The 244,350-nt window shown below is 37.2% G+C and overlaps 6 protein-coding genes across 19 annotated transcripts; 5 read left to right on the plus strand and 1 right to left on the minus strand.

Moving 5' to 3' along the window:
* Window positions 1-41,056: 41,056 nt before the first annotated feature.
* Window positions 41,057-92,377, minus strand: myom2b (myomesin 2b). The gene is made up of 36 exons (XM_058795823.1): window positions 92,239-92,377; window positions 91,126-91,243; window positions 89,830-89,887; window positions 89,448-89,602; window positions 89,176-89,262; window positions 87,863-87,951; window positions 87,678-87,728; window positions 87,425-87,589; window positions 85,343-85,504; window positions 85,028-85,169; window positions 82,571-82,770; window positions 82,428-82,481; window positions 81,175-81,302; window positions 79,735-79,918; window positions 79,301-79,475; window positions 77,863-77,984; window positions 75,785-75,972; window positions 75,550-75,676; window positions 73,210-73,388; window positions 72,967-73,081; window positions 63,427-63,589; window positions 63,150-63,256; window positions 62,798-62,842; window positions 61,817-61,953; window positions 56,633-56,777; window positions 56,455-56,517; window positions 55,859-55,926; window positions 55,645-55,758; window positions 54,687-54,774; window positions 54,544-54,582; window positions 52,606-52,711; window positions 51,710-51,870; window positions 47,500-47,536; window positions 47,327-47,349; window positions 47,176-47,231; window positions 41,057-42,890 (listed from the first exon to the last, which is right to left on the minus strand). The coding sequence occupies exons 2-36, from the start codon at window positions 91,209-91,211 to the stop codon at window positions 42,459-42,461; spliced, it is 4,251 nt and encodes a 1,416-aa protein (XP_058651806.1). The 5' UTR covers window positions 91,212-91,243; window positions 92,239-92,377; the 3' UTR covers window positions 41,057-42,458.
* A 1,023-nt stretch (window positions 92,378-93,400) lies between these two features.
* On the plus strand, window positions 93,401-99,414 carry rnaset2 (ribonuclease T2). 3 transcript variants are annotated; one of them, XM_058795825.1, is made up of 10 exons: window positions 93,401-93,643; window positions 93,850-93,947; window positions 94,812-94,866; window positions 94,980-95,029; window positions 95,510-95,567; window positions 95,660-95,724; window positions 95,803-95,916; window positions 96,681-96,726; window positions 97,226-97,300; window positions 97,947-99,414. In XM_058795825.1, exons 2-10 carry the CDS (start codon window positions 93,850-93,852, stop codon window positions 98,220-98,222), a joined length of 837 nt encoding a protein of 278 aa, XP_058651808.1. In that variant the 5' UTR covers window positions 93,401-93,643; the 3' UTR covers window positions 98,223-99,414. The 3 variants fall into 3 exon arrangements, with proteins under 3 accessions (XP_058651808.1, XP_058651809.1, XP_058651807.1); XM_058795826.1 differs by lacking the exon at window positions 94,812-94,866; XM_058795824.1 differs by lacking the exon at window positions 93,401-93,643 and having other exon boundaries at window positions 93,833-93,947.
* A 21,036-nt stretch (window positions 99,415-120,450) lies between these two features.
* On the plus strand, window positions 120,451-173,533 carry rps6ka2 (ribosomal protein S6 kinase, polypeptide 2). 3 transcript variants are annotated; one of them, XM_058796637.1, is made up of 21 exons: window positions 120,451-120,810; window positions 133,574-133,690; window positions 135,044-135,125; window positions 137,978-138,058; window positions 138,474-138,553; window positions 149,211-149,317; window positions 152,124-152,161; window positions 152,274-152,416; window positions 155,081-155,151; window positions 155,355-155,443; window positions 158,815-158,879; window positions 159,887-159,989; window positions 160,350-160,480; window positions 164,650-164,775; window positions 164,977-165,066; window positions 166,375-166,533; window positions 167,211-167,372; window positions 167,744-167,820; window positions 169,367-169,484; window positions 170,540-170,677; window positions 171,664-173,533. In XM_058796637.1, the coding sequence occupies exons 1-21, from the start codon at window positions 120,712-120,714 to the stop codon at window positions 171,787-171,789; spliced, it is 2,202 nt and encodes a 733-aa protein (XP_058652620.1). In that variant the 5' UTR covers window positions 120,451-120,711; the 3' UTR covers window positions 171,790-173,533. The 3 variants fall into 3 exon arrangements, with proteins under 3 accessions (XP_058652620.1, XP_058652622.1, XP_058652623.1); XM_058796639.1 differs by lacking the exons at window positions 120,451-120,810; window positions 133,574-133,690; window positions 135,044-135,125 and adding an exon at window positions 136,976-136,997; XM_058796640.1 differs by lacking the exons at window positions 120,451-120,810; window positions 133,574-133,690; window positions 135,044-135,125 and adding an exon at window positions 137,722-137,755.
* A 962-nt stretch (window positions 173,534-174,495) lies between these two features.
* On the plus strand, window positions 174,496-199,150 carry sft2d1 (SFT2 domain containing 1). The gene is made up of 8 exons (XM_058795687.1): window positions 174,496-174,660; window positions 175,646-175,732; window positions 179,111-179,196; window positions 185,319-185,400; window positions 186,371-186,406; window positions 186,508-186,566; window positions 190,406-190,435; window positions 198,384-199,150. Exons 1-8 carry the CDS (start codon window positions 174,595-174,597, stop codon window positions 198,421-198,423), a joined length of 486 nt encoding a protein of 161 aa, XP_058651670.1. The 5' UTR covers window positions 174,496-174,594; the 3' UTR covers window positions 198,424-199,150.
* Window positions 199,151-200,819: 1,669 nt separating this feature from the next.
* On the plus strand, window positions 200,820-228,791 carry LOC131552130 (uncharacterized). Of its 9 annotated transcripts, none has more exons than XM_058795679.1 (13): window positions 200,823-201,935; window positions 207,685-207,818; window positions 210,376-210,522; window positions 213,628-213,714; window positions 213,835-213,964; window positions 214,849-214,976; window positions 218,070-218,171; window positions 227,137-227,223; window positions 227,427-227,527; window positions 227,614-227,674; window positions 228,166-228,308; window positions 228,395-228,512; window positions 228,656-228,791. In XM_058795679.1, the coding sequence occupies exons 1-13, from the start codon at window positions 201,257-201,259 to the stop codon at window positions 228,695-228,697; spliced, it is 1,959 nt and encodes a 652-aa protein (XP_058651662.1). In that variant the 5' UTR covers window positions 200,823-201,256; the 3' UTR covers window positions 228,698-228,791. The 9 variants fall into 9 exon arrangements, 8 of the variants coding, with proteins under 8 accessions (XP_058651661.1, XP_058651660.1, XP_058651662.1 ...); XM_058795680.1 differs by having other exon boundaries at window positions 200,825-201,935; window positions 228,166-228,250; XM_058795678.1 differs by having other exon boundaries at window positions 200,820-201,935; window positions 228,166-228,512.
* Window positions 228,792-229,799: 1,008 nt separating this feature from the next.
* tbxtb (T-box transcription factor Tb) lies at window positions 229,800-234,469 on the plus strand. Of its 2 annotated transcripts, none has more exons than XM_058795685.1 (8): window positions 229,800-230,009; window positions 230,465-230,729; window positions 230,899-231,033; window positions 231,137-231,198; window positions 231,562-231,620; window positions 231,872-232,048; window positions 232,587-232,716; window positions 233,840-234,469. In XM_058795685.1, the coding sequence occupies exons 1-8, from the start codon at window positions 229,804-229,806 to the stop codon at window positions 234,105-234,107; spliced, it is 1,302 nt and encodes a 433-aa protein (XP_058651668.1). In that variant the 5' UTR covers window positions 229,800-229,803; the 3' UTR covers window positions 234,108-234,469. The 2 variants fall into 2 exon arrangements, with proteins under 2 accessions (XP_058651668.1, XP_058651669.1); XM_058795686.1 differs by having other exon boundaries at window positions 229,867-230,005.
* The last annotated feature ends 9,881 nt before the right edge of the window (window positions 234,470-244,350 follow it).

The following is a 244,350-nucleotide window of genomic DNA, read 5'->3' on the forward strand; positions in this document are numbered from 1 at the left end:
CACCTCAATAGCAGCAATAGTGTTTTGCAATACAGTATGAACACAATAAGTACATTGTACTTATTTTTTAATGTAAGTACATAGTAATTAAGGCCACCTATTATAAAGTGTGACCCCTTTTTTAGCGCAAATTATTGTTTGCGCTGGTGCAAGCTGTTAGTAAATCTGGCTTTAAGTCTTATTTGTATCGCACTTGAGGTTGTTTGTTGTCTTGCTCATATCTGGAGACCCTAATCATGCTGATCACAGCTACGTGCTGTTTAAAGTGTGTTGGATGAGTATTAGGATATTATTATATATGGCCAAGAGAGTAATATTCTACTCTATAGGCTCACTAAACATTCACTGGACGATTGTTGGCGGGATGTCTCAGACTGATTCTGTCAGGAATCCCCCAAACCAGTTACTTGATCCAAATTATTTTATTGATCATAATTAATTAATACATATTTCATGGCTTACTGGCCATAAATGCAAATGAGCTGCTGCTCCCCTCCACCATTCCAATGCCTTTACAGCCTGTACCTCAGTTACTACGGCAACAACAACCAAAAGATCCATTTGTTTTTGATTATCATCTCTATCGTGCTCAAGCTCACATGACATTGGAGTTCTTCATCATCATGAAAAGTTCTTTCATCTCACACAAATGTACATATATTCAGGTGAAGTGACAACAGGGTTACTGCTAACTAGTGAAAGCACTGAATTAACAAGACAAACTGAACCCCAACATGTTTTAGACAAACACTGTGTATTGTAAACAATGTTTACCATGCTCCTTTTCCATGTAGATTGTAGTGTAGAGCTAGCTTTAGCTTTAGCTTAGTTTAGCTATTGTTTGTAGTAGTTTGTAGCTTAGCTCGCTACATTTCATTTGCTTGTCCAACACATGCATAATGTTCTAGTTTGCAACTGTGTTCAGTTTCTATTGGTTGGCCAGGAATGAAGAATATGATTTGATATGAAATGGGTTATGAGAAATGAGTCCATCCACTGTAAAGTTATTTGTCGTCAGGCTTTTTAAGGTCAATAAAGCAGGTGGTTCAAATAAAAATGCCCCTCAGGGGCCCGAAGCTTGTTTCAATATTCTGTCTTATATGCAGGCCTGAAGGACAGATTCTTGGAAAGCCAATGCACTGTCCAAAGAACTGAACATTGTCTTCGATTTAAAAACAGAGCGTTCAAGCGTGAAACAGGGGGTAATGAGTGTGCCGAGTGTATCAGTGAAGGGGCCTGTGTGCTGTAAAAGTGGCTGATGCAGTTATTAACCTGCCGACATGGGCAAATATTAACATCACTTAAGCCGGAAATTAGAAATACATTTCCATAACTTCAGCTTGCGGTGAACATTGAAAAAGAGTGACACTAAAATGTGTTTCTCCCAGAGGCGAAATAACAAAGTACACGCTACCCATCTGAGAGAAGGTGTACCGTGCATCACAGCTCAACCTCACCGCGGGGCTCAGTGTCAAAACCATCTTTAGGTGTCTTCCGTTCCAAAGCCCAGCGTTTCTGAGGTTAATGCGTTTTCTAAACCTATGTTATTTTTGTTTTCACCCTCTCGTCACAATGCATGAGGGGTTATATAAAATGATGGGCCAAATAATGGTGTCTAACCAAAATAAGACAGCAAATAAACAAGTACATATTCAGTTCACAGGGTGTTAACTCGCATAGATGAACCATAAATTGTGTGGTTGCAACTCAATATTTAAAGCCGCCAGAAGTGTACAAGAAGGGCTCACCGTTGTTCAACCAGACATAATGGAGGATGAGTGGTCTGAGCAACTTGTTATGATTGTTGGTGCAGCATACAGATAATTTTCATGCGCCAAAGTCACAGAGAGTGATGTGATTAAATTAAAAGATGGTAGTTGAGTGGATCTAGTGACATGCTGATCTCCGTTTCGAGGTTTCAAGCTTCTATTCTTTGAATGTTATATGTTTGAATGATGCAGGTAATATTATCATGATAATTATTCAAAACATGGAAATAGCCTGTGGGTTGTGTTATTAGTCAAATAGTATTAAGACATCTATAATTTCCAAAATTGAAACATTTTTTGGTCACAGTTTATATTAGGTGGCCTTAATTACTATGTACTTACATTAAAAAATAAGTACAATGTACTTATTGTGTTCATACTGTATTGCAAAACACTATTGCTGCTATTGAGGTGGGATACGGGTAAGGTTAGGGACAGATTTGGTGGTATGGGTAGGTTTAAGGGTGGGTTTAGGTGTAAGGGATGGGTCAACAGCGTAATTATGAATGTAATTACAGAAATTAATTACAGATGTAATTACATATAGGTATTTTTACAGATATAAGTACAATGTAAAAACATGTATGTACACAATAAAATAAATTTCTTTTTTTTTTTTTTTTTTTTTTTTTACAATGCATATTGATGTAAATAATTAAAGAATAGTGCTTTAGAAACCCCCCAGTGACATGAATAAAATTATGCTCGCCATAACTTTACTTCTAATGGCACAAACAACAGGGGCGTTTGGTGACATAATGTAATGTGAGTCTGTCACATTCTGTCTATGTTTACTTCAATTTTCATGGACTTTTACTTTGTTTCCTGTTCCTATGTTCCCATTTGTCATTAGTTGCCATGATTATTCATTAGTTCACACCTGTTCGCCTTCTAGTTTATTAACTTTGTGTATTTAAGTTCTTCTTGGGTTTCAGTTCTTTGTTGGGTATTATTTGAGTTTATCGCTTGTGTTTCACTGTTCTTTGTGATTTGTCTGAAAATATGGTGGGATATAATAAAATGATGCATGGAAAAGTCAAGTCACCTTTATTTACATAGCGCTTTTAACAATACAGATTGTGTCAAAGCACTTAACAGTATCAAATTGGAGAATAGAGTGTCAGTAATGTATAATGATAAGATTAAACACTCAATTTTCAGTTAAAGGCATTTCTTTATTGAATTCAGAGATGTCATTATCTAGCTCAGTTTAGTTTAAATAGTATCTGTGCAATCAAATCGGCGATAATCGCTAGAAATTAAGTGTCCCCAACTGAGCAAGCCAGAGCAGACAGCGGCAAGGAACCAAAACTCCCTCTGTGACAGAATGGAGAAAAAAAAACCTTGGGAGAAACCAGGCTTAGTCGGGGGGCCAGTTCTCCTCTGACCAGACGAAACCCGCAGTTCAAAAGTTTATATTTCTATTTTAATTTTGTTGCAATTTCTAACAATAATAGTACTATGTAGTTAGGTATTTTATTATATGAAAAAAGAAAAGAAACTCATGAATGATTCATATGTTGATATTCTTGTTGATTATTTACATCTATGCATTTGGTGGGTGCTTTTATCACTTCTGACTTACATTCAAACATTTTACATTATCAGTTTTTTTTTTTTATTATTATATATCAAAACAATTCCCTTTGCCGGCAAAAACCTTGTGGGAGAAACCAAGTCAGACTATGGACTTGTATCATCCATCCAGTTCCTTCTGCTTGAAGATTGAATACATCACATGGTGAATGAACTGAAGCTGGCCACAGGGTCTGTGCAGAAGACTCCTCTGGTTCTCGTGGACTTTGCTGAAGATTTGTGTCGATGGCCAACAAGGTCTTTGAATGGGATCTGTCTCTGGGGCTCATCTAATTGTTGTGGTCTCTGTTGACTCTGTCCTAACCATATCCCTTAACCCACTATACAATTAAACGTGTCCCTAACCTCGACCCTATTCCATCTCAATAACAGTAAAAGTGTTTTACAATACAGTAAGAACACAATGAGGTCATTATATCAAACTAGTAGTAGTAGTAGTACACTGTAAAAAAATTAAACATAAAAAAACAGTGAAATGCTTGGCAGCACAGGGTGCCAAATGTTTACCGTTAGTGGAAATAATGGTTAAAGAATGTTTAAAAAAAAAAAAACGGACAATGACTGGCAGAAGCAGCTGCCAATCAAAAACTGTAAAATTAAGGTACAACAAGGTACAACTATTTTGATGGTCCCTTTAACACATTCTATTGACAATAAGTAATGTTGCACCTACATTTCTACTAACTCTCATTAGAGTGTTAGTAGTGTATTAGTTGACTGGTAGGGTTAGGGTTAGATTAAGTTGACACGTTCTTGCAAAATTACTTATAGTCAGTAGAATATCTGTTGGGAGACACAATAAGGATTTAGTAGATATGAAGCAGACCGTCTACTAATACTCTTATGAGAATTTGTTGACATGTAGTTGCAACATTACTTAGTGTCAACAGAATGTTCAAAAGGGACCATCAAAAAAAAGTGTTACCCTATTTTTTTTTTAAATGTTTTTTTTTTTGTAAACTGATAATTTACAGGTATTGTCTGGATTATCATTGTGGAACATTCTCTGTGAAACTTAACCATCAGCTAACAACACTACACATGCAAAAATTAATAACTATCACTGCATCAGCAACTGCCTTTAAATAAAGCGACATGCAGCATAACGCCAATGTTTCTTGGTCTTCTCCTGGGGCCTCATTTATAAAATGTTGCACAGAAACCGTCCTAAATTTGATCTTACGATCATTTCTCAGAACGTCCGAACAGAAAACGAGCGTACGCGCCTATTTCAGATGTGAAATCTATGAATTGCAAATTATCTTGAACTTGCGCGCAATTGAATGGTTTCAGCTCTCTGCCTTGTAAATGACTCCTAATTAATATCATTAACATATAAAACATCACCAATCATCATAATTTAGAACAGCGACCTGCAAGAACAGCTTACATTTGAAAAATTCTGCATTACTCCGACAATAAAAAGTGCGTACGTCTGCTCGGACCCTGACGTCACGCTAAGCACTTTTCCACGTCAATGACCGTTTTTATAAATATGAGCGTTGGCGTGGATTTAAGCGTACGCACACTCTAAGATCAAATCTGTGCGTACGCACGCTTTATAATGAGGCCCCAGGTCCCATGGCAACCCATCAGATAACACTAATTTTATTGCTCAAAGGAATGCAAACGGTCGAGCAACACTCACTTCATATCCCCTTTATGAAAAAGACATTATGCCATAAAATGGATTCTTCTCTAATTAATTCATAGAAAAACCTTTCTTTGAATGAGCACACACATCATTAGGTCATTGTGTATATTATTACTGTTCTTGTATATGTTTTGTGTATTGTATACTGTTTGATGCATGCTTATGATAGATCACTAGTTAATATCACTCTGACTGTAACATGTTTGGTCTCTATCAATTCGTCTTCGGATGATCTAATTGAGAGTGAATATTAAATGTTGATACCTATGCAACATATTAATGTCCTAAGAATCTTTAATAGTTTGTATAACAACTTCCAATCCAACCCCTTTGCAAATTACCATGCTCTCAGACAAAGGGTCATAATTGCTTCATTCATCCACTTTAGCTCCCCTTTTGTATATACGCGTGAGTGTATGTATGTTTGTTTGTTTGTTTATATTAGTTATGTGTTAGCGTTTAGTTAATAAAAGTTGTGTGCACAAATTACATGAGTTTCTGGTTCTGCCTTGCAAATTAATGTTCCTTTACGATTTTGACCCTCGCTACATGCTCTAATGCATTAATACTTAAGAAAGTATTTTCTGTGGCCACAAAAATATCCTTTCTTAGAGTTGATATGAACTTACACTGAATGGTCGCTGGACGAACAGATCAGTTGATAGCAATTTAATTCTAAAAACAGTTATTACTGTCAGCCGATATAAATAATTGTAATTAATTATAATTAACTGTAATTATTTATAAACAATTCCCTTTTAAGCTAATTTGCTACAGTTACTTTACTTATTACTTTCTGGCAACAGTAATTAGTTACACTACTAGTTACATTACTTTTTCTTCACGCCCCACAGAAGTTGTAACTTCCACATAAAATTCTTCTAGAATGTTACTAACAACATATTTCTGCCTCATCATTTGACCAAAATCCACATTGGATCTCAGTCAGAAGTTATTACAAACACTCAATAGTGACTGATAGTGACATTCAAGAAGAAGTGTGGTATTAATCTCATTAATTGTAGCTAAAATTGGAATTTCTCCGTTACCCATATATGATTATATTTAATTATGTATTTTATCAAATCACATAAGTTTGTAAGAAACTGTTTAATTTTCCCAAAAGATTTTTAATTATAGTAGTATAATGTGCCACATGCAGATCAAAGGGATGTAATGCCAGAGTAAAGTAAAGTCGCAACTTACACATCAGTGTTCAGATCATTTTTTTCCCTGACAAAATCAATATAATGCAATATTTCTATCTGCTGAATGTAAGCTTTTCCATATTCCAAGCTTGCCTGCTGCACTGGGGACATCACATGCATGTGCGAGTCATAAAAATTATGAAAATAAATCTAGGAATTACTTGATTGTTGGATTTTAAATCAGCGGGGTTGAGGCATCAAAAGTAACTAAGTAACTAAGCTGTTTTATGGATGGTAACTGTAATATTATTACTGAAATCTTATTAGTAATTAGTTACACTACTAGTTACTGCAAAAGGTAATAATATTACAGCAACTAAGTTACTAGTAACTAGTTACTGCCCAACACTGCAAACTAGTCTGACTTTATTCCTTTCATACAAAACTTCTTATTGAGAATTAAGAGGTTTATATGTTGATGTTATATTGAAAATAATCAAGTTTGAAGTCACCGTTGTGGAAATAAGCGTTTGCTTTAGTTGGGTTTAGTTTAGTTAATAATTTTTCTCCTGCTTCTTTAACTGTGCGTTTCTAAAGCACATTTGTTATAACAAAACCTGCGATCTTGCCATAGTATAGCGGCCTGATTCACTAACCTCATTAGAAATGTCTAACGTCCAAACATGTTCAATTTATTTATTTCATTTTGTTGTAGTCTTAGAATTTTACTGCTTGAAATGTATCCCTGCTTTGATGTTTTGAAGGTTTGTAAGTCATTTTGAAAAAAATTATTTAGATAAGAGCTTGTCTCTACAGACATCAAGAATCTGCATATGAACCTCAACAATGGTGACAATTGACAACATATTCAGATCAGCTCTGATCGTCACAAACCAAGCTTTTTGTTGATTATCACCATTGTTGAGATACATGTGCTGATTCTTGATGTTTGTGTGAGTCAAAAAGCCTCCATTCAAGACACTTTCTGTTTAATGAGTTAAAAAAAAGTGAACCCCTGACTGCTGTAAAAAAACAAAAGCAAAGTTAAAAGCTAACTCATGGTGTGATCAGGCTACTATATGATGAACTCATCATCAATAAGTAACCAGGTTTATCTGATTTTTTTTTGCTAGCAAGTTTTGCTTTAACAAATGTGCCTTAGAAACACACATTTATAACAGCCAGAGAAAAGCTGATATTATAAAGTGAAGGGTCAGAAGCCCAACTAAAGCAAACACTTATCTCCACAATGGTGACTTCAAACTTTATTATTTTCAATAAAACATTAACATCTAAACCTCTGTTAATACTTGTCACGAATCTGGTCTGCACTTCCGTTCATTCACCACTAGAGGTCACCCGCTCACCACATGGATTTTCACACCCCACATCACATGGACTTCATTTCCCATCATCCAACACTGATCACAGCTGTCACCAATCACACGCACACCTGATCCCACGCACACACTGATCACACTCCCTACTTAAGCCATGGACTTTCTCTCCCTCGTTGCCGAGTATTGTTTGTGGTTACCCCTTGTTAATGTCTTAGTCTTGCCTGTTCTCCCGTGTTTGTTGCTAGCCTGTGTTCCCTGGATTAACCCTTGCCTTGCAGATTGGATATTGTTTGCACCCCTACTGGACTCTCGCCCGTTTGACCTGGATTATCTCTCTGCCTAGCCCCTCTGGATACTGTTTGCCGATCGTCGACCTTCGCTTGTCTTAGGATTGCTCTTTGTCTTGTCCCTGCCATACCTGTTTGCCATTGTTTGACCCTGCCTGTACGACCACGTCTCTGCCTAATAAAAAGCTTGCAGATGGATCCGCACGTCTCATGTCTCGTCAGCTCCGTTACAATACTCAATAGGAATTTTTGTAGGAAAGAAATAAAGTCAGACTGGTTTGTAATAAGTGAAGATGCTGAGAACTAGAGAGATCTGTTAGTGTTTCATGTTCTGTTACTGCCTGTCATGTGATGTTTAATTAATGAATTAGTTAATTTTACAGTGAAGGTGTTTGATTGTGATAATTTAGGAAATGCCTGTAAATTAACAGTGTTGTCAGCTTGTTTAAATACGGAGATTTTACTTTAATTTTAAGGTTTTTGTTTGGCACCATGTGCTGCCAGTCATTTGACCGCTTTTTTGTCTTTAGTTTCTTTAGTGAAGGTGTTTGATCATAAAAATTCAGGAAATATATGTAAAATAACAGTGTTTGTCAGCTTATTTAAATAAAGAGATTTTACTTTAATTTTATGGTTTTTGTTAGGTCATTTGACCATTTTATCATCTAACAGTTTTGTTATTGTATTAATTACAGATTATTTTTGTAATGTTACATACATTTGTTTGTAATTTAAGAAGACAGAAAACATACTGTATAAAATACAGTAGTTTTTTTCTGTATAAAAAATGTGAATTACTGTAATTTGTCATAATACTTAAAATAACAGCCAAGTAGTTAATTCAGAGATAATTCTACAGAGTTTTGACTGCAATTCCAAATAAAAGAATCACAGTTATGTTCCGTAAAGTTACAATTATTATTATTATTTTTTTTTACAGTGTAGTATTTCACTTTATTTTATATCCTCCATTATCGCATTTTGTCCAGATGTGCAGTCTAACAGTAATATTATAGCAACAGCACTAGGAGCGCCCACAAGCGACTTCACAGTACAGGAACTAACGGCACACAACGACAAATTCGCTGGTGGTGTGAATGCAGCTTTAGGCTATAATTGTCCACCTTGACACCACTGAAAATATAATGTATTAAACCTTGAAGTGTATTGACTGTAGCTTTGGAAATAGCCTTATACTGATGTCACAAGGTCAGGATCTTGAGGAAATTGTGGGTGCATGATAACAAAACCCAGACAACCTTCATTTCTGCTGTGAAATGCAAATGCTATGGTCAGAATTTAGTGTAAACCGCTTGATCCATCCATCCATGCTGCCTAATATGTGAAATGGCATGGTAAATGTTTTATTGACAGAATACTGACCATAAAATAAATTGAATGTTGCATGTCCCTAAATGCACATTCCTGCATATGCCAGTTTCAAGGTTCACTTCTCACTATTATCCAGCATGTACTGTATATTACTAGCATACTGGCTATTTATTAATACTTATAAAATACATATTAATGCCTTATCCTGCATTTTAGATCATGCCCTATACCCAAACTTGACAATTACCAACTACTAAATTTAGAGTTTAGGTCCCACTTTATATTAAGTGGCCCTAATACCTGTGTACTTACATAGTAAATAAATGTGTACATAGTATGTAACCAAAGTATAAGTACACATTGGTACATAGTATCTACAGCTATAACGTTTGTGTAACTACAAATATGTAACATTTACATTTACATTTATGCATTTAGCAGACGCTTTTATCCAAAGCGACTTACATTGCATTCAAGTTACAGTTTTTACATTTTATCAGCTCTTGCTTTCCCTGGGAATCGAACCCATGATCTTGGCGTTGCTAGCGCCATGCTCTACTATTTGAGCTACAGGAAAGACCTGTAACAACCCACTGAATGGTATGTGTAAGTACAAATGTGTAACAGGACATTGGTAACAACACTTTCTGGTAATGAAAGTACAAATGTGTAACAGGACTATCAGCACTTTTTGGTAAAGAAGGTGTTATATTTTATATTAAGTAAACTATGGATTTACCATGTAATTACTCTGATGTTACACAGCAGCGGCCAGTAAGTTAGGCTTTACGTATAAATTGTGGTTGGTGTCCAGGATATTACACTTTATATTAAGTGGACAGTTCCTGAGGAGTTACCATGTAAGTACACTGGTATTACAGTGGTGCACCAACTCCAACTCGAGATCCAACTCCTCCCACTTTACATATCCCTAAACCTATCCGTTTCCACCCCCTGGATCCCATTTCCACCCTTAAATCTACCCATCTCCACCCCCTGGATCAAATTGTTCCAATTACTCTTATACATATTGTTGTTACAAAATGTTGTTATATAATTCCTGTTACACAAGTACTTAGTGAAGTGAAAAAAAAGAGTTGTTACCAATGTCCTGTTACACATTTGTACTTACACATACCATTCTGAGGGTTGTTACATGTGTGTAGTTATAATAGAATATATATATAAATATTACAGCTGTAGACACTATGTACCAATGTGTACTTACACTGTGGTTACATACTATGTACACATCTAGTTACTATGGAAGTACAGACAAAAGTCATAGTTAATAGTTAATCAATAGTGAGAATTGGATTTTAATATCAAGTGTGACAAAAAAGAATACTACGTCAACACAAATAATAAAATGCAAATAAACATATAATTGTAGCCACAGTAGCAAAATCAACTAGGGATGTGCGCTCCGACTAATTTGACTGTCATTTAAATGGAAGTTTTGTGTCCGACTAGTCGACTAGTCTAAAAGCTAGAAACCCCCAAAAAATGGCAAAAGAAAAAATAAACTGTGCATGTATAACAGCCTACACTTGAAATACGTAATCTTTGCATACTGTCAAATCCCTCAATGAAATCTGCTAAAAATAGGTCACGATTATGCCATATGCTTGCCTCACATTATCATCATTTACTTTTAGGCGGTGGTTAAACAGAAAATAAGGAAGAGCATACACTCAACATAAACCAGTGCATAGCTTATTTATTCAGATCAGCTGGAGCAATGCAGAAATGGAAAACAGACTGACTGAATTCTTCATTTTCATATAACGTTAGCCAACATATTAAAACACAAGTCAAAAACAATAGGAAAGTTTATCAAGGAATAGCATTAAAACGGCTTTTAAAAATGTACTTCATGTTGGCTATATTGTCTAAAAACAAAACAATGCTCGTTTTACTTACTCAATGCGCATTTTGTTAAGTGAATTAACATATTAACGTGGTCTGGCGAAAGACGGGACTAGAGGCGATTCTGCTCTTGAAAAAAAAAACAGGAACTGGCAGGAACTGAAGTTACAGGCACACAGAGAGATAACTACAAGCAAGCAGGCAGTTTCAAAAAGAGCCTGGAAATCCCTCACCACCACCGAAGTGGGTCTCTAAAGGAATAGACGGCGCGGATGGGATCGCGGACCGCTGCGGCGGGTTGTAGTGTATGACATGATTGACATTTGCTGGCTTTGGCTAGCCTCCAAGCTAACGCATATGTGCCTGTATTGAATATGATTACGCATCGCTCCAGTAGAGTTATTGTAAGCCAATTTGACATTACGCAGTTTACACAAAACTTTTCAGTTTCCTTCTAATTCAAAATAATCCCACACCTTGCTGGTTCTTCGCTGGTCATTTCGAGCTCGCCGCAACCGACATGAAGAAAAGGCATGAGAGGTCTGAGGTAAAAGTGTAGTTTCCGCCCGTTAGTTTTACTCTTCTTACATTAGGCTAACAATTTTGCCTCTTGTCTATCCTGTGCAGTTTATGTTAATATTAACACTTTTAATTGTCTGAACTTAAGCATATCTTTGTTTATTTTTGTACAATAAACAGTTGTGGCACTGTGTAGGGTTGCCACTTAATGTCAGATGTAAAATCTCGATCCTGAAGCGAAACCATTTGCTCTAAAGCTCATTCCACGAACATGACAGTTTACCCCAGCGGCCTATGCATAAGTTTCAAACCAAGACAGCACCTCACAGCACAAACATGCCAAAATAGCTGCAACTACGGCACATGGAGCAAGCGAACAAATCAGCATGGACCAAAATCTCAAAGGAAGGTTTCCAGCATCATACTGAACCCATTATAGTTTCAGTTCTGTGACAGCTATGTGTTTTCCAAAATTAAATATGGTCCACTTACTCTACATAGAAAATAGCATCAGCATGCTGAGAGTGTCAGCATGTATTACAGATGTCACACTGAAAAGAAAGTAGTTCCACTGAAAGCGGTAAAAAAGCCTACTGTCGACAGTCGCTTTTTACTTCAGCACAAATGTTGTCAGATTATTGACAGCAGACATATCGTGTCCTCAGTGCTACAGATTTCTGAAGCTCTGAGAGGAAGTGAAGTTTGCATTGATTAGAAGTGACAGTAAAGCCACCTCAGGCTAGGCCACCAGAGACTGCTTGACCTGGAAACAGAACACAGCTGAGTTCTCTGTGAATCTGTGACTGTCCTTGCTTTCGCATCTTGATAATGGACTGCAATGATATGAAGACCTTTAGAGGAAAAGAGAAAGATAGAAAACATGTTTCAACAGGAGAAATAAACAGTCATTCTGATATGTGCCTCAGGGAGATCTTCAAACCATTTAAAAATGCTTCTCTTAATCTCTTTGTAGTGATCTTCAATAAATAATTAAACGGATAACTCCAACAGAGCACAACAGTAGGGTTCCGGAGGTAAAAATCACATTCATTTTCTCCATAGATAAATTTCTTTTTGGCGATAACCTCTAAAGACGGTGCTTTGAGAGTAAATTTGGATATACACTTCAGTAGAGGACAAATCAGTGTGATGACTTAACTTCATTTTAACAGCCAAATCCCCAGTAAGCAAATACACTAATCCTATTAGAGAGTCGCCAATCAAAGAAGTTGTTCTTACCATGGAAACGGCAAATTAATTTGAGCAAAACTCCCTAGTCCCTACACTCTCAAACAACTTACATATTTGAATATATGAAAATATTTTGTAATAAACATGTTTTTGTTATACTGTAAAAGAGTACACCGTCTTGCACAACTGTCATTTATATATATATATATATATATATATATATATATATATATATATAGTGCCTTGCAAAAGTATTCATACACATTTTTATGTTTCTGCCTTATGTTAAACTGCTTTAAATTACTTTTTTTTCTACATCAATCTACACTCCATACACCACAATAGTAAAGCAAAAAACAGGTTTTTAACATCTTTGCAAATTTAGTAACAGTAAAAATGTAAATGATTCCATTGCATAAGTATTCATACCCTTATCTGGGACAGTTGAAATTTAGCTCAGGAGCATTCATATTACTTGTAGATGTTACTACACTTCAAGTGAAGTTAACCTGTAGCAAATTCAATTTGGAACGGCACACGTCTTAATAAAAGATCTAACAGCTGAAAATGCATATTAGAGCAAAGACCAAACCCTGAGGTAAAAAAATAAATAAATAAATACCTGCCTGTAGAGCTCAGAAACAGGTTTGCGTCAAGCCACACATCTGGGGAAGAGTTCAGAAAAAAATTATGCTTCATTGAAGAGTCACAGAAGCATGTAGTCTCTGTTACCCTTAATGGAAGAAGTTTGAAACAACCAAGACTCTTCCTAGAGCTGGCCTCCTGGCAAAACTGAGCAATTGATGGAGAAGGGCTTTGGTTAGAGTGATGACCAAGAAGCTGATGGTCACTCTAGTTGAGCTCCATGATCATATGTGGAGATAGCAGAAACCTACAGAAGGACAAACATCACTGCAACACTCCACCGATCTGGGCTTTATGGTGTGGCCAAACTCAATCCTCTCCTCAGTGAAGACACATAAAAACACACTTGAAATTTGCAAAAAAGCACCTAAAGGACCCTCAGACTGTGAGAAACAAGATTCTCCGGTCTGATGAACCTTAAGCATCATGCATCATGTCTGAAGGAAACCAGGCACTGTTCATCAGCTGCAAAGTACCATCCCAAAAGTAAAGTGTGCTGGTAGTAGCCTCATGCTGTGGGGCTGTTCTTCAGAGCCAGGAACTGAGGGACTCGTCAGAGTAGAAGAAAAGCTCAATGCACCAAAATATAGAGATAGCCTTAATGAAAACCCAGTCCAGAGCATTCAGAACCTCAGACTGGACAGAAGGTTTATCTTCCAACAGGACAATGACCCTAAGCACACAGCAAAAGTGGTTTATAGACAACTCTGTGAATGTCCTTGAGTGGCCCAGCCACAGCCTGGGCTTGAACCCAATCAGATATTTCTGGAGAAACCTGAAAATGTGTGCCTGCCCCCATCCAACCTGACAGAGCTTGAGAGGTGAAGAGGTGAGGTGAAGAATAGCAGATAATTGTCACATCAAACAAAAAAGACTTGAGGCTGTAAAGGTGCTTCAGCTACATTTGTAGTTAATGGTGTGAATACTTCTGCAATGTTCTTATTTCAGTTTTTTATTTTTTATAAATTTACAAAGTTGGGACAATTCTGTTTTTGCTTTGTCAATATGGTGTATGGAGTGTAGATTGATGTTGGAAAAAAAGTCATTTAAAGCAGTTTAACATAAGGCAGCAACATAACAAAACGTGAAAAAAAAAGAATACTTTTGCATGGCACTGTATATATATATATAATATATATATATATATATATATATATATATATATATATTAGGGTGCATCAAATTTGAATGGGAAATTTAAATTTCAAAATATCAATTTGGCTGGCATTGCATTTTGTTCCAATTAACATAAAAATTACTTTTGTAAAGTTTTGAGGAATTCCACTGAGATTTAGGGGTGCCACCTAACACATGAACTTTGGCGAAATTTCGAAAAAATTTGAATTTTTTTTGTATAATTGCCAAAAGGTTGACCTGGAAATGTTGAGTACAGTGAACTTTTATACAGTAACATGTTCTATAGGGTTATCAAAGTAAAAGTTGTTTGTTTGCCCTTTGTGCAACTTGGGCATTTCTCAGAATTCAACTTTCAAGATTCTCCATTCATTTGTCCTATAGACAAAATGAATGGAGGTCAATGGGACATGTTCACGTGGTCTTATCCTGAATTTTGTGCAGCAGTGATGGATGTCGGACACACATATAAAGTTTAATTGACTATATTGTTAAACACAAGGGGCGATACTGACACACTTAAAAGAACAAACCCTCTCTAGTGGCTAACTTACTGGCAACTAACAGGGCCTAATGGTAAAAGCTGACACTAACTAAACTTAAAACTTAATTGCTCAGTCTGTGCCAGAGTCTGCTCCAATGAGCAACATCATGTTAATTTACTGTAACAACTACAATGCTACTCTCAATAAACATGAGACATCTACAGTGGATACGGAAAGTATTCAGACCCTCTTAAATTTTTCACTCTTTGTTATATTGCAGCCATTTGCTAAAATCATTTCAGTTCATTTTTTCCCTCAATGTACACACAGCACCCCATATTGACAGAAAAACACAGAACTGTTGACATTTTTGCAGATTTATTAAAAAAGAAAAACTGTAATATCACATGGTCCTAAGTATTCAGACCCTTTGCTCAGTATTTAGTAGAAGCACCCTTTTGATCTAATACAGCCATGAGTCTTTTTGGGAAAGATGCAACTAGTTTTTCACACCTGGATTTGGGGATCGTCTTCCATTCCTCCTTGCAGATCCTCTCCAGTTCTGTCAGGTTGGATGGTAAACGTTGGTGGACAGCCATTTTTAGGTCTCTCCAGAGATGCTCAATTGGGTTTAAGTCAGGGCTCTGGCTGGGCCATTCAAGAACAGTCACGGAGTTGTTGTGAAGCCACCCCTTCGTTATTTTAGCTGTGTGCTTAGGGTCATTGTCTTGTTGGAAGGTAAACCTTCGGCCCAGTCTGAGGTCCTGAGCACTCTGGAGAAGGCTTTCGTCCAGGATATCCCTGTACTTGGCCGCATTCATCTTTCCCTCGATTGCAACCAGTCGTCCTGTCCCTGCAGCTGAAAACACCCCACAGCATGATGCTGCCACCACCATGCTTCACTGTTAGGACTGTATTGGACAGGTGATGAGCAGTGCCTGGTTTTCTCCACACATACCGCTTAGAATTAAGGCCAAAAAGTTCTATCTTGGTCTCATCAGACCAGAGAATCTTATTCAGGTGTTTTTTAGCAAACTCCATGCGGGCTTTCATGTGTCTTGCACTGAGGAGAGGCTTCCGTCGGGCCACTCTGTCATAAAGCCCCGACTGGTGGAGGGCTGCAGTGATGGTTGACTTTCTACAACTTTCTCCCATCTCCCGACTGCATCTCTGGAGCTCAGCCACAATGATCTTTGGGTTCTTCTTTACCTCTCTCACCAAGGCTCTTCTCCCCCGATAGCTCAGTTTGGCCGGACGGCCAGCTCTAGGAAGGGTTCTGGTCGTCCCAAACGTCTTCCATTTAAGGATTATGGAGGCCACTGTGCTCTTAGGAACCTTAAGTGCAGCAGAATTTTTTTTGTAACCTCGGCCAGATCTGTGCCTTGCCACAATTCTGTCTCTGAGCTCTTCAGGCAGTTCCTTTGACCTCATGATTCTCATTTGCTCTGACATGCACTGTGAGCTGTAAGGTCTTATATAGACAGGTTTGTGGCTTTCCTAATCAAGTCCAATCAGTATAATCAAACACAGCTGGACTCAAATGAAGGTGTAGAACCATCTCAAGGATGATCAGAAGAAATGGACAGCACCTGAGTTAAATATATGAGTGTCACAGCAAAGGGTCTGAATACTTAGGACCATGTGATATTTCAGTTTTTCTTTTTAATAAATCTGCAAAATGTCAACAATTCTGTGTTTTTCTGTCAATATGGGGTGATGTGTGTACATTAATGAGGAAAAAAAATGAACTTAAATGATTTTAGCAAATGGCTGCAATATAACAAAGAGTGAAAAATTTAAGGGGGTCTGAATACTTTCCGTATCCACTGTATACACTGAATATGACATTGTCCACTCTAGAATACTGTTGATGTTAAGCTATTAAGCTTAGCTAACATAGATAGCTAACTGTGGTTGGCAAACTAACGTTAGCTAGATGTAATGAGCACCAAATACCTATGACTTAAATGACTTATGATAAATAAGTATACAAAGACACAACTACAGATATGATAGTAATATGTAATAATACATACCCAATACAGAAAGATCACCTCAAACAGAAAGATCACCTCAGTTTTCTTGAGATGTAGTATTGTTTACCTCAGATCTCCATGGCGACCATTGAGCACTGTTAACCACTTTATCCAACAAAAATAGATGTGCGGTGGCACCCCTAAATCATCATGTACTGGAAAAATATTTTGCATGTGTTGTTTCTACATATATTCGAACACTTTTAGCACCCAGCCATATCAAAATTCAAGAATTGTGTTTTTGATGCACCCTAATATATATATACTGTTTATATGTCACGAATCCTGTCCATGCACTTCCGTTCATTCACCACCAGAGGTCACTCACTCACCACATTGACTCTCACACCATACATCACACTGGACTGCAATTCCCATCACCCATTGCACTGACAACACACACAGCTGATTGCACTAATCACACGCACACCTGATCCTAAGCAAACACTGATTACACGCATGGACTTTCTCTCCCTCACTGCTGAGTATTGTATGCACTTATCCCTCTCTTAGCGTTAGCCACTCTACGGAGCCCACTTAGTTGTATTAGTCTTGCCTGTTTTCCCGTGTTTGTTTCTAGCCCGTGTTCCCTGGATTAACCCTTGCCTTGCCGTTTGGACACTGTTTGCACCTCTCTTGGATTCTCTCTCTGCCTTGCCCCATTGGATACTGTTCGCCGATCGTCGACCCACGCTTATCCTAGGATTTGTCTTGTCCCTGCCATACCTGTTTGCCATTGTTTCGACCCTGCCTGTATTCATGACCATGCCTTTAAATAAAAGCTTGCACATGGATCCGCATGTCTCACGTCTCGTCAGCCCCGTTACAGAATATGTGTGTGCAGTGGCGCCTGCAGGTGTACGGCTGTACGCACTGTGCATACCATGAGCGCTCAGACTGTCCTGAGATTTGCCCCGCAAACATTTTAGCAGTAAATTATACGCCCTTTTGTCCCGTATTTCTGTCAACTGAACCAGCCATGCCATTAATAATGAATGTATCAGTCTTTTGCATGCCAAAGTCAATTTCTGCTTATAAACATTGCATCAAATAGAAAGAGAAAATCGTGCTACACGCACTTTCATGAGATCGGGTTAGTCTACAACAATTAATTTTAAGCCTATTTTACAAATGGGAATACAACGAATTCATGACGATGTTTTACATTCAAGCTACCCGTAAAATTTATAGTGAAAAGTTCTTTAAAATCATCTGGAATGCAATAAAGTAATTTTTAAAGCAGTTTTGCTGCATGGATTAAAAATAGGCTATAGCAAAAATTACGGCATATTTTAAGTTGTTTCTACTATCAAGAAAAAAATTCAAGTGACCTGGTGCCTCCATGTCCTGCAAAGTGCGCTTCAGCTTCCACTCTTCACACAAACAATTAGATATCATGCACCTAGCGCACATTTATATAGTTTAAACATTTAAACTAACACTGTGATATGCTTGAACTGTTTATATCTATAGATTGTATTTTAAGCAAGTCGTGATGATTTGAGAAGGCTAAATTGATGGCTGCTGGCCACTTGGTCGTTACTTAAAACAAACAAACAAACAAACCCTTACATTTAACGAACAAAAAACATATTTCCAACTTTCCAATATCAAAATAGGAAAATAGTGTGTCAATAATGTAAAATGACAAGATTAAACACTCAATTTTCAGTTAAAGGCATTTCATTATTGAATTCAATGATGTCATCGTCCAGCTCAGTTCAGTTTAAATAGTATCTGTGCAATCAAGTCAACGATATCGCTGGAAATTAAGTGTCCCCAACTAAGCAAGCGACAGTGGCAAGTAACCAAAACTCCTTAGAAAAAAAACCTTAGTCGGGGGGCCAGTTATCCTCTGACCAGACAAACCAGCAGTTCAATTCCAACTGCAGCAAAGTCAGATTGTGTAAAGGACTCATCTGGTTCCCGAGGTCTTGTCCCAATGGCCGTCTAGGTGACGAGGTCTTCACTGGGGATCAGTCTCTGGAGCTCATCTAGTTGTCCTGATCTCCGCTGACGTTCAGGGCTGTAGAGGTCATCTCTAGGTGCTGATCCACCATTTGATCTGGATACGGAATGGATCGGATGGCTATGGTGATCTCGGAATAAGAAAGAAACAGACCAATATTAGTGTAGATGCCATTCATCTTACGATCTAACAAGTACATTGGGTGTTATGGGAAGTGTTCCCGGTTCTGGTTGACCTAATTAATTCAGCCTAACAATCCTTTAAAGGATTTGAATGTTAGAAGCGTATTAGTGTGTTATGTGTACGCCAGGTTAAAGAGATGGGTGTTTAATCTAGATTTAAACTGACAGAGTGTGTCTGCCTCCCGAACAGTGTTAGGTAGATTGTTCCAGAGTTTGGGCACTAAATGGGAAAAGGATCTGCCACCTGCTGCTGATTTTGATATTCTAGGTATTATCAAATGGCCAGAGTTTTGTGAACGCAGTAGACGTGGAGGACTATTAGATTAGATTAGATTAGATTAGATTCAACTTTATTGTCATTACACAAGTACAGGTACAGGGCAACGAAATGCAGTTTAGGTCTAACCAGAAGTGCAATAGTAGCAAGTGCAGTATATACAATGGTTGAATAAGTGCAGGACAAGGATATGTACTGAGTATATGTATAAATATATATAGAAAGATGGTTATTAATATAAACAGAATTTACAGGTGAATATGTGTAGTGAATAAATATACAGAAATTACAGGTGAATATGTATAGTGAATAAATATACAGAATTTACAGGTGAATATGTATAGTGAATAAATATACAGAATTTACAGGTGAATATGTATAGTGAATAAATATACAGAATTTACAGGTGAATATGTATAGTGAATAAATATACAGAATTTACAGGTGAATATGTATAGTGAATAAATATACAGATGGCTATTACTATAAGCAGAATTTACAGGTGATATGTACTATCAATATAATATATATACAGATGACTATTACTATAAACAAGGTGTAAAAGTGCAGTGGAAGTGATTGCGTATTACAATTAGACATACGGTGCAAAATGTTAATGTAAGCATTGATAATGTAACAACAGTCGGCAGTGCAAATGAGCATAATCCAATTTAGGTATGGTAGTGCAAGATACAAAAGTAAACAGTTGTTACTGTAATAAAAATTTACATTCAGTAGTGCAAATAAGGCAGATGTGAGGTAGGAGAGAAGAGTTAATAATATATGGGGTAGAGTTCAGTAAAGAGACAGCTCTGGGGAAGAAACTGTTCTTTAGTCTGCTGGTCCTGGTCCGGAGGCACCTGAAACGCCTACCGGTGGGCAGGAGAGAAAACAGTCTGTGGGCTGGGTGAGAGGAGTCCTTAAGGATGCTGCGAGCTCGATGCAGACAGCGTTTCCTCTGGATGTGTTCGATGGCAGGTAGTGGAGTCCCTGTGATGCGCTGGGCAGTTTTCACCACCCGCTGCAGTGCCTTGCGCTCCGCAACAGAGCAGCTCCCATACCATACTGTGACACAGTTGGTCAGGATGTTTTCTATTGCGCAGCGATAGAAGTTCACCAGGATAGCAGAGGAGAGCTGATTCTTCCTCAGTGTCCTCAGAAAGAAGAGGCGCTGGTGAGCCTTCTTGACCAGGCTGGAGGTGTTGGTTTTCCACAACATGTCCGCCGAGATGTGGATCCCCAGGAACTTGAAACTGGAGACACGCTCAACAGCCATTCCATTGATGTGGATGGTGTCGTGTGTGCCTCTTGACTCCTTCCTGAAGTCCACGATGAGCTCCTTCGTTTTGGTGGTGTTGAGGAGCAGGTTATTTTCAGTGCACCATGTGGCCAGGTGCTGGATCTCCTCCCTATAGGCAGTCTCATCGTTGTTACTGATGAGGCCAATCACCGTGGTGTCGTCTGCAAACTTGACGATGGAATTAGATCCATACACAGGCTTGCAGTCGGAGGTGAAGAGGGAGTAGAGAAACGGGCTTAGCACACAGCCCTGTGGTACACCAGTGTTAAGTGTGATGGATGTGGAGCAGGTGAATCCTGATCGAACATTCTGGGGTCTGTTGGTCAGGAAGTCCAAAATCCAGTTACACATTGAGGTATTGATGCCCAGGTCTCCAAGTTTGGCTATTAACTTGGTTGGGATGACAGTGTTGAATGCTGAGCTGAAGTCAACAAACAGCATACGTGCATAAGTGTTCTTATTGTCCAGGTGAGTGAGCACAGAGTGCAGTGCCATGGAAACTGCGTCCTCTGTGCTCCTATTGCTACGGTAGGCAAACTGGTGTGAGTCCAATGTGGATGGTAGAGAGTCTTTTAGGTGTTCCAGGACCAGCCGCTCAAAGCACTTCATGACGATGGGTGTGAGTGCTACAGGGCGGTAGTCATTAGGGCACCTCGGACTAGAGTGTTTTGGCACTGGCACAATGGAAGTGCATTTAAAGCATGTTGGTACGGCTGCTTGGGCAAGAGACAGGTTGAAAATGTCTGTAAAAACCCCAGCGAGCTGCTCCGCACATGCCCTGAGAACACGACCAGGGATGTTGTCTGGTCCAGCAGCCTTGTGCGCGCTGATCCGGCTCAGTTCCTTGCAGACATCTGTGGAGGAGAGTATGATTGGTGGGTGGTCATCTGAGGGATTGAGCTTGGTGGCAGTTTCTCTGTTGTCTCTTTCAAAGCGAGCATAAAAGTAATTTAGCTCGTTCACTATAATGCGATAAGAGCTTGCTCAAGTACTGAGGAGCTAAACCATTCAGGGCTTTATAAGTAATTAACAAGATTTTAAAATCTATACAATGTTTAATAGGGAGCCAGCGCAGTGTTGACAGAACCGGGCTAATGTGGTCATATTTCCTAGTTCTAGTAAGAACTCTAGCTGCTGCATTTTGGACCATCTGTAGTTTGTTTATTAAGTGTGCAGAACAACCACCCAATAAAGCATTACAATAATCTAACCTTGAGGTCATAAATGCATGAATTAACATTTCTGCATTTGACTTTGAGAACATAGATCTCAATTTAGATATATTTTTAAGTTGAAAAAATGCAATTTTACAAATGCTAGAAACGTGGCAGTCAAAGGAAAGATTGCACACCTAGGTTCCTAACTGATGACTGGTAACACGTAAAGCGTGAACCATAATGGCCCTAGTGCTGAGGCTTGAGGTACTCCGTACTGCACTTGTAATTGATATGATACCTCTTCATTCACTGCTACAAATTGATAGCGGTCAGATAAGTACGATTTGAACCATGCTAATGCACTTCCACTAATGCCAACAAAGTTTTCTAGTCTATTCAAAAGAATGTTGTGGTCGATAGTGTCAAACACAGCGCTAAGATCCAGTAGCACTAATAGAGAGATACAACCGCGATCAGATGATAAGAGCAGGTCATTTGTAACTCTAATGAGAGCAGTCTCAGTACTACGAAACGGTCTAAATCCTGACTGGATTTCTCTAGGAAGGAAAATAATTGTGAGGATACTACCTTTTCTAGTATCTTTGACAGAAAAGGGAGATTCAAGATCGGTCTGTAATTAACTAGATATTTGGGGTCAAGTTGTGTTTTTTTAATGAGATTAATGGCTTAATAACAGCCAATTTGAAGGTTTTGGGGACATGTCCTAATGACAATGACAAATTAATAATAACCAAAAGAGGATCTATGACTTCTGGAAGCACCTCTTTTAGTAGTTTAGATGGAATAGGGTCTAACATACATGTTGTTGGTTTAGATGATTTAACAAGTTTATACAATTCTTCATCTCCTATAGTAGAGAATGAGTGGAATTGTTCTTCAGGGAATCTATAGTGCACTATCTGATGCGATACTGTAGCTGACGGCTGCATGATTACAATTTTATCTCTAATAGTATCGATCTTGGAAGTAAAACAGTTCATAAAGTCATTACTGCTTTGCTGTTGGGAAATGTCAACACCTGCTGATGCTTTATTTTTTGTTAATTTAGCCACTGTAAATACATACCTGGGGTTATGTTTGTTTTCTTTTAAAAGAGATAAAAATTAATCAGATCTAGCAGTTTTTAATGCTGTTATGTAGGATAGGGTACTTTCCCGCCAAGCAATATGAAATACCTCTAGTTTTATTTTCCTCCAGCTGCGCTCCATTTTCCGGGCTGTTCTCTTTAGGGCGCGAGTGTGCTCATTATACTACGGTGTTGGACTCTTTTCCGTAATCTTCCTTAAGCGTAAAGGAGCAACCATATCTAAAGTGCTAGAAAAGAGAAAGTCCATAGTTTCTGTTACATCATCAAGTATTTCTGCATTGTTGGATATGCTGAGGAATTTAGATAAATCAGGAAGATTATTTACAAAGCAGTCGTTTGTGGTAGAAGTGATGGTTCTACCATACTTGTAACAAGGAGTAGAATTTACAGTTTTAGCTTTATGGAGTTTACACAAGACTAGATAATGATCTGAGACATCATCACTTTACTGCAGAATTTCAATACCATTAACATCAATTCCATGTGACAGTATTAAATCTAGAGTATGATTTCGACAATGTCTACGAATGCTGATATATAATGCATCTTTTTCATTATCAGCGTGGATATTAAAATCACCAACGATTAAGACTTTATCTGCAGCCAGCACTAACTCTGATAGAAAAATCAGCAAATTCCTAAATAAAGTCTGTATGGTGCCCTGGTGGCCTGTATACAGTAGCCAGTACAAACATCACAGGAGATTGATCATTAACACTTGTTTCTCTAGATAATGTTATATGAAGCACCATTACTTCAAAGGAGTTATACTTAAAGCCTGCCCTCTGAGAAATACTGAGAATATTGCTATAAATTGTAGCAACACCTCCCCCTTTGCCTTTTGGACGTGGTTCATTTTTATAACAGTAATCTAGACTCGTTTAAAATCATGTATTCATCTGGTTTTAGCCAGATTTCTGTCAAACAGATCACATCAGTGATCATATCATTTATAAAAAGTGCTTTCGTAGAAAGGGACTTGATATTCAGTAAGCCAAGCTGTATTATTTGTTTCTCTGTATTATATAATTTTTTTATTTGTTGAACGTCAATTAAATTGTTACTCTTAAATTGTTACTCTTAAATTGGTTTGGACGTTTTTTTGTATTTTCTAGTTTGGGGAACAGACAGTCTCTTTATCTAGGTGAAAGAGTCCCTATGTGCTGAAAATTAACTGACTTCTGTGATGTGAGGCGGCTGTCTGCTTCCTGACCTGGGCCCCAAGTACAAACTCTAAGATTATGTGCCATATTTCTAGAGAGAAGAGCAGCACCACTCCAGGAGGGATGAAGACCATCTCTTTTCAACAGGTCAAGTCTGCCCCAAAAACTCATCCAATTGTCTATAAAACCTATGTTATTCTGCGGGCACCACTTAGGCCCTGTTAACACTAGTGCGTTTTCATTTTAAAACGATCGGAATGAAAAAAAATGAAAACGATCAGTGTTTCCGCTGCGTTTCAGAAACGATCTCCGTCTAAACTACACAACCGAAAACACATGTCACGTGACCATTCATGCAGGTACAACCATAGATATGTATAGGTAGATCCCTATTATTTAGATCGCGGATGCGTCTGCGTGCTTGGAGCAGTCGAATGGGGGATCTACCCATTTATATCTATGGGTACAATACAGAGCGTTCTGTTATTGTTTACACGGTCGTCAAGGATACGCAGAGAGAATGTGGGCAGCCACGCCATCGTTTTCAAAAGTCTCCATTTTGGTCTGTTTACACTGAAACGCTACCCCGGAGTTTTTAAACTAAAACGGGGTCTGCAGATTTTTCAAAAGTCTCCGTTGTTAGAAAAAAAACAGGGATACTGCTTACATTTTATATGCTGTCTGCATGTATGTCCATATTGTACTGACTGAAAAGACAATGGTGTTTGGTCTTGCCAGGCCTTAAATATACTTAGTCGAGTTTTATTTAGCCATGTTTCCTGTTTCATCACTGCAGAATAATTTGCAAATGGTCAGCTTCTGCTCTGGAATCTGTGCTGGGAGTTGGGAACATGTGGCACACTAGAACTCACAGAAGGTCTGTCTGCTCTCTGATAAAGCCATTGTCTGTTTATCTTTTGGAATTTGTTCCAATACAGCCCTGGCTGAGGTGACCAGCACATATTCACAACACAAACTTCACAGTGAGTCTGCAAACTTTCAGTCAGAAATCCTACAGCTACTGCAACTGCTTCAACACACATGTACCCAGCATAACATGAATCGTGATGCTGCCTCTGCTTAAAGCCAATGGACAGAAGAGCTAAAAAAGTGAAAGGGTGAGAGAAAAGCCTCTCAGATGAAAATTGAAGTACCGAGAGAGTAGACCTGTGTCATGCATCAAGGTGCTTCAAAATTTTTCTGGAGAAAATCTAAAGATTGTATAATTATACATGTTCAGGACATATAGGCTTTATGCTGGTGTTATAGAATAAATCAGACAGTAAGACAAACAGACTACATTATAGTTTAAATGTATTTTAAATGCTGTCGTTAATTAGTTGAGTGCTTTTTGACACACTTAAGTAGTAGCCTACTTCAGTGTATCATTATATTTAATATTAATTGCTTCTATTGTCTTTGAATGGTTAATGCGTCCTGTTGAATGTACTGACAAACATTTATGCTAAACTAAAATATACTTTAATGTAATTTTATTGAAACAAAACTTGTATTTAATTGTATTTTATAAACTTGTATTTTAATTACACATTTGTAACAATACAATTGCAATTAGGTACATATAAAAATATTAACTTTAAATGTAAGATCAGATAATGCTAAAGTGAAATTTATTAACAAGTATGTGCTTATGTGACAGGTATGGAAATTATTGTACATGTTTCATATGTAGAATTACATTTAATATAATTAATGTAATTGTAAATGTAATTGTATTACGTATGTAATACAATTACATTTGCAATTACATTTCATATGTAGAATTACACACAATAAATGTTAATGTATAGGTTTCTATTTAGCTCTGGTTAATCTAATTTTATTGTTGCTCTAAAACTCATTTTTATACTTAGATATAAAAGAATTAGATTTCAGCAATTAGGTTATGATTAGCTTTCTGTGTCATCCTTGAACTTGAAGCAAATGCTAATTGCATTTCATATAACGTTTACTTTACAGAAATGTAAAAGGGCAAAATTGTCAGGTATGTTTTTTTTTTTGGTTTGTTTTTGTAATTTGTGTTATCAATCTTTAATTGCATTGCTCAAATATGCTCTCTTTCCCCTTTCTGCATTGTGTCTGCATGGAAGAGGAATGTAAAAGGGCAAAATAAGACATTGTAATAGACTATTTTAATCTGGTCAGATTAAATGAAGAGCCAGTTGATGTCTGTCTATTTCAGTGATGGGCAAGATTTTAGCAGAGTTTAGCTCCAGCCCATACTAGAAGGCTATGGGCAGGTGAGTTTATCAGGGTTGAAGCTAAACTTTGCAAGACAGTGGCCTGGAAGGGCTGAATGCAGTTCTTTAAATAATGACTAAATATGAAAACATAATGATTTGAAATGTATTTAGAAAACATTTAACTTGACATTACTGGAACGTGCACATAAAATGTATTAAGCAATAGTCATGGAAGTGTAGGCTACTCTAAGTGTACACTAAGTGAACTCTTAAATGTGCTTTTTTTATTATTAGTATTATATTATCTGTAAATACAGTTGTTTTATATACTTTTGATAAAAGTGCACATTCAACATATTCAGCACAATTCCTTTTTACAGGAGTGAAGATAGATAGATTTTACAATTCTTCCTATGTTACAAAACTCTATGGTCTCTCCTACATGTATGTTCTGTGTATAACATGTATTATAAATAAGAATGAACTAATTTAATATTCCGTGTTCCTGTTCTCTTATTTTCCCGTTTCAAAGGAACAAGATAAGGTTACCTTAATGAGATTTCACTATTATAGCTGTCTTTTAGTATTTTTTGTTTTCATCAGAAATACACGGAAGGCCTGCATATCGAAATACTGCTGACTTCGAACCCAGAATTCTTCTTTAGCATCTGAAAACAATGGCTAGTCGGTGACTGAATTTCCACAGTGAACCTGAACAACCTGAACTGGTTCACAGCCGAGTTATTCCTGAACAATTCTGTCTGCATCTTCCCAAAACGCATAATGCGTGTGTGATGTATTTTTATGGCAGCCCACTCCCTGAGCTCAGAAACAATGTGCACACTGATCGGTGTTATATAACGCAACCTTTGTATCCTGTTTTAGTGGGGGCTTTGTTTTGGATATCTAACTGCAGATTTCACTGTCTATACCGCTTTCCTCCACTTTCTGTGTCTCTGGAGCTGTCTCTCTCTCTCTCTCACTCTCGGAGGGCTCCGCAGTGCTGCCTAACTGATGGAGACGACCCACATTCCCTAATCCTCTGTATTGTTCCACTGTGCTGCGGAATTATGGCAGGCACCGGGCTAAAACAATGGAGAACCAAATGTCTCATATCCACGGGCCCAAACAACTCTGCATTTTATCTCCATGCTGACGGAAAACCTGCCCCAGATGACGTGACATAGCTCACAGGAGAACTCATTATGCATTGCTCTTCAACTCCGTATAGCTCAAACATTCCCTGTCAAGACTGTGACTCGCAGTAGCGTGAACATAACCCCGTGTTTCAATTTCAATTCGATTGAATTGTTTAAACTGTCTGGTATTCATTTATTATTTGTTCTTTTACCTTTCTGGGCTGCTGATCTGAACATTTTATCTGATAAGTGTATGAAATGCACTAATGAACAGCAGATACATTCACAATACTTTCTTTAAACATCACGAGGGAAATGAGCTTAATGAAAGTAATAAAGCGCTCAGAGTAATAATGCAATTATTGTCTCGGGGAGGAAAATCTGTGTATGTTGTTGCTGGCATATAAAGTTGATGTCCATTTTTCAGGCCATGCACATGCTAACATCTCTTCTCCATATTGATTTTTGGGTCACACTTTATATTAGGTGGCCTTAACTACTATGTACTTACATCACAAAATAAGTACAATGTACTTATTGTGTTCATATTGTATTGCCAAACATATCTGCTGCTACTCAGGTGGGATACGCTTAAGGTTAGGGACAGGTTTGGTGGTATGGGTAGGTTTAAGGGTGGGTTAAGGTGTGAGGGATGGGTCAACAGTGAAATTATAAATGTAATTACAGAAATTAATTACAGATGTAATTACATATAGGTATTTTTTTAAATATAAAAAAATGTAAAGTGGGGTCAGAAGGTGAAGGGAATAATAAACATCGTCTTCAGTAATAAAGATAATGGAGAATTAATTGGATATCACATTGAAATAATGGCATTTCTTCTCTGCCATTATTGTTAGACCCATTTTTTTTTCATTTTTTTTTTTTATGTTTCCCTCCACTTGATTCAGTTCTTTTTGTAATTAGTTATTCATTGACTTAATAACTAATTGGGGTTAGATATGCATAATATCCTTAAGTTACTATTACAAGCCCAAGGACTAACAGTTAATTGTTGAGGACACTTAAGCTGCACATGAAATGCATGAATGTGTTCAAATATGTTGCTTTGCATTGCATGCAAGTTACCAAGTCACAATCATTATTGACAAATCTGCCCCCCATACTATCATCATAATTAGAAGCCTAAGAGCAATGCACAGTTTGAGAAATTCCATTTCAAAACAAGACCTTTAACATATTGTCATAAATAACACTAGTGGGGGCAGAACTAATCTACAATGTAGCACATTTCCCAGGAACTCCATTTATCACTGACAAAATAAGAGCTTTAATGTTAGGCTGGTGATGCAATATTACTACGAATTACATTAAAAAGTAACCAGATTCAATATGAGCAACATTAAACAAGACGATTCATGCTAATGGCATAAATGTCATGTAATCTATCCAAAATAGACACATATGCTAATAGAACAATCTGCTGTTTAAAAAGTTTTCAAAGTTGTCTTACAGACAGTAGTGTCGTTAGCATATGTTATAAAGTTAATGAAAAGCTGAAAACAGGAACCCCTAATGCATCTTAAATGCATCCAAACACAACCCAAGGTCTCAAATAGACAGATGGAGAGAGAAATTGAGAGTTTGAGAGATAGAGATACCTTATTCCATAGCAGCAGGGTACAAACATTATGTTTAGATCAAACTGGGGGAATGTAACTTCTTTTTATGCTGTGATTTCAAGAAAAATATATTGGAAAAGTGTCTGACACTCAGTTGTACCCTTGGGTGACCAAAGGCAATTATAGAAGATGATATATATAGCCTGAACTTCTTTGTAGCTTTAGAAATAATGTTTAAAACATCTATCTAGACATCTGCACTTCAGTAACCACTTATGACCACATAGTGCCTTAGAGATAGCATAGCAGTCACTCAAAACATAGAAGCATTATAGAAACTGCATAGCAAGTGCCTAGCAACCACTTAAAACACCTTAGCCATAAATGCTTGGCATTGCTTGATAGAAACCACCTTTACCAACCACCCACCAAAAGAGTGTGAACATGTGAAACACAATAGCAAGTAGCTATGTAGCAAACATCTGTCTAGCAACCGCTTACAACAAATTACACTGCAAAAAAATTTTTTTCTTACTAAGATTTTTTGCCTTGTTTCCAGCCAAAATATCTAAAAATTCTTAAATCAAGAAGGATTTTCTAGACAAGTAAAAATTATTGTCTTGTTTTCAGCAAAAACAAGTGAAAATTAAGTGAGATTTAGCTAGAAAAAAAGCAAAATAATCTGCCAATGGGGTAAGCAAAATAATCTTGTTTTCTGTTTGAAATAAAATTATTTTGCTTACCCCATTGGCAGATTATTTTGCTTGTTTCGAACAAAAACTCACTTAATTTTCACCTTTTGTTTTTGCTGAAAACAAGACATTAATTTTTACTTGTCTAGAAAATCCTTCTTGATTTAAAATTTTTTAGATATTTTGGCTGGAAACAAGACAAAAAATCTAGCATTGTTTTGCAGTGTAGCAACCACATAGCAAACAATGCAGCTGCTTTAAAACTTCACAAAGGCTTATAACATTCAAACTTCAAATCGCTCTTCAAACTGCACTAGTATTCAAACAACAAAGGAGCTAACTTCAAAAATATCCACAATTTGTCTTAAACTTTTTCTAGTTTTACTACACTTGCATTTCAGCTGAGCTACTGACTATTAGTATTGTGCTCAACAAACCAAATATCCAGAATCAAATAGCTTACTTTATGTTGCAGGGATCATGTAAATTCTTGACAAAGTACTAGCTAGGTTTGCAAACAACTTTATCTGAAGTTGGCAAGCTAGCATGTTTTAAGCTGTCTGCTTAATACTGTAGATGCGGCTGTTTCATTGCAAAGTAAAAGGCAACTCATAAAGGAAAAATTGTGTCAGTAAGTCATCTGAGCCTTGTCTGACAGACAAAAATCAATGATCAATTTCAGACAAGCACTACATGCGCTAGTGCAGTCCAACTAAATTGTCACATTCACATGAAGTGCAAAAATGCTTTGCTAGCTGATCGAAGCCTGTCTAACATAACAGACTGACTGACACCATCAGCCAAACCTATTGAGAATCACTGAGAAGGACTTTTTTGATTTGCTCAACTTTTATACATTGACAAGCATAAAATTTGCTGTTGCAATTCATCATCTAAAATAAATAAATAAATAAAAATTAAAAAGGCAGCACTTGTCAGGAATAATCGATTTCTCAAAAACCCATAGTTTAATCTATTTACTGTCTCTGCTAGTACTGCTAGGTTATGGTTTTTGTGTAATTGTGAATGAAGTATGAAACATATTCCTTAAAGGCGATTTGTATTTATTTATTTGTTTGTTTGTTTGTTAAAATGGGCTATCCTAGATTATATGTCAACTATAATGCTGGATATACACTACACAATTCTAGGCCTGATTTTCACATTTTCTGGAGATTGTGGACAGAAGCCCAAAATCTGAGTTGCATTTAATTGGTCCAACATGTCAATTTCTGCCAACTTCAACTTCAAATGATGTGTGGGTTAGGGGCAGAAAAACCTCTTTGTTCAACCAACATGGGAGGATAATTTGGGGAAACCTATTCATGATCAGTGTTCATGTGATTCTCTTTTGTATTTCAGAAATAACACGCAACAAATGTATTATGTTATAAGGCATTTGATTATTTCTATAATGTATCTTGAAGGTTCCCAAAAGAAGTAACCACAAATTTTCTTATAGACGCAATTCATAACCTCTTATGAACCGAAAATGTTATACTTAAAGTCCTGAATTCAATGTATATGAAAACGAGGCTGTGAGGGATATATTTACACTCTTTACTGTAGCTTCCACTGTATAAAGGTCCTTGAATATATGTCATTTTAACAACTCGTATCTTTTTTGCTGTTTGATGAAGCTTTGGTCTACTGAACGTCTTTTCGAAAGATTTTGTCAGCTGAACAATTGGCATGTTATTACAAAACAGTACAATCCACTGATCACACTGTACTTCTATCCCTCGCGGCCTCATTTTCATCCCTGTCGGAAATTAAATATGGCGCTACCCTGACTAATGCCTACAAAACCATGAACATGTTGTAAGAAAGTAAATAGGGTGAGTGTTGATTTCTTGTTGACTGCACTTTAAACCACAAAAGATTTTCTGTCACCTTTAATTGATGTTTGATGTTTCATGCACAGACCAAACACCAAATGATCAACTAAAGGCGGTCATTAGGTGTAGCTCTGCAGATGGTGAGCTCAGAGCACCTGGTGTGGAGGCCCTTTGTTTCCTGGAGCAGGAGTGCTGTCAGATTGGAGGGGCCGTAACCATAGGAGATTGGTCGTAATGGGCGCCTAGCCAGGCCAGACATGAGGACAGCTTTTCCACTGGCAGGTGCTGTTAGAGCTCACTCAAGGTGGCCTCTCTGAGCATGGCAGGGCTGATTGGCACACCCCGGAAGGCACTGCTGTTATCTCGCTCCACTGGGTGTGGTGGGCTCATGAAGCCGAGTGCTTTCTCCGGCAATAAGACCCCCTATGACCAGAAACAGCCTAAATATGGTTTGTGTCAGGCTACATTATGATTCCATGTCAGTACAACAGACTTCTTCATACCTCACATCAGCTTTGTCAAATCTATCTATCTATCTATCTATCTATCTATCTATCTATCTATCTATTTATCACTCAGCAATGTCAAGCATCCACTAAGAACAACTTTATGTAGTAACTGATTAGCAATTCAAAGCATCTATTTTTAGACCAATTCTCACTATTAACTATTGGCTGTTTGTTAGTACTTATAAAGAATATTAATGCCTTATTCTGCATGACCATATTTTAGGTCCCTTAATTCTACCCCATACTTAAACTTAACAACTACCCTTACTACATATTAATAAGCAGCAAATTAGGAGTTTATTGAGGGAAAAGTCATAGTTAGTTAATAGTGAGAACTGGGCCCCAAACTAAACTGTGATCAATATAGATAATATTTCTTGCCATGATTGTATAAAATAATACAATATTTAGTCACATGCTGCTATTCATCTTTGTTCTTTATTAGTTATGTACTGTAAATAATGGTCTTTTTTAGTCTTATCTGTGGCATTTACGTAAGAATTTACATAAGACCCAAGTGTATATAAATAAAGATGTAGAATGGCAGAACAACATAAAGGAGTTTTCATACCAGGGGAAATTATACCTGTATTATATTTGGCAACCATATGGCCAATCAATTAGGAAATGCAAATTATCTTTACAAGATGCAACATGAACATTTCCTTGGACTCTTACACACCAAGTACAACATCTAAACACGGCATGGCTTATTAAAAACCTCTTGTTTGATAAGCTTTTAAATAAACTCACCTGGAAACAATGGAAAACATGTTTGCATATGATTAAATGCTTATGTAGCTTATTTTGATTGTTCACCTTTAAATGGTTTTCATCTGATGAATTCCCTTTTCCTGCAGTAATAAGATTACTCATGGGAATTTTTTTCAATTTATATTTCAGATACAATTACTGAGTTGCTAGATTGTTTTTCCTCTTTTTTCTCCAGTGTACCTCATTCCATAGAGGAACCTAAATATGTTAACGTCATGTTATGTTACTGTCTCATGGGTGACTCTCCATAAGCCTGTCAAGAAAATGTCTCGGTCATATTTCAAAAAATTATATATTTTGCATAATGCAAATTAGTTCTATTTTTGGACCATTAGGTTTTTTTTTTTTTTTTTCCTCCTCCTCCCAGTATGCTTATTTTCATGACAATTAAGTATACATATATTGTAGTACAGTTATTTTAAATTTTATTTTAAAATGTTTTATTTCAAGTTTACTTAAAACACTTACAATTATGCAATTCTATACTATTATACAAGTCTATGATTTTATGCAAGTAAATGTAAATGTATGGGAGGGAGGGGGAATGGGAAAAAATCTTAATGGTTCTAAAAGTAGGCTTCATTTATATATAATTTTGTCGTCTTCATTTGTTTTTGTTTTTTTGATGTTCAAGTCACTGAGGCATTTCTTGACAGCTTTCACCCTAACACAGTTTTTTTGCGGTAATAATGAATTCATTATTTTATATACCCTGACATTAATTGAGCATTTGAATTGTCTGAGCAGTGCTGCTGATGTAATGGCTTTCCTGTCTCAAATAACATTCATATACATGCAGCCAAAATGCTAATTGGGGTCCTTCTAAAAACCTGTTTAATTGACTGAGGTGCTGGTCTACTTGTCTGTTTATTTGTTCACTTATCAATCTGCCATTTATTGGCACAGAAAGCTTTTCTTTCTCTGTCCTGAGTGGATGTTTTATTTTTCAAGAGTAAATTGTGATGTGGAATTGCTTCTAGGTAAAAAAAAAAAAAAAGAATAAATAACTGATAAGCAAAATGCATTCGTGGTGTAGACTTCTGTGTTACAAATGGAAAGGTTCGCTGAACCTGAAACTGTAATTTGCATATTACCATGGGTCCAAATGGAAATAATTATTTTAAATACTAAATGCCTATTCACAGCTCAGCTTCCCTCCTGGTTATTCTAATCAATGCTTCACAGACATGAACACATCCCCCCCCCCCCCCTTTTTTTTTTCTTGCAGAATAAATGATGAATGTTATGAGTATACTGTTTCTGTGCATAGCCACTGTACAGAGCTCAACATGTGTATAAATATATTTACTCTGATAAAAAGACCAAACACAGTTCTCAAGCTTGTGAAATTCAGCATAAATAAATAATATTCCTTCCAAGACTTTTACTTTTAGTTATTCTAAAATAAGGGGACAGAAGGAGAGGAATCTTTACTCTTGTATGTTGTTTTAGTATCATTAGTATTAACGCTGAAAGCATTCTCTGAAGCGCTGAGCAGGGGTTTCGCTTTGGGGGAACCAGAAACCAGAGGCGTGTAAGTGGAGCTCAGTTTCTGGCATATTTCCAATAGAATTCTGGGATCAAATCCTCTGGATGGCATGAGTGGTGTGCACCATTGAACTACTGTTGATTCATTTCAATTGGTTTGAAATGCAGTTTGAAAGCTACTTGTGCTGCTCTCAAAATACATTTGTGGCTGGCCCAAAACTGTGCAAAGAAAGATATTGATAGTATATGAATTTAAGATGCTTGGCCTGGTCAACATTAGCATATGTGCATATGAAGGACTGGGGTTGTCATCACATCATTCTCATACAGTCTTTCCTCAATGAAAAAAATAATAAAAAATCAGAAGTGCTGATTTATGTTGCCAAAACACCATGAAAGTAACATAAAAGTATTCCATAAAAGCATGCACAATAGCCTTCTGAAATCATCTATGAAAAACAAAACTGTTAAACCATTCTGCCAAAGATCTTTTATGTTTCACAAAAGAAAGAAAACAATGGCAATGGAAAATTGAGTGTTTAAACCTAGATTGAAAATTTGTTTGCAGTTCTTCTTGAAGGATAGAAACACATTTTACCTTTAAGAATTTATAACATGCCATAATAGTTTTGCATATCATTTTGTTAATAAACGTATTTCAAAGCTATATTCCTTTCATTATTCGTTCATAATTCTCATCATTATCTTCTCATTTTCTAAGTTTGCTTGATGGCAAGCATTGCTTGGGGCAAGAGTGGACCTTTTGAAATCAGTTCTCTTTATGTAGTTAAGAAGGAAAAGTCTATCATTTGGGGATTTGACATGATTCATAAAAGTTTAATGGTGTGTCGTGATAGTAGCTGAGATGCAGAGACAGTTGATTGTCATACACACCTGGAGTCTCGGAAAGGTCTGGGTGATTAATGAGCAGTTTTGTGAAAATAAATAAATAAAACAAAAAATACCAGTAAGTAGTAGCCATTCTCAATTGGGAATCTAACGCATTTTATGAATTTGTTCAAGGACAACGAGTTACAAATAAGAAAATGTCATTATATTTCAAATGTGCTGGGAAGCGGAAAACCTCAATGCTGCATAACTCTGTGAAGTCAGTCATTTGTCATGCTATGCGGTTGTTATGTGTCATTCTCTTTCACGGTGGGTGAATCTCATCCTAATTTCCTTATTCCTTTAACTCAGTTTTGAAAACCACTCAACATAGACGACACATTTTACATTTTACATATTCTTAGTGCAGAAAGGCAAATAATCACTACAGTGAGGCGATCTATTCCTTTCAAACACATATGCGCACATAGACACCTTAGAAGACATGCTTGCAGTGTTTCTTTTATATTTTTAAGTGAGCAGCTCTTAAACCATCAGGTTTGTATTTGCTAAATGAAGACAATGATTGGATGTTAGTATTTTTGTGGTTTCTGAATAAAATGAATTTGAATTCCATGTTGATCAAGTGATTTGAGTCATCAGGTTCTTCAGAAAGTGACACTAAAGCTTGAGTTTTTGTACAAATCATGGATTTTTTGTCATTAATGTACTTTAAAAAGCAACAATTATGATGTTCTCTCTGTCTAAAATGATCAGCTCAAGTCATGTTAAAAGTACATGCTGAAGTCAGAGTCACATGCCACACATTCCAACATTTGCTCTAAAGATCCTATGAAACCAAAACTGTTGAAAAGTTGGTGTTTTTAGTCCATGCTGGCTAGCTTTGAGGCTAACATTGATATATTCTTAAATGCTGCCAATATGAATTTTTACACTTATTTATTGACCAAAAACCAATTTTGTCCAAGAAAATACTGTCTAGATTGAGAAGGTCTCTCCCTTTAATTCCACCTGCCACCAACTAGCAAGTTTGTCAGTTTGTCTTCAGTTGTGCTCATAGTTTTCTTTTTCAATCAATAGTGAAAGAACTGGGTCAAAAAGGGACAACAAAGTGTTGTTTTGCCCAGCTGGGTTGGGTTGAATGGTTGATATAATATGCTGACCTTTTACCTAACCTAAAATTTTAAAAAGGGTAATTAAAGTTGCTAAATTACAAAGTTGCTTTTTAAAATCTTCCCTGAATCAAATGACCAGCTATTTCATTTATTTTTTTCTTCCACCAACAGTATAGTCCCAAAAATTTCAGCCTTGAGTGCAGCTGAGAATCACACAGACTGAAAGCCTGTTATAAACATTAGCTATGTTTCCATCACCCTCTTTTTATGCACATTTTAGTATCGCATCAGAAACGAGTGGAAACACCAAATTTCGAAAAGAATTTGCAAGAAAGTTTTTACGCTCGTTTGAGGTGGTTTTTGACTTGTGCGAAAAAGGTTTAATGCGAATAATGGGGGATGGAAGCGCATTTAGCGAATAAATCCCTCATGATCGTTCAAAAACGTCATGTGACTTTGCGCTATGGGATGGCATAACCTGACTAACCAGCGGACTGATTTTGTTGCACAGCATTTGAAATGTTGTTATGGTCATTCTGAAGTGCCCGAGCAAAGTCTGTCGTCAAAGTATTTCTGTATAACGGCCTCCCAGAACGGTCTGCCACGACTGTGTTCCCATACAGCTGACATTCACCTCCGAAAGCAAGACCGCATTTATTGTGTTTCATCCGCATCTGACAGTCAGAAATAAAGTGTGTATTATACAGAATCGACAGGATTAAAGCATTTTAATCACTCTTCTCAAACACTATTTTGGCTTTCTCGTTTCCTGCTCAACAGTCACTGGTCACTGCTTGAGTGATTTTGGTGTGAGGGAAAACACTCCGACAAAGCCCTCAAGTTTTAAAAGAACACAGTCTTCACTGCAGGCAGTTTCAAAGTTCTCTCTTTTCTCAGTTTCGATTAGTTTTCTTCTACTTTTCACACATGTTGCTGTCACGAACATGGATAGACAAAGTGGTATTGGCACTCAGAGAATGGTTAGATCTTGCTTAACTTGTTCTTTCATATCCACATTCCCAACTCCCAACACTGTTCGGTTACTGATTATGAAAAATAATCAACCAAATTGGGTCAAATCAACCCATCTTCTTTACCCATCGCTCTCAACTCAGCATTCGGGTTGGAGAAATAACCCAGTGTTTTTTTAGCGTGCAGTGAAGAGTATAGGACTATGTGTATTAATGTTGCCATCAACCAATCAGAGCTGTCATAATATTAGTCATATGGCATTCATGGTTCAGGTGATTAGTTAATCTAACTGAATTGCCATGAGGAAAGATAAAACAATTTGAGATGAATGAGAGTGCTAAATAATAGCTTTTTCTGTATGATCAACAAAGAAGAAGTAGTAAAAAATCAATTAATGGAGTCTTTTCAGTTCACGGTCTTCTGCGTTAAGTTCTCTTAAAACAAGACAAAAAAGAAATAAGAAAAAATGGAAAATGTCTTTGTCTTCATCTCCTGGTTATAGCAAATAAAACATGTTTTTATACTGTATCTTAGGTCTTTAACATATTGAAACATGCACGCTCCTTCATGTTAGTGATGATGAAAGCCACGACTGCAACAGCACGTCAAATTCACCAATAAAGACGTCTGGACAACAGACAAGATGAAGGCTGGTTGTAAAACAGAAAGATTCAATGCATTTTGTTCCCTCAGATGTCCATGCTAAATGCACATAAACAAGACCCTTCCATTTGATAGTATAAATGGTACGTACAGTAGGAACGACAGGTGAGTGAATTTAGGCCATAAAAGATAAGAGAGGAAGTTTGAGAGGAACTTTTAATTTTTGTTAATGAAACGTGGTGTAGTGTGAACGGCTGACAAGCCTCACAGCGCTACCACTCTCATTTTAGGCAGCCGTTCATGTTTATAAGAATCTAGACATTTTCTGTTGGCATGGCTTTCTTTTTTACTCAGTGCAGTGGAAGCTAGCACATCTTCAAAGCACGCTCACCCACACTCAGATTATCTGCCAGTGAAAATGCTGTGTGCACTCGGCAGTGATAACAATAGCAAACTTTCTTTACTTCAAAGTAGTCTCAGATTCTATTATGTATTATGTATATTTTTGTTGTGGGATTCCCAAGGGGCTCTTCAATGAAACACTAGAGTTATAACTTTTTCCATTTACGTGCCAGTTATTCAGAATGCATTTAGCAGGAAGTAGAATCGTTTTTAAACATGCTCTTAGATGACTAAATATTAAGAGTGACCAACCAATAATATTAAAATAAATAAATACATTAAAATAAAATAAAACCACAATATGACATTTACTCAGGGCTATTTTTATTATTATTATTATTATTATTAGAGACAAAATGAGATTTTTATTATATCATTATAGATACATTAAAAAGATGTTTTAGTAGCTTTGATTCAGAGCACTTACACACTAAAGAAAAGAAAATATCAATTTGAAATAAAGCGGAAATAAAATAAATTGAATTTCTGAAAGTACAACTGAACCGCTCAACTGCTCAGTTTCTCAACTTATTGGTAAATAACATGTGACGTATCCTCCCCATTGCAGTCAATGGATTTGCAAGCATTTGCTTAGGCTTCTCGGTGTAAACTCTAGACTCCCTTAAGACCAGAAGCAAATATTGTGTTAAAAAATATTGGTAAATTTAATTTACTGCCATGAATCAGTTCAAACCAGTGCAATCATTCTTTTCAATTTTCTTTTTTCAGTTATTTGTTTGCATCCTCACACAACATTCACAGAAGTTTTAGTGTGTTATTTTACATGCATACAATGTTGAAAAGAAATGTAGTAATATTGTGCTTTCTTTATTGCCATATAGGTAGGTGCATATACATTTTTTAATTACTAATGAATAAAATAAGTAATTAATTTAGCAGGGTTTTAGTTTAAATTTACATGAATAGCAGTTTGATTGAAATTATAGGTCTTTTGATTTAAAATAAAATACTGCATTTTTTTATTTATTTATTATTATTATTTTTTTTCAGATATTGTCTAGTCCTATCACGTAATGCTTTGTGTTCGATCATGTTCCCCGTACTGATTCATCAAACCCACTGAATTTAGGTGTTGGAGGGACCTTATTTTGTCCACATTACATACTTTTGAGGTTTGCTTTCTCACTGGAAATCAAAGTGTAAAACCGAGCCCAGTAATCTGGTATTGTGTCTTTTTTCTTCCATTGGGTGACAGCAAGTTGCAGAGATTTCCTAATGGGACACCAGTGCCACCATGTGGTGTTCAGTCTCACAGATCCGTGTTTGGTGGTCAGTCTGCCGTGCAAGCACTGGTCAGCAACAGAACTACAACAATGATTCCATTAGAATTCACTGCGGATCGTCTATCATGCAGCAATGGCATTTCCAGGCTGCATGTGATATTGTCAATGCTTTCTGTTGCATAAAATTATGAACTGATGTGCCTCATGTCTTGGAAGGGATTTGTTGAGATCGTGTGTTGCCATAGAAATCTGTGAGTTCAAAGCAAATAATTCCACTGATTAAATTTTCATATTTTAATTAAAGTCACGTTCAAAATCAAAACAAGTTCAATTTCCTACTTTTTAATTATTCCAATCAAATTCCTATTGAAGTGAACTGATTACTAAAGTTATTTAATCAGAAAAAAATTGAAACACTGCCACTGCTTGTTAGTATTAAAAAAATATGACCTCATTATTTAAATATTATAGGAGGAGCCAAATTATGAAAAGCAACATGGGGAACATAGATACAGCGGCCCCAATAAGAGTTTGCATAGCACACTTTAAAAAATGTATCAGGATTTTAACATACAGAACATCTAACAGATTCACATTTTTTATTTTATATATATATAATCAAGAAAAGGGTTTCCTAGAGAAACTATCCTAAATAGCAGTATTAGTTGGAGTACTTCAAAACTGTTAATTGCTGTTTCTTTGTAATTATTTGTGAAAGCAGTTACTGATTGAAAACAGTTATTTCTACACAGAAATGTTTTCACTGTATAACATAATTTCAAAAGAAGTGGCATTTATTTGACCGAAAGATACCACAAGCATGCTTTTCATTCAAACACTTGACAAAAAAAGAGGTTTGTTGGGTTTCAGATATTAAAACAATAGATGCACTGTTCAAAATGAAGACAAAAAGTACCACTTTGTAGTTGCGAAACATTGATGGATCATGTTCTTATTTACTGTGATGAATTATAGTACACCTGTGTGAACTTGAGGAGAACTGACTTCATACATCCACTAAAAATCACTGGCAAGTCAGTTAATTAAAAGTCAATGAACAAAACTGATGAAGAAATGTGAAGAGAAAAGATATAGCAGCATTTTTTGTCCACTTGGTTTAACAGTGTGTTATCTAGCACATCAAAGAATGGTTTTTAGAGTTTCGTTTTGGGGCCACTGTAAGCCAATGCATTTATTTCAAAAGAGGTAAAAATGATTCTGATTGGAGATTTGCCAGGCACCCCAAATTGCCAAGTCATGCTTTGTGAATTAGAGGATAGTGGTGCATTCTTGGCAGCAAAGCACCTCAAGCTAGGTGTTCCATATACATGAAATGATTTGTGAAGTACAACTGGCCCAACTGCCGAAGAAAAGTGCTGATGCGTTTCAGATTGGCCGGTAGCTTCTGTAATCACATTCATATTTTACTATCAGCGTCTGTGTGTGTTTGTGTACAATGTAAAGGCAGGGACGACACGGGTAGTGATTTCCAACACTTTTATTAACACAAAACCAAGAGAAAAAGGCGAGGACGTGAGACAAGGTTGAGATGAGCACTGATGGTCTCGTGGCTGCCGCTGGGGGCTAAGTGGAGGTCCTGCACTCCCAGGTCATCCATCCACCGGAGAAAGCAAGAAAGCAAAAAAAAAAAAAAAGCCTCTGGATTCCAGTGGCTAACTGAAAGAGCAGCTTTTAAACAGAGATTTAATAAACTAACATCAAAGCTTTTCCCCCAAGCACCTCAGGGGAGAGGGAGCCAAATTCATTAGAGGCCCACTCAGCTTAGGCAACCCAGATGACAAACTGTTTCACACATTTTCTCGTGGCACTAAATATAACTTGCCCCACCCTCCCTCACATATACTTCCTACTCTCTTTCTTTTCATATTAGATGCTTGCTCATTTTATGATATGATGATGCATTTGGGGTGAAAAATATTACCTACTTTTCAATTCTACTTTCTTTATTCACTTTTTTGTGATTTATGTACTATAGTTCAATTACAGTGTTTGCAAGGCAGCATTATATTGATATTCCTCAAATATTCTGGTTTGGGTTTGAGTGATGCACAGTATGTCTGTTCATTTTACAGATTTCTATGTTTTTTGGTCTTGATTAATATTGGGCATTATTTGTGCATGTTTTCTTCAGACTAATTTTTATGTTTAGAATAACTTTGCCATCTTCTAATGCTCACTTAATTAACTAATTGCACACTAATAATTTAGTCTTTATTTTCATTTATAATATGATGATGCATAAATTCATTTGTTAAACTGTTGATTTTATTTCAGTGTTTATTTATTTATTGCACAACATGTAATTTTATTATCAATGATTTATTGGTTATTAGCTGTAACATCAAAATAATTTTCAGCTTATTGGTATCAGGCAGAAATGTAATATTGGCGAATCCCTAAGGCTTTGCTCTCAAACCTAAAGATTTCTGTGATTTGTTCAGCACAAACCGCTGAATTTCATTCATGCTACTCATGTATTGAACGTACTTTTTTTAATGGGCGTGAAGTAAGTTTCAATTTAAATGTAGTACCTAGTTTTACACTTTTTAGGGGAATCAACCTACAAATGATTTATATTGCTTGTGCATATCACGATTCAAAATATTTTTAAAATCAGAAAAAAAACAAAAAAACAGCATTACTCCTTTATAGCCATATAATAAACTATGTTGATTATGTTGATAGACTGTCTACAACTGGAAGAAAACAAGACTTGCCTAGTGTCATGATGGCGGCAAAACGGCATTATCTTGACATCAAAACCTAAACCCAAACTTCCTTGCAAACACTGATATTTCCTACCGAAAATGTAAATCTAGTTGTTTTTGTGCTGTTGGGGTGAACGAGAGGCAAAGGCTATGCTGTTACTTCTTCCTGGTGGGAGTGGGGGACTTCATGCCACGGGGGGGAGCAGAGGATTTGGCATTTTGGGGAGGAGCCGGAGACTTGGCCGCAGCAGGGGCAGGAGTGGCAGACTTGGCAGTGGGAATTACGATGGGAACCGTGGGAGGCATGATCCTCTTGGGTGAGGGTGTTGGTTTGATGTCTGGAACCCTGTCGCCGTGTTTGTACACACTGACGACGATGTCCACCGACTCGCCGCCGTACTTGTTTTGGACCGTCATGGTGTATTTGCCAGAGTCCTCCAGGGACACGCCTTTGATAGTGAGGCTGGCGAACTTGCCCGAGTCCATGGCAATGACGTACTGATCGCTGGGTTCTACTTCTTGATTGTTCTTAGACCAGCTGACCAGAGGTTTGGGGTCACCGCAGACTGTGCAGGTCAGACTCAGAGTCTGAAGAAAACAAAAAATCAAATGCATAATGCATATTTAATCTAAATGCATTCTCAGAGAAAGTAGGTTGTCATTATCATGCTAAAGGCATAAATATGAGAAACAGCATGACTACGTTAAGCAGATGCACATTATTCTGAATGGTAATATGATATTTTGATGGTGCAATGGCAACTAAAAATCCTATTTATCTTTCTTTAACAATTATTGTTAGAATAAATTCATAAAATATATTTGTATTTACACATACCTGATATTTTACATATATTCAATATATATATATATTTTTTTTTTTACGTGTACATATATGTGACCATGGACCACAAAACCAGTCATAAGGATCAATTTTTATACATATGAAAGCTGAATAAATAGGCTTCCCGTTTATGTATGGTTTGTTATGATAGGACAATATTTAGCCGAGATACAACTAATAGCTTAATCTGAAATCTGAGGGTGTAAAAAAATCAAAAGATTGAGAAAATAGCTTTTAAAGTTGTACAAATGAAATTCTTAGCAATGCATATTACTAATCAAAAATTGAGTTTTAATATATTTACGATAGGAAATTTACCATACATCTTCATGGAACAAATATACTCGTGTGACTAGTTATACCACATATAGAAGTGCATAGGACCACCCAGGGCCATTTCCTTAAATTACCACATTAATAAAGGAATTTGAAATGTACTGCAGAACAGGAATGACCCTTTTAAATCATTTGTACATCTACAACTTTTTGCTGCATTTCTTTACTTTAAGAATTTTACAGTGAGAAAGATTTCTGAAGAATGTTTTCTAGCCTCTACATGACAACATAAATATAATGCTGTCTTTAGATTTATGTTGCTTCTATTCTAACACAGTTGTATTTTTTCTAATTTACATTACATATTTCACAGTAATGAATTTCAACAAAGTGACTCGTGTGGGCTTTTTAGGGAGAAGAGCAGCTCAATGAAAACTCAGATATACAGTACGAAGCCCTGCGGCGGGGAGCTCTCAATGGAAACCCACTGTGTACGTGACCTCTGCAGGTCATCTTGTGAAAGGTCTCCTCTCCCACATGAGTTCACCTCATGTTTGCTTTAATGGATCCGAGAGCCACTGACCTGCTATGTTTATTTGATCTGAAAGAGAAAAGGATGCTGGGCGTTTCCAGCATCAACTATTCAGGCGAATCCTAATCCTACCAATATCCTTTCACTGGCAGAATACACCATATTCCCCAAGCTGGCTTCATGCTGCTTGCAAGCAATGGATTATGAGGCTGAAGACAATGTACATGGATCTCAGGGAGCGGAGGAGTATGACGCCCTCCAGCGCACACTCCCAGGGCTGAAGTGAAGAGCCGCAGAACGGCACTCACCGGCATGACTGCCTGCGGCAATACAGATCACTAATGCATTGGCTACAGCTCTCCATGGGCGACTGAAAGGAATGCTCTGGGTGCAATACAAGTTTAGGTCCATTGACAATGTTTAAGGCATAATGTTGATTACCACAGAAAAATAATGTTGTCTCATTGCTCAGTTTCTAATAGCAAACAAAAGCCATGGGAACAGTAAACTACTTTCAGTAGATGTCTATGGGGGCCGATGTTCTGGGGGTTTCTAAGCGGAAACGTGAAGTGTATAATTTGGTCAAACTTTAGTTTGGGGAACAATTTTAACTATTATCTAACTATTAACTATGACTTTTTGCCTCAATAAACTCCTAATTTGCTGCTTATTAATAGTTAGTAAGGTAGTTGTTAAGTTTAGGCAGGGGTGCCCAATCCTGCTCCTGGTGATCGACTGTCCTGCAAAGTTCAGCTCCAACTCTAATCAAAGCAACTAATTAAGGTCTTCAGGATCCCTTGAAAATTAAAGGCAGGTGTGTTTGAGTAGAGTTGGAGCTGAACTTTGAAGGACAGTCGATCGCCAGGAGCAGGATTGGGCACCCTGGATTAAGGGATCTAAAATATGGTCATGCAGAATAAGGCAATAAAATGTGCTTATCAATACTAATAAACAGTCAATATGATGAGCAATAGGCATGCTAATAAGTAACTAGTTAATAGTGAGAATTGGTCCCTAAACTAAAGAGTCACCCATAATTTTAAGGCAGTGGCTATTTGCACTAACTGTAAATAGCGATACAGGCTATTTACACTAAGAGCAAATATACATTTACATTTAGTCATTTTGCAGATGCTTTAATCCAAAGCAACTTACAATTGGGGAATACATAAAGTGAGGCAAACAGATAGAGGAAGTGCTCATAATACCAAGTCTCAGGCATTGTTCAAATAACTACAAGCTAGAAAGGGCAGGAATAAATAAAGAGAAAGACAAAGGTTTTTTTTTTTTTTTTAAATTTAGGATGAAGTCAAGCAGCGTCGAAAGAGATGGGTTTTCAGCTGTCGCTTGAAAATTGTCAGGGATTTAGCATTCCGGATAGGGATGGGAAGATCATTCCACCAGCCAGGAACGGTGAACGAGAATGTTCTGGAGAGTAATTTTGAGCCTCTCTGTGATGGTACTACGAGGCGTTGCTCACTAGCGGATCTCAGCCTTCTGGAGGGGATGTAGAAATAGCTATAGATTCTATACACTATGTTAAAATAGCAGGATTTTCTGCTATTTATACTACTTGTTGCAAATAGTGGCAAATATCTGCACTTCAGTATTGTATTACATTATAAAACAGAATTAAATTTATAATTTACACTCAATACGTTATTATTGCATACTAATTATTAAATGGATGCCACAATAATAAACACAATAAAGCCCTCTCTACACCTACCCTAACCCTACCCGATACTTTATTTTCAAGTTTTTGGTTATTTCCTTAACTTTTATTGAAAATAAATGCCGTCATGGTGTGATATGAGATTTGAAAAGGGAGAAAAAAAAGTTTGGCAAAAGGCGGGTTCGAACCCGGGTCGATTGGGTCAAAAAGACCACTGCACGTGCTTTAATTTAAAGGACACTTAATTTCTAGCGATTATCGCCGATTTGATTGCACAGATACTATTTAAACTAAACTGAGCTAGACAATGACATCTCTGAATTCAATAACGAATTGCCTTCAACTGAAAATTTAGTGTTTAATCTTATCATTATACATTACTGACACTCTATCCTCCAATTTGATACTGTTAAGTGCTTTGACACAATCTGTATTGTTAAAAGCGCTATATAAATAAAGGTGACTTTACTTGACTTGACTTTACCATCTGAGCTGATCATTCAGAGCTGATGATTTTCCTTTGTTTGTTTTTGGATGAGCAAGGAGAATTTTTCTTGAAACCCTCTCAAACAACATGTTGTGATGTAGGTGCTGTTTGACAATTTTTTTTTTTTTTTAAGGTTTTCTGACCCCGAGACTAGACTATTTTCTGCAATACTCCAGTTGTGGTCCTTGGAGAGTCTTTAGCCACTCAAACACTCCTTCTCACCGTGCATTAGGACGATATAGACACACGTCCTCTTCCAGGCAGTTTCGTAACATTGGAAATTCTTAATTATTGCCCTGATGGTGGAAATGGGAATTTTCACTGCTCAAGCTCTTTTCTTAAAGCCACTTAACAAATTTTTGAAGCTGAATTATCATTTGCTGCACATCAGAAATATATTCTTTGGTTTTTCTCATTGTGATGGATGATTAAGGGAATGTGGGCTTTGTTTTCCCTCCTATTTATATTTATGTGAAACAAGAAGCCATGGCTGGATAATTTCATGCTCATAATCACCCTGGAGTGCTCAAAATTGTTAATATGAATGGGAATATACTTCAGAGATATTTTACTCATAAGAATTTCTAGGGATGCCAATAATTGTGTCCAACATGTATTTGAGAAAAACATTTATTTCATAATTTTTTTTCTCCCCATTTTAAATTCTTATTATCCAATGAAAGGTTAGATTTTTGTGAATTTTTTAAATAAAAGATCAAAAGGATTAACAATGCAGATTAATTTTCACAGCCTTCTTTGATCATATTTACCAAGGGTGCCGATATTTTTGGCCATGACTGTATATAGAATAATTTATATTCTCTACTCTTTCTATTATTTGCATTGCACTGTAGTTTAGTTTTTGTAATTACTTACAAACACGCACACACACACACACACACACATACATATATATATATATATATATACACTGTATATATAGTGGTCTTTTCGACATGATTTTCTTCAAAGGGAAGTCAGATCAGAATTCAGTTTCTTTATGCATTGTGATCTATTCTTCACTATGTTGTGGCTCGCACATAACAAGCTTAAACAAACCTTCTTTTCCATGATAGTCACAACATCAGGAAGACCACCAACCACTTTGCCACGATCTGACAACGAAAACATCACAAAGTTAATTTTAGGAATATAATTACATATCAAAGCAGGACCCCCGAGAGTGTTGGGAGTGATTGAGTATACTCACTCTTTTCAGCATATGCTTCCGCTCTGAAGGGCAAAAGAAGAATAGCAATGTTGAGTTCATTAGCAGACCTTAATATTTTACCCAAACACTGATGTACAGCTCACATGCTTTGCATCTCTAAACATTTAGGACTTGGAAAGTCATGTGGTGGTCTGATGCACTGGTTATCTTACTTGAGTCTCTGGAATTCTGCGTAGGCGTTGTCGTAGACTACAGGGGGGAAAAGAGAGAGAGAAAAAAAAAAAGTTAAGAGCATATAAAACATGAATAAAATTTTTTAAAAAAGGAAAACAGCACTGTCTCTCTATTCGCCGCGTCTTGTCCCGGAGGCATGGCATAAAAAGAAAATCAGCTCTCATTATTTTAATAGCATTGTTTTCCTGCTTCGCTGGAAATAGCTCTTCTTCCCCTACTCATTACTGTCACCATTCGGCAAATCGCATGACCTGTCAGATACCAGCCCTTGATTATGTTTGTCATCAAACAGTCTGTTGACTAACTGAAACCGCTGCCAGTATCTGCACCTTTGATACCATGACAGCATCTTTTTCATCCCTGGATTTCCCTAAATACATTTCCTGTGTGTGCAGCTGCAACACTGGCCTTTACTTCCAATTATAAACACATCTACACAGGATCAACGCCAGAACACGAGTTTGAGTTGACCATCTTTGTTATAACTCTTGTGGTGTAGTGTTTTGGAGAGGAAAAAAGCCTTTAAAAATAGACAAAAACACTTCACATGACAGTCTTGCCATCACCTCCAGCATTGATGTGTTTTTCTCATTAATGCCGATTCTGGTAGTGAGGTTAAAACTATTTGAGCTGTTGTTGAAGTATTTCACTTGATCCTCAATTAAGTTCAGATGTAATTGGGTTATTTTTCACAATGCTCCCCTTTAAAGGCATCATACATTTTGCATATATTTCCCCCCCTGAGGTCCAATTATAATGTTTAGTCAAGGTTGTGTTATGCCAAAACACTTAGTTCCCCTTAAGGAACTCGAGCTGTGTCAAAACGCCTTCAGCGTGATCGCGCTCTGAACCACGTGTGTAATCTGTCCAATGGATGGGCGAGACATCACGGGCGGGTGACGTAATCGACCAGGGAGCTTAAAAGCACGTGCGGTGGTGGGAGCCTTATGCGAGGGAGTCTTCGCCAGCATTCCCCAAGGCGGAGCAGCGGCTGCATTCGTGGGGTTCGCAGGTGGATCTGGTGGAGGGAATGGAGAAGGGCGAGTCCCTATCTTCTTCCTCACCCACCAGATCCAGCGGCCGCTCTCTGGGATCGGAAGCCTGCTCTGCGGTTTCTTCCCCTCTGGGACGCGGCTCGACGCTTCGCCTGTCTTCTTGCCTCTTCATCCCTACCTTTGACTACTACGCTAATGTGGTGGGGTTGAATGAGCGCGGATACAGAGCGATGCCCCGGGTGGAACAGATGCTCGCGAGCTATCACAGGAAGTTCCTGAGGTTTGCTTTTGGAGGCAAAGCATACCAATACCGGGTTCTTCCCTTCAGCCTTGCACTCTCACCCGCACTTTCATGAAGTGTGTGGATGCTGCTATGGCTCCTCTGTGACTCCAGGGCATCCGTATACTGAACTATATTGATGATTGATTGATTCTAGCTCAATCGGAGCAGTTGGCTCCAGCAGTTTGATGGAGCTTGAGCAGTTCTCGCCCACATGAAAGAACTGGGGTTCAGACTAAACGCCAAGAAAAGTGTGCTTTCTCCAGTACAGAGAACCACTTATCTGGGCGTGGTGTGGGATTAGACCACGATGCAGGCACATATGTCCCCTGTTCGGATCGAGTCGATCCTCACGTCAGTCAAGAGAGTGAGAGAAGCAGGAAGACACTCACTGTCAAGCAGTTTCAGAGACTGCTGGGTCTGATGGCAGCTGCGCCCAACGTAATACCTCTTGGCCTGCGGTACATGAGACCGCTACAGTGGTGGCTAAAGACCAAGGGGTTCTCTCCGAGGGGAAACCCGCTTCGCATGATCAAGGTCACGTGCCTTAGACATGTGGCGACAACCTTGGTTCTTGTCTCAGGGCCCAGTGCTGGGAGCTCCTTGTAGCCGCATAGCGCTAGCTACCTTGTACAAGCTGGTGCACCAGATCCTTGTGTGGTCCCAGGACAAATTCCTCTCGATGAGAGCCGTCTACATTCCTGGGTATCTCAATGTGGGAGCAGACATCCTGTCGAGGCAGGGGCTGAGGCCCGGGGAATGGAAGCAGATATGGAGAGTGTTTGGCCAGGCTCAAGTGAACCTCTTTGCAACTCAGAAGATATCGCAATGTCCCCTCTGGTTCTCTCTGACTCATCCAGCTTCACTGGGGCTGGATGCTATGGTACACACTTGGCCGAGGCTTCGTCTGTACGCCTTTCCCCCGATCGCTCTGCTCCTGCTTCTGCTTCAGGCCTTCTGTCCTCCTCCTTTCAGGGAGCCCGACCAGCAGAAGCTTAATTGTATGTGTCCGGTGTGAGCATTGGACACATACGTCCACAGAGCTGCCCTGTGGAGAAGGGCGGACCAACTGCTGGTATGCTATGGTCGCCCTAAGAGGGGTCTGCCTGCTTCTAAGCAGACCCTCAGTCAGTTGATTGTGGATTCCATTAGCATTGCCTATGAGTCCTCTGATCTCCCCTCGCCTCTGGGGGTCAAGGCTCACTTGACCCGAAGTGTGGCAGCCTCCAAGGTCTTTTTGGCAGGTGTCTCTATGCAGGACATCTGCAACGCTGCGGGATGGTCCACGGCCCTAACATTCATCAGGTTCTATGGCCTAGATATGCGAGCCACCCCTGGCTCTTATTTTCTCTCGCCCTAGCTGTGCTCCATCCAGACTAGGCAGGGATTTGAAAGTCTGGCAGCGTGGGCACCTCGTTCCCATAGCGTTTTCGATGCAGCTCGAGTTCCTGAAGGGGAACGTCTCAGGTTACGCATGTAACCATGGTTCCCCGAAGGGAACGAGATGCTGCGTCTCGAAGCCATACTTCCGGCATTTCTGCGAGCATTTGCTTCATTCCTGGAAGCTGACACCGGTTCCACCGCACGTGCTTTAAAGCTTCCTGGTCGATTATGTCACCCGCCTGTGATGTCTCGCCCATCCATTGGACAGATTACACACGTGGTTCAGAACGCGGTCACGCTGAAGACGTTCCCACAGTGTTTTCGACGTAGCGTCACGTTCCCTTCAGGGGAACCATGGTTACATTCGTAACCGGAGACATTTCCTGTGACTATTTACAACCCTCTCTGTGACCATTAAAATTAAACGAGGAGGAATTTTTTTTTGTCTAGAAGGTTACAGCATGACCTATTTAAGGTCAACTCTTGATACCTTTGGAAATTGTCAGAAAGCAGTAATTGCATTTTTTATTTTCTGATTTGTTAAAATTAGGTAAATGAAGTGGCATAATTGCTGAACATGTTTTTTCTTTTTAATTGAATTGTGTCCAGTCTACTTAAATATGTACAAATGAAGTTTGCTTAATTTGGTTGGTACTACCAAAATCATTTTTGTATCATTAACAGATTTTTAGTTTTTAGAATGCTTTGCATAGTGCTGGATCAGACGTGTGTTATTTTATGTGTTTTGACTAAAGGAAAAGACCTGATTAATGTTCAGTTAAGTTTTTGTGGTTACCATTGTGCTAAAGAGCTTGTAGTTGAATGAATTAAGTTTGTAGTGTATGTTGCTCCATTCAATGAGCAATAATTACATTAACATTAATGCAGTGACAAGTAACTTCCTACTTGTTCACTGCAAACATTTGCCATGTGACCCTGCAAACATTGTGACCCTGGAGCACAAAACCAGTAGCACGGGTATATTTGCAGCAATAGCTAAAAATACATTGCATGGTTCAAAATGATCAATTTTCCTTTTATGCCAAAAATCATTAGGATAATAAGAAAAGATGACGATATTTTGAAAATTTCCTACCGTAAATATATCATATATATATATATATATCATAAGTAATATGCATTGCTAAGAACTTAATTTTGACAACTTTAAAGGTGATTTTCTCAATATTTAGATTTTTTGCACCCTCAGATTCCAGATTTTCAAATAGTTGTATCTCGGCCAAATATTGCCCTATCCTAACGAACCATACATCAATGAAAAGCTTATTTATCCAGATTTCATGTGATGTATAAAGCTCAATTTCCAAAAATTTACCTTTTGACTGTTTTTTTGTATACAATAAAAAGTGTTCGTATTAGTCACTTTTTAGAAATAATTAGTTGTATAATGTATTGATAAATGTTAATTAGACTTTGCCTTATTTAGTTTAGTGTGTCATAGCTGGTAAATTTAGGTGATCTTTAGTCAACACACGGGATGAATTGTATAGGTTTGTTTTTATAACTCACGTTGTCCGGAGAGGTCCAGGGTACGAGAATGCGTCTTCTCGGGATCCACAATCTCAATAGTGTACATTCCTTTATCCTTATCAGCCGGTTCGACTATCTCCAAAGTTGCCATTGCTGGGTTGCCACCAATTCTCATCCTTTCTGATGCAATTTTAGAATCCCTTGAAGAGTAAGTGAATGCAAAGAAACCCATTATTATCTGTTCATCACTGAGAGAATGACAAAACCAATATGATCACATGCATGCTTTTAACATGTTAAAACGAAGGCATGTTTAATCCCAACCCGTTTAAACTCAATTGTTTGCTCATTTTCCATAGAGTAAATGGTCTCAAAATGTTAGACGTGCCTTTTTTTTTTTAAGTGGGCATCAAATTAGCATGTCCCTAGTGTAAAATTAGACACGGTGGGTGTTTTTTTGTGTCGCGACTGAATGTGAAATTTCCCCTGCATTAATACCTGCTCTGCGTGTGATTCAAAACGTGCAACAGGGGGAGGAAAGACCCAGAATAGCCACTTCAAAATGCTAATACAGGGATTTGAGAAGCCATGCGAGCAGGAAGAGGCTTTTCTCACTACGTTAGAATTTCACATGCTACTGAATCACCTCCAGGGCAGAGCATTAGGCAACTGCAATCAGAATGATTTGTTTTGTGTCGACAACAGAGTGAGGAACAAAACAGACTCTTTATTCTTGTAATTTCCTGTAGTTCAATAATCATTTATTTTGTACACCTCACACTGAACCAACACAAAACTATAGACCAAAATCTGAACATCATGTTTACATGTCACTGGGGACATGAAGAGGCATGTGCATTTCATTTTCAAGGGTATTTGTGTATCTTTTTTTATTCTAGGAAATCGTTTCAAGTGAGAGTGGAAAATGTGCATACTTTTGTTTCCAATGGATCTTCATCTCCTCGGTGTGATATTTCATATGGCACTGAAGCATAATGCCCTCCGCAGTGCACTGAATCGACAACTCAGAGGCGCTGGATCCTGTCCAGGTCCAAAAAAGAAGGAAAGAGACCTTAAAATTCACCAACACAGGCTGTTTGGACAGAAATCTGCATTGCTGTGATTCACCATGTGTTAAAGCAGAGATTCTTTTGCTATTTATGCAAAGATTTTCAAGTAGGCACCCAGCTACAGTGAACAAGTATTTTCTCTTCAAGATGATCTTTTTACTGTTTTCATTTTATTGTTTTTTTGTTTGTTTGTTTTTTTGGATGAAAGATTAAGAATTGTTTTAGTACAATTGAAACTGAAGTGGGTAGAAGTGCAGTGAATTAGTCAACCACTGTAGTTCACATTAATTGTGTATAAACAAATTTGTGAATCTGATGAAACATACTTTACCTCAAAATCATATTTTATCATGTGTGACCCTAGATCACAAAACCAGTCTTAAGTAGCACGGCTATGTTTGTAGAAATAGCCAAAAATACATTGTTCATCTTTTATGCAAAATATCATTAGGATATTAAGTAAAGATCATGTTCCATGAAGATATTGTTGGTTAGTAATATGCATTGCTAAGGACTTCATTTGAACAACATTAAAGGTGATTTTCTCAAAATATAAATTTTTTGCATCCTTGTATTACAGATATTCAAATAGTTCTATCTCGGCCAAATATTGTTCTATCCTAAAAAACCATACATCTGTCAGTCCTTTGTCGTGTGTGTCATGTGTTTCCGCCTCTTGTTTCCTTATTTGGTTTGCTTCCTGTCCTTGTTTAGTGTGATTGTCTGTTATTCTGTTCAGGTGTGTGTAATTATCTTGTGTATATAAGTTCCTGCCTGTTCATTTAGTGTTTGGCTGGTCAACTTGTTACTGTCTGCCTTGCCTTGTCTTGCCCTGATGTCATCATTAAAGACTATTATTTTGAGTTATATCCTCGTTTGTATGTTCCTCGTTCCTCCCTGCTGTGTGCACCGTGACAACATCAATGGAAAGCTTTTTTTATTGATGTATAAATTGACCCTTGTGACTGGTTTTGTGGTCCAGGGTCACATTTTTAAGTCATATTTTACTTCAAAATGAGGAAGAAATCAATTATATTTTGCTTAAAGAAAATAATAACAAGTAACTTATTTTACAGTTATTTTTGCAATGTGACAAAAAATACCAATCACGCAGAGTTTCCTTACAAATTCCCATTACTGTATTTCACTGTCTGTGTAGAATCACAGGGATTCTATAGCCTATTCAAGCATCTCAGGGCGAAAACAGGGAAACAGCCCGAATGGATGCCAGTCCATCACAGGGCTCAAAAATGAATTATTATTTAAATTATTGTTATGTATTTTACCAAAGTTTGGACACACTTGATTGAACTCATGTTTCTAACAATCTTTGTGAATTAACAGCTTATGCTTAAAAGCATGAAATTAGTTTTATTAAATTGCAATATCTTTATCTACCTTGTATATGAATTTTAATCAGATGGCTTCATTGTTGTGCTTATATATGCTCTTTTTTTTAAAATCTGGATATGTTTTCAGAAGAATCACTTAAACACCAAATCAACATGGCATGCTTTTTAGCATAAGAGTATCAGAGTCACCCTTGGGTTACAGTCGTACAATTCATCACTAAGACCCTGACAGCTCCAGCACAGCACTAAAAATGAACTATGGGAAACCATAAAAAGTTCATAATTGAAGTTCTGGTCCATTTTAAGTTAGATGACCAGATTTAGACTCCATGGATAGAGAAGATGAGAGAAGGGTGTGAGACGGTTTAAAATCAGTTGATGTTAACACGAGTAAAGACATGCTGGCTTTGGAAAGCCAAATGACAAGCATGATGATACATGTCATACACACCAGCGATGCGACTGAGCTCGTTAATGATGTCATCAAAAGCTGTGGGCGAGAAAAAGACATCTTTAATACACGTTTTATGGAACATTTTTCAGCACACATTTACATTTTTCTATATTTGATAAGACAATCCTGAGAGATGGTACCTTTGCCAGAAACATCAATCTGTGACACATCTTGGCCTCTGTCATCAGTGATGGTTGCTTTATATAGTCCCACATCCCTCTTGGAGAACTAGAATATCAAGATAAAAAAAAATGAAGAAAAAAAAAATACAGCATCTCACAAAAACAGGCCACCTGAGTAATGCTTTTTTTAGAGCATTACTGGCAGAATAGTTTTTATGCTACATTGTCTTGAGAGTAAATTATAGCTTTTTCATATAGTTAAAAAAAAAATTGTTTTGACAAAAAATGTCAAAGAATAACCAGCATTACAAAAAATTACTACGGCACTCAATTGATTGAGGCCTCTGGTTTCAATCCTCAGAGAGTCAGAAGCTCTTAAGGTTATTTCTCATGTGAAATGTTCTTATGGTAGTTCTCATAAGATGTCAGGAGCGATTATAACAAATGCGTCAAGCTTCTTTGTATTTATGGAAGTTGCACAAGCTGTTTTACTTTGTAACTGGGAAGAATATCGACTGAAAAAACAGAGCAATTACCCATAACAGTCCAGCAGGGATTATTTGTCTTTTTACTGAAATAACCTTAGCTATGGCACTTAGCATTGAGCATGCTTCAGTACACTTGTGATACATTTTAAACTTTGATTATGGAAAGCACAAACACAAATGTCTGTTACTGGCTACACTAGTGGTCACGAACCCATAAATGGGTCACAGATCTGTTCTGCTCTCTGGACATGATGAAAAAAACAATTGTAAATGCTCCTAATAAATTGCAATTAGCCATACAAACGTGTATTGAATCACAATATCAGGATACCACGTATTAAATAACCTGGAATATAATATTTAGGTGAACTGCTATTTTAATACATTTCAATGTGTGATTTTAAGGCTTTTTGGTAACCTTTGACAGATTAGAGTGATATTTGACTAAAAGATTTTTAGCTTCAGTATTTATGAAATGAAGTGCTCACATTAATTAGGGGGAACTTGCAGACTCCTGAGTTCAAGTCGGCAGGCACCTCAGAAATCACCTCTACATCGTTCTTATACCATTGGAACACAGAGTCCTTCTTCAAATTAGCCACCTGAAGGGGGTCAGACATGCAAGAAAACACCATATATCATCAGTCAGTCTTTAATTTGATATATAATTTGCTTTGGCTAAATCATTCCCATTCAACTTGCCTTGCAAACAAGAGTGACAGAGGCATTATCACCAACTTGAACGGAGAGGAACTCCATAAAGTGAGGGCCTGGAAAAATAAAAATGGAAAATTAACATTCTGAAATCATGGGAAACACAAAGAATCAGTGAACAACTATACTGAAAAACATCAACCTAAACCAGCCTTAGTGGTTTGCTAGTTTTAGTTGGTCTCAACCTGGCCAAGATGGTTGTTATCTGGTTTAACTGGGAGGTCAAAATTTGGGATTCAAAATCTACTAGTCTGAGAGGAATCTACTAAATAATACAGTATAAAAACTCATATTTTTTACTCAAATCTCTTCTTGCATGTTCTATGGAAGCAAGTCATACAGGTTTGGAAAAACCATGAGGGAAATGAAAGGAATTTTTAATTTTAGGATGAACTATTCATGCAAGCAATTTTTTTTTTTTTTTTTTTTTTAAATCAGGGAACCAATAAGAGATTTTTGTATATGCAAAGCTTATTTGTAAACCTCAAAAAGTAATACCAAGAATGGATTACAAAACCGCAGGTTGTAATTCACTCTATTTGAAGTTTATTTCAACAGCTACATCAACAGGATGAGTGCAGTACCCTCTTTCACACGAATGTACTCCCTCCTTTGGTATTCCGCCTCAGCCAGTGCTGCCTTGAAGGCTGGAAAAGGAAAATAAAGCAGGAACTATAAGAGGTCAGTGAGTAGAGTTCAACAGAGGAGCACAATATCTCAAGATGAGAGCTGCAGAAGCCCTCGAGCAATGCTGGCTCTCACCGTCTCCGATCAGCACCAGAGAGGACTGGGCCTTGGCTCTGCCATCTTGGATCTGCACGGTGAAAGTGCCCTCGCTGTCGTCAGTGAAATGATCCATCACCATCTCAATAATGCCCGTAGCTGCGTCGTGACTCATTTTAGTTTGCTGTGAAAAAGCCAGAGAGGTAAACATTTCTCTCCTGGGCTTTTCTTAGGAGGCTCACGCAAATGGAACAGAAAAACATAACAGATGGTAGTATTGCAATAGAGCTGAATCTATTTATTTGGATTGGTTATGTTTTCCTGCACAGCAAAGGTTGGAGCTAAGCTTAAAGGGATAGTTCAATGAGAATGACAATTCAGTAATCAAATACAAAACCCGTATTGCTTTCTTTCCACCACAGAACACAAAAGGCATTACTTATAGCAGAAAGTCCATGCTGGCCTTTTCAGTTCAGTGAAAGGGATTCAACAATACTATTTTGTAAAAAAACAAAACAAAACAATAAAAAATATATATATATATATATATATATATATATAGTGAGGAAAATAAGTATTTGAACACCCTGCTATTTTGCAAGTTCTCCCACTTAGAAATCATGGAGGGGTCTGACCCTAGGTGCATGTCCACTGTGAGAGACATAATCTAAAAAAAATCCAGAAATCACAATGTATGATTTTTAACTATTTATTTGTATGATACAGCTGCAAATAAGTATTTGAACACCTGAGAAAATCAATGTTAATATTTGGTACAGTAGCCTTTGTTTGCAATTACAGAGGTCAAACGTTTCCTGTAGTTTTCACCAGGTTTGCACACACTGCAGGAGGGATTTTGGCCCACCTCCACACAGATCTTCTCTAGATCAGTCAGGTTTCTGGCCTGTCGCTGAGAAACACGGAGTTTGAGCTCCCGCCAAAGATTCTCTATTGGGTTTAGGTCTGGAGACTGGCTAGGCCACGCCAGAACCTTGATATGCTTCTTACAGAGCCACTCCTTGGTTATCCTGGCTGTGTGCTTGGTCATTGTCATGTTGGAAGACCCAGCCTCGACCCATCTTCAATGCTCTAACTGAGGGAAGGAGGTTGTTCCCCAAAATCTCGCAATACATGGCCCCGGTCATCCTCTCCTTAATACAGTGCAGTCGCCCTGTCCCATGTGCAGAAAAACACCCCAAAGCATGATGCTACCACCCCATGCTTCACAGTAGGGATGGTGTTCTTGGGATGGTACTCATCATTCTTCTTCCTCCAAACACGTTTAGTGGAATTATGACCAAAAGTTCTATTTTGGTCTCATCTGACCACATGACTTTCTCCCATGACTCCTCTGGATCATCCAAATGGTCATTGCAAACTTAAGTCGGGCCTGGACATGTGCTGGTTTAAGCAGGGGAACCTTCCGTGCCATGCATGATTTCAAACCATGACGTCTTAGTGTATTACCAACAGTAACCTTGGAAGCGGTGGTCCCAGCTCTTTTCAGGTCATTGACCAGCTCCTCCCGTGTAGTTCTGGGCTGATTTCTCACCTTTCTTAGGATCATTGAGACCCCACGAGGTGAGATCTTGCATGGAGCCCCAGTCCGAGGAGATTGACAGTCATGTTTAGCTTCTTCCATTTTCTAATGATTGCTCCAACAGTGGACCTTTTTCACCAAGCTGCTTGGCAATTTCCCGTAGCCCTTTCCAGCCTTGTGGAGGTGTACAATTTTGTCTCTAGTGTCTTTGGACAGCTCTTTGGTCTTGGCCATGTTAGTAGTTGGATTCTTACTGATTGTATGGGGTGGCAGGTGTCTTTATGCAGCTAACGATCTCAAACAGGTGCATCTAATTTAGGATAATAAATGGAGTGGAGGTGGACATTTTAAAGGCAGACTAACAGGTCTTTGAGGGTCAGAATTCTAGCTGATAGACAGGTGTTCAAATACTTATTTGCAGCTGTATCATACAAATAAATTGTTAAAAAATCATACATTGTGATTTCTGGATTTTTTTTTTAGATTATGTCTCTCACAGTGGACATGCACCTACGATGACAATTTCAGACCCCTCCATGATTTCTAAGTGGGAGAACTTGCAAAATAGCAGGGTGTTCAAATACTTATTTTCCTCACTGTATATATTAGGGGTGACCCCGAATAGTCGAAAATCCGATGCTTCGATAGGAGAAGCCTGATTCGACTCCCAGTCTCACAGTCGAATATTCGCAGGGTGTTATGATCATGCCATTTTGGCTATATGGGGGTGCTCAAATGTCTGATTTCACATAGAACTATCGGTTTTCTCCCAATAAGTTAATATACAGCCTATTAAGATATTGCTGTAAATAAGAATCTAAAAAGAAGTAAACTTTAAATAAATATTTTAATGTGCGTGAATAAATCCAACCACCCCTGGCGAAAGGGATTTAAATCTTTAACAAGACTCAAATCCAAGACTTGATTTTTTTCGATCAGGTAGGGTACAAGTGATTTCAGACACATCAGAAACATTTCAGCTGGTTATCGTGTATATATTATTTATCTCGTATAAGATGCATTTGGTTGAGTTGCACTGCAGGAAGCGCTTCATTGTAGCCTTGATTATGATTGTGATTATCTCTTCAATGCGCAGCGCGAGCACTACAAACAACAATGCATAATATTAATAACTATGACTGGGACTGGGACTCTCATATACAGGTGCTGGTCATATAATTAGAATATCATCAAAAAGTTGATTTATTTCACTAATTCCATTCAAAAAGTGAAACTTGTATATTATATTCATTCATTACACACAGACTGATATACTGTATTTCAAATGTTTATTTCTGTTAATTTTGATGATTAGAGCTTACAGCTCATGAAAGTCAAAAATCAGTATCTCAAAATATTAAAATATTTACATTTGAGTTTGAATAAATGACCATCCCTACAGTATAAATTCTGGGTATCTCTTGTTCTTTGAAACCACAATAATGGGGAAGACTGCTGACTTGGCAATGATCCAGAAGACGAACATTGACACCCTCCACAAAGAGGGTAAGTCACAGAAGGTCATTACTGAAAGGTGTGGCTGTTTACAGAGTGCTGTATCAAAGCATATTAAATGCAAAGTTGACTGGAAGGAAGAATTTGGGTAGGAAAAGGTGCACAAGCAACAGGGATGACTGCAAGCTTGAGAATACAGTCAAGCAAAGCCGATTCAAACACTTGGGAGAGCTTCACAAGGAGAGAACTGAAGCTGGAGTCAGTGCATCAAGAGTCACCACGCTCAGACGTCTTCAGGAAAAGGGCTACCAAGCCACTTCTGAACCAGAGACAACGTCAGAAGCATCTTACCTGGGCTGTGGAGAAAAAGAACTGGACTGTTGCTCAGTGGTCCAAAGTCCTCTTTTCAGATGAAAGTAAATTTTACATTTAATTTGGAAATCAAGGTCCCAGAGTCTGAAGGAAGAGTGGAGGCACAGAATCCATGTTGCTTGAAGTCCAGTGTGAAGTTTCCACAGTCAGTGATGATTTGGGCTGCCATGTCATCTGCTGGTGTTGGTCCACTGTGTTTTCTGATGTCCACAGTCAACGCAGCCATCTACCAGGAAATTTTAGAGCACTTCATGCTTCCTTCTGTTGACAAGCTTTATGGAGATGCTGATTTCATTTTCCAGCAGGACTTGGCACCTGCACACACTGCCAAAGGTACCAAAAGCTGGTTCAATGACCATAGTGTTACTGTGCTTGATTGGCCAGCAAACTCGCCTAACCTGAACCCTATAGAGAATCTATGGGGTATTGTCAAGAGGAAGATGAGAGACACCAGACCCAACAATGCAGATGAGCTGAAGGCCACTATCAGAGCAACCTGGGCTCTCATAACACCTGAGCAGTGCCACAGACTGATCGACTCCATGCCACGCCGCATTGCTGCAGTAATTCAGGCAAAAGGAGCCCCAACTAAGTATTGAGTGCTGTACATGCTCATACTTTTCAGTTGGCCAAGATTTCTAAAAATCCTCTCTTTGTATTGGTCTTAAGTAATATTCTAATATTTTGAGATACTGATTTTTGACTTTCATGAGCTGTAAGCTCTAATCATCAAAAGAAATAAACATTTGAAATATATCAGTCTGTGTGTAATGAATGAATATAATGTACAAGTTTCACTTTTTGAATGGAATTAGTGAAATAAATCAACTTTTTGATGATATTCTAATTATATGACCAGCACCTGTACATAACATTATAATGAGAACACTATTATAATAAAACGCTGCAAATTTTTAGAGTTTAGTTGCCTGTTTCTGCACGTTGTTGTGAGCAGAACGCGTCCTGAGTTAATTCAGAGCCAAACAGACACGTTCACTTATGCATTCGGGGGATTTTGTGCAGATAGCCTATAAGTCGTAATATTAACGTTATGTTGTATAAATAACGAAGCGTATTCTATATGAGATAAATGATAAGTTAAATACCATTGATTATAAACCTGCTATCAAATGCTTCATTCTACTGGTCATCTTCAGCGCGCGCGGCTCAAAACTGCACTACTGTAAAACATGTTGTGAATTCTTAGGGTTTCGCTTATGTTTACTGTTAACTATCTTTTAATCAAAATATAAAATATTATCTGCGAGGCGTCCGTTACACCTCCCTGTGTGTTAACTTCAGTATTTATGACTGTGGAATGTAATGTATTCTGACCCCGCCCCCAAACATATGATTCGACTATCAGTCGACTATCGGCAAGATTCGAAAATTCCAAAAATCCTTAGTCGGGGACACCCCTAATATATATATATATATAAACACACACATGTTGGATGACAAAGGATATTAGAATATAATAATATATAATCTACACACTAGAAATATACTAGAATATTACGTATACTATATCAGCCAATATATATCCAAAATAATCTGATAACTAATATGATACTGCTATTTTGTGTATTCCTAAAGTTACATATTTTCAGTACATAATGACTTAGAAATACGGACCCTGTTTATGATGCTTTTACTCTGCTGTTAAACAACTTATTGTATGTTTCATATAAGAAAGAAAGTCATATGGGGTTTGGAGGATCCTAAGCATGAGTAAATAATGACAGAATCTTCATTTTTGGGTAAACTATCTCTTTTAATATAAAACTCCCTGCTTTCTGTTTATGAAATAATGAAGATATGTGGTTGCATGTACCACTTTATCTGCAGTTGTTTACCTCACAGTTGACAAGCTCCTTGTTATTGGCAAAGAATTTGTAGGTCACAGCAGAGGAGATGCCCTCAGCTTGCAGCCAAAAGCGCATACGGCCTCTCTCTAGAATCTTATAGGCCAGTTCAGTCTTCAGAGGAATAACTGCGACACAAGAGAGGTGATGTGTGACAATCTGACATGTTGTCTTGTGTGTTGTCACTGTTCATACACATGACTTTAGACTTGAAATAACACATGCCGATCCTATATACAAATATCAGAGTTTATTTTAAGCAATAAGCTATGTCCCTTGTTACAGTGAATTTACAATGCTTAAATGCTATTGTCAGGCACAGCATGAAGTTAAACCCATTTAACTTTGGTAAAATCACTGTAATAGCCTCAAGTGTTTTATAAAACAGTGGTACTAGTAATTTTTAAAAAAAGATAATAGATGTTCAATAGATAGTCACATTATAATTAATAATATGTCATGTCATGCAGTTTATTATTGCAGGGTCATTTATGGTTGCCAAGCAATGTAGCAACCAGGCAGATTAAAATTCAGGGTTCCCATACTTGAATATTGCCATCTATCTAGATAAAATAATAGATTAATGATAAATTTCCACACTCAGAGAGTGTCATTTTTAGCCAATTAATTTTAAAAATGTATACACACTATGGAAATTTTGCAAACACTTACAATATGATTCTATACATTAACATTAGGTAATTATGCAATAGATAATACTTACATTTTTTGACATTCGAAATAGTATAACAATAACTATGAATTAACGTGCCACACATAATTTTAACAAACGACTTGTGAAATGTTACAATCATTTCCATGACCTTTTATGATTTTCTGGAATTCAATCATTTTAGAAGCTTGGAATATTTCCAAGACTGTGGCAACCCTGAATACACTATTCAATAAATGTGTCAAGTACACATGTTGAACATGGTTTGTGTTCAATCTCTACTCTCCAGGGTCACTCACTTGGGTTGCGTATGTCATAGCTGAGGGCCAACATCTTCTCCAGCTCTAAAATGGAGGACAGAGGCAACTATCATCATTATCAACAACACTTCCAAGGACATAACACAAATCTTTATTAGCATTATTAATTTTATTACTAAGGATCTTTGTACAATATGTAATATTACAGCAACCGCTTCACTGCAGAAGGAAGTAGCATCCATAATACAGATCTGACAAGTATCCGACAGCCAAATCAAATAAGATTCCAATCTGTCAGTGGAATGTTTTGATAGTGTCTGGTTCTCTATATAATTTTGAGGAAGGGCATTAATAATGAAGGTGATAGTCATAATATATTAACAGGCCTCACCTTCTGCTGAGATCTTGTAGCTGGCAGAGACACCATCAGTTTGTGTAACAGACACAGAGTATGTGCCCAAATCCTCTTTGTCTGGGTTCTTAAAAAGCAAAGTTGAGCTAAAGAAACAAATGAGCAAACATTAGTGTCTGTTCAGTGGGACAACAAAAGGAAAACAAACGGAATTAAATATGCACAGACTGTGGCATTGCCCTAAATATGCTTTGAGCTAATATGTATCTAGTCCAGATCTACTTAGGAGGACACATCGTACGTGTGTTTTTCTTACTGGCTGCCTGATGTCTTCACAATGATTCCCTTAGAGAAGTCAGTAATTTCTTGGTAGGACTTCTTCCACGCAAACTTTGATTTCTCCGCCATTTGGCAGCTCTCAAAAGAGAGATAAATGTCACCTGATTCCTCATCGACGCCACATTTGATTTCCTGGGTGCCTTCAAAATAACAGAAGCAGAGAAAAATTTGCACAAAAGTAAACAAGATGTGCAGACTACAAAACAGGTACTGTAGGATATACCGCATTTACAGTTGGGAGAGAGTGGGATTATTAAAAAATACTGTTCCCTATGATTAAAAAAGGTTGGAGGACACAATATTAAATTGATCAGATTTAAATAATGAATATTATCTCCATATACTAATTCATCATTACTAATATGGATAAACATATGATCTTAATATTAATTAGATGATATTTTGCTCCTCTGAAGATCTAAAATGGACTACAAATGTCACATATAAAAACGTCCCGTTGATGACATTTAACACCACTGACGTCAAATGTCATTGGTTCCAATGTGTCTTGTAACCAAATGTCATTGAAATCAAACCTGATGGAGCACCCTATTTCATTTTCAGTAAAAATCAGCTTACATTTCTGTCTGTTTGTCACACAAAGCTGTAGAATTGCTTCAGAAGAAAATAAAGAGCAAATAAAGTTATACTATGCCAGAATAATAGCAGTATTTTCATTTTAGGTGAGTTATTGCTGTAAACTGTAAAAAGTGGTGACTTACAGTTGTGACCTTAAAAGAGATATTTCTACGTGATTTAATGCATAAAGATTACTTTCATTAATTAGTTGGTATAAATCAATGTATATAGGTGGATAATAGGTTTGATTTGAATAAAAACAGTTAATTTAGATTCTACCATTTTCCGTGTAATGGTGCATGATGCATAATAAAATTTGTTAAAAAATAAAAGTAAATGAAAAAAAAAAACAATTTTGTGTGAAGAAGTTTGTGAATGATTGCTGCAGACATCTGTGGATTTCTGCAGGCACAGATTCAATGTAGCCCTGATTATGACCAATCAGCCTACACAGGGCTTCCCTTCTTAGTCGTGCTATAAGGAGAACATCTCATACAACATCACACACATACTTTATATAGAGAGATGAATCCACAGTGCACTCTACTGGCTGACAGCATTTTATCAGCCCCAAAACCTTTCAGGCTGCTCGGAATGAATCATCTTGGATCATCCCGTTTTCCTTATCTGCGAATGTGCAGGCAGCTGCTCCCCAAGACACTTCAGAACGCCTCCCATGGTGCCATCCACACTGCCCCGCACGGCTCTGAACTCCGCTCATTTCATCCAAAATACAGATCCCTTCTTTCAAATCCACTGATATTCAGCTATTCTGGATTCTGGGTGGTTTTGTAAGTGCTTAAAGACTATATGAATTTACAACTGACGAAACTGAATGCAACTTCTGGTTTTACTGTGCACAGTTCCAAAAAGCCAATCTTCATACTCTAGTAATAACCAATCTCTGAAAAGCAACTACCCAACTGATATTCCCATAGAGGATAACATCATGTCTAGCCAAAGGCAGGGAAACATCCCTGGATGGATGACCAATGTCACCAAAGCCAATGAGGTCTATACTGAAGAAAGCCATCCGTTCATCCCTCGGAAGTATGTGAACTGAAATCAGCCATTTTTGCTCATAGGCACTCAGTTCTGGGCACAGACATTTTGAGCCAATCTGGAGCCATACCATGTCATGTGACTAATTCCTAAGCACCCTGGTGCTGCAACAAAAAGCTGATTGGCTGACTAGTCACTATGCTGAGATGTGACATCAAAGACAGCAGACATTTTCCATTTCCAGCCCATTTCATGCTTTTAACGGCCTTCAAGAAAAAAGGGCAGTAGAAAAACATCTTTACACAAAAAATAAATAAATAAATAAATAAACATTTTGTCAGAATATACAGTAATTTTACGAAAGCAGTCAATTCAGAAAAACTGGATTTACTGCATCTACCATGAAAGGCTAGTTGGTCCATGCTAATCAGTTAAAATCGTCACCCCTTTCCAAAAACCTAGCTCTTTTCTGTTATGTAATGATTTCCCCAATATTTTTCTTGTTAAAAAATCCTGTTTCATGTGTAAATGAATTACATTATGGAAGTAAAAAGGGGGCTGCAAAAAGCATTTCATATTGACTTGGAACAAAATTCCCCTTGAGGCAGTGGTTCTCCACAACTTTAACAGCTAAAATATCATCATCATTAGTTTCCCAGGGATGTGAATAGAAATTACTTTTCTGAGGGTTAAACAAATGCAAAGCAATTTAACATTCAAACTTTAATTAGATTATCATCACAAAAAGCAGCCAATCAGTAAACAAGAAGCATTCTTCTTCTTCTTCTTATTATTATTATATTATATTATATTATATATGTTATGGCGTGTTTCTGGATGCTAGACACTAAGTTGCTCTCACAAGTCCGACAGCTGCGCTACACAAAGCTGACAGAAAAACTGAAGTAAAGAGTAGTTGCTATGGAAACAATACTTCTTCTCGTCTAGTCGCATTGGTATAAACTGGCATGTGTTAGAATGATGCAGACCACATTCTTTTGCAAGTACTTGCAAGTTTCATCTTGTCTCGGTGTGAATATTTTACTGTAAACAAATCCCTTTTCAAAAATATATCTTCCACCACTCCCAATATACTCTCATTGAGAATCACTGCCTTAAAGGGAGGGTTCACCCAAAAATGAAATATGAATATAAAAATAATACAAATTAATTAGGAATCTAGCAGCTTAATCTAAGTCTTGTGAAGAGATTAGGTTGCTTTATTTGATGAGAAAATATAATTTAGTCTTTTATTCACATATAAACACAAACATAAACATAGCTCATCACACATTGTAAACATGTAAGCTTGTGCATGTGTTGCTAGAACAAACCTCATTGGTTCTCACGCACCACATGCGCACATTTGATCTTTCGCTTTTACCATATGTGATGTGCTCTATGTATGTGTCAGTCACTGTTTAGATGTAAATAAAAGCCTAAATTAAATCTGTTCATCGTGATCATATCTCTTCACGAGACTTGGATAAAATCACTTCATTCATATGGATTTGTTTAACAATGCATTTATGACTTCCAATGGAGGGACAGAAACCTTTCAGTTTTATTAAAAATATCTTAATTTGTGTTTTGAAGATGAACCAATGTCTTGGAAGATGAACCAATGAGGGAGAGAAATTGCTAACAGACTTTTCTTTAAAAGTACTTCCTATCAACTATGTCGACAAACAATCTATGTAAAATCAGCAAAAAATCCAACACTAATTGTCTCATAAATTGTGATTCCTAAAGTCAAATTGCACAAAAATGCTTTTCATGCAAGTTAATTCAATGTGCATACATGCTCTAGAATAAACAGATGAAAGTGATTGTCTTTTTAATTGTAAGGTTGGTAACACTTTAGTATAGGGATCAATTCTCACTATTAAAGGCATAGTTCACCCAAAAATGAAAATTCTGTCATTAATTACTCACCCTGATGTCGTTCCAAACCTGTAAGACCTCCGTTCATCTTCAGAACACAAATTAAGATATTTTTGATGATATCAGAGAGCTTATCTGACCCTCAGCAAGGGTCCTTACACAATCAAGGTTCAGAAAAGTACCAAGATGATAGTCCAAGAAGTAGTCCATGTGACATCAGTCTGTCAACTGTAATTTTACGAAGCCATGAGAATACTTTTTTTTTCGACTACTTTGTCGATCATCTTGGTACTTTTCTGCACCTTGATCGTGTAAGGACCCTTGATGTCTATGGGAGGGTCAGAGAGCTCTTGGATTCCATCAAAAATATCTTAATTTGTGTTCCGAAGATGAATGGAGGTCTTTCGGGTTTGGAACGACATCAGGGTGAGTAATTAATTACATAATTTTCATTTTTGGGTGAACTAACCCTTTAACTAGTTGCTTATTAGCATGCCTATTATTAACATATAGGCTGTTTATTAGCACTTATAAAACACATATTCTGCATGACCATAATCTACATTTAGTACGAAAATTTAACAGCTACCTTACTAACTATTAATAAGCAGCAAATTAGGCGTAAAATTGAGGCAAAAGTCCTAGTTAATAACCATGTTAATGTTAGTGTGACAGTAAGGTTTTTCCCATTCATATATTTACAAGCAGGGCCGTGCCCTCATCGGCTGAGGTGCCCCTCTCACTAACCCATCCCCCCATCAACCCAGCTCAAAGCGTTCTGTCACCACTCCGCTAAAGATCCACTGATTCCGCTAATCCGGAATATCTGTGTGCCTGCTGTCTGGAGGAGACGGTAGTTCCCAAATGTCGTTCATTAACAGGTAGATAGCCTACATTACAATCCACATTACAGTCTGTGGATGATACGCTGAATTAGTAATTTAGTAGTTTGTTTTTCTATTTCTGTCAGTAATGATTTGCTCTCAGTCTTCTAAAAGTGCTAAAAACAAAATATCCACGTTCTTAGAATTAGAATGTCTAATCAAATTATTCTATTATATAAATTACACAAAATTTGCTGTTGTTGGCACACTTTGTAGACAAAAAAAAAAAAAAATGCCTTCACAAAAAAGAAGACAGAGAGAAAGAGTGAAGGGAAGGCTGCCAAAGGCAGTTCAACATTGCAAACATGAATTCAAAGATCCAGCAAGCCAGCAGGTAAATCATAGAATATTTAGCAGTTATTCACATTTTAATTCTTGTAATTAAGTGTTTCCCCTTCAGGAACTCGAGCTGCGTCGGAGAATGCTATGGGAACGCCTCCAGCATGACCGCGCTCTGAACCACATGTGTAATCTGTCCACTGGATGGGAGAGACATCACGGGCGGGTGACGTCAGAGACCAGGAAGCTTAAAAGCACGTGCAGTGGAACCGGCGTCAGCTTTTTGTCATTCAGCAACCGCTACTCTGTGTTTGTGTCTGTCACTATTTGTCATGAGTCTTATTTAGTGTTGCCTGTCCACATCACAATAAGCTCCATTATGTCTAAAGTGCATCTAAAACTAGCACTTTAAGGGCGAGAGCAGATCACACTACAGACTGTGTGTTCCTAAAAAAAAAAAAAAGCACAGTCTGTGTGTGGTCTGCTAGGGAGCGAGTCACTGAGGACTCTCTTTCGCGAGGGTGCCTTCACCAGTGTTCCCCGCGGTGCTGGTCCTGCTGCCGCTAAGGCGGAGCAGCGGCTGCACTCGTGGGGTTCGCAGATGGATCTGCCGGAGGGAATGGAGACGGGCTAGTCCCTATCTTCTTCCTCACCCACCAGATCCAGCAGCCGCTCTCTGGGATCGGAAGCAATCCGGCCACTCTCTACGGTTTCTTCCCCCCGGGAGGCGGCTCGACGCTTCGCCTGTCTTCCTCCGAGGAGGTGGACATGGAGGATGTCGATGAGCTTTCGTAAAGCATTGTTTGCACAAGCTATTAAGAATGAGCATATCATTATGAGCAGCGGAGCGGAGCTCGCGCTGACAGCTCTAGAAAAAAGGTGGCTGATTGCGCATTTCCCCGCTGCAAATGTTCCGCTCCTGCCGGGTGCGCTCTGAGGAGTGCGTCCATGCCTGTGATCTTGTGGTTCCGGCACCGCTGTTGCTGAGGTACGGTGGCGACTGAGATCGCGGGGATCGCACATGGATCTGGCGGACGGGTTGGAGAAGGGCTCGCCTTTTCTTCACCTGCATTCCCCAGATCTAGCGCTCTCACTCGGGGCTAGAAGCCCGCACTGCGCTTCTTCCCCCTTTGAGTGAGAGCTCGCTGCTGCAGCGCGCGTTGCCGATTCATTATATATTCATTATATGATTTTTTTCACATCAGACCCTGAATACTTGTCTGGTGGTTTGGCTGCATTTAATTCTGGTGAATTAAATGATGTATTTCATCTTACTGTGAGAAGTTAGATATATATGGTGTACAGGAGCCTCTTGGGATAAATTTCTTGAGTGAGAGCATGATGTTTTACCTCTCTTCCTCCGAGGAGGTTGAGGCGGTCAGCGGGGCTGCTGGGCAGGAGCAGCCCCCACCGTGTTCCAGCTCTTCATTAGGGAGCGTCACCTCTTGTACTCCCCAGAATTTTGGAGTCAGATTGGCGCTCCCAGGCCGAAGGATCTGCTGACCATCTTTCTCGCTGGATAATCTTCGGCTTGAACGTCCTGCTGCCTATGGCCCAGGACTTCTGAGGTCCGGCCCCTCTGGGGAAGAGTGGTGAACACCGCATTACACAGTGCCGTCTCACCTCAGTGCCCTCAGGAGAGTAGTAGGTCTGCCAACCCTGCCAGTGTTCCAGGGCACAGCGATCTCCAGCGAGTGCTTCTCTCAGTCTCTTCCACCCGGAAACGTAGCGGAGCTGAGAGGCTGAGAGCAGCTGTGTGAATAGTAGGTGAGCCTCCTCACAGGATGCCCAGTGTACGGAGCGTAGTAGACCTCCTCTCGTTCTAGAGAGTTGTCATGCTGAGGCCTCCGCTCTAAGAGCTCTGCTGTCTTGGCGAGTGTCGTCAGGCCTCCTCTCGCTACAGAGAGTTAGAGGCATCTGCTCGCCGGAGTACAAGGAAACTGTACGCCCTGAAGTGGAAGTGTCACTTCATGGTGCGGAGGTCGCTAGCTCGACCCAGCCAGCTGCCCGATTGGTACAGTTCTGGAGTTCGTGCAGGCCTGTTCCTCCGCAGGGTTAACCCACTCCACCCTGAAGGTCAACATGGCGGCTTTATCAGCCTACCGCACCCCTCTCGGTGGCCAGTCAGTGGGTAGACACCCCCTAGTTGCACGTTTCCTTCATAGCACGAGGAAATTGTACTCCCTGAATTGAAAGTGTCACTTCATGGTGCAGAGGTCGCCAGCTCGACCCAGCCAACTGCCCGATTGGTATAGTTCTGGAGTTCATCAGGATGCTATTCCATCAGGATGCTATTCCATCAGGATGCTATTCCATAGGTCAGGATGCTATTCCATAGCCTTGAGTCCTCTGCTCTCCCCTCTTCTCGGGGTTCAAGACTCACTTCTCAGAAGCTGGCCTCGTGACGCAGGCCCCACCCACTTTAGCCACTCGTGGCCCTTTTTCTCTCGCCCTAGCTATACTCCTTCCACACTAGGCAGGGATTTGTAAGTCTGGCGGCATCGGCATCTCGTTCCCATAGCATTTTCCGACGCAGCTCGAGTTCCTGAAGGGGAACGTCCCAGGTTACGTATGTAACCATGGCTCCCCGAAGGGAACGAGACGCTGCGTCTCGAGGCCATACTTCCGGCATCCCTGCGAGTGCTTGCTTCAATCCTAGAAGCTGACGCCGGTTTCACCGCACGTGCTTTTAAGCTTCCTGGTCTCTGACGTCACGCTCATCCAGTGGACAGATTACACATGTGGTTCAGAGCGCGGTCACGCTGGAGGTATTCCATAGCGTTCTCCGACGCAGCGCCTCATTCCCTTCGGGGGGAACCATGGTTACAATAGGCCCTTTCGCACCGCAGGAACCTTTTCATAGTACCCGAACTAATTGTGGAACTACCCACTTTTTGGCGTGTTCGCACCACGGGAACTAGGAACTGTTTTAGTTCCCGGAACTCCGTTTGGAGGAACTAATTAGCTCCTACTTCAGAGTAGGGTCTAAAACAGTTCCATAGTAAGTGTATGCTGATTGGGTAAACGCGTACGAAAACGCCCTCACCCGCCATGATTTAAAATGCCGTGTAAACACATACTGTGTAAACATCGCATCAACTTATATTTTGCAAGAATGGAGAACAGCGATAGATGGACGGACGCTGAAGTGCAGGCACTTTTGAACATTTTGAACTCCTTTCCGATCTTTCAATCGCTTGACGTATAAGTTACGTCGACATTCCATGTCCATTATTGTGAACCCCGCAGGACACAACAAAAACACAGCTCCGATCACAGCGTCCTCCATCCTCCTGTTAACGTTGTTCTTCTTTGTTTTCGTTGTTGAACGCCGCGCACAAATGACGTCGCTGTCGACCGGCTTACGTCACTTCTTAGTACCCACTGTCGGTGCGAATGCAACCCTTTAAATGGTACTGGGAAATAGTTTGCGCAAGTACTTTAGTACTGTACTTTTAGTTCTGGAACTAAAGCGGTGCGAAAGGGGCTATACATAACCTGGGACGATTTCCCATTATAATTACTTGTCTTGGTACTAGTAATCTATAACACATCATATTTACAATATTTTATTAAAACCATATTAATAGTAGGCCTAAATATTTTAAAAAACAATATAAATGTTCTAAATAACTTGTTTAATAGTATATAATATAGATTTATGCTGTAAAATATTAAATTAAATGTCTAATACTTATAGGGGAGAGTGGGTTAAGATTAGTCATTTTTTACTTTATGTGGTCCTTTATGTGGGTTAGGGGTAAGTCGAGTCAGTGGGTAAAATGCACCATCTGGGTGTAAAATCTGACCAAATCTGATTCAAACCCATGTGAAATAAATAATAATTTAAAAACTAATTTAATAATTTCCTTTCACAAACAGTCATATTTATTTTCATAAAGTTAACTTTAACAACATAAAACCAACCAAAATAAGTTTAAATTTCAATATTTAATTGTTTGCATTTCTGAAACAATATGTTGAACACCAAAGTTGTAACCTTCCTAAAACAGACTAAATAGAGAGTTTGTTGGCCATTAGCGACTACAGGTGGAAAGATATATCTGATTATAATGTGATGAAAACCATTTTGGTTCTTATCAGAGAAGGATTTGGTGCACTTGTACACTCTCCCTATCAAATAAACTATAAATAATATGTATAGGCTATATGATAAACTAAACCAGTAATATCACTTTAAAATACCTATTTAACTTAACTACAGTGCCTTATGGTTTGGTAAGTTAAAATCCTGACTCAATTTACCACACAGCATTTGGCTCACTTTGCCCCATAGCTGCCATTTTGAAAAAAAAAAAAAACTAGCTAGCTTACCTAGCTTCAGGCTAATATTTAGCTAAATGATTTGCATGGTTTTATATGTTGCTTAATCACCTATATGCATCATAAATATTTTTAGACCTGGGTAAATTTGTTTTGATGTAACAACCATTACATCTGTTATGCTAAAATTTTACTTTGACAAGCCCAAAACAGTTTTTCACATGACCGTAAAAGTGTCCAGTTGCCAAGATACAGGGGATGGGTCAACTTACCCCACTCTTCCCTACTTCCATTGAAGATAAGGCATAAGCAGGGTCAGAGTGAGGGAGAGCCCACTCTTATCAAAACATCTACAATAGAGTCTGAAATTATTACAGAGTGTGCTGTCTTCTCTTTTAATTGTATATTTGTAACAACTGGATAATTTGTATTAACAAGCACCCAGCCCCTTAGTGCCCCTTTTTTGGTTTGGGCCACTGCCCCTCAAAATGTTTGTGCACGGCCCTCTGTACAAGTATTCATATTCATATATTCCCATTCAAATATGTGCGCGTATTCATTCACAAGTATTTCCTTAAACTGTCCGCTCTACAGTACTGGTTTACCTGGCAGTGCCTTGATGCACACAGGGTCAGAGGGGGTTGAAGCCACACCAATGCTATTGGCGTTCTCTGCCCGCACGCGGAACACATAAGACTCGCCTGTTTCTAGACCCTTGACCTGCAAACATTCAAACAATACATTTGATAAAGCCATAGAGAAATACACTGGTATTCATACTCCCATGTCCAGCTGAAGTAATAGTACAAAATATCTGAGAATGTGAGTTTGACAGCACAAATCGATACCTTAAGATAGCAGTGGTTGACTGAACTTTCGTTGACTTTACTCCAGTTATCCGAGCCTTTCTTGGATTTCTCAACAAAGTATCCAGTGATGGCACTGGCGCCGTTGTAGACAGGAGCCTTCCACTCCACCACCACCGAATCATCCCTTACTTCAGTGAAGGTCACGTCATAGGCTGGACCTACCAAAGCCAAACACAAAGAAGTTTCTTGCTTTCAATCATGTTTTATATCAATTTTGGTGAATCTCATGAAATTATGTGTAGATGACATTTCAACCTAAAACGAAACAAAGAAAACGTGACTTTCATGTAATTTCATGTAAATCACCCTTATTCTCATCACTGTAATTAATCTGGATTATTAAATTCTGATTTTCAGCTGCAATGTGAAATATAATTTATTTGATTTTAGGGTAAAACATAACTGGACCACATTCTTCACAGCTTCCATGAGAATCACATTGTTCTGTATTTTTTCTGGTCTTGACTTTTCAATGCACGAATGTTTAGAGGCAGAGAGAGGAATATAATCAGGACATAATGCAGGCCAGATCCGAACAATGGCTTTTTGTGTGAAAACAGTTACTGATCAACTTACTCGGTTCACCTGAAACAAAGTGACAAGCTGACATGTTTTAAAACATGTACTACTAATGTTATTAATTCTTCAGTTTTAATGATGGTGATAAAGCGGAGTGGTGGCTGGCAGCACGGTGGTGGTGGCAGGTTTATTCCCTGCAAGATCAATATATAACCAATCCACTTTTGTAGCCTTTAAAATGGTTTTTAACCATGCAAACAAGACATCTTGCCACAGAGGATCTGTGCCTTTAATAAGAACACTGTAAATCTGCTAAACAACAAGTACCCATGTAATGTCTGCCAAGAGTTGTGGGTTGGAAGTCTCATGCATGAGTGTGTTTTGCACACATACAACTTTTACTTCCTCTAAATTGTTCTTAGGGCAGCACATAAAAACACCAAAATTCACCATATTCATATCGTGCCAAACATATATGTCTTTATTCTGTGGAAATAAAGAGATAGAGTTCATAGAGTTCTTTTCCACCAACATCAGTTCATTGAGATAAACTCCAAATAGAGCAATGCAATGCAATGCAATGCAATAAAATAAAAGTCTTCGACTACCACATAAAAGAGAAACATGCCAAATAATTGTCTATTTGCATTCAGCTTCTATATGCTGCAACTGGGGTATATTTGTAGCAATAACCAAAAATACACTGTATGGGTCAAAATTATAGATTTTTCTTTTATGCCAAAAATCATTAGTATATTAAGTAAAGATCATATTCCATTAAGATATTTTGTAAATTTACTACTGTAAATATATCAAAACGTCGTTTTTGATTAGTATTATGCATTGCTAAGAATTCATTTGGACAATTTTTAAGGCGATTTTCTCAATATTTAGATTTTTTTGCACCCTCAAATTCCAGATTTTAAAATAGTTGCATCTCGGCCAAATGTTGTCCTATCCTAACAATTTATTCAGCTTCCAGGTGATGTATAAATCTCAATTTCGAAAAATTGACACTTAAGACTGGTTTTGTGGTCCAGGGTCACATATGAGGAATGGAGAATAAGATTCCAGAGCTGCAGAGGAGGGACGATTTTCAGTGACATGGCTCAAGAATAAGGATGGCCTGTTGGCTCGGGACCAATGTGAGAAAGTTTTGTGCCAGTTTGCAGAACTGTCAATTGCCCTTTCAGGCAAGTGCTGCATTGCCAATGAAAATCTTACATGTATTGATCTTGTACATCCTTTGTTATGCCTTGGAAACTAAAACATTTGGCTTTCTGTGATCTAATCTACATTGCTGATTCAAAATGAAGTGAAGTGGTAACACTTTACAATATGGTTCCATAGTTCACATTAATTAACGCATCAACAAATAATAACTAGCAATGAGCAATACATTTGTTGCAGTATGTTTTTTTCATTATTCAGTTGTTAGTTTATGTTAGTTCAAGTCCATTAATTTATTGTTAACAAATGGAACCTTATTGTAAAGTGTTACCAATTCTGCTCACCAGGATAATAGCTCGTTAACACTGATGAGGTTTTGTCAAAAAAGCAAAAATGCCTTTGTTTTATTTATAGATTTACATTATAGTGGGGTAATTTCCAGCTTATTTTACTTTTTTTTTTTCCTAAGGAAAATAAATATACATCTAGAAAACAGCTAATTGAAGATTCTTTAAAATGTCTTCTTTTGTGTTACACAGAACAAACAGCAGCATACAGGTGTTCAACAACATGACATTTAGTAAATAGTGATAGAATTTTAGAAGTAAAACTATGTGCACGTCGCTTTACCTGGCTCAGGCATGGTCCAAGCCTCGCATTTGAAGGGAGTGCTAGAGGTCGAGGCATCACCCAGTCCAATCAAATTAGCTCCGTAGATCCTAAACTGATACACTGACCCAGCTGTCAGACCTCCAACCTTCAGAAGGAAAAGTTCATTTTAGTAATTATGTTATGCATATTATAACACTCAATCAATATAAGCTGATAACAATAACATGCACATGATGCTGCAATACATGCCCACCTTGTGCAGTCTTTCCTTAATGGGTGGGATGTTGACCTCCTTCCATGTCTTCTTAGCAACATTGCGTTTGTCAATGTAATAATCAGTGACATCTGCTCCTCCAGAATGGAGGGGCTGCTTCCAGTTGAGCACCATGGATTCCCCATCACAGTAGAGAAGAGAGACGTCATACGGGGAAGAGGGCAGCTCTGTGGAGAAGACAGATTGCTTTAGCTGGTCCTCCCCATTACTCAATGTCTTGGACCGAGAGGAACATGCGCTGGCGTGCAAGCCTCATCTCTGGCTTATAATATGCACATTTCTGAGAGAAGCGTTGCATCTGGAGGTGTAATATAGGAGGGTGGAATGCATTGGTGTAAGCCTCAAAATATAGCAGTGTTTTTTTAACAAGAGAATTTAGGGCTTTATTCTGAAACAGCTGCTTGGCTATCTACTGCCTACATAAACAACTGCCTTGTAAAGCAGCATCACAAGCTAAAATAGAGTTATTGTATGGAACTAATACTTTTATCCAGCAAAGATGCCTTAAACTGATCAAAGGTGATATTTGTATTTCAAATAAATGCTGTTCTTTTGAACTAAGAAATATTTTTAAGCACCAAATCAACATTTTAAAGACAGTAAAGACAAGAGTAATGGCTGCTTAAAATCCAGCTTTGCCATCACAGGAATAAATAATATTTTAAAATATGTGAAAAACAGCTATTTTAAATTGTAAAAGAGAATTATTTTGAAACAGATCCCAAAAATGTTGAATAGTAGTGTAAATAGAGAACACTACTTTTCATACAAAACTTGCTATCAAAATGCTAGAGTGTTATGAGAGGATTTTAGTGCAGTTGCTAGGGTGTTCGGAGTTGTTGCTAGGTGCCTACTGGTGCAGGTCAAAAGAGCCCACCTTCAGGTTCCTATGATATTTTGGCCTCTGATATGGCTTGGGTCAATGTAAGGCTACTTTTTTTTTTTTTGCATTTTTGACTGGCAAATTCAGTTAATGAAACAAAAAATGGTATGAGATTAGTTATACTACATCAGAGCAGCTGCTTGATTAAAACATCTAATTCTATCTAATAAATTAATCGAAAGAAATCATCTAATTTCCTAACCACTGTTTTGCCTGGCTCCGTACTACAGACAGGCCTGCACTCTTAGGACAAAAAGTTTCATCTTTTGAAGTCTCCGAGTATGGAATTTTCCCCCAGAGTCCAAACAGAGGATTGCTGTTAGCTAAAGCTAAAGACCTACAAAGCAAACAGCTCTACAAATCATCCAGATCTGTAAAAATTTAATGGTCTGCTGGCTGAAATCATTTCTACTTGTTGACTAAGTGTCCCACAGAGATACGGAAAGAAAAAAACATTCTGACTCATTTGGTATAAATTATTAAACCAATTTAGCAAATGGTATGAGGTTTGAGGGAAATATCAGAAAAACCTCTTCCATGTAACTACTATGGGTGGGTGGTATGATTTCACGGTAACTGCACAGATCACACAATTTATATATATATATATATATATATATATATATATATATAGTAATGTAAACAATTTTCATTCAAATGGAATCTTATCAATTCTTTTTTGTTTTTAGCAAACTTTACAAAGGAAAGCTTTTCATTACATTTTGTTTTTATTTGGAAGGTTGTATTTGTTTACACCTGACTTATCCATGGTAAAATCACACATTCTCTGATGACCTTTAATAAACACCATAACAGAATCTCTACTGGCTGACACATTTCACCGCTCTGCTCTACTGTATACTAAAGAAACCTTTGACGTCTTGAAATCATCTTTTCTGTTGTTATTGTGTCGCAACTTTCCCGAGCACTTCCTATGAATAAAGATAAATAAAGACCTTTTCCAGCCTGTTGTAAAGTCATTAAAAAGAAGTCTGGTGGGCCATCTCTGGTGGGTGCTTTTCTTTTTGTCATTTGTACACCATGGGTTTATCAATAACAAACACCTCCTGCTGAAAAACAGCTTTTGAATATGTTTGGCAAGAGGAAAAGGATCAAAATAAATGGTTTCTTGATGGAATATCAAAGGAGACTGGATTGTGAAAGGCAGACTTACTAAGAGCGGCTCTCACAGAAAGAGGGGCTGATTCCTGGGATTCATCGCTGAGACCCAGCTCATTGATGGCTTGAACACGGAAGACATACGTCTCAGCGGTGGTCAGTCCATGCACAACAAACCTGTGAGAACCCAGTAATGAGGCAGTGAAAGAGGAAGTTTCCATTTCATTATTTAGGGAATAGCATCCTCAGAAAAAACATGTCAGCAACACAATCTCCTGATGCAAGCTTTCAGGTTTTCCAGTGGCATTTAATATTGTAATGTGATCACATTTTGTTTTTATTTTTGTCAATTACCACATTCGCAATCATGCACTTTATGGAACTTTCTGCAAATCGGATTTACTTTGGTGTCCCATGACATTTTCCCAAGCATAAGAGATACAAATGTAAAGTAAAATGTCAAATATTAAGTTATTGCAAAATGAAGTAAAATTGTGATTAAAATGTATAGCATTTTGTGCTAATTCCTAAACTTTTGGAGCTTTTTATTTTTTTTTAGTTTAGGCTTTATTAGATTTATTAATTTTGGCTAAATCTGCTATTTTAGTAAACACACCTACTTCTAACACAAAAATATAAAAATATTGAAAGATCTGCTGCTGGGGACAGCCATCGGCTGTTGTATTTGAATAACTAATTTAATAAGGTTTGGGCACTGTTTTGGTGATGTTATTAATTGTCATTTGTAAATATAATTATGTTTCAAGTTCGGCTTTGTGTAACACGTGTTAAATACGAATCTGGTTGAAGGATAATGTTTTATTTAAAGTTACCATCATATAGAGATTAGTGTTCCTGTGATTTAAATGCTGCTGAATAGCAAATTATTTCATTTTAAAATACCTGAATGGCTAAATCCACACAAATAATGTACTTTGTTCTTAATAATTTACTGAATGTCCATTCAAAAGATGAATGAGGCAAACTATTGTAAGCAACGTAACTCCTAGTTCATCAATACAGTAACACCAAGGGGTACCTATAGCATTTTTATTTCAACACACAAGGTGTTTGACCAGCTTCAGTTTTTGATGCCTGGGAATGAGAACAGCTTGCTCACACAGAGTGAGCCCATACCTGGGCTGTGTTTCCCAAAGCCATTGGCACCAATAGCCTCTACGATCTATATAGGCTTACAATGCCTTTGAGAAATACAGCGCTGGTCTGCTTGTGGGGCTTGTGTTTGGCTTAGGTCCGGTTCTCAGATCTTTCACACAAGAATCAATATAATATTGAATAAGGTTAATGAGTTCCTTTGGAGGATGAGAACAGGTTAAATCAGCAACCCCTTTTTAATTTAATTTAATTTAATTTTTAAAGTTCATTAAATTTTACACATCTTTTCAAGAGATTCTCAGACCTGAGTTCCAGATGCTTTTGTACCTTATTCATGGGAAGTGTCTCGAATCATTTCACCTAGACTAAGCACATACCTAGTCTGCTTATGGGGTTTGTGATTGGCAGAGGTCCAGTCCTTAGATCCTTTCACACAAGAATCAATGTAATATCCAATCAGGTTATTGGGATCCTTTGGAGGCGCCCACTGGATTAGAACAGAAGTGTCTGTCTCTCTGGTTGCAACGACTTGTCCAGGAGCTGAGGGCACACCTGAATGAACACAGAACTTCATTTCAGGGGTGATTTCACAAACCAGTCCAATCAATCCCTTGACGACCTATCATGCATGAATTAGTTCCACTACAGAAAGGCAGATAAAAAATCATTACTGCCTTAATGACAACATCAAAGTCAGAGCAAACTTCAAAGATCTATATGCCATTTCATATGCATTTCAACATGTCAATATCTTAAGTGAATACATCAGAGGCACTGTGCCCTCTGTGACATGCTTTTTTAGGGCATTTACCCTTCAGCTGCAGGGTTGTTACAGTGTTGGTGGGCTCAGAAGGCTCGCTGACGCCGTACATATTAGCGGACACCACACGGAACTGATAGTCCTTTCCCTCTAGCAGGTCGAAGACAGCATAGCGAGGAGATCTGATGGGTACTTTAGTGTTCACTCTCTGCCAGGATCCAGCTCCGACTTGAAGCTATTAAAGTCCAGAATTAATAAAAACACACTATTACACAAATATGCGACCCTGGACCACAAAACCAGTCATAAGGGTCAATTTAAGCTTTCCATTGATGTATGGTTTGTTAGGATCGGACTATATTTGGCCGAGATACAACTATTTGAAAATCTGAGGGTGCAAAAAAATCTAAATATTGAGAAAATCACCTTTAAAGTTGTCCAAATGAAGATCTTAGCAATGCATATTACTAATCCAAAATTAAGTTTTTATATATTTCCAGTAGGAAATTTACAAAATATCTTCATGGAATATGACCTTTACTTAATATCCTAATGATTTTTGGCATAAAAGAAAAATGGATCATTCTGACCCATACAATGTATTGTTGGCTATTGCTACAGATATACCCGTGCTACTTATGACTGCTTTTGTGCTCCTGGGACACATATATATTGTGTGAGAAGTGATAATGACTGCTTTAACCTCTCACAAGAAACAACAACAGTTGTCTCTTCTAGACAGTAATTAAATTAATTAAATAAAGATTAAATAGAGCCAAAGATTGACAATGGATTTGTCACATTGCCAAAGTCTGCAATCACAACACATTTATTTTTGTTTGTATTTTTAGAAGAGACAACCGAGAACTGAAATAAATGAGAACTCTGTTAATTTAATATCAGGACAACAGATTAAATACAATTACAGAAAATTAACTTTGTTTGCATATTTACACAGCTATTCATACTCAAGTCAAAAAAACATGTAGCATGTAGCATTTGAGACAATTAGACAGCCCAAAACAAAAACAAAATTACATTTGCAACCCTTCGGTGCAGCACACAACTTGCCTGACTATTATTATTGCATTAATAATACTGTAATTTTTAGTTATTGTCAAAAAGCAGGAATAATAAAAAAACTAAAAATGAGTCTTAGATATCAGTTATTGGAAAACTCCAAAAAATGGACATTGTTAAAAAAAATAATAATAATAGTTTTAAAATTATACAATTAAAACAACAATATCAGTCAAATATCTATCTCTGAGCTACGAAAGATTAACTTCTGAGAAATAAATTGTTCCTGTGGGCTGTGCTGCATCGTTTAATGCAAAACAAAAACTAATTTAAAAATATTCTTATTAAATATTCTTACACCGTAGGTGTTTCTTAATGGATTAAAGGTGACAAAAGAAGAAAAGTAAACTGCTGAAATAAAGTTTGTGACCATTCGGCTGGGTTAACGTCTGGCAGTGAGCTGAAACTAACCTTCTCAATGTAATACCACATGGGGGCTTTGCTATGGTAGACTGGAGGGACCCAACTGAGCACAACATATGTTCGGTCCGTCTCTGAAGCACAGACTTTAGAGGGAGGTCCCGGAGCTTTTCCCTCGGCTGCAGGCAAAGCACATCAAACAGAATTACTGTTTCTACCCTGAACACATAGACACACACCAATACACACACACTTACACACACACTAGGAACTATCCTAGCAATTTCACTAGCTTTAAAAGCAACTTTAATATTATGGACTGATATGCGAATATCATCTTTGCCGCCGTCGCCACTTTATATATATACACACATACACATATGCATGCACATGGGTGACACTGGTTGATGTGTTCATTTCAACTTGAAAAAGAACCACAGATGTTTGTACGTTCCCTTCCTGATGGAATTCTCATCAAAAACTAATCAGTACCTCTCAGAAGAGAACCAATTATGGGCTAGATAATTATTGCTAATTTTGAAAGCAAAAAGCATGAAAGAATAGGGGGGAAAAGCACTAAGTGACAGCTGCTGTCATCTAATACATAATACAAATTCAAAGACACACAATGTTGACTGTGTGACAAAATTAAGAATATTTTAAGGCAGCTCCATACCACAATATGTAAGGATGCAGTTAAAGAGGTTTACAGATGTCATTTTTGAGCTCTTGAAGGTCACTGAAGGACAGGAAAATCTCCGTTGGCCCGATCGTCCAACGATAGAGAGCAACTGGGCCGAAGCCATATACATGCAATTGTCACTATAATGCAGTAGCCATTAATAATCATGTGATCGTGCATTGACTGTCAAAAAATGAAGGCATTTTGAATGTATAAATAATAAATGAGTTCTGATTGTGATTCTGATTACATTGACAGTCCTGCTCAAAGTATTATTCTTTTTATGCAAACAACATTATTTTACTTAGTGCATGTTTAATATCAGAACTAAATGTAAACCTCACATTTGTTTAGACTGAAGAATTTCCATGCTTATTCAGTTTGTGATTACTGGATACGGCTAAAATATCATTTTTAATATATAATTAAATAATATATTTAAAAGACATATGCTATAAAATAAAATTTTAAAGAGACTGCATCAACAAAAAGTGATTTATACTTTATGAAATATTTTAGAACTTGCCATAACATACTTTTCCATTACTTTTTAAAGATTTCCATGGTTTTGACATGCATTGAAATGAAAATTCACCATTTTTCAGTAAATAAATCTAACTACCTTCAAGGTCATCATAGTAAGTCACAACATCAAGTCTTCCACCGAGTTTAGTGGCTGTTGAAACAAACAGCAGTACACAAAAGGCGTTAATAACACATACAGAGTTGATCACTAAATGTAACTCCATGAGGAGTTTTGCTCACCACGAAGTCTCTCAAACTCTGTAGGGTCCAGAGCGGCAATGGGCTCAGACATTCTGGAGGGTCTGCCAATGCCACGAGAGTTGACGGCACGCACGCGAAAGTAATAAGAGTGTCCTTCAAACAGGCCCTGCACAGGATACTTGCAGATCTTTACAGGGGAGTCATTACACTGCACCCAGTTCTCTGTTCCAACTTCGCATCTGCCCAATAAGAGTGAAAGAATAAACATGAACAACAATGAATATGGACAGTAATCAAGACTATCCTATCATTACTTCCACGCTGCAGTGAAAGAGTGAAAATTACAGCCCACTTTTACGTTCCGAGGAGATGATATGAGCTAAAGGAGCATTCATATGTAATTGCAGATCCATGCATCACTTAACAGTCTGATTACCGTCCGACGAGAGTAAATTTCAGCTCGATACTAATGCAGCTCAAAGTTACAGGGAACAAAATAATCACTGCATCTATTAGCATATGCAAAGCATGTTTCTGGCAAAAATATGTGTTGGTAAGCAATTTTCTAAGTAGCCTATATTGGAAAGGAAAACAAACTGTCTTTTGTATTACAGAGAACCTACAATTAAGCGACTTAAATATAACACTTAAAGCACAGTTAAAACTGTAGACATTGTGCACATGTTTTCTTTTAAAGCTGAATTTATTTTAAAGGAACATAGCACAAGCACACTTCTCAAACAAAACATTCCATAAGAGGAAGTTTAAATTTTAAACAACAAAACACAGAACACAGGGGGAAAGCAAATGAGAAGTGACACTATACTTTTTGGGCCCACAAACAGCAATTTGCAGGGCGCTATGATTTGCGCAATGTGGAATCCAGTCATAAAAACGGAATTTACTGAATAACGCAGAAAGTCACGGACATTGACAAGTTTTGGATGTATACATCAAAAGTAGGTCAGTACACCTAAATCAAAACACGATATGGACTAGTGTCTGTGAATTTTAAGCTGCAAAAATACCATTTAAATATGAATCCTGCATGTTCTGCGTGTCTCTGTGAATGAATTGCACAAACGCGCGGTTTCGTTTACTACTGAAGTGTGTGTGACGCTCACAGTGTTTTCAGCCTCTGCAGCCTCAATTTATGAGTACATGAACACATAAACAATCTTTAGAACTGCTGAGAGTCACTTTATGAGCATTTTACCGTTTTTAAGTAAAACTATCGTCATATCATATACAAACAGAAACCTAAAGGTAAAACAACCCATCAAAATAAAAGTTTGGTTTAACTTGAAGAAACGGTGACAGAAATATCACTTAATGTAATGATAGTACTACTACTAATAAAATTATTATTAAAACATTATTTTTAAATCAATATTTACCAGAAAAAAATATTTACCAGAATATATTTAGCAGAAAAATGTAAATACACATTATTTCTGGGAAGAAAATAAATAAATAAAATAAAAAAACTATATATTTTTTTTTTTTTTTTTTTTTTTTAAATATAAAATCAATTAATTAGAGACGCTTTTGATTATTACATTTAATAAAACCATTAAAATGGAATTGAGAAAATGAATGGAAAACAGAATTTGGTAAAAATAAAACTGAATTTGAGAAAAAAAAAATAAGGCCTTAAATATTTTATTTTTGTTAAACTTTTAATAAATTGCTGTTTATTATTGTAAGTTTCATCATTTCAATTAATTAGACATGCTTTCACAAAAGTGGAAAGTGGAAAAAATTAAAATGGAAAAACCGGAATTTGGAAAAAAATTTAACAGATTTCATAGGGCCTTAAATTTGCGACAAGGCAAATATAGGTGGGGCCGATCAAACATATGTTCTGTATCAACCGGCCCTTACTATAAACAGCAATTTCAAAACAGTAATTTACTGGTGATGTTACAACAACTCATCCTGGGAAAAATAGAGCCCAATATTTCAACATCCAACATCCCTTTGAATTTACCGACTAGTTTCTATAGGTGGCTAGTTAATTGCGTTGGGCACATTATGATAACATTTGTCAGTCAGGTAGATTCTATAATAATCCTCATTTGCATAGAAAGAAGGCCTATTTGCAATGAAAAGACTGACAGTGACTTTATTTAAATACTCTCAGTAGGTTGTTCTAGCGCATTTAGCACCTGATTAACATGGATTGCAGGTGGTATGTGGATAAGATGAACGGTTCTGCAATGAAACACTGCACGCTAAGCTAGTGCAAGTGTTATTCACATAGTGAATTCATGTTGTGCAGTTCAAAAAAACTATTGTGACAAACCAGTTCATGAAAAGCTACTGAAAAACTGGCTCAGAAAAGTGAAGTCCAGCAAACAGTCCAGCAGATATTTGACATTTTCTTATCTAATGCAATGACATTTTAAAGTGTCCAAATACTGTATCAAACAACTTGCATAAATGTATTCCATAAAATAACTCCCACTGGGAAGACACCTTAGTCAGCGCAGTCACCTGTCAACAAAGTATCCAATGATAGGGCCTTCAGTGGTGGTGTTAGGAGGTTTCCAGGACACAATCACATAATCTCTATTTGCATCATGGATCTTAAGGTCCATTGGGGCTCCGGGAGCTTGAGGAACTGGAGGTGGACCATCTGCCAAGACAAAACATGATGACTCCTACACACCACTGATTCACTGAGGGAATCACTCTGAAACAGATGTATGCACTATATAAAATGAATTATGCTAATCCAGACCTTTAAAGGCCAGCAAAAGATTCACATAAGATTTTCAACAAGCTTTGAAGAAGTTCACAACTCTTTACCATCAACGAAGACGTAAGCCCTGTGGACCGCATCGCCTCCCTTGGTGACCATGCGGAGGGTGTAAAGACCCTCATCATCCTTAGCGAGTTGAGTAAGCGTGAGCTTGGCAACACCTCCACCAGACTCCATTTTCACCCACCTCGTCTCTTTCAGGAGGTGCTCTGAAGGGCCCAAAAAACAACGTGGGGTATGAGAGGAGAGAAAATGACACTATTTCTTTTGCAGAATAGACTGCAGATCTGGAAAGTGTAATCTGATGATTCAGGAAATGAGATTGGAGGGAAATGAGTCATAAACTACAAATGGACATGAAAAGCCATTTTGTTCTGTACACGACTCGACTGCAAAACAAACACCCACAGAACAACCGGAAAATTAATATATGACCAGGGGTGAATGCCACATAAATAAATGCAGCTGTCGTTGAGACAGTTAACTGTATATAGCTATATGAAATAGAGTATTTAGATCAAAATATATTAATAATTTAATGGAAAAATTATTATTTATGCATTTGTAGAAGTAAAATACACTATAAATGTAGATCAAATATTAATATGTTACCCTGGACCACAAAACCAGTCTTAAGTCGCTGGGGTATATTTGTAGCAATAGCCAAAAATACATTGTATGGGTCAAAATTATAATTTTTTCTTTTATGCCAAAAATCATTAGGATATTAAGTAAAGATCATGTTCCATGAAGATATTTTGTAAATTTCTTACCGTAAATGTATAAAAACCATACATCAATGGAAAGCTTATTTACAGATGTATACATCTCGAAAAATTGACACTTAAGACTGTTTTTGTGGTCCAGGGTCACATATAACAATAAATAGCAATAATTTCCATTAACACTTTACTTGAAGGGGTGTGCATAAGACTGACATGACACCTTCATAATCATGACATGACACATGTCATGAATATGAAGGAGGTTTTATGCATGTTTATGACAACTGTCATTAAGTGTCATTCGCTCAGTTATGTCATTTTTAATGCAAAGATGACATTATTTGACCTAACCCTAGCCCATAACAGACATCTCAAACAATGTCATCTTTGCATTAACTGAGCGAATGACAGTTAATGACAGTTGTCATAAACATGCATAAAAACCCTTCATATTCATGACATGTCATGTCATGATTATGAAGGCGTCATGTCAGTCTTATGCACACCCCTTCAAGTAAAGTGTAACCTAATTTCCTAAATATATTTTGTTAAAATTAGTGCTGGGCAACGATTAATCGCGATTAATCACATCCAAAATAAAAGTTTTTGTGTACATAATATATGTGTGTGTGTACTGTGTATATCTATTATGTATATATAAACACACACACATGCATGTATATATTTAAGAAAAATATATTGTATATTTATATATTAAATACATTTATATGCAATATAAATTATATGAATATAAATATATACATGCACTGTAAATACATGTAAATATTTCATAATGTATACTGTATGTGTGTGTTTTTATTTATACATAATAAATACATGTATACAGTACACATATATATTATATAAGCAAAAACCTTTATTTTAGATGTGATCAATCGCAATTATTTGTTGCCCAGCACTAATTCAAATATTTTAATACATGAAAAGTGACTGATACAAATCATTAAATAAAAGTAATGATTCTTAACACTGTCATACACACGTCCCAAGACAATGAAGGATTGTGAAACTACTCTAATGGCTAAATGAAAAGCATTTTAAATTAATCTTAGGGGCTGGTCACACTACACTTTTCATCCCATTGACATCAAAAAATTCGACCGGTCACCTGTAAATTCGTGTGACCAATAGAAGATCGATATGTCACAGCATAACCTCGAAGCTGAATTAAAAGAACATACATTTAAAACTGCAGGAAAGTGGGGTAGATTGTATGTTTTTACATCTTGTTTTTATTATTGTTGGTTATTTGTTGAATTTAGTCATATCACAAGCTTTGCAGCATCACATGCTCAAAGTTTAGTGTGACCACAGCTTTATTAACAATAACCGCACATGCATACAAAAACGTATTTGTGTTAGCCTTTGTTGGACACTTCCTACCATCTCTGTACCACATCGCCTCAGGCTGCAGGTTAGCCAGGTTGGGGTTAATGGTCATCTTGCAGGTCAAAGTGGCCTTATCGCATTCTTTTCCAAAGGTCACGTCAAACGTCTCAGTGAAGGTGATGTTAATCTTCGTATACTTGATCTCAGGTAAAATGGGATCTGATAAACATCAAAACAGTTCCAGTCGTTCATGACTTGTTTTTAAATCATACCAGATATTCTAATGAATAGAGGCCTTCACACTTACACTGGTAAGGCATCCAGGAATAAGGAGTGGACGTTTCTTCCTCTTTGCACCCTATGAAGTCGACACAAAAATAAAGTATGCAGTGACTTTGTAAAGAAAGGATTCATAGTATAAATTTGGTTCTCCAGCAAATGCATCTCGCTTAGCTATGCTTAGATTCCAGAAAACAGGAGAAAAAGTCTTACTCTTCACAATGATGGAGGCCTGGGAGGAGGCCTGTCCATGCGTGTTTGAGGCTACTGCCGTGTACATTGCAGTGTCATCAGTTGCACACCTACGAAAGCACGCATAACTCATTCACAGGTGTCTACAACTTCAATCAATACACGGCTGGATCGCAACACCGCTTCACCCACTCCACTAATTAATCAGTCAATAAATAATCAGCATGATTGCTATTTGATTGGATATATGCCACAGTCATTTCCTAATTGACATTTGGAAAGCACATAAAAGTGCTTCCCCCATCATGATGGATAAATTGTCAGTTAACTAATGCTCTAATGTCAAGAGGATAATTGCTCCAAACTAAATGCTAATGTAGACTAGTGCCTGTTTTTTAAACGTGTTCAACACGGAAGGCTCTGAGGCTTGAATAGCAAACACGAGACAAGAAAACGAGAAGACTGTAATGTGACCTTCTGAGTGACCGTACTATATTAGAGCCCGCTCCCCTGGCCCCTGCGGTCTTGAGGAGAATGGCTGTATGTCAAAAAGTGAAAGGTTTGGCCATTTTAGATGAAATGCGGAACACCAAGCTTCACCTGTGAGGCTTGGGCTCTGAATGCAAGAAGCCGTCAGAATGTGACATAAGGGCCAGGGTGAGGTTTTGTGGGACTGACAGGGTGACAGCAGTGAAAGTCATCTCTCTGTAAGGCGCCGGAGTGTCAGATGACACCAAACTCAGCACTCTGACATTAACAGCTGACAGGAGCTCAAGACGTGGGCGGCGCACCGACTGGCCCTGGACTAAATTGGAAAAGTTCACATGCAATCCCAGTGACGTGACTTCCTTTTGTGGAAATTCACTTGTTAGTTACATTTTATTGTGTTTTAGAGGGTGAATCACATGAAACCTATCAAGGACTCACTTTCAAGCGCATTACTAATTTAGGGGGATTTTTATTTATTTATTTATTTTACCTAGTAGTGAAAATATAATAATGTCACAATGCAAAATCTTACTTTATCTAAAATAGGATATGATCTATATGCAAATGTCTTTATATATTTTAGGTGAAATGTAACCTGGACATGTTTTTTTCTCTCTCTCATATTCCTGCTAGACAAAACTTTTTCAGTAGTTTAATAACTTGTAGGTCTCTTTTTTGAAAGCTTCCTGCTTTCTGTGGCCAGTTAATAACTAGGAAGTGAGCATGTAATGAGCTCTCAACATGAGTCTTGTCACTCATTCTGTTCAATCCAGATCATCAGTAAACCACATTATGTCATTGCATCACTAAAAAGTCCAAAAAGTACACAGAAAGGTTCAGATTACTTGAGGATGGAGATGGCATGGAATCCAGAATTGCTCTCCACAAAGTACTTTCCAGAAGAGATGTTCAAGATGACATCATCCTTGAACCTGTAGAATATTTATGATATAATAACAATAGATCCTCTTGGAGTTTCTTTATACATGATATACATAATATTATGAAATGTTTGATGCATTTACAAAAACCTAAAGTTAAAGTGAAACTGTATAATACCAGAAGAGATCTAGTGTACAGGAAGCATGGCCAGCCTGTTTGTGTGAAGAATCCTCACCATTTGACATGTGGGGTGGGATATCCCTCCACAGTGCAGAAAAGTTTAATAGCACTGTTTTCATACACTGTATGGGACCTCAGTCTAACCACAAACTTGGGGCCCCTGATCATGGACTCCTCACGGATGTATTTCTCAGGCATCTTCTTCTCCACCTGTTGAAAGGAGACAAACAATTCATTGAGCTGTTGGATCATAAGTGGTCACAAAAAAATATATGTCCCAAGATAGAGCCAGTACTATTTAACCTTTGTTTCACTCGGCCTATTAGAGGTAACAGCAAAAGTCTTTAAAGTACATTAAAATACAGGTTGACTAATGAAAGTACTATAACAAAAGCATGTCAAAAAAAGGAAAGGAATGATTGTTTAAAGGGCTTTACCACTCCCTGGATTCTCTTCTGTGTTTGGAATTTATATTTCACCTCTTCTGACGCAGAGCTAAAAACACACACATTTTCATACACTCAAAAGGTTACATTTCAAAAGGTACAAAACTGTCACTGGGGCGGGACCCTAAGGTACAAAAGTTAAAAGTAACATTCTGTACCTCTAAATGGTTCATATTAGTACTGTAAAAATATGTTTTAATGCTTAAAATACACATATATTAGTACCTTTTAAAAGGGCACCGCCTCAGTGACTCAGTTTTGTACCTTTTTTTCTAAAAGTGTATAATAAAATGATAATAGCATGCTCAAAGCATTACTCTATACAAGCAGCATGAGAGAAACAGAGATCAGGATTCATCAATGCCCCATATCATCTCAGGTTAATAATTTTGTTCATTTTCATATGCATTCAAACATGCAAAAGCATATCCTAATTCATGCATTTCAAGCAACACAGTCTTAAGTGGAAAGAAAAAAAAAGTGATATTTGATCATCTTTACCCATGATTCACATGAATTAGCAATTATAGGTTTTAACCTAAAATTAAAAAAAAAAAAAAAAAAAAGTACGGACCTTTTGACCCCTCAGAGGGCAAACAAAAACTATCACTATACATATTAAAATATAACTAATTTTGATCATCATTTTAGGGCAAGTTCTATAATTAATTTTAATTTAGTTAACAAAAATAACTATAATTGCCATATATACCACGTTCTTATCCTTAACCAGTATCAAAGCTTATATCTGAAATGTATTATTGTTTCCAGGCAGTATCTGGGTATTTAGTGCAATATGTGTCCATAAAATATATATGATTGGTCAAGTTAAAGTACAGTATATACCTTAGGCCCTGTAACTGATCACCATTTCTTTTTAGGTCTTCACAATTTTAATCACCTTTCAGTTCAATTTAAATGGTCCTGCAGTGTGATAAATGTAGCCTGTGGTCTCTCTCTCACTAATATGAGGTCGCATAAGCCGCATGCATGATTAGAAAAGAGTTTTACATGGAGTATAGCGTGTCACACTGCAGGCCATGTCAACTTCCTAAAGTATTTCATGTCAGCTACCCAGAGGACAGTAGTGACATGAAGGGATCAGTTATATAGTTCAGCTACTGTAGGTAATAGGGTGTATTAGCAGAGCTGCAACAATGTTATTATATGTTATACATGATGTTACTATTTTATTACAAATAGTTTTAGTATTGCTGTGAACGTCATGATTAGCTGCGACGATTCATTAAGCTTGAACTTGCTGCTGTATTTTTTTTTTTACCTTACCTGGAATATTCCCGAACAATACATTTAGACTCAGTACTGAGGTATTCTTGACCGAAATGCTTGTGTCTGGTAACAACTGCAGCCATATTTGGCAACCCCAAGAACCTATGAATAAAACCTGGAACAAAAACATGCAGCGTCTTTGCACACAAGACAAAATAAAATGCATTCGTTGATAGATGCATAAATTCCGGTTTCAGTGTTTCACAATATTGGGGACATAGTTTTGTAGCACATTTTGCCAAATGTGGCCTACTCCTGATATGATTTAGGTGTTAGGAAAGTGGACCTGTTTGTGGAGATGAAGAGGAGGGGGTGTTCTGGAGCTTTGGGCCACAAGGAAGCCAAACCTCACGGCAGTTTAAAATTAGAGATTGGGGGTTGGGATATCGGACAGTCCAAGGAGATGGGTACAGTATTCCATGGCAATTTCTACTGTAAAGTGTACTTTAATGGCAAGCTATTATTGTGTAAATGTCCTAAAATATTGAAAGATAACCAACTACTCATGACTGTTTATCTTCTATAATGGATAAATGAACTACACTACAGCACAAACAAGAACACGTTCCTCATTTATTTTTGATGAATAATTACACAAACAAATAATCATGCATTCTCAAATGCAGCATTATATTATCTCATTCCCATATGAAGCCCACATACAATAGCATCTACTGTGCATGTTGAACATAATAAAAAATAATATTTATGCACAGTTTCCATGAACATATTTGGCAGACGACATGTAAAAACTAACTGATCGTACTTTGCATAATGAATCAACAAGTGCAACAAATATTTCAAAGGTCATTTCATTCAACATGTCACTTAACGAGACAATTTTTCCACAAACAAAACATTGTCAAAGTTATTCATTCGCCCATATTCACAAAGCACTGACACTGATTTAATTGTCAACTTTTTTTGAATCCCTTCACAATCAAGTGCAGCGCCCAGTCAAGCAAACATCATTCGAGACAGATCAACATCCAACCAAGGTAAAGTTCAAAAGTTTCCTTCAGCCTCAACGATTTTTGTATTTCCACAAGGACAACTCTGCATTATAATTTCGGATCAAAAGTGTGGAAATAAGGAGCCAGACATACTCACCACTGGAGAATACAAGAGCGCGACGCGGAGGTAGATGAGCCTCTACCCGCCTGTGAGAAACCAGCTGATGAAAAGCAAAATATTACCCATGCGGAATGTTGCCTCTCCCGCATCCCATTTATGGATAGGCATTAGACTATATATAGCATTTACACTAACTTTCCACATCAATTCGCACAGATATTAAGATACCAGACATACGCTTTAAATTGAAGCTGGATACGAATGAGATATAAAATAAATAAATAAAAATAAAATAAAATAAAACAACTAGCGATAGCCTAGTTTAAGGTCAGTCGAACGGAAATCATAATAATGGTTAAAAGTATTGGTTTGAATTACTGGAAAGACTCAATAGCCACATACGTAATGCACTCTGGTTATTATTTTAGTGAATTATTTGTTTTATGTATTTATTGTTAAACAACAACAATTATTATTATTATTTTTATTATTTTTATTTATTATTTTTTATTATTATTTTAATTATTAGTATTGTTTAATGTTTTGAGAAATAAAATGTATGAACTAGATACTTGCTTTCTGAAATGATCTTAGAAGAACATATTGGGCTACATTAAACAATATGGTGTTACACAAACAACGCAGACTTGTTATATGCTGGATTTTAACCATTTTTTTTTACCAGCAACATTGACATTAATTTGTGTGGGTTTTCAAGATTTGTAAACAGTAGCTATCTTTCGATGTTCAGTGTCTCATGGATGGTGTTCTTGTGGGTATGAATGGAGGCACAATATATAATATACAGAGATTTAATATTACCACAAAATTCATAACAAACAAGAAAATACTTTTTTTTTTTTAATTAGAGATTTCCAGTTTTTTTTAAGGGTGAAAGAGGAACAAAAAAAGCAAAGTAGGGTACATTTATAATTCCATAAATATTGTTTTGTACAGCAACAACATTTTATTAAGTTCTTTAAATTCTTTTATTAAGTTTTCTTTAAGTTTTCAGAAAATCAAAAAGTGGCAATTCAGGAGAATCCCGTTCATACAACATTTACCAGCAGGAACCGTAACAATATAATGACATGAGAAAAGTTCTTGGCTGCACCATTTTAGCTTAATCTGCATAATCTCCAAGAGAGAATTCACGTGACATAAATTGCAGTTGATCACATGACTTGACAGCGCACGCGCAGTTGAGACGTCACAAGGTAAACACGATCAAGGCACAGAAGCCGCAGTGTGTCTCTGTCAGGAAAGGAAGTGGCTCTGAAGTGACTCTCGACCGCACAGTGTTTCGGAAATATAGTGACTGCCAGTCCTACTTAAAGACTCACACCCAGACTAAATAATAGCGTTTAAAACCAGCGCTCTCTCATATCAATAGGACATAAAAACTGTATGTAAATTGAACAGGCATTTCAGACAATAACAGGTACGTTAACCGACGTCTTCACGTAAGTTTTTTTAAAGTTTTTATTTATTTAACTTGTTTATTTATTTATCTACAGTATCTATGAATATGTTACTTGTGGTCGCAACTGTGATATGCTCTATGCTATGAATTTGTCTTATATAAGTTTTTTTTTACAGTGTACGGTTATGAACGTTGATAATAAATTCTCTTTTGTCTTCGGTAAGATGAGCGGACTTGCACCATCTGGAAGAATGAGATTCATTGCAGTTGCTATCATACTTTGTGCTGGATATTACGGCCCAGCAGCCTTTGCCCATCCTCGGTATGTCACGCAAATACATTTAGATTAATGTATTTATACATTTTGATAAAATGTTAGTTTGGGTGCAGTCGGACAATCAATATTGTGCAAAGCCTGTTTGTATTTTCCCGTCTTTATTGAACAAGATAACACTTTAGTTTACAGAGTAAACGTTATATACAATACAAGAGGTTTAAAAGGGTAAACGTTAGTAAACAATTTATACATATGCAGACTTTTTTAATTAGTTTTTACAGCAATGATAACAGAACACACTAACAGTTCTTAGTACAATTCCTGACTAATTCAGGTATTTTGGTTCAAAGAACCGGCTCATGAGTTAGGATTCTTGACTACACTAGTCATGCTGACAAAAAATGTCACAAATCATTGTTCTTTCCTAGTACTTTTTGAGGAAATTTTCTAAAAACCTGTTTGCGGTTTGCATGTGAAATATTTGCACAACATTATGACTTTAATAATAATAATTTTTATTTTAAACATTATGGTAGTATTTGTTGTACTGTTTTTAATTATTTTATTTGATTTATGACATGTAAATAATACTGCACAGTATTCATTATTGTAACCCAATAAAAAGTACAATAATGAAAATTTAAATCTATTGAGAAATACTATTCAGAATAATATAAATTACAAAATGTGAATTTGGTGCATTACAGCTAAAATAATTTGGTTAATGATCTTCAACTATTTGCATGCCTACTTTAATGGTTTTAATACGCATTTGATACTGTGACCACATTTTCTACATAAGCACATACAAATGAAGCCGTTTTTAGGATTCATGTTTTGTGCAAAATGTTTGTCAGATTGCAATTTTCACCCTGAAGTCTTACATAGTGAATTGACTGCTTATTTTAGGGGAGAATGGACAAAACTCATCCTGACCCAGCATTGGCCACAGACATTTTGCAGTGTATTGTATTGCATTTACTTCCCATTATTTTATTGCCATTACTGCAGGTGCGCTATATATTGCTTCTCCACTGGGTATAAAGGGATAAATTATGTTGTTTTTTTCATTTATAGATGGAAAAATGTACAACAAATTTAAGCTTTTGGACTCTGCATGGATTATGGTAGGTTTATGATCAGTGACTGCATTGTAAAATTGTTTTATTGTAATGCATACTGAATTAAAAAGATTATAAGAAATGATTAAAGAGCATAGATTTATAATATCAGCCATCATATTGGCAACATATCTGAAGTAATCATTAAAGCCAAAAACTTCAGGAAGACCTTTTCTGCAATCACTTAACTAATCCACAAAAATAAACACACACATTTCCTATAACCAAAAAGCTACTATACTATACTAATATAGCTTAAACTTTAAACTTGACACGCAATATTGTTGACTCCTATGATAAACTGTTTGTGATGTTTGGATAAAAAGGTCTGCCAAATGAATGCATAATGCATTTTCCCCATATGTTTATATTGGTGCAGGCCTGGTTTTCATGTGATCTGAATAATCATCTGATAAAGATGACAATGCCAGTGATTTTAAGGATGATTATAGTTTGTGTCAATAGAGATGTTTGTTGTTGTTGTAGGCCCAACACTGGCATGAGGTGCAATACATCCTGGCATTTTAATGCTAGTTTGATCGAGGTAATTTAACTTGCCTTGCTCGCTCTGTTGGATGTCATATATTTTAGTTCAATGGACATGCGCTTGACATGTTGTATATGCATGTTTTTCAGGACTTAATACCAGAGATGAAACTATATTGGCCAGATCTGATAGCACCTTCCTCCCCCCAATTTTGGTATGTTTAAAAACTTGCAAATGTACTTATTTATTTATTAAAGTAAGTATTGGAATTTGTATAGTTTTTTTCCCCTAGGAAATATGAATGGACAAAACATGGAACCTGTGCTGCGAAAGCAGAGTCTCTGAACAGTCAACATAAGTACTTCAGCAAAGCTCTTGAGCTGTACAGCAAGTTTAACCTTACTAAGTAAGTTCTTGATTTTCAGTGGTTCTTGTAAAACTTGATTTTGTGGCTTTCAGTGCATTAGGAAGTTGTGAGATGGATACAAAGCAAAAGATGAGAGGATGATAACTCTTTCATCACACACAGACATTATGTAATATTTCAGTTAAAAAGTAAAACTAATATTATAAAACTGATATTTCTGACTCAAAATTCTGATTGAAGCCTCACTCAAAGCTTTTGTAAAATAGTACTTGCATGCACAACTTTGACGCACTTCAATTTTAAATTGTATATTAAAGGGATAGTTCAACCAGAAATGAAAATGTTGTCATAATTCACTCATCCCCATGTTGTTCCAAACCTGCATGAATTCCCCCCCCCCCCCATACAATGGAAGTCAATGGCTGCCATCAACATTCTTCAAAATATCTTCTTTTGTGTTCAACAGAAGAAAGTAAGTCATAAAGGTTTGGAACAACATGAGGATGAGTGAATTATGACAACATTTTCATTTCTGGTTGAACTATCCCTTTAATGTGGCAAATAATAATGTTGCTCAGCAAGTGTAAACAATTAAACATTGATTCATAGTGCACGCCTTAAGTTTGGGACACGTCCCAAGTAAAGCAGTCCAGCCCATAATGGCTGCACAGTTATAGGTACAATAGTATAAACACTACTGGTTAACACATGTCTGCTATCTCACAGAAATGTGTTAACCAATAGCATCGTACCACCCAGCACTAGTTGACGCTGGTTTCCTTACGAGTCTTTTGTGTTTGCAGTGTTTTAAAGAACAACAGAATCGTGCCCTCTGAGCAGCACTACACAGTAAGTAGTTTAATTGCCTTCCCTGCTATAATTGTCATTTAAGAGACACTGAACTATATGTGGTCCCTTGAAGATGTAGTAAATATTTTTCTTTGACCTGAGAGGTAGAGCTTGTAGTCTGTGATTGATTTATGTATGTATATGTATATTTTTTAATATATTTAAATAATTCAGCAGCTTGGGTTTTGTTGGAGTTGTTTACTGTAATGGTCCAGCCTGCTGTTTTCTGTTCCTGTCTATATAATGATAATAATGGTCAGGTTAAAAATTTCCCAAAAGTATCGTCCATCTAATAAGAGGCCCCAAACTATTTTTCTAAACCACAGTGTGCGTTATTGTTGCCTAGCCGCAACTTCAGCATTTCAACACTCAGAGCCTGACATCTTGCAATCTTTAGTTGCGTTTTTTTCAACTTCTCTATTTTTGGGCTGAAGTAACCAAGAATCTTGTGATTATAGGCACATGTGAGTAAATGTGTCATATTTCCCATTTGTTTTAGCTGGATGAGGTGGAGACAGCCATTACTAGCTTCTACAATGTGAAGACAAAGATTCAGTGCGTCCATCCAGGAAAGGTATGAATGAAGAAAGACAGAATATTCTGACAAACCTTTGTGGTTAGAAAAAAGGTTGAGAAGTAAGAGGGTTTGAAGATAAAAAGACAAGAAGACAAAAAGGAAAGTGTATTAAATATTCCATTAACAGCACAACAGAGACATACTGGTGATTACCACAAAAAATAATTTTGACTCGCCCCTTCTTTTCTTTAAAAATAAAAAAAGGCAAAGATCTATGTTACAGTGAGGCATTTACAATGGAAGTGAATGGGTTTAATTTCTGTGTTGTTGTTTTTTTTTTAAGGAAAATAAGAGCCAAGTCAAATTAATTTTTGACATTATAATTTACATTTATGCACTTAACTGACACTTATCCAAATAGACTTTTATAATATAGGAACAAATGCAATTTGTCCCAGAGCCAACAACATTTAGGTTATTATTATTAAGTAATTATTTTTTTAATGCAACAAATGCTGTCAATTAAACCTCACTTGTATTGAATGTAAAATAATCCTCTTAAGAAAGTAAATGGTGCCCATTTTGATTTCCTCATGACTTGATACAGAGCGAGACTGATCTTCTCAGCAGTTAGATGCACAGTGAGCACAGTTTGCCATCAGTTTTGTGAAGATGAAATCTCATTTCTTACTGTTTTTCTCAGGGAGGCCAGGTTCAGATTTTGGGCCAAATAGAGATCTGCGTTGACAGGGATTTCCAACTGATCGATTGCGAAAAGTCAACCGAAGAAATCTGGAGCAATGACATCCCCGCAGTGGCTGTCAGTGGCCAGTCAGAGCTCAGCGTGTGTGATCACTCCATGCCGGTCTATTACCCCCAGTGCCCAGCAGATCATAGAGGTGGGCAACCCCAGACCTCGTGTGCGAGTGTGGAATCACTGAGCGTAACAAGACGAGAATTCATTCTGTCTAGTTTTTGAAACGCTGGAAACAGCTGGAAATCTTTCCTGTTTACACTATCTTTTAAATAATTGCACATTAAATTCTTTGTTGTTTTAAATGATGATGCTGGAACAATCTAGTGAAGATTTAAGGGTGTCACAGACTGCTGTATTCTATGGTTACTGGGTTCTTTTTTATTTTGGGTTTTTTTTTTTTTTTTTTTTGGTCTTGTAGGTTTGATCTTAATGAGCCATACTGCTGTTCACATTGTCCACAAAATTTCAAGGAAAGAAAAAAATATACATGAAGCATGTTATACATTAGGAAAGATTTTTAGCATTATAACACAATTTTCTTGACAGTTAAACACATCCCACCTGACCACTATGCATCTAGACATTTTACTTGTCTCCAATTCACATTATTCTAAATTATTCTCATTTAGTAGTACAGTAATTTTATTTTACAATAATATAGCACTGTTGTGTTCACAAATCAAGAGTTTTTTTAGCAATGTGCTCAATTTCCATTAAAATAAATCACAATGCAGTAATTTCAGGGATCCTTGAAGCAAACTAAGTCTTTTCTATTTTCTTAAGTCTTTCTTTCTTTCTTTCAGTCTCGCTTGGCTGTAATATTTTGCCTTTAATATATTTCATCTGATACATTTGTTATTACGGTTTGGATTGAAAGAGGCCTTTCATGCCTTAATTTGCGATGTTAATGTGTAAAATATGTGGTAGGTTTGGAGCTTTAGGCCTAATGGCAGCAGTTGCACATAATGCACATTTAAGCTTCTGCCGCTGGAGGGCAGCACATGCATTCTGCCAAAAAAAAAAAAAAAAAATCACAGAGATGTTCTTCACATGTACGTTTTATGAAAGGGTGATGGTAGTGAACCGTAGGGAGAAAAGTGACCATTTGCACAAAATATTCTGGTAAATAAACAGTGTCTTTCTGGCTTTTTTTTTTCCAAACACAATTATTAGATGACAGCCATATCGGATGTGGGCATTTGATACACAACTCAGCTTATGAAAGACATGCCTAATCTTTGATTTTATACTGGGGAGGCATTTATACTGCTGGTCAAAGACTTTTTATACAGTTGATACAAAGGTTTATTACTTTTACAGTATTTGATAAATGGCTTGCATCATTCACTTAAACACCAGCAATTAAAACTTTTTTTGTAATGCAATGACAATTGAATAAATACAGAAAATCACATATTCTTGTGTGTGTTTGAATCTTGGTTGTTTTGAAAATGAACTGTCTTTGTGTTGGGGTACTTACAGGCCAATTCATGCGGCCTTCAGTTTGTCTCTTTGCAGCATCCTTGCCTTAATAGAAACAACAACCGTATGTTCAAGCGATTTATGGAGTTTTTTTTTTTAAAAGGCCATTTTGGCGTTTATGACTGCTGATGCCCTGCATTAGGGAATGTGATGAGAAGGACTTCTTCATTAACCTGTACACATCTCTTCCTCCTCATAACTGTACCTGTTTTTGAAATGCAAGGTTGTTAAGATGTTCATCTCAATATTTTGTCTGTTACATACAGAAGACTATAGATGACTGTTCAAAAATCTAATAAGCTGTCAATGTAGGTAGCATTTTAAGGCATTGCTTATGCTGTGAAGACATCCAAAAGGTGGAAAGCTTGATTCGGTTCTTTTTTGGGCCAAGTTCTCAGTCAGTATCATTTGTATTCTTTGCGTAGAGGACAATTCTATGATTGAGATGCAAGTTAATTGAAATCCAATCTACCTGGGGATTGCATAGCATAAAGAAGTTCTGTATTTATTTCTAAAAGGGTAAGTATTTTTCATTCTAACACCAAACTGAACTGAAATCAGTTGAGACTGGAGTCTCTAATGCACTTTACATGTAGAATGATGAGTGAACAACACTCATCAAAATTGATGCGTCATTTCAAGTTAGTTCCATGTGGTTCCTACAGATTTCGCAGTATGTATCATGAATTTTCTGTTCATTAAAAGAACTATTAATTTGTGAGATTTTTTTCAGTTCAACTTTCAAATCATCAGTAAAGTTCTGTCTTTCCAGGAATAATTTAGCAATCAGTATTGTTGTTTACGGAGGGAAAACATAATGCAGGGAAACATAAAAGAAATTGTGGCTACGGATTTGTTCCCACAACCTAATTCATTCCATTGTTTTAGTTCAATCGTGAACACGTACTAGTTATTTATTTATTTATGTGTGTGTGTGTGTGTGTGTGTGTATATATCGCATTCAAAATAAAAGTTTTTGTTTACATAATACATGTATGTGTACTGTGTATATTTACTACGTATATATTTCAGAACAATGTTTATTGTTATATATTTATTTATAATATAAATTATATAAATATTTTCAAAATATATACTGTATGAGTGTGTATTTATATATACACATAATAAATATACACAGAACACACATATATTATGCAAACAAAAACTTTTATTTTGGTTGCGATTAATCGTTTGACAGCACTAATATATACAGTGTATGTATATATATATATATATGAACTCCTTTGAAACCACTCTTAGCGCTCACACACAACATCTCTTTCATTCTTGGTGAGTTTAGATAAAAGCCCAACCATGTAATCCTTGAATTCACATTGGCTTCAGATTTGCACTACTTCTGCTGAATAAAGACAGACAGACGTCACCTGGCTTTTAAGTCAAATGACTTGAAGAGTTCCAGGCTCAAACATAATGGCTACAGATCACTGCCTGGAAACCTCTCTGTCTTTCATTCATGAGTGAAAAGTGCATGTTTCTTGAGAGTGCTTTGCTGTGGACAGTCGGGGCTGAGTCACCGCTGTCCTTCAGGCTGAAAGAGCGAGAGCTTTGTGTATGTAGATCTGAAGTTGTGTCTCTGTCTCTTGACAGTACTTTTGTTTTACTATCTGAAGATGAAGGACTATTTGAAGTTCTACAGAACCCCTCAGTGGACAGAGGTCTGTTCCAAACCCTAGTGAGCTGTCTTATAATGTAGCATACAAATATACTGTATTGTATTCAGTAAAGTATTAGCATGTTAAGCTAACAATGTAATAGAAATATAATAGAAATACAGATATTGTAAACATTTGAACTGGAATTGAACTTTTGAATTTGAAAAATGAACTGGATAAAAAGTGCAATAACTAGCCCTTTATGGAGCTAGTCTCCTTTATAACGCTTTTATTAAACCAATTTGCAGTGTTGGTAAAAGTTACTTTTAAAAATGTAAATTAAATACTCAATAAAAATGTTACTACTTGTGTTACTTAGTTACTTTTTATGGAAAGTAATGCATTAAATTACTTTTGCAATCCTTCTTGTCACCTAGGCTGGGTTTACTTATTTGTTTGTTTTTTTATAACAAAAAACTCATTTCACTTTTATAACAAATATATATATATCATTGTTAACTTAAAGGTAATGTGTTACTTTAGTAGTTCATTGAAAAACGTGAAAAATAATCTAATCTAATTACAAAACTCACACTTGATGTGCTACTTCCAACACTGCTAATATGCAATGTGTAACTGTTGTTATTTAATACATTTTATAATTATTTAATGATGCTTTATTAAGTAACAGAGATGTTACTTAAAATATGATGTTAAAAACATGATGGTTTACAGAATAAGATTTCTCTGAATGATTAGAACAGATATACAAGTGAAATAAGTTGTGTGCTGAAATGAAGGTGTGCAAACATCTTTACACAGAAGCCTGATCACTGTGTGTCTTTTTAAATAAAAGGAAGGAAGTGGCTTTAAACAGACTATTTGCAAAAGTTTGTGAATGTGTGGAACATTTTGCATTTTTTTTCAGTTAACAGATCTGAACATGTTTGTGTTATGGAAGGTCACTGTAGACATTGTCTGCTCTAGATTTCACAGTATCTGTTCTGCGGTAAAAACCACAAACCCTATAAACACTCTAATTCCCTGAAATCTAGTTAACTTCACCTAATCCCTTAACGTTAAATCATAGACAGTGAGGGAGAGCTTTGAAGATTTTCAGACAAATCCTTTGGTGAACTAGAAAAATGACATAAAATGGATCTGATTTCCTCATCACTAAGATTGTACAGGAACTGGATACCAGATGCTGGTTATGAACCATTATTTCATTTTTTTCACTTTGTTTTTGTAAAATTAGCCCACACCCACAAATAAGAGAGCAAAACCTAAATTAGTACAAGCCCGGCTGCACAATGGTTCTTTTAGATCGGGGTCTTCAACCTTTTTCAGATACTTTTGTCTAATATCTAATATTCACCTATAGCAATTAATATATACAATGGGTACGGAAAGTATTCAGACCCCCTTAAATTTTTGTTATATTGCAGCCACTCTTTGTTATATTGCAGCCATTTGCTAAAATCATTTAAGTTCATTTTTTTTCCTCATTAATGTTCACACAGCACCCCATATTGACAGAAAAACACAGAATTGTTGACATTTTTGCAGATTTATTAAAAAAGAAAAACTGAAATATCACATGGTCCTAAGTATTCAGACCCTTTGCTGTGACACTCATATATTTAACTCAGGTGCTGTCCATTTCTTCTGATCATCCTTGAGATGGTTCTACACCTTCATTTGAGTCCAGCTGTGTTTGATTATACTGATTGGACTTGATTAGGAAAGCCACACACCTGTCTATATAAGACCTTACAGCTCACAGTGCATGTCAGAGCAAATGAGAATCATGAGGTCAAAGGAACTGCCTGAAGAGCTCAGAGACAGAATTGTGGCAAGGCACAGATCTGGCCAAGGTTACAAAAAAAATTCTGCTGCACTTAAGGTTCCTAAGAGCACAGTGGCCTCCATAATCCTTAAATGGAAGACGTTTGGGACGACCAGAACCCTTCCTAGAGCTGGCCATCCGCCAAACTGAGCTATCGGGGAGAAGAGCCTTGGTGAGAGAGGTAAAGAAGAACCCAAAGATCACTGTGGCTGAGCTCCAGAGATGCAGTCGGGAGATGGGAGAAAGTTGTAGAAAGTCAACCATCACTGCAGCCCTCCACCAGTCGGGGCTTTATGGCAGAGTGGCCCGACGGAAGCCTCTCCTCAGTGCAAGACACATGAAAGCCCGCATGGAGTTTGCTAAAAAAACACCTGAATAAGATTCTCTGGTCTGATGAGACCAAGATAGAACTTTTTGGCCTTAATTCTAAGCGGTATGTGTGGAGAAAACCAGACACTGCTCATCACCTGTCCAATACAGTCCCAACAGTGAAGCATGGTGGTGGCAGCATCATGCTGTGGGGGTGTTTTTCAGCTGCAGGGACAGGACGACTGGTTGCAATCGAGGGAAAGATGAATGCGGCCAAGTACAGGGATATCCTGGACGAAAACCTTCTCCAGAGTGCTTAGGACTGGGCCGAAGGTTTACCTTCCAACAAGACAATGACCCTAAGCACACAGCTAAAATAACGAAGGAGTGGCTTCACAACAACTCCGTGACTGTTCTTGAGTGGCCCAGCCAGAGCCCTGACTTAAACCCAATTGAGCATCTCTGGAGAGACCTAAAAATGGCTGTCCACCAACGTTTACCATCCAACCTGACAGAACTGGAGAGGATCTGCAAGGAGGAATGGCAGAGGATCCCCAAATCCAGGTGTGAAAAACTTGTTGCATCTTTCCCAAAAAGACTCATGGCTGTATTAGATCAAAAGGGTGCTTCTACTAAATACTGAGCAAAGGGTCTGAATACTTAGGACCATGTGATATTACAGTTTTTCTTTTTTAATAAATCTGCAAAAATGTCAACAATTCTGTGTTTTTCTGTCAATATGGGGTGCTGTGTGTACATTAATGAGGAAAAAAATGAACTTAAATGATTTTAGCAAATGGCTGCAATATAACAAAGAGTGATAAATTTAAGGGGGTCTGAATACATTCCATACCCACTGTATATATATATATATATATATATATATATATATCGTTTTAGATATCTCCTTATAGATTAATTTTCTTAAGGAAACTTATATGAAGTTTTACTTGAATCAAAATCTCATTTTATCTTTAATATCATCCACTATTAAAATCAATAATTTATTTATTGGTTTATTCAGTGAATTCATTATTCATTTAGTTGGCGAGGGAGGTTAACTTAAAAACTCAACTTTTCTTCTGTAACTGCCACTCAAATTTCTTTTCATTTTCCCTATAGTAAAGGAGTTGGGATCTAACTGTCAGAACACCCTAACGACTGCCTAGAAACCACTCAGTAAACCACATAGCAAGGCCTACATTCCCTCAAACTTCAAATCTCTTTTAAAAATTCAAACAGCATATAAGCCTTTAAACTTGTCAAGCCAGTTTTCAGAGCTTGTCTTCTTTGTAAAAATGTTGATAATATCAAAAAGAAAATAAGTGTGAATTATGATGTGTTTGCATGTGTGCTTCAACATTTTATGGATGGAACGTGAAGTAAATTTCCATTTGACATTTGCATGCATTAAAATCAATATATAATATATAATGTATGTCTTTTACTATTTATACATAGTGTGTTGTGAAAATATAGTACTTAATTACTATGCAATCACTTTAGTATTTATTTATTTATTTAGATAGATATTCATATATTATCTTACATGAAACGTTGTTTATTTATATGGTATTTATTATTTAATTCCTCATGTACATTTATAAAGGCAATTTAAACCCATAAATAACTACAGTTATGTACCTCTCTGGAAAACGAAACAGCGTAAACAGGCCTAAAAGGTACAAAATGGTATAATGACAAGTCTTCAATTACTTTTTAAGGTACAGTTAATGTGTTCTTTGAAGTACTGTATTTGTTCTCACATGCACCTTTTAGTTCTGAGAGAACACAATTATTGACATAATGCATTGGCTTTGACCTTGACTGCAGTTGCAGATAGAAATGTAACAGTGAGTGTCTGAGAATAAATGTCTGCTGTTGCATCCATCCTGCCTCACTCTTTAGCTCTCTCTTAGACAGTGTGAGAGAGAGAGAGAGAGACAGAGATTATGTCAAAAAAGACTGAATTAAACAGCTCTCTACTGTCTGATGGATTATTTTCAATATGAATGGAAGCAGCGGTGCACCTGTAAGATAACCCGTGTGGAGCAGTGACAGACACAGCGGGTGGAGTTCTTTCCGGTGGAGCCTTTATCTCATCTGCCAGAACACCATCATGCGTGGATGTGCAGCATTCACCACTGAATTGAGAAGACCTTTGAAATTCCAATTCAGCTCCTGAAAATTTTATTGAGGCAGCAAACTGGATGCAGAATTGTAATCAAATTTGAATGTAACCCTTTATTATATACAAAAGGTTCTTTATTGGTATTGATGATTCCATGAAGAACCTTTAACTCCATAGAACCTTTGGTTACACTTTATTTTAAGGTGTCCTTGTTGCAATTATACATTTAAATATTAATTAACAACATGTACTCACTATCTGGATAGAGTTAGGATTAGGGTTTGGCTTAGGGTTACTTGCATGTAATTATGCATCATGTATTGTTATTATTATAGTTATTACGTGTAAAATAAAGTGTTACCGAACCTATTGCACAAAATGTACTTTATAGTGGAAAGGTGTTCTTTGAAAAAAGGATGTTCTTCACACAAAATGGTTCTTCTATGAAATCCCTGCAAAGACCACTTTTTGGAACCTTTATTTTTGTGTGTGTAAAATAAAATAATATATAAATAAATACAATTTAAAATGAAATAAAATATAAAACAGTGAGTGTCACTAAAGCCTCTTTCCACTTCTGAATAAGAAATAAAACCATAATTGTGACTTAATAGGTATAATAAGAATTGTTTGACTATAGTAGCATATAGTAGCATTTATAAGATATTAAGTTGAAATGAGAAAGGCACATTGTGAATATATAAACTTGGAGAATTAGAAATTGTGTCATATTTGTGTCATAAGTTGCAAATATCCCTTTTTCCATACGGCTTTGAATTCCATGCAGTGTAAATTTGTATGCATGACAGACAAGAAGCCATTATCTACTGTTCTTTGTAATGAAATTTTATGTTTATGCACACTTATTTACTGAGATAAATCAAAGCTTGCATTTTCCCCTAAATAGGCATGTGCTACCTTTGGAAATTATTAAGCACACTGGTCTTGGTATAAACAAACTACACATCATTGCATGAGCAAATATTACATTTTCATACGCAGCATTTCTTACATTTGCTGCTTGACTGCAGAGCTGAGGATAATTTACAGCATCCGTATCTTTAAACCTCAGGGCTATTACAGTCAGACAGGCTACTTCTAGCCCCCACAGGCACATCACCCCACAGCAAGAGTTACACACCATTACACACATTAGCGGTTATGATAAACACACTCCATCCTAACACAGCGCAGTGTGCTTCAGTGTGCTCCACTTAGCACAGGTGTTCGGTACTGAGGCCTTTATGCTGCAGGATCAGCGTGCAGGGGACACCTGTGAACCCCCTGAAGGACCTCTCCATTTCTCAAGGCAGATTTAACTGTGCTAGTTGGCTTTTGTCTGCGATACATATGCAGGGAAAATTCCACCAGGAACTCAAACACAGACCTTTGCCCTTTTTTTGAACATGATAAATTAACTGATTGCTGTGTGAATCATACAATGGCTTTCAGTGGCATTGACTATTTTAAAAAGGATATCAGCTTTTTAAAAATTATTTTAAACATTGAGGTTTGTCTTGTGTTCTGCCAATTTTAATTAGGACAAATAGATAAATGCTTAAACTGTCTAACCTCAAAAAGGGGGACAAACTTTCAAAGAAACAAACTTTAGACTTAAAAGTAATTAAATTAATACATTCTCATATATAATAGTAATCTAACTCTAATCTAAAATAAAATACTAAGAAAATGCATAAAATCAAGATATAATGAAGTTTTGAGTTCCCAAAGTGCATTTCAAGGGTGCAAAATCTGTGTTTGGAAATTGGCCTGTCTTTATGAATTTGTCAATAAATCACTGACTCACCCAGTTTGTTGAAAAACGCTGAATCATTGAGCAATGAAACCTCACAGCAACAGTTCTGCTGTGAGTCAGTTTGGAACTATTTTTCATTGGCAGAATAGAGCAAAAATAGTGAATATTATGTCTAAAATGTATATAATTAAAAAATGAATTGATTTGTTTGTTAATTATAAACCACTGGATAAAATATATGATCTAAGTGGACAAATGAGCATCTGACTGAAGGCTGCACTGGTAGGCAGACATGATACTTTAAAACCAATCTAATATCTGGCAGCTGCCCACCCTAAATAGACCTACTTCCAGTTTCTGTAGGAAAAAAGTGTCAATTACTTTGTCATAATTACAGCAAAATAAATATCTAGTTAAGAATGTCTTTGTTACGTACGTAACCCTCGTTCCCTGATGGAGGGAACGGAGACGTTATGTCGTGACGACATAGGGGATTTACTTGGGAGCCCTAAAAATCTCTGACTAAAGAGAAAACGCCAATGAATATTGACTAGTGGATTTTGCATACCTGCGCCACTCCCCATGCACACGGGTATAAATAGGCGGCAGGTGCATCCACTCATTAGGTTTTACGCTGAGGAGCCGAGAACGAGTCCCTGGCAACCAGCGATGGTTCGAGATTGTGGCATGGGGACATAACGTCTCCGTTCCCTCCATCAGGGAATGAGGGTTACGTATGTAACCGAGACGTTCCCTATCTGTCGGTCACTACGAGTTATGTCGTGACGACATAGGGGTCCTAAGGAAAGCGCCACAACCTGAACTCCGTCACAAACTTGTGGCATGCAGATGCTGACAAGCGAGCGCGTGACAGACAAATGCCATGCGAAAGGTCGCAACCTTCCCATCGCCCCAGCGCAAATTCGCTAACCTTGGTGCCCGCTGGGACCACTGAGTACATCGCTGCAGGAGATAGCCAAGCCGCTGTTCCTTACCTCACAGAAGTCGGAAGGGATTTCGACCTTCAATGAAAGATAGCTTCAAGTCTTTCCTATTTGTTGTTACAGCTTGGCAGTAACGACGGGGAAGCGAGCCTTCCAGAGAAGGGCGCTACGGAGGCCACAGGGAAACCTTACCATGGTAGAATACACATATGGGCCAATTCAAGATGGCGCCGAGTATGGCAGCTGTGTTGCAAGCTCCGAGCCAAACTGGCAGCTTTTTGTTTGTTTTGTACGTAATTTGGATGTTTCTTGTTCTGGATGTTGTCTGCCTAATTGTTTACAACAGACAAACACTTCTGGAAATCGGTTCTACAGTTACTCACCGCAAACTGGACTTTATATTCCTCAACACCAACACATTGTTTACAAAAAACACTGCGGAGCCCTTTGTTTGGGCCGCCCGACCGCGACGTCGAAAACAGAGCCGGAGGAGAGGAAAGAGAGCCGGCATTCTCGTCAGATTAAGACGCCTAGCAGACCGACCAACGCTACCAAGTATCCTACTAGCTAACGTCCAGTCCCTGGACAATAAACTCTGTGAACTGAGAGCACGGATTTCTTTCCAGCGTGAGATCAGGGATTGCTCCATTATTTGCCTAACAGAAACCTGGATGTCTCGAGAGGTACCAGACTTTGCCATCGAACCCACAGGTTTCTCCGTGCATCACGCGGATAGAATACCGGATCTCTCGGGGAAAAGCAAAGGAGGAGGTGTATGTTTTGGTTACCGAGGGAATTTACAGTGATCATCATTACAGCTGTTTACATCCCCCCTCAAGCCGACACAGATGTAGCACTCAAGGAACTGTACGGGCATTTATGCAGACAGGAGACTGTGCACCCTGACGCTGCGTTTATTATAACCGGGGATTTCAACAAAGCCGATCTTAGGAGGATCGCACCAAAATTCTTCCAGCACATATCATGCAACACACGTGGAGAACGGACTCTAGACCACTGTTACTACCCCTTCCGGAATGCCTAAAAGGCCCTCCCCCGCCCACCACTAGGCAAATCAGATCACTCTTCTGTTCTGCTCCTGCCTGCTTACAGGCAGAAGTTGAAACAGGAAACACCCACCCTCAGGACGATTCAGCTTTGGTCGGACCAATCGGACTCTATGTTACAGGACTGTTTTGATTACGTCGACTGGGATATGTTCCGGGCTGCATCCGATGACGACATCGATGTTTACACAGACACTGTCACGTGCTTCATAAGGAAGTGCATAGAAGATGTTGTACCGACCAAAACAATCAGAACCTACCCGAATCAGAAACTGTGGATTAACGCTCGAACCTCTGCCTTTAATTCCGGTAATGCGGATGATTATAAACAAGCCAGCTATGCCCTCCGTAAAACCATCAAGACGCAAAACGCCAATACAAAGAAAAAATTGAAGCACAGTACACCACTTCCAACTACAGAGACATGTGGCAAGGACTCCACAACATCACGGACTACAAGGATCGCAAACACCCTGCTACAAACACATCTGCCTCACTTCCTGATGAACTCAACGCCTTCTACGCTCGCTTCGAAGTCAGCGGCTCCTCCCACACATAGAGCGCTCCCGCGGGCGAGACTGCTGAGGCTCGTCCACTCTCCGTGTCTGTAACGGATGTTACCCGATCGCTCCGGCGCGTGAATATCCGCAAAGCCACAGGTCCAGACGGCATTCCCAGCTGTGTCCTTAAAACATGCGCTCACCAACTAGCTGGAGTCTTTACAGACATTTTTAACCTCTCCCTCTCTCTATCTGTTGTCCCACAATGTTTCAAAACATCTACCATTGTGCCAATACAAAAGACACCCAAAGCTTCTTGCTTGAATGACTGCCGCCCTGTTGCTCTGACTCCCATCATCAGTAAGTGCTTTGAGAAGCTTATCAGAGATCACAATCAGCTCTGTATTGCCAGCATCACTCGACCCACTGCAGTTCGCCTACTGCAATAACCGCTCCACTGATGATGCAATTGCCTTCACCCTGCACACTGCCCTTTCCCATCTTGACAAGAGGAGCACATATGTGAGAATGTTGTTTGTTGACTACAGCTCAGCGTTTAATACCATAATGCCCTCTAAGCTTGTAGTGAAACTCCAGGATTTAGGTCTGAACAATTCTCTGTGCAGCTGGATCCTGGACTTCCTGACAGACAGACAGCAGGTGGTCAGAGTAGGCAGCAACATCTCCTCCCCGCTGACCCTCAACACTGGAGCCCCTCAGGGCTGTGTTCTCAGCCCTCTCCTGCACTCCCTGTACACGCATGACTGTGTAGCCATGCACAGCTCCAACGTCATCGTCAAATTTGCATCGTCAAAATCACCGCCTAGTACAGGAACTGCACCGCTCTCAACCGGAAAGCCCTGCAGAGAATAGTTCTGATGGCCCAGCACATCGTCAGAGGTGAGCTTCCCTCCCTCCAGGACATCTACACCCAACGATGTGAGGAAAGCACGGAAGATCATCAGAGAGTCCTGCCACCCGAGCCATGAACTCTTCTTGCTGCTACCATCCGGAAGACGGTACCGCAGCATCAGGACCCGAACCAGCAGAACACGAGACTGCTTCTTCCCGCAGGCCATCAGACTGCTGAACTCCAGATAGCAAACGACACTCACCCACCTACCCCTACCCCTCACACTGGATTCCATCTACACACCAGTCACACTGACTCTGACAGTACTGTAGCATGTCTTGCACTGTACAGCTTAGAACAGATGCAGCTCCATCTTCTCTTCTGCACTAACTACTGCACTGCACTTCATAGTTAAAACACTAACAGTATACATCACTGTAAGTCAAATATAAAGCTATAAGTCAAATATAAAAGCTATACATACATCTATAAGTCTCTTGAGAACATGTGTACTTACTATGTGTATATTATAGAAATATGTATGTATAATGTATATTGTGTACAACTGTATATTGTTTATTGTATACTGTGCAAATGTGTATATTGTGTAAAGTGTGTATATTGTTGTATATTCTTGTTTATGTATATTGTACATTTTCATATCTTGTTGCTTGTACTGCCATGGCACAGAGTCTGCACCTAAGAATTTCACAATTGGTACACTTGTGTACATGATGTGTGACAATAAAGAGATTTTGATTTGATTTGACCCGAAGGGAATCAAGCCCAGTACAGGGGCTGACCGGAGACCCGGGCGAGCTAACACAAGTACTGGGCCTGGCGTCAGACTGCTGGGAGTGCTGGAGGAACTCCACCTGGGTTCGCCGTCTGCGGAACTGAACTGGAGGATGAAAACGCGCTCGTATCCCCGGGGGAGGGGGAATTGCGCAGCAAGCGTGACACCGGCCAGCTTTTCCCGCCACTTACCTGTACTTACCGGTTACCCAACACACGGGAAGAAGCTGGCTCGACGCAGAGATTGTAAAATCTCAAGAAGGTGTTCGGTGTCGCCCAGCCCGCAGCTCTACAGATGTCTGCCAGAGAGGCGCCGTGCGCCAACGCATAGTAGGAGGCAGCACTCCGTGTAGAGTGAGCCCTCACCCCGAGGGGGCACGGCTCGCCTTGAGATTGGTACGTCAAGGCGACGGCATCCACTATCCAGTGGGCCAACCTCTGCTTGGAGACAGCCTTCCCTTTCTGCTGACCTCCGTGGCAGACAAAGAGCTGCTCGGAGCTCTTAGCTCCAGGTGCGGTCCACGTATATGCGGAGCGCTCTTACGGGACACAGCAATGCCAAGGCTGGGTCTGCCTCCTCCGAGGGTAGTGCTTGCAGGTTCACCACCTGATCGAAAAAGGGCGTGGTGGGAACCTTGGGCACGTATCCAGGCCGGGGTCTCAGTACAACATGAGAGTAGACCGGCCCGAACAGAAGGCACTCTTCACTCACCAAAAATGCTTGGAGGTCCCCGACCCTCTTGATGGAAGTGAGCTGTCTTAGCAGACAGGAACTTAAGCTCAACTGAGTCCAGCGGCTCAAAGGGACCACTCTGAAGCCCAGCCAGGACAATAGAGAGATCCCAGGAGGGCAGCAGGGGTGGTCTAGGAGGATTTAACTTTCTAGCACCCCTCAGGAACCTAACGATGAGATCGTGCTTTCCCAGGGACCGGCCGTCCACTGCATAGCGATGTGCTGAGACAGCAGCCACATACACTTTCAAGGTGGATGGTGACAGCCAACGCTCCAACCTTCTTGCAGGAAAGAAAGCACTACTCCAATCGTGCATCTTCGTGGGTCTTCTCAGTGAGAAGAACACCAGTTCACGAACAGACTCCATTCAGCGCATAGGCCTGCCTCGAAGAGGGAGCTCTAGCCTGAGTGATCGTGTTAACCATCACTGGTGACAGATCAGCTAAGTCTGCCGCGTCCCGTCCAGGAGCCACACATGGAGGTCCCAGAGATCTGGACATGGGTGCCAAATGGTGCCGGGCCCCTGAGAAAGGAGGTCCTTCCTCAGAGGGATGCGCCAGGAGGGGCTGTCACGAGGAGCGTGAGTTCCGAAAGCCAGGTCCGGGTGGGCCAATAAGGCACAACCAGCAAGACCTGCTCCTCATCCTCCCTGACCTTGCACAGTGTCTGTGCGAGAAGGCTAACTGGGGGAAACGCATACTTGCAAAGAGCCCGAGTCCAGCTGTGTGCCAGTGCGTCCGTGCCGAGGGGGCCTCGGTCAGGGAGTAATACAGCTGGGAGTGGGAGGACTCACGGGAAGCCAACAGGTCTACCTGAGCTTCCCCGAATCGACTCCAGATCAGCCGGATCGTTTCGGGATGAAGTCGCCATTCTCCGGGGAACGTGAGCTGTCGTGAGAGCGCGTCAGCTGCACGGTTGAGCTCCCCCGGAATATGGACAGCACTGCATCTGACTCCAGAGGAGGAGATGGCAGGCGAGCTGTGACATGCGATGTGATCGTATACCTCCCAGCCGGTTGATGTACGAGACAGTCGCAGTGTTGTCCGTACAGACCAACACGTGCTTGCCGAACAGCAGTGGCCGGAACTGCCACAAGGCCAGATGCACTGCCAACAACTCTAGGCAGTTGATGTGCCAAAGCAGTCGAGGCCCTGTCCAGGGCCCCGAGGCTGCCTGCCCGTTGCATGTAGCGCACCAGCCCGCACTGGAGGCATCCATCATGACAACGACATGCCGAGACACTTGTTCTAAGGGCACTCCGACCCGTAGAAAGACAAGGTCTGTCCAGGGGCTGCATGAGTGGCAACACGTTGGCGTGACAGTCACGCGAACTATACCACAGCGCCATGCCCATCTCGGGACTCGGGAGTGTAACCAGTGCTGAAGTGGTCTCATATGAAGCAATTCAAGCGGCAAGACTGCAGCTGCGGATGCCATATGCCCCAGGAGCCTCTGAAAAGGGTTTCAGTGGTACCACCATCCTGCCTCTGAAGGAACTCAGGCAGTTCAGCACGGACTGGGCACGCTCGTTGGTGAGACGCGCCACCACACTCACCGAGTCTAACTCCATACTGAGAAAAGAGTTTCTCAGCACGAGGGAGAGCTTGCTCTTTTCCCAGTTGACCTGAAGCCCCAACTGGCTGAGTGCTGAAGCACTGGGTCCCTGTGATCACAAAACTGTTCTCGCACGCGGGCCATGCTTGAGATAGTTGAGGATCCTGATGCCCACTTCCCATAGCGGGGCAAGGGCGCCCTCCGTGACCTTCGCGAAGACACGGGGGGACAGGGACAGCCCGAAGGGGAGGACCCTATACTGCCATGCCCGACCCTCAGACGCAAACCGTAGGAATGGTCTGTGTCGTGGAAGGATCGAAACATGAAAGTAAGCGTCCTTCAGGTCGATCACTGCAAACCAATCCTAGGGCTGGATGCACTTGATTATGCGCCTGTTCGTCAGCATCTTGAACGGGAGCCTGTGCAGGGCCTGGTTCAAGACTCGCTGGTCCAGGATTGGTCGAAGCCCACCTGGGTACGATGAAGTAAGGGCTGTAAAACCCTTGCCTCATCTCGGCTGGAGGGACCCTTTGCCAGGAGGACAGCGATCTCCTCGTGCAAGACAGGAGCGGACGGGCTGGGCAGCGCGAGCCATGCCTTTAGACGCCATGCAAGTGGCTCCAACGGCACGATTGACGTACCCGCGGTGGTGCAGCGAAGGGGAGTAGAGCTGGATGGTACAGAAGGCTGTACGTTCTGAGGCATCCTCGCAAAACTCCCTGGGTCCCAGGGGGGACTGTCTAGAGGTGCGTGGGGAGGCACTGCGTCCCCCGAACCGCACTCTCTTGGCCGCTGGCGAGATGGGTCGTGGGCGAGTGCACCTGAAAACCCGGAGGAAAAGGAAATTGCTCTTTCTTTTGACAATGTGGGTACCCGAGCGGCGGAACAGAACCAGAGATTTTCCCCCCGGCCCTCCTCCGGGGGAAGGAGCGGTGCTGTCCCCACCGTCTCCTGAGAAAGAGCAGCTTCCCACATCTCCGGGTTACCCGTTTTCAGGGCCGCTTTGTCGCCTATCTGGACGATTAGGGGCTGACTGGGACACGGGGGTGCCGCGCTCCTACGAGAGGCTCGACGCGCCGGCATATGGGACAATTCAGCACAGGTCGGAGCAGCTCTGGAGGACACGGGAGGGCGCCCACGGCGACAAGCAGACTGGAGCTTGCCCTGCGGCGGAGCGGTGCATCACGCCAGGGCAAGATGTGCCACTTACCTGTTTACCCATTGACCTCGGTCTGCTTCTGTACTGCCGAGAACTGCTGGGCACAGTCCTCGACAATGTCACCGAACAGTCCAGCCTAGGAGACGAGAGCGCCGAACAGCGCACTGTCGACACCGCTCCTCTCAACAAGGCTGAGCCATAGATGCCACTCTTGGACCCCAAGTGTGGACATCGCCTTCCCGAGGGACTGCGCTGTGACTTCCGTCGCCCGTAGGGCACGGTCCGTCACCGAGCTCAGTTCCTGCATCAACCTCGGGTTGGTACTACCCTCGTGCATTTTAATGCCTTGGCTGGTGTACTCGCAGGATAGCCATGGCATGCAGGGCAGAGGCAGCTTGGCCCGCAGCACTGTAAGCTTTGGCACAGCAGAATCACCGGGGAGCCGCACAGAACAGCTGCTGTGGGAGGAGTGAGAGGTCCGTGGGGACTGGCCCGGTGGAAAGGCTCTCACTGTAACCCTCAGATCGCCCAGAGCACTAGCCGATGGTCTAGCGCGGGTAGTGACAGAGGGAGCTCCTCCCATCCTCGTGAGGAGAGAGAGGCGCGATCGCAGCGCTGCCATGGACACACGCTCAGAACGAACGCATAAACCATCCATGAACGCAGCTTCAATGCGCTGGATGCCCAGACACTGAAGACAACGATCGTGGCCGTGGACGGAGGATAGGAAACGACCGCAACCAAGAGGACACGGCCCGAAAGACGTCTTTAAAAAGACACGAACTGACCGTGGTTTGCTCTTTTAGGAAATTTGCTGTTTTAGTTGAAGTGCCCAGGGGAATCGCTGCAGACAGGGACACCACTGTTCGCACCGTAACGCCAACCAGAAAAGCTTCCAGACAGATGATGAATGGCTCTTTGTGGAGATCAACACGTTCATCCACTCGGCTCCGAAGCAAAAATCTAATGAGTGGATGCACCTGCCGCTTACTTATACCTGTGTGCATGGGGAGTGGTGCAGGTATGCAAAATCCACTAGCCAATATTCATTGGCGTTTTCTCTTTAGTCAGAGATGATAGGGGATTTACTTGGGAGCCCCAATGTCGTCACGACATAACTCGTAGTGACCGACAGATAGGGAACCACTGTTCTTTATAAGCAAAACACTACATATTGTCACATGTTTGTGTATGTAAATGTATAAAAAAGTGATGACATGCAATGCATTATCAATGCCTGAAACTGATTGCAAAATATATTATATATATTTGGGAATGGGAGAAAATATGCCTCTGATTAACTTATTCTTACTGAAACACTGTTGAAACCTATGTATTCTTAGGGTGCTTTCACACCTGCCTCATTTAGTTCGGTTGAATCGTACTAGAGTTCGTTTTCCCTCTTGGTACGGTTTGTTTGGGCAGGTGAGAATGCAGCGGGTGTACACCAAAAGCGGACCAAACAAGCGTACCGAGACCCAGCTGAAGAGGTGGTCTCGGTCCGCTTCCAAACTAACTCTGGTACGGTTCGTTTAAGGTGTGAATATGAACCGGCCTTGATCCGAACCAATTTCAGAAAGCACGCTCAGAAAACACACAGCTCGCGCATATAGTGCTGTTGTTTGCATTTCAATCGCTTAAATCACTTGTTTTCAAACCGCAATGCTTAAAAACGCGTGCCAATTATGAGTTTTCGTGACCATAGCACCCACAGCAACGTGACATGAGCGCACTAAATAGGCTAGCTTGCCGCAAAGCCCCAGCAAAAGTTACAATGAATGTGTCTGGGGGAAATAGTAAGGAGATATTTGAATTATTTATTAATGAACTAGTGTTTTCTGAGTCGGTGTCACAAAGATGAAGTTAAAAATCCTGACTCGCCATCTCCTCATTGGACGCGCCTTTAGAAAGAAATGCATCTTTACGGATTATAATGAAAGTTTTTGTTTTGGATATGATTTATTTCGTTTTGTAGTAATTCAAAGCTTTCCATAGATATATTCATCATGTATGTAAGTTACAGTTCATTTTTGACGGGAAGCGCATCCTATTAGTTTTCTTAATTTTAGAAAAGCACGTTTTCTTGATATTGTGAGTGCACACAAATAAAAATATACCCTTTACAGTTCCGAACGATGTATTATTAGTACCTTTATGAGCAACAATTACGGCGTATTTGTAAGATGTTCTGAAGCGCGCTTCAGCTTCCACTCTCCGCACAAACGATTGGATATGTGCCTAGCGCACATTTATCTAGGTTAAATGTTTAAACTAACATTTTGATATGCTTTGAGTATTTCATATCTATAGATTTTATTAGATTTTAAGTCGTAATTACAACATTGTATGACATTGTCTCATATATGATGCTCATAAGTTTCTTCATATTGCGTTTTTATCTCATGACAGCAAATCAGTAAAAGAATAAAAATTGCACTACGAAAGATCTCCATGATTAGCCTGTTTTTGCACTTCCTGTTTTTCCCTGCTTGAGAATTTCTGTCCAATGAAAGGATGACCTTAGCACACGTGGGGTTTTGTTTACAATTTCTAGTTCACTTGCAAAAAGGGCAGTGTGAAAGCGAACCGCACCAAAAAAAAAAAAAAAAAACTTCTATTTGGTCCGGACCAAAGCAAGTGAACTATCGGACTTTCCTGGTGTGAATACACCCTTAGATGGGGGAGACTTTTACTTTGCTGTCAAACTTTACTTAACCCAATGTCAGCAAAACGTAACAAATGATTGACAGACAAAGACCATTTCTGATCGACTGAGATTTCTGATTGACTAAAAAGGAGAGGCCGCTGGACTGACTTTCTTTTTGGGTTTTTTTTTTCTGCTTTTTTTTTTTGGCTCTTTATGGAGCCTAGGGCTGTCACCAAGACAGGTGTGATATCTCACAACGCATAATCTATCACGTTGTAGTGATGTTCCAAAGAAAAATGGCTTACAGCACCTTCAAGAATAGAGTATAATTCACAACTTGAAGGCTGCAGGTACCGCTGGGCGTCTGAAGATGTCCCTGCTCAGCCTTTCAAAGTAAGATTAGCCTGTGAGGCCAGGTCAGTCCTTTCTATTTATAGAGCACAGCCAGCTCTGTCTTCAGCGCCGCTGATGACTCACCGCCTCAATTAGCCAATCAATATAAAATTCGCAAAAAAATTTAAAAATAAATATTCAGTCAGTGTAAAAAACTGTCTATACCCCAAACAATATTTTTTCATAAATATTCTATTTGACAAATTAGGTGTGGTGAAAATTTTGCTGCATATTTTTCATTTGTAATATTTAAGAAATACTCAACAACTGCTTATAATTTAGTAAAGCATTGAAAATGCAGACATGCCTTTTATGCAGCTTGATATAATAAAGTCAATGCACCAAAAAAAACAAAAAAACAACTAAAGGACATAAAATAAACACCACTGTTACACAACATGTTTTTAACTCTAAACTGTTCGAGGGGGGTTGTATCACTGCATTATCTCTTTGCTCTCAGCACAAAAACCCCTGCGGCTAAAAAGAGCTGCGTTCAGAGCATTTACCTGGCAGAAATGCTTTAAACACTCCAGGCATCACAGAAAAATGCTGCAATAAAATAAAAATTAATTTGAACTGATTCAGTTCAGCGTGTTAGAGTTTTAGCACACAAAAGTGACCCTGGACCACAAAACCAGTCTTAAGTCACTGGGGCATATGTATAGCAATAGCCAAAAATACATTGTATGGGTCAAAATTATTGATTTTTCTTTTATGCCAAAAATCATTAGGACATTAAGTAAAGATCATGTTCCATGAAGACATTTTGTAAATTTCCTCCGTTAAATATATAAAAACTTAATTTTTGATTAGTAATATGCATTTCTTAGAACTTCATTTGGACAACTTTAAAGGTGATTTTCTCAATATTTAGATTTTTTTGCACCCTCAGATTCCAAATTTTCAAACAGTTATATCTCGGTCAAATATCAAAACAAATCATACATCAATGGAAAGCTTATTTATTCAGCTTTCATATGATGTGTAAATCTAAATTTCGAAAAATGTACCCTTATGACTGGTTTTGTGGTCCAGGGTCACATATAAGTTAATTTAAGTGCATAGTAGCACTGGCATTTAATTGCATGTAATTTAGCTTATATAAGGATACACTGAGATTTCTCAACCAACACTTTGACCAGACAGCAATATGGTTAAACCTAATTTCATAAAAATAAAGCTTCTTACAAACTGTTCATTGCAAAGAAAATGTAATTCACCAAACACAGCTTGAAAAATAATGGCTTTCTGTGTTTTTATGTCTAGCATGTGCAGGATGATGATATATCAGCCAATATGTTATCATAGTAAATAAATAGAAACATTTGCTAATTTAGTTGTTATAGAATAAAATATTTAATTATTCATACAGGCCATTTTACTAATGGGGAATTACTAGCAGAATTTATGAATGACTTCTGGTATAATTCTAATATATATTAAATTGTCATTCATGTAAAATACTAAATCATTTTACACCAAGGATCTAATTTAGTCTTTTTACTTCAAAATACAAACTGTAATTTTTACTCCAAAAATCTAAAAGCACTGAGGTGTCCACAGATCCCTCATTAACAGACAGTGTCATATAGTGTCATAGATTACTGTTTTTCAGAGACACAAAATTAGTTCAGTTAAGCTCAAAGCTGTTTTGACTGACTAAAGCTTGCAAATGTTGATATTCAGATTAAATGGCAAATTTAAAAATAGCATAGCCATTCATTAAAATGTTGAGATCATATTTGTGCCATCTATGGTCAAGAGAAAAATCTTTCTTGGTCATCTTGCCCCGGGGAGCACCTTACCCCTTACCCTGTGCAAAAAGCAGTATATCAAATGAGGATGTTCAAATGCAGTATTTATGAAAGACAAACAATATCTGGGTTACCAGCCGCATCCACTGAGATTATGAAACGCAAAACCACACACCTTGCTTTCCCATAAATCCACAGAAGCTTAGGTCATTCCTCGGATTTAAAAAGTTGAATTAAGTACATATGTGACCCTGGATCACAAAACCAGTCATAAGTCGCACGAGTATATTTGTAGCAATAGCCAAAAATACATTGTATGGGTCAAAATTATTGATTTTTCTTTAATGCCAAAAATCATTAGGACATTAAGTAAAGATCACGTTCCATGAAGATATTTTGTTAACTTAATTTTTGATTAGTAATATGCATTGCTAAGGACTTCATTTGGACAACTTTAAAGGTGATTTTCTCAGTATTTTGATTTCTTTCCACCCTCAGATTCCAGATTTTCAAATAGTTGCATCTCGGCCAGATATTGTCCGATCCTAACAAACCATACATCAATGGAAAGTTTATTTATTCAGCTTGATTTTGTGGTCCATGGTCATATATTCTGAAAATACAGAAGTAAAAGTTTTCAAACACTCATCCCATTTTCCATTGGCCAGACAAAAAAACATAGTTCTGCCCTATCACTCAATGCTGAGCCAACAATCAGAGCATTGTTTGCATAGCACTATCGAGCCACAGCATTTTTTTTTTTTTTTTTTTCCTCAGAGGTATTAATATGTGAATGGCTTATTAATAGTCCCCTCAGCATATTTAGTTGAGATAGAACAAATTATTTTAACATCGAAAAAATGACACCCTTCAGCTTTAAGGAGCTCAGGGTTTGGGGGGGGGGGTTCTTCACTACAGCATGAGTGTGAAGCGAAGGTGGTTCTGAGGAGGACAGCTCCAATCATCTCTGCCGTGCCACAACCGAACCACAGCGAGCAAACGTCCCAAAACCCGCATGTTTGGCTCTGTCATGGCCTCCCCCCTCATAAGTGAGCATTATGGATTAGTGGAGGGGAGGCGACTGTAAATCCCCACTGTTGTGCTGATCTGGATTTAAACGCTGGACAGATAAATTGTCATTTGAGGATAGTAGCAGGCGAGCCGGGACAATGGATACGAACATGCGCAAATTTACGGTCAGAAGATGGTTTTCGGTGTACCTGCGCAGAAAGTCGCGATCCAAAAGCTCGAGTTTATGCAAACTAGAGGTGGGTATCACTTCATTTGCTTCGTTTACCAACCTGTGTGTCTTGTTTCTTGAATTAAAGCTGTGGAGTGCCCGTCAACAATGTCGAAATCTGACGGTTGCAATGTAAAGTTGTGATGAAGTGCGAAATGTGAAAACGCAACGGCAAATATTTCAGTGTTCAGTTTGCCGAGATTTATAAACAAAGCTCTTATTTTGCTATTTACATCAAACATGCATTGTATTTTCGATTAGATTTTGGTCTGAAATAGCCTGAACTGAACTAGTCAAAGATAAGCGGGATAGCCTAGGAATGTGTAGCCCAGAGAATTCCCCATAATTTGGAACCCATCCTGAAGGATCCTAATGGGATCCAAGAATCCGCTAAGAATCAAATAACTAACATCCCTAACATGCAGTTCTTACAGTATTTAATGTTTCCTTTTGGATGTTGTGTATCTTTCATATTGTATCGGGTTAACTACAGCAGGAGAATTTTACAAAGCTGTAAGAGTTTTAAAAGGGTTTCTTTACATTTTCTGCGATGTCCTACAGGAGTGTATTATCGCTGGTTATATAGCTTTGGGGACCCTATAGTTTGATTGGGACTTGACACTGAAGAAAAAAAAAAAAAAAAAGGCAAAAAAAAAAAAATTTTTTTTTAAACAAACAAAAGCAAAGGTGCAAACAGTAAAAATTCTGTTCAAAATTAAACGTAATTTTATTGCACAATATTTTTTACATATTTTTATAGGTTAAAACAACATAAATTTATTGCACATAAACCATCACATCTTTCCCCCCCAAAAAATAAAAAAATATGTTTTTTATTATGTTATCATGTTTTATTGTGTTAGTTTTTTTGTTTGTTTGGTTTTTTTAACCTAATCAAAATAACCCAACTGCAGTTTGATTGAGATTAACTGGAATGCACAATGAAAAAACTTGATTTTTGAGTTATCTGTTTTTGCAAATGAACTCTTCATATATATATATTTTGCTATCAGGTAGATTGAGAGTTATATATGTTGCATTTACTCTGATGGAGTTTTGCCTCTGTGTGGGCAAAACTCTACACTCTAATTATTATCTACACTCTACACTAATTATTAATTTTAATATTATTATCACCCACAATTGCTGGAGAGTTTTTTTGTGTGACCTTCCTTCGTATACTACCTGTTATTATCAGAACATTTTACAGTAAAGAAGAAAAGAAGATTTTAATAGCTGAAATAAGTAAGTCTACTGACATTATACTGTACTGTATAATAAATTTGCATTTACAATTAGAATCTTTACAATATGTGACCCTGGACCACAAAACCAGTCTTAAGTGTCAATTTCTCGAAATTGAGATTTATACATCATCTGAAAACTGAATAAATAAGCTTTCCATTGATGTATGGTTTGTTAGGATATTATTATTATTATTATTAGTGTATTATATTTGGCCGAGATACAACTATTTGAAAATCTGGAATCTGAGGGTGCAAAAAAATCAAAATATTGAGAAAAACGCCTTTAAAGTTGTCCAAATGAAGTTATTAGCAACGCATATTACTAATCAAAAATGAAGTTTTGATATATTTACGGTAAGAAATTTACAAAATATCTTCATGGAACATGATGTTTACTTAATATCCTAATAATTTTTGGCATAAAAGAAAAATTTATAATTTTGACCCATACAATGTATTTTTGGCTAATGCTACAAATATACCCCAGCGACTTAAGACTGGTTTTGTGGTCCAGGGTCACATATACTCATCAAAATGACTTTACATTATGCCTTTAACAATGTCACTGTATTTTTATAATTCTGCCAGTTCTTCCAACCACAACATGCAGTATTTACTCCAGAATCTTTGTTAATAGTATAATGCATAATTTTACAAGTATAATTAGGCTCAAGATTCAACTACTTTTAATTATTATTATACAATTTTAGAACAACTGGAGTATGATTCTCATCAGAAGCAGTACACACCAAGTAGAAGCAGTAAACAACAGCATGTCCTGGTTAGATTTCTAACAGCTGTGAACCCTTCGTCATTCAGTCCTGTGTTGTTTTTGCTGAACCCTCAAATGTCTGCTGGCAACAATGATCAAACCTGACATACCTGTCTCTCAGTATTAATAGTTAAGGCCTCAAAAGAGTTGCATTCCATGAAGCATCTGTGCCCTTGCCCTGATGTCCACTGGATGATGAAATGGACCCAACTTTTATGTCTATTGTTTCTAATACCTGTACACTAAACTGATGTGTGTGTCTGGAATGACAATGATAGAGCACATTTAGGCTAGCAGGTTGTGTTAGAAATCGTGTTCAGTTTAGCATATCGTGGAAAAGTTTGTGTGTATACTTGTTTGTAATTTAAGCACTTGTTAGTTTTTTTTTTTTTTTTTGCAATACTTAAGGAGAAAAGCTTTCTTTTTCAGTGTTAAGAAGCCAAATGTTGCTACTGTTGTTTGAATTTCTGATGGTTTAAAGCTCCATGCACCACTGAACCTGACAAAACTCTAGACACAGCCTTTTGAAATGATGGGTCATGGGAATGTTCAATCGCCAAAACAGGATTGAAATATTGGAAATCCATATGCTGTTTATTTTTAAAAACTGCATGTACTGTACTCTACAAACTAAATGACCACATTTAGCCTACATCATTATCATTAAGATCCATATTCTGAATGATGTTTATTCTGAAAAGACATGTGCTTCAATATCTGCCTATTCCAAATCAAGTATAGCATGTACATTCTTTCCCCATTATTATGTTTAAATGATAAACATTTCACAATGCATTAATTCCAGACAGTAATAGTGAATTGGAATATGTGAGACATTAGACTTTTGTTCATCAAATCAAAAATCTGCCCAAAAATATATTTCTACGATAGATGTTTTCAAAACTTTCCATGTCTCATAGCACATATTGCTTTTGTTTGGACAGGCACAGAAATAAACAAACTGTGTTCAGATAAGCAGTTTACATGATGCAGAATTCAGATTAATACAAGCATATGGATACTTTTCACTAGGGATGCATGATATTATCGTAACGATATCGGAATCGGCCGATAATGGCTTTAAATATAAATATCGGCATCGGCCCGATATGAAAAATTATGCCGTTATGTCTCGCCGATAAGAGGAACATTAACTCACATGTGCTCAGGGTGTGCTAGCGATTAGACCACTTCAGCAGTGTGGCTCATTCTTCAATCAAAGTTTTTCCTGAATGATGATTAGATTGACTGTTTTGGATCGCTGCATTTAAACTGAGAATGTACTTACAGAATTAGGCGTTCAGTGTGTGATAGAATAAACAGTAGCTAATAGCACGTGCAGCGGTAGCAGCGGCAGCCTCCTCCGGGTCCTAACGCCCGTTCATTAAGGAATTTTAATTCTGTAGGGGGCGCTGTTGGCCTACTTCTAATAAAATGAAGATAATACTCAAATAACATTTAGACTGTTTCTGATTAAATAAAGCACTAATTGATGTCATAAAATCATGAGTATGTTTTGATTTAAAGGTCAGAAGATGTAGCTTACATGAATAAAAAAAATCATAAACATGACACTTGTAAATTAAATAATTTTATATATACTGATTTATTCCTTAATGTGTAATATGTTATATATATATTTTAAATTATGTTTTAAAAGATTTTAAAAACTTTTACAACTCTTTTGCTTTAGACCATCTACAAATGTTAAATCTTAAAATAAAATGTTAAGGTTACTTCTGCATCTTTCTGGGGGGGGAAATGCAGCGATTGATATATAGTTTATTTACAGTTACTTTCAAAGCTTCAATGTACTGTCATTATAAAAAAAAAACTTCCTTATTGTTCATTTAATTCTAACAAATAAGTTCTTGTTAAAAACTAACCAAAATTTAAAAAAATTATTTGCTTATAATTTCCACACAGGAGAGACTTGGTGTTGTTTCCAAGCAAAAGGAAATATATCGGTATTGGCATATCGGATATCGGCAAAAATCCAATATTGTGCATTCCTACTTTTCACATTTCCGGGTTTCTCAGAAGCGGAAGTCGTCGTAGTTGGGTAGTAATAGTAATGGGAGACTAAGTCAAATATATATTTTGCATTCACATTTTGCTCAAATAGCAAAAGAAAAACTTCACAAGAGTGTTTTCACAACTTTCAAAATAAGGAAAAAAATACGTTTTTGATGACTGCTGAAACATCACAGTCTGCGAAAAGGGCCCGTTGTCAGTTAATTTCATATGTCTAGAGGATTAATCAAGTTATGTTGATCAGGTTAATGCATTTACAGGACACATACAGAATATGAATATGACCAAATTTCTATGTGCATGTAAACATGGCCAATGATAGTGATGTTTAGCTATAAATGTCTGACACATTGAGTCCATTAGAGAAGCAGAAATAGTTGTCCTTCATTCATCTGCTTCAGGTTATGATCCTTAGGCTATAATAAAGTCCCACTGTGTACAAAAGGTATTTTCTACCACCTCAATAAATTTGTGTATTAACTCTGGATTTGAAATGTCAGTAATTCTGAGCATTATGAGTTTAGATGCTCGTTGACAGTGTTTTGAGAAGGTCTTGGTAACCTTTACTGCAGATAAAGACAGTCTGGAGTCACAGAGCCCTGGAGAGCTGATCGTATTTAAACACCAGTGATAAGTATAGTCAGCATATAACACAGCCTGGGAAATGAAATGGCTGGAGTAATTTAGTTAGTGCTAGCACAGGCCCATCACTAAGCTTAGCTTTGAAGTCATCAGGTTTGGCAAAAGCAATCATGTGGAGGGAAAATTATAAGAAGACAGGTTTAATTAAACGTGAGATCAGTAATCAACATTGCACAATGCAAGATGAAAAGATCAGTGAATGATGTCAGTCTATGTTGTAATAACAAACAACTGCCCAATGTGATGCTTACATGCAATATATTACATTGGGTTTTTAGTGTTGCATTATTGTTTAGTGTCACAATAATCCACACTATTCCAGTCCATCAATTAACATCTTGTGAAGCAAAAAAAAGCATTGTAATAAGCAGTGCTTGTTTGCAATAAAGAAATCCATCTAGATGTTTTTTAACTTCAAAGTGTTGGTTCTGGCTAAAATATGAGTTCTCTATCCATAATATTGCTTTCTCTATTGAAAAAGTCATCTCGTCTCAATCAGGAGAGAAGTATGCACTGTTCAAGCACAGTTTACAATTGAAAACAGTCAAAAACATTTCTAAATGAACGTGTATAAAACATATAAAAACATCATTGTGGTTTCAAGAAAACATCTTAATGATAAATTTGTTTTTTACAAACATGAAGCTAACAGTAATTGATGGCCTGGTGTCATGTAGATTATTATGATGTTTTTATCAACTGTTGTTGGAGCCAGGGACACGAGGAACTTCAGAACAAAATGACTTTAATGACTATTTACAACTTTACAGACAACTATGCTGACATTCACATGATTCTACAATGACGATTCCTACAACTACTGATATCTACACTCTGATACTACACTGTCATACAAGACCGAACACTGAGACAAGGAAACACAGGGCTTAAGAACACTGGGGAAACTAGATAATTAATAACACAGGGCTGGGGACTAATTAACTAATGACCATGACAAACAAGGACAGGAACAGGAACTCCAAATAAGGCCACGAGAGGAGGGGAAACACAAGACACTGAGACAGTCTGACAACTGTTTGGACTCTCATTCTGGTGGCACCCATTCACTGCAATGCAGTGTAATGCTGAATTTATCCAAATCTGTTCTCATAAAGAAACAAACTCATCTACATCTTGACCCCAGGGTGATTATAAAATCAAAATGTTAAGTAAAATTTCATTTTTGGGTGAACTGTTCCTTTACGGTCTGTGGTTAACTTTATTTTAACAGAAACGTGAATGCTCTGTTTGTACACACAAAGAAAAAAAAAAAATACATATTTTTTCTTATATTAAACTTTCCAGAGAAAGTAGGCTGACCAGGCAGATGTTTATCCAGCTAAATCATCCTAGAACTATAAGCAGTCAAGTAAACTACATACATACATATTTTTTGTTCTCACCCCTTAAACAAGCTTTCAGCCAGTGAATCCATGAGAATCATTTTTAATCCGAAGACAGGCGTTTATGCAATAATTAGTTTTTGTGTTTTTTTTTTTGTGCCAGGAGACACCTGAGAGGATATTAAGCAATCAGGAAAAGGCTCAATCTCTGATGTGCCTCATGTGGTTCCCATCAGACCATTTCAGCTACAAAAACGCCTAAAATATCAACCCTTCAATTTCAGTAAATTAGTAGGCTATACACAGATAGCATAGGCAGAAGAGTATAGTGAAATATTTGTCTCTGAAGATTGAATGCTAGAAAAAACAACATTTACCTGAGGTAAAAAAAGGAGAAGAATGGCAACTACAAGTTCAGAACAGCGTGAGGGTGATAACTAGCCCCCAAATGCATTATTATTTAACCTCTTATTTTCCATTCAGTTTTTGAGATCTTTATCTGACCTATTCAGTCAGTATACGTAGGTATTAAAAATACAGAGTCGTTAATTGAAAGCAATATTTTTGCATAAAACAAACGACAATGTTCTGCTATGGTAATAACATCTTTATCTGTGTTTACAGGATTGAAGAAATACAGACATGAATAGAGAATGAGATGAGAATATAAAGGTCACAAATGACTATGCATCCATTTACAAAGGACAATTTAGATTTTTTTTCTCTCCTTGTTGTTGTACTACACAAGTGTATTGGCCTGATAAAAAATAAATATTGATATGTTTATTTAAAGTTAATTATGTTCATGATACCAGGTAGCTATTGCCATATCGTATGCTCTTTGCAGAAGCAAGATTTCAGTAATCCTTTTTTTGTTAAGCAATCCATGTAATTCTGCTCTCATCATTCTGTATTCAGGGTTACGTGTATTTTCATCTATAATTTAACGCATGTTAAGTTTATTAGCAATTCATCATATGGCTAATCTACTTATGTAAGAGCTGAAGTCAAATCTAAGCTAAAGTCCAGGCATTAATTTCTATACAGGGATCTAGCAGATCTGTATCCATATCAGGTTATGTAACGCTGTCCAGATTGTCACGTGTCAGATTTGCAAAGATACTATAGATTTTATTACGACACATGCATTTGTTTTCAAACGGCAGGTAATTACTTCAGCAAAATTTACCTTCTGAAAAATATGTACTGTACATGCCAAGAACTACTGGGAATTATATTATAAAAAATAATGTGAAATAATAGAGTACTTAGTCAACAATAAAAGCTCTAATCTGTCTGAGCGCAATGATTTTACAGTGATGTGTTGACTGAAAACAGTGCTAAATATGAGTGTTTAGATGGCTGTGCTAATTGTTTTGAAAGCATTGACCTTAGTAGAAATGTGTAAAATATATCCATGATTATGTAAAAATATATCTTATGCATCTATTTTATAAGTTCTGACTGGATAAAGCAGTTCATGAATGCAGGAAAGCACACCCATCACTGCACATTCTATATTATTATCTATATTTATTATATATTTAATTATTGCCTATTATATATTCTCAAAGTGTAAACAACCTAGAGTTAGACTGCTATGCTACTTTTCTGAGCAACTGGCATGCGATTTTCACCTGATGAAAAAAAAAAAAAAAAAAATCATAAAGTTTTACACTGAAGACTTTTCCTTAGGAAAGGTAGAAATCTAGTTAATATTAATAAGTGTAATTCTGGGCAAGTAGAGTCCAAAAGTGCACTTTTGTTCAGCTTTTGATGCAATTCGCTTGTCACAATTCTCTGATTGTTGGTCATTTCTGTGCAGAATCATGGGTAATGTAGTTTTTCACCATGAAACTGCTGTTGAGCAGAATTATTTAAAAAAAAAAGAAAAAAAAAGTAATACAATTATGCGGGTTGCTTTCAGCAAAATCACATACCATTGACTACCAACCTTGTAGCTTACAGGTCTGTCTTTAAAGATTTATTGAAAATTGATCAAATTTGAATTATGGTGAGCATAAATCAGCGATAGATTTATGGCTTGTTATAGCAATGTCATACAGTGTTGCTTGTGCTGTAGGACTATTCTTATTTAATAAAGTGAGTTTACATGCTCTTTGTGGCAGATTGTGAGATCTCACGCACAGACAGAAGCTGGTCTAGTGTGTAGGCTGATGTAGAGCATCTATGATATTACTATACCACACTGTGCCGTATTTCAAGATCCATCTTTAGATTACAGGAGTCCTGCCGCAGTCTTCTGCAGTAAAATGTAAATAGATTTTTGACACCAGAATTGCAGGAAAATTAAAGAAAAAAACATAGTCATTAAAAATAAGCTGTGCTTCCTGAAAGTGTTGTTTATCTGGTGTTGTTTTAGCACCCAATTTATATCATAAAAAATGAACCTTTCACCTTATTTGCCCTTTTTTTTCCTAAGCCATCAAGCATAACATCAGATCTGAAATGCAGCTCTCTTTCATCATGCTGTTGATATCTAGTGATGTGTTTAGACAGTTCTACAGTGTTTACGGCTACGGTCTCTATCTAGAGCTGGTCCCACTGAGTATTTATAAGTGATTTATTCATGTCATTTTTAATTTTCAAATCTTTCCAAAATGAGCCATAGTTGCATGTAAAGGAAGTATGTTTCAGCTGAAAATAACATCAGAAGTTTTGGCTTTTAAAGCAGAATCTTGAAAATGAAATGGAACCTAGTAAGTGACTAATTTTGAAAGCTATACTGTATGTATCAATTCTGTATCTCACGCACACAAAGCCTGTGGGATACTTAATTTCAGTAGAGTCTGGCATTAGCTAAGCTAAAGTAGCATTTTACAATTTATTTTTCACTGCCTCCAACTAGAAAAAACTTTTAAATGTGAATTAAAAAAGAACATAACATAAAACATTAAATATTAAGTGGATTAAAATCCTTTCAGGTTCATGTAACTTTTACTGAAAAAAAAAATAACGCCTAAATATTGCGTTTCATATATTTTATTGTCACTGCCACCTAATTATTAATTAGAAGTGGCCTAAAAATAAAGAAAAATCAAACAATTTAAAAATAAATAAATAACAACAACAACAATAATAAAACAACAACATTTACAGCCATCACAGCCACCCAACTAGAAACACTTCAAAAGTGAAAAAAAAAAAAAAAAGGAATTTACATCCCTTTAGTTTCATGTAACTTTTTCTGTTAAATAAGGAAATGTTTTATTTAAAAAAAAACATAAACATACAGAGATGACACATAAAGAGTGTGTAAAACCATCATCAATTAGAACTATTTCTCATCAATAATTTTTGGTAGTGAATTAAACACATTCTTGTTTAAACACACTGTCACCCAGTAAATGTGAATTTGGCCAAAAGTAATTATCTCAGAAAGCTGCATAATTGCTGCCTTTCATTTGAAACAGACTTCACGTGAGGAGTGATTTTGATGTCAAAAAAATTCACAATAGGTTTGTATTGACCCTCTGTTGAGCAAAATAAAATGCATTTAGTATCTGTTTGTTTTTGACTGCAGTAGCACAGCTTTCGTGCACTCAAAAGCAAAATTGTTTGTGAGATGAGTCTGAAAATGGAACCACTCAGGCTGAATCCTAAATTGAAAAGAAAATTGAAAAGCCTGATTGTTTGGTTGGTCGACAAGTGGGAGGTTTTTTTTTTTTTTTTTTGTCTTTAGAAGTGAGAAATTCAAAATCAATCTTTGTAGATAATTTCCTTGCACTTAAATTGAATTCAGCCTATAAGAGTTATTTGATTATATAAAGGCGAGGACTGTTTGTCAAACTGTTTATATTTCTCAAGATGGGTTTATTTCTCAATTTTTGTCATATACAGATGTCACATGTTTATACAATTCACAACTTTTAAACTTTCCCATGTGACAACAAGCCCCAGTTTCTGCTGTATCATTTCCATCCCCATGATCCAAAGGTGAATTATCACCAAAGCAGAGTTTATAATTCATCATCATATTCTGCTGACGATCATGATGAGTTGTCATGAGGCTCTTTTGCTTGGCCAGGCTTTTATGTGCGTAGCTCAACAGGAGCTGTCAGAATTGTTAATCAGGCCTCGGTGCTGAGGTTGAAGATTGTATATCCTCAGTGTACTCATCATCACGTCACATGAGTGGCCGGGCCAGACTGTGGTTATGTAACTCAGCTGCACATTTATTTATTCGTTTGCGTGGCGTGCCATAAGCCGGTTTAAGCTGTGTCTCTGAGCTGTGTCAGTCCCAGCACGGGTGCACTATTCAGCTGCGCTCAGCGTTTGAGTTCACAGGCACATTTCTGCAGTGTGGCAGTCCAGACTGTCCCCTCTGCAGGTGCCCACCCTCACTGCCGGGGCACCTGGCACAGACCCACAGAGAGAGAGAGAGTGGGCTGTTATTGGGAGATGACTGCATTTGAAACATAACTGACCCTTCACTACGCTCCTTGGTTACTGTTACTCGCTCAGACAAACAGTACAGAACAGAATTAAATTGGAGATTTCTGTTATTTGCAATAAAATGTGCCCATAAAGTGGTGAAAGTTGAATATATATTTAACTTGCGTGAAATCAGCAGCTGTAGGTTGCTAGAACTTTACCATAAAAAATACAGCAGCAACATTTAAAAATATATAAATATGTATATGTATAATTTTTTTGATATCCACTTTAAAAACAGAAAAAAATTATTCAAACTGAGGTAAATAATATATAAAAGGTGCACAATATCATATACACAAAACACCGTCATGGGAACAATCATGACACTAAAATAATGCAAAAACAAAACCCTAATGTACATAAATAATATGAAAACAAACTAGAAGAAACATAGTTATTTCAATATGTCAAATTCAAATGTGATTTTTCTTTTTCACTTCCAAAAACTGTAGATTTAACTGTGTTTTAAAGTAAAACACCATGAAATGTTCCATTAGATATATTAAAGTTTTACAGAGTAAAGGAATTTTACCATAGCAGTTTTACTGTTTTTACAATTTGTATTCATTTTTATTAATTTACCTTGGAGCAATTGTACTGTAAGTGTTTTTTACTGATGAACTCCTCAGCATTTATTTAAATAAAATACATTTTAATGATCATTTTGATTGTGAACAGTGTGTGTGTGTGTGTGCGTCTAACCTCAGACTGTGCCAGATAGACTGTCACTATAATTATACTGTAAATCACTTTGGATAAATCACAACCTGCTAATTACTTTTATACTAAAAATAAATCTGAACATGATATTTAACACTGCTTGTACACTGTAAAGGTTCTTACTTTAAGGAGCTATTTCTAACTGATAAAGATGTCATGCATGATTTATAGTTTAAATTATATAATTATAATGTTTCTAATTTAAATTTTCTTCTCCAAAATGACCCAGATATACTTGTTTATTTTGTTTATGAACAGAATATCCTTAATTCTATTGTACTCTATGCAATTTTATAACTTTTCACAAAGCCCAGACAAAATCTGCAGACTTTAGCTACATTTTCTGTATCAAGTTCAAGGAAAAATATGCTGAATAGACATACTGTACATCTGAGTGTAATGGACTATCAGAAAAGAAAAAAATGTAGGGCTGGGATTAGGTTACATGTATCGATTGTTGATTGGATTTTGAGATGGAAATGGAGGCTGATAAAAATTTGAAAACATTAAGAGGTCACAAGAACAAATACATTGGATCATTTACAATAAAATCTATAAAATGCATTTAGAAAATAGTTTTCTCAAAATGCTAGTGTCAAATGGATCATAGGATAAGATCTGCCATGAACTGATCCACATCATCCGCAGCTAAAAGAAAAGCCCAATCCATTATTCAAGATCCTAATCGCCATAAACTGTTCTGCCCTTCAGCCTTCAGGAAAGTGATATCAAGTCATCAAATCTAAGACTATCAGAGGGTAGAACAGCTTCTGCTCAACTGCAGTCTGCATACTCGTTATAATGAGCAATTGGTAGCTGCTGTACACTGAAGACAATATGTAATGACTTTTTAAAATATGTTTTATATGCTCTGTTACGTGTTAAAATTTTTAAAGTAAAGCTAGCCAGTATTTGTTCTACACAATAATATGCTGGTGTCAAACCAAAATACTGTTTAAACAAAATTGTTTCTTTTCTTCTTTTTTTTTCTCTCTGCAGAGTGTAATTTGCTTCTAGACAAACTGAACAAAACAGGTTTTAACCAAAAGCCAATATTTTTTGATTATAAAATTTTAATATAAAAATGTCACTTTTTTAGTGTAGTTAATTCTGCTAGTACTGCACTACACACTTAAAGTCTACATCTTAAACAGCGTATGTCACTGACTTTTGTGTGTAGTTTAGAGCATTATCAAATTAGCCAAAATATATGATAAACAAAGAGTCAAGTACCAAAGGCATGTAGATCTTTGAAATGATAGGTTTTCTAATTCTGCTGAAATCTGTGGAGCTTTCTGCAGGTTCCACACAGACCTGCTTTTTGCTCTTTTACCTGTGATTCTTATTGTTATTTTGTGCACTTTTGCTTTGTAAAAAAGCACAGAGTAAATGAAGATGGCAATGAAATGCATACGCTGATGATCACACCATATGAACCCTTTTCCTTGACCTGTTTACTACTGTTATTCATAATTCCAGCTGGCATCATATCGCCAAATATGCTTATACACACAGATTTATGGCAAAAGCATTTGTTTATTTCCCTCTGAGCTGTGCCATCTGTTGCCTTTGCAGGATGACAGCATCTTAAAGGAGTTTGATATCAGCCATCATGTGAAGGAGGGCTTTGAGAAAGCAGATCCGTCACAATTTGAGCTGCTCAAGGTGCTGGGTCAGGGCTCCTACGGAAAGGTGAGCTTTGGAAATGCTGCGTCTGACTTTTTCTCTGTGTGGTACTGTAATGCAGACTGGTCGATTGCTAAAATTAGATATGCCATTTGTTTGGATGTAATTTTGTTAATGCAAGTGGAGTTTGGGGTAGTGGATGTAAAACCATTTTCGGTATCCTTTTAAACCCTTCAGTTGAACTTTAGAGAGTCGGGATTTACATTACATAATTTTAAATGATTATCCCTGGTCTCAAAACAAAAAGTAACTCCCTGTTCTAAAACCTAGTAAATTTTATGCAGGCAGCACATTATAATCGCGTGGTCAACACAAAGGCCATTCAGTAAGGTAGGCTGCATAATCAGAGATACCTTTGAAGAAAATTTAAGGTATATAGCATGACATTTATTTTTAGCAGATAAGGCAATCCCAGAATGTAATGTAATGATCTTAATTAAAAAAAAATAATAATAATAAATCCATAATGGCACACAAAGCAAGAGAATTGTTTATAAATATAATTAAAATTCATTCACTACTGAAAATTGTTTATGTGTGCTGTGTATTTTGTTTAATAGAGTAGCCTACTCCATTGTTAACTTAGAAACATGCTAATGACAAATTCCACTGAAATCAATTGTGAGTTGACTCTTCTGAGCTATTTATATGAATTCCTTGCTATTTAGAATATTTCAAATTAATCATTCATTCATTCTTGTTTACACCTGGTCACTTGTGTGTTTTTATTAATCGGGTAGCAATCTAATTCTTAAAACGGTTCCATTTAAACTTGGCCACATAAATGTGTTTTCACAAAACGAATATAAATCCAATCTTCAATTTCCGAAATTCAATGAAAATTCAATCAAAAACATCAATGAAAGCAACAGATATGAGCTGCATTTGATTTCTCATCAACTAAGCTCAAGATCAAAGCACAACAAGAGAGAGTGGCATCAGCACTGGTAAAATAATCTAGTCTTACTACTTTTATGAAGATGAGAGTGTGTTTAGCATCTGCAACTTACTTTCAGTTTCATTTGTGTCAGTTTGCGCGTTCTGCTCATAATCAAATACTCAGCTACTTATCTGTGGTGATGCGTGTTGCTGTCATATCCGGCTATAACGTCATATATTAAGCCTATATTAGATGCTCTTATACATTTATTTTTTTCAAAATTGGCATATGGGGTTTCAACAACCATTATGTCCAGTTTCATCTGTAATGCGTCTCAGACCACCTCCTGAAGTTGAGCGATTGGATTAGTTATCAGATCAGGAAAAAAAACACATGAAGTGACCAGATGTAAGATGTCCTAAGAGGTCCTAAGATGTGTGAAAACTGGGGGTTTTTTGACCCTAATTTTTATTTTACAGGTGTTCTTGGTGAGAAAAATCAAAGGTTCAGATACAGGACAACTCTATGCCATGAAGGTCTTAAAAAAAGCAACACTAAAAGGTAAAACTGATGCTTAAATTATGTGCTCTGAATTATGATTTCTACTGTACAATTTGTGTGCTTTGCATTTGTCAATCTTTCCCTAGTATGCACTGATATAAAACCTGCAGTTATTATTTCACCGCAGCATGACATCTAACCTGTGAGTCACAACTGAGCTGCTAGGAGACCTGAAGTGCTCTCTAGTTGATTTTTAAGGAGTGTCTGAATCATCAAATTGTTTAACATGAGGAAAAGGTCCCACTCAGACACCCAGGCAATTTTCCTGAGTGACAATTTTTCATTATTGCGCATTTCAGATCCATAGCTTCCCTGGAACAAAGACAATGAATTAATCTCAAACAACGAACAAAGCAGATAAAGCTGAAGCCTTAAGCAGCAAACTGACTTTCCTTGTCACAATTTTTTTTTTTTTTTTTTTGTGATACATGCCATTGTTTTTACACAACAAACACAAAACAGCAGTTATCATAGTGATTCATAATGCTCAGTTTGGAGTGGTAGTTTATGTCACAACCTGTTCACAACCCACATAACTTATTCGCTCGATGTAACCATGGTTACATCCTGAAGTCTTTGCTCTCGGCGGATGATGTTGTGCAAGTTTTTCATGTCCGTGTGAATGAAAATAACAGTATTGGTAACTGTGGCACCTCACTGTCAGACCACAGCAATGCTGCAGCTGTTACGTGAGACAGACCATTCAATGCAATGCACCGTGTGAATGAAGCATCCAACATGCTGCTTTTGATTTCAGAAAGGTTTGTCAAAGGTTTGTACACTCTAAAAAATGCTGGGTAAAATATGGAAAAACCCAGCAATTGGGTTATTTAAATGTTTAACCCAACCGCTGGGTCAAAACAACCCAGTTGCTTTTGGGTTTTTCCATATTTTACCCAGAACTGGGTTGTATTTAACCCAGCATTTTTTCGAGTGTAGTTAAGTTCTGCAGGTTTAAAGGTGAAGTCTGTAATATTTTTGATATTAATATTTACAGAATCAGCTAAAAACAGGTAATTCATGTAAACACTGACTTTTAAATATAATATAAATCATATCGGGCACAGTTCAGATCATCTTGCATGCATGTAAACAACAAAAAGAATGAGATCTTATATTTTTCTTATATTTTATATGGTGCATATCTAATTACTGAACTTATGTCTAAATGTCCATATCCGATCTTTTCTAAATAACCATGTTTAATAATCACTGTAATGTAAAACTCATTTAGACATCTGCATATCCAAACTAGGATCTTTGGAGCTACAAGATGGCAGGCAGCTATAAAATTTGTCAAGCACACAACTTATTAACAGGGTGACAAATTATTATTTTTTTCTGCAAACATTTAAAGCAATGAGTAGTAACCACTTTGAGATGCACATGAAGATGCAGTCAGGTTATTTGTGGTTGTATAAACCTGTTAACCCAGTTGCCATTATTTGGTAGGAATCCATATAAATATTGCATGCATTTTCTTGTTCTGGAGTGCGTTTCCCAAAAACAACTATGATCGCAAGTTCCGTCATTACCAATATAGTTCAATGGAACTTGCGACCATAGTTAGCTAACAATGCTTTTGGAAAACACACACCAGTTTAGCTTCTAGTCATGGTTTTCTTTGTCACATACTTTTCCTGAGTTGGTAGTTTGTTGCCATAGTTTCTAATTAGTTTCGCACCTGTTCCATGTTCTGTTGATTATCATCCTTGTGTATTTAAGCCTACGTTCTATGTTGTTGAAGTTATGTTAGATGTGCACTGGGATTTTGTGCTGTGTTTATTGAAGTCTTCTTGTTTCATATTCATTCTGCTTCATGCATCTCCTTTTGGGATTTTACACCCTAACCATGACAATAAGACTGCCGGAGTATGCCAGTATTAATAGAAATTGTGTCATGCAAGCATCTTAATTGGAGTTTCAACTGTTCATTTACGGGGAGTTTTCAACTAAAAACAGAAAACGTTTTATGTGTTTTGGCTGTTAATTTACATGAAAACAGCATTTTGGGGGACTGTATTTTCTGAAAATGATACCGTTATTTCACAAGTTCACCTGCCCATCCAGTCCTGGTGGTTAATGGTAAACGACCTTGGCTTGCTGTCTTCAACCGAGGCTCGAATCCGAAGCTCGGCTTGAGCTCCGAGTTCAAACTCCCCCATTGTAGTACTACATAAAGAAGGAGATGGGGAGGTGGAGGAATGCCGGAAGAATTGTCACTGGGAAGGCACAATGACTGCTGCTTATATAGTCTATGGACACAAATCGGATATGAACAGTTGCAATATGCTGTGTGGACAGTCAGTTATTCAAATCAGATTCCATCCGGATATGCACAAAATTGGATTTGGGCTGACAGTCTGAACGAAGCTTTATGAATGTAGCTCGAAACGGATTTGCACAAATCGGATTTCATGTAGTTCGTTGCCGTTCAGACTATTTAAATATGATCAGATTTCAATCGGATTTGCACAAAAATCGGATTTGGGCTGACAGTCTGAACGAGGCTGAAGCATTTTAATTCGTTTTTGCAGATCTGTGTGAATGGGGATCATTTTTAAACTATGTCACCTGTGTGCAAAAACCGCAAAGGAAAAACGTTTCCAGTTCTAGCACATCATTGTCCTGTATGTATATACAAATATCTTGACTGAACACTGAACTTGTAAAAATTTAAGCTATCAAACAAACACGTTCAGCTGGTCTGTGCTTTGCAATTTATTGTGCACTTGTGTGTTTTTGTCAAAGGAATGAATAAGAGTGAATTAATTAGTTGTAGTTATTTAATCATTATTTTATTTGTTACCATAACTAACGAGCCTCTACATTTTGTCTCTATGTATTTTAAGTGCGGGACAGAGTGAGATCGAAAATGGAGCGAGACATTCTTGCAGAAGTGAATCATCCCTTCATTGTCAAACTCCACTACGGTGAGTATTTTTCTAAAGAGGCGATTGTAAGCAACAGAACGAGCATTTACACAGGAACATCAGTTTCTGAGCCCCCTGCGCACTGCTGAAATGACAAACAGACAGTGTTGTGAAGTGACGAACCACATGTAGCAATGCTACTAACTAAACTACATTCTACAGTTGTATGACAGTAGCTCAGGTGTTTTCATAGCACTATAGCCTTTTACAGTAATGAGCTATCATGTAATATTTTGATTGTAAAAATCGATTATATTATCTAGTAATTATTTATTTAAAAAGAGATTTCCAGTAGCTTGACTGTAGCATTTAAACTGAGTGGCATGTAACTTTTCAGGTTTTTACAGGTTTTTTTTTCCCCTTGTGCTTCTGAAAATTACTGCTTAAATGTCACCTTTGTTGCTTTTCCCCTCAGCCTTTCAGACAGAAGGAAAGCTTTATCTTATATTGGACTTTCTCAGAGGGGGAGATCTTTTCACACGTCTCTCAAAAGAGGTCAGTTTTTATGAAACAGTCAAAGAAATATTTCTGCTGTTACTAAACAGGCAAACATGGCATGCTTGTTTGGTTCTAAATGCTTATAAAATGAATAATTAATTTGAAAATCATCTTTATATCATAATTTGTGTTGTTGTAATTCCCAAATACTCAGGGGTGCGTATAAGTGCTTTGCGGGTGCGCATGCACAACCAAAAAAATTAAATAAGTAAACAAGTTTAGACTGCTCATTTGTATACCAACATGGCATGTACTTACTTGCCAGCAACCCGCCAAAATAAAAGCTTGCTGATTTTACGTTTGAAAATGATGAAAATTCATTTTAAAATGTTTATTTTAGCATGGTATTTTAAGTACTATAAAATAATTGTATTTTTACTTAACACTATTATATTTCAAAATAAATTGAGTATTATCACACTGATTATTTTGTTTATTATTTTATTAAAATACAAAATCAATAAATGCAATAATACTTTTATCACTATTATTAATTATTTTATTTTATTTATACAGTTAAATTTAATGAGTCACACTGTGTGCAGTGTGAGCAACAAACCAAATCTCCAAATCTCCACCTTTATTTTCTCCATGGTACACAAAAGGAGATGTTTTTAAGAATGGTGTTGCTGCACTTTACCAGTGAAAGTGAATAGGAAGAGTTGTTTTTTTGTTTTGTGCTCTAGGGGAGAAAGTCATATAGGTTTGGGATAACATGACAGTGAGTAAATGAGTAGACAGTTATAATACCAATTTGTGTCCACTGAGCTGATTGCTGATTGCTCAGTGACAGGCTGTAAGCATTTGATTGTTTAGTAATTGGTGCATTCCACATGATATCCACATGTGCATTCTGAACTATAATGGAGTCGTCATTTGGTCCGAATGCCTCTGTAATTAAAGGCATGTCTGGCATCTATTCTCTGATGGATGGTGTAATTGGTCCCTCTTAGCACTAACCATACTGTAATTCGCCTTAATGGAGTGTTTGATTTTCTTGATCTCATCACTTTCTTATCTCCCAAATTCAATAAAAACTTCCCTCAAGGATCTATTCCCTTCGTGCATGGGGAACAAACCTGATTATTGATCTATTGACAGCAACGCTTGCTGAGGCCTGTACTTTCTGAGCTGTGAATCACACATTATGTCAGCAGAGGCCATCAGTGGAAAATGATCAATGCTGGTAAGGATTAAGGGGAAATAATTTGTTTTACATTGATTAGCACAGTCTGTGTCTGGCGGTTATATAGAGTTTGTAATATATCCCCTGTGTGCTGAAGATATTCTCAGCCACTGAAACCAAGGTCACATATCCACATATCTGTATTTACTCATAAATATCTCAGATCAACTACTCAAGTGACACAAAAATGACTCCGGTTAAATGATACATGAATGGACTTCTCTATGACTAGTATTAAAATTACACAATTACACAAATGATCAGTTGAAACAAATTATTAACACATTAAAGCATGTTTATTGTAGTATGGCATGAAATGTTAATAAATGTAACTAACCTTAACAATGAATGAGAGAGACAGAGACAAGAGTTAGTGGTTGCCCAAGCGGTCCTTTTTTGTTGTCTGAGGATGCGCTGCAGTTGTCACGGTAACTCTACTCTCTCAACTGTTACCTGGAATTCGGAAAATGCAGCTGTACTGTTCAGTGCAAATTCATTGTAACACATATATATACATATATATATACACACACTCACAAACACCTGGGGACAAAAATTAGTAAAATGATATTTAATATTCACCTCTATATTCACTTTATTGTAATACTGTGACAAAAATAAATAAAACTAATATGATTTTCATGCTTTAAATTTGTGAGTTTATATTTTATCTAATATATTCGGACAAGTATGATGGGGACATGAAAATGTACACCATGGTAAGAATAACCTTTCTGGCATTATTTTGAAAATAAAATGAGATGGTCCTTCTTAAGTTTCACACTTAACATAATTACAGCCTCTGATGTTCAAGAGTTCTCTAACCGATAGTGAGTGGTTTAAAGCTATAAAAAGTACATGCAGCAAACCACCAAGAATAACTTTGTTGCCGTGGCAATCGGATGAGAGATGGCAAGGTTTATTTGAAAGCATAAAATTGGGCTTTTAAGATGTGACATCATCTGGTGTTGCTATACTGATAGGCAATGTCCTGTTTCCCCCCACCTTATGAAATTATGACATCTATTCCTGTGCTACAGACATGTGCACTGAAGGTTCAAAGCACAGAAGCATTTATGGTTGAAAGCAAGAAATAATTCTATATTTGCATTAACTATGTCAAGGCCAGTATTTTATTTTGAAAAACAGATGCCTCATACTGAGAGCATGTTCTTCATTTTGATGTGCCATTTATGGAAATTGGTGCTTGCTAAATCAATCACCATTATTACTACTGCTCATACTTATAGTTTAAACAAATCCATAAGCCTAAGTATTAAACTTTGGTGTGTAACTTGTGCTACGGACATGAATGATACCTCAAATCATGCAGCTTATTGAGGATGTGTGTGCTATTGCTATTGCCCAGACTTGTGATTTTCACGTGATGGATGATAAAATGGATACTATCAGAGTTTATAAAGTCCTCACAATATCATAGGGACTTGTGGGTGGGCTCTTTTGACTTGGGTGAGTAGGCAACCTCTCAGAACAGCCTGTCAGTGCTGTAGAAACCACTCTTGATTGCTACCCAGAATGCCCTAGCAACATGACACAAGCTCACATTTTCTTCAGAATATGTAAATTGTGTTACGTACCATTATAGATTCAGTTTAGATCGTGTGTACACACATTATTCCTGTGGGACTCTCCCACTCAGGTTGTGATGCATTTTGTTGTTCTGTGTTTGAAAATCTCCAGCTAAGCTCCAGCACGTAGAATGACTTCACCCCAGTATCTGGCCTCTCCGTTGAAAACAGCCCCACACTTATCTGGAGCAGACGTTTCCTTCAGACATTGATTAATGTGACTCATTGGCCATGCTCATTCACTCAGCTAAACAACCCGTTTTCTCCACATGTCTGGGCTTTATTGTGCACGTCACTCTTCATCAGTGTGGTTGCATAGAGTTAGTTGTCTTTATTAATTGCTTGTGGAGGTTTTGTGTCATTGAACATCATATAGGCCACTTTGCTTTAGGATAACAAGATTATATGCAATCAGGGATGAATTGTTGAAATCACTTCTCTCCCAGGCCTTTTTCAATTATTAATTAACTGCTTTAATTTTAGAAAGTTTTACGTTTTTAATCAGCAAAAGGTGACTGAATTGCGTCTACGATCAATCACTCACAGGAAATTGAGAACCTTTATTTAATTTTTTTTTAATTTAATTTCAGTCATGACAACTCTCTGAAAAGTTTAGCGTGGTGATGGATATGACAGTGTTAATGTATTTGGTCTTGGTGGAATAGATCTGCTACACTGCTGCTGAATTGCTGCTGCGGTTGGTTATTGCTGTAGTTGTAGATTATTGCTGCTGCTGCTGCAAGCAAGTACAAGAACTTGCTACTGCCAATGCATATGGCGATACGGAGCCGTGAGTATTTTAGACACACTGCTGCTGCGCAATAGCATGTAAAATAAAACCCCAACAGAGCCGGGAGAAGAAAACAATGCAATTTATTATGTATGCTGCTGTTATACAATAATATGCTTAAATCATCCCTATAGGCAGAAGGGATATAAAAGATAAAACCCCACAGAACAAGCAGATCTATTGCCAAGACATATGTACTGCTGCTGCTCCGGAGAGCCGTGAGACCGTGTGTTTGCCATCTATGTGAGCCTGGGCCAGCTTTGCCGAATGGCTTAACGCTAGTGAACTATTGCTGTGTGTACCTGATCGGTTGACCAGATAGCTTAAACTAGTGACCTGAGTTAAATATGTTTCTGGGCTAATGGAGCCCAGATAAATTAACTAGTGGCTTAACAATGTGAACCTGGGTGATGTACCCTTAAATAACTATGTGTGTCTGAGCCAATAGCTCAAACTTACCTAGGTAGGAACGTGCACTGTGTGTGTCATTAACAAACGGGAATCACACTGTAGGCTGATAGATTAAGTACCCCCAGCAACCACCTGACTCGGGCTCGGCGGCCTGTGCAAATAGATTTATTAAGAGTTAAGAGTTATAATTTTTTTTTTTTTTTTTTAACGTTCATCAACGTTACTGCAATGGAAATACTTACCTTTAACTTTTTAATAGTTAACAAAATATTTAGCAAAAGAAAGAATCACTGTACACCCTGTAGTTGTGGTGTCATATGCCCAGGACTACATATGCTCATTTATTTTATTTTGATCATTTAAAATATTTATATTGCATATTGAGAACAATAAATGTTTGCATTGTATGAACACATCATTGCTAAATGCATGGCTCGTTCCAGAAAGGTCTTGAGCAAGACACTACAGTGACTATATTTAAATGCAGTTGTCTGCTTTTATATTATTGTGTCCAAATTAAAATTGCTACGTAGAAATGCTGTGCATGCTGCTCCTGAGAAATCTCGATGACTGAATGCCTATGCAAGCTACTACTACCGCACAGAGACTGAGTGCTGAGAGCTCCATTAATTAGGCATATAAGTAGCTAGGCGAATGCCTACTTTACTCTAACACGGTGTCTACGCCAGACGCGAGCCGCACAACATGATAAGTCAATAGACCCGTTACGATAGGTAAAGCTGTCCGAAATGTATGCAATGCGATATGGCCAATGCAACAAAACTTCTGCTACTGCTGCTATTGATAATATTCACTAACATTTCAATACTGAGTTGAAATACATGCTGTTGCTGTCAATGACATTCACAATGTTGTAGTAGGAATTTACTGTGAGAGCTGTTGCAATATTTAATCAGAATTTGAGAAGCATAAACTGCTGTTGCGCGAAACCTGCTGTAAGCCCTGTTTAATAAGTGAAGTAATAAATGCCTGTTGCACTTAAAAGATTTAATTTACCCTCCGTGAGTTATCACTAAATGTTCATGCAACTAAAGCACTTTCTGCTGCCGCTGCTATATTAGCAACAATAATAATATGACGTCCTATGCATGCTGCTGCTAATATTATTTCTAACCTTGCATCTGAATTTGCTATGCATGCTATACAATCCAAACGTTATCTTTTCAGTAAATTTCATGCAAGTAAATGTACTTTCTGGTGCCGCTGCTATGCCGCTTACGTCTGAATTGCTATGCGTGCTGCTGCTATAAAAAGTCACTAAAAGCGATCTGAATAGCTATGCACACTGCTGCTACAGCTGCACGACGGGTGTCTTTATTAGCAAGCAAACGCAATCAAATAATACCTATTTCACTTTGAAGGGTTCATAAAATCTACTGTATGCCTTGTTAAATAAGCAAAGAAATAAAATGTTTCACTTTAAAGAGTTACTTACCCCATGCGTTATCACTGAAATTTCAAGCAGCTAAAGTACTTTCTGCTGCCACTGCTATATTAGCACCAAGATTGACTTCCTGCTGCTAATATTATTTCTTACATTGCATATGAATTTGCTATGCATGCTGCTGCTATTAAATCCGCTACGTGCGATCTGAATAACTATGCATACTGCTGCTACAGATGCACAAGGTACTTAGAATTGCTATTAGCCCCTTTTAAATAATGAAATGCGAGTGATGCCTATTCGCTTGAAGAGTTCACACATACCATCCATTTGTGTCACTGAAACTTCAGCAATTGTAAGTCGCTTTGTGTGAAAGCCTCTGCAAAATGAATACATGTAAATGTGAACGGTCTACGGTCTACCTACTGCTGCCGCAACTAAACGCTTAATTTGATTTGCTATGCATACTGCTATTAATATTTAGCTAATAACACAATCTGAAATTCTATGGATATTACTGCTACACTCCATGAAAGTACTAGAATTGCTGTAGCCTGTCCATGCATAATCACTGAAATTTCATGCAACTAAAGTACTTTCTGCTGCCCCTGCTATATTACCAAATGATAATTGGTTGCTATGCAGACTGCTGCTAATATTATTTCTAACATTGCATATGAATTTGCTATGCATGCTGCTGCTATTAAATTCGCTACGTGCGATCTGAATAACTATGCATACTGCTGCTACAGCTGCACAAGGTACTTAGAATTACTATTAGCCCCTTTTAAATATTGAAATGCGAGTGATGCCTATTCGCTTGAAGAGTTCACACATACCATCCATTTGTGTCACTGAAACTTCAGCAATTGTAAGTCGCTTTGTGTGAAAGCCTCTGCAAAATGAATACATGTAAATGTGAACTACGGTCAACCTACTGCTGCTGCAACTAAGCGCTTCATTTGATTTGCTATGTATACTGCTATTAATATTTCGCTAATAACACAATCTGAAATTCTATGGATATTACTGCTACACTCTATGAAAGTACTAGAATTGCTGTAGCCCGTCCATGCATTATCACTGAAATTTCATGCAACTAAAAGTACTTTCTGCTGCCCCTGCTATATTAGCAAATGATAATTGGTTGCTATGCAGACTGCTGCTAATATTTATTTCTAAAATTGCATCTGAATTTGCTATGCATACTGCTATTAACAATTCGCTAATATCGCGATCTGAATTCTATGATACTGCTGCTACAGCTGCACAAGGTACTTAGAATTGCTATTAGCCCCTTTTAAATATTGAAATGCGAGTGATGCCTATTCGCTTGAAGAGTTCACATACCATCCATTTGTGTCACTGAAACTTCAGCAATTGTAAGTCGCTTTGTGAAAGCCTCTGCAAAATGAATACATGTAAATGTGAACGGTCTACGGTCTACCTACTGCTGCCGCAACTAAACGCTTAATTTGATTTGCTATGCATACTGCTATTAATATTTAGCTAATAACACAATCTGAAATTCTATGGATATTACTGCTACACTCCATGAAAGTACTAGAATTGCTGTAGCCTGTCCATGCATAATCACTGAAATTTCATGCAACTAAAAGTACTTTCTGCTGCCCCTGCTATATTACCAAATGATAATTGGTTGCTATGCAGACTGCTGCTAATATTTATTTCTAACATTGCATCTGAATTTGCTATGCCATTCTGCTGCTATTAAATTCCCTAAAAATTGCGATCTGAATAGCTATGCATACTGCTGCTACAGAATTAATATGAGCATATTTATTAAAGAATGAAACGCAAACGAATAATGCCTATTTCGCTTTAAAGAGTTCACAAAACCTGTACACCCTGTTAAATAAATGAAGTAATGAAAGCCTATTTCAATTTTAAAGAGTTACTTACCCCATGTATTGTCACTGAAATTTCATGCAACCAGACTTTATGCTGCTGCTGCTATAAACAACAGTAATAATTTGACTTGATTTGCTATGCATACTGCTATTAACAATTCGCTAATATCGCGATCTGAATTCTATGATACTGCTGCTACACTGCATGAAAGTACTATAATTGCTGTAAGCCACTGAATATACAAATACTAAATGCCAGTTTAGGAGTGTACTATTAGCTACATTGTACATAGGCTACCGATTGGAAATGTATTATTAGTCGTATCTTTATATTTTAAATAAATTCAAGATTAATTATCTTTAAACTATCACTAAACATGACTTTCATCATAAAATCTTCACTGTTACTGAACCAAGGTCACGAGTGAAATAGAAATGTGGCCCCTTTAAGACGAGCACTCCCTCTTCTGAATTGCATTGCGATGCGGCAGGAGTAATGTACATGTATGAGCGAGTATACATTTCTGTTGCTCATAGTTGTTATGGTTAAATGGGTAAGACTGATGGCAGTATGACATTTATGAAGACGGTTCTACGGGTTCACCTTGCTTAAACTGTGAACACTGTGAAACGCCAACTGCAATCGACCCCACTAGTGAGGTGTGCATCTGAAGTGATCCGTTCGCGGTTAATGTACACTGAACAAAATTATAAACTCAACACTTTTGTTTTTGCCCCCATTTTTCATGAGCTGAACTCAAAGATCGAAGACTTTTTCTATGTACACAAAAAGCCTATTTCTCTCAAATATTGTTCACAAATCTGTCTAAATCTGTGTTAGTGAACACTTCTCCTTTGCCGAGATACTCCATCCACCTCACAGAAGTGGCATATCAAGATGCTGATTAGACAGCATGATTATTGCACAGGTGTGCCTTAGGCTGGCCACAATAAAAGGCCACTCTAAAATGTGCAGTTTTATCACACAGCACAATGCCACAGATGTTGCACGTTTTGAGGGAGCGTGCAATTGGCATGCTGACTACAAGCTAATAAACACGTACAGCTGAACTGAATTAACTAATAATCACACTGAACAAGGACAGGAACATGACCAAATATAGAAACAAGAGGCGGGAACACATGACACTCACGACAGAGGCCTGACAATCCCAATGCAATAAAAATCAACATCCACTTAAAAATTACGTTATAAATAGTACCAACAAATAAACACCAGCTCACTCATACGCATACAATCCAACTGGTCCAAAAATCTCAAACTGGTAGAGCAGAAAAGACCAGACGGCAGCAGTGTGTAAAATTAATGCTGACAACGTTGCCTCTCTATTAACCACTTCTGAGTGCAGTCTTGTACCTTTTGGTTCAAATCAAAGTTTGTATATTATGATTCACCTTGTAGACTGGTTTGGATCCTGGCTTATAATAAGATTAATTTTTTTTTTAATCCATATGGGAAAATGAATGGGAAAGATATTCCGGAAACCAAGGCCGCTGATGGGTGGGCGCTGGTTTATTATTATCAGTGCTGGGAAGTAACCAGTTACTAGTAACTTAGTTACTGTAATAATATTACTTTTTGCAGTAACTAGTAGTGTAACTAATTACTAATAAGATTTCAGTAATAATGTTACAGTTACTATCCATAAAACAGCTTAGTTACTTAGTTACTTTTGATGCCTCAACCCCGCTGATTTAAAATCCAACAATCGAATAATTACTAGATTTATTTTCATAATATTCCCAACTCGCACATGCATGTGATATCTCCAGTGCAGCAGACAAGCTTGGAATGTGGAAAAGCTTACATTCAGCGGATAGAAATATTGCATTGTATGGATTTTGTCAGGAGAAAATATTATCTGAACACGTGTAAGTTGTGGCTTTACTTTACTCTGGCATCCCACCCACATCCCTCTGATCAGCATGTGGTACATTATATTACTATAATAAAAAATATTTTTGGAAAATTAAACAGTTTCTTACAAACTTATGTGATTTGATAAAATACATAATGAAATATAATCGTATAACGGATACATTTTATGTGGAAGATACACAGTTACAACTTCTGTGGGGCGTGAAGAAAAAGTAATGTAAATAGTAGTGTAACTAATTACTGTTGCCAGAGAGTAATAAGTAAAGTAACAATATTACTTTTGAAAGGAGTAACTAGTAATGAGTAATATATTACATTCTTTGACTAACTAGCTCAACACTGATTATTATTATAAACAGTCAGCGAATAGCTTTTAGTTTACCTTACAGCCATAAACTGTGTTTTGCTAGTTTGCTAGTGCTATGCAAGTGTTATTGGGGTGAGTGACATTCTCATCTCACTCTACAGATCATTTTGTTGGACAAAAATGTCTAACTACAGCTACACTTTACATTAAGAGCAACTCCTGCACTTATACTTCCTCTGACTAATCAGTCTCTCTGTAAGTGTGAATTAAAAAAGAAACTAGAGCACTTTCACCAAGATATTCGTGCACTTGATTTAATCGGGATTCTCCGCACAGAACCGTGCCTGGGAAGTGAGACGTAAATTAATTACCACTGGTGCTCAGATCTCTCATCTGGCTGCAACAGCTGCTGCTCTTCTGGCTGGAACTTGTTACGCCAATCTACTCTCCTCAATATGGCACTGTCCCCTGATGCTCTCCACACAGTCTAAATAAATCTCCCGGTGATTAAAATTAGTTTGGAAAAGAGCAGTTTTTGGACTTCCAAATATAAGAACACACGGAGTTACTGCGGGTTTATTAAAGATCTGTCACTGGCCAGGTTTTGCATTAAAGGAATATGCTGGGTTATTTACAAGCGCCTTCTATTGTAAGTGCATTACCGTAAATATGATTCCCATTTGATTTTTTGAACTGCAGGTACAGAGTCTTGCTGCATAGACATTTATTTATAACTCAGAACTTAGCCAACTGAAAATGCTATTTTAAGAAATGACACGCAATCATCATTTCACGTCGAGGTTGACTCGTTAAATTATTTATCCACAGGTAAAACCCAAGAGAGCTGGATTCCTATTAACTTATATTGTACATTTTAGGTAAAAGCATTAGCTAAATGAAAATCTAGATTTTGGTGTTGTGGATGCTTGGATCCCTCCTTCAATGCGAGTAATTTTTCTCCAGGTGAAAATCATAAGCCTAATTTCTAAGAAAAGTAATAATACACCTCCCTTCAAATAAGCCGCATGATTTGAGGTATGATTTATGTCCATAGCACAAACTGTGTGGGACGAATTACATGACAAAATGTTCTGGTTTGGGCCTTGTTCAAATCCCTAATCCTAAAGGGATTTGGAGTTCTGTAATTTTCTAAATGAAAATTAGTTATTTATGATATGTATTTTTTTCTTTCTAGGTAATGTTTACTGAGGAAGATGTGAAGTTCTATTTGGCTGAGTTGGCCTTGGCTTTGGATCATCTTCATAGTCTGGGCATCATCTACCGTGATCTTAAACCAGAGAAGTAAGACCAAACCCCATGTATTATCAGTAAATAGCAATCATGTGTTCTAATTTACACTGTAGCCTACTCAAGTGCCCTAGATAGTGACCTTATGCCTGTAAGGCCACAAGAGTGACCTTGTGTTGATAACCTCAGCACGACCTCGATTGGACATAATGTTCAGGAGGGCTTAAATCCTGCATTTTCAAGCAGCGGTATAATCCACATCTGGATTAGAGTCAAAAGAACTCTGTGAAACTCTCATGTAATTACAGTCATAATTCAGAGGTTCAAACGGTGATGCAACCGCCCAGAGAGCTTCCTGTGCTGCTCCTGTTTCTTTGGTGCAGTTACAGCAGCATCTGTGTTGTGTCCTTCTGCTGGATTCAGAGTGCTTGTCAAAGCTTATTCCCTTACATTACACTGAAATGTGTACAGAGCTCAACAGTAAAGATGACCTGATGGTCCAGGATCGGTGTGTGAGAGTTTCATCCTTCTTGAGGCTTAAGTACAAGTGTTTATTTATATTGTCGTATGTACTGAATATTTTTCTAACTTCTGCTGACTTACGCATTTCACATATTTAACATTATGTAGCTGGCTAATCTAGATGCATTTTATGTAATTGCGAGAATGACCAGTGAAAATATTTGTAATCAGCAATGTTTATGCCATTGTTTTTATTCTTGGAGTAACGTGATGGGCAGTTTACAGCTATTATTGCGAATCATGTGTAGCGAATTGTTTGTCTGTTTGTTTGTTTGATTGTTTTTGTTAAAAAAAGGGGGGGGGGGGGGTTACATGAAAGTTCTAAGTATATTTTTTTCTAAAAATCCCCATAAGAAAGTCTTAAAATTAGGATAGCCTCATATTTGTCTTACATTCCAAAAGATAATTGGGTTGTTTTAAATATTACAAAGTTTTACATACGTAGTTTTATTATAAATCTAGCAATATTCAGTCCTGATCAAAAAATAAATCAATAAATAAAATAAAATACAAAATAATGTATATATTTAGAAAATAATGAAACTTTTATTTAGATCAAAAGTGACATTTATGACTTTACAAAAGATTCTATTTCAAATAATAGCATTGATAATAATAAGGAATGCTTCTTGAGCAGCAAATCAGCATATTAGAATGATTTCTGAAGGATCATGTGATGCTGAAGACTGGAGTAATGATACTGAAAATTCAGCTTTGCTGAATAAATTACATTTTAAAATGTAGTGGATTGTAATATTTCATTGTAGCCTACCTCTGATCAAATAAATGCAGCCATGGTGAGCAGAATAGACTTCTTTTAAAACTGTGAACCCAAAACTACTGAATGCTAGTGTATAGTATATTACAACTACATATTGTATAATCTAGCACACCTGTAGGCCTGTGAGATGTTTGTGCTCCAAAAAAGAAGGAAAAAAAAAAAAAAAACCTAGACAGAGTTCTTAAGAGACCTCTTAGAGAAAATAATAAATGCATCATTAAGCTTTTTCATTGTTGTAGTAAACAAGGCAACCACATGAGTAGGCTAGTACAATCAATGTCATTCTTAAGAACCATTCCTAACCTAGACCAGCAGAAAAATATCCTTATTGTTGAGCCCTGATGAATGACTACTAGCCCCTTAATGGAATCCTTCCTGTGCTCCCACTTACAGTAATGCTCTTTCATGGCTTGTCTCTCTCATATCTACTCAAACAATGGGTCAAAACCAAGCTCACCTGCACTCTGAATTAGGTCTTGTGGGAGATTCATTGCTGGAAATAATGAAAGGGACACTCCGTATGCTAGAAGAACCATTCCTTTTGGCTCTCGTCTGAGAAGGTGAAAATGTGGGTGTCTTGAGAGCAGGTCTCGCTGGAGCGCTCTATTTCTCTTAAGGGCACGCTGTTCTGAGACCTGTCATAGGTGATTAATGGCATATAGGCAGAGGCAATCCAAAGGACACTGCAGAAGTACATTCATTAAGAAAATATATCTTCAATCTTTTCACCCCTACACACTTACAAGAGCTTTAAAGGAAGTGTAGCATTTACCTTGTTGAACTATGAAATCCTTGATTGTGGTATTTGTATGTATATTTTTTATTTCATTCAATGTTATTATTATTTTATTTACACATACAGTGGTGGCCAAAATTATTAGAACACTAGTATTTTCACCAGCTAAAAAATAGTTTAAGTCAGTTATTTCTATTTTTTGCTGTAGTGTGTCAGTAGGAAATACATGTATCAGTTTACATTTCCAAATATTCATTTTTCCACCACTGTGTGTATTACTACTGGTCTTTTTATTTTAGGTTATTGTAAGTTTTCTTCTAAACTAGTCTGTTCTAGGTTGGTTGAAGAGAGATTGAAATTTCAAAAACGCATTGTCTCAAATATATATATATATATATATATATATATATATATATACACACAAAGAAAGTGTAACATTATGAATCCAATTTCAGAGTAACAGTAAAGTTATGTTATTATATTTGTATACTCAGTTTTAATGTCTTTTCATGCATAATCTTGTGGATTAAATATTTAATAAAAAATAAAAAAATGTAACTAAATGAATGCATGCATGCAAGATAAAATTATTCATATTAATTCAAAATCTTTATTACTGTGATGTTTATCTTTATCAAGTTGTGATGTTGCTCTGCATACAAAAACAACTAAACTCTACTTTTTAAGATGTTATTAAACATAGTTTTGTACTATTGCAGCAAATTAATAAATGTCCTCTCTATCTCATTTTAATTCTGTAGCTGCTCTCTATACTGTAATATAGAAATGAAATGTAATCCACTGTTGTTTCACCTTCCCAGCATTCTCCTTGATGAAGAAGGCCACATAAAAATCACAGGTAAGCAGGATTTTTGTTTAATTTGCTCTCACCACATGACCCAACTCTTTATGTTTGTCATCGATCGAAGGCACCTCATGTTGATGGTTTAATATCTTCTTTGCGCTCTCAGATTTTGGCCTGAGCAAAGAGGCAATCGACCATGACAAACGAGCGTACTCGTTCTGCGGGACTATCGAGTACATGGCCCCAGAGGTGGTCAATAGACGAGGTCACACTCAAAGTGCTGACTGGTGGTCCTTTGGTGTCTTAATGGTAAGTGTCCTTGCAGATTGTGAAGGATCATAGTGGGCTATGTGAGCACTGCAGTGTTTTAGTGTTGAGCGTGTGTAGCATTAGCCTGTGGCCGAAGGATAATGTGGCCGCAGCTCTGTGGGGTTCCCACAGCCCATTTTGGTGCAAAATTATTAAGCACATTTTACATTAGTTTGACTATGTTTTAATGTTAATTTAATGCATTAACTAGCCTTACTATGCTGCATTCCATTCAACTCAGAATTTTACATGGTGAACTGGATTTTATTTTTTTTTTTCTTCACTTGAAGGCAAAAATGCAAATGTAAAAAGGTGTATAATAGGGCTGGCTGATATAGCTAAAAATCTTGATATTTTTCCAAAAAGTTAAAAGGGTGATTTTTGACCACATGAAAAAGACGTGAGATAGATAGATAGATAGATAGTTGTGTGTTTGACAGTCTACATCCTTCACAGATGGACACTGCTATGATTTTGATCAAAAATAAATAACTCAATACATATCAACTCATAAATAACTCAATACAAATCAAATGATCTGTAAGAAAAGACAAAGCAATAGTAATCACGTAATACTTACACTTGTGTATTGCGACATTACTGTTAGATCTAATATAGTTGGCACAGCATCGTCTTTTAGTTTCAATCTCTCTGAAAATACTGCGTCAAATTGTGCCTTGTTTGTAAACGAATGTGCGGTAAAATGAAGTGAACAAAGGACCGAGTTCTTACTGATGCAGTCTGGATCTTTATTAAAAATATAGTTCATTTACTCTTTCCTAACAGATTGGGATCAGAAGGAAGGCAATGCAAAGACTGTTTTTCCATAGCTTGGCACTGCACAGTGTCTTGTTGTCTTCAGAGCCATCTTTATGATTTGGTTTCTGTGTAGGCCTGTGCATTCGTCTCTCTCGTCAGCACTAAATGCGTGAATCAATGGGCGGGGCTAAACAAGCAGCGATGTAGAAGCAGGCGTTGATCTTCTTCTGCGGAGGCGGTGTTTAGCCACACTGTTACATCATAGAGTGGTACATTTCTAAAGTTGTCGTTTTGGCAGACTGGCTTCAACATAAGCTGTTTTTAGACTAACAACAAATGTTGAGTTCTGAAACTAATATATACATATGAAAATTATACAAAAATGCAGGCCTCCTTATAAAAAGTTGTGGTTCTTTGAAGAACACAGAAATACATGAAGAGCAAAGAAATAACACCCATTTCATAGAACAAGTGGCAGGTTTATTATTTAGCAAAACTTGATGGACTTACCTATTTTGTCATACAGTATCAGATTTTTTCACTGTCAAACATTTTCAGATTCAATCCCGCATTTGAATACTGTTGTCAATCCAGAAACTCTGCAATGTGTAGCTAGTTAGAAGACAAAGAAGAAGAAATAAACAAACACACAACAATGCTTTTATCCCCATTTTTAATTCAGATAATAAGTGAGATTTCAGTGATATTTTGAACACTAAACTGGGAAATGTCCCCGTTTCCACTTCAGAATTCTGGTCACCATTTGTTAAATAGGAATATTCCATATCTGACTGTTTTTATTTATTTATTTATTTATTGTTACACAATATACAAACAGGAATAAGAACATGAAAACACATATCAATTCAACATCCTCACCTATCCTCCCTCCCTCACCCAATATATCTGACTTTGAGTGAAACACAGCATCAAGAAGAGTTGCTAACCTTTAACTAAACAAACAAAACACTTAGCAATAGGTCTGAAAATTATATTTATCAGACACTTCCTCACGAGATATACATCAGTGGATCTCTTCTTGCTGCTGCACTGGGCCACAGATTCTTCTATTAATTCAAAAAAGATCTGCTTAGGCAAAAACACCTTTTATTCTTGCCCTGAGCTGTTGCCGGTAATTGCTTCTAGATGAGGGTACGTCCTCTGAGAATTTCCATTTCCTCAGAAGCAACTGACTCACAGCCATTGTGGAAGAAAATCATTTTTGAAGAGGTGCACACTTATAGGTATCAAGAGCTCAGATGGATACGACACCTGATTTTAAGAGCTTGTGATTAATGTTGAGATGAGATTTCTAATTAAAAATGTTTAAGGTGAAGTATGATTTATGCTCGACTAGCTGCACCCACCAAATCTACCAATGGGGGCTTACTGGACCATAATACGCAGCCAAAACTTGACCCATCGGGCAGACAAAACACAACTGGCTCAGCAACATGACCTTTTGTGGTACAGAAATTAACCAGATCGCCTTTAAAAGTCTGACAGTGAATGCAGGACATACAGACTGTTTATAGGATTAAACTGATAGATCAGTGTTGCATTCACAGTTCTCTAAGCTCTACTTCAGTAGATAATTTTAAACTGTATTATCACCCAGCTTTAAGTATAAATAAATTTAACCTGAGTTGTTGTTTGGTGAAATTGTTGTCGAATCTCTCTTTAAAACTACAGCCCATTTAACTGGCTCATTTCTAAATATCCACAGCATAACCCAGCCTTAAAATGAATTCAAAGTGTTACATAAGATTGAGCACGCTGAGACAGATTTGGTTTCACAGTATGCGCTGTTACTGTGCAGCAGTGCTGAATACACACTTCTCTTATTGTATCATCCGTAAATAAACTTGCTAAAGCAAAGCCTGATGTTTCTATTACTGTCCCCAGTTTGAAATGCTGACTGGATCCCTGCCATTTCAAGGCAAAGACCGCAAAGAGACAATGGCACTTATTCTCAAGTAAGAATTATTGTTGCATTTGTGCATTTTCTGACAGCCTAATGTTGTTGTTTTTTTTTTCTTGGTTTAAAGATTTGTAATTCTAAAGTTGACCTCACAAATGGATCTGTCAAGATGATTTGTGATGTTTGTGGCTATGTATCACAGTCTCATTTATTTTCAGAAATAAATAACAGATTTAATGTTTTTGTTTTTTTTCTCAGGGCAAAACTCGGCATGCCGCAGTTCCTCAGCCCAGAAGTCCAGAGTTTACTGCGGGCTCTTTTCAAAAGAAACCCTTCCAATAGATTAGGTAGGCTACCTTACATGCACCAAACACTGCCTTAAACCAACAAATATTCAGTTCACCTGGCTTCAGTCTCTTCTCCATAAGACCATCCTAATCCAGCCAAGATGGTTTGCCAGTCTTAAACTGTGGTAACCTGCTATTGTTACATTAAAGAGATACTTCTACCAGATTTAAATGAGTTTTGTTGGTGCATATTAAAGTACTGTATTATATTATCATTGTAAGGTTGCCATTTAAAATGGTAATTTAAATGGTATCAAATAGTGTGGAACTTATCAAACTTTTTTGTTTATCTGAAAATGTAATTTGGGTTCCCTATCTGTCGGCCACTACGAGTTATATCGTTACGACATAACGTCTCCATTCCCTCCATCAGGGAATCAGGGTTGCGTAAGCAATGAGATGTTTTTCTCTTGTTTTGCCTTGGTTTGAGTAGTGTTGTTTGTCTTCCACCTGTGTCTGGTTAATTATTTTGTTCAACCTTTGTATACCCTCTGTTTGGTTCAATCCATTGTATGTTTGTGTTTTTGTTTTTTTTTGGTAGAATGTTGTTCTTCTGCAGTTTTCCTAGTACTCTCTGTTTAGCCTGTTTATTAAAGGAACTGCTGTTTACTAGGATCCTCTTCACCACTCCTCTTTCATTATTTACATTAACCAGCATAACATCAATTAGTAGTGACCCATCTTTTTTTTTTAAGAATACGAAAGTACCACTACTACATTGCTACACAACTATTATACTTTTTTTGTTGTCTATGATATTAATGGTCAGTATGTGATTTATAAGCTTTAGTGAGAAAATCAAAAAAATGTTATAATTCTTGCAAAGCTCGAAAGACCTTCCATGAAAGTCCTACTATTTGAGTCCTTCACTCACAATTCTCCTCTTTCTTTTGTTTGTCTTTTCCTCCCACTGTTTGGAGTCATTTAATGTTTGTCTGCAGATAGTACAAATGCTAATAAGCAGAAGCTCTGACAAACATAAAAAAGCATTTTAATAAGCTCAGACCTTTAGTGCACTCAGAAGCCTCTGTTATTACATAGTGGCTATACACTACTGGCTTGGCGTTTTTCATTTATTGTCCAAATGAGAGGAATGATGATGACCTCTGACTGACTTTAAAATGAACACCATATTTTTGTATCTTTGTGACTGTAAGAATCAGTGGGAATCACAAAGAATTTAATGATTCTGGGTCTTATTTCAATTCCACTTAGGTACTTTGGTTCCTTGATGATCCTTTTAAGAAAATTTAGAGTCTTTTTAGGAAGAAAAAATAGACAAATTTAGACACTATTTCTCATAGCACATGCAATAAAATATTTCTTATACTCTTTGTCTCACCTAAAGCCTTATTTTGGACTGCGTTCATGTATTTAGAAGGGAAAAAAAAGCAACATAAAATAACACATGAAATAATAACTATATTTCAATTGCTTAGGGGCCATCAAAGACCAGCAAATCACTGATTTAAGCTGTTTATTCCAGTAGGAGTGTAAACACTACGAAAAGCTGAGCACAATAAATGTATCAGATGGTCACAGTGATACCACTTTTAGTTGAACATAGTATAAAGCAATTGTACTTTGTTCTTACGACAGCAGCAGTGGGCATGAATCTCATTTTAGTCAGAGATGATTTCCTGTGTGAATGACTGCAGACAAACTTCCAGACGCTGCTACTGAATGTTTGTCAAAGCCGAGATTGAATTTCGCTGGGTGAATCATTTTATCCATAATTTATAAGGCAGAGATAAATGCCATCGAGACCTTGTGTTGACTGTGGCTTAATATTCTTCTGTCTTAGATTAGTTGTATACATGCCAGCCAGGTCCTGACTCACTCGTGTATGACTGCTAGCATAGTTTGAATGGTAAAATGAAAATGGAATAGTTAATGAGGTGGAATAGTGCTGTGCGGTAGAGCGCAACAATAGGTTTACTGAAAGAAAAATCCTATTCATTTTGTTCAGACAGAAAATGATTTTAGTGATAATATGTACACCTTTTAGGACAGATCTACCATGAGCTGTGAGGTTGTTAAAGTGGTAATTCACCATTGTCAAGATGGGCTTTTAATAAGACTTGCAGCAGAAATGCAAAAATTAAAATTAATTAATTAATAAAATCGGTGTGACATTACTAGAGAAAACGGAGAAAAAGGGCTGTGGCATTCTCTTTCGCCAAAAACACCCATTATGAACTTTTGATTTTGGTCCTGTTGATCTAAAACATGGAAAAAGAGTAAACAATGTTCATTTACATATACTACAGACCAGTGTTGAGGGTAACACATTACAAGTAACGTGAGTTACGTAATCAGATTACTTTTTCAAGTAACGCATTACTTTTTAATTTACAAGAAAATATCAGAGTTACTTTTTTCAAATAAGTAATGCCAGTTACTTTGTTTTCCTATTTATTGACTGGCAGCCCTCTACTACTGTACAGATGTGAATTTACATTTCGTTCAGCCTGGGGATTATTTATTTCACTTTTGGTGTGAAATAGCTTTTAACATTTGCCAAAAATAGAACTTTATATTAAAAACAAACAAGCAAGTCCAGCCCAGATGAGAAAAAGTAACGCAAAAGTAACATAATGCATTACTTTCCATAGAATGAAACTAAGTAACGCAATTAGTTACTTCTTTAGGAAGTAACAAAATATTGTAATGCACTACTTTTAAAAGTAACTTTCCCGAACACTGCTACAGACAATGACTAGATTTTTATGTGCACCAATAATGTGATTATTTCCAATAATCAGAGTAAGGATATAATCGCAGTAAATGTTTACATGACTTGAACTTAAACGCCTCTGATTGGCCATTGCATTTAAGAAATCAACATTTATCTGTGATTGTCTATATTACTAAATGCTGCAAAACATGTTGTAATCAGAAACTTTAGAAGCTCTCCTGAGCATAAACACGAATACGCATTGGAGCATGTGTCAAATCTGTTTCAAATCACAGCCAAAGAGCTCAGCCGTGACCACCGTCTATGCTTTTTGCAGCCAGCTGTTATAGCATCTGCTAACAGGGGCTAACTGGGTTATGCTAACCAGACAAACCTTGACCATTTAGTTGTGCATTATAGCACAGGACTTTTAGATTCCTATTTGTTGGGGCTTTAAAAGTTTAGCTAAAGCAAGCGGGACACAGAGCTGTAGAGGATTTTAGCAGAGAGCTTTCAACACTTGTCTGACTCACAGACAGACCAATGCTTCATGGGAATCTTATCCTTTAAACAGGTTTTTTGTGACAGATGGGTTTTAGGAGAGGTTTGTTTTATGAGGCACTTTATCCCATCCAGTATAAAAATTTTTTCGTACAACCTGTTATCTGACTGAATGTTTCTGGATGTTTTGCAGGTGCAGGACCTGATGGAGTGGAAGAAATCAAGCGGCATATATTTTTTGCAACAATAGACTGGAATGTGAGTTCCAAACTTTGAGAATAATACTATGTGATATTTTGTAATGTTAATCAGTCTTGAATATGTAGGCTGGTAACTCGTGTGTAATATTGTGACTGGGGCCTTATTCGTAGAATACTGTTTTCTGCATAGTGCATTTTAAACAGGTTTTTATTAATAAATCCTACATTTTTTAAAACCATAAATGCCATGCGAAGTGGACCTCACTGGGTATTTCACTATCTTAAGTGAGATTCCAATCCAAAGAGACCATACAGTAAATGTTCAGTTTGAAGGGAGCTGTGAACAGCATAGGGAATAAGGGAACATCTCTTCACAGGATGTGCAGAGGGAAATTTACCCAACAGTCACTGCACATCACTCCAGCACTTTAAGAAGTTTGAATGAAGTAATCTTTGTCCATCATGTCAGAAATAAAAACAGTTAATTTGCATTGTTTGGGAAAGTTACTTTTTAAAGTAATGCCTTACAATATTGCGTTACTCCATAAAAAAGTAATTGTGTTACTTTTTATGGAAAGTAATGTATTACGATAGTTTAGCATTACATTTTGTCACCTGACCTGGGCTTGCTTATTTGTTTTTTTTAATAAGTAATGCGTTACTTTGAACGTTACTTGAAAAAGTAATCTGATTACATAATTAGCATTACTTGTAATGCATTACCCTCAACACTGTTCATTTGTATTCATAGTGATTTTCAAATACTAGAAAATCTTCTAAACTAGAATACTCTTCAAAAATACTGTTTTTTTTTTATTATTATTTTGAATGATCAACCATTAAAGTATTATTTAAATATTCAGACGTAAATGTAAATGCTATTTTTATTTACTTTTGACTAATCCAACACTTAGTTCACATAGCTTTTGATTTTTAATGTTCTATTAAATTACTACTCAAAATTCACAGGAAGCTCCATTATGTCTTGATCATTTTTTTTCTGTAACATGTATAACCTCTAGCATTGGTGTATGTGTCTTAAATGATGTATTTTTTGGTCAACAGAAATTGTACAGACGAGAAATCAAGCCTCCATTCAAACCAGCAGTGGGCCGACCAGAGGACACATTCCACTTTGATCCTGAGTTTACATCCCGCACACCGACAGGTGACGCAAATTGCAGCTGATTTTCACATAGGCCTAATTCACGTAACACTCATATGCTATTTTATTCAAATTATGGCTGGAAGAATCATTGTAGGTGTTTGCTTTCAAGCGGCATAGACAATGTGAAAGAAACTATTCTTACATAACAGTCTGTGCCCAGCAAGCACAGCGAGAGTGCAAAAACAAATTAGAGTGAACTGCAGCAGCAGAACCTGTTTACCAAGAGGCCTCGGGCCTTCGGGCATAGTGCACCCAGTCAATTCATACTGCTCAGATGGGATCAATTGTGTGTTTCCATTCATAGAGAGACTGTGTCCTTGTTGCCTTTCTAAATATGTTTGTATCTGTGTGTGTCTGCAGACTCACCCGGAGTTCCACCCAGCGCTAATGCACACCAGCTCTTCCGTGGCTTCAGCTTTGTGGCCTCTAACCTGGGTCAAGAACAGCCACTGGCTGAGATCAAGCAAACGTCTGTAAACCCCATTGTACAGGTGAGCAGGACTCTGAGAACTTGTATAGTGTTGCATGCTGGCAACCATCCCGTCCACAACTGCACAATGACATGCTTAAAACTGCCCAAAATACCTTAACAGCTGTAGTGACATGTTAAAATCAACTCAAAATATCTTCCAACTGCAAAGAAACATGCTAAAAGCCACTCAAAATACCTTAGCAAATGTATAACAAATAAAAGCCATTCAAAATAAAATGAACAATTCTGAATGATAATGTATTAGAGACCAGTAAAAAATAAAAAAACAAACACTTAAAATGTCACAGTGACATGCAAATAAAAAAATACCTTAGCACATTTAGAGACATAAAATCAACTCAAAATACCGCAACCGCATAGTGGAATGCTGAAAGTCAATGAAAATACCTTCAAACTACATAGTGACATGCTAAAAAAACCACTCAAAATACCTCAGTAAATGTATAACAACTAAAGGGCATTCAAAATATTTTAGCAGCCACATAGCGATATGCAAAAAGAAAAAAAAAAAAACACTTAAAATACCTTGGCACACGGAACAACTTGCTAAAAATCAACTTGAAATACTGCAAATGCATAGTGAAATGCCAAAAACAAACAAACATGCATAATACCTTAGCGAATGCATAGCGGCATGTTATAAGCCACTCAAAATACTGATGTAAAAATATAGCAACCAAAAGCTGTAAATACATTAGCAAAAACATAGCAACATGGCGAAAATAACATTTAAAATATCTTAACAGCTGTAGCGACGTGCTAAAATCAACTCAAAATACTTTTCAACTGCATAGTTACGTGCTAAAAACACTCAAAATACATTAGCAAATGTGTAACAGCTAAAAGCCATTCAAAATAAATGAACAGTTTTGAATGTAGCGACCAGTAAAAAAATTAAATGCCTCATAATAATCAACTCATAGCGAAATGCTAAAAGTCACTCAAATATGTGACCCTGGACCACAAAACCAGTCATAAGGGTCAAATTTTCAAAATTGAAATTTACAAAATACCTTCATGGAACATGATCTTTACTTAACGTCCTAAAGATTTTTGGCATAAAACAAAAAAAAATCAATCATTTTGACCTATGCAATGTATTTTTGGCTATTGCTACAAATATACCCCAGCGACTTAAGATTGGTTTTGTGGTCCAGGGTCACATATACCTTCAAACTACATAGTGACATGCTAAAAAACACTCAAAATACCTTACCAAACATATAACTACTAAAAGCCATTCAAAATACTTCAGCAGCCACATAGCAGCATGCAAAAAACACTTAAAATACTTTAGCACATGTAGCAACATGCTAAAATCAACACACATACAGCAAAATATATTGTAAAATACAAACAAATCACTCACAATATCTCAATAACTGCAGACCAACATGCTAAAAGCCACTCAAAGTACCTTAGCAAACCTAAAGCTTCTAAAAGCCATTCAAAATACATTATCAAAGACATAGCAACATGTGACTTAAACACTTAAAATACCTTAGCACATGTACTTTAGCAACTTGATAAAATCAACTCGAAATACCGCAAATGCATAGTGAAATGCTGAAAATCACTCAAAATACTTAGCAACTGCATAGCGGTGTGCTAAAAGCCACTCAAAATACCTAGTATATACCAACTAAAAGCCATTCATAATACTTTAACCTTTAACCATGTAGCGACATGCTAAAATCAACTCTAAACATCACCTCCCATTTCTTCAGAAAATGTACAAATGTATTTTCATTCGTGATGCAAGATACAAGTGAGTTAGGAAAAAGAAGCAATATTTCCCTCGTGCATGCATTGCTACATTGACGGCTAGTTGCTGACATATAAGAAATATTGCAGTCAGCCAAGCCAAAGTTGTTTTATGTATCCGTTTAACCTTGGTCTGGCTGTACACACGGAGTCAATTCAGACAGATTCCTCAGGGAAGCACTGCTGCCTTGCACAGCACAAAACAAGAAGAAAGAGAAGGAAAAAAGAGCCCCGTGTTACATAAGCTGAACTTATTCTGCCAGATGGTTCATACCTGAAGAGCTGCTTTATTGAAGTGTCTGCTATGTGGTGGCAGTGACCGGAATGAGATGTATTGATTGGCGAGGATGCACTGACACACGAGCGGATATCTGCTCTGCGGGGCTGTTGTCTAGATCATTCAGATCTGATGTGGCATCTGCCGAGCATACGATATTAACTTACTCTGATAGCGCTCATGAACATGCATGAGTGCAGCTATTTGTGGAGAATTTCTAAACCTGTGCCGTGAATTGCTTTTGTTTTCGGGAGGCGTTTCATTTACCTGAAGATGCTGTCGGTTACTTGCATCTTTGACGTATATATCTGTTTCACTTTTAACTGATGGTAAATGTAAAAGGAAAAGGAAAAAAGCTGCTTGCAAGGCAGGAAAAGAATGGTGGTAAAGTTTTAGGGAAGTTTAGGTATTAGGTTTTGGTTTTATGCATAGCAGTACAGGGGGTTTTAGAAGTACTGTGAGGTATAAAAACTGCACTTGCTGGGGGACATAAAGGGACACTTGCCCCTGTCCCCAGAAAAAAAAAAAAAAGGATTGCGCTGATCTACATGTGTGCATTTTAAGATGTCTGGAAAGGGCAAAATTTGTATAACAATAGCTTTAAACCATGTCAGTATATTTCATTTTTGTCTCTTGTGAAAAAATGTGAAAAAAAGTCTACACACAGTAATGAAAATCTTTATATAAAAATAGCATTTAGGTTTAGAGTGGCAAAGTAACAGATTTTGAATTTTTAGGTGAACTATCCCTTTAAATTTTTAGCACTGCCATGGACATATCAATGTACAAACTTGGTGGCTTATTGTCAAAAAGAGGCAATTAAGAAAATTAGACGAAACGAGTATCGAAAAATAGTTAAAGAAAAAAAAAATATATATATATATATATATAATTATTTCTTTATTTTATTTTTTTTAATAGGCTAAAAGACTTAAAGATACACGTTTGACCATGTTATAGGTCTTAAGATGAGAAGTGAATTTACTGAAAGGATATTTGGAAATAAGTAAAAAATAACTCTATGCAGAAAAAAAAAATCATTCTTAATCGTATGCCTAATGTTCTGAAAATGGGTCCCGTTAAGAGGTTTGCATAACTGGATATTGCTGTTGTTCGTTTAACATTTCTATCATAACATAGTTGTCAAATATTAAATGTTAGCTACTTACTTACATTTGACATTTCACTTTTTTACTGTTAAAACGGAAGCATCATGCTGAAATCTGTGCTTGGCTGCTGTAAACATTAATACCTGTCTTTGATTTTCCATTTAAGTTATTGGCTCATTTAAATTGAGTGCTGTTAGAGCACTGATCAGCTCAGGTAAGAAAGTTGATTATCTTGTCGTTGTACACTATCTTTGCAGCACTAAATTTCAGTTATTTTTATGGAATTATTTCACAATTTATTATGCACGTCAAAAAAAAAATAAATAAATAAAAAGCAGAGATCCAGACCCCTGAGCTTAATGGTGCATGGTTCAGTAAAAATGAAATGCAACGTCAGAGTCACCTTGTCGTTGTCAAGTCTTGTTGTTTGTCAGCTATGCATGAGTATCAACACATAACGTGTGATCGCAGTGTGAAGGTGACTATTCACCATTAAATAGATGCAAGAAGGAATGGACCAAACACAGTTCATTATGCAAATGTTACAATGATGCAATCCAAACATTCAACAAGGTCAAGGTTTTTTGAAAAATAAGTTGTTAAAGAAATTATTTGTTAAAGAACACCAGATGGTGAAATTTTCAGTCATTTCCAGGTATACAGGGTGAAAGATGTGTGCTGGAAAGTGAAAGGTCATATGGTCAAACCCCTGAAGGGAGAAGTGAATTATCATCATTGTGCCCTTGAGCAAGACATTTAACCTCAGGTTACTCCTGGAGGACAGTCAGGGCAGTGAGTGCTTGGGGTTAAATCTTCTTCTACAGTAGACACTGAAACCACACTTCAAAATGTATGAATGCCACTGCATTAGATTACAATTAATGATACAACTGTTCAAAATGAAGACTGTTAATGGAAAGTTAGTGGAATATGTCCATGTTGTAATTTACCACTCATAATATCAAATAAATAATCAGTATATTCATGCGTGTTTTCTTTTTCCTTTTTTTACTGCAGCAACTTCATGGCAACAACATTCATTTCACTGACGGCTATGAGTTGAAGGAGGATATCGGCATTGGAGCATATTCGGTCTGCAAACGTTGTGTCCACAGAATCACCAGTGTGGAGTATGCTGTCAAAGTACGTATGAAATCTAATCTTTGAAAGCACTGGGTTCCATTAAATGTTCTTTGTGTGAAAAAACACAGTGTTATTTAGAGAACAGCAGAGGTACTGGCGGTTTCATACGTGCATTTTGATGAATTGCCATAGAGGACAGCATCACTCAGTGTCAGTCGAGGCTTTATCAGACACCGCTGTGACCAGCCCACTTCATTTCAGATTATTGACAGAGCCAAGAAGGACCCGTCTGAAGAGATCGAGATTCTTCTGCGATACGGCCAGCACCCAAACATCATTACTCTGAAAGATGTGAGTCACACTTTGAAAGAAATGCTACTTTAGTTTAACGGAAAGCCCTTACTAGGCCATGTAAATGAGTATTTTTGATCATTTAATCTGTGCCCATTATTTTTTTGATCTGTATTTAGAGTTTCAAAACTGTACTCATGGATTTAACTATTTCACAATAGGCAGAAAAGATCTATTATTTTATATTTGAAGATAAACTTATGTTAAATTAGTTAATAGAGGTTTCCTATTTACAATTTCATGGTGTAGTTTTCAATAATACTTTTTTTTTTTTTTTTTTTGCCCATACATATGTTTATTAAATTGATAACTAATAACTTAAATTTGATGAACTATAGTAAGAGACAATTTCCTGGAATGCTCTAATTTGCTTAATATATTATAGTCAGTAGATGTTAGTATTCTTTTTAATGAAGTTAAGTCTGAATTTGTAGCTTGGACAAAACTTAGAGTTTAGAGAAATGCCTAATCAAAAAACGAAAAATAAATAAGTAGAAAAGCTTTAAATAGACATAATTGGTCCACATTAACATGATTATCTTACTTAGTTTTTTTGACTAGTTTTCTAGTACAAATATCTTAACATTCTTGAATCTAGGAGAATTTACTTCAGATGCAAAATGACTAGTTTTCTGAAAATATTTATCAATATGTTGTTAGTTTTTGCTTAAACAAGAACAGACATATGCCAATGGGGCAAGAAAACTAATCAAAGGGAAAACAGGATTATTTTTCTTGCCCTATTGGCATATATTTTTTCTTGCTTTAAGCAAAATCTAACAAACTTTAGATTTTTTTTGTTTTCTTCAGAAAAGACTTAAAAGTAATTTTGCTTCTCGGGTAAATGTATTATGATGTACTGTAGGCATGTTTAGATATTTGTAATGAAAAACAAGACAAAAATACTAAGTAAGAAAATCATTTTTTGCGGTGGTACCTATTGATCTAATGAAACTCTTCTGTTGTGTGTTGAAATTCCTCAAATTCAGTTTCAAATTCCCTTCCTGTCATTCCAATTTAACTTTCTGTGTGTTGTAGTCAATTCCCTTTAAATTCTTGGATCGAAAAAAGGAGCTCATTCTCAAATTCATAATTTTAAACACTCCAGCCTACTAACAGAATGTTTAATGTCTTTATGTCAGCTGTCTTGCCATGTTAACCTGCATTACCGTTGATCCAGTTTCACAAGTTGTCTTCTGGTTGCGTAAGCCCTCCTGGGCTCCCTCTGGTCTGCTGATGTCTGTGATTGAAAGCTGCATCACTGCAGTGTGGTGGAGAGAGTGAGCTGTGCTGTGCTGTGTGCTGCAGGTCTATGACGACGGCAAGTTTGTGTATCTGGTGATGGAGCTGATGAGAGGAGGAGAGCTGTTGGACCGGATCCTGCGGCAGAAATGCTTCTCAGAGCGCGAGGCCTCAGCTGTGCTCTGCACCATCACCAAGACTGTGGAGTATCTGCATTCACAGGGGGTCAGTTTGTGGGGATGCTAAATACTTACTTGTTTGGTTGCTACTGTCATAAGGGTACATTTTTCCATAAATAAGCATAATGGAACATGATAAGAATAAATAAGCTTTCCATTGATGTATGGTTTGTTATGATTGGACAATATTTGGCTGAGATACAACTATTTGAAAATCTGGAATCTGAGGGTGCAAAAAAAATCGAAATATTGAGAAAATCGCCTTTAAAGTTGTCCAAATGAAGATCTTAGCAATGCATATTACTAATAAAAAATTAAGTTTTGATATATTTATGGTAGGACATTTACAAAATACCTTCATGGAACATGATCTTTACTTAATGTCCTCATGATTTCAGAATCAGAATCAGAATCAGAATTAGCTTTATTCGCCAGGTGTGCGCAAACACACGAGGAATTTGTTGTGGTTTTAAGGTGCTCCTGGTACATACATGCATACATACATACATAAATACACATGTGACATTTCTGGCATAAAAGAAAAATCAATAATTTTGACCCATGCAATTTATTTTTGGCTATTGCTACAAATATACCTCAGCGACTGGTTTTGTGGTGCAGGGTCACACTCCATTTGCCATAGGAGTTCTAATACAGCAAATGACACAAATTTTGGTCACTTTGTGGAGTGTAGTACATCAATGTTTCTTCATCTGTGTCCAGGTTGTGCATCGAGACTTGAAGCCCAGTAACATCCTGTATGTCGATGAAATAGGCGACCCAGAGTCCATCAGAATATGTGATTTTGGGTTTGCCAAACAGTTAAGGGCTGAAAATGGTCTGCTCATGACGCCGTGCTACACTGCAAACTTTGTGGCCCCTGAGGTACTTCTAGATATATTTTTTACTGTTTAGTGTTATGATTTATTCATCTCTGAAAAAAAAGATTTTTTTTTTTATGTTTGTGAAACATGTCATACAAATGTAAAATTATTTAAAATAACAATTGCTCTTAAAAATTACTGCTGTTTGAAAGTCTACTTAAAGATGACCAAACTATATTGCTTGATTGACAGAAACTGCAGTGAGTCTACAACAGGAATACAGTGTTTTTAGGCACGACCCTGTGCTAAAATCACTGTTTTATCAAAAAAGTTTATATGTTTAAATGCAACTCAGCCAATCAGAATTAGAACTAAGGGTTAAAACTAAGTGTTTTATAATATATGTTCACAACAAACCTGTGATTCATATAGGTCCTGAAGAAACAGGGATATGACGCCGCCTGCGATATCTGGAGCCTGGGAATCTTACTGTACACCATGCTGGCAGGGTAAGTTGAGTCTTAACAGGATATATGTTATATAATACATATACACTACCATTCAAAAGTTTGGGGTCAGTTGGATTTATGTATTTTTTTTATTTTTTTTATTGATTTATAAAACAATTTTTAAAAAAAAGATATATAATACAGCTATACAATACTTTTATTTTGGAATGATGCATTAAATTTAACAAAAGAGACCATAAAGACTTTATTTCTTCACGTTCTTTAAATTTCAGCATATAAGAATGATTTCTGAAGGATCATGTGACATAGTTAATGAAAATTCAGCTTTGCCATCAAATAAATAAATAAACACCATTTTAAAAAATAGAAAACAGTTATTTAAAATAGTTTTTACTGTATTCATCAAATAAATGCAGCCTCGAGAGACTTGAGCATAAGATACTTCTTTCAAAAATGTAAACAGTAATGTATGAAGTATAAATACAATCACAATTTTTACTGCCAAGTTTGGACATTTTTGATTGATCTTTTGTTTCTCGTGATATTTAAAAAATCTTCAGATCTAATTAGTTAAATTAGTTTTGTAGGCAATTTTTATATATATATATATATATATATATATATATATATATATATATATATATATATATATATATATATATATATATATATATATATATACATATTTTTTATTTTTTTATTTTTACCATACTAAACAGTAATTATAATAAAGACATTTAAATGTCTGAAATAATGAAGGAAAAACAGACATCAAGTGTCCAGGATACATGTGAACTCCTTAGTTTAAAAAGCATCCCAGAATGCACCACTTCTGCTCATAAGAATGAGCAAATCTAGAAAAGACGATGTCAACGTTGCAGAAATGATTAGTTAATCAAATTAAGAATACGTATCTGTGCCCAAACCTGGTAGTTACAATAGTAACATAGTTAAAAACTCACTTTAAAAAGCAGCAGAAAGTAGCCCTGCTGCAATTTTTTGTTTTGTTTTTTCTTAATCTCAGTACGAATAGATTCTATCTGTTGCTTTAAATGAACTGACAGCATTCATCTAGGTATGCTAACATTGTTTCTGCCATCAATCTGCCCACATGACCCAAGAGCCCTGTCTTCATTTTCATCATTTTCTATGACATTACAATTGACCTGTCAAAACAAACAAATCAAAACTCTGTGTAGCACATCCTTTCTCCCATTACCCACATGAGGGACTAATTTCTAGAGCAGGGTGGAGGGGATTACTAGGTAAGCCGGGTCAAGTCACAGAGTAATTGTACTGAACACAATGCCAGAGCTATCAGAAGCCAAGCAGCTCTCTCAATTTAATGTTCCTGACTATGGATTGAGCTTTAAACCTCTGTGTAATCAGAACATTTGAAGAAGAAGAAAAAAAAAAAATCATCTCACTCTTCTGACCTAGCCATATGCGTACGCTAAAAATAACACAGTGGAAATGGGGGTATTACAAAAATAAAAGCCACTCTTTTCTTTCTCTTCTCACCCTTTCTCTGTAAGGGCACATTCACAAGTTCTTTCACACACTCAGCACTTGTTCTGTCCCACAGTTTCACGCCCTTCGCTAACGGCCCTGACGACACACCAGAAGAGATCTTGGCTCGCATTGGCAGTGGGAAATTTGCCCTGTCAGGAGGCAACTGGGACACGGTGTCTGACGCGGCCAAGGTCAGCTTCCTGATTTTTGCATGTTGGGATTAGGTCTGGCCAATACAGTATTGCCCATAAACCAAAAAAAAAATGTTCTGCCTTTTGACAATGTTCAATATGGTTGTTAACATATTTTTGTTTTAAAAAAAAAAGGCACGTTTTCCACATTTACTTGTTTTGAAAAATGTTTTATTCTTTTCAGTTTTATATGTATTTATTTACACTACCGGCCAAACTCTTGAAATAATTACAATTCTACTTAACTACATAATTAAAAATTCATGTTTTCTTGAAAGAAGTCTTTTTATGCTCACCAAGACTGCATTTATTTGACCGAAGATACAGTAAAAACAGTAATATTTTGAAATATTTCTATATGAATGTATTTTAAAATGTAATTTATTCCTGAGCAACAATTGAGCACCGGTTCAGCATATTACAATGACTTCTGAAGGTTCAAGTGACATTGAAGACTGGAGTAATGATGCTGACAATTCAAGTTTGCTATCACAGGAATAAATTACATTTTAAAATATATTAACATAGAAAACGGTATTTTCAAATTGTAATAATACTTTACAATATAACTGTGTTTACTGCTACTGTTTTATTTATTTATTTATTAATTTTGAGCATAAAATACTTTTTTTGAAAACAAAACAAAAAAAATCTTAATCAGTCCAATTTTTGACATGTAGTGTATATCAATATTACAGTCACAGTAATAGACAGCAGTGTAGATAGATTATTTAGGCAATAAAAATGCAATATAACCCATGCAGAGACAGCCATGATTATTTTTGAGTGGTGACACAAACAAATACTTTTGAATTGTTTTATTTGAAGCAAACGGAACAGATTTACAGAAATGAACTTATCGACTCTAATACCATGTTGAGAGAAGGAAGGTTTGGAAAACTATAGTCTGATAACACTCTTCGCCCAACCCTAGAAATTATGTGTATTCAGTCTTTACCATCAGCTGTGAAGATGTTTCATTCTCTAAATCATCTTTATTAGATCTCTAAATGATTTCAGCTTCAAAATGTGTCATTTTTGTCATCTTTGAACAGGACATTGTAACTAAAATGCTGCATGTGGACCCTCATCAGCGGCTGACGGCACCTCTTGTTCTCAGACATCCCTGGATAGTGAACTGCGATCAGTTATCTCAGAGCCAGCTGATCAGACAGGACGTGCAACTGGTGAAGGTATCATCCCATCTGCTGCTGCTGCGTTTGAGCTGTGGCCAGATCCACGCTCCACTATCAAAGTGCAATATCGCCACCTCATGTGTACCTGTAAAACTGCACCTGTTCAGCTTTACAGATGAAACAAAAACTCAACTTTAAACCTAAAGAAATGAATTGTTCTTTTGACTTAATTAAAAGGAACTAAACAATTCTGGTGATCATTATAATTTCTAAGTTTATCATTTTTAGTCCTGTGAATTCTGGAGTCATATACTACAAAATAATATAGAAAATGTGCCACTTTGTATTAACAAAGCAAATAGGCTAACTATGTAGAGGGGGAATATATTTATTGATTGATTGAAAACATAAAAAAAAAAAATAATTGTGAATGGTACTGTATGTACTGTTATCAATCAATCAAAATATGTTTTTTAATGCTCACTAAGGCTACCTTTAATTTAATCAAAATACAGTGGAAAAACTGTGAATATTGTAAAATATTACAAATATTTCTATTTGAATATATTTCAAAATGTAATTTATTCCTGTGATGCAAAGCTGAATTTTCAACAGTCATTATTTAAGGCTTCAGTAATAACATAATACTTCGGGAATCATTTAATATCATAATATCACTGAATAGCATTTAAAAAACTTCTCACTATTATCAATGTTAAGAACAGTTGCTTCTTTTTTTTTGAAAATCCTTTTTTAAGGATTCTTTAATGAATAGAAAGTTTAAATCATCAACATAATTTATTTGTAATAGTAATCCTTTGTAACAATGTAAAAAAATAAATAAAAAAAAGTGTTTACTGTCACTTTTGATTCTTTTTATATACTATTGCTGAATAAAAGTAAGAAAATCTTACTGACCACAAACCTTTGAACGGTATGAAGTATTGTTGCATGCAAACTTTAAATGATCACAGATCACTATTTGTACTTTCTCATTGTATACTTTATGATATATTAATTCAACCTATGACATTATTTCCTAGGGGGCGATGGCTGCCACATACTCAGCTTTGAATCGATCACCTCAGGCCCCAAAACTGGAGCCAGTGCTTTCTTCCTGTCTGGCTCAGAGAAGAGGCATGAAAAGACTCACATCCACTCGTTTATAGCACTCCAGCCAGACACTTGAGCTTCTACAGCTTTAAGAAATGTCAGAGCGCGCCGGCTTCAGACAAGGCACCAGCATCCGGAGCAAAGTGGAAAAATTGGATTGACCACAGAGTGTCAGAGCAATCTCCAAAGAGCGACAAATGATCTGCCAAATGTCTCTGCTGATGTCAAGAGATTGATGAGGGCCAGATGCAAACATCACAGCTGTCGGGGCTCAAAAACAGATCTTTCAGAACGTGATGCTGGTTTTCTGTGTGTGCTCCACCCCTGTGGACTTCAGGAGTGTAGCATCATGAAGTGTGTAGTTTTAACGGTGCATAACAAAGATCACAGTTATCATTCCCAAACTGTGTGCGGGCAGTGGTCGTTCATAACTGTTGCGACTTACTTGCTGCAGACACTTCAATTACAGTCATGTAGAAGATGCTCTGGTCTATCATGGTGACAGTGCTGCACCTTTAGCTACGTGCCAGCATTATGAGCATCTTTTGAACATGCATTCCATGTACAGGATGTATTTGTATGACAAACAAATGGTTCTAACATGCTAATGAAAGCACAAGGAAAATCTATAATGTCCCAGTTTTACTTTTTTAGTTGATCTTTTTGGTGATTATATTGGTCTTATGTAATGCTGAGACTACAGAAAACAGCTGTTTTTAATTGTAATGTTTCTATTTTATTTTTATTTTTTCATATTGCGTATTTGCACCACAAAATGTTGGTTTTATTTACTTATTTATTTATTTATAAATGTTTTTGTTAAAATGCATGTTTATTTATATTTCTGTTTAATTATTTAAATATTGATGTGTTTATTGAAGATATCCGCTACCTTTTTTATCTATTTATTTTTAAGTGACCTTTATGCATAAACATGAAACCTAAACAAGTGCCACACTTTTGCACTAGATTGATTGAATGATGATAAAGAAATAAAAACTTTAGAATATAAACATGTCCATGCATTTTCACTTTCATGGAAATGTAAAAATGTGTTTGAACTAGACTACCAAAATTTGTTGTAAAGTCTTTAGATCAACAATCTTGAAAACATGATTTATGTACTGAGGTCATTGCTATTACACCTATAGTTATCCATCATAATATTCAGTTTATGTTAAAGTTTACCAATGTTACATCATTCTTCCATTAAATATCACAACTTGCCTATACGCATTAACTCATGACAGTCTATAAGGAAATCTGTTTTCCACACATAGCACTCTATGCTCTGTGAAACTTACTTAAGGATATTCGGAAATTATGTTTGCATGCCATAAACAATTTGTAGCAGCCTCTGAAAGATTAATGATAGCAGTACAGATGAAAATAACCTTTTTTGTAAGATAAATTGACAGTCCAGTATTTTTGTATGAATATGATCAACACCTTTTCCAAAAATGAAGCTCTGATATGTAGAGAAACACATTCTGGGCTGTTTGAGGACCTTCAGCCAAACTTTATCTTTTGCTGGTGTGGCTTATTTTTTAAACGTGAAAAGCTTTAAATTTTTGTTGTTGTTGATGCTGATTTATTTGTTGCCCTTCTGTTTTAACAATCCCCCGAAACAGGTATATGTCAGTGCATCAGTGCTTCTACTAGCTTAAGTTAATGCTGTACATCAGGTGTAGAGACAGTGACTACCAACCAAACAGCAATATCATTAGGATCTTTCCTTGCTAGAAAAGAAATTATACTTTTATGCCCTGTGTTGGCTTGTATACCAACAATTTATAAATAAACAACATAAAAATGTGATCAAACTTGTCTCAGTATTATTATATGTGGTAATGAATTGTGGACCGTGTCATTTCTTGAAATTGATATAAATGAGTACATTCACATATTCATAACAGTGTCCTGGAAAGGACATTTTCAAGTGGATTTATATTTAATTCCTTAACGTGACCCTGGACCACAAAACCAGTCATAAGTAGCACGGGTGTATTTGTAGCAATAGCCAAAAATACATTGTATGGTCAAAATGGTCGATTTTTATCAAAAAATCATTAGGATATTAAGTAAAGATCATGTTCCATGAAGATATTTTGTAAATATATTAAAACTTAATTTTTGATTAGTAATATGCATTGCTAAGGACTTCATTTGGACAACTTTAAAGTTAATTCTTCAGTATTTAGATTTTTTTTTTTCTTTTCTTTTTGGCACCCTAAAAACCATACATCAATGGAAAGCTTATTTATTCAGTTTTCAGATGATGTGTAAATCTCATTTTTGAAAAATGTACCCTTATTACTGGTTTTGTAGTCCAGGGTCACAAATACTTCTTTGCAAAAATAGGGACTTGGGATGCCCTTGCTTTTTAAAGTGAAATAGGGCCCACTGTCTCCATCCTGAAAACATTAATGATGACAGGTATCTAAACACACTGTACAAAAATGGAATTAAATTGAGTGCTTGTTTAACTCTCATTTTAAACAGTTTATATGTTAAGAATATGCATTTCTCATATAAAGAATATATAAGAATAATTAGCACGTCTTTGTGCGTCAGAATTTGACGGGCACTTTAAAAACAGAACCACGTCGCATCTACATTTTCGTGATGCCCGCCTCCTACGTCCGGATTGGCTATCGAGATTTAAAAGCTGTCTACGATTGGTCAGTTTAGGGGTCACTCATTTTACTACGCCCAACCATTGTGGGCAGAGATCAGATGAAGGGCGGGGCTTATCGGAATACGGGTGGGGAAAAGTAACGTCTGGTTTGTGTGTCAATGCTGAACTTCTAGGAAGTGTTGAATAAAATTCAACCGAGCACTGTTTCACCTGACGAGCAACGATGGACAAGTTGCGTCGTGTATTGAGTGGACGAGAGGAGAATGAAGAAGTGGGACTTACAGCACAGGTACAAGGAGAACGTGTGTTTATTTGCAGTGTGACTTCGTCTGTATTTGATAGGCCCTGTAGAGTTTATGTAGTACTGTAAATTCACACAGTGGTGGTATTTTAACTTCCTTTTGGTTCTTATAAAAGTGCTGTGATACAGTAGAGGTAGCAGATGTTAATACCATGGTTATAAAAGCATACCATATTTATACAGCATGGTACTCTAGTGTCCTTCAAAGAATACTGTGCTAGTATGTTATTACCATCATGACAGTGTTAAATAATAACAACAACAACATGGTAGTGTCATATCACAGACCATAGTATTACCATGGTACTTTGTAGTCAGTGTAGTGTTGCTCTATTTTGAACCATACTGATATTAGATGTTACTCTGTCTTCTGTGTGTTTGCAAATAATTGTTATGTGATAATGATATTTGTTAACATTGCTGATTTTACATGCTTCCTGATGGGAAGGATCATGTGAGGTGAGTTCATGACCTCTGGATGTTGTTTAGTTTCTGCAAGCCAGTCTGAAACTGGGCTTTAAACACACTGTTGCAGACCTTAGTTGTTTTTCCATTTAAAATAACACTTGATGTTTTACATACAGTAGTGTCTTAAAGGGTTAATATCATGAGGTGTCATATTTTATGTGATGCCTTTAAGATTCATCATACTTTCAAAACATGCACAGTGAGCTCTACAGTGCTGTGATGTGTTGTTTTTAGTTATATACTACACATGTATTTATCTCTGAAGTATCAACCATTCTGTTAATCTTAACAGTTTAGGGTGTGGTGCATGGATGGTCAACATGTGAAGTTTTATAGAGAAAGCAAGAACAATAGTACATTTTCTTCCTGTGGGTCTGTGCATATATAAATCAAGAGGCATTTTTATGAATCAGATGCAGTCAAAAGCAAGCTAAAAGCATGAACCCTTGATGTTTGTTCATGGGGCATTATGAACCATGTGACATCCTGTGATTCTTCTCTGTAGATCATGGACGGCGCAACACTCAGTTTCGGCACACGGGTGAAGTGGTTTGTCATTTGTTTTGCAGCAGGAGTCCTGTGCTCAATACTTGTGAGTTAACTTTCCTCATTATTTCCCCATGAAGGTCTTTATCTGTCCAACAATTTGCAGCCACACAGGCCTAGTTGGTTTCTAAGACTCTGAGTAATTTGTTGTTACGTTACTCTTTTAAGGAATAGTTCACCCCAGGGCTGTAACTACCATGTTTGGCAATATTTGACAAAAGTTTGATTGTTAACTTGCAATTTTTGATGGCCAAATTGTCGCCCCCAATATTTGATGTTTGGCAGTATATGACAAATAAATAAATTAATAAATAAATGTTTGCACTGCTCAGTAATGTCAAAATGATTGAAATAGTCAGTCAAATCGAGAAGGCGGGCTTTACTGCTCACAGAAACTGTGCAAATTCCAGCTCGTCTATTTGTTTTATAACAGCGAAAGAGTGCGGGGTAAGATGAAAGTAGTTATGCGGTAGCACGTAGCAGGAGCGCAGTGCCGCGATTGTTTCGGCACCGAGTCAATTTTTCCTGCGCCGCTTGCGCTGAATTAAAGTCACAGCGCATAGTTCTTGATCAAAATTGACCCGATTAACATTAAAAATAACAAATTTCACCATCAAATCATGTAAGTGATGTGTTTCGTGTTTCACAATCACCATATGAAAAAATAAAACACATCACTTCCACAAGTTTTTGCCCAAACTTCAAAGGTCTGTTAAATTAATAAAATTAGAGGCATTTATTAGCTTTAATATTACTTTTTCAATCCAATTACATTTTATTGTTGGAAGTCTTTCCAAAATTTGTCTTGGATCTCACTGCGTGTCTCACATCAGTTCACATCGATAATTACTAAACAAACAACACAATAGACGCACCTTAATACAAAAAACAACAGTATAAACACACGGATACAGTGCATTAGAATAGTGAATCCTTTCTAACTTCCAGAGCCCAGAGGCCTATTTGAACCCCCAATTCTGATTTATTAATTTTACAGACTGATACACAGAAGATTTACATAACATAGCCAATTCAATCTAGCATATGCAACATATTCCTCATGCAAAATGTGAAAAGGGTCAGACATAATTTTTCCTGACAGGGTCTGCAATTTATTTTCGTATACACATCTTGAAAACTTGGCTCAAATTTATCGTGTAAACTACCTATATATATATATATATATATATATATAATAGCCTATATGTTATTTACATATGTGTATGGGACAGAGGGGAGGGGACACGGTCGCATCACAGAGTATGCTGGCCATATCATACATCAAAGCACATGGCACACAGTGTTTGGAGGAGAACGCTGGAAAATATGACAGAAATGACGATACTTAAAAGCCGCTTAAAAGTAAAAGAAAATGATTAAAAGCGGAGACGTCAAGTCAGACACTTTCTGTTCCCGTTAGTGACGCTCGCACATACTCTTATCACAGATAAAGTGAATTACTGTGAATTAAAGTACGCGGTACTTTGATGGCACATGTGATCGTAAGGCGGCTGCAAGCGCCGATCAAAGTCGGACAAATGTTCTAACAAGAATGCATTGCTTTTGTCAGGCGGCAGCCGATCTTTGCGGTGCCGCATGAAGTCGAATGCCACGTATGCCAAGCCTTTTAATGCCACATATAATGTACCACATGCTGATCAGAGGGATGTGGGTGGGATGTAATGCCAGAGTAAAGTTCAGCCACAACTTACACAACAGTGTTCAGATCATCTTTTTCCCTGACAAAATCAATATAATGCAATATTTCTATCTGCTGAATGTAAGCTTTTCCATATTCCAAGCTTGTATGCTGCACTGTTGACATCACATGTATGTGCGACTTTTTATGAAAATAAATCTAGGAATTATTCAATTGTTGTATTTTAAATCAGCAGGGTTGAGGCATCAAAAGTAACTAAGCTGTTTTATGGATGTAACTGTAATATTATTACTGAAATCTTATTGGTAATTAGTTACACTACTAGTTACTGCAAAAAGTAATATTATTACAGTAACTAAGTTACTAGTAACTAGTTACTGCCCAACACTGCATTTGAGTGTGTTGAAAGATCTGTTATAATGCTACTCTGTGCGTTCGTCACCTGTCTAATAAAATGCATAACATATTAAAGTGTATTTGGGGTTTCCATGTTTTCTACAAAATAAAACCAGAAAGTCGAGGGTGTATGACGTAAGGACACGGTCCGTGTCACTAGTTGAAATTGCTTATTTCTCTGGATTTAAACATTCTTCGAAACATTTGTAATAATGTAAGTACACAAGTCAGCAAAATATATAACACTGTTCTAGTGGTTTTTGGATATTTTAATAAGAAAATCGGTAACACTTTATTTTATGGTTCAACCTATTAGTTGCTTATTAGCATGCATATTACTAGAATATTAGCCATGTATTAGTGCTAATTAAGCACATATTAATATTAATGCCTTATTCTGCATGACCTTATTCTACATCCCTAATCCTACCCAATACCTAAACTTAACAACTACCTTACTAGCTATTAATAAGCAGCAAATTAGGAATTTATTGAGGGGAAAAGTCATAGTTAATAGTTAACAAGTGTTACCAGAAAATCTTACATATTGTGGCTTTAATTTAAAAATGATGAAATGCTACTAAGCACCATTGATCATTGCATGTTACATAAGCTCTTGCCATGCAACAAATATGCCTGAATATGCACAGTTTGAATATATATACGATCGTAAATGTTAATTGAGAAGTTTGAATAACAGGTTAGATTTTTGTGTTTCTCACACACACAATTGGCAGCAAAACACCATTGCTTTTTGCAGTACAACCCATGTGAAACCATGATCACAAATGGGTGGAATTGGATGCCCTAATGACACCACCCTGTTCTTTTTCCCCCTACCAATTGCTTTCAGTTGGTGTGTGGTTTAGCCACAGCAGAGTGATAACACATTACTGATAACACTTACAGCGGCAACCATAAACTATGCATGCAGACTGCTGTACATCATACCAGGGAGGATTTTTTTTAAAACTATAACATCTGTGTGAATCAGAAATCCACTAAAAATCACATTGACACCTGCTTGTTGGACTGGTCACTGCATGCAAACATGGTTAAACAAGTTAGTTGTAATAAAAGCTCTAGCATACCACTTCATGAATGTGATATTTTTGTTATCGCATGCAACAACATTCATACAGTTTTGAAATGTGATTAAGTTCCAAACACTAATTGGGGCCACTGTATATTTTATGCAGCGCAAAAGCTTTGTAAGACCACTAGGTGGCAGGACTGCTTAATTTGTTCATGTACAAACTCTGAATTTGATAGAGGCTTAATCAAAATGGTTTTCTTTAGCACAGACAGGTTGTTTCAGCGAAATGTTTGAAAATGTACTAACAAGTCTTATTACATCTTCTGAAACAGGGAACTGCACTCCTCTTCTTGCCCAAAGCTGGTGTTAATTTGTTTGCTGTATTCTACACCCTTGGAAATGTTGCAGCAATTTCAAGGTAAGTGTAATTATGGCTGGGTGTTGGGCATGCATGCAATGGAACAGTTTCTTAAATGTCGATTCAGTGTCATTATTCTGTATGTGTGATTAGATTCACTGTATATTAAGTGCTTTACAGTTTTGACACTTTCTACAGATATGAAACCGGTAAAAGGCACACATCCCACATTTTTATTGTGAATATTATTAGTTATGCTACATTAAATGTTATGAAACATAAAATCAATAATTTATTTTACGTGTTGTCGCCTGGATGGCATGCAGGCTTAACCATTCGACACAGCTACAAAAATTATTGTAGCAATCATATATTTTCTTTGATTTAATTTACATTTGTGACCCTGGACCACAAAACCAGTCTTAAGTGTCAATTTTTCAAAATAATCCGAAAGCATAAATAAGCTTTCCATTGATGTATGGCTTGTTAGGATAGGACAATATTTGGCTGAGATACAGCTATTTGAAAATTTGGAATCTGAGGGTGCAAAAAAATCTAAATATTGAGAAAACTGCCTTTAAAATTGTCCAAATGAAGTTCTTAGCAATGCAAATTACTAATCAAAAATGAAGTTTTGATATATTTATGGTAAGAAATTTACTAAATATCTTCATCGAACATGATCTTTACTTAATATCCTAATGATTTTTGGCATAAAAGAAAAATCTATAATTTTGACCCATACAATGTATTTTTGGCTATTGCTACAAATATACCCCAGCGACTTAAGACTGGTTTTGTGGTCCAGGGTCACATTTATCAGTGACTACAACATTTAGTCTCAAACTGGTCAACCCCTATTGATTGTTTATTTTTTGCTAAATCTACAAACCTGTTATCCTTATTTTTCCTGCATACAAACAGTAATTCTATATATATATTTATTCCATGGTCTGTCTGAATACTGGATTCTGATTGGCTGGCAGGTATGCAGTATAACCGTTTAATGCACAGGTAGTTTCAAGTCAGTTTAATCATTGTTCTATATTAATGCACTTCCGCTTCGCGTCGGGCGGTTCTTTTGCCTCCACGTCGTGCATTCAAATCCTTTAATGCACAGCTAGCTGTTGATTATCCCTTACATGTATACAGTATCTCACACAAAGTGAGTACACCCCTCACATTTTGGCAATCATTTTAGTATATCTTTTCAAGGGACAATTCTATAGAAATTAAACTTGGATATATTTTAGAGTAGTCAGTGTGCAACTTGTATAGCAGTAAAGATTTACTGTCCTCTGAAAACACCTCAACATACAGTCATTATTGTCAAAAAAGCTGTCAACAAAAGCGAGTACACCCTACGTGAAAACAGCTATACGTCGTTTAACCATGCAAACCCACATGTCCTATTCATCATGTTCATGTTTTTGTCTGCTTGACAGGACTATACAAATTTGTGTATCTTGTTTTAGAGCAGTTAAAATTTGGTGATTTGAGTACAATTCTCTCATACTGACCACTGGATGTTCAACATGGCACCTCATGGCAAAGAACTCTCTGAGGATCTGAGAATTAGAATTGTTGTTCTCTGCAAAGATGGCCGAGGCTATAAGGAGTTGAAACACCCTGAAACTGAGTTACAGTACAGTGGCCAGTGTCATACAGAGGCTTTCCAAGACGGGTTTGACTCGGAACAGGCCTTGCAAGGGTCGATCAAAGAAGTTGAGTCCTTGTGCTGTGCGTCAGGTGCAGAAGCTGGCTTCAAAAAACAGATGCATGAGTGCTGCCAGCATTGCTTTAGAGGTGGCAGAAGTGGAAGGTCAGCTTGTCAGTGCTCAGACCATACGCCGCACTCTGCAACAAGTCAGTTTGCATGGCCGTCATCCCAGAAGGAAGCCTCTTCTGAAGCTGGCTCACAAAAAAGCCTGCAAACAGTTTGCTGAAGACAACCTGGCCAAAAGCATGAATTACTGGAACCATGTCCTGTGGTCTGATGAGTCTAAGATAGATGAGGCTGATCGGATGAGGCTCAGATGGTGTCCAGCATGTGTGGTGACGCCCTGATGAGGAGCACCAAGAAAATTGTGTCTTGCCTACAGTCAAGCATGGTGGTGGTAGCTTCATGGTCTGGGGCTGCATGAGTGCTGCTGGTACTGGGGAGTTGAGGTTGATTGAGGGAAACATGGATTCCAACATGTACTGTGACATTCTGAAGCAGAAGATGATGCCCTCCCTTCAGAAACTGGGCCGAACGGCAGTTTTCCAACATAACGACCCCAAACACACCGCCAAGATGACAACTGCCTTGCTGATGAAGCTGAAGGTGAATGTGATGGAGTGGCCAAGTATGTCTCCGGACCTGAACCCTATGGAGCACATGTGGGGCATCCTCAAGTGGAAGGTGGAGAAGCACCATGTGTCTAACATCCAGCAGCTCCATGATGTTATTATGGAGGAGTGGAAGAGGATGCCAGCAACAACCTGCGCAGCTCTGGTGAATTCCAAGCCCAGGAGGATGAAGGCAGTGCTAGATAACAATGATGCCCCTACAAAATATTGACACTTTGGACACAGTTTTGACATGTTCACTTAGGGTGTACTCATTTTTGTTGCCCGTTATTTGGATAATAATGGCTATATGTTGAGTTATATTTAGAGGACTGTAAATTTGTACTTCTATACAAGCTGCACATTGACTACTCTAAAATATATCCAAGTTTCATTTGAGTAGTATTGTCCCTTGAGAAGATATACTAAAATTTTTGCTGAAATGTAAGGGGTGTACTCAATTTTGTGAGATACTGTATATATGTATATATATGTATATGTAGCAAATGTCAGCTGACTCTTGTTGTTGTTGTTGTTTTTTTCATTGCAAAAAATGCAATTATATTATCACCCTGCTCTTTATTTGAAGTTGGTCACAGCATGTAAATGCTGTATACATGCATACATCCACATGCATGCTGTATAGTATACTCACTGCCCTAGAGTGATAAATACTTAGCAAATCTCAACTGCTTGATTGCTTGTATCATTACAAATTGTAAACCTTATTAGAACATTTTGTAAATGAGATTAAAGCCCAGCTCCAATCTTCGAAATGCAACTGTGAGGCATGAAAATATTAAAATATTCTAAACATTAACATCATGATTTTCTGTAATGCTGCTTTGAAACAGTATGTATTGTGAAAAGCACTATATAAATAATTTTTTACTTTGACATTTGGGCGTTCAAAAGAATCCAAAATGATCTGTTAGTGATTTGCTTGCATTGCCCAGATCAGCTGTAGTTTTTTTATTTGTTTGTTGATGATTTAGTTTTCTGCTCACAGAATATGAAAACATAAATGACAAAAAAAAAAAAAAACACTCTCCCAAGTGGCTACAGTTGTCCTAAAATGGACCTGCACATCAGGAATTTGTTCATGTCTTTGTTACATGTCAGCTGAAGGCATGATTGCATAAAGAGGCTGGCAGGATTAGTCCTCTAAAACCATGCATTTGCTGTGGTTTCATAACTTTGTGCTTTGTCAATGCACCAGCTCAGAGGATGGCAATATAACATTCTTTTTCAAGTTGTCAAAGTCTTGTAACTTCCCTTCACAAATGTACTCTGGCTCCCATTGACATGCATTGTCTTTTAAGTAGGGCTTAGAAGTTTGTTCTCCTCCTCTTACAGTGTTGTTGGGTTGCCATGTGGCAAGATGTTCTGTTCTCAAAGACTGAAACGGGTCTGTCTGGTTCTCTGAAATCACCAGCAGGCTGAATGGTTTCAGTAATCAATACAATATTTTAAATGGATGATTGAATTGTCTATGCACGGTCTAGTTTTGAATCAGTTGATGATTCATTTGTCAGTGTTTAGTGTGTCGTTAACTTTTATTATTACCAACAGGAAAGATATAAAGCACTAAGAAAGAAACCAGGTCGTCTTGCATGATGAGCCCTGACCCTTAGTTACAGTTTGAGAATAGCCAAACAAAGTTCATCAAGGCCAGATGATTCCTGCTGGTCATGATAGTTCACACCTGTCAGCAGTTGCAATGTCACGAATAAAAAAAGTATATATAAATTTCCCCCTTTGATTTTGGGATGAAATACTACCTGGAACATTTTGGATGTAAATGAAGTGTAATGTAGCTAAAATTCCAGAAAAGCATGACATTGCAGTCACTTATTTCCAGTCATGATGCAGGAACCAGGAAGAGACCCAGTTAGTAACCAGGGCAGTGAGATGGAAAAGTGACCCAGAAGAATTCCCTTGGCATTCTCCCAGACTGCACCTCTGCATATCCGGAGACCACTTTTTACTTTGAAGAACTAGACCCTGTGAGAAATCATTAAACTGAGCCATTCGGCCACTTCAGTAAAGCTCCGATCAGGTTTGATTAGTAACCAGACTCTGTCCTTAATCACAGACTTGTCCTGACAGAGCTACAGAGGTGAAGTCTTTAAAGTGAAGGGTCATGCTGTCTGGGTTACCTGCTTTAAATACACAACACTGGTTCTGGGCATGGTAGCGGTTTGGAAACCTACTGGCATGACATATTAGCAGGTAGCATCAGGAAACCTCATTTAAAGGCCGTGACCCAGACTGAAGACATGATGCAGATCATGCTGTTTATTTACAGCTCTGCATTTACATTTAGAAGACCTGTTGGTTATTGTACAATATAGCATTTTCTTTTTTGCAATATAGTAATGAGAATGACGTTTGAGTTGTTTTTGGTATTTGTATTTGGAACTGGGGGGGGCTCAATTTTTATGACAAAAAATAATCCTAAAATAGGTTTCATGTTTCTTTTGAAAAAAGATCTGAGCATATTCTTGACAGGTTTTGTGAATTCAGATCGTTCGTGTCTTGGTCTTTGTTTATTGCATTTAGCTTGAAGTAACTCGTATGGTAGAGGAGAAGCAAGCGAACAAGCCCTTTTTCTTCTGTAGACGGTTAGACCGCGTTTGAAAATGTCCGATTATGGCCGCCCTCGATGCCTGCTCTCGTAGGAGAGAGGATGACATCATGGCTGGCTCGTGCATTAGTGTTTCTGTGATCTAATGAGTGTCCTGGTTAAGGTTGCTTGAGTAATGCAGGGGAGATGGGTTCAGCCCCCTGGGACCTGAGCACAGACTATCTACTCTCAGTGAGTCTGCGTCATTGTGATGCTAACTGATTGTGCTGATGTCTCACAGCATAAATTAATAATAAAAAAAGCTATATAGATTCAGCAATTATGCTAATTGGTGCCTTTGGTGTCTTCCTGTCACTCAAGTGAAAATCAATGCAGTTTTGCTTTCGTGAGGTCAAGAGATTTAAAATTTGTAGCTACTACCAAGAGCTTGGTAATATTCGTGATAAATTTGTGATGATTTTGCTTGTGATGAAGTTAATAATGATTTCAATGTGTTTTTAATTTGCCTGTTTAATTTACAAGACATCCATTGACAGATTTTAGCGTCTGTTTAGTTCATTTTAGTTAGTCTGTCTGAACTCTATTTCAGTGATTAGATTACTGTTCAAAGATCTGATTAATAAAGTAAAGAAGTAATGATTGAATGATTAAATATCATAATTTCTCAAGTTTAAAGTTTTTCTAAATCACTTTGGTTTGATTTTAGAATTTCATATTTCTGAACAATGAATTACTTTTTCACATCAGATTTAAATTTCCTATTAATTTAGGCAAATTGCATGTGTTGTGGAAAGTACAAAAAAGTACAATTGCCTACAATTTTTCACAATAACAATAACATTGCTTGATGATCTAACCTGACACATTAAATCTCAGTTGAATCTTATCAACTTCTGAACATTCTCTCATCATGTGAGCCATCACATGCAAAATGATTCAATTATCAAAATCTGTCAGACATGCATGTATATTAAATAAATAGCATGGAATGTTTTATGTTTGCATGTAACACTGCATACAACTGTGCATATTCGTTTTTCTGAGTACTATATAGTATTGTAGTATTTTACTTTCAGTTGACATCCGTAAAGAAATAAGTTTGGAGGAAATGCATGAAAGTGGGAAATGAATATCATCAACATATTCTTCTCCTAAATTATTAATGACTGATTAATGCACCTAATGAGCACCTTTGGTGTTTACTGTGAGTGATGGATACATGTGCCTTGTGATTGAGCTCATTCTGTGTCTCTGTTTGTCACAGCACCTGTTTCCTGATGGGCCCATTCAAACAGCTGAAGCGAATGTTTGAGCCCACCAGGCTCATAGCCACTATTATGATGCTGGTAAGAAAGCCTCTGGCCCACCACACTGCGTCAGCACTGGAGAGCTAATGAGAAAAGACATTTTGGAAAGGCGAATTTAACCTCGTAGCAGAACAGTTGACTCATCCTTATTAGATATTCTCCTTATTAGATGTTCTTTTTACCTTGTCATTATATTAGATAACAAAATGTCGAACAAAGTGCATTTAAGAAAATAACAATGCACAAGCACACTTTTCAAACAAATAATTTTATATATATATATATATATATATATATATATATATAGCATATTTTGACATCAATTAAACAAACAGAATATTGATACAGAATAGAGAATATAGATATATTATAGTTAAAATAATGCAAGAAAGACACTGTTGAGTGATATGAGACTAGGATATCTACATAGGTAACAGTTTGCCTGGGACTTTACAGATATGCACATGCAGGCTAGCAGGGCAGAAGGAATGCTGCAGCCTTTTACAGTCACAAATCCAGAGGCTCTTAAAGGGACTACGAGGCATTAAGAGATTCAAAGGACTGCTGTAGTAATCCAGAAAAATCACAGTGGCTCTGTGTGACACTTTCCCATATAATCTGTTTTTGGTCTGAATCTGTTCACACTTGCTCCAGCACAACACAATAGGAAGCTTGTTGTAACCAGACTATCAAATGATTGCTACATATTTCTATGCAGAAGTATGATGGGCACCTTCTTATGTTGTTTATGATTGCAGTTCTCATTCAAGTTTCAAAATATGTCGAGCTATTTAATTACTCTGGATTACTGCCAGCTATAAAGAGAATAATAGGTGTTTGACTCACTAATATCATATTATCTGGAGTAATCCCAGATTGTTTATGTCACCAGCTGTTAATAGATTAATTGTTTCCACCTATATACAAGCATAGACATCTATGAAAAATCTTTTTCTATGCCATGGTTATTTGATCGTTGTTTCTTAACCTGTGTGTGCTTTTCCCCCAGCTATTCCTTGTGTTGACATTATGTGCAGTGTTTTGGGTAAGCTTTCTTCATAACAGGTTCATTGCTGATATTTGGTTGACTGGTCACTTGAGAAAATGTACATTATTCATATTTTATTTCTCTTTGTTGCCTTGCAGTGGGGCAAAAGGGGTCTGGCGATCATCTTCTGCATTTTGCAATTTTTGGCTATGACATGGTAAGTGATAGACTGTGAGTCATCTTAAAACATATGCATGTATATATGTATAAGATTTGTTTCAGCTAATAAGAAATGATTATTGTTTGAAACAAAACTTTTTTTATGTCTTTGTTAAAATGTTTGTCTTACTCAGAGACTTCAGTTTTGTAGTTTGTTTATGTTTAGATGGTTTCTAAAAGATTTTAAAGCAGTTTTTGGTTTACTGTTAGTGTAATTGAAAGTAACTAGAAAAGGTTTTGTTTTTCAAAATAAACCAGCTTGGCAAAGCCTCAAATTAAACTTAAAATAAAATAAAAATAAAAAATAAATAAGTGAATGAATGAATGATTGAATGAACGAAATAACGCATGAAGTTTGAATGAAACATCGTACATAGATGGGTGGATAAAATGTCATTGAAAGTATGGAATTTTACGATTTTTTAAAAATAATTTATAATCTTTCAAAAGTCAGCTTATGAATTAATACATTTAAATATAATTGTTTTAGTTATAATCGATTCTGGAAATCGCAAATCACACGGAATGTGATAATACAGTCATATGCAGTAGCCTAGCCTGCTGACCTTTCATCTAAAGATAAAGTTTCAGTGTACTGGTGATATCATGATATTAGTCTTTGTGTATATGTATGAGTGTTTCATGAAGCTTATCCTGGAATTTAACTATAGGCCAAATGCTAAATCACACTAGCAGCTAAAGACCTGAGCACTTTCGGTAGTGCTGTGCCCAGGGTACCTAAAACAAATTAGCAGCTTTCTCTGCTCTTCCCTGGAACCCTGCTGCGTGAACATCATCTAGTGTAGGCTGATTACCTGTTAATTAAACCATGCATGCAATTTGTCATCAATGTCTGGCTGCAGGTTTAGAGGCAGGTGGTCGAGTCCTTGGCAAGGTGAGAAAGTGGGCCAGAAATAGGCGCATGATCAGAAGGAGTGATGTGACTAATGAGAGGATTGATTATATACTGTAGGTAGATTGTAGGTGTAACTGATGGAAGATGGTGTTCCTTAAGACTGAAGTAAAACATTCTGTCAAGAAACTAAGGAAAAATGCAAGCATTTTATTATTATTTTGCAAACGAAAAAGCTATATCAGCAGTGTAGCGATGTATGAAGCAGAGTTCGCACAAAAGCCAAACCAGTCAGCTTTCTGTTGGTCATTGCGGTGAATCCATGTGAACAAACTGTTGACTGTGGAAATATTTTGTCTTTATGGGAAATTCCCAATCAAGTTTATACTCTTGAAATTACAAGATTTTGTTCGCAAAGTTTTGCAAAACACCAGTAAATGTGACCACACCTTTAGGTTTAGGGATTTGAACAAACCCAAAACGCTTTTAAACTTTGCACGTAATTCAGTCTGTACTGTTTTTTCCAAGAAATTAAATGATGCCTTAAATTGTGTGGCTTGCACTATTTCTGTTCTAAGGAATTAAATGATTTTCATCTGCTGGTTGTTAAAACGGGTGAAAAAAAAAGAAAAAAATAATTGTAGGGCCATATCTAGAGACTATAACAGAGAAATTATCCTAGCAACCACATCCATTTCAATGTATCTTTTTTTCAACTGTAAGTTTGTCCATGCTTTGACTTACATGAGGGAGCTCTTAAAGGCTGCTCACTGCCCAAGAATGATAGTTAGAGAGAGACGGGCAGATGGGCAGTATTCCCGTGCCACTAAAGCAGCTAAGTGGAACTGGGCAGCAGAAATAATCTGATCCTCTAAGCGTGTCCTGACCCTTTCACTTGGCCACGAACAGCGCACAGGTGCAGAACCAGGTGGACGAGGCTCACCGCTTCACTACTTCACACAAACTCCACGAGACGAGAGGAATGTTGTGTGTTTGTGGAGTGTTTTATTTGCTACATTAAACCTAAATGTCTTAACTTTATATGGATTCCACACACATGGTTTCTCTCTGTTACAGCTAGAAAAGTTCTTCTAAACAAACTTTGGATGTTGCTTTGACAAAGCTATGCCTGAAAGTTTAAGAAAACTTTGAATGTCATGTTATATTTTACACAGCATTTCTAGTATGATAGATTGTCAGAGGAACAGAGAGGAAACACTGTGTGTTTGTGTGTGTGTGTGTGTGTGTGTGTGTGTGAGTGAACTGGTATATATGGTTTATGAGGACACAAATCTATACAATAACATGGGTACTACAACGTGAAGGTGGTTTATGAGGACACTGTCTATGTCCCCGTAAACCAAAAGGCTTAAAAAAACATACTAAATGGTGTTTTTTTTGAAAATCAAAGGGTAGGGTTAGGTGTAGGGTTGGTGTAGGGCAATAGCACATACAGTTTGTACAGTATAAAAACCATTACGCCTATGGAGAGTCCCCGTGAACCACATATACCAGACTGTGTGTGTGTGTGTGTGTGTATACTGGTTTCTGTGGTTTACAGGGACAAAATTTGTATAATGACATGGGTATGACAGTGGTATTACAATTTGAAGGTGGTTTATGAGGACACTGCCTATGTCTCCGTAATTCAAAAGGCTTAAAAAACATACTAAATGGTGTTTTTTTGAAAATCTAAAACTGCACAAAGTTTCCTGTAAGGGGTAGGTTTAGGTGTAGGGCAACAGCACATACAGTTTGTACAGTATAAAAACCATTACTCCTATGGAGAGTCCCTACAAGCATAGCAAACCAGACGTGTGTGTGTGTGTGTGTGTGTGTGTGAGTGAGGATGGCCATTTGAGTGCTCCTGGCTGCCCAGTTTTTCACACGTCAATGGGCCAGATTTTATTGGCCATGTAATTGCCGTCAGTTTCACTGTGAGGACATTCTCTTCCTTCACACTGTGACACAGACCACCGCCAGCCTTTCTCTGACAGCAGTCGCTCTGGCAACCGCTTTAACTGCATGTATGAAGAGGATACTGGGAAATCTGTAGAGAGGATTCCTTGATGCTAGACATTTCTGAGAAGCTGTCAGTGCATTAGCATTTAATTTGAAGTCAGTAGTGTGTAACAAATCCATAATCAATTTTTTAATCAACTGAAACACGGGGCTTATTTTGGAACTTATTTTAGACTGTATATTCTTTATACTTTGGATTGTTGTACACTCTCAGAAATAAAGGTACAAAAGCTGTCACTGGGGCGGTACCTTTTCAAAAGGTACACTTTTGTACCTATTAAGTTCAAATATGTACACTTTAAGTACTAATATGTACATTTAAGGTACCAAAATGGACCTTTAAGTACAAACATGTACCTTTTGAAAAGATACTGCCCCAGTAACAGCTTTCGTACCTTTATTTCTTAGAGTGTACTGTCTGTCTGTCTGTCTATCTATATCTATCTATCTTTGTGTGTGTCTGTGTCGTCTTATAAGTTTATTTATATAATTTATATATAAATGCATAAATTATGTAAATTGTTATTTATATAGAAATGAAATTAAATGTAAATCAATGCTTTTATTTAGCAAGGATGCATTAAATTGATCAAAAGTGACAGTAAAGGCGTTTAAATACAAAAAATTACTAAAATACATAATATTTCTATTTCTAATATATTAGATACATTCTCTGTTCATCAAAGTACACTGAAAACCCTGAGTGTTTTTTTTTTTTCGTTTTTTTTAAACTGTACTTTTGGTCAAATAAATGTAGCATTGGGTGAGCATAAAAGCCTGAACACTTGAGCTCACAGGGAAAACACATCTACTATTACGTCATTTCATTACTTTAAAAGCAAGCTGTAACTGGCATCTATGACATACTTATGGATTTACTCCTTTATTTTCAGATTTTTTTGAATCTGCTAAGCTTTTAATGGGACATTAGGTATTAACACTGTGTGTTTGTGTGTTTTTAGGTACAGCATCTCCTACATTCCATTTGCACGGTAAGTAAACACCTCCTCACCTGAGTTCTTCAAAATTGATTTGATTTTGCCTACATTTTAAAATTTTGTGCATTTTATTATTATTTAGATAATGAAATATCACTGAAATATGATTTAATAAGTCATGTCGATGTTGTAAATTAAGGCAATGAGAGGCAGTTTATTCCAATGATTTTAGCACAATGAAGTGTGCAATGTTGCCTGGCAACTGTAAAAGTTCTACTGGTAAAAAAAAAGGTTAACAAAAACGATATTTACACTGTTATTGTAGACCTGCAGCTAGTTAAGTCTGATGCTGTAGCCTAGGTTGTATGGGCTCTATCTGTCATGTGCAACACCGAAGTTAACTAAACTAGATTAGCTCATACGCCAGTTTAACTCCCAGTTAACTTTGGTGGAAGTCAGAAGTTCGTCTCCAAATGGCAGCGTGTCAGACTGTGACACCCTCTCTCTCAGTTCATGTTTGTTGGGTGGGATTGGGTTGTGTACACATGGGGAGCTGAATTCCCTAAATGAAAACATGTTGTTATTTACTCATGGCCTTGCGGCTGTTGGCCTTCACCATATGGCACTAATCCCCTGCTGGAGCGCCGCTTTCCCAGTGCCATGCAGACGGCTGCTTGTTTTTCCACTGCAGTCATGAGCCCAGTAAAGTTCTTTATCTGAGACCTTAACAAAGATGTTTAAAAGGTATTTTGCTTATCCATATATGTTTCTTTAATTGGGCTCATTGTGGCAACCTACACTCTCAGGAAAAAAGCTGTCACTGGGGCGGTACCTTTCAAAAGGTATACTCTAGGTAGCTTTTAGGTACTAATATGTACCTTTACGGTACCAGGATGGAAACTTTAGGTACAAAGGTGTACCTTTTGAAAAGCCAGTGACAGCTTTTGTTTTTTCTGAGAGTATACTGAGACTATTTAAAGAATGTATGCTCTTACCTGTTGAAAGTTTGTTATATCTTGGATAGACAATGTTAGTTAATACGCAGTTAAAGATTATTATCGATCCATTAGAAATCTTTTTTATAAGCATGTATGTCATGACTCCTAAAAGGGTAGGAATATATTTGGAGTAAAATTAGGGAGTAGTTCATCCAAACTGCAAATTCTGTCATGGTTTGCTTCGATTATTTTATTTTTTTCTGTGGAGCACTAAGAGAAGAAATTTGGAAAAATGTTTGTGCTGCTCTTTTCCATACAATGGCGTATTGTAGCCATGGAATCCAGCCAACGAACTGGGTCACAGATCACAGGTTCTACCCTAAAAATAAACTTCTATGGCATACCTTACAGGATAAAGCCACATTCACACCAAGAACGATAACTATAACTATAAAGTTAACAATATTAGCGTCCACACCAACGAATGATATTTTCTGTTTATTCTAAGCGCACACCCGTCTGCCGCTTTAGATTCTCGAGCTTGTGATAGCAGGATGGATTCTGATTGGATGTCAATGTTTGTATCGTTCATCAGCTTTAAAAAATCGCTCTGAAAATTATTCCAATGATATCGTTTCTCTGTGCCTTTATCGTTATAGTTGTGGTGTGGACTCTGCTATTCTCTAATATTGAAAAAGATTTTTAGAACTATATATTTATCGTTATCTTTATAGTTATCGTCCTTGGTATGAACGGGGCTTAAGGCTCGTTGCCTTCCGTTGTCAATTGTGCTCATTTCTGTTGCATGTCATCAATATGGCAACCCGCGTGAGCGTCGAGTCTGAGGAGGAGGGGCAAGAGAAACAACTCTCCCAAATTTTGTATTTAGACTGTAGTGCAATTTCAGTGGAGAAGATTATCAATGTAAAATGAATTTTGGTCTGTTTATCTGTGGTGTTTAAGAAAAGAGCAGCATGGACATACAAAATTTCCTATTTTGTGTTCCATTGAATGCCATGAGAGTGAGTAAATTACAACAGAAAGCAACAAGAAGAATAATGTGGTGTAGAAAATTGAAGTGAAAATCATAAAAAGGGGTGGTGCAACAATGTAATGTAAAATCTAGCCTGTGGCAACACTCTAAACTAAACAAAAAGGCATCGTAAACAACTTACGACACAAAAAAACATTCAAGGGGCTTTGACTGGAATGTCGAGTATCATTGGATCTCTAAATAGAAAATAATATTTATAACATATAGCATCTCTTGCTGAACCCGACAACCCCCTCCTTTCCTGCCAGAGGTGCTGGTGCATGTTTCTGATGGATTCTGACAGCCAGGATGCCCCATCCCCCCAACCTTACGTCCTGCCTGCTTCAGAAAACAATTCCTCCTGAATGATTCCCTCTGTATTCCACCTGCTGCTTTAGTTTCATTCGAAGACCAAACCCTTGACTCATCTTTCCATTTATCTGTAGATGTTCATCTTTAGATGCCCCTCTCACCATTGTTTCATTGATGATTGTTTTCCTAGAAATAGCCGCACCCTTTGACAAGCTCAGTAATGCTGTTGTTGAGCGGTTGGGAATCATGGGTTAGGGCTCTTTTCATTGTGTTTTTGCTGGATTAGCATGAGCAGGCTCCACGTCATGAGCTGTTTATCCCACTGATCTGTTTTGAACATTGGGCTGTGCACATGTTTTTTCATGAGCATGCTGCATATCCGCAATCTAATATCGTGATGATTTTAATGCGCTTTTTATTTAGCCATTAGGATTCTTAAAGACCACATCATTAGATTAGATTCACTGTTCTTTGTCTCTCGAGTATGAGAGTGTTACGATGTTTGCATAGTGATTTAAACCGTTCACCCACATCTTGTTTGAATTCTGTATGACTTTATTTGTTCTGTGAAACAAAACAAAATATTTTCTTGAGTTTTATTAATTAATTAATTTATTTGGTCTTTAAGGAAAGTTTGGATCACAACAGTCTTCTAAATATCTTTGTGTGTGTGTGTGCCTGGTATTCATCACGTTATGAGGACCAAATGTCCCCACAAGGATAGTAATACCAGTAAATTTTGACCTTGTGGGTACATAGTCATGGCCAAAAATATCGGCACCCTTGGTAAATATGATCAAAGAAGACTGTGAAAATTAATCTGCATGGTTAATCCTTTCGATCTTTTATTTAAAAAAATCACAAAAATCTAACCTTTCATTGGATAATAAGAATTTAAAATGGGGGAAATATCATTATGAAATAAATGTTTTTCTCTAATACACGTTGGCCACAATTAACGGCACCCTTTTATTCAATACTTTTTGAAACCTCCATTTGCCAGTTTAACAGCTCTAAATTTTCTCCTGTAATGCCTGATGAGGTTAGAGAACACCTGACAAGAGATCAGAGACCATTCCTTCATCCAGAATCACTCCAGACCCTTTAGATTCACAGCTCCATGTTGGTGCTTCTTCTCTTCAGTTCACTCATTTTCTACAGGGTTCAGGTCAGAGGACTGGAATGGCCATAGCAGAAGCTTGGTTTTGTTGCTCAGTGACCCATCTTTGTGTTGTTTTTGAGGTTTGTGTTTGAATTATTGTACGGTTGGAAGATCCAAACATGGCCCATTATAAGATTTCTAACAGAGTCAGTCACTTATTGATATCTGTTGGTATTTGATAGAATCCATGATGCCGTGTGTCTAAACAAGATGTCCAGGACCTCCAGCAGAAATATAGGCCACAACATCAAACATACAGCAGTATATAACACATTTATCCCTGTGTTCACCAAACCCATCTTGAGTGTTTGCTGCTAAAAGGCTCATTTTTTAGTTTCATCTGACCATAGAAGCCAGTCTCATTTGAAGTTCCAGTCGTGTCTGATAACTGAATATGCTGGAGTTTGTTTTTGGATGAGCGAGGAGAATTTTTCTTGAAACCCTCCCAAACAACATGTGGTGATGTAGGTGCTGTTTGACAATTTTTTTTCTAAGGTTTTCTGACCCCGAGACTCAACTATTTTCTGCAATTCTCCAGCTGTGGTCCTTGGAGAGTCTTTATCCAACTCAAACTCTCCTTCTCACCGTGCATTAGGACGATATAGACACACGTCCTCTTCCAGGCAGTTTTGTAACATTTTATGTTGATTGGAAATTCTTAATTATTGCCCTGATGGTGGAAATGGGAATTTTCACTGCTCTAGCTCTTTTATTAAAGCCACTTCACTAATTTTTTCTTTTTCTGCACATCAGAAATATATTCTTTGTTTTTTTTTCATTGTGATGGATGATTAAGGGAATTTGGGCTTTGTTTTCCCTCCTATTTATATTTCTGTGAAACAGGAAGCCATGGCTGGATAATTTCATGTTCATAATCACCCTGGAAGCTCAAAATTGTGAATATGAATGGGAATATACTTCAGAGATATTTTACTCATAAGAAGGGGTGCCAATAATTGTTTCCAACGTGTATTTGAGAAAAACATTAATTTCATAATGATATTTCCCCCCATTTTAAATTCTTATTATCCAATGAAAGGTTAGATTTTTGTGAATTTTTAAAATAAAAGATCAAAAGGATTAACAATGCAGATTAATTTTCACAGCCTTCTTTGATCATATTTACCAAGGGTGCCGATATTTTTGGCCATGACTGTAGGTAACAAAGTAACATTTAGAAAACAAGCTTATAAATCATACACAATTAAGTTTTTTTTTGAAAATCTAAAAATGCAGAAAGTTTCCTGTGAGGGGTAGGTTTAGGTGTAGGGCGATAGATAATACAGTTTGTACAGTATAAAAACCATTACGCCTATGGAATGTCCCCGTAAAGCATGGAACGTGCGTATGTGCGTGTGTGTGTGTGTGTGCTTCACAGTACAAATCATATATTCGATTTATTTCCATGTACATTTTTGAAATGGACAAATGATTCACTTCAATTGATTCAAAACTAATTCTACGATTTAGAGTAGAATCCCTCAAAAAAATCTCATTGAACATTTCAAGTCTCGCTGATTGTAAACAAAACTCCTTGTTTACTCTTTTTCACCGTTTGAGAGAGAAATATTGACACACCGAAAATATTAGGCTGAAAAATATTTTTAGCCATATCAGCCCAGCCCTAATATGGAGCTAATGCTGCATTAAAGGTCTTGGCAACAATATATGCCTGCTTGAAATAATGGCTTCATTAATTAAAACATATAAGTAATATATAAATAAAATCTAAAACCTAAAATCTTTTTTTTTTTGCTTTATGGCCCAGACAAAATATCTACCAGAGGGGTTCTCTGTATTGTCCTTATGTGTAACAACATAACATATTTATATTTATGGGAATAATATGCTAAAAAAAAAAAAAAAATCCCTTAATGTCTCTACTTTTGTATTAGCCCAAATTGTTTTTTGCTCTCTGATCATTAAGTTCCAGCTTATTCAGCTTTTTTTTTTCTGAAGGAAATCCGCTCGCTGCGCTGGAGAGCCGGGGCTTTCGTTGCTCCGATATTTCATCAGAAAGCAGGGGGAGTTAATCATCATTTATTTATGTGCTGAGCTTTTAAGGCTAAACACTAAACAGTCTCCTGATCGCGCTGCTGTGTGGGTGCGTGTAATGCAGGAGGGATGAGTAACAGATCTGCAGACGTTCGTCAGTCTCCCTCCTTACTCTGTCGTTCTTTCTCTCTCTGATTCTCTGCTCTTTCTTTTAACCTTGACTGCTTTCACGCCCCCTCCACTTCCTGTGAATTTTGAGCATGACAAAGTCTGCATAGCAACACATTTAGAGAGGGTGACAGAGGCGGAGGAGAGAGGAAAAAGGGTGGAGGCTGAGGCGAGGAAGGCACCATGACCTTGTTCTGCTGTTGCCTTGGAGACCGTGATGGTTACCTCATCTTTTAGCTCCATATCAGGACTGGGCGACGTGGCTATAAATATTTTTCAGCCTAATAATTTCATCTCAATATTTGTTTTGCATTTGCTCTTGTTTCCTAATAAGACAGGACCATCATTTTCGACCAAAAAGCTATTATTGTAAATGCTATATGTGACCCTGGACCACAAAACCAGTCTTAAGTTGCTAAGGTATATTTATAGCAATAGCCAAAAATACATTGTATGGGTCAAAATTATTGATTTTTCTTTTATGCCAAAAATCATTAGGATATTATGTAAAGATCATGTTCCATGAAAATAGTTAGTAAATTTCCTACTGTAAATATATCAAAACTTAAATTTTTGATTAGTAATATGCGTTGCTAAGAACTTCATTTGGAGAACTTTAAAGGCGATTTTCTCAATATTTAGATTTTTTTGCACCCTCAGATTCCAGATTTTTAAATAGTTGTATCTCGGCCAAATATTGTCCTATCCTAACAAACCATACATCAATGGAAAGCTTATTTATTCAGGTGATGTAAATTGACCCTTATGACTGGTTTTGTGGTCCAGGGTCACATATTTATATATATAGTGTTTTGGCCTAATAACATCTGGCAAAGGGACTACCAATGAAATCTAGCCTTTGGGCTAATTTGGGTACATTTACATTTATAAATGATGATTAATGCACACTGTCCCTTTTTGTGAAATAATTTTTTTTTAAACATATACAGTACGTTATATATTCTATATTTTTGATTTAATCACTTTACAGAAATTACTTACAGTTCTTGTAACAGAAGTCTGATAAGTAAGACATCAAAGAAACATGCCTAAAAACATGACAGAAGCAGTTCAATAAAATTATCTGTAACACTTTACAATAAGGCCCCATTAGTTGATGTTAGTTAATTCATTAACTTACATTTACTAACAACAAGGGTTACACTTTATTTTAAGGTGTCCTTGTTACAGTGTAATTATACCTTTAGGTACTGAGCAATATTAATTTACTATATGTACTTACTTATATGGTTAGTGTTAAAGGAATAGTTCACCCAAAAATGAAAATTCTGTCATTAATTACTCACCCTCATGCTGTTCCCAACCCGTGAGACCTTCGTTCATCTTCAGAACACAAATTAAGATATTTTGGATGAAATCTGAGAGCTCTCTGACCCTCACATAGACAGGGACATAGCAAGGGTCATGAAACTTTCAAAGTCCAGAAAGGTACTAAAAACATCGTCAAAACATTCCATGTGACTTCAGTGGTTCAACCATACTTCTATGAAGCTATGAGAATACTTTTGTGCCAACTTATTGTTGAGGGTCAGAGAGCTCTCAGATTTCATCCAAAATATCTTAATTTGTGTTCTGAAGATGAACGAAGGTCTCACGGGTTGGGAACAGCATGAGGGTGAGTAATTAATGACACAATTTTCATTTTTTGGTGAACTATCCCTTTAAGATTAGGGTTCGGTTTAAGGTTACTTGCATGTAATTATGCACAATTTATTGTTATTATAACAGTAAGTAAATGTAACGTGTAACAAGGACACCTTAAAATAAAGATACTACAACAAGCAATACTTTAGTTACAGTATTTATTAATCATTAGTTAATAAAAGTACATCTGTTAAAATCCGTTAAATAATATTAACAAATACAACTTTTGATTTGAATATTTATAAATGTTGAAATTAAGATTAATGCATGCTTTAGAACTATTTTTCATTGTTATCTTTACTAATGCAATTAACAAATATGAACAAATGGAACCTTATTGTAAGTGTTAACAAATGATTATTGAAAATTACTGCCCCAAAAAGTGCACTCCAGTCATCAAAATCTATAACCTTCACTCCATAAGCACAATAAGGGGTTAGTCATGCGATGGTTTCCCGCCAAAACACAATAAAATATGCAAGAGCTCCACCCAACTACAACAAAGAAAAAAATTGTTCAAAACAAGCCCCCCCTTAGAATAAAGAATTAAATTGAACGTTAAGGTAATAAAGCGCATTAACATGCAGCTATGGGTTTATTTTGGATTAAGTATGGTTTTCATAATCAGTATTTTCATTATCCATCTGTTTCTCTGGATTTTGCTGTGAGCCTCCCATCCGTGCGTGATTCTGTCAGCTGTAAACATAAATGTCTTTTTTGTTTTCACAGGGATGCTGTTATTAAGTGTTTCACCTCCTGCTTGAGCTAAACTATCCAGTATTTCATCTGACGGTCAGACCTGCATAGTAAATATGTAAAAAAAAAAAAAAAAAAGAATTGTTTTTCTCTTTCTTCTCCAAACCACACTGTCCTCCATGACCTTAAAACATCTCCTCTTTTGTCTTAATATAATAATTTTAAATGAACATTGAGTAATATTAAGGGTGAATATGTAATATTTGCATTTATTATGAGCCTTACTTTTTTTTTTTTCTTTCTAAGGCTTTTTTGTTATTTTTATTTTGTGTGTGGCGGATAAATGCTTAATATACTGCCAGTAGAAAAAAAAAGTGCCTTGTTATTACATGAGATGTTTATGAATGAACTCAAATTACTACTGTTCACTTTTGTACAGAAAAAAAAAATGCATTTCTACCAAATATATTAACAAAAAATGAGAGAAAAGCCTTTTCGTATGATACCACACACACACCAAATGAATAAATGCAATACTCAAAATTTGTTCTTTCATTGGTTTGTGATGTTATTTGTCTGTCAAATGTTATAATCTTCTGGCAGATGTGTTCAGAATAACGATGTGTATAATGTTGGATGTTTGAGCCCAAGGCAACTCAGACAGCTGTCTCACCACGCACCGAGTCTCAGGAGATCAGCTGATGGTATTCCATCCGTCTAACCTGCGCTTTCTTTTTGTGCTTCATCTACAATATGTTTCTGTTTAATAAACCTATACCATTGTACAGATCTGTTCCTTACCTCCGAGCCTCACGTGTTCTTCACATGACCTAATAACCTGGAGCGGCTGGTCTGTTTTTAGACTGCCTAAGCAAGGAGACTGTGGTTCCACGGATGCGGTTTCCATGACAACTGTGGGAGTGCTCTGTTTTCTTGAGCATCCCTCCTCCACAGCACACTTCTATGCACAATGCTGATCACGTGTCAGTAATTACCGTGGTGAGATTGTGGGTATATCTGTCGATAGACCCTCCAGCCTATGGCTGAGAAGATGCTTTAGATTTTACGCTCCAAAAAAAACAAAGTGAGAATATGTAGGCCATTTCACATCTGGCAGTACATCAGGTGGCAAACCATCAGTTTTCATCTTGGTTGATTTTGATTAAGATGAAAGTGTTTTGACTGTAATCTCTGTGATTTCATTCTGAAGGCAATCTTTGGACGTTGTTTGTGAGAATGAAGCTGTCTTTGTGTGCTGCTTAATAGTAAGGATAAGCCTATTGATTTTTCCCCTCATTTGACTGGGGCTGGAACACTTCACAGTGGCTGGGTGACAGAACAGCTGCCATTGTGAAATTACGAGTTGCTGGAAAGGAGGGCGACGGATCAATAACGATGGAGGCTGCTTGTCTTTAGCCTCCTCTGTGCCATGCCAAGGTCACCAAGGAGAAAAATTGACAAGTGCCGTAGATTGCATCTGCTTTATAGCTGCATTCCAATATATCGCTATTTCAAATCTGTTATCCTGTTCTAATTCTTTAAAGAATAATGGTAATGTGCAGATAATCAGTGTCCCAAAATGATTCGGACACTTCAATATAACAGCATTCGTTGCGTAATGCTGACTACCATAAAAAAATGTCTTTATAAACTTTATTTTCTTTAAAAAAAAAAAGAAGCAAAAATCAAGGTAATAGTTAGACATGAATAGTATAAGTAAATGGATAGCAAAAATGTGGAGCTTAAAATTTAAAAATATACCCCCCTCACCCCCCCCCCCCTTTTTTTTGTTGTTGTTGTTGTTAAAACGTGTGCATTAGTTTAATCTTTAAATCTGTTCTAATTTATTCAATCCAAAAATAAAATATAACTATACAATGAAAAGTTGGTAAGTGATAGTGATTTTTATTTATGTATTTGACTAAAATCATGTTAAGATAATTGTAATGTTAACAGATTGGCCCCATTTCTTCTTATTATTATTATTAATAAATCAGAAGACTACAGAGGACGGTTCGGACTGCTGAACAGATTATCGGTGCCCCCCTTTCCACCCTCCAAGAACTGTATACATCCAGAGTGAGAAAAAGGGCTCACCTTATCACCTTATTTATTCATCACCCTACATCCTAGTACATTCCTACATCTTTTTTAAATTCTATTTCTATTCTATTTTGTCTATAGCACACCTGTACATAAAATGTATTATTATTATTATTTATTTATTTATTTATTTTTTGTGGTTTATTGATATTTATATATATATATGTGTGTGTGTGTGTATTTTATTCACATCTTATTTTTTATTATCTGTGTGTTGTTGTTTTCTCTGTGTACTGGAAGCTGTGACACTAACAAACAAATTCCTTGTATGTGCAAACATACTTGGCAATAAAGCTCTTTCTGATTCTGATAAATATTATGTTTTTTGAAGAAGAAAAGAATATGGTATGGATGTCATTACATTTGTAGAAAAACAATATTAAACAGACTAGCATTTATTTAGAAGCACAATATTTTAATCAAATCTTTTGTTTGGTTTAAATAAAGCAATAGATATAGCTACAGTTTAAAAACATTCATGACATTCGTGGTTAATGATGAACTACACAAGTGGTTCGTGTGTGTAATGCAATGAACTTCCTTTATAGGATACATTCATAGAGGCACTTGTGTGAGCATGGCTTTGTTGTTTTTAATCTTTATGCTGTGACCACGCCCCTTCTGAACGACACCAGATAAAGCCCGCAGATGCCCCGCCCCTTGTCAGTCTAGCAGAAATGCGGAGCGCGATGGACTACTGCGTCTAATACCCAAAGATCCGGTGGACCGAGGCGAATGGACGTATTTCTCCCATCATTCACGCACAGATTTCTTCATTATTTCGCGCACCGATAGCGTTCAAAATGCCTTTTCCACCGATAAACCTGCACTCACGGATATCATCGCCTAGAAAGGAGCTGTTCAGGAAAAAGAAGAGCAGGGACAATGTCGCGCCTCCTCAAGCCACGTTCAGTCAAAGGACAGGAGACGACAAGGAATCGGAGAAAGATAAACTATCCACATCGTGGCCATCGGCCAATCTAAAGCAGCTGGCACGAAGCAAGCCGACCAGAGTCCCTCCAGATCCCGAGACGGACAGCAAACATTCGTGGTTGAGCGTCCCCAAACCCTTGGCTACCTCATGCGAAAGCGTCCCGCGGTCCAGTTCCGGAGAGTCCAGCCATAAATACGCCTCCAGGACCTCTCTAGCAAAAGAAGAAGGCGAGCAAGAGATCCACTTCTCCCTCAGCCTGACCCCCGAAGCCATCTTGGTCATCCAAAAGCGCAATCTGGAAAAGCAGATGATGGCCAAGCAACAGAAGTGCTGCGCTTCCGCGGACTTGAGACACCGGCGGGTTTTCCCATCCAAGAGAGCTCAGGGCAGCTCCAGTAATAAGAGCTCCGGACCTGTTGCCAAATTGGACGGTTCCAACGACATTAGCACCATTGTGAAGATCTCCCTCCTCAACGATCAGTACAAATATGATGATGTGGAGTACGAGGAGGAGGATGGAGACGTGGACGAGACTGTCATGAGAAAATGTAAGGAGTGGCTCAAAGGTGTGGAAAGTGCTGCTGCTTTTGGGAAAGTGGATAAACTGTCATCTCTGCCTCATCTTAAAAGCTGATAACCCGAACTAGGCCTACTTCGTTCCACAACGAAAGGTCCACTGTGAAGACTTCAGTTCACGAGTTATGTGTCAAACACAAAAGCTTTTAGAAATAATGTTGTTTAAACATTAAACGCGTTCTTGCGTTGGACGGAGCGCAGTGTATATAATATAGAGACGCCTTTGTAAAGTCGAACTATTTTCAAATGGACACGCGAGGCTCATGTGCGTTTGGTTCATGTGTAGATAGAGCAACAATTAGATAAAAACAGCGCAAACGACAAGAAAGAACGCGTCCTGTATGTATATGTGGCTCTCGCACACAGGACGCGTTCTTGTGTTCGCAAACGCCTGAAAAGCTCAACAGTGGACTGTTTTTAACTTGACTGTGCGACTTAAAATCTTGGCACATGTACGCACAAGGCGCTGGGGAAAAAAAAAAAACTGAAATGCGTCGCAATGTTTACATAGACAAACAGTTAGACCAAATTAGAGAAGATTTAATGAAAGAAGGCGTTATATGTTAAGTTATTGGAATGGAACTGAACGCAGAGGTGTTCTAAAAATGGAATGTTTTCACCTTGACGCGCCATTCAAACCTGATGGCGCAAGACGCGACGCACGGGCCAAAAACCTCCATATGACGCAGCGCACATAAAGCAACGATAATTAAACATGTCAGATTCAACGCAAGAACGCGTCCTTTGCGTACACACACTCAGCTTTCTTAATGGACTGACTGGAATGTTTTTTTCTGCATTGAGAGGTATTACTGATCACGCAGAGAATTTTTGCAGGTTACCTTTACGCATTGACTGAGAAGCAGTAGTGTTTTTGCACATTGCTATTGTTTTCACTTTGATGGGCTGAATGACAGATGTTTTTTTCAATCTGTGGATAATTAACGGAGAAGAGGATGCGAATGTCGACCGGTGAAATGCATCCAGAGGCCATGGTCCTTCCTTTGTGCCAGAAAACAATAGCCATCAAGGCGACACTGTCTGAAAGCCTTAGAATAGACACTTAATATCTGAGACTTGTTAAAAGTTTGTGTGTAATATAGACTCGGTGACTGTTTGATCGACGAACCAGCCGTGTACAGTATTTATTTTGCAATGTGGAGGTGTGTTTATATGCTGTGTGTTGTTCCAAGTCATTTTTAAGGGTTCTGATAATAAAAATCGAAAAGGCATGTTTTTATTATTATTATTATTATTATTGAAAGATCATCTGTGAACAACCAAAATGGCCTATATGATTTATTGGTTATGGGTATGCGTTACAGAATCTTCTCTAGGCCTATAGGTGTTGCATTGATTTTATTAACATTCCAATTCTAGACATTCTAACATTCTACAATTCTAGGTGTAGCTAAATTATTTACATCTTCAAAACATAAGATGAATATGAAAATAAAACAGAAACAGATAAAAAGCTAGCAAACATTTTGTTGTGTGAACAGCAGATCGCGCGTCCTTCCATTTTCTGTTGCTAGTCTTTACAAACCTTTAATGGAGAGATGTCTTACAAATATTAATATAAGTAGGAAACACTTTCAACGCGCATACAATGAACAATGTGAAATGAATGGTCTATAAAAGGACTGAGTTTGTGAAGCTCGCGCCATGGCAACGACCCCTTAAACACAGATCAGGCCTGAAACTCATCACACTTCGCTCTGAGCTCTTTCTGTGGAGTAGCTGTAACTGCGGAGACGAGTTTAACAACAAAAAAAATACTTAAAGTCATTTAGAAAATTTCTAATTCTTGAGGTTTAGGAAATTGCGTCGGTTATAACATGCATGTGCAGCAATTAACACACTGTGTGTAGTTAGCTGTTAGAAGAGCTGTTTGCTTGTGGGGTGCTTCTTCAAATTCAAAGACGCTTAGAAATGTATAAAAACACTAGTTTGGTTTAGTACCTAATATCGAAAGCTCCAATAACTGGTAAGTCTATTTTTTACTGGATTAATTATTTTAATTGTTTATGGGAATAACAATGCTGACTTGTGTATTTTCATGCGTAATAACAAAAAAACTTCTAAATGATGAATTTAGGTAGTTGGCTCTATCCAAAATTACTGTTTCTTTATATTATATGCATTTTGACTTCATATCAGTTGAGAGCTACAGTATTTAATTATCCTACCATATTTAAGTCAAAAGTAAAAAGGTGCTTATTATGGTGAAAACTTAATCAAAGCTAAAACAAATCAAATATGTATTTCTCTGATAGATCTATATGTTTTTCAACTCAAATGTCAGACAAACAAACAAAAAGTTAATTCCCTTGTAACTACCTTTTTTACATCTTCATAGCTTCACTGGCCTGATTATGACAATGAAAACTGAAGATATTTATCATGTCAGTTCACTGCCACCTATCCTGGACTCTTACAAATCAGCACAATGTCCAGGAAAGGTATGTGTGACTAACAGCATGCATTATAATTAACAGAATAAAACACTCCTAAGGCGAAGTTTCAAACAAATCATAAATGAACCAGGGATATATATATATATAAATGGAAGTGTGTAGAGATTGGAAAAAAAATAAAAAATTGATTAATACCTTGAATATCTTGGGGAAAACACTAAATCTTTAAAAAAATAAAATACGGTAATGTTGCATAACTGTTGTGCACTTTGAGTTCATGTATCGTTCCTTAGACACAATCAAGCCACACATTTCTGTATTTATGTCATTTCCCTCTATGGGGTATATTGCATGGCTTCAAAGTGATCATCTTACAACATCTCTGAACCTTATAAAATCCTATTCTTTTGTGTCCTCATCCTCATCCATGGAAAATAGTAGAAAAGGCAAAGTACAAACGAAAACTTTAGTATTGGTCACCCTGGTTACAACTAGCAACACAGTCCCCAGGTCAGCTTCACAAGTCCTTTTCATTAGTCAAAGGCCCTTATTGTTACCACAAACCTTTGCACATTCATTACCACACTCTGTTAGATTCTTTGTACCCATACTACAGAGCTCTTTTTTATATTCTGTCCCAATTTACTTGCTCAGGGGGAGCTTACAAGTTGTTATTATGGGGGAAAGGGAATCTAGGAGTGTGCATGGGCTCATGTTTGACCCTATCCAACATATTTCTCAGTATCTGACAGCGGGGCTGTAATTTAGGTATGGGGACTGGAAAAGAGACACATGTTAAACAACAAATAAATTATTTTCACAGGTTTTGGTTCCATTACTAATTACATTCTTCCCCCAATGTTTATGGATCATATCCTAAAATATGCACTAAAATATTCCAACAGTTTTTCCTGCACTATATTTTGTAGCTCTGCAACACAATACTGAATTTATATAGTTCTAAACATTCAGTAAGTGTGCAAATGGCTCTTTTAATTGTACAAGAGTGCACGCAGGTACAAGCGGGATTGGACCCAAATGCAAACAAAATGTTGTAATAAATATAAAGCAAAACATGTCACTGGAAATACAAGAAACACAGCAAACATACTAAACAAACAAGAACTGGAGCTGAGAACACCAACTAAATGCCAGGGAACACAACCAAGACCTAAAAAGTACAATGAGACAATGAAAGAACTAATCTATAAAGAATCTTCAAATTTGACCACGAAACTAAAACAGGAAACTAACAGACCAAAAATGTCAACATAAAAGTAAAAAAAAAAACAGACACAAACAATGACATATGATTTGGTTCATAATGAGCCAAGAACATTCAGTATGTAGTGAAGTCCAGTTCCAGAAAGAAATATGAAAAGGTGGATATCCAAAACTATCCATCTTTGTCTCCTTGAAAATAACATTACAAAAGTTTGACATTAGACGTAAGGATTGTTATTCATATCAGATAAAGAATTATAAATTGGTCAGAATGCTGTTTATTGCCAAATAATTCAAAGTGGTAACTGCTTTAGAGATTGTTAAAATAAATAATGTTTTGTGAACCTAATGAAATGTGATGCCATGCTCTTTTCGGTTTGAGGTTGTGGCTTCAACACCTTCCACTGCATATAGCACCTGGTCTTTGAAAGCCATCTTGACAGCTCTAACATAGAAATAAGTGTTACCCACATTATTTTTAAGAGTGGCTGTGCACAGCTATTATTAACTTAAATATGCGAGGCTTCCGGTGTCATCCGCTCTACAAAACAGTCTGTTATGCTGCTTGAATTGCTTAAGTTGCTTGTATTTCTTTCTCAAAAGTATGTTAATGGAATCAAGGAAGCAGAATCATTTATGGGAATCAAAATCGATATTTGCAATCCTGTTGCTCAGCTGTGGTGTGAAACTGTCCAGCCTTGATTCATGCTGGCTGACAAAGCACCACTTCCAGTCATCCTTCAATGACACTTCCTTATTTAACAGACAAGTTAACTATGTGCCCCTTCACCTTCACTTATTGCTGTGGAAACAACCTGATTAATGCCACCCTCCTCTAATGCTTTGTGTGTATGTCCACAACAAAGCATCCACTTCCTGAACAGCCCAAGCCTGTAAAATATAGCAGTGTTTGCTAGCCAGCGTGGCCTTTTCCAGAGATGGACACACCATGAACTGATGAAGTGCCTGTACAAGAAAAAGGACAGTTAGCTCTCCTATGTGTGTTACTTATTAAACACATATATGTCTCATGCTGTCATTCTTATTGGCTTATTCAATACATGATTAGTGTAGACATTTGATGGTGCTTTTCCAAGAAGGAAAAAAGAACATATTTTCATTAGCATCTGTTCCCATACATAACTGTAATACGAATTGGTGGGAAATGTTCTTAAATACAATCTGTTAAACATTATTCTATATCTACAGGACACCAGTTGCACATGTTCTTAAGCCTTTGAAACGATGTAAGCTATGCAGTTCATGTCAAACCTTAACCAGTGCTGCACCTTTTTTTCTATTTTTTTTTTTTTTTTTTTTTTTTGTGCATTCCTTATTCAGTGGTGCACAGGAAGAGTTGTATAATAATAAGTTCCCAGCATTATAAGAGGCCAGTATTGCATAAGAAGTGCCAGCAGGAGGGAATTATCTTTCCTGGACAGTCGCATATTGAGGTGCTGACAAATAACAGCCTTATGAAATGGGTTTCTGGGAAACTGAACAGAGAATGACAAAAATCTACTGGCTGTCTGTGTACTTAAGTGACATTATTAAACAGTTCCACTTCTAAATTTGGATTGAGTCACACATGCTGTAAAAATTACTATACACACATTCTATATTAAAGCTTCAATATGCATATATTATTACTTGGATTACTTGTTTGGTTTTTTTCAGGTACCATAATAAATAAAGTATTGATTGGACATTAACATATTGTATCATATTAATAGCTCTGCCATTTTCAAAAGCAACAAGCCAGTTGTTTTTTCTAGAGTGAGATATTTTATCCAAAATATTATGACAGAGACATGAAAATGTACTGAAGAGTAGGAATGACCCATGTCCTTTACCCATGTTAAAATCATCAGCATCTTGTGGATGTTATTACTCTAATTTACACTCTTTTAGTAATCGTACAAGCTCAGTTCCTTTGGCATTAGAGAATGATTACTTGCCAATTCAGGAAAACCCATGCAATTACTCACTGCTGTGTTGTGATCTCTGTGACGAGAGAAGACAAGAGCACAGCTGCTGTTGAGTCTTGTCATCCAAGTGTGATTTTCTCTCCAAAAGGCAGCCGGTCCATCTGAATGTCAGAGGCAGAGGAGACAACAAAGCCCTAGCAAAACAGGGCCGATGGCGATGACTTCTGCTCATGCTGTGGATTCTGATCAAGTGCTTGAGAGAAAACGAAAAGCTCTTCTAGATCAGGTACTATCAATATTCCTTTCCTGATCAAACAATCTCTTATCAGAATGTGCTTCATATGAACTGTAGAGAAACCATAATGTCATATTGCTTTCTACCTAAATTGAAGGTAGTCTGTTTAAATAGGCATTGCATTGCAGCACATAATAATCCCAATTCGTGATCAGGATTCCTTGATGGACTATAGCTGCATGCCAGAACAAAGGCCCAGGTGCAAACACTGTCAGTGAAAGACAAGACTGATTACCATAGACACCCCAAACCCCAAAAGGACCACAAACAGTGTGATATCTATATTTTTTTGTTGTTGTTTTTGTTTGGTTTTTCACTTTATAGTGCGTTAATATTTAAAATAATTAAATATTGTACAGTTTAATTACTCAAACTCATTAAAAAAAAGGGCAGCTGTGGTTGCCAGAAATTCACCCCCAAAATACAGTTAGAATATTTAAGCATTACTGTAGGCATTTTACTGCAAAATATTTTACAGTAAATTTACATATAATTAAAAATTTTAAATAGGTACACTCTTAAGAAAAATGGTTCTAAAAGTACCAGAAAAGGGTTTTTCAGCTTGTAACAATAGCAGAACCCTTTTTGGTGCTAAATAGAACCCTTTTTATAGGGTTCCATAAAGAACCATGCTTTGAAAATGCTATATAGGACCTTAATGGTCTTTTTATTTATAGTTTATTTTCATTAATATTAGTACATTCGTATATTTATATCTTTAATAGTATTATTAATATTATTTGTATATATGATTTATTGATATAGTTTTTTACCCCTCTATCTTCCTGGTCTTATATTATCTTGTAGCCCCTATTAGGGTTTTTACACAATAAAACACAACAATAGCATGTCAATTTATTTATTTATTTTTAATGACATGCAAAATTGTAACAAAAATGGCAGTGCTATAACAACAGTTATTAGCAGAATGCATTAATAAATGACAATTGACACTGAACATAAATAAATACTGGTAATACATGTAATGAAGACCAAGTTCCAGTGAAATACTGTATTTTCATAATCCTCTATGTTGCCTGAAAGTCCATCATTATGCATATTTTGGTGCGATTGAGTGGCAGTTTCTGTCTGCAGATGACGAGGTTGTAGGATGTGACAGCATCTGAAATGCACAATTGAGTTTACAGATACAATGTGTCTCCTTCCATTTGTTTAAAACAATTGTTTATGAAGGTCAAAAGTTGTATGTTAAAAGGAAAAAGTGATATAAAGTCATGGGATAGCTGTGACTGGGTATGTTTATGCATAAACCCAAGTAATAATAATAGTAATAATAATCATCATCTCAAATAAATTCTATCTTTCTTACTTGGTGGTGAAGAGGAGATAAGTATCTTTAACTGAACAGGACTGGTCACACTTACATATTCTATTAAACTAAAAAGAGACAAAAAGACATTGGTAAAAAAACAGTTACAATGTTACAAAAATGTCAGTGCTCTTAACAACAGTCATTAGCTGAATACATTAAAAATGACAATTGACAATGAACATGAATAAATACACAAAGAAGTAAAACAAAATAAAAACAAAAAAAATTGATGTGATGAAGACCAAGTTCCAGTGAAATATCTTCATATGCCTTTGAGCCTATCATTATGGTGTGACTGAGTGACAGTTTATCTGCAGATGATGAGGTTGTGGGATGTGATGCATCTGAAATACACAACTGAGTTTAGAATTACAATGTGTCCATTTGTTTATGTAAAACTAATTATGTTCACGAAGGCCAAAAGTTGCACAAAATGGACAGCATGTGAGCCCTTCACAATCTTAAAAGAAAAAAAGTGATATAAAGTCATGGGATAGCTTTATAAAACCAAGTAATAATTAAAAAAAATTCTAACAGTATGGATTATAAATTCATTATCTCTGTTACCTACTTAGTGGAGAAGAAGAGAGAAGTATCCTCAGCTTAAAATAGCTGCTCACACTTACATGTGACCAAAGAACTAAAAAGAGAAAAGAACATGTTTGTTTGGAAACCAGTTAAAATTTTAAACTTAAGAATGCATTTAAATTTAAGAATGAAATCATTTACCTGTTGAGAGTGTGTTGACAGTCTGTGACAGTCCGTGAACTCCAGAAAATCAGTAATGAGGTGCTTTGACAGTTACAGATTTTAAAAACTAAAGGGTGCGAATAAAGAACCCTAAACTCTAACACAAAGAACCATTTCAGCATACAAGGGTTCTTCAGGACGCTATGGTTCTAAATATAACTGTTACTACATGTAAAGAACCTTTAAAGAACCATCTTTTTTTAGGTGTTGTAGCTTTTTATACTAACATTGTTTATAATATTTTATAATTAAAAATTAGCTCATTTAATCAGCCTTATAATAACATTATTTAAACAATACAACTAAATGAATGAATGAGGCATTTATATAGCTCTTTGGGGGAATATATAAATATTCTGTATGAATAAAAGAGTTTACTACACTTTCACAAATGAACAAATTATTGTTTTTCTCTTTTGCTCTCCTATGTTCTCATGTTTTCGTTCTCTTTTTCTTACATTCTAGCGCCATCTAGAGACATACTACAGACTACAGCGCTTGAAAGACGTGCTGTCATATAAGCATGCTACATTACTGAGGGAAAAAGTTCAAAGACAAAGACAAGAGATGAAGCTCCATGATTCCAGACCTAGAGAAGAACATAGAGAACAGGTATGCTATATTTCTAAGAGTAAGTATTTCACTTCACCTTTTCAATTTAACACTGAATAGCTTGTTCATTCATGAACATAAAACTGGACTTTGATTGTTGTGATCTTTAATTTGTGCTCTAAAAATAGACAACAACAAGGTTCCCTTCAAGGCTATTGTGCAATTTAGAGATATGTGGGGTGGTCACGGGGTACAGATGAAACACATTGTATCAACTGTACTCACAGAAAAATCAAGGCCTAAACATTTGGGTTAAACTGATGGAGGTCACAACTGCACCTTATATCACAATTAGTAGACTAACTGAATAAAAGTGCATTCATTAATACTGAATATGTGAATTAGTGATTTACTAATGTAACGAGCAAAAGGTGTTCTAACTGTATGCCTACTCAGTCTATTCATTACAGTACATCTTAGAAAAAGGTGTATGCTAGATTTGCCTTAACTATATGCTAGATTTTAAAATGAACCTTTTGCAACAACAAAGGTTCTAAAAATAACTACCAAATAACCACCCTTACCAAAAAGTAGTATACTTCAAGTTTATTTTAGTAAGTAAACTTGAAGTATTGGTCGGCATTTTAAATAACGGTATCTGCTTGTGGGTAAGTTTCATAAATAAAAAATAAAGAAATAAACAACATTTTGAACAAAAAGCTGAAAAAAGACTATGAATTGGATTCAGAATGATAATCAAAACGTAGATGGAGTCGATCAACACCCCAAAGCTTGACAGTCATTATACCTCTTCATTGGTCAACATTTTATTGCATAACGTTACACAGTTTAGATGATGTTTTAACAGGTGGAAGCATCTGTTGTTTTGGTTTCTTCTTCACTTGTTTTTGGAAATTCTGTACAGAAGATGTGTACTAACGCCCCCTACCATATAATAATGAAAACACAGATTCTCGGAGCACAAGTACAGCTCAAATATATTTAGACTTTTTCTAAGTATAAGTCAATTACATTTAAGTATATTTCTGAGAAGTACATAAAGCCCATTTCTGAGAAGTACATAAAAAGTAGACTAAAAGTATACTTTCCTATTTTATAGTTTAAAATAAGTATATTAATAGCACACTTTTGATAGTTAGAAGTTCATATTTGGATTGTAAAGTTCTTTATTGAACTCTAAAGGTGCAGTCCCTTAAGAGTGTACACCCTCCTGGAATCAATGACTAATTGTTACTAATGTATGTTCATTGAAGAGAGAGAGAGAGAGAGAGAGAGCATAGTGGTTACCGAATCTCGCCAGTAGAAGACAGTGCTGAGAAAACTTTTAGAGAAAGTGTTACATTGTTTTCTGTTGGTCAATATCCAATATTGGAGGACAGAACCAATATTATTGTTTTGATTTAGAATAATTTGTGAAGTAGGTCATTTAGAATTTACTTTTTCTCTCTCTGAAAGGAACAAACAAGCTTCTTCATATATATATATATATATATATATATATATATATATATATATATATATATATATATACTTAAAACTGAATCAATCAATTAATATTGTACACCAAACTCACGAGTAAGCCTCAAACTTCCTTTAACATCCAAGATGAGCTCCTGGACATTTGGGTCAAAGCACACGCACCCAACACGTACTACATACACATATCCATACACCACCTACTGTAGTAACAAACACATCATCCACATCAGTGGGGTAGCCATTAGCATTTCAAATAAAGTTGACCATTTCCTCTATCAGAGCATTAGAGGAAGTCTCCGTGCTGAAATATTCATGACAGTGCCCCACTGAAACCTCACCAGCAACAGCTTCGACAAGTATAGAAGTATAAACATCCTCAACATGGCTGGTCTTAGCGCATAACCCTGAAAAATGTGTTGTCCTAACCTTGCTAAATTCCCATAGGAAAGAAAAATCACCTGTGAAACATCTTTAATGTCTCAGTTGTTTCTCCAAGACAGCGCTGAGAGTAAATTGAGATCAAATTGAGACATTTGCACCACAGAGAGTTTAAGAAGAAATCTCAACAATGTCTCAGACTGTGTTCAAATTTGCCAAGATGCCAAAAAGTCTGCAAAAGACAGAGATCATTTACCCTCAAAAAATTATCATCTAATTCTCGAAAAAAAAAAAAAAATCTTCTGGCCTATAATGTCTACATAAATTCTATAGGTGTATACTCTGTACTCTTATTTGTCAAAAGTGGTCTCTTTGTGTATTTTTATTCCTCCTAAAATGAATTTTAGGCAAAACCTCCAACCAAAAAAATTACTCTGGCCCTGCTGAAGTGAATATAGGCTACAATGTGTACAAAACATCATGAAAGGTGAATGGCAAACATCTCTTGAGCAAAAATGAATGTAGATGTCCATGTAATGTCAATTGCGCTGTAGTGTAACTCATTGCAGGACAGTAGATGTGTGTCTCCCGGAGACACTTTGAAGTGTTACTGAAGTCCGGATGATTGAGGAAGCCTGTCGTTGTAATATGGGGGAAGCAGTTGGTGTGGACTTGTGATTGACTTTGATTTTGGCTGTCTGGGTTGAGGACAATAAGAGTTAGAGACTGGGGGGTAAGGATGTGGGGGAGGGGTCACTGGCTTATCAATCTCCTCCTATAAAAGCAAGACTTCTTCAGCGAGCTGTAATTGTGTCCTCTAATGACCAGCACTGGAGGGGAGGACAAAGGGAGAGCTATAAAGACTTTATGGGCTGCCAGTAGGAAACCTTTGGTACAAATTGCTGAGCAAATGAAACTGCCCTGTTGTTTCCTCGGCCCAGCCAAAAACTTTGTCCAGACTTCATGATTTTGAGCCGGGACCAAAGCAGGCTGAGCCATGGACACCTGCTGGGGCCTAATTGGTCCCTGTTGCAGTTAATGGCTTCCTGTGGTTGCATGTTTACTTCTCATTGGTTTTGTATGCTGGGGGTTCCCAGCCCTACTAAAAGATAGCGGCCCTTAAGAGACCTCAAATGGTTACGAAACCTCAAATGAGATCTCAATTGTTTCAAGATCTCAACTGTTCCTTAATGTTTCAAGCTGTGCATTGATTTGCCAAAATATAAGAGTCTGCGATCAACAGTTAGAGATCCTGTTTGCATCCTCAGTTTACTCTTTCTGTCACAGAAGCTTGTCAGCCTTCAGAGGGCCAGATCAACTCTCACACACGATGATGCATACCTGAGGTGTCTGCCTAAAACACGCTACTATCTGGTGAGACCAGCATTATACCCTGCTTTCTCTCTCCGTAGATATTTACTAGGACTTTAAGTTATTAGACTTTAAGTGATTAAAATGCATGTGATTAATCATTTCTAATCTGGCTGTCATGAGGTTCTGGAACTGCAGAAACAGCTAAAACAACTCGGGTGTCTTCAGAGCCGCAGGGAACAGGAGGTGTTCAGGGTCTGGACAGAACAACACAGAAGCACATATCAACTTGAGAAGCAACTACAAGCAGTGGGTGAGAGCTGATGCTATGAACAGTGCTGTTTCCACACTAAATCCTTTATCAATTCACAGAAGGTAAAACCTATTTGCTTGGAGATATCAAAAATGAAAAAGTAAGTGTGCCATGTTATTAGATTTTTTGTTGTTGTTGTTAATAGACAAGGTGCCACAGTAATAACTTGGGCCATATAACAAAAATATTTTTGTGCCATCATTTTAACCAAATATATTAGTGCTGTCAAACAATTAATCACAATTAATCGCATCCAAAATAAAAGTTTTTGTTTACATAATATATATGTGTGTGTGTATTGTGTATATTTATTATGTATATATAAATACACACACATACAGCATATATTTTGAAAATATTTACATGTATTTACATGAATATATTTAATATATAAATTTTACATATTTTTCTTAAACATATACATGCATGTATGTGTATTTATATACATAATAAATATACGCAGTACACATATTATGTAAACAAAAACCTTTATTTTGGATGTGATTAATGGCGATTACTCGTTTGACAACACTAATATATATATATACTACACATCTAATTTTAAAAATAATCAAGGCATTAAATGAACAGGAAGAGGAATGTTAATAATTTCCATATATACAGTATATGTGCGAATGTAACAACAAATAGCAATAAACAGAAATATTTAGCTACATATATTTTTACTATATATTTGAAGTTTTTTTTTGTTTGTTTGTTTTTTTTTTGAGAAAGAGAGAGAGAGATAACTAAACACAATGTTGAATGAGTTGTGGATCAATTCATTGAAATTGACTCTTTGTACTGATTCACGGAAATTAATCAAACTTTGCGATAAGTTTAAATCTGGGAAATTTTGCATTCTCATTTTTTGTCATTGTTAGTCATGCTGGCAGAACACAGCAGTAATTCCAGCTCAGATGTGACTCTTGAGGATCTGCTGAAACAGAAGTCTGGGTCTCTCCCGAAACTTCAGATCACACCTAGTGACTCCACAGCACAACACAAACATGTAAGTTTATGCTCATTCAATCAGTCACTGACCACAACACTTCAGCTGAATGCAAAATTCAGTTGCCTTTACCCCTTCTTTCTTTGCTTTGCATGTCTTACTTATTCTTACAAAAAACATTTCAGTTCATTTCAGTCAATGAAAAGCAAAAAAATAACTTCTATTTAGATTATTTAAAATGCTGCCAGGGTTGAAAAGGCATGCAACTATCCTTTCTCCCCATGCTGTTTGCCCTGCTGGCCTTCCACAAACACACCTTCTGCTGGAAGCCAGTTTAACCTCAACTTTATGGGAAAAGAGAATTGATTGTTCACGTAGCAGTGAGATGGCCAAACAGGACCCCCCTCCCGCTCAGTAGTAGAGGAGGATCTCCTTCAGTCAGCACAAACATCACCCAGGGGAGAATGTCTAATTCATTTCACACACAAAAGAGACTGACCAATTTGGCCTGGGATGTCACATCATGCCAGAGGTCAGGGAATGAGTTACACTGTTTGGAAAAGAGCTCTCTGGACCTTAAACAACCTTTCCCAGAATAAAGAAAAAGTATGTCTGTCTGTCTGTCTGTCTGTCTGTCTATCTATCTATCTATCTATCTATCTATCTATCTATCTATCTATCTATCTAAACAGACAGACAGAAAGATATAGATAGATAGATAGATAGATAGATAGATAGATAGATAGATAGATAGATAGATAGATAGATAGATAGATAGATAGATAGATAGATAGACAGACAGATAGATAGATCTGTAGACCAAAGTCGCATGTCAGTTATTGAGAATTTTTTAAAGACTAAATTATCTGAACTGTACTAATCCACATTGACTTTATCACCAACAATTGTCTCATTTGTTCCAATTTTTATCTCTCCTAAGGCATTTTAACTGAGAACTTTGTAGCATCTCCTGAGCCATGAAAGTGCAACCTCTGAGCAATAGGATTTCCTCCTGGTTCACTGTTACTTATAGTTCTCTGTGGCTGGCTGGTAACTTAGTTCTGTCAAACTTCAGCCACAATAATTACAGCTGAGCCCAGAAAAAAAGATATTTGAGCTCTATAAATTACACATCCGAGTCTATTTCTTTTTATATTTACCTCAGATTGTTTGGTTTCTATGAGAGATGCTGAGTCACAATATCTATCTGCCATGTTGAATTTCACACCTTTTTATTTTCAGGATGGACAGTCAAATATGTCCGAGGAACATCGCTCCATCATCACTGAGTTGAAAGGCGAAATATACGGAACAAACTGTTCCAACATCTATGTCCACTTTCACACCCATTTTTTTCTTTTCTTTTCCCCAGAACATTTATTTTAAATCCAATGTTACTGGGCTCTACCCATGCATAGCTAAAACCACTCATCAACATAATCTTAATTTTACTCTCATTCTCTCGGCCGGTTTACAGGCTTGTTACATGTCTGTTAGCTGCTACACAGTGCTGTGAGGAAACGCTGTCCTGCACTACAGCGCTCTGGAGGGCCAGTTTGCACCCAGCAGACAAAGTGTGTCCTCACCCGGGTGTGCAGTGTTATCGGGTGTGAGCTGGGCTGTGTCTGAGGCTCTTCTTGAGAAGTAGCACATCATTAGGAATATATTAGCAATCCTACACTCACTCCATTGGTTGCTCACACCGTATCGCTCAGTCTTGGCCATGTTGCAAAGTGGGAAAAAGGTGGAGATCCATCTCAATATGAGAGATGTAGAAAACAACAATCTTGTCAACCAGGCACTGTGTTTATTGTGTCCATTTTAAATAATGTAAACTTAAAGCTGCAGTCCATAAGTTTTGCATCTTTGTCGCCATCTCTGTTTGAAAACCTGGAATTGCAGTTGCTTGCTCAGCGTGGATGAATCTAATGTTTTGAGGTGAATGTGTGGCAGTCAGTCACCGCACACCGGTGTGGATGTTTACTGTACTTCGCAATCACAGATTCTAGCCTACGTCTTTCACCGTATATTGTCATCTGAACAAGTAAGTAACAAGTCTGCCACGTTTGTTCTGACCAACTGAGGAAAAAAGCATTACAATAAATCGTGCTACCAATGGTGATTTAATCTAACGATCGGTTAGCTCATATCACATCAAACTGTGCAAATTATTATTATTGTAATACTTTATTCTCAAATTATTAATGTTAACAATATTAGCAATGCGTGACTATGAGTATAGTGTTTATTAACGTGTAGATTTCAATTTCTGTACAGTCTAATTTAATTGTCATGCCATTCGAATTTCATATTAAGAAATTCTTTTTTTAAAAAAAAGCAAATTATGCTCCCTTCGAACTGGTTTTCTTTAAAAAACAAATCTTGTGTAATCCCAGGCTATCTGTAATCAGAAGCACATTTAAAAACTGGAATATGATTTCATGTCATTCACATGTGTTTCATAAACACATAATCCTTTCTGGATTGCAATCCGCCATCAAAATGATACATTTAATTATTCTAGCTACTGTGAGAAAAGCTATAAACAATCCACCACCTGCAGGATCCTCACATGCGATAGCCTAGTAGCCGGGACCACTTCTTTATGTTTACGGACGTGAAGTAATGACGCAGTGCCATGCTCGAATTTCCCACGAAAACCTACCCGTACCACTCAAATTAGAAAACATTATTATAAGCTAAGCATTGTGAATGGGGCTAAAGTAAGGCGATAGTTTTGAACACTGGTTATGTACTTGCTCAAATATTGATTTCGGATAATTTTTAACCAAAAAAAGTTACGGACTGCAGCTTTAAAAGATTAGTTCACCCCAAAATGACAGTTCATTTACTCACCTTCATGTCATTCCATAACTGTATGACTTTCTTTCTTCTGTAGAACATAAAAAAAAAGATATTTTGAAAAGGGGTTGACTGACTGGTAAAACATTCTTCAAAACCTTCTTTTGTGTTTTGAAAAGAAGAAAATTGCACAGGTTTGGAACGACATAAGGAAAGTTTACAAACTTGAGCATTGTAGTCGAACAGTGTGTTCAACTCAAGCTAATCAATGTAATTTACTGAAAAATAGATCTCAAATGGTTTTGTAGTGATATAAATTGTTGTCTGTTTGCATGTCTACTTTCTTCACAGATGCCAATCTCAGTAAGAGTGGGTGGAGGAGGGGTGAACGCTTTTCAGCAGCAGTGCAAACAGAGTTGGGGACAAGACGAAACTGAGCTCATGTTTCCTGAGGTAAGTGTCAAACCACAGCGTCTCTGATCCCAGTAAGCAACACAGTGAGACAAACACATCTGCAGCAGTCATGTGCTCATGCACTCTCTCACACACAAACATACATAATCCTCACTTTCATCTACACTCATATAGACAAGTGAACTGCTAAAATGAGAATTAATGTTCATAAAAAGAATTCTAGATATAATAGTTTTCCTTTTCAAAAAAAAAAAAAAAAGATTTCAGTTAGAACTAAAAGGCTTTTAAAAAAAAAATCTTTACAGTGTTTGCTCGACAGCACTGATTTATTACACAATGTACTGATTATATGGTTTGTTCTAAATACTTTAACTTATGCAGGTACACTGCTCAGTGTAGTTGTGAACAGTCTACTTTCTGTTTACATTCTGAATTAATCTATTTTCAACATCAAGAAATATGAAGATTTATATAAATTATATAACCATTTCCAGTGCTGGATAGGTTACTTACAAATTGTAGTCTGTTACTGATTTCGGTAACACTTTATTTTGATGGTCCCTTTTGAACATTCTGTTGACACTAAGTAATGTTGCAACTACATGTCAACAAACTCTCATAAGAGTATTAGTAGACTGTCTGCTTCATATCTACTAACTCCTTATTGTGTTGGTCTCCCAACAGATATTCTACTGACTATAAGTAACTTTGCAAGAACGTGTCAACTTAATCTAACCCTAACCCTACCAGTCAACTAATACACTACTAACACTCTAATGAGAGTCAGTAGAAATGTAGGTGCAACATTACTTATAGTCAATAGAATGTGTTAAAGGGACCATCAAAATAAAGTGAAACCCTGATGACATATTACGTTGAAAATTATATTTAGTAATGGAATCAAGATTACTCATTTTAGATAGTGTATCCTGACTACTTTTGGATTGCGTCTAGATTACTTTTGAACTTTTTTATAGATTTAAATTGGATTATTGTTTTATATATATATATATATATATATATATATATATGTATATGTGTATATATATATATATATATATATATATGTATGTATGTATGTATGACCATTAACCGACATCAGAGAACGTGCAAATGTGTTGATAAATTATTGAAATATTACCTTTAAATCTCAGGGGGACTTTAAGAAAAAAGTTTGAAAATCCCAGCATCACATTGCCAAAAAAAAAATTTAAAAGAGAAAAAAAAAAGAATTAGGGAGAATCAATAAATTATGAATAATTTACTGCCATTGTGTGAATAATTTTTAATCATGTAATCCATAAAAAAGTAACTGTAATCTGATTATGAGCATTTTAAAGTGTAATATAATCTAATTATGAGTACTTATTTTTGGAATCTTAATTAATCTAGATCACATGTAATCAGTTACTACCAGCACTGACCATTTTACTAATTCATAATATAATCCATTCCGCTTGGTCTGGTGCGAGTGGTGCTTGAACCAATGACAGACAGCATGGGAGTCAGATGCACTAAAGAAGCAGTCTCTATCGCATCAGTTGCTAGCGCACCTCTTGAATCCGGGGAGCTGAGGTTTACCTGCACAACATCTCGTACCAGCTGGCCTCCAATACACTCATGCCACTAAACCTCTCATCCACCATTGTAAACGATTCTGCTTGGGGATCTAATTGACGACTGCCAGCATGGGAGTTGGGCAGACTAACAACAGCACTAAAGACCACAGCTTTTTTAGTGTTGGGCACTAGTGCACCTATTAAAGCCAGGAGAGTGAGAGTTACCTGCACAACATCTCATACCAGCTGACCTCCAGTACACTCATGCCACTAAACCTCTCACCCGGGTCATGGCACCACTGTAACGGTTCTGCTCAGGGAACAAACCGATTATAACCAGTTGGACACACTAACAACGGCGCTAATGACCACAGCCTTCAAGTGACAGTCACTTGTGCACCTCTTGAGGCCAGGGGAGTGAGGTTTACCTGCACAGCTACCTCGTACCACCTGGCCTCCATTACATATACAATGCAAAATGTTTTTGATAAGAAGAACCAGTAAAGGACCTGTATATGTTGTAGTGTTGGTCTGTGAAGTCTAGAAAGTAATCCATCACAAAAAGTCTAAAGGTGAAAAACTAAAGCCTCAAAGGTTTGTGGAAGACTTATTTAATACTTAGATATTGAAGATATCTCTCAACTCAAGTGAACATTGCCTCAGTAGAACTCTTTGGGATATTTGGAAAAAAGCCATACAGGCTGAAGGTGTGCCAAGCGGTTAATGTTGCTTAACTGAAAACTATGGGAATTGTTGGAGTCAAACATTTTTACTGAAAATCTAGGAGATATTATGGATTTTTGACTGCCTGCTATATGAAAACTGGTGTTAAAGTAGTTGACTGCAAGACGTCAGTTGTTGCCAGAGTCCAGACCGCATGGAGGTGAGAGAAGAGGATGAAGAGAAGGAGCAGTGAAGCTGGGATGAGAGTGGAACCTGTATAAAGACACGTTTTTCTCACACCTCCCTGTCATTGTGGACGTGTGCAAATAGAGCATTGGTCTGGAGGAGGGAGGGTGATGGCAAACATCGGGTAGACAGAGTTGGGAAGAACCAGCAGTCAGGGGTATTACTTACAGCTGCAACACACAAGAAAACACAGTCAGATCCACCTGGGAGAAAGGTACTAGATATCTATCACATGGACAAACATTGTGTGTGAGAATATAGATACAAGATATCTAAACATCTCTCGTTTACATTTTCATGAGAAAATGTCTCTGTTTTACACATATTAGCCTTTGAGCTGAATACTTTATTGCATTAGAGAATAAGTATTTCATTTTTTAAGCAAAACATTTTATCTGATCAGTATTTGTATAAAAATTATTCACATGGGTAAATAAGCACCCAGAACACACCTTATGTATATAAATATTTAAAATGTTGTATTATATATACATATATACATATATATACACACAGTGCCTTGCGAAAGAAATACCCTTCATTTTTTTTTACGTTTTATGCTGCTGCCTTATGTTAAAAAATTACTTTTTTTCCACATCAATCTACACTCCATACACCATATTGACAAAGCAAAAGCAGAATTTTCACAACTTTGTAAGTTTATTAAAAATAAAAAAAAAACTCATACAGTGGGGCAAAAAAGTATTTAGTCAGCCACCAATTGTGCAAGTTCTCCCACTTAAAAAGATGAGAGAGGCCTGTAAAAATTTGAGGTATACCTCAACTATGAGAGACAAAATGAGAAAAAAAAAATCCAGAAAATCACATTGTAGGATTTTTAAAGAATGTATTTGCAAATTATGGTGGAAAATAAGTATTTGGTCAATAACAAAATTTAATCTCAATACTTTGTTATATACCCTTTGTTGGCAATGACAGAGGTCAAATGTTTTCTGTAAGTCTTCACACACTGTTGCTGGTATTTTGGCCCATTCCTCCATGCAGATCTCCTCTAGAGCAGTAATGTTTTGGGGCTGTCGCTGGGCAACACGGACTTTCAACTCCCTCCAAAGATTTTCGATGGGGTTGAGATCTGGAGACTGGCTAGGCCACTCCAGGACCTTGAAATGCTTCTTACGAAGCCACTCCTTTCATGCTGAAAGACCCAGCCACGTAGCAAACTTCAGACGGGCCCGGACATGTACTGGCTTAAGCAGGGGGACACGTCTGGCACTGCAGGATTTGAGTCCCTGGCGGCGCAGTGTGTTACTGATGGTAGCCTCTCTGCAGGTCATTCACTAGGTCCCTCCGTGTGGTTCTGGTATTTTTGCTAACAGTTCTTGTGATCATTTTGACCCCATGGGGTGAGATCTTGCGTGGAGCCCCAGATCGAGGGAGATTATCAGTGGTCTTGTATGTCTTCCATTTTCTAATTGCTCCCACAGTTGATTTCTTCACACCAAGCTGCTTACCTATTGCAGATTCAGTCTTCCCAGCCTGGTGCAGGTCTACAATTTTGTTTCTGGTGTCCTTTGACAGCTCTTTGGTCTTGGCCATGGGGGAGTTTAGAGTTGGACTGTTTGAGGTTGTGGACAGGTGTCTTTTATACTGATAATGAGTTAAAAACAGATGCCATTAATACAGGTAACGAGTGGAGGACAGAGGAGCCTCTTAAAGAAGTAGTTACAGGTCTGTGAGAGCCAGAAATCTTGCTTGTTTGTAGGTGACCAAATACTTATTTTACCGAGGAATTTACCAATTAATTCTTTAAAAATCCTACAATGTGATTTTCTGGATTTTTTTTTCTCATTTTATCTCTCATAGTTGAGGTATACCTATGATGAAAATTACAGGCCTCTCTCATCTTTTTAAGTGGGAGAACTTGCACAATTGGTGGCTGACTAAATACTTTTTTGCCCCACTGTATAAGTACATTGCATAAGTATTCATACCTTTAAAGCTGCAGTCTGTAACTTTTTTGTGTTCAAAATGTACTAAATTTATATAATAAGCGAGTACACCATGAATCCATTTTCCAAACCGTGTTTTTGGCTTGTCCTGAATCACTACTGTACACCTTTAAGTGTTTATATTCTGACTATTTTAGACTGGTTTAGGTAGGTACTGCTGCGGAGTAGTCCAGTACCTGCGTGATTCGTCAGACATAAACAGAGAGAAGTAGCTCCGGCTACAATGTTCTTCCGCAAGACGCACGCAGTTCTGTTTATTAGCCGCTAGAGCGCCAAAAGTTCCGGACTGCAGCTTTAACTAAATATTTAGCTGATGCACCTTTACAGTCTCAAGTCTTTTTGTTTGATGCGACAAGCTTTACTCATCAGCATTTGGCAATTATCTGCTATTCTTCTCCTCACCTCTTCACCTCTCAAGCTCTGTCAGGTTGGATAGGGGCAGATGCACATTTTCAGGTTTCTCCAGAAATATTTGATTGGGTTCAATCCCATGCTCTGGCTGGGCCACTCAAGGACATTCACAGAGTTGTCTCTTAAGGCTATCTCTATATTTTGGTGCATTTAGCTTTTCTTCAACTCCGATGAGTCCCTCAGTCCATGCCGCTGAAAAACCACGGCATGAGGCTGCTACCAGCACACTTTACTTTTGGGATGGTACTCTGCAGGTGATGAGCCGTGCCTGGGTTCCTTCAAACATGATGCTTAGAATTGAGGTTCATCAGACCAGAGAATCTTGTTTCTCACAATCTGAGGGTCCTTTAGGTGTTTTTTTGCTAATTCCAATTGTGTTTTCATGCATCTTCACTGAGGAAAGGATTGAGTTTGGCCACACCACCATAAAGCCCAGATCGGTGGAGTGTTGCAGTGATGTTTGTCCTTCCGTAGGTTTCTCCCATCTCCACATATGATCATGGAGCTCAACTAGAGTGACCATCAGCTTCTTAGTCACCAGTCTAGACAAGGCTATTCCCCATTAATTGCTCAGTTTGGCCAGGAGGCCAGCTCTAGGAAGAGTCCTGGTTGTTTCAAACTTCTTCCATTAAGGGTGACAGAGACTACATGATTCTGTGACCCTTCAAAGAAGCAGATTTTTTTCTGAACTCTTCCCCAGATGTGTGGCTTGATGCAACCCTGTTTCTGAGCTTTACAGGCAGTTATTTTGACCTCAGGGCTTGGTTTTTGTTCTGATGTGCATTATCAGCTGTCTAATAGACCTTTTATTAGACCTTTCCAAATCAAGTCCATGCAATTGAATTTGCCACAGGCTAACTTCACTTGAAGTGCAGTAACAAACTTAAAAAAAAAAAGAAAAAAAAGGGGAATGAATACTTTTGCAAGGCACTGAATATCTATCTATCTATCTATCTATCTATCTATATATATATATATATATATATACAGGTGCATCTCAATAAATTAGAATGTCGTGGACAAGTTCATTTATTTCAGTAATTCAACTCAAATTGTGAAACTCGTGCATTAAATAAATTCATTGCACACAGACTGAAGTAGTTTAAGTCTTTGGTTCTTTTAATTGTGATGATTTTGGCTCACATTTAACAAAAACCCACCAATTCACTATCTCAACAAATTAGAATATGGTGACATGACAATCAGCTAATCAACTCAAAACACCTGCAAAGGTTTCCTGAGCCTTCAAAATGGTCTCTCAGTTTGGTTCACTAGGCTACACAATCATGGGGAATACTGCTGATCTGACAGTTGTCCAGAAGACAATCATTGACACCCTTCACAAGGAGGGTAAGTCACAAACATTCATTGCCAAAGAAGCTGGCTGTCCACAGAGTGCTGTATCCAAGCATGTTAACAGAAAGTTTAGTGGAAGGAAAAAGTGTGGAAGAAAAAGATGCACAACCAACCGAGAGAACCGCAGCCTTATCAGGATTGTCAAGCAAAATCGATTCAAGAATTTGGGTGAACTTCACAAGGAATGGACTGAGGCTGGGGTCAAGGCATCAAGAGCCACCACACACAGACGTGTCAAGAAATTTGGCTACAGTTGTCGTATTCCTCTTGTTAAGCCACTCCTGAACCACAGACAACGTCAGAGGCGTCTTACCTGGGCTAAGGAGAAGAAGAACTGGAGTGTTGCCCAGTGGTCCAAAGTCCTCTTTTCAGATGAGAGCAAGTTTTGTATTTCATTTGGAAACCAAGGTCCTAGGGTCTGGAGGAAGGGTGGAGAAGCTCATAGCCCAAGTTGCTTGAGGTCCAGTGTTAAGTTTCCACAGTCTGTGATGATTTGGGGTGCAATGTCATCTGCTGGTGTTGGTCCATTGTGTTTTTTGAAAACCAAAGTCACTGCACCCATTTACCAAGAAATTTTGGAGCACTTCATGCTCTTCATCTGCCCACACTGCCAAAAGCACAAAAAGTTGGTTAAATGATCATGGTGTTGGTGTGCTTAACTGGCCAGCAAACTCACCAGACCTGAACCCCATAGAGAATCTATGGGTTTTTGTCAAGAGGAAAATGAGAAACAAGAGACCAAAAAATGCAGATGAGCTGAAGGCCACTGTCAAAGACACCTGGGCTTCCATACCACCGCAGCAGTGCCACAAACTGATCACCTCCATGCTACGCCGAATTGAGGCAGTAATTAAAGCCTAAGGAGCCCCTACCAAGTATTGAGTACATATACAGTAAATGAACATACTTTCCAGAAGGCCAACAATTCACTAAAAATGTTTTGCTTATTGGTCTTATGAAGTATTCTAATTTGTTGAGATAGTGAATTGGTGGGTTTTTGTTAAATGTGAGCCAAAATCACTTTTTTAAGTCTTTGGTTCAATTAAAAGAACCAAAGACTTAAACTACTTCAGTCTGTGTGCATTGAATTTATTTAATACACGAGTTTCACAATTTGAGTTGAATTACTGAAATAAATTTCAAAAAACTTTTCCACGACATTCTAATTTATTGAGATGCACCTATATATATATATATATATATATATATATATATATATATACATACAGTGCAGATATTTTGGATCAAATAAATGCAGGCTTGGTGAACAGAAGAGAATTAAAAAAAAAAAAAATAATGTTTTTGAACAGTAAGATTTTTAATGTTTTTTTTAAAGAATTCTCTTCTGTTCACCAAGCTTGCATATATTTGATCCAAAATACAGCAAAAGCAGTAATATTGTGAAATATTTTAATATTTAAAATAACTGCTTTCTATTTGAATATATTTTAAAATGTAATTTATTCCTGTGATTCCAAAGCTAAATGTTCAGCATCACACACACACACACACACATATATATATATATATATATATATATTAGTGCTGTCAAACGATTAATCGCGATTAATCACATCCAAAGTAAAAGTTTTGTTTACATAATATATGTATGTGTACTGTGTTTTACTGTATTTATTATGTATATATAAATGCACACATTCAGTATATATTTTGAAAATATTTACATGTATATACATTTATATATTTGTATTATTATATTTTATATTCTATATAAATATATTTAATATATAAATATATATATACATAATATATTTTTCTTAAATATATACATGCATGTGTTTGTATTTATATATACATAATACACATAAAACACAGTACACACTCGTATATTATGTAAACAAAAACTTTTATTTTGGATGCGATTAATCACAATGAATCATTTGACAGCACTAATATATATATATATATATATTTTTTTTTTTTTTTTTTTTTGCCATATGTGGAATAGCCAATTTTGGACTGAATTCAGGCATGTGAAATCAGTCATGGCTTCTCGTGTAAACAGTTTGGTGTGATCTAATGTCACTTTCATTTCATTCTACAGGGTTTTTACACAAAGTTACTCCTGTTCCCCCCTCACATTACAATGTGCTTGCATACAAACAGAGCTTTACCACTGCAGTCGTTGCTGTTGTATAGAAGCTGTAGACGTGAGGTCCACCTAACATCATTCATACAGTGACGTGTGCCAATAAGCACCTACAGTATGTCAATAGTTCAACTGTGTCAGATGGCTCCCTCACTCACATCCTGTCACCTCAGGGTGTGAGATGACACGCTGTGTGGCCTGAAAGATTGTGAGGTGCACAGAGTAACACAGCAACTGTGAGAGATGACACTTGTGCTGTCACCTCTGTCTTCTGACTGATACATCCCGCTGTCATGATATAAGCCATGGAAGTGACAAATAATCACCGCTAAAGGAATACACAAAACACTGTTCACGCCCTATTTATGCTGCATAATTTAATGTAATGACAAAGGGAACAAGACTTTCCGTAAGGGGAAAAAGAGGACAGCATTTTTATCCTCATTGGATTGTGAAACATGGGTGTTAAATATCAGAATGGTGTACCAAATATGCTTATCCCCTTCCTAAAATATGAAAGCAGCTCTAATATACATTTTCATAAAGAATGACACTGTGATATACTGTGAAAATAAAAAAGTGTAAAATATTATCTGGAAACTATTATTTAGTAATAATAGTAATACTAATAAAACACATAAACCAGCCTTTAGACCAAACAACCCATGCAGTACATTTTGTCTTTATAGGTTTTCACTCGGGAGATCAAAGTGCCTAAATTTTCTAGTCTGCAGTCCACCTTCCTGGAAGAAGTCAGCTCCAAGATGCTTCTTATGGTACAGGACATTTGTATCATCCTACATTCACATTAATAGAATTAATTTAGCAGACACCTTTATCCAAAGCTCTCCAGGAACATTAGTAAGTGCTACCATTTTGGTGCACATGTTTGGATTATGTGTTCATGCTTTTGCTTGAAAGAAGGGTTTGGTTTTGTATTTTCAGCACTGTTGTTTTTTCTCTGTTTTCATTATAACAGAGAAGCCATGAGCCACCGATCAGGTCAAAGACCATTGACATTAAACACAAAATGAGATTAATGCACAACCTTTCGCTCTCTCATATGGCTGACACCCAGAGGTGAGAAATGTGACAATGTCTGGCATCTTATTTAAATGCATAAAAATATATATGCATTTTAGCCTTTTTTTTTTTTTCTTGTGCAGAATTATGGCAAAAAATGGACTCAGTCTGCAATTTACAGATGGTTTCAGCATTAAAGAATTGGTTAGTAATATACAACAAGCTTCTTGAACTCTAAAAACTTACTTTAGTGAACTTATTTTTTGTAGGAGTAGTTTACCCTAAATGACATTTACTTACTCTCTTGTTGTTCAGACCCCTTATGAATCTCAATGGAGATTTAAGACAGAATGTCCTAGTTTTAGTTTTCCATCTAGCAATATACGATGATTAATCCTGTCAAATGTGAGAATAAACAGAAAAGAAACATTTAATTATAATAAAAAGTAAAAGTAGTCCGTAAGATTATATTCCATGTATTCTAACAAACATTACCTTTTGAGGAGTTTAGACCCAAGCTGCTCACTAATGGTCTCCCACCAAAGTTTAAATCCCATTCACACTTTTGTTCTCTTCAAAAAGTATGCCTTTAGAAGTATAAATTATGACAAATCATTTTGGGGCCACCTACTCTGTACCTAATGTGCTTTTATAGATTATTTATTATTCAACATCAACTCATTTATTTTGAGGAGATGGAGCATGAATGTCCTCACAACATCCAAACTCAGATGTCCAGATGTGCCACAGAGCCTGACTTTACACACCTGAGTGATAAGGGTACATCTGAAAGCCCAGAATCCTTCACTGAGAGTCCAAATACACATTTCTCACCAAGGTTAGGAATTACTGTGAATGAAAGTGATGAGGAACATGTCAATCATTTCGCTTTAAAACGTTATCATTTTTCATTCATGCATGTAGTCTCCATCCAGTTGGGAAAAACACTGAATCCCCATATAGTTCTGCTGGAGATATGCATTTATCATATACAGATGTGCCTCTTTGTGTAGCTGACATCTATACTAGTCATGCTGTTAAGGTACTGTATGTGTTTTATAAACCATATTGTTTCTATGATAAAATACAAAGAAACATCAACTACACAATAATACAACAACAATGATATTTCAAAATTTAGACTTCTATAATAAAAGAGTTAACTGCGGTTTTATTTTGTTTCAGGTGGAAAACTGTGCCGTAAAGATGTGGACGAATTATACATAGAGGTGTTGTTCTGTCATTTTAAAACAAGCCAAAGACGCTGATATTTGATGAAGAGAAGGGAAGTTAGAAACTTCCTGCTTAACCCACAAATGCATTTTTTTATCAAATTGTTTAATTTGTTTAATATTTACTCAACAAAATGATCTATTTGTTAGCCTACACGCTTTACACATTTATTATTTCAATCATTGTCTCTTAACGGATGTTAAAAACTGAAGCCTGTCTTTTTACTCAGTACATTGGTATTCAAATTTTTTAAATGAAAATTATTTTAGAAGAGTTTTGTTGTTGCTATGAAATCATAAACAACTTTTACCGGACGTTTTGTCGCCAAGATGAGGTATTTTATGAACGCCCATTGTCCTGAAACGAGTCGATTCGGATGGCGTTTCCTCCGCTTTTGACACCTCTGGAGAAAGATTCCCACGGGCTTTAAACTCATAAACATCTAACTTTCATCAACACCTAGCCATGGACTTACATTACACCCCTTGAGTATCAATATTCTTTATATATATATATATATATATATATAATATTTGATCAAATAAATTTAATAATTTCTGTTTGTTTGTTTGTTTGTTTAGCATTTCCCCAGTGGCATTCAGCAGATAGTAATGCATCTTACACACGTTCATCGTTTGAATTTAAAGTCTTAACAGTTAGGCTAAATAAAGGAGCTTTTTAAGAATTAAGACTTAAGACTTTAAAAAAAAAAGAAAGAAAAAAAATCAGTGTATGAATCATACATTTTCCAACATTGCAAACCTACAATTTGACATGCAGTATTTTTATTAAGTTTTTGTTAGGAGGAAATTGTCTACATTTCACATTTAAAATGTGCCGATGTGACTATGAATATGTGTAAATATTTACGCAACGCCTTACACTGGATCTCTGAACCAATAACTGGCCGGAACGCACACATCAAAGCGGAGATCAGCCAATCAGAACTTCCTTGAGCAAAGCATGGAGAAAGTTTTACCTGCGGAGTATTTAATTGGGTGCATCTCTTCCAGTCTTGGGCATTTTCTGACTGGAGAGCTCGCGTAGTTTTGATTTTTTTTTTTCTTTCTTTTTCTTGTTGGAGCCACTTGGATAGCAGAATGGCATCTGAGGCCAGTGACTGTTCGGAAAAGAGTATTCAGTATCGGGTGGATCATTTATTAACTGCGGTGGAGAATGAGCTTCAAGCTGGCAGTGAGAAAGGAGATCCAACAGAAAGGGACCTTAAAGTCAGTTTGGATGAAGATGAACTTTGGCAGAAGTTCAAAGAACTGACCAATGAAATGATAGTGACCAAGAATGGCAGGTATTTTATTATTATTATTATTAGCCTATTTTTATTTATTTATTTTTATTTTTTGCTTTCAGCATGTTTACAAATGTGTGCTCGCTGCACAGAAGACGATTTATTTTAGTAATGAAAGCAGTAGAATTACACTCAAATAAAGTAAAAACGTTCTGTAATTACCTTAACTATTAATGTTTGCTTTGATTATCATATTAAATAATATTTATAAAATAAATTAATTTAGATTTTACAACATTTTTCAAAAAAATTCCAGCGTACATACGTCTTTGTTTTTAATTCCATATGTAGCCTGTACAGTTCCAAATCCAGCTTTAAGTTCCAGATACTTCTACATCAGATACCCATCTCCTTCTCCTTCTACTTTTAACCGAATTAATTTTAGTGGGAGTTGTTTCATTTATTTGAAAGCGAAACGTGATGATGCTTTATTAAATGTTTATTGCTGTGATCAGGCGCATGTTCCCAGTGCTGAAGGTGAATGTGTCCGGTCTGGATCCAAACGCCATGTACTCCTTCTTACTGGATTTCGTGGCAGCAGACAATCACAGGTGGAAGTATGTGAACGGTGAATGGGTACCGGGTGGCAAACCCGAGCCACAAGCGCCGAGCTGCGTCTACATCCATCCAGACTCTCCGAACTTCGGTGCGCACTGGATGAAGACCTCAGTCTCCTTCAGCAAAGTCAAACTTACCAACAAACTGAACGGAGGTGGTCAGGTTCGTGGACATTTATATGGTGTATAGTCTAACGTAAGATGTGGAATACAGTTTAATCACCATTTGTGTGCGTAATTCAAATATATTGTTCATTATTTCATTTAAATGTCCAGTAAATTGTCTACCAGAGAAAGTACTGAAAGTTGAAAATATATCCCGTTTTTCATAGATTATGCTGAACTCGCTGCATAAGTATGAGCCCCGTATCCATATCGTGCGCGTTGGTGGTCCACAGAGAATGATCACCACTCACTCGTTCCCTGAGACGCAATTCATAGCAGTTACCGCCTACCAGAATGAAGAGGTAACGCGTCTTTTTATACTCTGATTTTATAAAGCTTGTTAACAAATGAACAAGTGCAAAGCCTAATAACACTCTGACTGACATCTGTAATTTTCTCTTTTAGATTACAGCTCTCAAAATTAAATACAACCCATTTGCCAAGGCTTTCCTGGATGCCAAAGAAAGGTTTGGTTAAAATAAATAAAATGTCTATTCTCTATTGTACATAAATGAGTTGTCACTTTTTACTCCAACTAGATGTTTGAAAGAAATGTTTTGTATAAACATACTTTTAGTGGTCGTAGTATAAAATAAAAATGTATAAAACAACTTACCCTGTTATAATTGTAACAAATTAATGGGAATATGTTGGAATTTCGCTTTGTAAGATAAAATTCAGGTAAAAATGTCTTAGATATTTGAAGTAGGTGTTTGAAACCAACAAAACAAGAATTTAACTAAAAAAAAAAAAAATCCCATGTGAACATTGTTGAGGAAGAAGAAAGAAAAACAATGATATATAATTTTATACTCTTTTTTTGTTTTCAGAAGTGATCATAAGGACATAGAGGATGTCAGTGAAGGTCAACAGTCTGGCTATTCTCAATGTAAGAGCAAAATTATATTAAACATCACAATAATTATCAGCGTAATTCATTTGGATTTAAATTATTTCACAATTCTTTATAAAATGACGGCTGATCTCATCAAGTTTGTATTGTGCAGCTAAATGGCAAAAATGGCAAAAAATAAATCTTTAAAAAAGGTTTATGTTGTGCAGCAGTTTTGTATTTATAATAATTTCTTACAGTTGTGCAAAAGGAATTTCCCATTGACTCTTATTTTACTGTTGGTCTAGTAAGTAGCTGGTTTCTGCCAGCCACAGGGTCTCTCTGCCCTTCTGCAAACCCTCACGCACAGTTTGGCAGCCCGCTGTCTTTGTCCTCATCCCATGGCTGTGAACGATACTCTTCTTTGAGAAATCACCGATCCACACCATACCCCAGCCCATATGCCCACCGGACGACCTCTCCCAGTAAGTTACCCCCTCCCAGATCTTACAGTCACTCCACACATGCAAATACTGTAAAACCACAGAGTTTAATTTATAGATTTATCAACTATAAAGGCATTTTAAGCAAGTAAAATGCCTTTTAGTGTAATTCTAAAAATATGCCCCTTCAGGTCATGGGACAGTGTCTTTTTGCTGTGAAATCTGTGAAATCTTTATATAGGAATAACTTTTGTATTGCTAGTATTATTTCAAGATTTGGACCTGACAGCCCCTGCCCCTCTTTGATTTCAGTGAATGGAAATGAAATGTTGGAGATTCTGCTTGAAGTTTGTCCTTTAAACTTCTTCCATGAGTGTTATAAAATCTTCTTTTTTGGATGAACTGTTCCTTTAATGAGCCACTCAGGCTCACTGAGTTTTACTCACTGCAGAGCTTCCGACATTCCTGCAGCTTTTGTGTTTGAGTTGACGCTCATAAACAGGGCAAGTTTGGTGGTGGAATGCTGACCCACACTGGGTTTTGAAGCCTCAGCCTGGATTCTGTTTTGTTTATATTGCAGCTGGTTACTCTGACAACTCCACCTGTCTGTCCATGCTGTCGTCTCATGATAACTGGTCCAGTCTGCAGATGTCCTCCCACTCCAGTGTGCTCCCGATGAGCCACAGCTCTCCCCCAAACTCAAACTCCAGGTGAGATCACACACTTCCACTACAACTTTATTGCAACAAAGTGTTTTTATTATTATTATTATTTATGAAGTAATTAACAACCTACCACGTGAATTTCCTTGTTTCTTTCTTGAGGTCTTAAACATTTCCATAAGAAGGTTGGCTAAAACCACAAATAAGATCTCTTAAGTGTCCCAGTTGTTTCTCCTAAATGACAACAGCAGATTAATTGTAGGTTTTTACTTAGGTTTCCTGCTTTCCCTTAAGAAAAACCCCAGTAATCTCACATATTTCTCTTCTAGAGTTTCAAAATAGCAACAATATCTCAAACATTTTAAATTAATTCAAGACAAAATCTGAGTAATGTTATGTAATGTATAAAGCTTGTTTTGTATTATTCTTACTGTTAATAATCCAGGCAACCTATAGATCAATAATAATAAATCAATAATTTAGTTGTGACTAATGTCTTGATTTTGGACCAATCTTTAAAAGCATAATGAAAAATGGTTTTCTTTTTATCCCGAATTTGATACATCAGGTTTTTATGGCTCGTAGCATGATATAGGAGAATATGAATCTCGTACTTGAGGAGGAAAAAAAGCATCTCCATTTATTCAGAGGCCCAAACTGTATCATAATTGATGCTCATATTTTCTAAACAATAAATAAACAACAATAATAATAATAATAATGTATGGCTAATCAAGTAAATCTACTTTGCTTCAGTCCAGTAAGTGTTCATCTTATTAACAATGCAAAAGTTATTCTAATGTTTACTTTATAAAATAAAAAAGACATATGTACCTCTGACTGAAGGGGAACGTTTTACAATCACTGTATACTAAAAGGCTGTCAATGAGATGAGAGAAGTCATGGAGTATATGTGTCCAATAGGTTTTTCACCAAGGTTTTGGACATGCTGATATTTTAGAGGCCTTAGAAATTTGTGTATCAAATATGATCAAGTATTTTATTTATTTTTCTGTGGACACCAAAGCACACTTTTCCAGATTCCTGTGTTTCTAGTTTGAAAGCCCCTACTCTGATGAATACTATTTTCCTCTGGGTTGTTAAATTCATATTAATGGAATGCTGTGTAGAACTGAAAGTTCATTATTATTATTTGTTTTCCTGTTTGCAGTCAGTACAGCCTGTGGTCCGTAGGGAACTCTCCTTTGACCCCAGTGTCTCAGACTGGAAGTATGAGCAGCAGTCTGGGCTCCCAGTTCCTCCGCGGCTCTGCCGGTCACTACAGCAGCCTGGCTCACCCGGCTACAGCACCCTCTTCTGGCTCTCCTTTGTATGACTCCACTGCTGTTCCTGAGGTGCACGAGGCTTCACAATATGACAGTTCAGCACATGTACGCCTTCCTACAGCCTGGACCCAAGTCACATCACCCTCTTTATAGGACATCCACCCTACGGATTAAATTAAAGCCATGTACATCTATTATTGGTTTCATGCAATAGCTTTTGCTAATAGCATAAAACATATGTTGACCTAACCAAAATCTTCCTATAAAAACTCACATTTGTAAACAATGTTATATGATTATGTCATTAAGTACTATGTGGGGCTTTTAAATGCAAGTCATTATTTTATGGCATATTGTACATAACAGTTATTTATATATTTTTTGAAGGATATTGTATGTTCACAGTTGAGCAGACAATCTTTCGTAAAAAGTGTAAATGTTTATCTTTTTTTCTTTTTTGGATTGGAATTCAGAATGCATAAAAATGCAAAAGTGCTTTGCATTATTAAACACATTATTTAACAACTGTTATTTTTCTTGCTACATGTTTAATTTAATTTAAGGTTTTTACAAAACTTGCTAAAGTTTAACAGATTTTTACAAAATAAATAAATAAAAATGAACATCACTGTGAAAAAAACAAAAAACATTTAATAATCATGAAAAAAAATACTTCATTTTGAATTTATTTGAGTTCTAAGTGTATAAATATGTCAACTGATTAAAAAAAGTGTATTAGAGCTATTATCCTGTCCAAAAAACAAAAGGGAAAAATATAGAACTAATATATTAAATGCATGCATGTAAATTAATGCACACCATAGATGGATAAAAACTTTTATATTAACATCAATATAGTTATGTTGTGTCCATTAAAACTAAATATTAAACCTATCTTTATAAATATAGAACTAATATATGCATGCATGTAAATTAATGCACACCATAGATGGATAAAAACTTTTATATTAACATCAATATAGTTATGTGGTGTCCTTTAAAACTAAATATTAAACCTATCTTTATAAACACGTTTTATCTAAAACATTTTGCAAACATCACATCTGTTCATATGTATTGTGCTTAATTTCAGCTTTAAACAAAGTGTTGAACAAGCAGTTCTTTTAAATGGACCTAGATCCTTCTTAAGAGTTTGCTTAGACCTCATGAATACTCAGACGTCATTGCACCTTTTTTCCCCAGGACTTTTATAAGTGATTCTGCACCCAGCAAGTCCTGTGTTCTCCTCTCTCATGTGAAAATTCCCCTCACTTAGGTGAGGAATTGCATCCATCTTCAGACACTCCAGTCATTTAAGAGTGGGGCCAGAGGGAAACATGACTGATTGCCAAACCTTTCCAATGTCAACATAGGAAAAATACTGTGGTCTCTAAGAACTAAGTAAGTGATTTTAATTTACACATCCATGAGAGGGGAAAAATTAAATCAAGCTGATTACTTCTGTTCTCTCACTGTCTAAACAAATTATAGTACAATCAGAATTATATTACGAGCGTAATACGACAGTAAAATATCATTAGTAATAATAGTAACCGTGTTGTTCAGTTAAATATAATAATTGTAATGATGTCTAAAATGAATGCAATATGAGTAACATAAGCTCTGTTACAGATAATGATGAATTGGTGTTTCTAATCTTTCTATTAATTATTATGATTGTCCACAGGATGGCAGGATAGCAAAAATATCCGAAACTGCACTCATATTTAACATTAAAAAAATGCCAAAGTGTCCTACTTTACACGCTTTAAAGACATGATTTCACATTTAATTATTTGTTAATAATCAAATGCCATAAACATTTTTAGCATATATAATTAAGTCATGCTTCTATTATGTTTAATAATTAGTGTTTAAGTGTTTTGAGACATCCTCTTGATCATGTGAGTAAACATCAAGATTGTTTTGTTTTTACAGACTTTCTATATTTAGCACACCCTAATTCTGCACCAGTTTTCTCTGCTGCCCGTAAAATAAAACTACACCCATAAAAATTGCATAAAATTATGTGATGCTACATGAGCATATCTAAAATGAATCGAAGTCAACACTTTTTATTTCATTTTCACTTTATTTGCGACAGTCGTTAATAAATTTAGTTTAATTGTGCTGGGGGATTTTTGTCCAATTTTGTGCCATTAATTTGCCCCAAGCCCCCTTAATATCCTACTCATAGCCAGGGGATTACAAAACCTTGCCCAGATTTACATGCTCCACTTTTGGACTTAGTGAACAGCGAGGCAATGGCGCAGGTGTTGCACTAGTCACATCAACTCTGTAAAATTTTGTTAATGTTCATGCCGTAGCCCATGATGCTGCCACACAAACATGCTCCACCTGCACTCACTTTAGTGCAGCCCATAAAGTAGCTAGACTAGTGGTGACCCTAGCCTTGTCTTTCCATAGCGAACAAAAACCTGAGAATGAGAGTAACACTTACACAAGTACGTAATGCCCTTACTGGACAAAGGGTGAGCAAACCCTCCTGTTCTGTCTGTGAAGAAGAAGGGGGTTGAAACAGAACCATCTCTAGCACTTGATTTTTTTACTGAGGATTATTCACTTTTGGCAAAAGGCAGGGTTACTCCAGAGAGACACTCCTGTGCCGTCTGATTTCCAATGTAGACAGTCATGGCTAATGGATAGAGCACACAGTTCTCCTACCCTTTTAGCAGAGTAAATAGCCATGAGGAAAGTCGTCTTCAGGGACAAAGTTTTAAAATCTGCATCAGCCATTAGTTCATAAGGGGGCTTAGTGAGAGAGTCTAATATGAGAGGCAAGTCCCAATTTGGTGCCTGTAAAGTGCGGTTTGGACACAAACTATGAACTCCCTTCAGAAACTGGCATACCAAGGGATGTTGGTCTAATGGCTGGCCATCGACCTTCCCCCGCCATGAAATGCAGAAATAGATGAGGTATATACCCTGATTGTACTGGCTGCTTTGCCTTGGTATAATTAACACGAGTAGATGGGGCTCTAGCTTTGTTCAGAGTCTCATGCACAGTTTCATCTAGCTGTTTCATCACTTGTGTGCAGGGCCATTGGGTTTGGATGCCAAATCTGCCCTTCTTTTTGTAACAGGAAATCCACTCGTGATGATAGCTGCCATTGATGACCCCGAATCACCTAAACGATATATAGAAACTATGGCTTTCCTGGCCAGCATGGAGCAACTAGCAGAATTGTGTAATGACCTTCTGTGACCCTCTGAAGGAATTGAGGGATCTGAGGAAAGAGGGGGAAAGCTGTCGGCCACTCTTGTGACAGAGCATCTTAGGTCCAAGCTGCCTTCTTGCACTGTGAGAGACAATCATCACTGTTGCATGAATGCTGCACCTGGAATGTGGATTGCTCTCAGTGAGGACAGGCATTGCCATGCCGATGGTAAAATACCTGTTGCCACCTGAAGGCATCTTAGTGATTTCACCCCTCCTTGGTTGATTTATGTGGTAAACTACAGAGTTACTGTCCATTCTTATCAGTACATGTTTGTGGCATACAAACGGTAACAAGGCTTTTAGAGCAAGATGAACAGCCCTCAGAACCTGCCCTAACAAATGGCTTCCCAACCTGTCAGTGATGCGTCCGTTGTGATCTTTGTGATCTCCTGTGGGAAATATTTCCCAGTGGGGTTCCCCTGTGAAGGAAGCTCTTGTCCCTCCAGGGGAGTAAAGCCAGCGTGCAGGCCTGTGACACCAACAGTCTCTTCCTTCAGAGGCAAAAATAATTGAACCATCAATGTATAGGGTGTGCCCTCAGCAGGCCTAAGAGAATTACTATTACTATAGAATTACTATTACTATAGAGTTTCTGGACCCTTAGGCTGTCACAAGCTTCCCTGTCTGGAAGTGATTTATTGCTTTTACCAGGCTGTCTGCTCTTTGGGGAGTGAGACATGCTTCTATCGTGATGGAACTGAAATGCAGACCCAATAAATCTACCTGCTGTTTGTGCTGGAGACTGCTCTTCTTCCAATTCACTGCAGGAACTGAATATGGGCTAGAACTTCCTCCGTATTCTGAATCACCTACCCTAGAGAGGAGCACAAATTAGCCAATCATCCAGATATGGCAGGATTTTGATCCCGTGTAACTGAAGGGGAGCTAGGGTGACTGCATTCACCCAAGTGAAGACTCTTGGTGCTAATGACAGGCCAAATGGTAGAACCCTGAATTGAAAGGCCTAGCCTTGAAAAGCAAAGTGAAGGAAGGGCCTGTGCTCGGGGCAATCTTTTAAATCCAGGTATGTGAACTATTCTCCTGCACTTATGGACTGCATTACCATCTTCGTATGAATCATTTTGAATAGAAGAATTTTCAAGGATTGGTTGAGGTGCCTGAGGTCGAGAATGGCCAGATGACCACCGTCCTTTTTTGGAACTATGAAATAAGTTAAATACAATCCAGTCTGCTGCGCGTTGAAAGGCACCTTTGAAATTGTTCCTTTTTGTAAGAGATTGTAAGTTGACGGCTGGCCCCTGATCCCTATACAGGTCTGCCTTCCCAGCATTCTCTGGGATTCCCTAAGTCTTTGTTTGGAGAATAGGGAAGGTTTGTGACAGGCTTGCTGGACAGTTTCTCTCATTGTATGTGAGTGCTCAGCCCTATCCAGCACCTCTTGAGAGTCTAAATGAAAGACCACCGGCTCATTAGTTCACCTCTTATGGCATCAGGGAAAGCAGTTTGTGCCCGCCATATTTGTCTATGACATAAAATAGCCAAAGACATCACCTCTCCCACATCACGTGTCAATTGAGAGTGGGCAGCCAAAGCTGAATCAACTCTGTTCTTAGAAACCTGGTCATCTGTGCTTTGTTTTCCATGAAACTGCTGATATGATAGTCAAAGCATTGCCTGTATGAACTGTGCATACAGCAGCATTAAAGAATAATGAAGAGATCAGATGGACAGGTTTAGCGCACTCCTTCCTGGGACAGTCAAGTCAAGTCACCTTTATTTATATAGCGCTTTTACAATACAGATTGTGTCAAAGCACTTAACAGTATCAAATTGGAGGATAGAGTGTCAGTAATGTATAATGATAAGATTAAACACTCAATTTTCAATTTTCAGTTAAAGGCATTTCATTATTGAATTCAGAGATGTCATTGTCTAGCTCAGTTTAGTTTAAATAGTATCTGTGCAATCAAATCGGCGATAATCGCTAGAAATTAAGTGTCCCCAACTGAGCAAGCCAGAGGCGACAGTGGCAAGGAACCAAAACTCCCTCTGTGACAGAATGGAGAAAAAAAAACCTTGGGAGAAACCAGGCTCAGTCGGGGGGCCAGTTCTCCTCTGACCAGACGAAACCCGCAGTTCAAAAGTTTATATTTCTATTTTAATTTTGTTGCAATTTCTAACAATAGTAGTATTATGTAGTTAGGTATTTTATTATATTTTAGTTATTTTGTTATTTTTGGTTGATATATCTGGGGATATATCTCTGGGGGTCATCTGGGTGTCCTGGTCTCCGCTGACGATCAGGGCTGTAGACATCATCTCTTGGTGCTGATCCACCATCTGATCGGATACGGACTGAGAAACAGACTAGGAAAGAAACAGACAAATATTAGCGTAGATGCCATTCAACTTACGATGTAACGAGTACATCGTGTGTTATGGGGAGTGTTCCCGGTTCCGTTGATCTAATTAATGCAGCCTAACAATCCTTTAACGGATTTGAATAATAGAAGCGTATTAATGTGTTATGTGTAAGCCAGGCTAAAGAGATGGGTCTTTAATCTAGATTTAAACTGACAGAGTGTGTCTGCCTCCCGAACAGTGTTAGGTAGACTGTTCCAGAGTTTGGGTGCTAAATAGGAATAGGATCTGCCGCCCGCAGTTGATTTTGATATTCTAGGTATTATCAAACGGCCGGAATTTTGAGAACGCAGCGGACGTGGAGGACTATAATGCGATAAGAGCTCGCTCAAGTACTGAGGAGCTAAACCATTCAGGGCTTTATAAGTAATTAACAAGATTTTAAAATCTATCCGATGCTTGATAGGGAGCCAGTGCAGTGTTGACAGAACCGGGCTAATATGATCATATTTCCTGGTTCTAGTAAGGACTCTAGCTGCTGCATTTTGGACTAACTGTAGTTTGTTGATCAAGCGTGCAGAACAACCACCCAATAAAGCATTACAATAGTCTAACCTTGAGGTCATGAATTAACATTTCTGCATTTGACGTTGAGAGCATTGGTCGCAATTTAGATATGCTTTTGAGATGAAAAATGCAGTTTTACAGATGCTAGAAACATGGCTTTCAAATGACAGATTGCTATCGAACAGCACACCTAGGTTCCTGACTGATGAAGAAGAATTGACAGAGCAGCCGTCAAGTGTTAGATAATGTTCTAGGTTATTACATGTGGGGTTTTAGGTCCGATAATTAACACCTCTGTTTTTCAGAATTTAGCAGTAAAAATTACTCGTCATCCAGTTTTTATATCGACTATGCATTCCGTTAGTTTCTCAATTTGGTGTGTTTCACCGGGCCGAAGAAATATAGAGCTAAGTATCATCAGCATAACAGTGAAAGCTAACACCATGTCTCCTGATAATATCTCCCAAGGGTAACATATAGAGCGTGAAAAGTAACGGCCCTAGTACTGAGCCTTGAGGTACTCCATACTGCACTTGTGATCGATATGATACCTCTTCATTCACTGCTACGAACTGATGGCGGTCAGATAAGTACGATTTGAACCATGCTAAGGCACTTCCACTAATGCCAACAAAGTTTTGTAGTCTATTCAAAAGAATGTTGTGGTCGATAGTGTCGAACGCAGCACTAAGATCCAGTAGAACTAATAAAGAGATACAACCACGATCAGATGATAGAAGCAGGTCATTTGTAACTCTAATGAGAGCAGTCTCAGTACTATGATACGATCTAAATCCTGACTGGAATTCCTCACAGATATCATTTTTCTCTAGGAAGGAATATAATTGTGAGGATACTACCTTTTCTAGTATCTTTGACAGAAAAGGGAGATTTGAGATCGGTCTGTAATTAACTAGATCTTTGGGGTCAAGTTGTGGTTTTTTAATGAGAGGCTTAATAACAGCCAATTTGAAGGTTTTGGGGACATATCCTAATGACAATGATGAATTAATAATAGCCAAAAGAGGATCTATGACTTCTGGAAGCAGCTCTTTTAGTAGTTTAGATGGAATCGGGTCTAACATACATGTTGTTGGTTTAGATGATTTAACAAGTTTATACAATTCTTCCTCTCCCACAGTAGAGAATGAGTGGAATTGTTCCTCAGGGGTCTATAGTGCGCTATCTGATGCGATACTGTAGCTGACGGCTGCAGGGATACAATTTTATCTCTGATAGTATCGATCTTGGAAGTGAAGTAGTTCATAAAGTCATTACTGCTATGCTCTTGGGAAATGCCAACACCTGTTGATGCTTGATTTTTCGTTAATTTAGTTACTGTATTGAATAAATACCGGGGTTATGTTTGTTTTCTTCTAGAAGAGACAAAAGTAATCAGATCTAGCAGTTTTAATGCTTTTCTGTAGGATAGGGTACTTTCCGCCAAGCTAAACGAAATACCTCTAATTTAGTTTTCCTCCAGCTGCGCTCCATTTTCCTGGCTGCTCTCTTTAGGGCGCGAGTGTGCTCATTATACCACGGTGTTGGACTCTTATCCTTAATCTTCCTTAAGCGTAAAGGAGCAACCGCATCTAAAGTGCTAGAAAAGAGAGAATCCATAGTTCCTGTTACATCATCAAGTTGTTCAGAGCTATTGGATATGCTGAGGAACTGAGATAAGTCAGGAAGATTATTTATAAAGCAGTCTTTTGTGGTAGAGGTAATGGTTCTACCATATTTGTAACAAGAAGTTGGCTTTACAGCTTTAGCTATATGGAATATACAAGAGACTAGATAATGATCTGAGATATCATCGCTCTGCTGCAAAATTCCAACGCCACTGACATCAATTCCATGTGACAGTATTAAATCTAGAGTATGATTTCGACAATGAGTAGGTCCTGACACGTGTTGTTTAACACCAATTGAGTTTAGAATGTCTATAAATGCTGATCCCAACGAATCTCTTTCATTATCAACATGGATATTAAAATCACCAACGATTAGGACTTTATCTGCAGTCAGCACTAACTCCGATAGAAGATCAGAAAATTCTTTAATAAAGTCTGTATGGTGCCCTGGTGGCCTGTATACAGTAGCCAGTACAAACATCACAGGATTTATCATTAACACTTGTTTCTTTGGATAACGTTATATGAAGCACCATTACTTGAACGAATTATACTTGAAACCCAACCTCTGAGAGATACTGAAAATATTTCTATAAATTGTAGCAACACCTCCCCTTTACCTTTTGGACGGTTCATGTTTGTAACAGTAATCTTGGGGTGTAGACTCGTTTAAAGTAATGTAATCATCTTGTTTTAGCCAGGTTTCTGTCAGACAAAGCACATCTAGTTTATGGTCAGTGAACATATCATTTACAAAAAGTGCTTTTGAAGAAAGGGATCTAATATTCAATAAGCCAAGCTTTATCATGTGTTTATCTGTATTATATCGTTTTTTTCATCAATTGTATTACATCAATTAAATTGTTACTATTACTTTGGTTTGGATGTTTTCTGTATTTTCTAGTTCGGGGAACAGACACAGTCTCTATAGAGTGATATCTAGGTGAAAAAGTTTCTATGTGCTGAGAGTTAACTGACTTTGGTGACGTGAGGCGGCTAGCAGACGATCGGTTTAACCAGTCTGTCTGCTTCCTGACCTGGGCTCCAGTTAGTCAAGTACAAACTCTAAGACTATGTGCCATATTTCTAGAGAGAAGAGCGGCACCACCCCAGGAGGGATGAACACCATCTCTTTTCAACAGGTCAGGTCTGCCCCAAAAATTCTTCCAATTGTCTATAAAGCCTATGTTATTTTGCGGGCACCACTTAGACATCCAGCCATTAAGTGACGACAGTCTGCTATGAATCTCATCACCACGGTAAGCAGGAGCGGACCAGAGCATATTACAGTGTCTGACATCGTACTTGCAAGTTCACACACCTCTTTAACATTATTTTTGGTGATCTCCGACTGGCGAAGTCGAACATCATTAGCGCCGACGTGGATAACAATCTTACTGAATTTACATTTAGCATTAGTCAGCACTTTTAAATTTGCCAAGATGTCAGGCGCTCTGGCTCCTGGTAAACAATGGACTATGGTGGCTGGTGTCTCTATTTTCACGTTCCGCATAACAGAATCGCCAATAACTAGAGCACTTTCATCAGGTTTCTCAGTGGGTGCGTCACCGAGTGGGGAGAACCTGTTTGATGTTCTGATCGGAACGGAAGAGTGGTGTTTTGACCCGCGACTATATTAATTTAGTTTAATATAAGTTTTGACTCACTGTCACCCAGTTGCCCTGCTGCACGGGCTCAACCGAAACCGAACAATGTACAGGACTCCCTGAACTAGTCGCATCCAAAGCAGTATCTACAGCCCTCACATTCTTACTGTCCTCAATTAAAGTTTGGATGCGTGTCTCTAGTTCTAAAACCTTCTCTGTCAGCCTAACTATTTCCCTGCATTTATCACATGTGAATCCCTCGCTGCTGACAGAGACAGATAAGCTATACATGTGGCAAACAGTGCAAACAACAATAGCAGGAGAAGAAGCCATTACTCACCGTGATTGATGAATGATACCAACTTAACTTACCACTTACCACTGTTGTTTGATGAGCTCGTGAAAACGGAGCGAGGAAAAAATAAAATAATAATAGGCGCGAATAGAAATGCAAATGGAACCGCGAGTGACAAGCTAACGGGCTAACAAGCTGCACTAGCGGTTTTTAAAGGAGAACGATCAAATTAGTTAGATTAGTTTGAAAGATAACACCAGAAATATGGTGGGAATTAAGTTATATATTATCACTTTAGACAAAAGGGATTGAAAGTAAGGTAGAGATTCAATAAAAAGCGAAGGTACACGGAGCTACAAACACAAACCTCTCAGCAGCACAACAGACTGAAGCAATCGAACTCAGAGGTCACCAAACAGTGAGGGTTAGCAGAAGCACGGGTGGTCCTAGGGCAGTCCAGAAAGCTATCGCTTGTTCTACTGGTGGCATGTGCCTCAGTCCAGTTTCTGTTGGGTAACGGGCATTGGCCTATCATCTACAGCCTGCATTAAATTGAGGCATTTGAGACAGTTTCTTCCATGCTGTTCTCAACATTGAAGTATAATCATCTGCCACCTGGAATGCAAGGTGGAGAATTAGTGTGCGATATGACTTCCCAGACACCCTCAACAGGAGCTGGATCAGGCAATGGAGACTGCAAGCCAACAATCCTGGCTGCACTAAATACTCTAGT

This window comes from Onychostoma macrolepis, chromosome 13 (assembly GCF_012432095.1).
Source record: "Onychostoma macrolepis isolate SWU-2019 chromosome 13, ASM1243209v1, whole genome shotgun sequence".
NCBI lineage: Eukaryota > Metazoa > Chordata > Actinopteri > Cypriniformes > Cyprinidae > Onychostoma > Onychostoma macrolepis.

Excerpts from the sequence above, each read along its gene's own strand:
- myom2b (XM_058795823.1), bottom strand. The coding sequence starts at position 91,211 with ATGGCTGCAGTTGTTACCAGACACAAGCATTTCGGTCAAGAATACCTC. Across the intron at positions 87,952-89,175 it reads CATGCCATCTCCATCCTCAA|GTGTGCAACTGATGACACTG; the intron begins GTAATCTGAACC and ends GTGCTTTCGTAG. Across the intron at positions 61,954-62,797 it reads CTATGACATACGCAACCCAA|TTATTCCTCTGAAGACTGAA; the intron begins GTGAGTGACCCT and ends CTTGTGTCGCAG.
- rnaset2 (XM_058795825.1), top strand. The coding sequence starts at position 93,850 with ATGAGCGGACTTGCACCATCTGGAAGAATGAGATTCATTGCAGTTGCT. Across the intron at positions 95,725-95,802 it reads CCTTCCTCCCCCCAATTTTG|GAAATATGAATGGACAAAAC; the intron begins GTATGTTTAAAA and ends TTTTTCCCCTAG. Across the intron at positions 95,917-96,680 it reads AGCAAGTTTAACCTTACTAA|TGTTTTAAAGAACAACAGAA; the intron begins GTAAGTTCTTGA and ends TTGTGTTTGCAG.
- rps6ka2 (XM_058796637.1), top strand. The coding sequence starts at position 120,712 with ATGGATACGAACATGCGCAAATTTACGGTCAGAAGATGGTTTTCGGTG. Across the intron at positions 155,444-158,814 it reads AAACCCTTCCAATAGATTAG|GTGCAGGACCTGATGGAGTG; the intron begins GTAGGCTACCTT and ends GATGTTTTGCAG. Across the intron at positions 159,990-160,349 it reads TACATCCCGCACACCGACAG|ACTCACCCGGAGTTCCACCC; the intron begins GTGACGCAAATT and ends GTGTGTCTGCAG.
- sft2d1 (XM_058795687.1), top strand. The coding sequence starts at position 174,595 with ATGGACAAGTTGCGTCGTGTATTGAGTGGACGAGAGGAGAATGAAGAA. Across the intron at positions 185,401-186,370 it reads TAGCCACTATTATGATGCTG|CTATTCCTTGTGTTGACATT; the intron begins GTAAGAAAGCCT and ends CTTTTCCCCCAG. Across the intron at positions 186,407-186,507 it reads CATTATGTGCAGTGTTTTGG|TGGGGCAAAAGGGGTCTGGC; the intron begins GTAAGCTTTCTT and ends GTTGCCTTGCAG.
- LOC131552130 (XM_058795677.1), top strand. The coding sequence starts at position 201,257 with ATGCCTTTTCCACCGATAAACCTGCACTCACGGATATCATCGCCTAGA. Across the intron at positions 213,965-214,848 it reads GAAGCAACTACAAGCAGTGG|TCATGCTGGCAGAACACAGC; the intron begins GTGAGAGCTGAT and ends TGTCATTGTTAG. Across the intron at positions 227,675-228,165 it reads GTTTCAGCATTAAAGAATTG|ATGGAGCATGAATGTCCTCA; the intron begins GTTAGTAATATA and ends TATTTTGAGGAG.
- tbxtb (XM_058795685.1), top strand. The coding sequence starts at position 229,804 with ATGGCATCTGAGGCCAGTGACTGTTCGGAAAAGAGTATTCAGTATCGG. Across the intron at positions 230,010-230,464 it reads ATAGTGACCAAGAATGGCAG|GCGCATGTTCCCAGTGCTGA; the intron begins GTATTTTATTAT and ends TGCTGTGATCAG. Across the intron at positions 231,199-231,561 it reads TTCCTGGATGCCAAAGAAAG|AAGTGATCATAAGGACATAG; the intron begins GTTTGGTTAAAA and ends TTTTGTTTTCAG.